Consider the following 234,338-nt stretch of genomic DNA (forward strand, 5'->3'; position numbering starts at 1 on the left):
AGCCTCTTCAGCATTTATAAGGTGTATGTATAATTTTCTGAATAAACGCAGTGGGGAAGAAAGTGTGCATGCAGAAAAACCAAATCAACTATCGTGAAACTTCAGTTCAAGAGAGAGCAATTCTAGAGAGCGGCGCCTTTGCACATCACAATGAATTTACAACCGAAGGTGAGGCTTCTCATTTTTTAGAAGAAAAAGACTCAAAGTACAAAGCGGAAAAGGTTTTCACTGCCAGTCTCAGCAAATATTTGAGTACTGCCCAGCCTTCCCGTTTGCTTTCCAGCTTAGAACCACACATTCGGTGGGCGCATGCACCAAAATATTTTCAGGGTTGACTCAATGAGACAGCAAGAATTCTTATCAGTAGCTAGTTGTGTTGCGTCTACAGGAGTAATTTAGGCTACACATTCTTTCAGCAGCTCAGCACTGGCGCATGTGTGGAAAAAGTCACTGAAGTCTACTTCCAAAAGGTCTCTGCCTGGCTTGGCAAGCGTTGTAGAAAGAGGAGTTTGACTTTTTTTTCTTTTTGTCTGTATGACTGTGCACCCACCGAAGGGTGATGCATGCGTCCCCACCGAACAGCTCCTGAACCACACTCTTCCCAGGAAACCTCACAGCTGTCCTGAATCTCACCAGTCTGACCGCAGCACAAAATCACGCTTGAAAAAACACGTGGGCAGCAGGAATGCAAGGCCTCTATAGGGGAGCGCAGTGCAAGAGGATTATGGGGGAGAATCGGCTGCATTGATTCTGGGTCAGTTCAGCTAGTCCAGGCCTACTCCCTGACTTAATTCCTCCCACACAAAAGGCAATAAACGAGGCGCCGGCAGAACTCGCAGGCTTTTTTCAGCATTCAGCATCCTTGGAGCCGCTGTTTTGTCTTGGTAAAAAATATGAGAAGAACATATGGCCCACTTCTGACCCTACATACGCTATTACAATATCCACATACAACACAAAACTGACAGACTGCAGTAGATCTCCGTGAATATAAATAGCAAAGGACAAGTTTAATTTAAAATGCAGAAGAGCAGAATAGATTTTTATTAGCCCTGGGGAATATCTGTCTTGTGCAAATCCCTAATATAAATAGTTTATTTACAGGGACTAACTCGAAATGAGATTCAGTTATACTGAGCATCAAAATTTAACCATCACTTTATTCATGCGTGCAGAAAAATATATTCTTGTAAAATAGTACTTACAGTTAATGTGGTGATTTTAACCTGCAAAATGTAAAGTCCAGTGAAAACCAAGAGAGAATAACTAGTATGCCCATACTATTAGGTGAACAGTGCTGTGTGGTTTTCACAGCCAGCAATTGATAACCTGGCAAAGACCTAACGGCCACACACAGCATGCCAGTGAGAGGCCATGATGTGGGAGACCACAAATCTAATGTCCTCACGCGGACATCTTTGTGCCATCTTAATCAGCATTTTCAAACCACAACTTCCACTGAATCAGAGCAGCCAAGCTGTAATGGCCTACATATGAGCAGTTCAGCTGTGGCTGGGGAGATAGGTGCACCATTAGTCTTTACAAGCCAGATCACTACTCACGCCCAGTGCTCACTTACACAAAATAAACAAGCTTCTCTTTACAACAACTCAGACTTTGTATAGACTACCCTCACAGACATCAGCGATTGTGGCACACAGTAACTGTTGTTACATAACTATTGTTGTTGGGAGGTCTAAGCTCATGGACTGGGCAGCAGTTTCTAGCTCCTAAATAACTGCACTTTTTGACCTGACTGCACTACATGCCTCTAATGTCCTGGGACCTTGTTCAGGACCCTTCCCAACATCACAACATTCCAACAGGACAATGCATGCTCGTATGTAAACACATCTTTCTCACCGCAGAAGAATGTGAGTGACACCATGGATGCCCTTTGCACCCTGGACTTGGGCCCCATTGAAAATTGTGGCATGAGCTGGGATAACTTGTGGCCTCATGAGGCTCTGAGACCAGAAAAAGGCACGATACTTGTCCAGATCCTACAAGAACGACAGCAACCAGGTGCAACAAGGGAGACACTGCTGACATACAGCTTCTGCTGGCGGCCGCACCGGCAGCTATCCCAACGCCTTCGAAGCGGACCCCTGTTGTGTAACATTTGTTACCAACAATCAGCATTATGAAATTACCTTTGCCATCTGTGATTAATGAAATATCACTGCACCCTCAGCATGAAAGTCCTTCCTGATAATATAATCCTGGCAAAGAACACCCCGAACTGCCAGCAACAGTGTCCAGCTTTCCCTACACTTGACATTCAGCAGGTTAAATCACATGTGCAACTATCTCTCTGACTAATGAGGTAATGCACTCACGCTCATACAACAGTCAAAGTCATGCATATTACAGTCACTGATGAATGAGTATGAACGAGTAATTAAACCAAGCTAATGCCAAAAACATTAAGTAAACATCTACATTCCATACACTTTTTTTTTTCTTTAAATCATATCTAATTGAATCAAGTCTCCTTTAATGTACACTCTATTTTGAGTTACATCAACAGTTGGTTCAGTTTAGACATGGCTGTGACCTCAGGCAAAACGTACTGGAGTTCTGCATAGTACAGAAAGCGTGAACAATAGCAACCAAATGCACGGCACTTCAAACAGGTCAAAACTTGGCATCCGGGTTTTCCTGGATTTATCAGAGGGAAAATCTCCAGATATGCCCCTTGTGAAAACAAGCAATAACAGTTTGAAAAATAACTTCAGCTGTGTTCCAGTCAGGAAATATTCTCATTCAAGAAAAATTCTTGCTTATCTAAAAATGTTTCAGTACTGTACAGTGTTGTGAGTTACACATACAGTAAAGTGTCACATGGTCTGAGCAATAGACAAGCTCCCCTACCAGACTGTCCCGTATATCTCCCCATGCTGTACTCACGAGGTTACAGCGCAATGCACAACTGTGATTTGCCGATACACCTTTATAGCTGGAAAAGCAGTTAAATGATTGGTGCCAACTGTGCACACTGACTTTGTTTCTCACGCCTGTGAATCACGCAGAATGCTTTCACTTCAGACAATGCCAAACCTGTCCCTGCAAAGACTGCACGATCTGATCACACATAAGCGAAGCACGAGAACCACAATTTACACCCCTTTATCTGTCACAATCACAGATCAACTCTCCAGCAGGCACAGAGAACAGAAAGTCTGCGCTGAATGAATTTAGCTGAATGAGTTCTCTGTGAGCAATTCACTGATCAAAGTTCTTTTGTTATCAGGCTAGAAGCCATTACGAATATACAAAGTTTTATTTCATTTCAGAACACTGACACACATTCACAGGAGAAAAAAAAAAAACACGCAGGGAGGCAGTACATCATAAAAACACCACACATACACTAAAAAGTAATCAAATACACCGCTGAAGAAGATTACATGCTTACCTTAATAGTGCCAACTCCTTGATCCAGACAGAGCAGTGAGTAAAAGAGGTGTGCGCTGAAGTTGTTTTCTGCAGATCCACGCTTTCCCTCCCTTCTGGTACTCACCACTGAACAAACTGCGAGGGAAAGGGAGGCACTTTAATGATCTCTGAGGGTTGGGCCTTCTGACAAAGTCTGGCCGGACCAACTCTGACACAGTCACTTTTATTGAACACAAACACTGCTGAAGCTAGCGTGCGGTTTTAATGCTGTTTGAAAGGAAAGCTACATCCATAAAATATTTGGCTTGGCAATGTTTCAGCATACATTGACACACTTTCAGCAGAGAAGTTCATGGGAAAAATGACCTAAGAGGGCCTGCACATCTGTAGCACGCACATACATACATACTTCTACATGAATATATATATATATCTGCATGTAAATACTATATTACACATACACACACACACACACACACACACACACACCAACAATGAGTTTTTCTGGTGTATTAAAAATAACATTTTTGAAAGAACACATCTGTGCTACATGCAGCACCAAACCTTCCCTATCTTCTGATATTGCAAAGACAGGGTTTACATCTGTGAAAGCTTATAGCTTTGATCTTATTTTCTCTTCTTTAATTTAAACTGGTTAAAAACGCTGTCAGAAAAGCTTCACTAAGTGTTGTCCCACCAAGGGACCAGTAACTCCACTAGGTCAAACTGCCCATGCTTTGCTCTGCTGCACGCTGTTTGAATGGAATGGTGCAAACTTGGCAGGCTACGGCAGCAACTGATAACCGCATACTATGGAACGTGTGCTGCTCAGATGAGGGTGTGCCACCATTTCCTTCTGGCAAAATGTTTCAAGTTTCTTGTTTGGTTCCATCCAGTACAAGGTGCGCCCAACTCTGTCAGACTCTATTACACAACACAGAAACTTTGAGGACAGCTAGGGTGGTGGCATGAGAAACCAGTCCTGTTGTAAGTGTCTGCCAGGGCATACCAAAAAATTCATACAGCCTTGGCTTTGGTTGGTGAGCATAACTGAACACTTTCACTTGGCTTCTCTCACCAGTACTTACTTTTCCAAGGAGACTAAATTTAAGGTGCAGTCACTGCATATATTTCTGTTCTGATAATAATTTTGAGTTAACTGGCTAATGACTTTTCAGAGAACAGCTTTAGATGCCCCTTAACAGAACATTTTAAATCATTGGCAGGCCACACAATGAAGGGATCCACCCTCTTGCAAGACAGACAGCAACATCCTTACTTAGGACTATGAGAAAATCTCTTCGGTTTGTATGAGAAAAACGCATTTAACTCTTTTTTTTAAAGAAGTATATGAATGACTTCACAACAGCCCCACAAAAGCCGCAAGAAACTGATTAGATTAGCAGCAGATGTTCAAGATTTTCCTTGGACAGTTTTTTTCTTCATCAGGAAAGCGTGCATTGTGATAACCCTATAGTTTTTAACGCATCTATAAGGGGACTAGCATGGGAGCTAGATAACAGAACAAGTCCGAAGTAAGGGTGGGAATACGGTTAAAAAACAGAATTCACAACCTGAAGGATGCAGGTTCAAATCTTTGTTCTGGCACTGCAGCTAAACTTTCTATACCTTTGAATTGCTTTAGTTAAGAGATCCAGTTGTATAAATTAATGAAATGTAACAGTGTAAGCTATGTAAGCGTCCTTAAGATAAACATGCATTTAGGCCCACATTCTTCGTCTCACTTGTCTCTTATCTTACCTTGCAGTTTCCCTTAATTGTATGCAATCATCACTGACTACACAATACTCAAGAAACTGGATACATGACTGTAAGTAATGCCTGCATGACCAGGAATTCACAAAGAGATGATCTGGTACCAAAGCTTAGCATTACAAAACTTCTAATTTACAGTTACAAACAAAACAAAAGATAAACAAAAGATTCGAGAGAAATTGTTGGTTTCCTCAGTTTATTTTGGAAATGGGAGTTTTACTGCATAAGTCATTCTCAAGCTTTACCGTTTACTTTATATTGCAGCCTTCCAGCCATACTAGGTACACACCAACACACTTTCCGTTGCTGTAAATGTCAAATGTAACTACAAGCAACCTGTTGCCAGATCGACTACATTTTCTCCTAGCAGTGTTTGGCAGGATTATTTAAGTGTTTTTCAAAATACAGCCCCTCAGACAGATGACGTTCAAGGCTTCTGTATATTGCCAGCTCAGTCTTCTTATGGGGAAGCAACAATAAGCAGAGGTAGCACAGGCAGGGTTGTGTGTTTTTTTTTGTTTTTTTTTTTGGGGGGGGGGGGGGTGTCAACTTGCATCACTCTTTCAGCTGCCCACATGAAATACAAGCCATGTGACTCAGACCCAAGATTCCATCGCTTCTCAGTCCTTTGATATGTTAAGTGCGACTTAAAGGAATCATAAAAATCGGAGCAAAAACCCCATTTTCCCTAATATTATTCTTATTACTAAGCCACACTACTTAGGTCGAATGTTAACAATGGGAGAGTCACAAACCATTATTACTGTCAAATATGTACTATTGGTCAGAATCACTCATTACCTCAGAGAGATTCTGGAAAACAACACAGAGCAAAGCTCCCATCAACTGACAATGCCATAGTAGCCTTTACCAGAGACTGGGAGTAATACCCAGAAAATTATGAAATCAGTACAAAATGGGAAAACCACACAGAACCTATTTCATTGCAAACGTCTAATAAGCATATGGAACTGATTAACAGGCAGGGCCACAGACGCCAGTGGAACTGAATAAACTGGTGCATGAAATAATGTGTGGACTGTTTCGGTGAGGGGAGTGAAGGGGGGGGGGGGCAGTGGATACAGATACTGGTGGAGACTGAGAGACGGGAGGGAAACTTAACCCAACTTCATATCCATATGCCGCAAACGCTTGTTCTGTGGCACGCATGAGCCATGCCTATCTTGCATTTTGTACTTTTTTTTAAAAAAACTCAAAAACACTTTTTTTTTTAAACTCTGCACAGAGGTGCAGAGAGAGTAAGAGAGTGTGAGTGAAATGTCTGCCGTTTTTCTTCTGCATGTGTGTGCGTGTGTGTGTGTGTGTGCATGCTTTGAGACAGAAGCCCCGTTGCACATCTTACCCCCGACCACAGCCATCCTATTACAGTCATCCTGGAACTATTTCAGAGTCTGGCAAAACAGAGGATCAAGGGTCATTCACATTCTGCTTGGTAAAGGCTTTCACTTACCGGCAGCCTCAATAGGACCAACAGTCTCGTTACCATGGTGTGCTGAACAATGTGGTGGTGGGGGGCGGATGAGCAGGGACAGGAGGGGGAGGGACTAGATCCACAACCAGGACATTTCAATAACTATAAATGCAGACAGACTGATCTTTGTAATGAATGTCAGATCATCTTTTGAAAGATGATTCTGTGCACCACTGTCCTGAGTGGAACACACAAGTCAAAATCTCCACAATTTACTCTACACTGGTAATGTACTGCGCTTCCTGTTGTGACACTTTTTTCAGCAACTAAACTGGCAGCATAGCTTTTGGAAAAAGAAAATTCCTCCACTCCTCCCATAAAAAAAAAAAATAGCAGACAATCTGGCATCTGGCAAGAGACATGTTTATATAGTGACCTGTTCAAGACGGAAACTTAGTGCTCTTCCACACATTATTCAGTGACTGGCTGTACATTCATTTCAGCTGTCAGAATTCTTGGTTGCACCTAAAGGTGACGCTCCCATCATTAGGTACACAGAGCCACTGCAATTTGGGACATACATGCTTGCAAACAGAAGAAAAAAAAAACAGTAACAGTTAGCTCCTTAAACCAAATGGCAAAAACAAACTATCCAATTTCAAAACTGGTAAATTCGATTCGTTCAAAAAGTGTAAAGGGAAACTATCATCGAATGCTGTAAAAATCATATTTGATATATGAGGTGATAATGATAATTTCATGAACGTCTATAAACGTCACTTGAATGATGCAAAGAAAGGAAAGCACTGCACACTAAGAGAAGAATACTTCCACTTGGATTTTTTTTTTTTTTTTTTTTTTTTTTTACTGCTACATCATTTTTGACACATGAGAAGCACTGTATAAATAAAGTAGCGGTATTGAACAGAATCAACATCACACGCCACATTTGACTTAATGGCGTCTTCTTTTGCTGGTTACTTTGCCATTCTGCATTCAAAATAAAGAGGCGATATGTAACCTAATATTGTGTTCATGCAAGGGTTACACTGACGGACTTGGATTACAAATCCACTTTCCCCTGCCGGTTCCAAGTAAAAATAAATAAATTTTAAAAATCTAACGTACGGATGCTAGTGGCAACTCTTCGAAATGTTGAACAGAGCACAGTTTATCTGTCTTCCTGGACTACTTGGTAGATTTATTCACATATTTCTATAAAATCCTTGGAATAGCGTTGTTTAAAACACTGCTACAGATCTCTAGACTACTTTAATGCAGTGTGACCAAAATGCAAAGCATTAGTAAAACAAGTCTATATTAACGAAGAACCATGTTTTCTGCAAAATTCATCGAAAGTAGAAGTGTATTTCAGCAATAAAGGCTCTCATTCACGAACATTTCAAACTTATTTCTATACCATTCCACTGCACAAAAATCGAGCCACTTAGCAAATGATGAATGTGTTTTTGCACCATGTGTTCCCATGGTGCCAAAAAAAATACATCAAAAGTACCGTTTTCCCCCGATTTTAGCACCACGTTGGGGTTAAAGGTTAACAACCAGTATCTCCAGGGAGTTTCAACAGACATAAACATTGCCTACCTACAAATCTTACACTTTTTCCTGATGAAAGAGGACCATTGTTTTTGCGAAGAGGCGTAACGCAAATGCATCCACCTCTCATCTCGAATGTTTGCAGCATAGAAAATTCAATCTGTTTTAATACGTGCACTCAGTGGACAACATTTTATGCAAACCAGTTAGCAAGCTATAACTAGCTTGCGTTGTCAAATGTAGGATGCATGTAACGTTACCATTGCTAGGGTCGATCCGTCGCCAGAGCAATAAAACGTCTTTGTAATTAAGAGCAAGTTTGTTAACTAGCCAGTTAGCCAGCCACGAGGCTGGTCTGTTGCCACTAACTAGTTAACCTATCTAACAATAAAACGCTGGAACAGCTGACTAAAAAGCCAACATGGTCCCGATGCTAATAGTCGTACACGTAACGACATACGCGGCGACTAAACCTTCGCACGCCTACATACCTGCTTTCTAACCTGTAGTACAGTGCGTGTAGTACAATGCTTAATATCGTCTTAAAGCGACAGAAGACGGATTCATCTTGCACGTGTTTGTGCGCGCTAGCTATAGCCACCGTAAACTTCTTTCACTTACCGCAGTCTCAATGCACAGCCAAATAAAGTTGCTGTTTAGCGGCGGGATCTCAGGTTCATGTGTCCGTGTACACTTTACAGCATTTGTTAGTATTTCAAACATTCACGTTTCCAAAGAAGTAAAAGGAAATTCACCATCATCATTAGCGGGTTAGCAGCGAAGGGGTGATGTACTGAACAGAGGCTTTGAATGAAGGACAATAGCAAACGTAACTGCGCTACGATAAGCAGATAAAGAGACGTTTTCTGTGTCACACCATTGGAATGTCTGAGCTAACTGTGTTCTCAAAAGCCCCAACCAGGACTTACACACAGGCATTGTAGTAGTCCGACAAGATTCCTTTCCTCTGCAGTCTGCAACCAGCTACAAAGAGTACTACAAGGTGCCTTTTACACACTTCCCCGTTGAAAACGGCTGTCCTGTCTCAAAAACAAGAGCACAATTCAGCTTTAAGAAGTCCGGCATCGGTCTGATCTGATCGCTGCTGCCAAAATCTTTCAGAGATAGACACGGAGTACAGAACGCAATTCAGTACGGCAAAGTGAAGACTGCTAGCCGCTGAGATTTAACTATTGTTTGGTAGATGAATTGAGCTTGCGGTATCTGTCTAGGTTAATTGTGTATGTGTACTTACCGGTATTTATAGCCATTGAAATGACTTGTCTGCTTTCTCAAACAACATAACTGAAAAGGATATGATCATAAAAAAAAAGGGGGGGGGGTTGAGAGGAGCTGTAGAGTTCAGGCAAAGGATAAAGAGGTCTGGTCCAGTCTGGGAACCCCAGAGGGACAAGATTTGAAGCTGTTTGTGTTAGCCTAAATGATGAAAGATTTGAGTTGTTACAGTGTCAGAATCGCTTGTTTTCTGAGTGCTCAGCTGCATCATAGGCCATTTTACATAGATTACATGAACTAAAGCATGTACCTTCTGTGAGACCTTTTATATATATATATATATATATAAGCTAGAATACACATATTTTAATGTCAATTGTTGATACAAACATGGCTACAGGACTACCTCTCAGGTGTTTTATGATTGGATTCATGTATTTGTTTCAGTGAGTTTCTAGTGTAGTTTTAAAGTTCTCATTTACATTTAACCATCAGATACACTGTCAGTACTGACTGATGATTCAGTTTTTAAAAATCACAGACCATAAGGCAACACATTGAGGAAAACTGCAGATCATTCCGTTTCAATTGATCATCTCATTGCATCCCCTGCAGAAACACGCAAAACTCGCTGTGCAGTGTTTTTTTTTTTGCAATTGCTCAACCGGAAGCCGCTTGTTTCTTTTCCAGAATGCTTGGTTGACAATGTACAGTATGTCAAGAAGAGTAGGCCTGTGCCAAAAAGTGCAGTTTCACTGTGTCCTGCTGTAGCTTGATTTCCCTGCACGACAGTCCCTATGAACATTTACTGTAGTAAGACACTGGAAGCATTCCAGACAGGCTTCCCCACTGTACCATTTAGCGAGGCACGGTCTAGCATATTGTTGGTGCTGGAAAGAGTGCGCGCTGCGGCCTCAGAGGGGATGGCTGCCAATACCTGCTGAACACTGGCCAGATGTGTGTCGTTCTGGAAGATTTGCAATGATTTTCCAATTCCCTTTACCCTCTAGGAGGGAACTCTTATGCCATCCAGAAGGAATGTGCAATCCCTCCACCCCCGTCTGACTGTCACATGTAATCCAGCAGCTATGCGTCGAACCACAACTCCCTGCTTGCGCTTCAGTAATAACACCATAGAGCTTTGTCTGGGGTTGCGTGTCAGCCAAGCAGGCGTGCGTTTCTCTGCATGAGGTTGTGTGTGGTGCAAGTTTGAGACGCTTGTGTTTAAATGCCTGGGGCTCTTTGGGCAAAGTTTCTCGCATTGACTCCATTTCAGGTTTGTATTGACTATGGTTCACACTCATAGTCTTATATAGCATCTCAGCTTCAACATTCTGTAATAATGATATATAAGCTGTGTACTTTTGTTGTCTAGATTCGTACTACGAAATTGATTAGCTTTCTGAAAATCTATATATCTCATGATATAAAGCTTACACTATTATGAACTGTAAATTGTGGAGTCAATAACTTGAAATTCTATTCTAATCCTTTGGAGTGATTCACAACCACATATCTCCACAATGATTCTAAGGACTAGATTCAATTCTGGGCAACTGATCTTGTTTGTGTATTATTTGAGTACATCTCATTGTCCATTATTTTTATTATACAGATAATGTTTCTTGTAAGACAGACGTTTTCAGGTGATGCAATCCCAATAAAGTCTGGCACAGTGCTTTTTTCCCCCCTTTTTTATTTGTTTGCGTTAGTATTTTTTATTTTGTGTTCTTGATTTTGGAAGTTATTTAACTATTTAGTTTGAAATCCATAACCTATTTAGCCAAAACCTTTACATCCTCGGTCATATACCTGGACTATGTTTGCATCATGTACCATGGACCATTTTGGTTGACTTCTGGCAAGGAAAATACCCTATAAACGCCAGAAGTACATTGTAGTCTATTTCAAGGCCATTTTCGCCCTCTGCTGGAGTCATGCATTCAATACATCATGTAATGGAAAAAAAATCACTGAATGGACACATTTGACAAAAAAGATGAAATTGCAGAAAATGGTGACAACACACTTGATATTATTAAGGATTAAATGAAATTTCACTGCGTGTGCACATAGAATATGCTTCAACACTAATTAGTTTCTACATTTACAAAAATAGACATTGTTTTCTGTAAAAGGGAAATCCCTGCTGCAGTGTGAGATACAGTAAATATGAATGACAAACCCCAGTCTTTGCTCCAAGCAGCACTACTGATAACAGTGCATTCAGGCCAGAATTCATCTTAATCACTTAATGTGTTTTGAACCTCATTTAAAGTGACACATTTAAGTGAATACATTTTTTCCCTATTCTTTTCTCATTTGTTTTAGGATGTTGATTTCAGAACATTGTACTTTCCTAAATCAGTCACAGAAAGTTAGGGACCAGGTAAACCACAGTTAGACACAGTTAGACATGGTTAGATTGATTCTTTTCGATGGGGGTTAAAATGAAGAGTTGTATTGAATTTATATAGCATGTTTTCAAAAAGTCACCGATTTGAATTTCTATTCAAAAGAAACTTGGAGGCCTGTTTGACATCATATCAAACACTGCTGTGAAGACTTGCATATTAACAGTCTTTAAAGAGCTAAACCTAATGGACAGGCATTCATGTACAATAACAAAAAAGGAAAATGAACACAGAAAAAGTGACAATGGCTCTTAAATGGTCTCTACAACACTAGATAAGCACATGACCTGATGCAATGGGTTTTGTAGAAAACAAAACACCTCTCACAAGCTGCTCTATTGATCTGCTTTAGGTCCTGTAGCTTTCAGTTAAGCAGTGAGTAAACCTTCCCTCTTTGATATGATTTAGTCAATATACTTAGCAGTGCTGCAGCATTGCATTCTGTCCCTTTGGGAAGGCTTATATTTCACTCAAGATGGTGTGGTGTGGCTTTGTAGAGGCTGTTGTTGGGGATGGAGGTGGTATCCAAATACAATACTATTTTCATCTTTGGGATGACAGCTGCTGTAGTATTGACATTCATGGGAACCATTTGAATATGCCTTTTGAAATTCTTTTGCAGAAATAAATGCTATGAAAATGCATTTGCACACAAAAGCCAATATTATATGGAATATTATACCCCATTAGAGTCTGGTACATTCTATTAAACAATTTTTTTTAGGTCTTGAGTTATGCCAGTGAAAATCTTTTTTTTTTAATGTAATATTTGGTTATAATGTACTTCAAATATCATTGTCACTTCGAGTTTCAGAGTAGTGTCTCTAAATATGAGCTCTGCTGTGGATCATTCAGAACTAGAACATTTCCTCTTGGTTTCAGCTATGCTCGGATGGTCTGAGGGAAGAAATGATGCTTCTTATTGAGACGTTTGCGGCAAAAATACTGGTCATATAACTGGTGTGTTTCTTTGTTGTATTTTCTTGTTTGCATTGCACAGTCCATGGTAGCTGTTTGCTTCCTATTACATAACTGCTTTATTTGCTTTAGTGTCCAATTGATCTTTTTCGCTGAAATACAGATTGCGCAATAAGAACACAGATAAAGCCAAGAGAACAATAAGCACGATGTCCAAACCAGTTCTCAGATCTCTACATATAGTTCAGTATGGCATTTTGGTGTACTGAATTCCAACTGAATGGAGAACATGTAAAATCCCACACACTGTATTCCTCTGAAACCGTCAACCAAAATCCAATAACACTTGGTGGTTGCAGGCACATTACAGCAAAGGCAAGTCCCCTTAAGTGCAAAACAACAAGGAGGGTCAAAGTTTTCAGGGTGGTGCTCCTTCATCCTGCTTGCCAAGACTGTTGTAACTACATGAAGTCCAGCACTTTTTTATAAATGATTACCATGCAATATATGGAACTGAAATACATTTTTATTTTCAGCAGAAATCTGTATGGTAATGTGAACAGCAGTACGATGTGATTAGTCTGATAACGCGTTTTATTGTAAAGTTGTTAAAGTTGGCAGCAGTGTGGTGTAGTGGGAAGGAGCAGGGCTGGTAACCAAAAGGTTGTTGGTAAAGTTCGCTGCTAGAGTGCTGCTGTTCTACCCTGGGCAAGGTACTAAACCAAGAGTTGCTTCAGTAAATATCAAGCTATATTAATGCTTAACATGCAAAAAATGGAACAGCATCTCCTAAATGACAATTATGTAATTTTATAACTGTTTTTTTTTAAAACCAAGAAGTGTTCTTTCATGACGGTGCAACAACCAGGAATGTGTATTATTATTAATATCATTACTAAAGGAGAGGTTTGTTAATACTGACCCAAAAAAACAAAAACACATTTAGGCAATGTAGTAATAAATATTTTAATGTTTCCAATTTCATTAGAATGAGTCAAGAGAATACATGCACTGAAATGAATCATATTTCTCTGCAATTTGTATCTTCCAAAATATATCTGAACAATACAACATGAATAACTTGTAAAATTATAATTATAAAAATATCAAACATTCACAGTGACTGTGAAATGAACTATATGGATTCCTACAAGATGGACGGTTTCATATTTTTATGAAAGCCTTTTTCATGAGAAAGTTTTTCATGAGAGCACATAAAGGTTGACTGGCAAATTACTTTACTTAAATTATGAACGGGCATAATGTTGCCCCAGTTGTTAAAAGTCATTTATACTAATAAATGTGCATCTATTCCATCGTGCTGACAAAATATTTATTTTATAATATGTCCATGTATTCTGGACAATGAATTCAAAGACCTCTAAAGTAGTGTGCAAATGCATATCTTACAATCCTCATTAACTATAAGGCAGGTTTTCAACATTCATGGTCCCATACATCAGATGAAGTTTCTTTCTGTTATGCAATACTTACGTAAGCAATCAATGGCAACAGGTAATTTCAGAGGTCACAAAAAAGTACTGAGCACTAAGAGAGTCTGTCATTAATCAGAAATAAACTTGGCCAAAACCTTAGCTCTCCAATTAAATGTCAACCAATTTAAAAACTGTACCCTCAACACTGCAAGACAATCATGAAGTAAACTTAAATGAATTAAGTTTTTTGTGTTGTCACAAGCAGACCAACTTTATGACCAATGCTACTACAGTACGTAATTATGGTAAATACTTATATTTTTACACCAACATTGACAGAAAACAATTAACGAAGGAATAAATAAATAAAATAAATTAAACAACAGACAAAAAGTACAAAAAGTACAGTATTGTTGTTTTCAAGGGAAAAGGTTCTGCAAGAACACCAAGAACACCATCAGTCAAACGAACAAGGACAGAGATTAAACATGTTTCTCTCAGGAAATGGTGTTCTGCGATGAATCACACTGCCACTACAATCTCATCAGCCAACAACTGCAAAAAACAGTCTATGAGACATCAGTGCAATTACGCTTGATTACAGTTTAACTGGAAAGACAGTACAGTATGCATATTGAGTATAAATTCAGGCACTGTGCTGTTAATTCATTTGCAACAATTATTACAAACAATTATTACTGGATGGATTAATTAAAAAAAACCCATTTTATTCCAAACAGCTGTGCGACATCATTTAAGTGTCCATAAATGTTATCATCTTTCATTTGTGAATGTCCTTGTCATTGATATGTAAATTTGCCTTTCTAAGATATATCCCATTTTTTTCCTAAAAACAATGATTTAGTAACAACAATGCATGGGGAGAGAGAAGAGCTACATCCTAAAGCTATTTCTCTACTCTTTAAACATTTTTTTTTTATCACACCTCTTTACTTTGTAATTTTCCAAAAATGTCACATATGGGATGACAAGGAAGCAGATTTAGTAATATTTCAAACAGCAGCTCTTGGAAGTAAGCTAACTGAAATAAGACAAACTAATCTCACATGAAATAAGTAATTCATGAGTGAATCAATCTGACTTTAGCCATCTTTGTCAACATTATTCATTTATTAATTCATTTTGCTGTACAATAAACTCTGCGAGTTGACCTGAGGTCCACTATAAAATGCATATGTCCCTCTTGAATGTTAAAGCTCAACTAAAAGCTTAGCCAAGGGACCTTTAGTAGCATAATAAAAAATGAAAAAGAACAGTATATCTGTTTTATTGCTGAGCACTTCAGAATGTTGTGCGTGTCTCTGAGGAAATTTTTACAATTACATTGTCATGTAAACCTTATTTGCGAATGCATCTTATTGTTTTGGTTTACAGCATCTAAATAACCTGCTCATACACAGTAACAGACCAAAGTCTAAACAGGCTAGGGCTTCCTCTTCCTTCACTAAGAGGGCGTTTGACTGGACAGTCCTCTCTGACGAAGGGGTTTGAGTGGCTATGCTCATTCCTTGCTGTTTCTCGCACTGATGTACCACTTCCTCAGGGCCACTCCGGTTGTGCTGCTGATGACACACAGGGCACCGCCTAGGCTCCACCACGTCGGCGTTCGGCTGAGGAAGAGGAACTGGAAAATGAACGCCAACACCACGTCCATGGTCCTCATTAAGGCGACGGGCCCGGCTTTCTCCAGCTGCAGTGCTTTGGTGAGGAACGTCTGCCCTGCGATGCCCAGAACCCCGATCAACATGAGAATCCACCGGTCCCAGCCGCAGTAGGGAACGGTCCACTCGTCGATGACGAACATGGTGATGATGCACTCGATGAAACCGATGACCGCGTAGTACCACACCGACAGGTAGTAGTGGACGCTTTTCCCCATCTTCCTGAGCACGACGAAGGTGCACGCCGCCCCCACCGCACCCATGAAGGCTGCAATGGTGCCCTTGATGTGGTTCTGATAGTCCCCCTCTATTCCTGAGACCCGGGATCCGAAGAGGAACGGAGGTCTCGCTATCAGTATGACACCTGTCAGTGTGAAAATAGTGAAGACAAAGTCCCAGATGGTGCATTTCTCCTTGAGGAATATCCAGGCCAGCACGGCTGTGAAGACTGGGTTGCTGAAAACGATGACAGTGGCATCAGCCAGGGGCATCTGCTGAACAGCGTAGTATAACAGGATCATGGCATTCGATCCCAGAAACCCTCGCAGGAACAGATAGATTCGCTTGCTTTTTGGTCCAAGGAACCCAGTTCTATGAGAAATTAAAGAAGCAGATTTAAATAAAGGTCACAGACAGCAGAGCCCTTCATTGCCAATATTAATACTGGCACGGAGTCTCTGTACTTCTTTCCATAACAGCAATTCAATGAAGTTCTTTCTCTGCTGACAGTGCTGAACTTCAGTTTGCGAAAAGACCTTTAAAGAAACACTGGCAACTTACTTATAATAAATCATGGCGGGAAGCACAAAGACCATCTGGAAGAAGCAGCGGATTGCACTTATTTCCACAGCATGGATGCCATCTATTTTCTTCACTAGGAGAGCCACAATGGAGAAAAAAACAGATGCCAGCAAGGCATATACTAGGCCTAGGCCTGCACATGCTGGCTTCTTTTCAGGAGCTAAAAGAAGACAAATGAATGCGTCAGACATTAGGCACTGCAGTTTTGCTGTTAATATACATATATATATATATAGATATATCTCCACCTTTTTAGCAATATTTTGCCTCACAGCATTTAAGTATTCCTGTTGATGGCTTGAATTAGTTGAGCAACACCCTGAACAATACACATTGATGTTAACCATTGTGTTGGATTTAAATGTTGATTTTTTTTTTTTTACTAACTTTCTCATATGAGAAAATCTACTATATTAGTGATGAAGAGGAAAGATTGCATTTGTACAACTGAAGAAAATTACTGTACATGCAAAAGGAAGACAGAAAATATAAATGAACAAGAAAAATGAACAAACAAGGCTTGAACATTGCCTCTTTCAAGCACCACCATATGCTTTTATTTTAGATACAACACGCTGGCTGACATTTATCACTGAAAGTCTGTACAACTGTCATGTCAGCTTTTGTTTTATAAAATGAAAGGCTATTGTTTTCTAAAAATTGTAAGAAGCAGTGTGTGTGAATAAGACTATGTGGTGTCAAATCACAAATTACATAGAGCTCATTGCTAGTTGTCACATTGGAATGTCATTTGGTATAGAACAGTTATGGTAAAATTTATATTTTGACCCAGGTGCTCAATGATTTGGGAGGGAGTAGCATTGAAAAAAAATTTCACAGCTGGAGAGTGAAGTGGTCTTATTCGGGCCTACATACATTTATGATTATTAAATTTCTCAAAATGTCAGTTCAACACTAGACAAATTTAATACCTGTTGGTGAGTGGGCATATCTGACACTATGCCCATTCAGGTCATGATGCCAACATTGGAAAAGTGCCAATTTGTGCCAATTTCCCACTAGGAACTGGACTGAGCTCATTCAACATGGAGCCTGGAACACAACATATTTCCATCAATCAGGACATCTGTTATATGCAGGGAGAGTCTCCTCAGGTTGTAAGATTCAGACTTTAAGTTAGGAAGTTAGACATGGTTGAATTTAGTCTGTCCAACACATGACACCCCTACACACAGCATTACTAATTAGACCATGACTGAGTAGAAAGGTTTGAAAAGAAGAAGAAGAAGAAGAAAAAAGTTAATCCTACAGACAACTCAATGAAACTGCGCAACAGAAAGCCCACTGATAGTTGGTGTTCGAAATGAACACATAAAATTAAGTAATATTTTGCATAAAACTCAGTAATGAAATTAATTTTAGTTTAATTTCGTGTTGCTCCTGTTTTTAGAAGTCTCAATATTTAACAGTGACGATACCAGTATACCGCCACACTCCATATTTACTTAATTAAAAAAATCTTAATAGTCTTTTTATGTTACCTTTGATACCCTTATTAATATTTGAAAGTTTTTTACACTTAACAGGCGTAATAACATATCGAACAGAGTATAATGTAGTTACAAATAGTAACGATGCGGTTTATACTGATACTATAATTAAATACAAAACTGTGCCTTAAGGTTATTTTCGCTTGCCGGTGAAAAAAAGAAAATGCAGAGTCATGCAACGGAAGCTGGTGTATCACATTCACGTAGCCGATCTGGTCAGATTATTGCTAAATTATTGCTAATTAGTGCAGTTGTGACAATACTTGTATATTTCATTATATTGAAGCCTGGGTCTTGAATAATAAATCTGAGCGTTGTGACTTATTAGCCTAGATATTAGTAGTTACCCTGGTTACATAAAGTACCCGGCTAAAAGGTCGCCGGTTCTTAACAGCTTCTGAAGTTTATCAAGTTTATATAGCAATGGCTCCGATGATCCGTTCAGTGACTAAACTGGCTTGCTAGTTAGCTTCATTTCAGTTTAATGTGGCAACTGACTAAAAGTCTACAGCGACAAGAAACGGGGGTACTGCCAACAGTGACCCTTCTGTATTTACGGAACAAGTGTTAAGCTCCGTTGCTGTAACCTACCTTTCGAAAGTACGCTTCCCCCTGCGGCCGCCGTGTTGGGATCACTTTCTCCGCAACACATGGCCAGACAGAATCGTTTCGAGGGCTTTGGGTTTGATTTGCCGGCATCCTGCGGCATCCCTGTATCCCCTCCATCATCACACACATGGCAGTTACTGTGCAAATGAATCTTCTCAGTTTTCTCTTCATCTCCACCGTCGTCAACTATGTCAAAAACCTCGACTCTGACGTCTTCCTCTCTTCGAGGGATAACCGATAAAACACCGTCGTCATCGTCTGCGGAAGCTGCTCTATAGCTGTAATCACCCATTTTCAGATGCAACAGGTGAGCATGCCTTGTGTATGAGTGCTCCTTCACAGTTCCCTCAAGAGTAATGAATGAAGTTTAATAAGTAACCTTGGTACATAGTGTACAGCACACTAATACCGTAAACTTTGCCGCTAGGGGGAGGAGGGCAACTCGAGTGACATTGAACCGCTGTCAAAGAAGGTTGGACAACCATAACGTTGCACAACGTTGTTCCAAAGCGAGCGATAAATAGGTCCGTAAATCAATAATGTAGACAGTAAACCAATTTATCACCTCGTAACTGTCAACGATTTAAAAGCGAAATAACATATTGTAGTCACTTTAGTGATTCAATCGCTAAAACTACATATAACATTAGATGAACATACTTTTTCAAGAAGAGAGGGTGTTGGGGTTTGTAGTCCAGTCATTGAGTAGCTCTGACGGTCTGCAGAATGACCGATTTTTATTTATTCTAGCGCCTCTATGATTTTTTATATCTCCTTTTATATGAAACTCTCTTCTATATTTACCCTAATTCTATTAAAATTTGCTATTTGTGAGTGCAATGTCACCAAGTCATGTCCTTAACACCAACAGATTCTAGCAAACTAACATCACTTCTCATGTCTCTGTAAGCTGTCATAAAACAAAACTGTAAAGAAACAATGGTTTATTTAAGTTTCTTTATTAGTACTATTCAGTTAATACAAACAAGCAACAATAAAAATAAAACTTGCAAAGATTTCCCCCCCTGCCCCCTCCCCTCCCACGCACACACACACACACATACACCCCAACAACAACATCTAAGTTTGCACTGCAACATGTTAAATTATTAAATTACAAATATTTTAGGTGATTTTAAAATTGAGTCGATCTCCATATGAAAGATTTCTCTCTGGCATGGTCCCTTTTTATTTACAAAAGCATTTATAAATATTTTTTCTCACAACTGTAAAGACAGAAAAAATGTAAACATTTTATTTGGCAGACTGTTTTCTTCTTCCAAACAGGTTAATAAATAGATTAAAAAGTATATTTTCTTTATTTTCCCTTGTCAATAACAGATGTGATTGCACAGGTGTGTACGGCTTGTAGTTGCAGAGAATACGTTAACAATGGCTTTTGTTTTTTGTTTTTTTTTGTTTGTTTTTTAAAAGAAATTTTCAAAAGCGCTGGAACAGATGATGACAAAAAAGAAAAAGACAGACATTTCTAGCAAGGCATTCATCTGGAAGTATTATTAGTGGGCTTTATCATGCATATCGTCCGACACCAAGTCCAACTCTATCCAGGGCAGCCTGTACAACTGCTTTTTCAACACATGCCTTGTCTGCGTCTATCAATTACTTAAGTCAATCATAAGGTGTTCATAAATCTGAGTTTTTCCTTTAAAGCTGGAAGCAAGCAAAAACTCACGGTTGTCAATGGAAACGAGGGAGAATGCTCTCGGCGCCTGGATGTTCAGCTCTTGAAAGTGGACAAACTGTCCCTTCTTGGCGTCCCAGCGATAGACTTGGGTGAGGGAGTAGTCGCTCCCGAGGATGGCGTATTGCCAGGTGTCGACGGCAAAAGGCTGGAACACCATGGAGCCACGCGAGGGCATGGTCTGTATCTCGGTGAACATGGAGCCGTCCCACTTCATGACCTTGGAGTCGCCGATGAAGCGGGTCATGCAGATGTACAGCTCGGCCTTCACTTTGAAGTGCTTGACGGCGTACACGTCCTCCATCTCCGGGATGTCCGTGCGCCAGTCGAACTGCTTCTGGCTCTTGTTCCACTGGTAGATGACCGGGCGCTGGGAGCTGCTGGACAGGATCAGGTGGGGCTTGTTGGCGATCTCCAGGTACTCCACGTCCGTGTCCCGGTACCACGGGTGGAGGGACTGGTGGGAGTAGAAGCCATTACCGTTCCACTTGTACACTGTGGTGGAGCCGGCCTTGGAGCTGTCCGCGATGACGAAGAAGGACTCGCCATCGACGCGGAAAATCTCCACGTCGTTGGGCTTCCTGATTTTCAGAATGTCGATGTCTTGGATTTTGATAAACTTGTTTGCTGATATGTCCCTCTTGTAAATGTGAGAGCCACCAAACAGTTGGGCAACTATGATAAAGAGCTGGTTATCGATGACCAAGGGTTTACAAACGACAGTGGACGTGCCTGGGAGAACAAACAAGACAAAAAAAAAAGTGTGAGGCTTAGCAATTCACAAAATACACAGAGATACTGTAATATTATCTTGTAGAAATAATATTACAGTATCTCAATATTACATAAGAAAAACTGCAATATTATCTAAACAACATATACTATTTTCATATTTAAAACACATACAAATTATCTGAAAGCTTTCATCATTCTTGATTAATTTATTTCAAGCAAGGCAACATTTATACTTTAGATATGTGCCTCCATCTAGTGGTAGAACCCAGTAACACACAACTGTCTATTTTCAAACCTCCTATCACTCTATCAGTTTCTCTCTTTCAACACCGGGTAGTGATCTACTTACTTTCAATGTTGTCATAATTTCGGAAGACCATCTCGACATGGTCCCACTCCAGGAAACTGCAGGTTCCCACAAAGGGTTGGGCGAAGACAACATATTGATCGTTACCAAAGGAAAAGGATTCCACCGAAATGGACTCAAACTTGAGGGACTGATAAGCAGCAAATTCTGTAAAAAAATAAACAGGTTAACACGGTTAAAAAGGTTAACATGTTAAAAAAATTAATAAAAAGGTTAACGTTTGGAGATAATATTTTTATTAATAGTCTGAGATAAATTACTCTTGAATTTCACCATTGGCATTCCAACATTTTTAAAAATTTTCAGTCCATCAGTGTCATGGACAAGATAGCAGTTATTGCTGGAAACGTAACACTGTTGGTGTTCGATTTGATGAAACGCAGCCAATAGCAACAAAGCCTTGCTGTTTCAAATCAGAAATGTATGAATTTTTCAGTCACCTGTTGTTATGCAGTCGAATGACTGCGGCACAAGGTCATTGATTTTCTTCCCTTGGTACAGTGGTGGGCTGTTGCAGAAGATTTTGTCGACAGTAGCATTAGTGTTATACATCCATTCCACTAGCCACTTGAGTTTGCAGTCACACTTAAAGATGTTTCCTCGAAGGTCCCTGGACAAATGATAAATCAAATAATTTAAAGACATGCAAGTGAAGGAAAGTTTCCATGCATTCATAATTAACATAATGTAACATTCACCTATAGTTTTAGCCAATAATTCAAATTTAACTGTAAAATAAAACAAAATCCAGCTGAAATCCAGCTGATACAAGACTATGTATCTGTGTGAGTATGTGTATGTGGGTGGGACCAAGCTGAAATAATCTGGCTAAGTAAGAAAAATACCTACACTTTTGTTAAAGCGTCCATGCCCTTGAAAACATCTTTGGGGAGTGACTGGAGATTGTTGTTGGCCAGGCTCCTGGTAACAATCAGAAAGAAATGCTGATTACTGTATGCATATTACATATGCCTTTCTGTCATTGAATATTACACTGTCATTCAGTCTTGGCATTTGGTTTATTATTCCAAATCCACTTTGCTATTTCCAGTTGTTATTGGAAAATAGGTTCTAAACTCAAGATGGGCATTTATGCCATATTCATGCCACAATTCAAGAACACAGTAACTTCAACAACACAATTCACTGCTTCACCTCAAAAATCAAAACAATTAGATCAAACTACAAAAACTGTGGACCAACATTTCATTCAAGGACATGAACTGTGGTGATCCCACCATGTTACACCTGAAAATGCTGATGCGGTCAATTCAGTTTCTCATACTGTGGGAAACTGCCAGAATCCTGTGCCTGGGATGCTGGGGGTAAGGACAGTTTACAGTTACAGAATTTATTTTTAGTTTTGCCATCTCAGTCAGCATTTTTGGTTTTACTAAAAATGCACAATCATGTTAATCTTTCTCATAAACAGTGTTCATTCATTTCATCACCCAGTATTATTCCTTAAAGAAAAGTACTCACAATTACCAGCACTGTAATTGAAATTGCCTAGGATCTTATGCATTGTCAGGATTTCTCATTTGCATTTGGTAATTGCTTTGGCTGTAACCAATTCACAGTCCACATCACTTCACTCAATGTCAGGAGACAGAGACTTCACTTCACACTCACTTCTTCTCTGAATCTTTCGGAGTTCATGGCTCTAGCCATCTGTGGGGCTGTTTTCAAGAAGGCTATCTAGGCCCTCTGTAATGGCTGGAGTTGAAAGCGGTGTCTACACAGTGTCTAAAATAATAATTCCAATGACACATGTGTGTGTCTAATCAAGTAGCAGTGCAGCTCTATGTGTCAGCATACTTAGAATACTTGGGTTTGTGAAGGTGCATGGCTCTTTACAAGACTAGACCAAATTTATCCCACAGCAGCAGGTCCAGTGCCACCTTGCGTAAGCCGCAAAGAACAGAGGGTGCCCTTCTGTCATATAGCACCGACTTCCCACTTAGCACTGGCAGGACATGAGTCATGTGGACCACTCTGAGCTCCAGCAGGTCAGTATGGTGCCATAATCCATGGAGGACTGTGCTGGTAGTACATTACTCTAGAAGAATAGACTGCAGATATGCTGTACGCTTGGGGAAAGCTTCATGTGATCAGGGAATAAAGTCCATGGAATAAAGTCCATTGTCCAGGGGAAACTACTCCAGCCACCAATTACAACTGTGTATATCAAAATATTTTGCATTTCAAGAATAACTATGAAACCATGCTGTCATTTGACCCCTGACTGTGTATTAAGAGAGCAATCAACGTGGCTACACCTTTTGTAGACTTTCAGTTCTTTAACAACTGCTCTGAACGATGGCCAACGACAGACTGGTATTTTAAATGGTGTCCAAGATTTCAGGTGACTAACGCTTTCTAGTGCACTGCAATCCTTTCAAATCAATAAAAGATACTTCCATGCTTACATGTACAAGAAGGCATAGTATTAGAGATCTTGTCTTGGTTGTATTATTAGCTTGCCTGTTGAAGTGTTACAAAAAATGCACGTTCTAAAGTGAACACATGTCCCACAGGGCCAGGACTGGATTGTCAAGTGTTTCAACTGCTATTGTGTTGCAAAAAAAAAGTCTGCAGTCTGCAAAAAAAAAAAAAAAAAAAAAATATGGAGCTTCCCCCCAGTATATCCACTTGTGTAAAGACACCTATAGTAGATCCTATACTTTGCACAGAACACAGAGGACCCTGGATCACTATTGTCCTGTATGAGAAGTACTTTAGTGAACAGTGGAAATTAATTACACCAGTGGGTTTATCACAGTGCAGAATCAGCAGAGCAAATCATAAATGTCTGTAAATTTGAATTATACAAATGTGAACTTTGCAAAAAAAAAAAAAAAAAGTAAGAAGAAAATTGCATCAATACTTACAAGTGTATAAGAGATTTTAGGCCTCGGAAAGCATATGGTGAGATATACTTGATTTTGTTGTTTTCAATAAACCTGTGAAAGACAATTATCATATTAAGATACTACGCTTTATGAAGCTGTCTAGATCATCATTTTTGTAGAAATTTGTGTGACTCACAGATATTCCAGATGGGGTAGACCAAGGAATGCATCTTCATTTATAGAATCAAAAGTATTGGCTGTGAATAACCTTTAAGAAGAGAATAAATAGTTAACAGTGCAGACATTTGGTATAGCAAAAACAATGTCATAAAATAACTACCAACCACAGTATATCAAAATTATTATTGTACAGTGATTGTGTGTTTTCATTCCCAACCAACATGCAAACATTGTTCCTAGACTCAACATGACGATATTGTTATTCATGTAGTAGGTCTCTGGAATAAACTATGATCCAGTGTTCTAAGCAACAACAAAACAAACGTGTGTTACCCGTTATTGACTAGCCATCTAACAAGTAATAATCACCAGTAGGTTTTCCAGCTGAGGGTTACAGGTAACTGGAGAAAGATGTTGCAGTCCACACAGTGATTTGCCTATACAGATTTAATCTAATTTACAACTTCATAAAGTTGTAGTGTTTCACATGCAAGCCGGCATAATAGTTGCAGCTAAACATGTATGGAAATGAAAGCTGGCAGGTGCATTACTATGATGCTGTTAATGGGAAACAAATATTTATGTCGTAACAATGACGGCGGATTCAGCAATCAATCAGAGTGCGTACAATGTGGCAACATCGCTGTGAACAGGAAATGTTTGTAAAACAGGTGCAATATGGTCAAATAAGTCTATAAGGAAATAAATGTTCCAAATCACTAAAACAGCACCAATATATTAAATAGTCTGTGAATAAATGTGAGTATTCATTGCGACATATACTCTGTGCATTGCAATAGGCCTATATCCATGACTAATGTATTTATAAATAGTTTCTTGTTTAAAAATACTTTAAACAAACCTATTCCCTGTATCTATGCTTTTCTGAGTTGCTAAAATACCTCTGGGCTATTGTAAACATTTGGTTGCTATGTCCCATCACACCGGACCACAGACTATTTTTTCACATGTTCAAACTCGCTTTGTATTTTGAGGAACAGGGTTTTTATGAGAAGGTGCGATGTTTTAGCGACCTCTTTTTGTTGTGGCAAAAACGTAATCGCCCTGCGAAGCCTGATGAGCTAGGCTTGGCTCTAAGGTTTTGTTGCTATTGTTGTCTGAGTGTATTATTATGTAGCGGGCGGCACTGAGGGGTTTCACTGAATGGCAACGGAAAACGAGTAACGCGTGAATCCAGACTGATGTCGATAGAGCGACAGAGGAACACTTAATGTCGAATTTAGGATACCAGGTTATAAATGCTTTGAGAAACTGTAAGTGCTAAAAACCCTGCAATATTTTGCGATTTGTAAGAGATCTTAAAATGTTAACATTTTGATATTGTTTTTTTTTTTTTTAATTTACCGCAGCAGAAAAAATATGCTTCCCTGTCAAGAAATGGACTATATAGTTCTGACACCTAAATAAACGCCCTTTCTTGTTCGAAATAACGCTCAGCCCACGACAAACACAGACCACGGCACAGCACTAAGGTCTCAATAATACACCTAAGTCTGTGTAGACCTTTGTCCAGTTAAATATGGCGATCATCACTTAAAACAGCAATAGCTGTCTTTAATGCATGTGACAAAAGCCCCCATTTTACATATAATGAATTGGAACTCACAAGAGCTGCAGGGCTGGTGTGTGTACGAAGCTTCCTTCAGCAATTTCATTGAATCCAGATTTCACAAAAGACCTTTTAAGGGAAAAGGTATCATTTGCAGTGAGGCAGCAACAAAACCGCATTCACAACTGCGTTAGTCACCGCAACAACGTAAGAATCATTAGTGCACATACAATTCCAACTCATATTATCATTTGACTGTTAATGTTAATTGTATTCATGAATTCTCCTAAATATGAGTATTAAGTCAAAATATCCACGATATAGATTTCGTTTAGCTAACAGTACCCATAAAGGCATAGGTATTCTACCTCACAATACGTATAGACGTGTTCATTTTCGCGCACACTCACAAAACATACACACACAATAAAAATGTATAATGCATAATTCAAAGAACACTTACAATGAAACGACATCTGGAGGAAAGCTGCGAGGAACCGTCCTTATGTTTTCACACAGGGCATTATCTTTGGTGCACGTACAATATGATGGGCACCTGGGTTGCTTCGCTCTCTTACCCTCTACAAGAAGCAGTAAACAGGCAATCCAAAGCAAGAACGTGTATCTTTTGACGGTTTTGTTGACATATCCCATCCTTTTGACCCACTCTGGTTACAACCAGCGCGTCGAATATTCCTGTACATGAACCACGTTCTCTGCTCTTAACGTGGTCTGATGTTTTACCCGTGGCTTAAGGCCAAACCAGTCGTTTCTTCAATTTTCGCGTCTATGCTTGCGCCTGTCGCTGCTGTGTAACGAATTCAACTCAGCAGATGCCCCAGTGGCAAGGCGTAGATGCGACCGATTCGTTCTGAGAGGCGCAGCCAATGCTTGGCAGGGAATACAACGCGCTAACTGAAAAGATAAGTATAATCAAAATCAAAAGCCTTCCTCGTCAATGCCTTTTCGGAATAGCTTTTATTATTGTAATTAAAAGAGGCAGATGGGCAGAGGACAGCGTTTTTTTTTTAGATCAGCAGCCTAAAATATTTCTTCGCAAATAATTCAGATATTATATGTAAACTCAACATATAACAACTGCGTTTAAATAATGATCTGCGCAGCTATTCACTATACACGCACCCTCTGTAGTCCCGGAAGAATATCTACATTTTATTTGCAGGATCCTTTCCAATGACTCTATTCATGTGAGTGGGAAAGGATGGAGCCCGTGAATGCTTCAGCTGTATGGAAAATATTTATGAGGGGCTGGTTCAAATGAAGCCTGAGGGCAATTTTCTGCCTTGCTAATTACCCCAATTCATGATAAGTTATCGCAACTGTCAGAGATGTTATTATTATCACCAGTGCATTGTGTTCACATTTTTAATAATTTCCATATTATCCAAATAGGCTACATTAGCCTATCATTTTATTTTAAAATTCATATCAGTATAGGTTATCACAAAATGCACTATATTAAAAAGAAGCTCAGATAATTCTGAAAGAGGCAAATGCCATTGTATACAAAATAGTCTGCATATAATACTATCAGATGTTTCGTATTCGCACCCTGACACTTGCCCGTTTAAGAGCAACCTACTCAGAATGCAAATGGTGTTTAATGGTCCGCCTTTGTTTAGTTCCAAGGGAGATTTACCCCATCAAAATCTGAATAACAGTGAAGTTTTGTCTGACGCTGGAAAGTCTGCAGAACGCCCCCGCCACCCACCCGTTTTTTTCTTTCTTTTAAAGGCCAATTCAGTTACTTAACAGAATAAATGACCTGTTGTTCAACTTTGGCTAAAAGGAATCTATGAAATTTCTGTTTTTGTCTCGACCGTGTTCATGGCAGAGGCATAAAACAGTTGAGTAATTGTAAGATCTTGTCTCTTGTCTTCTCTGAACATATTTTCCATGTAAAGTAAAAACTATGATGTCTGCGATGTTTGAGATGTTCTGGCTAGCCAATTGTACATTATAATTTCATATGCCTATTATTTGATGGAGGGCATCTCAGTCGAACTTGTAAGCCTATTATTATTAACCTATGTACACATATCGATTAAAGGTTGTCTAGCTCCACCAGGATCAGGGAAACACTATACGCTTTACATTGCTTAATTGGAAAATAGCCTTTCAGGGAAAAGGCTGCTTACGTTGCGTCATGAGTATTTATCACTTGTAGCTATTGTGTCAACTACAGTAAAAAGGAATCATTGTGGTGGCTATAACATTTTTATTTATTTACTTACCTATTTATTTACTTTATAATTTAACTTCAAAAGCCAATAAGTCATTCACCCACGCTCAGCGCAAATATATTAACATTTACCGACGCATATGACGCCATCAATCCGCGCTGCTTTCTAATATGAAAACAACAAGAGCCATGGATGAGAGTGGGCTCAATCTCGTTAAGGTAGCTTGCATTCCCGATGCATGATATCGCTGCTCTTGTAGAAATAAAACACTATAGAACTAAAAAGTATTTGATGGTAGTATTTGTTCTCTTGCGTTTTGTGACAATTGTGTAGTTGCTTGCTAGTTTCCTTCATAGCTTAGGCCGAGCCAATGTTAACTGACTACCTATGCTACCTTAATGTAGTGAGTTAGCATGAGAGGTTTTGTCAGTGTAGGCTAACGATAACTGACTAGCTTCCTACCCAGTGCTTGGCAATATGTGAATTAGTTAGCTGTAACTTTAGGCGCTAGGTATTACAATGTAGGGGTGGCTAATTAAGTATTATCTGGTATCTCACTGACAACTGTTAGCGAGCTTACAGTCAAAATTTTGTTAGCTAACGGGGAATGCTGCACATCCCCGAATATCTGCGTTTAATTTATGAATTAATGCTTCCAAAAATAAATACCTAACGTTGTATATTTTATAACTTTAGTGGTGGGTATTTTAGTGTGCACTCCGGAAGTTGCTTTCTGTATGACTGGATGTCTAATAGACAACGCATTAAGCTTTAGCTATATGCTACTAGGTAACCACGCTGTAGTAACCTCGGATGCACAGATTTAACGTCCTCGCTATGATTGTCCAAAACAAGGCTTTGAACAATAAAATTTGGGACTGGGGAAAAACATCACTATTCCCGAATCATATCCGACAGTTACATAGATTGTAGCAACATAAGCATTACATTAGTTCATTGAACTTTTAAGAAAGCCTGTTAGTGTTTATTATACTTCCTTGGTAATTGCTTTCAATTTTCTGTCAGTGTTTAGTTGAAACCTCCATTTATGTAAAGTATGCGAAAGAAACGCGTAGTTCTTTTAATGTCCAAACATTTTTTCAATCGCCGATCATAATACTAGCTAAAACAATCAGGAACAGAATAAATAAAAATTCATCCTATGATTCAGGTGAAACTCATTTGGGGCACTGTGTGTGCCCGTTGTGTTTCTTGAACGTCTTGAATCAAAATTTTAAAAAGTTCAACAAACTATACTTTCTATTATTGGCAGTAGTAGTGGTTGGTTTGTATTATGATTAATAATAACTGTAGAGTGGAGAGATTCTGCAGCCATATTAGGGCTCTGTCATGACCTTCACATTATGCAGTCAGCATCATGGTAACCCTGAAAGTCTAGGGTTGCATTTCCCCCACTGTGCTGAAGTGGGGTTTTTAAAGCTGGCCAGTCCTTGAGTCGCCTATGCAGATGACTAAGCTCTTCCTCATTCCTAGCTTGTTATTTTCCATGTTTGTTGTTATTTCAAGGGTAGAGGCCATTATAGAATAATTGAGTTTTGCTGTTATTGTTTATTTTAAATTATCAGTTGATTAACTTATTTTAAAATTAGGCATTAATATTAGAAGTGATGATTTCAACAATTATTTTGCTTGTGCTATCGGTGATTTTTATAATGTAAGGTAAAGTTTGATGAGAAATTAACTGAGATGAGAATGTTAATAGTCTGAATAGCCGTGTGGTCCTGAGTAATGAATTGTGACAATACATTTTAAGAAATTGCAGATTCACAGTCCACCTCCAACAGCCATATCTCTAATGGATTGGCAGGACTATAGTTGTTGTTAATGATGTCTGTCATGAGCTTTGGTGTATAAACTTTAATGTAGCTCATTAGTGACACAGGCAGCCTTAATAAGTAATGTTTTTCCTTGTATGTGAACATGATTGATACTTATCATGGCAAACATCAGTGGGTGTGGGTGCTGAGACCATGACCTAACACTGTGAAATGTCTTCCAGGTGCATGGAGGTGGAGGGTACGACTCAGACTTCAGTGACGATGACAGCCATGAAGGGGCATCTCATGGAGAGAAGAGGTGCTGGCGAACTGATGTGGCTATTTAATCCTGTTGCTTTGAGACTACTAGGCTAATTTAAGCAAGTCTGTGTCTTTTTCTGCTTATTGATCGATTTGACAACTTGACAGAATCACAATCTGAAAAATTCTGAACACTCAAAAAATAAATTATCATCTAAATGACTTATTTCCATTGTGGGCATCCTTGTGTAGCATTTTGACTTTGGCTGTCACAGAGATCAAGGAATAATGATGTACAAATAACAAAAATGATCATTTACTTCAATTAATTTGTCAAAGGTCATTGACCAGCCAGAACTACCTCACTAGATGACATTTGGAGCAGTTGCTTGTCAGGATAGACAGGTTTATTTAGGGGAAGTCTATTGAAGATTGAAAAAAAAGAGAATGTGTTTAGCAGAGGACAATTGAGGTGTGTTATTGATGCAGCTATATGCATACTACCAGCACATCTCTATACAGTACTCTCAGTCATATCTTATTAGAGGCCCTGTGGTGCCTGCTTTGGCAGCGTGTTTTGCTGTCTGTGGTGGGTTCTGCTATGAAGGCCCAAGAATCTGCAGACATCACAATGGAGTCTGATCTGATTTAATGGGTAACTGGAAACTCAAGATTAATATGTGCTCTTGTTCAACCTGTAAGTGTTGGGGGAACCACTTCATTTTGCAAGGTAATCATATCCAATACAGAAATTCCCTGAGAAGCCTAATGCATTTATCGTGTATCTGGATGTGCTTTGTGATGGGATGCCTGGTCATCACTTTGCCAATGCAACTACAGCCCATAATATGCAGTACTGTACATTATCACCCCTGTCAAGGTGTGAGTACAGCTCAGTTTGTAACCTACTGTGACCCTGACACAATATTCTGCTTACGTCAGTGTTCATCCTAAATATGTAATTTTGCACTGCAGTAATCAGGGATAAAATGTTTGTCTGTTTCGTGTCTCTTTTTTCCAGGAAACACAGTGATGACTCGTTGCTACGAAAGCCCTTTCAGAAGGAGAAGCGCTCAAAAGTGGCCCACAGGAATGTTGCTGCAGAGGAGTGGGACAGGTGGGAGGAGTCTCCTCTGCCCAGAGGCAGAAAGGCTGACAGTAAACACTGTTGCCATGGGTGCAGTCATGACGTGTGCTGTCATCTTTTATAGGGAAGAAGCCCGAAACAGACGCCATCACCTGATTTCAATGAATGCTGTATCCTTCCAAGGTCAATGATTCACTCAGGAAAATACGAGAGATGAGCACAATTCAGTCTTCAGAAATGGTTGCTGTTTTGAGCTAGGTCATTTAAAGGGAGTTCAGTCTTGTAAGTAGTTGATACATCCATAAAAGTTGCACTGGGCAGGAGGGCACCATGTTTTAAGTTTCTAAAAATGGAAGTTTTTGCTTAGTGATAACTTGTAGTTCAGTGTGGACAATATTGCTGTGTGTGCAGCTTCAGTTCTGGAGGGCTGGAGTCCTGCAGATTTTAGTTGCCTTTAATTAGCACCTAATTTACACTTGCAGTACCACATGAGTTTTCAGCCTAATAAGGTCTTCAGTGAAACAGTTTATGCCTGAGATGTAATGCAAACTTGGGCTTAAATAGCCAGACCCAACGAGACTGATGGTAACTACAATCCCTGTAATAATTTATACTGATATCTACTCTTAGTAATAAGAAATTTTGGTAGTATGTATATAAAAATAACTTCACAGCTCCATCTTGAGAAATGGAAGTAGGCTACTGTTTTCGTTAAACATTAATGTACTGACATGTACCGTAGTGAGCTCTGAATGAATATTCTGCTTACCCAGTAGGGCTGTTTCAGAAATAAGTTGGTGGCAGCAGTCTCACTCAGGTATAAGAAGTCCTATTGATTGATACATTATATATTGTGGCCTATATTATTTTCTGCCACAAACAGCCTCTTCCCACTTCTCTAAGGTTGACATTCAGTGTTTCTGCAAACGCAAGCACATTTGAAGGTTCCAGAATAGTTGTCTATGCATTGCAAATCCTTACTGTTTTCATTACATGAAAGTCAAGCAGCTATGTACACTGATTTCACACCCTGCAGTGGCGGCCCTGCAATGGTAGTGCCCTATTTTGGCAGAAGTTTTAAATTTTACTGTATTCAGTATCTGGTGCACATGGTCACCTGTATTCCAATTGTAAAAGAGTGGGGCCACAGGGACTCCTGCAGTGGAGAAAGGTTGCCTGTCTAGTGATAGATGTTTCTGTGGCAATGACCAGTTTGTTCCTGGTAGGGTATGGAAGTCTTTGCAAAAGACACAAATTTCACCATTTGATAACGTCACACTAAAGCTCGTAAAACTGTTTTCTGTTGTGTTGTTTGTCTCCTTAACTTTGTTATTTGAAGTTTGACAGACACAAGAAGTTTGTCAGTGATTATATATTGTATTATGGTGGGAAACTGGAGGATTTCAAACGTTCAGCGTGAGTGATTTTTTTTTTGTGATTGCGTTTTTGTTTTTTTCATTGATTAATTTTGCTCTTTATGAAAAGTATTCCAATTATAGGAATCCTCAGATAAATTTTTATCTGGTTTCTCAAAGGGCTTTTTCCATGTATTGATAAATTTCCCTAAGTTGCCTTATGAAGACTGAATCATCTGTACAGGGACTGAAACTGTTAGAGAGCTGAAGGTAGCTAATTAGAAATCAAATCCAGCTCACTTTCATGAACAATCTCATAAAACTCTCATATGGAGCATTAAAAACTTTAGAGCAATTTTAGTAGTACCTCCAATATATCTTAGCCTAACCATATTACCTTTCTCATATTAATTAGCTTAGCTTGAAAGAACCCCATAGATTCTCAAAATAATGGACTGACCTCTCTGTGTGGCTAAAATAAGAAATACTGAATTCTGAAAGTCGTTTCCATTTCTTTAAATACAGTACTGACAGAACGAGTCAATATGAGCGTCAAAGACATAGCGGAGAAATGTCGGCCTATTTAAACCATCTGTATATATTTTCATTTGTATTTTAGGCGCAATGATAAGTCAGACCTTGATGTTGTGAGGGAAAACCATCGATTCCTGTGGCGAGAGGAGGATGAGGAAGAAATGACATGGTAAAATGCAGTTTCATTCACAGACTCGTAGAGCATGCCTATCTAAATAGAGTTGTCTTGATGTGAGCAAAAGTCTGTATTACCGTTTTTCAAATCAAACAGTTACATTGATTCCTGTCTCCTGTTTGGAGAATTGCTGACATTGCAGCACTCAGATACCTGTGCTTTCCTGTTGCAGCCTTTTTCGTGAGGAGCATTAAAGTGGATTTTCAAGTGTTTGAAAGCTACTGTGTGCTTGTCGCATATAGAGTCAGCAGTTATATAGCAGTATGATTTTATTGCACTAGATAGTCTTGATAAAGTAGGCTAGTCATTCATTTAATGCTTCTCTCAGTCAATCCATAGAAGAGCCAATCTGTGTGCATTAAGATACACTCTTTAAATAATGCATACTGTTTTGCTCCAAGCCTGTGGATGAATGTAGACTGCACAAGTGTTGTCTTGGTTTAAATCTGCTCTGTGTTTGTTTGTTTGAAAGATGATAAATCTTTTTGATGATGATCTTTTTCTTTTTCTCACCAGGGAGAAGGAGCTTGCTAAAAAGTATTACGATAAGCTCTTTAAAGAATACTGTATAGCTGACCTAAGTAGATACAAAGAAAATAAGGTAGGTACCATGTCTGTGTTTTTGGTGTTTTCATCAGTAGGTAATTTTACATCTGAGTTTATTGTGACCTTTTATTCTAGAACAGGTGTTAGGAGGAGTTTCAGCCTACATTATTAACATGATACAATTTCAGAATGTTTTGTATAGTAGTAAAAACAAATGTGTAATTTCTGCACAGAAGTTCTGTTTATTTTGAGCCCTGGCATTTCCTGTATTTCAGTTAGAAATGTCATACTCCTTCAACCAGTTTCTGTTTTTCCCAACAGTTTGGGTTCAGATGGAGAGTTGAAAATGAAGTCATTTCAGGAAAAGGTAAAAAAAACTTTTGTATTAATTCAGAAACACTGCATTCACGCTTATTGTTAACTCATACTACAAGCATACATATACCCCTTTTGAATGTTCTCTAGGGGTCTTATGCAAAGCTCAGAGCATTAGTGCAAGTTACATCTTCAGGAAACAATGTTAAAAAGTGATCAGTATATAGCACCAGCACCAGAGACATATTGCAAAACAGGATTAGAAACATGCCAAATATGTCATGGAGAGAATGCTCCACAGCAGCACACTGAAGTGTCCATGCATACAAGGGGACAGGGAGGGCGGCTGATAGCAGTTCGAAATGGATATGGACAATGAGTAACACACTGAGTACCAAAATGAATTGAAACACATGATTAGTTTTAGATATTCAGTAGATATACAGTGTTACATACTACAAACAACCATCTTACAGAACAAAAAGGCAGTTGTTTGAGTTGTTGCCACTAGATGGTGCTCTAGATTTGGACGTGGATACATACGCCTTGCTAGGTGAACAGGAATGTTAAACATTAATCCACATTTGTTAATTGCATATCACAAACATAATAATCATTTCAGTAAAGAAGGTAGTCATTCCTGTGGGGTAAAAAAGCAGCTGTTTTCAGCTTGCATCTTTAGCGCTTTTGTGATTTCAGCATACCGAGCAGTTCTGATGTGTTCGATCCCAGTTTGTTTATTGTTACCCTAGGTGGATAATAATATCTATATATTGTAATATTACAAATAATACAAAAAAAAATGTAAACTGTTGTTGGTTTTCACAGTAGACAGTCATGAGATCAACACACATTAGTAATTATGTGTGTAAGAACATCCACCTCCAGTCACTGGATGTAAAAACAAACCTCATTACAGTGTAGCTCCAAACAGGTACGCTGGTTCAGTAAGGCCATTCTGCATAATTTACTCGCACTGCATGGACCATGCAAATGTGCTGTCCAAGACTGTGCAGTCCTAACCCTCCATTTACGAGGATAAGGCACAGTGGGAGAGAGTCTGATTTCTCACAATAGATCTTTAACACACAGACCTACAGATGGTCACACGTTGGCTGGGTTTTATTTTTAGTCAGATGAGACCGATTGAAGGAAGTGAGTGAGATTTATCTGCGGTGTGCACGTAACAGGGTCAAACGGTATCTTTTGTTCTTTTTGCCAGAATCGATTTTAATGATTGATGTTACCTGAGGTTTATATGCTACTTGTGTGCAACAGTAAATGAGAGGTACCAATTGGGTTTATTCTTCAGCATCTATGTCATTAATGTAAATTCATTGCACATGAACAAAAAAAACAATAAAAAAAATTTCCTCACTTCTGCCACTTTTTGTACCCGATTACTGAATGGTAAAACTCTGTTAAGAGGAGAGATCCAAATTGTCTAAGTAAGTTTTGCACATTCTTTCGTAATTTATTCTGCAGTGTCTTAAAATAATAATAATATTGATATGTAAAGCAACTACTATTCCTGCATTGTTTTCTGTTACTTAAACAGCCTTTTCTTTTCCATTCCATTGTCTGACCTGCAAGAAAACATTAAGGTCGTTCAAGTGAAAGTAACGCAGCACTGCCAAAAATAAGCATTTCATTTACTTTGCTGTGGTGAAGTCCTCGACTGGAATATAGGGTACATTGGATCACAGAGGAGAAAGGTTTCATATGGTGGTGATGGATGATTAGCAGTAAAATGGCCGCCATTGGGCCCGGCTGTCAGTCCCAACGCTGTGCGCTGGGCGGGGATGTCAGATTGATGGCGCGTCCTGTGGGCCTGACCGAGGTGAGCGCGTGGGAGGGTGGGACCGGGACTCCGCAGCCTCTGTAGAGAGAGCGAGCGGTACCACCTTGTCCCATGTTCCCCCCGCCGCCTCCTAATGCTCTTAAAGCCGCGTTTAGCCCTGGGGCCGCTGTTCTTGTGTCTGCCGAGCCCCTCCCACCCTCCCTTCCCCCTGTCTGAGCTGCAGCCCTGGCACACCACCTGTCACTCCGCATCTCCTGCGCTTCCCGCTCCGGGCTTAGCAGGGGACATCCCTGTCCACCCTCCGCGGCCTGATCTGCTTGTGACGTGGCTCGCCGAAGCTCCCCCGGGCCGCGGGCCAAACGCGAACTTTTACCCGTCCCCTGGTAGAAACCGACCATAAGAGCGGGCGGCGGCTGCGGTGCTCTTCTTGCGTTGGCTGAAGCCCCCCCCCCCCCCCCCCCCCCCGTTCCCGATTTATAATTACTGACTGGGTTAATCGATAGGTTGCTGTTTATTCGGTCCTGAACTTGGAACATAAGGTTCCGGTGATCAGGGACAGCTGCGCTTCTTTTGACTGGTTTACCTTTTGCAGATGATCACAGTTGATGAATCTGTGTGCCAAGCTGTAATGCTTGTAGGCAGTGTTTTTACATTATTGCTTGAGTGCTCTGATATGCCCTGATAACCGAGAAGGCTTAGGTAGAGATGCAGCCTAACCACTACAACAGTTTGTGATGAAACTTTTTGAAAGGAATTTAAGCCAGTTCTACTTTCTTCCGTATTTATGCATCATCAGGGCTTTGGTAGTTCGCAGATGATAGGTTTTTCCCGACTTCGTTTAGAATTAAGGACAGAGCGTCACAGCGGGAAGGTTGAGTCCAGGCCTTAGAGGGCTCTCCCCCGAACATGTTTCGTCAGTAATCTTAAGACGCCGCAGTCAGATCAGCCCGCAGTAACTACTTGAAAAGGCCATTCGGGTGTTCCAAGATCGCGGAGACCACAGGGTGAAATACGTCAGCAGCAACAAGGGATCACTTGGGAGCAAAACTTAAATCCAAGTCTGCAGCATGAGGTTGAGCCAGCGCCAAGTCACACTTTCTCCAGATCCAGATGAGATGTTAATTGGATGTTAAATGTCAAGTCTTTTCTCCCCCCCTCCCCCACCTCTCTCTCTCTCTCTCTGGTTTACAATGATCAGCAATGAGAACTCTCCTAATGAGCAGAACACTCTGCTGACCCAGACACTTCACAGCCATGCTAGATATTTACCAAGCAGAAATGTCGCCTCGGGTAAAGAAGTTGGCGTTAAGAAAGCATTTATTCCTAATCTTTTAAGGCAGGAGAGTCTTCTAAGGCAGATCATAGTACATGGAGTGATCTGTAAACCTTTTCAGCAAGACAAAATGACAGTGATTTTTCCTGTAAGTACAATAATATTGTGAGAGTGCCAGTTTGAATTTAGAAGGTGAGTTTCAAGGTTTGTGTATCAGTTTTTTGGAAATGAAAATACGCAGTTTTCTTGTGACCACTGCTCTGCCTTCCAGGTAGACTGCCCAGTTTTGCCCAATGTGGTTGCATAAGGAGGCCGCTTTGTCTAATGACCCTCAGTGGGCACACTGGAAGCAGGAACAGATAGCCCCCTATTGGCAACTTCACACAGAATTGGTATTTTTTTGTCTGTTGTTAATTAATTAATCAGTAATCATTAGTCATTCATTTATATTAGTCATAAATTCCAACAATAATGCCACATTATGCTGTAGCTATCCTATTAGTATTCTCCCTGGCTTGTGCTCCCTTGGAGTTTGTGCATCTCACTGAGTAAACATTCCACATCAATGACACTGAGCAGTTTATTTTATCGCCTATTCATTTTCACAGTTATTAATTTTGGAAACATTTATAATTAAATCTGTCTTTAATTGCAAGTCCAAGTCCAAGGTCAAGACCAAGACCAAGTCCAGGTCCAAGCGCAAGGCTAGTGGCAAGTCATGAAAATCGTGACTTGAGTCTTGGTCCTGGACTTGAGTACAACACTATCATTTACAATAAATCATTATACGTTGCTTAGTAGTATTCATCATATCTGTCATATATCAGCACTATTTTTCAGTGTCGGTCATTGTTTTGAGAAATTATTTTTATTTAGTCAAACAGAGCCCTAAACTTTACTGGAAATACTTCTTATTGGGTCTGTTCTCAATCCTTAACTGTTATTAGCAACTATAGGGCTGTTTTGTTTTGATTTCGATTTTTATCAGAATTGGAACAGCTTTCATTTCCCTCCATTAAGTGGTCTTTGTCCATAGGGCATCAGTCACAGAGAGCTTGACACATGTAGCCTGAGGTGGATCCATTTTGTTCAAAGGTCACAGAAAGGCAAACTGTTTGCGTGTTTTACAAACATTCTGCAGTGACCTTCTGGAGGTAATCTGTTTGGTTTTAGTGCGCCAGTTAACTAACGTTCAACAAACTACAGCTTCTTTAGTGGTTTTTGGTTTTTAGCTCAGATGCACTGTGGCAGAAGTGCTGTGTGTGTGTGCTAGTGGTTTCAGGTCAGTATTACGAAACAGTTAAGGAGACAAATAAAGATACTGTTCAATTCCACTGAGGCTTTTACCAGACAGGCCTAGACGCCTCAGTAAAATGAGTTTTCCAAGAAAGAGATGCCTGAAGACATCTCAGCATTTCATAAACATTCAGCTCCTTCCAAATCGCTACATCTGTGCCAGTTTCTCTATATGAAGATAGCATCTCCAACAAAGGGGTAGCGCTATGCTGCTGTCAGGGATTTGACTGCTGCGTCCCAGGGTGACCACCAGATGACCTCATAACTTCCTGTGTTCCATGTCTCATTTAGTCAGTGTCCTCCACCTGTGTTAGTTATTAGTTTTGTCTATGTTTTGTTATTTAAGACATGCTCTACGTCCACCTATTTGCTCAGTCTTGGGTTGCCATGCTTGTTGTGCGTGAATTCTTGTACCCAGCCGGTTTTTACCTGCTCTCGAGTCCTCTGTAAAGGAAACGGTATTTTCTTTGAACCAAGTGTATTGGTGTCCTGAGTCATCTCTGTGCTTGGATTTGCCCTGCTCCGTTGTTATAGCAGCAGGGTTGGCAGGTCACAATCACTTGATTTTTGTGTGAAAAAAAGCTACCATGAATCCTCCCAGTGAACAGGCAACCTCTTCTGAAAGTGTTTTCAAATAAAACCTCATTTGCATTTCTGTCCTTCATTTTCATTTTTATGTCAGTGTGACCTAGACCTTTATCAGTTTTGATGTGCTGGTACAGTGACCATCCCTCTCACAGCCACCCTTCCGAATGCATCCAAGGGGGGTAGCTGATGATAACTGAGTGACTAACGTTTGTAAGCCAGGCTTATTTGCTTGGCCTCATCTGTCACAAATGTTGCCCAGAGTAAACAGCACACGTGCAGTTAACTATGTTGTAACACATGAGGGTGCAGTCAAAAAGAAAAGAAAGTTGGGAAAACAGAGGGAAATCAGCTGTAATAATGGGGGGTCGTTTGGCACACGTGGAGAGATTGGGGGGGGGGGGGGGGGGGGGGGGTGCTGTAATCGCACTGTCCGAGCGGCCGAGAGTCACGAGGATCCCCACCGTGTGGCCTGATGGCTGGGGGGACGCCCTGGCAGAGCCGCGTCGCCCGTGACGCACTTCTCCCCGCCCGAGGGGATCGGGCCATATGCGTCGCTGGCACACGCGTGCGCCATTAAGCCTGGATTTAAGCCCGTGCGGTAGCAGCAGCTGGAGGGGTCAGGGCAGGGCAGGACCTGGAAGCAGCAGTGGGCAGCAGCAGCTGAGGGGGGCCCATGAGTGATCCCTCCTGGTGGCCTGGTGCCCCTCTGTGTGTGTGTGTGTGTGTGTGTGTGTGTGTGTGCGCGCGTGTGTGTGTGTGCGCGCGGGTGCGTGTGTGTGTGTGCGTGTGCGTGCGTGTGTGCATGTGCGTGCGTGTGTGTGCGCGTGTACATGTACATATGTGCATGCATGTGCACAGGTTTGTTCTGTATCTCGCAGAACTTCCTGTTGGCCCGTCCAGTCAGAAGTTCACGGGCAGCATTACCCTTCTCACCTCCGTCATCTTCACACCGCCTCTCCGCGAGACCTGCTCTTCTCTCTTACGCAAGCACAGCTGCGCCCTCAGACACCGCGCGTTACATTCACGGCATCTGCGTTGCAGGCCAGTTCTCCTGTGGGAGCAAGCGCTGCGAGACACAGGAAGGCCTGAAGAGCTGGGAGGTGAATTTCGCCTACGTGGAGCAGGGGGAGAAGAGGAACGCCCTGGTCAAACTGAGTAAGTGCCTTGTTGACAGTGCTGCTAAGCCTGCCGCCGCTAATCTGCGCTCCGATCCCATCTTGGCACAGTCCCAATTAGCGTGGCCTTGAGAATATGGCTGCTTTTTAAATCAGCAGTTTTAAAAGGGTTTATTGTTGCTCACATTGCTACACCTCCGACAAAATGTTGACTTACAGAAAAACTAGAAAAACTGTTCTTGCGTTTTGGTTTTGTTTTAGCTAAAAATGGGTTCAGGTTTCATCAGTATGTCTTATCCATCTTTAATAAGTTTTAAAAGTTTTTAAACTTGTCCATGTTTTTCCTGTGACATTACTCTGTCCACCATTACTGCATGTCTTTGTCAGCATTGCTAACCAAGTGTACATTTTAGGACTTTGCCCCGAGTGTTCCTACAAACTGAACTATCATCACAAGTAAGGATATTTTCTTCACATTTCATGGGTCGATAGATATTCTTCTGTGTTTCCTAAATACAAGAACTGCCCAGCTGTCATTTCAAATTGCTGTTGGTTCTCTCCAGGAGGAAGGAGGTCAAAACTAAGAGAAAACGACGGACAGACGAAAACGAAGATGAGCAGCTATCGAGGAAAACCAAGAAGCCTCGCCATAAGAAAGCCAAACGCAGGCGGGAAGGCAAGCAGCCTATGTCATCGCCACACATGTCTGTATGCTGTAGAGTTGAAAACCAATCAATGACTTGCATCACTGAGTGCTGACACAAAGCAGTGGTGGTGTTTGATTGGTTCCAATTAATATTTATATACTAGGGTCAAAAATCAATTAGAGCTTTTTCGTGGAAAAAGAAGAGCCGCTTTTCATGGAACTAGAGGAACAGTTTTTCGTGGAATAGCTGGCATCTGAAGCGATACTTTCCAAGAATGGCATACCTGTGCATGTCTGCACAGAGCTATGGCATTTGTGAACGTGACGGCCAGGTTGTTTCACAAGAGTTTTTCTACTGTTTCTTCTTCAGTCCATTAGAGGTGCTGAAATGGAGGCATTTAAATACAAGAAAGGGTTTCTTGTTCTCAGTACAGCTCAGGTAAAAGGAGTAATTGAAACAATGCAGATATGCAGAACCCACTGAAGATGTTTTATGCCTTGAACATGGATTCATGGTGAAATGTGTTCTTTAGTGTTTTATGTGTGGCAGTCATTGTGTCAAGAATGTTTTCTGTACATGTGAGTTTACTTACAGAATAGAGCAGAACAGGATGACCGCTTGTAGTCCCCTTAGGGGACGTTTGAGCTCCTTCAACTGCAAACAGGTGTTTTCAGCTGTCTTTCTCTGGTTTCTCTGAGTGCAACTGATCCCTGTCCGTCTCCCTCTCAACAGGGCAGTCCTCTCCTGTGAGCACAGATGGCTCCAGTGAGTCTGACACAGGTATGTGTTCACTCATCCAAGATTTGTGTCAAACACAGTTGCTCCTCTGGCACGTTATGCAATGACACCGTGTTTAACATCTCAGTGACATAACAATTCAGAATCTTAGGTGCTGCACTTTTATTCGATCGGATGTCTGAATCCCAAACGCTGGCACACCGCACAGTGCTGGAGATTGACAGTCCATTATAGCAGGGCGACATTGTGGGTTACTGTGACCTCCCTACTTACAGTTGCTCATTCTGTCTACTGTACAGTCATCTGTTGGCTGCACAGATTATGTAACATTACAGTATTTGCTTAGCAGATGCCCTTATCTGGAGTGCCTTACATGACTTGCATATTACCAGTCTATGGCGGCAGTGTAGCATAGTGGTTAAGGAGCAGGACTCGTAACCGAAAGGTTGCCGGTTCAATCCCCGCTGGGACACTGCTGCTGTACCCTTGGGCAAGGTACTTAACCCACAGTTGCCTCAGTAAATATCCAGCTGTGTAAATGGATAACATTGTAAAGAACTGTAACCTATGTAAGTCGCTTTGGATAAAAGCGTCTGCCAAATGAATAAATGTAAATGTAAATGTATACAGTTGGATGTTTCACTGAAGCAAGTCAGCTTTAGGTTCCTGGCTGAAGGGTACAAGAGCAGTGCTCCACCTGTGAACAGAAGAAGCAGTATTTGCTTTATAAGTCCTAATCCTTACCACCACACTCCATTGCTGCCAGTAATACTATAGTGGTTATTTCATCTTTCATTCCTGGCTTGTGTTTAAAGACATAGGATATTAAGAGAGCTTGCATGACTTCCTCTGACCTCACCTGCTGACATAGGAATCATGTCCAGAATTCAGAGGGATTGTCTGGCCTTTCCTAGAGTACACAGAGCTCTTCATTCCAAGAATGTAAAGAACCTTAGAGCACTAGGAAGTGAGCGTGTCTGTGAGTGGGATTAACAAGGACCCTCTGACTCCCACCACAGGCCAAGAGTCTGATAAGGACACAGAGGGACCCTCTGAAGGAGACCACTGGAAAGGCCCTGCCCCTTGCGTGGAGGAGAAGTCCAGGTGAGGCTGAGGTTGGGTTGTGGAGACCTCAGATATGCTGCTCTTTAGAGTTCACGGAAATTACCGTCTGTCACTTGGAATAGAGATTTTCACAATGCGTGCGTTTAACTGTGCGTTTATCTTTGTCCCCTAGGGAAGAGGAGTTTGACGAATACTTCGAGGACATGTTTCTTTGACCAGCCTGAAATGCACAAAGTATGTTGGCAGCTAAAGCCAGGAGCAGACATCAGTACAGAGACCACCATTCTTGCCTCTTCAACAATATCACTCAGAACATGGCTGCAAAAGCTCAGTGTATCAAACATGTCGGAATTTACTTGTTTACATGAATTTAATAAAAATGTCCCTGCGCTGATTTGATGTCTGGCTTGGTTTTCTGCTTCCCCTCTCCAGACTTGTTGCTTAAAGTTTAGTTAAGTTTAACGGTGTCTCTTCATTTCTCTGCAGACAGACAGACTGTATTCAGCTCCCTGGACAACAGATCCACATGACCAAGGAGCTAGACATCAATTAAATCATAATGATAAAATGGCTATCAGGTCAAATTTTCCAGTTGTCATTTCCAAGTGGAAGTGTGCTTGACAGCTTGTGAACTGGACAGTGCATGTATCAGCCATTCATAACGGCCTCCTGCTAACATTTTCTGACTAAAGTGAGTTCTTTGTTAGCCGTAAGTGACTGTACAGCCCCTGAAGGGTTCAGAGACTTCACTGCAGGCACACAGTTTGCCTATGCACTTGTTGGAATGAAGGCAGGAATTCAGCCATACAGCATAGTGGCTCACTGACCGGGAACAGAAGTGCTGTTCAGTGAGGAGACCCCCGAGCAGAAATGTGCTTGTGCCTCTATGGCTGTCCGTTATCCTGATCTTCTTTGCCGCAGCTAATCCAGCTTTATAAAGTAATCCCCAGCATGGCACGGAGGCCATGAGAACGAATGTGTGTATTCTTAGCGGTCTCCTTATAACCCTCTGCGGCTGAGTAATGGACAACCTGTGCATATGTGTGTGTGTGTGTGTGTGTGTGTGTGTGTGTGTGTTACTATCCGTGTGAAGGAAGCAAGAACGAAGCTTGTTCAGATTTGAGCTTTGTGTTGATGAAGAGCAGGTGGTACACTGTGGAAGAATGGCTCAGATAAAACCTTCAGAACTTTGTAATGGCTTTATTGGTTTCCAGTTTTTTATTCGTTATCACACAAACACACAGCCATATTTAAGATATCAGGCTAAGCTCTTTTAATGTCAACATTAGTTTTATTAAACACACTTTTTTATGACCTGTACACATACGCATATATGCATGCATATGTACATATATTTATATATGTTATGTACATGAACACTTTAAATTCACAGCTGAACGATAAACTTAAACAAGATTAACTCCTCTCCCCTTCCTGTTTTCTTACTCTTAATCTAATTGTAGAGTCCTGATACAAGGTGTCTCAAGTGCAAATCTAGGAAAAGCCATTACTAGTTCCTAGAGCACATGTAAAGTCATTTTAGGCTACTGAAGCCAGTCTTATAGGATTAATGCTCCTTATAGATGAACTGTAGGTTAAATGAGAGGGGACATTTTAAAATGGCAGAGCTTTCCATGGAAGTATGGAAGGTCTGAGAAAGTGAAATCATGTCTCTTAAAATGACAGTGATAACCCAGATAAATGATCTAATTTGGTGGCCTTGATTAAATATTGACCCTCTAACTTTGTATCAACTTTGCATTGACCCTTTGGACTTTGCACCCATTTTTCAAGCACGTTCTCTGAAAAACTAATCCATTTTATTATCCGAGCTGTACCAGACAGCTGTCCCACCCAAGCTTTTCCTAATATTACCCATTTATTCCCTCATTGCATTTTAGGTGAATATGTTACACCTGTATTTGGGTATACCACAAAAGATCAAACGGCAAAGAGATGGACTTTGACATTTGTCAAAGTCTCAGAATGTGCTTCCATCTGTCAGGTGAATACATGAGGTGCCCTTCTCAATACAGATCTGTTAAGACTTTTGTAGTCTGCTTTATATAAGAAGGGCATTTAAAGTTTAAATCTTTGCGGATCCGAAGAGCTGGCACACACTCAAATCCAGGCTAGTCTGATCTTCTTACAACTGTACAGATGATTTTATACAGACTCAAGGTGCAAACCACTTGTAATGTATTTACTTTCCTTTTACAGCAGACTAAATGTATATTCCCACCCCTTACTGATATATCCTGTGATTTTAATCTTGTTTTTTGAGTTCTGCAAGTCTGATATCTATGCCCTTTTTGAGGAGATTAGTGTCATGGACAGAAAGTGCATTTTCAATGTATCATTTCACAACATAATTCATATCCATACAATAAACTATATATTCTGTTTCTGTAAAAATATAGCATAGTATCATACTCTTTCTCACGTTTAAGATTTAATATCATATAGCATTTTGATTACAAGAATAGATTATCTTGTCATGGTTCTAAACATCAGGAGTATAATGTATAATGACGTAAATTAAGTTTAGAATTTTTAACTATATCATCATTAAGAGAAGTGACCAACTGTGTCATGCTTCCTACGTTATCACCTTGTCAAGTCCATACATTTTGACAAGACAACACTCTTCAGTATAAAAGCAGTTAAAGTTGTCCCCCATTGTAAATCAGACATATCATCCTCATAACGTGACAACATGTCAAATCCTGTGAGCGCGATCAGTGTTAACGAAGAATTCTAAACAAGCCGTGTTGTTTTGCACTTGTTTTGATCACACCTAAGACTTAGTTCTGGAAAATGATGGGTGTAACCCTGAGTGGTCCCTTTTCTTATTACTAAACCAAAGGAACTCTGAAGAACAGCAGCCATCCTCACACTTAAAAGGAGAGCTTGAAACCAGACCTTTTGTTCATTGGGTAAAATGATTATTCTCCTAGTAAATAAAATTAAAAACTGAATGCACACAAATGTTTACAATTAAATCATTCAAACTTATGGCTCGGACATGAACGTTATTAACAGGGTCTGTTAAGTATTTGAAAAAGATTTAAAGAATTAAAGGTGTCCAAGAAATCTTAACCTTCAAATTCTGAAATTGGCATTTGTTTCAGTTAGACCTGGCAGCTGTAAGTCAACAGAACTGTAAGTCTCCAGTTCTCTGAGAAAGGTACTGTGTGATTTGTAACTGAATGCAATCTGATGATAAATTATTGATTACACTGTGAGATATGGCATGAAGGTTTGATAAAACATTAATCTGTCCTTTATGGTACTGAAATATATGTTTATATAGGTGTTTTGCGTGTGTGTGAGTGTGTGTATGTTAGTGTGTGTACATATAGTACAAGTGTATATGCACCCTGTATTTGTAATGTGTATATATTACTGAATTAAATTAGTCAGTGCATTATAAATAACAAGTTCATAAAAGCATGTGCTTCTTAATCCCGCAAGATATTCTCCTGGAACCCTGATGTTCAGGCATCTAAAAAACACATTAACTAAATCCATGTTGTGGTGGCTGCAGAGCATTTTTTACCTTTTGCAGCTGTCACAACAATTTTCTTTAATACCTGGAGCTCCTCAGGGAAACCTGAACACAGCCCTAAAGGGAGCATTTTACTGACTGTGTTGTCCCCAAACTCCACTGTAAGTACATGGTGCATAGTTGTTATGCAACAACTTAACAAAAGGATAAAATATGCTTTAAAACGATGATGAAAATGATCATCGACCAAAGGTAACTGTATTTTCACTCTTGTGCCTCATGCAGATTTCTCATGGTCCTACTCCAAATGATAGGAACAAGAGTTCACAAACACTCAACAAGAGGTCAAGTAATGTTATCATCACCAACGTGCTGCTAGCAGACAAAAATGTGACTGCTGACCCACAGCTATGCCACTCTCTTAATACATCAACTGATATAGTAGCAACGCTTTCAAGACTATGAATTTATAGAAAGACATCAACAGTTGTCTTTGAGCATTTCTTTCTGAAATGGCTCAGTGTCAAGATGACTGTTAGAAATGTCTCTTTTTAAAAACTTGAGGAAGATTTCGAGTAAAATGTGGCTTGGTGCAGACTTTCTGCATTATCAGGTGCTGTTTGAGAGGTCACAACTAGCAGCAAAGCCTAAGGTAGATTTAAAAAAAATCCTTTCACCTAAAAAAAATCCCATCTATTTAGAAAGACTTGTGTGCTATTGTTTTTAGTTATTACACCTGATGCTGATGCTGCAGAGTTTCAGGTTGAACTTTGGTTCTTTGGTCCTCAGGGAAGGCCTCACCCCCACCACCGTGAAAGTGTGTGAGGGCAAGGTAGAAAGGGTGTGTCATCCGGCCTGGCAACTCTCACTCCTTCTTGTCTGGCCATCAACTGTGCCCACGCATCCCCCCACAGACCACGGGGACAGTTGGGCAGCGTCTAAAATATGGTGCAGGTTTTGGACTTCGACCCGTCGCCGCCTTCACCATCTAACAGAAGAGAGAGGAGTCAGGACACATTCAGTTTTTCCCCAAGCTCACCAACACACAAAAAACAGGCAGGCCTAACATGGCACCATGTGCACACACCAAACCTGCTGGTGCGTTTTGCTGAAACATTCTCATTCGTCAGCAACTTCTCGTTCCCTTTCCCAGCCCGTCCTGTGTGTGTTTTGTGAGTTTGCTTTGACCAACGCGTGCTATCAGTCCTGCCTTTTGCTCTGCAGTGCATGGTGATGGGAGTTGCAGTTTGTATGCCAAGTACAATTTCATAAGCACATGTTCAGAGCACACCTAGTTTGCAATATGCCTGTCCTACCAGCTGTAGTCTTAGTGAACAATGTGTTTTTTTCAAACACGGGGATTCCCCAAAAGTGTAATAACATAGCGTTACCTCTGTAGCACTCTTGAACCAAGTTGTATGATGCTTCAGATGTGTTTATCAGTGTATGACAGACCATCTTTGGTAATTCAACGTACTGCTGAAAGGGTGATGGCTAGGAAGATAATGTTTTGGGTAGGAATGGATTTCAGATGTAATGACAATCTGAATGGTAACTTATAAATGTTATATAACTGATTGAAAATACTGCTGGATTCATGGCCTTGAACCATCTGCAAGACCCCTGCTGTTGTTTATTCACTCCTTATTCAATATGTGTTGCAATACTGAATTTTCCTCCCAACGTAATATTGTTGCCTTTAAAAGTTGAAGTGGTGTCTGCATTTGGGGAGAATGAAACCCACAGCAGGCTATTGGCTCCTACTTCCTGTTACTTCCATGTTGTCTTCCTGTGAGAGCAATGTATGGGAAAAGTTATGGAATACTTTTATTTCATTCTTGAATCCTCATTGAGGTATGTTGCAATGCGCACTGTATGTAAATTTTTTTTTTTTTGGCTGTAATATTATAGTTATAAAATCTATATGATGTTATAGTGACATAATGGCATATAAACAGCTGCAGATGCTCTTTGGAGTGGCTTTGTTTGCAATTGGTGAAGTTACCTTTTTTGTCATTGCCTTCCAGCGCCTTCTTCTGCTCCTCTATAGCCTTCATCTTAGCATCGTAGACGTCGGCCAGCTCCTTCCAGTGCATCCTGTTGTTGTTCAGTCCGTCGAACATCGGTGTAATTTCTTTATGGAACCTTGAGAATTCCTGTGCGGGAGCAGGGTCAGGTTACTGCGGGCCTCCACACGCTCACACAGTCTTGTCACCCAGCCTCCTGTTTTTGTGAGAATTCCTTTGGTAAAGTTCATGGGGTACAAGATGACCCCGTTGGACTCACTGATCCTTCACTGACTGTGTTGCTTGGTTGGTGCATATATATGAGTTTCTGTGATTATGGCCTTATGTATTTTAGAGCCATTTTTCCATTATCAATTTGATTCACTGACTTTTCTGAGAATTACAACAAAGTAACATTCATCATACGATTAAAGCAGTTTGATTATCATTTTTTAAATGCAGATATTACCAACAGTAATGTCATAGACATCAGTCTGTTCTCCAAAAATAATATCAAACTCTTGTCTTTTTCTACTTGTAATTTAGTCTTTTACCTATACAAATCAATTCATACAATTCATAATACTTTAATGCAATTGCAGGTTGATATGTTAGTTTGAGGGCAACTCTGTGTAGTCACACTATTAATTGCTCTTAGTTTAAATGTAAAATCAGTCAATCTGGCCATGTTCTACCTATTCTACTTCTAGTTACCTAAGAATCCTTGGAACCTGACTTCAGTGAAGTAAAGCAAGTGATTACAAAAGTGTATGTCAGCAGTGTGCTTACCTTGTACACAAATGAACACACAAAATCAATAAAACCACATTGCATCTTGGGAAGCTCATCCGCTTTGTTTCTGTCCATCATGGGCTAAGGAAGCAGAGAGAGAAGTCAGGGAACTCTCAGTGACATAATCAGCATGAATTTGATAGCATGAATGCATTTGTGAAACACTTACAATGGGCTGCTGATCCAGAACTGTCCTCTCCAGGTCTCCTTGTTCCCAGAATTCAGCTGCTACCATGAGAGCAACCTGAAACAATGCAGATCAATGTTCAATTTACTTAAAATGTATTCCTAAAATTCCCCTAAAAAATAATGCTGATGGTGATGACAATTCTTTATCATTCTTCCTGTTTAATAAACAACTGCTCACAACCAGCTACAAGGGAGTCAGTATTGGTTGTGGAGTGACCACTGCACAGACCTTGCTCTGGACCTCCCATGGTTTTGTGATGGCAGACAGATCACAGCCTGTCATCATCATTGCCCTGTTTCAAAAAGGAGAATGCCTCGGTATTAGAGGACGGCTTGCATTACACTTGTAAACATTTTTCATTGTCTGTACAATATATTATTCCATGCTGTGTCATCCCCCAGAGAGGTGTTAGGCTTAAGGAAACAAGAATACTTATATTTACATGACAATCTCCTTCCTGATGGGATTGTTTGCAATGTGGCTGATTCTGTCTTGCTCCTCTGCCATTGGCTCCGTGGCATTAACAATTGCCTGAAACATTGTCCTCTTCCTAAGAGACAAATAATATCCAGTCAGCATGTAATACATTCAAGGTTTGTTCCTTTTTATTCATACACTGCTATGTATATCTGAAGACCAGTAGTCTGAGTGCACGTTTTCCACCATCAATGACAGATATCAACCAATAGAATCTGAAATGTGTAAAAACATGGTGAAAACACGACAAAGGCAAAACAAAGGCAAACAGAGATGTTTGGTAAAGGGCAAGCTCTCACTTGAAGTACAACGCCAGATCTGTGGCAATAATGCAAACGTCAAACAAATGTTGCACTGTCTCAAACTGACGTTTCTGAAGGTTCTGGAAGATGTTGAGGCTCTGAGGAAGATATTAAAATGGACACCATTAGCAAGACCTTTTACAACAGATGGCATGATGCCGGTGAAAATTTCTCAACAAAACAAAAGAATGTAGTCAACCTCATCTGCCATTAGTGTCTTGCTGTACTCAAGATGGTGTCTCTCCATAATGGATGATCCATGTAGTTTAGCCAAAGGAGATGCGCTCCTGCAAATAAAAAATGGGGTTCAGGCTTTTGACATCTAATATAACTAAACAAAGAGGAGGAGTTATGCTGTGATTCTCAACATTCACAAAAATGAGCAGACTGCTAGCTTTGACAGGAAAAAGGCTTACTTTGTTTGGTACAAGTTGTTGGTTCCCCTGTGGTCAATGTCATGACAAAATGCAGCCGCCACCATTGCAAAGGCATCGAGGTCAGAGTAATATTTCTTCAGTTTTCCAGTCTGTGAGGGTTGGGAGGCAATTAAAAGCCAGCCTTCAGGCATCAGACACAGAGACTGTCTGCTTGATTAATGTACAAAAACAGTATCCATTTGCTTGTGGGTTCCCTTCAATGCATTTCTTCATGACCTACACTAGACTGTGAGTAGCACCATATGGAGCTGACTGAAAAGCAAATCTTACCAGTAGAAGAGCAAACATGGTCTGGCCCACATTGAACCCATGCCTCCAGTTGTGATATGTAATGTCTCGGTAACCTTTCCGAACGGTGTACATCCATCTAACCAGAACCTGCAAGAAGACAGTCCAAGAGAATATTTAGTCCATCATTCTTGTTCATACAAGATCATTTTGTCATTTGCCGAAACATGGAAAAGTTCATTGCAATGAAATGACAGCCACAGAATAGAACAAGGTTAATTTTTGGGGCATGTTCACAAGCAAAAACTGGGAAATATAAAAAAAATGACAAGACTTCTAATTCAGAGGAGTAACCATGCTTGCACACCGTGGCACAGGGCTGTTTATCTCAGTGGGCTGTAATGGAATGCATCATTAGGATGCATGTCTTACCTCTGCAGGAACTTTGAACTTCTCCACAACGTTCAGCTCAAAGAAGCATCGGATCCCACACTTGATCAGGTCGTGCTCCGTCACAGGGAAGTCACTGAAGTGGAACTCCAGCAATTCCACATCTTTGCACTCAGGGATAGTTGATCTCTGCCCAAGTCACACAGTGAGAACTCGTGTCAGAATTGTCTGACATTTTGTTACATTTTGTTGTAAACAGTGCCAGTGACCAGTTTGTGAGGACATTTAAATGTTTAGGTTTACATCATGCCAGTTTACTAGGCTAATTAATCATGTCAATTATGTCAATTAATAAAATTGCTGAACTATATTGTGTATAAGTAATTAATAAAATTGCTGAACTATGTTGTGTATAAGTAGCGCTTTTATTTTCCATGTTTCATTGTATGTCATTCTCACTCATTATGTGCCACGCTCTACTACCTTTCTAGCTGATTTAAGCCCCTATTGAAAAGAGTTAAGTTCCATACCAAGAGTTTGTACATTTCTTTCTGATCACAGTCCTCTGGCTCTTGGTTGAACTTCTCCATCGTGTTCTGCAAGAAAATACGCAAATGAAGAATGTGTCTCAGTCTTATAGGGCTACAGTGTAAACCCCCAAACTCTGGTCATCGCTTAGCAAATGGCTCACCAGAATAGTCTGAAGCTCGGTTTTGGTACACCTGGTCTGATACATGAGCATTTCCTGTGCAATGTCCTTCCTGTTTTCCATTCGGTTGAGCCTGTCATAGGTGTCACAGTTCAGGACAGACCATCCCAAGAACTGGGTGAGCGCCTGGAACAATACCATTGAACCTCAGTTAGTGTACTTAAGTCTCACCTGGTAAAAAAAAAGAGAACTGGATCACTGGAAACATGAGCTGAATTCGATGAAACTGTTTTGACTTGCCTCAGTGATCTGCTCATCATGTTCATCGAATGGTTTGCCATCTTTTCTGTTGAAGAATGTGGCAATTCCAACAATTTCTTCCTTCTTGTTGACAATAGGAAGCGACAGGACGTTCTTTATCTTCCAGCCGGTTTCGTCCACAGCGTCTTTCTGAAACAGGACAGTAACAGACTTGATTAAAATGCATTTCATTTTGGCAGCATTTGCTTTCGAGACAAAAAATAGATTTCATTAAGTATGACATATATAGCATAAATTGATGAATTAAAGTCAACAGTGTTCAGCTGTTTTACCTGGAATGTGAAGTATTCGTCTGCTGCGGCGTTCATCATGTTACAGATCTACAGGTGGAAAACATTAACATAACTTTGACCTGTCCATTCAATAAACATCACATATTCTGGAAATATGATATAGGGAAACCAAAGACAAATGGCAGACACATTTGTAGTTTGATAAAATTTATAAATCTGATAAAAATCTGTATTTTTGTAAATCCAAAATATATTACAGACACACAGTATGCAAGAAGCAAGTAATTTAATGGAAACCATTTCAAGTTTTGAAATCACAAAAGTAGTTAATCGGTTATATGAAATATTGCATATCAAACAAAAACTTACAAAGCCGTTCTCTGAGACATAGGCTGGAAGCCCACTAACTAGGGCCCAGTGATCGGCAGGGGGTGTCCTTCAAGTACAAAAAAAGAACACATCCTTTATTAGCATACTTTCTGAATGTTATTAACCATTAACATAAGATTTGCTACTGTGTCTTGCTATTATTGTGAGACGAATCTGCTTACTATTGACTAAGACTAAGAAATGACACAAAATATATAGTGTATCAGCGGATACGAGGACAGCAGTACCAGTTGCTTCAAAAGTAGAAGGCATGTAACATTTATACTGTAATATCCATTCACTGTTCTTGTGTTTTCTTGTGGTCTGTGTGATATTATGATGTCTAATGATAGGGAAAAAGGAAAGGGGAAAGTACCGAAGAGGCATCTGTGTACTTGATTTTGTGGACTCATAAAATCCATATATACTCACGGTATGACTTTAATCTCTTCCTTTCCTTCCAGAAGGTAATCGATGATCTTGTAGAAGTTCACTTCCTGAAGAAAGCAAAAAGTGACAATATAAGAATAAATCAATACATACATACATACATACATAATATATATTTGTATAAAACGTGACCTGTGTTTATAAGTTCTTTACTAAGCTGCACTTTGAAAGTTATATAGAAAAAACAATGAAATGACTGGATACATACTCTCCCATCTGGGGTCTTTGGACCTTTGTATGGTTCTACGTCTCCAAGTTTGACTGGCCATTCATCATAGAATTCCTAGACAGAGAGACAGAGATTACATGGATTGAAGTGTCAAATCAATGTGCCACTCTTCTCAGTTTCACTGGAAACTTTCATATACAAGTCATATTTTCAACATATAGGTAAACAGTGAATTTCATTATGTATAATACCTTTCTGTGTATCTAACACAAACCTTCTCTTTGGTCATGTCCAGGAGACCGACAGAATACCTCTCACAGTTGAGGTAGGTTCTCACAGTGTACAAAGCTTTGTGAAACTGACGCTCAATATCCGTGAGTTCCTCAAAAACCTTGCTGGCTGACCACAGCAACACCTGTTGAAATGTATAAGAGACAAATAGACATATGAGCATGGATGAAAGTGTCCAATCTGCCATTTTACAGAATGCAAAAGTAACCAGGAAGGATATGAGGCCTCTATTCCAACTATTCTGTGTCCAATATTATGGATTGCTAAAAGATCGATAAGTTTGAGCCTAGATCTGAAATTATTTTGTTAGACCCTTCTTTTATGCTATTGTTATTGGGATGATATTACATACATTTATTTTTTATTTATGGGACAAACTCGGGCAAGGATGTCCTTACCTGACTCCTCCTGGATTCCACATTCCACAAGTATGCAGTGTAGTGCTGCTTAGCAATAACTGATGCAAAGTTCAAGTACTTTGCAAAGATCTAAAAAAAGAAAAACATTTGTTCAGATAACTGCAATATATTATTTGGTAAAGAACAGAACTGACATGAGTCAGGTACAGTATTAAAGTAGTACATAGAGAAATACAGAACTGAAGAACTTGCTGATAGCGTAAGACTAATTGAATGGATGCAGCCCGTCTAAAGCTGGGGGACACTGGTCCCATTGAGGACAGTGAAGTGTTGGGGACAACTGAAAGCTCAAAGTTGCATTATACTTCAGCTATTACTTATGGAAGCTAAATGAACCAAAGTAAACTTTTCAAAAGGAATGCTGTATAAACTGCACAATAAACGAGACATGATGTACATTGAGTGTAATCCAGGCACTACAGTAGAGTGATTAGTGTCAGTGAGAGTCACTTGGATCTGAAACCTTTAATCCATGGCCCCATGGCCTTTGTTGGGAGTACTGATGAGCAGGGCACCTGATCTTACCTCCTCGTCAGCTTTTGAAAATTGATCCCCTCCAATTTTATTTAATGCCATGACAACACCAATAGGATCCTTGTCATTCAGGATTGGAGCTGAGAGCATATTCTTTGTTGTGTACCCTGTCTGCTTGTCCACAAAGTCACTGAAATGAGAAACCTAAAAAAGAAAAAAGGGCATTGCATTGTACATATATGTTACGAATCCAGTTACATCCACACAAATTCAGTAACACAGTCAACTGAAATATTTTGCACATTTTAACTGGTTTATTTATTTGGTTTTCTTCCAGTGTATGCCTGGAACTATAACAAACTTTAATGTCATAATATTTACAACCGTATTAGCTGATAATAAAGAAAGACTCCAGAATCAGCACAGAATTAGTGTGCTCTTTGATGATGCGTTGTGAACGTACAACTGATTAACATTTGGAATGAAATGCAAATAAATTTGTATAAACTGAGGTATTTTAACTAACACATTAATTTATCATCAATCAGGCCTTGGGAAGGACAAAGGGCACATTGCTGATAATCACCATGTACTAGGCCTGTAGACAGATCACATTTGGAAGGAGTAGTTAAACTCTACATTCTAAGATTCTAAGATCAATTTCAAAAACACTTTTTGTGGAGAATGGACAGTCAGGTCAAACAGGAAATATTTAAATTCTAGCATAGCTGATGTCAAAGCAGGAGACTGTTGAATTATCCGTGCATGTGACAGTAAATGTAAGATTTGACAGCATTACTGGCACATCTGTGATTTCTGCTACTTTGCCTAATGCTGCTCAGTAATAATAATTATAATAATAATAATAATAATAAAAGAAGAAGAAGAATCATCGTTATCTGTAAAATATGGAGCTGATTCTACTGGTTATCATTAATAAAGAAGCAAACTAATGTGTTGAGTCTTAAAGCCAACCCTGACCATCTACAGCGTATATAAATCTCGGATTCATCTGAAGCCTTCATGCAATAGATGTTATTGAGCTGTTAATGATCGCAATTCATCGGTTATAAACTCACATTGAAGAAAATATTGCATCAGGTATGCATAGATAAAAGGAAGGGTGTTTCTGCTTTATTTTATTAATAGATGTGCGACAGATTATTAATACGCATTTTAATTTTAATTGTTCTAATTGCTATAGGCTCTAGAACGCATGACAAGGGTTGAGAAACACTGTTTTACATATTTGAAGAAGCCACCAGCCAATCTCGTATCGAGACCACAGAAATCAAAGGTACAAAATTACTGTACTGGTCCCATACATCAAGTGTACCTAAGTTCTGACATCGGTATTACATGTGACCGAATTACTGTTCCCCCGGAGTGTACACGATTGTTTGCGATTTTGTGTTATTTATTGCAAGTAAACACATCAGCAACTCACTTTACAACTCTCGGATGGCAAATAATCTGGTTATATTGAGGGATAGCTATTAAGAATATATTTTTAATAGCACGTTGCTGCATCCATCAACTCTATTCATGATATCTTTTAGACCGATGTTCAGTGATGTTGTTCCGATTCTTGACTCCAGGTCCGAAACAGTGCATGAGCCAATAATCTATACATAGCCTACTGTACCTCAACATTACGTGTTTTTATAATGACAGTGCGTTCTTTTGAAGTCAACATAAATTGAATCCTAGTATTAAGAAACCACAGCACAAGTACCAGCGTCACCTTGTGCAAGTAAGAAAATTCGAAGAGACAGGGCCATCCTAATTACGATAGCAGTACAACGTATTGGTCTACGAGAGAGAAATTTTACCTCTGTCTGTAGACCTATATAGCTCGCTAGCAGGCGTGGGTTATTTATTACCTCTTACAGCGCTAGATATCAGACGTAACACCATGACAGAGATTTAGCTAGCAACCTTGCTAATACCGAGAACAACTCCGCCAGTGTATTTTGTAATGAATGGGCTAAATGAAACTTTCCTGTTAAAATGGTCGTTTTGCCAGCAAACAACCGTTAAACACAATTTTAGTAGGCTATTATTTTTGTGGTGGTAGAATAAGCTTTCGGAAGACTGACCAGACTTTTAAAATGGGTTGCCCTTAGCCAGATATCTACTATGAACAGGTGTTCAGATTAACGAAGTATTAAATGCTGTGTTTACAGTGTTAATAATTGTAAATGTCTTTATCGTACTGCTTTGGTGAATCTTGTAACGAATGTGTAAGCACATCGCTTGCACAATTTGTATTAATGTCACTGTAGGTTTTTTTTTTGTCTCAAAAAGCCTCAAAATAACCAAACTGCATGAACTGATCTTAGTTAAACTTTAATGCTGAACATCAGTATTTTATCCCTTTTGTGTTTTAAAGGGATATTCTAAAATAAGACTAAAATAATGTTCATAATGTTCGTAACTCAGCTACTTTAAAACTCATATTGACTGTTCTCATCGAACCAGACACATGATTGCAAAAGGCAGATCCTGATATCCGTTAGACGTTTTACATTGGTAATCAATATTTCATGTTTCCTAAACACTGGGGAGGGTTCATTAGTCACAGACCTGAATGACTTAAATGAAACGGTGCTGATTGCTGAACATGATATTGAAATGTACATAGTAGGCCTACATGGTCACCTGAATTATCCTCTTCACATTTCTGTTGAGTTTGCAATATTTTATAAACTGCTTGCTGTCTGATCATTTAACCTGTTATGTCTTGCTACCAAATCAGCCGGTATTTACATATTATTCACACTTTCCCCTGATTCCAGATAGCTTCATATGCCATATAAGGGAGCATATCTTATAGCTGTGCACACATAACTTGGAACTGCAAGAAAGCAAGATAGCAAAATGTATCCTGGTAAACCGAAAAACTGAAAACTGACCTTTCTGACATCCAGTAACATTTTAACGTATTTCATTTTAGCATTTGAAATTTTTCTATTGTTGTTTTTTTTTTTATTGAACTTTTTGAGAATTCAGTGAGAGTAGTTCACAGTTGCTTGCTTTTACAGCTTTCATTCATACAATCTTTTGTAGAGGGCAACACACCAACTGAGAGGGTTTGTGCCAGTGAACAAACAGGTGGGTGAATCACTACAAGTACCAAGAGCAACGGAGATGCAATATCAGCTCACCTTTTTCACATCCGGAACATTCTGCAGCTTTTTCGAATGCGCTGTAAAGCCCACAATGCCCATATCTGTAGGGAACACAATCTCCGAGTTTGGATCGACAAGGTTCTGCTCAAATTTGGAGGTTGGTGTGACATTGAAGAGCATGGTCGCCAGCTCCGGTATTCCATTCCTGGACCTGCAGACGTAGTAGCTGCACCTGTCTGCGTTCACCAGAAGGCATATTCTCTGCAGGACCTTATGCATTGACTTCTCCATGTTGGTCGCTGTCTGCAGCTCCTTGACCATGTCAAAGATCAAGGCGGCTTCCTGAGCTAGGGTTACATCTTTGAAAGAGGCCGGATCTTTGATTTCCAAGTTGTCTGTGAACGCTGCAGAGAGTACCTCAGCCCTCAGCTTTTTATCAAAGTACTCTTTGGCAACCTGGGGGTTATTCTCCAGGTACTTCTCCACACTGTCTTTGTCTGCCATTGTGCTTGGTTTTTTCCCTCTCCTCTTACTGCTGCATTACTTGTAGAACCTCAAAAGGAAGCAAAGAATGAGTGTTCAGCAATTTCCTGCAGATCCCAGTGGCATAGCTTGTTCTTGCTCCTCGCAGATGACAAACCTCCTATCGTCTCCGGTAAGTTGGCAGAATGAAGAGGCTTAATGGTTACAGGGATCCAAGAGGCGACTAATTAATGTGACGTCATTGTATTAAATCTCTAAGCTTTCTTAACCTGCAAATCCCAGCACTGATCATTTTACTTTGGACAATCCAATCAAAGGCAATGACTGCGGCAGTCTGTGAGATTTGCACAGGAAGGGTGTCACAATTTTAATTTGTTTTTTTTTCATCATTCATGCTCTTTTTTTAAACCAAATTAGCACTGGTGAGGGCTTAGTTTATCAGTTTTTATATAATCAGCATACACTGGTTTGTGGGAGTCAATCCATGAAAGGTCATTCAACTTTTATTCCAAAGGCAACATATCATCACCAGCAAAGCAAATTAACATGTAGGACACCACAACATTGCTATTTCAGATGTCCTCTGAAGGAAACAAGAGTCTAGTAAGGAATAAAGTCATGATCCCTGTTTCCTGCCATGCTAGATTTATTCCAGTTTAGGCTTTCATTCTGTGCTCTCTCACACTTTAATGTGCAGTGAAATCCAATGCACATAGATAGATATTTATTTAACAAGTAAAACATGCATAATTGTGAAAAGTATATGTAAAAAAAGAAAGGGATCTTTTGCCAAGAATATGGTGTCCCCATAGGCCTCCAGTCTTGATTAAATCTTTGTGCAGCTTCAGGGCTTAGTGTGGTCAAGAGAACACAGCTTCTGAGAACCATGTACCAGGAAGGGATGTGCTATTATTATCTTTTTTTACACTGTCTGGAGAGACAAAGCGAGAATGTCTATTTTCATCGGACAGATTAAGCTTGGCTCATCAGTGATAACTTTATATAAAGCGCCGACCTTTTTCTCAGTTTATTTTTTTTTTTAAATGGATGAGGCGCTGAATCAGAGACAATTTGTGAGCCTGTGGTATTCTTACTTGGCACTTTAAACCCCGGATTAAGTTAAAAGTGATTAACGAGACATTCCTGCCGAAGGGACAGATCTAGTGTGTTGCATGGTTTCTTTCTATCATTTGGTAGGGCATTGCTGCTGTGGAGGAGGAAAAGCTCTTTAATGGGGAAAGTGGTTCAGTTGCATTGCCCATTAGTATGCTGTAAATCCAGTCAGATGCTATTCTAGATAATCTTGACCAACAACGTTCTGTGTGTCAACGCATTCTCAACCAGGAGTGAAATGTCTGATTTGATGTCACTGATGTCGTTACATCATGTTGAACTGTTGAAGAAATAATAATATTAAAACACTTGTAGCTCTAAATGGAGGGGAAAAAAATTAATTAGAAGTTTGAGACAAATGGTTAAAGAGTGTCTTTCCAGGAGATGACAGAGAAGAGTTCAAATGTTTCTGTGGGGTCTTTTCCAGGAGACACGAGAGAGAGGGGGGACATATAGCAAAAAACAGAGCAAAGATATTGCAGAGGTTTATATACACTGTCACTGAGATCTCCCTTGAGGGGGAAAAAATAAAAGATTTAAGAGTAACAGGCACAAAGCAGATGGCATTGCAGTAAGACCCGCGTGCTCCATCTGTGCAAGTTACACTTTTCTTATAACAAAGATCAAGATAGTAAAGTATGTAATATGTACTTGCTGCACTGTCAGATTGCACATACCCTGTTTTTTCCCTGTACCTCAGCCATGGGAAAGACCAGCAAATGAAAGAATTTGCATGAGCAGATAGCGCAGGCTAATGTTCTTTAGGACCGTCAGCCTTGTCTTTAGAGACAAGTCCAGTTTTGGCATGAGGAGCGCAGCTCAATGCCATGCACAGGATCAGCATTCTCCCAGGCGATTTGTGTCAGGGCATTTAAGATGGCTGGTCTCCCTTTACCACCTGTTCATATAGCAGCGGCCTCTTTGCACTGAGCAGAATCCTGGATGCCTGCAGCCATGAGAGATGCTGATGAGCAACCACGTATCTGTGCAAGGAAGCCCTCAGAGCGCTGTTGGCCTGCTGTTCGTCACACATTACAGCACACAAGGATCCTTTGCTGAATTTATGACCAACGTGTCATCTCAACTTGAAAGAGCCTTGGCATTATATGCTGCTTTTTATGTGCTGTGCAATTATACTGTTATCCTCATGCAGTACATACAATTGCTGTGTTTGCTTAACTAGCTTTGAGGCAAATTTTCCAAATCCTGACGATGACAGATGTAAACTGCCCTCACTGTAGCACCCCAAGCATTCCTCAAGAAAGGATTTATTACTGAACCAGGTTACATAAAAGCTCACTGCAAGTTCGTATTGACAGAGCTAAGGTCTTTTGGGGGCTGCGGGCCTCTGGCTCATTGAAGGACACTGATCACACATAAAGATTGCACAGTTCAGTTCTGTATTCCTTACTTACTGTTTTTTTTTAAATTACAACATTGATAAACCCCTGACTATTTGTTTGTATTGCCGCCCCCAATCAATATACTTGCTAAATAACAGTTCAGTGAAAGGTTTTCTTTGCTTAAAAACTTAGTCTGGGAAGAGACCTAGATATAGTTTTCATTAAATTTCTGCATCTGTGTACCACAGCACTAAAATATATATATATATATATATATATATATAATTGCACAATACCAGTCAAAAATTTAGACACACCTCAAAGAAGGGTTTTTCATTGTTTTTACTATTTTTCACATTTTAGAATAATAGTAAAGACATCAAAACTATGAAATAACACAAATGGAATTATGCAATGACCAAAAAAGTGTTAAACAAATGAAAACTATCTCATATTTTACATTTGTAGCCAAAAAAAAAAATTTTTTAATTAATTTTCTTTAGAAAGGAATTCATACATAGGCATCAGCTTCACTATTTATATTTATCTAAGAAACAAATTTCAAGCATTTAAGCATAAGTCTTTAGATCAAAATGTGTTTGAATGCATGTTTCCCATTATCTTAATCAGGTGTGTCCAAACCTTTTACTGTATACATACATTTTTTAAGGGCTCATGAGCAGGTTTGTGGTAAAGGCACTTGACTTCAGCACAAACTGAGCCTGCTTTTCATCCCAGCCATGTCATTAGCTGACATTATCTCATCGCCTCCAGGCACCCTGAAATTTCGCCAAGTGCATACAAGTTGCTTAGATGATTTAGATAAAGTGGTGCCTATCCTCTAATGAGTCACCACTCCATTGTAGTGTACTGTGTGACCTGTAGTGCATAAAATAGCTATTGGCTGAATATATAAATTATATATATTGGCAACCCTTATTAATGAGTAAAGGAAACAAATGTGTCATTCACAAGTTTTTGACAATATGCCATAGGGGTTGGATTTAATGCCTCACCACCCACCCACCAAGACTTACGTAAACAGATTTTTAACTTCAGTAACTGGGGTAAAAGTACCTTGCTTAGGGGCTCATCAACAGTTTTCATCCTGACATTTTATACTCAACCCTGAGGTCAATAACTCGTAACTGCTAAGCCACAGGCTATCCAAAACACCTCATGCTGCCAACAGCCTGCCTTCATGCACATTCACCTCCTGCTGACTGTTAATTTCATCTGCATTATTAATTCCTTTACAAAGGATTTTTAATATATTTCCATTGAGTTCATTTTTAAACCTGCAAATCCATTTACTTTGACAAGTTCATAATACCGTTGTTAAAGTAGCGGTATTAATCACTTAAAAGTCACTTAGAACATTAGAACATGACATTGTGTGCACAGATCCAACGAGTAGAATAATATTCAAAGGGAAAACTGTACAGACACTAGGGTGTGGCTTTATTAAGTTTTTTAACAAACAAATAAAACATGCCCAAAAACACACACTTATATGAACTATGAACTAAAGTGAACTAAGAAAAAACAAGACCGATTCAAGACAGAACAGGTCTCCTTTAAAAGTGCCAATGTTTCTGTAACACAAACTGTACTGTATATGAGGGAACATGAACACGCAACACATTCTTTGTGTTGCCTCTAACTTGTCTCCACAAGCAGAATGTATGAAATTGACAGTCTTAGAAATAAGTGACAACACCTGTTTCTATTAGATTTGCTGCACTCCGCGTGCAGCATGCTTGACAGAACTCCTCCACCTGGACTCGTGATGTAACTCTTATCTCTAATAAGTGCGGAGCCTTTGACTGCACCCAGCAAGCTCCAGCAGAAAGAGTGTCTGTCTAAATGCTGACATCCCGAAAAACATTAATTCCTGTTGGAACATCACCATCTTAAATGGTCCATTGGGAGGAAATTGTACAATTTCCTAAAGTAATTGCAAACTGGATCATTTTCCCATGAATTAGCAGATTACTGGGAGAGAGATTACATAGATTGTGAGTTAATTGATACCCATGCCAAAATAACTGCAGCTGTGCAGAACGAAAGTGTCTGGCATGTGAGCTGAGACATGCATTATCTGCAGTTTGAAGTCTTAACATTCTTGGGTCCTTGCGCTGTCCAGGCAAAACATGTTAGGGGAGTGATTTATTTAAGGGGATCTTGAGTGCAGTTGGACGACGGTAAGATTCATTGTATACCAGATGTTTTCCTGGCGTGAGATGCAGCCAGCCTTTCATAATCAACCAGACATCCAGAAAAAACAGCTTTTTCCCCTGAGCAGGGGTCAGATTCATGGGGCGCACCAGCCCATATGAGACTCTGGAGTTACATAAATGTTTACGCCATAAAAGCAGAGATGTGAGGGCAGTCTCAGATATCCAGGTGGGATTACGAAACAACGACGACGACGGCCTCTATATAAGTCCAACCTCTGGCTGCGGGACCTCAGCAACTCGCTGAACCTCTCCTGAGACTTGTCCTTCCAGGTACTCTCTCTGCTAAAAGCAAGGCTTGTTTATTACATTTCAGTTGCCCACAGGATGGAAAAAAGAGCAGCCCCTCTACTTTCTCTTTGCATGCAAATACAGAGGGATCTGAGACAATAATGGAAAAAAGGAGCTCCTTTAAACTGCTGTAAATGGACACAGTAAGAAGTATTTTTCTCGTAAGAAGTACCCTTTATGACGGCAGACTGTTTTTTTTTATTTCAGATCAGAATCTCCTGGATCCAGGACAGCAGCAGAATGTTCCGGATTTTAGCAGCCCTCTGCGTCCTGGCTACGTGCTGGGCACAGGATTGCACGCTGCAGAACATCTCAGTGATGAAGAATTTTGACCGAACAAGGGTAGGCAACACAGAGATACACTGCACTTCATATAGCCAAAGATGCAATCATTTCTGTTTCTGAATGAGTCTGTATGTCTATGCGCCAGCTTTTGCGTATACTTTGCATATTTTACACTGTGCTCTCTGTAAATCTTCCAGTATACAGGAACATGGTACGCTGTGGCCAAAAAGGATCCCATTGGACTGTTTCTGCTGGATAACATTGTAGCTCATTTCACTCTGGAAAATGATGGGAAAATGACAGCCACTGCCAAAGGGAGGGTTATCATCCTGAAGTGAGTTCAGTTAGCAGTCTTTATTGTTACATTTATTCATTTGGCAGATGCTCTTGCCTAGAGCATCTTACAAAAGTACATTCAATTTGGATTGGAAAGTAGCTGTATTACCGCATCAAATATCAATGACGTTAGAAGCCTCTTCTCCTTTTGCAATCACTGCTGCTGCAAGCAATCACTAATTTTGTCTCTTGTTATTTCTGATTTTTATTATTCCAGTAACTGGGAGCTCTGTGCAAACATGTTTGCCACATTTGAAGACAGCGATAATCCTGCAAAGTTCAAGATGAGATACTGGGGAGCAGCTTCATATCTTCAGACTGGATGTAAGGCAAACATGTACAAAATATAGCTGAATACTATGTGCACTATTCCAAAGGGTGGTGGGATTAGTGATGGTAGTAGGTTTTAGCAAATCATATGTGAATCTAAGGCTAAAAGCTAGATAAGAGCAGGTCACACTGATTGATGCAATGGGCATGATGCTATTGATCGATCAAAGGTTTATCTGATATCGTTTCTCACCATTTTTGTGGTTCCCCGCAGATGATGACCACTGGGTCATTGACACTGACTACGACAACTATGCCATCCACTACTCCTGCCGCCAGGTGGACTATGATGGCACCTGCCTGGACAGCTACTCCTTCATCTTCTCCCGTCACCCCACCGGCCTGAGACCTGAGGACCAGAAGATCGTCACCCAGAAGAAACAGGAACTTTGCTTGCTCGGGAAGTACAGGCGTGTTTCTCACAATGGTAAGTCAACACCCTTTTTGTAGTGCAAATATGAGTCACAAAGAGCTTCCTTGGATATGCAGAGTGATCAGAGATGGGAGGCATTTTCATTGTCGCAGTGATTAGCGTTATTGATTATTTATAGGAATTAATTGTAGGTAATATTGTACCTTTCAGAATTCAGAAATGTTTATCACTGTTGTCAAGAAAAATAAGACTTTCAGTCTCAAATCCTGGAAGATCAAGAGGAATTTTCACCTCAGGCTTACTGATCCATTTATTTAGATATATAAAAGCATTGTTTGGTTGAATAATTTTATAGATAAAGAATCACACTATTAAAAAATGCAATCACATGTTCATAAATGATATTTTTTTCTTGTTTTGCAGGGTTCTGTGAAAGCAGCTGATTCAGCACTACCTAGAAAATACTGTGATACTGTCAAGCTACAAATAAAACTCCAAACGTTTGTTGAAATTTTTTCCACCAATCACAACTAAATATTAGCAAATGAAACAACTTCAGCTTTAATAACTACCATCAGTATATGGTGCCTTTGCTATAAATCTGATTAACATTTCTGAAACTGTTTTCTGAACTTAGTGAAAAGCAGCTCATAGGACTGAAAGCTATTTTAATGTAAGCTGGAACCACTTTGTAAAATAAAATATTAAAATAACATCAAAAGTGTGTCATGTTGTTTGTAAAGCATCATCTGTGATGCTTTACAAAAGCACAAAACTGGATAAAAATCTGTTAACTGAGAGGTAGGAGGAGCGAATCAGGGTTGGTGTCACCTACTGTTTAAGGGTGCCACACAAACAGTGCAGCAAAGCCACTGAGGGTCAAGCTGTGCCTCAGTGTTGTAAAGAATGGAGTCCAGAGCAGAACTGGACCAGGTAGGAGAATGGGGTGGAGTGTATAGTCTTGCCCAGCAGGAGTGCAGTGATGAGAGTGAGGTTTCATGAACCTCAAACTGGTGCTCTCATCTGTTATTAGGGAATTTCAATGAAGCAGTGAGTGAATCAGTGGCTCATATGAGTCAGTGACTGATAGTATGTGATACCTCCACCTATAATCGGGTTCAAGAAGCAAGCCTCTTCAATTGCTAACTATGGTCTACTGTCATCATCAATAGGTGTGCAGTGAGGTATCATGGCTTGACTCTTTCAAAATCCTCTGAATGACTAAATCAGTCCAAGCCACATTTTAGTTACATTTTAAAGAAATAATTTCCTTTTATCGGTCACCATTTAATACTGAAGAGCAGTGCATTTGTGTTCAGTTCACTGTACAAATGCTAAACCTTATTCACGGCTGACACTCAAATCACAAAAAGAAGAAACTTATCAACTATGCAGATGGATCTTATAAAAGCTGGATAGTTCAGACGAGTGGGCCATACCTATACAAATTCAAAGGGTTGGACTGCACCGTGAGTGAAATAAAGGTGTTCGACCCAGATGTGCTAGTCTGTTATACACAGTATATGCATACACTAAATGGCTAACGCTTTGGTTCGGTTTGGAATTCTGCTTTCCCTCTGAACCCAGAATGCAAGACACTTTGTGTGGATACAAAGTTGAAAACAAAACGCGCCATGGAAAAAAAGACACACGAAGTAGGGACACGAACACAGGTAATAATAACACAAGGTAATAATCCCCAATGGATTTCTGCTGCACCTCCTCACAATGACTAAACCAGAGCTCATGAATCATGCCCGGTGAAGGTAATGTCCCGGAACACAAAAGCAAGCCAGCGAAAACCTCAGCCGCAAAAACAGAAGCGGTCTCTTCAGGCCGCGCTGCTGAAATATCACTACTGCCATAAACAGAGAGACACCTCAACAAACACTTTAATGAACATCTTGGATGGAGAAGTTTCCTTTATTTCAGTTTCTTACATCCCTTCATACAGTGCGTAGGACATTTACAGCAGAACAGAGATATATATTCTGGTAGATGATGGAGTACAACAGTCAATAAAATATAACACAAAATTAATCAGAAAGACAAAAAGCCTGCTATCATTTTAAGGTCCATTCGACAATATTCCTGCTTTCTCTACCTGATGAACTTAGTACTCTGAAAGAGTCATTTTCTTTTCACAAATATTTAACCAAAAAAACCTGTAGCTCTCTAAATGTTGAATTACCAAAAATAAATTTAACAATCTTTTGACTATTGTCATATAATCAACTTTTAGTGAACACAATACTTTTGAGCAATTCCTCAAAACCATTGGTAGGCTGGTTTTATCAGTTTAGGCATCTCCTAATGCAGTAACCCAAGTTAAACTCATTTGATCACATTCTGCTGAAAAGCCTTGTCTGAACCAAGGAAACCTTGGCATCTTCTCACTAGCCTTGAGCAGCTATCTTAATCCTTTGCCTTAAATAGTCTAATACTAGGATTTAATTATGCAATCTAATTGTAGATGTAAATCTGGTTTGCAAAGTCAGGGCTCGTCTGTTGGAAGTGTACCCTATACCCAGATTTGAAGCAATGAACACAGCAACGCTTTGCTGATCTACACAGCAGTGTTATTTTTAAAAGACGTGGACTGCACTCTTAGTTCACCCCAAAGGTTAAGGACAGAGATGTGCAGATCAAAAGAATTAAGTGCAGCTCTTGTATACTTAAACACTTGTGTGTCCTGCACAGCACAAAGTTAAACTGAAAACGGCCTACACAATCTACAGCCAAAATCAAGTCCTCCAAAGGCCCAAAGGCAAGGTAATAAAATCAAAAACCCATACAGTACTTTATTTGGCACTCCGAAACCCATACATTTAGATGAGTTTTAGATAAACTATTCTCAGCCCAAGAAACCCTTTGAATAAGCCTATAAAGAAAACAGAAACCCGACCTTAAATAAAGATTAAATCCATAAATTAGAAAAAATATATATATTTTTATATGCAAAGTATGTATCTTTAGAAAGCTTTACGGATGTGCCTACAATACAATGAATATAAACATGTACTGGAGTGGAAATTGCATGCCATTTAGAAAACGCCAGTTCCTTGTGACGTTATGAAAACCCTGTCATTTAAATGTACAGGATGACACAGCTGTGAAAACAATGGGCAAAATGGATAGATGAGGCCTTTAAGGTGTCGCAAATGAATCAGTAGATTGCCACTTTTTGCACCATACATATATATATATATAAACGCCTAAATAAAAGCATCCCAAATTAAGTAAAGGCAAAACAGATGTTCTCGTCCCTTATTTCATAGAAGCAGACATACAGTAGTCGATGTGTGCAAGCAATTCCCGATGCTGACTGGTGGGATACTGGGTTCTGCACTCTGGACACTCAAGGAAACTCTCGTCCAGAAGGTTCGGGATTCTGGAAGGTGACGTGTGGCTCAACACAGGATCGTCAATCGATAGCCTCTCAAACTGTAGTCTGTCGTAGGACGTCGGTTCAGAAAAGCGGGATTCCTTCGGCTGTTTCTAAGATTAAAATGGGGAAGCGAAACAAATGATGAATCCATTCCATCTTCGAAACATGATCAAATGATCACTTCTTAATTTTCACTGTACTTACGCCTGACTCCAGTTTTGTTATTTGCTCTCTTGCTTTACGCAGTTCTTTCAGAACTTTTTGCAACTGGTGCTGTAAACTCTGACGGTCAAGTTTTTCATTCTCAAACTCTTTGGCAGACATCTGGATCTAGTGACAGAATCCAAAGATGCAGAAACAAATACAATGCATACACCTCAACACATCTGAAATGACAAGTAACTTTTAAAAATATGCATGTTCACATCATACAGATAATTCTAAATGATTCATGTTATATGCAGGTAGGAGGCTGGAGTATTTCACATGTTCAATCTAAATGAACTTTTACTATTCAACTTTTAAATTAACTACTTTTAGATTGGGTTTACTTCACAAATGTAGTGCATGATGGCGTGATGGACAGGAAGAAAGTGCCATCCTGTGACATCATCAGTACCTGCTGCTCCAATGCGGCAATTCTCTTCTGTCCCTCATGCTGATTTAACAGAGATTTCTGAAGCAGATTCACCTTTTAAAAACAAGCACACAAATGTTCTACGGTGCACACTTGCTCATAATGTGCAGAAATAAAAACAACAGGGATCCTGCTAAAAGATATGTACCTTTCTGCAGATGAATTAAAAATGACACGATAACCAATTATGCAAACATTTTCCTGGGATCAGAATGTGTTGGGGTTAGGGAGGGGTCATTACATCACATTAAGTGTTCTGAGCCATGGGTTCCACAGCACACACACACTTCTTGCACAACAAGCAAAACGTGGCTATCACGGGATAGCGCACGCATGCGGTGGCTTTGTGGGTTTGCGCGTGCTTTTTTCGACTTTTGTTGTACCTGCAAAAGAAGGTCGGCCGAGCGCTTCCTCTCCTCCGCCAGTCTGGCGTCGACGCTCTCCAGCTCGGCCCTCAGCCGCTCGCCCCTCTCCGCCGAGCTCTTCCTCTCCTCCTCCACACACTTCCTGCCGCTCATTCGCTCTCCGTGGAGCTCCTGTCTCACTTCCTCCAGCTCGTTCAGCTTGTCCTCGTACTTCCTCCTAAAATCGGCGGCCTCTCCCCGCGCCTGGGCCACCTGCTCCTTCTGCCATTCCAGATCCTTTTTGGCGGTTAGCAAAAGCTTGTCGTAATGCGCTTGCATTTGGCCAGACTTTTCCTCTGGGGAAACAAAGAGATTTAAAGAAATGTATTACTAAAGCATTACATAAGCGATATTCATGTAAGAGGGCCTCAGAATAAACTGTATCAAAGTGCATCACACTCACTTTTTAGTACTATGCAGAAAACTCTTTTGGGGACAAATATAAAGTCTGGTATGTTAACTCCATGGAGTGAAAGGTTGCAAGTAAGCTGGGCCTGGTGGGGGTTATTCAGGTGTAAAATTGGCCTTTTCTACATAAAGAATTTCAGGGTTTGGGGAGTATAAACGGGCCTTTTACTTTAAAGCGAAGCAACAGCCACTTCCCGCATTGCATTAAACTTCTCGGCACCCCGCTTTCATACCCTCTGAATTGCCCTCTTTGTGTTGCTGTTGGAGTGCATGGTTGGCTTGGTTTAATTGCTGCTCCAGCTCAAGTGTCCTTGCCAGGACTGCCTTGACATAGGCCTCTCGCTGCTGGTCGTAAACGAGCCACTGCTGGTTCTTCTCCAGAGCCTTAACAGAGGAAGAAAACAGAAAAAAGAAAAAAGAAAAAGGCCACAAAATATGCCGTTATTCTGGTGGGCTGCACAACAAGTACTGAGAGTGCTGTGCACAAAGCAGTCTGAAACGTCATAAAAACAGCAGCAGCAACAACAAAAAAGTAGTCACATAATACCAAAATACTTACATCACGCAAGTGTTCCTGGATCGTAGCAACATCAGTGGGAGGGACCTGGCCATCAGTCTTTGTGCTCTAAAAATGTTTCAGTGCAGTTACCAAAGCATAATTTCCTTGCTCAGTTAATTGCACAAACAAATGTGCAACTTCAGTGACATATTAAAACCAACAAGACGGTATTATTCTGGTTTGAAAGTTATTTGGAGTTTTAAGTATATTTGGCATTTCGGATCTGGAGCTGTGAAAATGTGTGATCTAATGCCAGCATCACCAACATTTTCTGTGAAAATGTAGTGCTTTAAAAAAAAAAAAAAAAAAAAAAATCAATAATAAGTTATGCTGCTGGTACCCTAGTACCTAGTTCAAACAACCGCTGATTTCTTTAACTTTGGACAATCTTGCTCAATAAGCTGTTACATGAACAGAAAATTCAGGGTTCAAGGTATATATATCCATAAGTCAAAATTAACTATCGTTTAACATTTATATAACGTTACACAAAAAACTAACAATACAAGTCATTCTATCAATAGTGGAAACACTTCCAGAAACAATACATATTAGAGTACCAAAGAAGGGAAATCAGGACATTGGAGAAGAGATGCTGAAAACATTGTCAATTCGAATGCTGCCACCTAGTGTACAAACACATTATTAAAGACGGAACTGTAATAATGTGTTGGTACAAACAGGGGGGTTGACAGATTCTCTCCCTGTTATTATACAACCAAACATGAAAGATGTACCTGGACACCCGGATCCTGTTTACCAAATCTGTTTTCAAGCTCCTGGCATCTGGCAGAAACAGCGACCAACTTGTTTTTCACATTTTTAGTCTCCTCTGAGAGAGACTGAACAAGTTTCTCTCTCCTCTCTGCCTCCTTGGTTTTTTGGTCCAGCTGGGATTGTAGTGAGGCTACAATCTCACCACCTTCTGATCGAAGCTGCTGTCTCAGTTTTGCTATTTCCTGATCCTTGGCCAAGAGTTGCTGGGAGTTTTTCTCACGCAAAGTCTCAAGAGAAAGAATTCTCTGAAAATAAGAAAAAATAACCCAGATACATTTAAGTATTTACATTTTCACGTCAGTAACCAGTCTAAACACAACAGCAAAATGTGTTTTAGATCAGGAGGCCCAGGAATCTAGGGCGTGTCATTTTAAAAAGGAAGATGAGTGATCTATATAGCTCAAAACTGATGTATGATCTAAATGAGCAACATAAAATTCAAACCGGGGGTGAGACAAAATTTTGGACTCACTGAATATCTGCCCATAAGATTCCTAATTGATTACTTGAAGCAGTATTTATTTTTAAGTGTTATGCTTTGTCATTGGTGAAGGAGGCAAAAGCACCACGCCATCCATTAAGACAATTCATTCATCTTCATAATCACATTACAATTGTAATTGTAATATTCCTACATTAAATTGTGAGCGAATGCATGTGTCTTTGTAGCGAGCCATAAATTAAATATCAACAACTCAAGGTTAACAGTGCGTGGAGCGAGCGGGGGTGAGGAGAAAACCAGGAGCTAGTTTTGACAATAATATTCTTTCACATCTTAGTGATTAAGATGAATGATCTAATATTATTCATTTTCACAATATGATAAAGTTTAAACAAAAAAGTTTACCGTTACCTCTAAAAGCTTGTTTTTATCTGAATCGGTTAGCTTTCCTTTTCGATTGGCCATTTCATCCAATGTCTTTTTCAGGAGTGCATTTTCCTTTTTGAGTTTTTCAACTTCTATTTCAGCCTTCGACCCTGTCAGCTTTAGCCCAATCTTGTTGGCGATCGTTTCTTTAGCGTTTTTGGCTGCCATCACTGGAGTGTTTCCTGAAATAAAGCGTTTTGACGGTTAAACCAAATGCATACTCATAGTGAAAGTGGAAATACACACAGCTAACTAGATACCTAGTTAAGTATCCGGGTGGGGTCTCAGAAGAACTGATCGTTAGCTAACCACCTTCAATCTAGCTAACTTACAACAAATACAATTTACCAACATATTCCACAAAACCGGTTCACCACGCTGGGCAAGACAGCTAGCTAGCTAGTAAGCCAACCCACCATCAATCACTCCCTTGCTTCTTTGTATTCACTTTATAATAAAGGGTTTCAGATCGCCTTCTGTGAACTACGTAGCTGAAAATGCAGGGGAAATTACTCATTTGCATTGTACTAAATGGAGTTGGCCACCTGAATAATAGACGGCTAGTTGAACTTGAGGTAATTCACAAGGTACAATTAACGTTAGTTAGCAATAGAGTCTGCTCGGAATTATTTAGATCCCTATCTAGCTCTAATTATCCGTCACACGCTCACAAAATAAACAACAAAACAAAATAACATATTGGTGTTTGTAAAAAGGAACTCACCCTGTTGTTTTTGTTGTAAATTGCTACTGCATCACAATAAACGCTCGACGAGACATCAAATGGAAACGGCTTTCTACACCTGCTTCCTTGTTGAAAACAAGTTTGAATACAGCGCGTCCGGCGTCACTTCCGGACATACGTCATGACCGCATGAGAGATGACGTAAGGGTCGTCTATGATTGGTTTGACACATCCACATGGGATACTTACGCAAATCAGACGCTAAATACCACATGTTCCAGCCATTGGTTTGTTGTAATGTTAGTGTTGGGTCTCTCTTCAAGGGAATAAAACATTTTAGTTTGTTTATTAAGTGTTTATTTTAGGACAAAAAACGTCTCGCTGGCGAAAAACAATCAATCGATATATGAAATCTGGCGCAGGCGGGTGTCGGTGCCGGCACTGAAGACTGATTCAAAAAATCCAAGCAGAGTGACATCAGACGCCAGCTGTCAACTGAGAAATTGTTTTTTTTTTTTATTATTTTGTTGTTTTTCATTTATATTTGTGGTTTTGCTGTACATACTGCCATGTATTGTTCCCTGTTCTTCTTCAAAAAAGAGATAAATTATGTTGTTGCATGGACAAAATAAAAGCCAGATGTTGAGCAATCTTCATTTTGGAAAAACCCAAGTAAAGTTCCAAACAACCAACTGGAATCTTGCAACAAACTAGACACAAATGGAACACAAATATGAACGCTTCTAACTAGTATCCACTCCACCCTTCTATTCACACTCAAAAACATGTTTGTTAGGTGTATGCAACTTTTTAAAGTCTGGACACTGCTGCAGCTGAGACCTCTTGGGACAACCCAGTCAATTTGGCTAAAAAACAGGCTGGCTTTTATCTCAAGGTCTAGCTTCTGAAGCTTCAGTCAGTTACATTTTATAAAGTGAATGAGGATTCAGACTAAAATCAGACATTTGAAATGTGCTGTGGAATCAGTGGCCCAGTGAGGGCATGCTAAAATCCACACTAAGTGTTAGTGTACTGTGTGTGTGGCTACCCAACACAGCCTCCTTGCTGTGATGTATGCATGACATCAGATTTATGCATGTGTATTCATTCACCAAGGAATATTTGCCGTCATTACAAACAAAAGTCATATTACAAATCTCATGTGCACTCACAATTTAAAACAAATGTGTGCTGGAAAAACAAGGAATTAAATACAAACGTGATCCCTTGGCACTTACATTTACTCTGGTGTGTTGCCCGTTTCTTTAGTTAACAGCAAAGGGATAACCAAAATTCTATTGGTTTCCCTTTTGCATAACAAAGAAAGGATGCCACAGACAAGGTGTTGTCAACCATTGCCATACTGAGGAGTTATATGCTATTGGTATGTGTTGTGTGTTTGAGTGTGTGCATGTATGCAAGTTAGTGAACTCTCTGTTCCTGATCTTCTACCAAAGCCTGTGTGATGCCTGTGCTCTTGTCCCAAACTGGAGGTGCAGGGCCAGCTATGGGTGACGTCCATTCTGTCATCCAGCATCATCAGGTGGCTTACCTGCAGACTCTATAGGGGAGTGCTTCAGTGGTTTGACTATATAATTTGAGTGTAACAGTCATTGTTTCGACCTCTGACATGATGTGTTGTTATTCTCTACTGTTGGATGCTGGAGGGGCAGAGTGTGGCTCTTTTGAGCACCCTGCTTACTCAGACTGTGACCAAAACTTCCAGGCTACAGAGACATTCTTTCCAGGACACAGCCTATTCTTAAATTCCACCTGTCTGTGTCTTACTGTACATGGCACAAAGTGTAGCAGGGCATCAGCACTGTGCTCAGAGGCAGTGCCAAATCATTATGCAGCAGTGCCTCTCTCTGCCAGGCACTTGCAATGCTGCAAAATCATTCTCTTTCAGCTTTTCAATATAGCTAGATTACTCTCCATTTAACATTGAAGTGTATATGCAAATGGTCTGTTTTAAATTGGTAGCTTGTCAGCCTATCAGTTTACCTCAGTAGCAGCTGTGCAATGCAAATAGACCTGTTGTCAAAGTCCATGAAACAGACATTTTTAAATATGTTGCACATTCTTTAAATTGTAAAATAAAGGTAACAAAACAATTACTGAGATTTGGGAATACTGGTCTCCACATCTTTCCCTTTGTGACTACAGCACCCTGCCAGCACCAACTCTATGGAGACAAAATGGTACTTCAAACATATCTAGAAATGTAACATGAATGTGTTTGAACAGCCAACAACATATATGTGGAGTACAAGTACATCGAATTGCCTTGATCAAAAATGATCAAAGGTTATGCACAGAATTGTAGCCCGGCAAAACATTTTGTCTTCAGTCAATCTGCATGTACGTTGCTAAATTGCTAATCCAAGAGGCCCATTCCCATCACATTATCATAATGATTAAGGGGTTTAACTGGAATTTGCAGATGAGCAGGGGTACACTTCGTCACTGATCTGTGAAGCAACTTCCTTTGCGTTCTCTCACTTGTTATGGGATCAGCATGGGTTTCTGTTGCGATATTACTTACTGTATTCCCACTTTATTCACTAGAACAAACACACCTACGCTTTTTCGGCCTACATTAGGGTTACCATTTGGTACATGTGGTGCCCTCGTACCTGGTCCACAATCAGCTAAACTACGCCACCTTCAGTTTATTGAGGAGAAGGACCTCGACCCATCCCATGAGCTAGTAAATAAGTTAACCCCGCATACAGGTAATAACTCACCAAATGAGGCATAAGCTGTAGAAAAGGATATATTAACAACTTATTGTGATCAGTATGTATACATTAGTCGAAAAGGATAAAAACTCCCACCAGAAGGGGGGTTTCTTCAGTGCCAGCTCCAGCTCCACCCTGCCACTCATTCCAGGTGCCTACTGGAGAAACTGAAGTGAACAGCAGAGAGGGAGAGAGAGAGAAAGCAAATACCCAAGCCACTACACACCTGTATTTTGTGAATAAACCACTGCAACCAAACCAAGAATAAGTGCAAATTCACTTAGCTTTAAGACACCTCGTGCCAGAAAGTCTCCCCAAACTGACCCACTGAAGTGGATACAGCAGGGAGGGAAACTGCATCCAAGCTGGACTGGCAAACTGGCACTGGAAGAAAGACCCCACTATGGAGACACAAAGCTACAAGGTCACCAGTGGACATTACACTCAATTCAGGCAGCAATGAGCTTGGAGTATATTCAACAATTCTGTATAATTACACTGAAACAGCTGCATGCCATTTTAAATGTGCTGCTGCATTATAGGGAAACAAACAAAAACTACTAAAAGGAAACAGTGGTTGGCATCATTTCAACCTTACAGAGACCAGAGATAAATATAATCGTTAGCAAACAAACTGAATTAACCCTTTAAAAAGCACAAATTCATATTGCATACTTCCTGTTCTAGATGAGGGATTACACACACACACACACACACACACACACGAAGCTCCGTCCAAACGAATTTATCTGGTTCCTTAATCTAGAATGAGACAACAGGATTTAAAGAAAGAAAATACAATTACGGCAAAAAAGAAATAAATCAACATGCAAAAAGGAAAATGTAAACTAACATACTCGTAAAAAATGTTTCACCGCCTACTGACTTCGCCTCACACTTGCGCACACTGACCGCTGTGTGAAACCTGCAAGCAAACATTACAATTTTAAACAAACCAAGTTTCATTCACTTAGGTGAGATTACATGGAGTTCAAAAGTAATTACCACCTGTGTAGAATTATATGTTGCGCAATTATATGTTTAAAATAAACGAATTGTATTATATACCCGATTATATAAGCAGCAGCAAAACTTCAAAATGCATACCTTGCGGAGAAAATTACCCCACTATAGTCGGGCCCAGCATCAGCAATAGAAGAGAAAATGTCCTGTCTCCAGCTGTGAAATCAAGATGTACGTGATTCAGGCGCACCCTAGGAAAATGCACATTAAACTAGAGTACAAGTCATTCGTCTGGGTTTCTGTATTTTGGCCTTATACTTTGCTACGAGAAGCATTTTTACTAGAAAGTTTCTTCAACGTTCACCTGTAGATGGAGCCAGAGCGTGTTTTTTCTTTTTTCCATGACGGTCGGTCACAGCTAAAAAACCGCACATATTTCAACGATTAGAATGGAAACAAACACACACAGAGCTATCATAAATGTTTTGGTTTTCACTTCAATCTACAGTACACTTTAAGCTCATTTATACTTATATTTTTAATATCTGGTTTGTTTTACAATACCTAATTCTATAGATAACAACCGAAAATGAGCTTTATTGTGTAGGAATCTAAAACCCACCTTAGAGATACCGATATTCTAAAACGTGACTCATAAGTCTGCTCTAAAGTGGTCCCCTGAGACGAAAAAGTGAGGTGATTTTGATGTTTCTTTCTTCAATCGAATCTTTGATGTTCCATTTGCAGACTACAGGTAGGCTACTGGCCAATCCCGGCAATATCCACACCCTCTTCTCATTTTCCTAAATTACACCCTGGCATTTCCTCTTTTGCAGTACCGCCGAGCCCAAGTGATGAGACGGCAGTGGTGAGAAGCATGCGGCTCCCCTGTCCTGTAAATTGCATATGTTAAGAGCCTACTGATCTTATCATAATGTTGCGAGTAGTTGTGGAATCTGCGAAAGGTCTCCCAAAGAAGAAACTTGGAAGTCCGGATCCTATAGCATCGGTCGTTTTTAAAGGTGAGTTATGAGTGTATGAATGTTCGTCGCACTTATCACTTGATTGTTATTACCTAGTATATCATTTAATTGTGTGAAGTAAATTTGGTAAGTTCTGTGTAGCAGTTAAGTTTGCGTATGCAGAAAGGTGAATGTAAGTTTGGGTTCCGTTGGGAAGTGCTTCAGTCAGTTTTTGTCTTTGACCACTAAAATATACCTCAGAAAGTTGATTCTTTAAGGTAGACGGTTCAACATCAAGACTATTTCATGTAAATATCAAGTTAAAATAAATAAATAAATAATGTGTATTTATAGCAGAGATGGGCCCTTCGTTCAGCATGGTATGCTTTTTCATTGCATACATGTAATAGGGCAGACTCCACTAAGCCAGACTTGATTTTGGCACGTTGACATATTTGTCAACTTTTCCTGCCCATGATTCCTTGCGGAACATTCCTCCATTTCACATCTTTAGTTTGATTTACACATTAATAATATTAAATTCCGCACAGGGCTTAAAAAAACAGAAAAAAGGGAGAGAGAGAGAGATTTATTTTCATATTCAAAATGAATCACGGACTGTATAAATTGATGTCCTTTGACATCAGTGACATTCCTCTTACAATAGACAATAGACGAAATGGACTTAATGCTGGGTTATTAATATATCAGTTCATTATATTTCATGCCATGAGAAAAGCACATGCTGATAATAGCCTGAAAATGCTAGTGTGTTTCTCCTTTCTGTAGAATCTAAACATCGGTTACAGCTGGTTGTAGCTGTACAATGGTCGGTGTGATTTTTTTAATTGTATTTATTTATTTATTTTTTTTTTTGCAGAAACAACCATTCAGGTTTTCAGGTCAATGCTGGTACTATGGTCACAACACCATGAATCTTTGGTGCTGAAAAGCTCCTAAACATCAATTCTTATGTTTCTAGGGCTTCATTTTACCCCCATCTTGAGGAGGGACACACAAAACAAATACATACAGTATCCATAAATACTTATTATTGAAAGATTGCAGACTGCACAGCGTAAAGCTTCTTGCTCAGATTGGAACAGTTTATTTATTTACCTCCGACCTTCTGATTTCCAGATGAAAAGAAAAAAACTAAGGCCATCGACAGCGAGATAAATCCAGTTTGGAATGAAGTAAGTTGTGTTACTTGCATCTATGCGTGAGTAAAGCATTTCAAACAGACAGTCTGGAAAATGTGATACCTGGAATTTTTAAATAAGTGATATGTATGAAACGGAGCAATGCACGCTCTGTAAATATTGTTCTTACTTTGTTTGTCAAAGGCGGGTGACTCATGAACTGACTCCACCTTAGTGTTTCATCCGAGAGCTAATGCTCACAATCCTCCATAAAATCCTGCTGTATTTCATAATATCTTGATGCTCTTGAGGAAAAAAAATACGTTGGGTTTTGAAGGTACACATTCATAACCTTGAGATAACCCTTTCAGCTTGGTTGTTTCTGCTGATTAATAGGCAGTAATTGTTTTTGTCTGATTGTAGGTCCTTGAGTTTGATTTAAAGGGGTCGCCACTGGATTCCTCCTCATTTATTGACGTGATTGTGAAAGACTACGAAACCATTGGAAAAGACAAGTATGTCCTGCACATTACTCCAGTGTCTCATCTCTGTGTGTTCCTTGCGGTTTCATGCAGTCACCAAAGGAACTGAGGACAAAAGGAAGGTGCCTAAACAATGTCATTCTATGTATCCCCTCTTAGAGCGATGCACTCCTTAAATCAGAATGGTGTGAAATGGCCCTAGATCAGAACTTTGCTAAATGGTCCTAGGTCAGAATGTGTCTCCTGTATCAAAATGGTGCGAATTGATTCTAAACCAGAATGTGTTCCCTAAATTATAATGGTACAAATTGATCCTAAATGAGAATGTGCACTCTAAATTGGCATGATACTACATTACAAAATTGGTATGCTGGGTCTTTAATGAAATGAAATGAAAACAGGTCTTTACACTGTTTCACCTTTCACCCGGCCCTGCTTTTCCTGGAGACTGTGGTCTTGAGGCATTTCAGGTAGCTGAAAGCAGTGCGAGGTAGACAAACACACATTATCTTAATTGAAATCTCTCTTGAAGGGAGTGTACCTCTGTTGCAGTATAACAGCCATTGTCCATTGCTTCCTAGATACGCTTTTCCCCTAGTTTTCATGATTTACCTTTTGCAACACTTGCTGCAGCATTGTGTCACTGTCCTCCCACACAGAGAGATTATGACTGTCGACCAGTCATAGTCACAATACTACTTTGAGAGGAAAGGGCATAGTGTGCAAATGGTAATCTGGCACAGAACTGAAACGCCATTAGACGTGCATTTAGCTATGCCTGTAGTAAGATCTGACTGAAGGACGCTGCAGCGCTGTATTGTATTTTAGAAGAGGGAAAGTGCTAGGAAAACTGAGGCTACACAACCCAGATATCACAGGTGTGTCTCCAGATCTCATTGTTCCCCCCTGCAGCTTACACGCCCCAGTGCTGTGTTGAGACATGCTCTGCTATGTGTGGGAAGCCCAGCAACTGTCTGACAAGAAGGGGTGAATCCTGTTTTTTTTTAAAGAAAAGTTGGATGCCTGTTGACACAGGGTAAAATATGAAACAGTGAACAAAGAGCATTTTCAGTTCTGTGAGCTGGAATGATTGTACTGTTGTATATGTAGTGGTTGTAAACTCAAGGCCTCAGTTGTTGCCCTGATTTTAATGCAAAAAAACATTTGAATATTGTTAAAGAAGTGCTTGTTTCGTGCCTGTACATAAGTCAGTCCTGTTAAACACATTAGTCACTGTTGGAGGAAAAAGGAACACGATAATAAAAACCCATATGTGGGGAGAATTTATAGACGAGACTTTAGACAGTGTTGGTTTTTGTGCAGTATGGCCTTTTTCCATTTATATCGGTTTAGCTTTGAGGAATACTCATTTTCCTATGGACTTTGATAAAATAAAAATGCATATTAGGGTAACACCAATTATGAAGTTGAAGCATTAGCAGCCAGCTTTGAACACATACTGTGATTGTGCACCTTGGAGTGTTTGTATTGTTTCTGGTGAACACAAATTAGATTCATGCTAATAATGCATTAGTCAGAAGTGTTTCATATTAATGGATTATTAATGCATAATTGCTAAATATAATTTGAGCAGAGTCTTGGTTCTAAAGTCGTGTGACCATGCTTGTTTTAAAATCTTTGTTTCCACATAAAGAAGGACATGTGGTATTAATCTGGAAACGTGTGATGTGTCTAAACCTCTTTAATTAAAATCACAGATTATATAGGGTTCACCCATTTGCTTATGCATCTTGTGAAATCTACAATTTTGACTTTTCAGTAGGTTCTGTGCTCTCTGAGGCACTCTATAGTAAAGATTTCCATTGAGTAACATAAAGATACAGTCACTCTCTGGGGGAGGAGGGAGGCTGCAGAATCCCACATTTTTTCCAGGATCTCTGGGTAGTTTGTAACCAGGCAACCCAAGTAAAGCAAAGTTTAAGGACGGCTTTGTGGCCTTGTGAGATGGAAAATTTTCTTGAGTGAATCAGCGGAGCTCGTGCAGTTGTATGTTTGACATTCTCCTGAGGTGAACCTGTGATCGAGTGGAGGACTCATTTTCACTTAGGTCAGTGTCTGAATATAACTCCCTTTTTAACTCCTGAGCAAACTGATTTGATTTTCTCTCTCATACCTACGGACTGTATTAGAGCTCCAGCTGTTAACTAGCTGTTGGACAACATGGATACCTTTTAGGTATTACATTCTGAAACAGAAATGTGTGATCACAGTTTTACAGAATGAGAGAAAACATCTAACCTCCGGGCATCATACACTAAAGGAAACACCCAATCTGTTGATAAGGATATTCCTTCTGAAGGGTTTCTGATGAAACGCCTTTATGTTCCAATTCCTTAAAAAGCTGAAGCGTGCCGGCGTTGCTTCACGCCGGCAGCGGCTTCAGCAAAGCCAAGGGAGGTTGTTTGGGAGCAGTGCAGTCAGGGAGCAGATCCGGTCTTGCCTTTGGAATGGCTGCAGTGCCAGAATGCAGCACTGGCATGCAGTTACGTGTGACGATGGAGGGAGTTGCTGCTGCGAGCCTGCATCCTCGATCTCCCCGGCTGTCCCTCCCCTCGTCGCGTCACCAGGAGCAGGGTGACGAGTCGCCACGCACAGCTGGCGCTGCGAGCTGAACAACAAGAAACCCGGAGAAAGTCAAAACACTAGCGGTCTGTTAATGCAGAGCTTTTGCAGCCTGTTTCAGCCCGGCAACCAACTAGAAACAAAACACGGTAGCCAGTGTATGACTCACTGCCCCCTCCTACTCGTCCAAAAATGTCTTCGAAAATGTTTTGAAAGCTTTCTCTGAAGAATCACAGCTTAGTAACTGTTTTAATAACTATGTATTGCCTGGTGTAAATAGGAAATGATTACTGTTGTGCGTATGTGAAAGTTTCTTAGTTCCGGCATCTGGCTTCTACTCATGAAAATGAGAAAAGGTCTCAGGGCAGTGGTGTTCCCTCATATTTGTTCAGCATCATTCCAAGCTGGTGATGTCACCCACAGGAGAAACTCAGTTTGTTTTAACATGAAGGTGAAAAAAAAATTTCAAGATACTTTGGGCCAGTAATTTAATGTAGTGTGGCGCAGTCATTTGCTTTAATAGTAGTGTGGTATAGTGGTTAAGGGATTGGGTTTGTGACCAGAGGGTTTTAGGTTTGATTCCAAGGTGAAACACTAATATTGAGCAAGGCACCTAGCCTGAATAGCTCCAGTAAAAGGTCCAGCTGTATAAATGGATCATATACAAAATGCACACTCTGTAAGTCACACTGGATATCAGCATTTGTCAAGAAAATATATAAAAAAAACTTGGTTGGACGATCATCAGCCATAATTAATTCCAGCACTAAAACTGGCAGTGAGCTGTTGACTCCCTTTGTGGTTTCGATGAAGGATCACATGGACTGTGGGACACTGCCTGAAAATGATTCTGAATGACTCAAAGCCAGGCCCCTCTTACACGAGCAGGGGCCAGCTGGTACACTTTGGAGTCTGTTCATGATACTTCCTGTCTTGTATGCCTATCAAGCAATATCCTCCCTCGTCTCTGCCCTTTCCCAAGTCACACCATTGTGTATGAGACACACATTTGCACTGTTCCGGTGCCCAGACATTCCATTGTCCTCTTGCATTCCAGAATTAGTAGTGTATGAATAATTTTCCACCCCTTCCAGCTGTCTCTTTTGTGTCAAAGGGATGAGAAGAAATAAGGTATTTGTTTTCCATGAACATCTTTAACATGTGTTTGTCTGGGTCAGGATGGACTAGGACATTCACAGGTGTTTTGACAGGGTTTAAGGACACCTTGATTTTTTGCAGAACTGAACCATATTTGTGTCTGTGTAATGTAAGCGTTTCTGTTCCTGACATCAACTCAAAGCCAACTCAGCTGTAGTGGGAGTTGCAAGTGTGGGTATGGCCTGACAAATAGGATGGAAGGGTAAGGTGTTGCACAGTAGACTGGAGAAGTTAGGAAGGGATCGAAGAGAGCACGGTAGCTATTAAGCGTAGGTGAATCAAATGTTGTTGGAAGATTAAGTTTGATAGCAGTGTAAATAATAACCATGCCCTGAGAATGCAAATATCCTGCTCCCAAAGAGCCTGTGGCCCAGCCTCTGGGCAAGTTGAAAACCCTTCTATACATATTTGTGGATGTAGACTATTAAGTAGCTTGCAATTTAATTGCAATGGCAAAAAAAAAAAAAAAAAAAATTATGGAGCCATAAGAATGTGTTTGAAATTCCTTGCAGTTCCCGATCAGTGTTTTTCCTTTCAAAACCGGAAATTGCAATATGATTTATCAGAAAAGTCTCTTGCTGACAAGATGAGGGGCTGTGTTTTTTTTGCCTTGTGGCAAGTGTATCGCACACATTTTGTTGTTGAACAGCAAGTTGCTGACCCCTATTATAGAAAATACACAGACATTACAAGCAATTATCCAAGTCCCACTGGGGTTTGTTATTCTGAGGTCAGATACTTCAGCCAAACGACTGTTGGTGGGTGTAGGCTTTGCATATGCTATTACTCTACGCTTGGATGGAAGAGTAGATTATTCTTGACTTTGACATACACAGGAAAATAATTAGTGTTCATAAAGCTCCACGAGAGTTAAAAATGCCCTTTTTCCTGGGTAAATGCTTGATATCTGTATTTGGAGATAAACATAGTCTAAAACTGAAGTGCCTCTGCCTTCGGTCAGACAGAACAAGGGCAAGGTTATTTGCTCAGGGATTGACTGTGGGCTGCTGGGAAATCAGTAGGTGAGTCATGATTTTCACCTCTGAAGATTGAAGTGCACATCACATCGGTGTGTAGTCATCACAATTAAATTTGAATGTCCAGAAGGCTAGATTACAGCTGTCTTGCCTTTTGGTGGATTGCTACAATGTAACATGTGGACAAAGTATGAGGGGGTTAGATTAGTCTATCAGAAATTGGATTGTGTATATTGGATTCTGAATGAGATATGCCAGTGTGTATCCTAGTGATGTCAAATGGATTTGTGCATGGGGTTAACCGGGTGGAGTGTTTGCGCTGGGAGGTTTCCCTTGTTTTTTTCAGTGTTGACACCACAGTCCACACACACACATACACACACATTCTGAGGGCAGCTCCCTCAAACTGTCATGTTCCAGCTCTAGTTCAAGTTCATGCAGCCTTGAGCAGCCTTGCTTGTGGCTGAACGTAATTGCCATAATGTCTTTTTAGACCAGTAAAGTCAGCCAGCATCCAATGTTTCCCTTGGCTGTCTGCTCATTTCCTGGTTCCTGACAGAGGGGAGTGCCTTTTTTGCATTTAAAAGAAAGGACATGGTATGGTGACAGATTGTGTGTTTCACAACCCTGGACTCTACTGCTCAAAGCTTGGAATAATACTGATATGAAAAAAAAACTGTGATTAAAAAAATCTCTGAAATGATAGTACAATCAGTAACACCAATTGAAACACTAAAAAAATGATGGGATAAAAAAACCAAACCAAGTATGTTGTCTGGAAATAGAACAGCTTCAGTTTACCTTACAGTTGTACTTGTACAAGTTTATGTAGCTAATAGGGGATTGAAGTTAATGCTGAATGTTCTGGAAAAGTCAGTTACTGAAGGATCAGAAAATGAACCGTTACATAAAGTGCGCACACACAAAGCAATGGCTGTAATGGGACTGAATTGTACAAGAACATACATCCATCTAAGCACTTACCCTGACCAGCCAGTTACAGGAAGGTGTAGCCTGAACATGGTGTATACAACTTAGGAGATCTATCACTGTGGATGGTGTAGTAGAAGTAAATAAATCCCTAACTGATTCATGCTTGATATTCTCTGTTCTTAATGCAAAGCAGTATTGTATTGTCTATTGTACAATGTACACTTGCGGCCTGAGCAACAGCAATAGAAACACGTTGGGGTGATGTCATTTCCCCATTTTTCCTTTGACTGATGCATTGTGTGACTCATTATTGTGTGGGTAATTCTCAGGATATGAAATGGAACTATTTATGCTTGGCTTCTGCTATGTGTTGTTAACACCAGGATGCATAAATTTGGCCATGGAACATGGGCCTGTACTTTGCTGTACAATAAGTAGGGATAAGTTGCTATGACTCATCTGTTCCTCTGAAGCTTGTTGAAAATAGTTTTGTGTATGATGGGAAAAGTGCGGTGTGTGGTATCCCCCCACAGTGAGTGGCCTGTAATTTTACACAGATTAGTGAATTTTTCTTTAGATTAATGGGACAGCCATATAAGTTTGTACCATAAAAATGTTTTGCACTGATAGACTTTGCGGTTCATAGGACAATGATGACTTCTTTGGCAAGCTTATGATAATCAAACTGCAAAATCATTACCCTGAGCACCTCAATGACAGTCATAAACTACATTGTTTTGTAGGTTTATTGGCTCTGTCAAAATCTCTCTGAAAGATTTGGCGACTGGCCAAGTGAAATCCCTTCCATCGAAGAATTTGACTCTTGTCAATGAAAAAAATCAAGGTATTGGGGTAAGTGAAACATACTTTTTTTGTTAGACCAAACAGCAGTGTATACTCTGTTGAAAGGAGAGACAAATTAAGTAGCAGCATACCAGTGCTGTTTAGCTTCAGCTAGACCAAGTGTATACACCTGGTCTATGTATCCCTGGATCTCTGCATGCAAATATCATTATAAACCAAGTCTTTTGTGGTAGAAGCCAACATAGTTTCACGTTCCTGGATATGCTGAAAGCATTGTAGTTTGTCCATCCTTCATTTTCCATAAAGTGCTGATGTTGAGATCATCTGAAACAAGTGTGCCTCATAGTTAAGTACTAAGCAATGGAACATGTAACACTTGAATGATTAATTGATTTGATTAATTGATTTGAGATGCATTTGACTTTCCATAGGCCACAATTGATCTAGTGATTGGATACGAGCCCCCAGCCAATGCCGCACCTAACCCAAATGCTCAGGCTGATGGAGACACAGCAGGAGATGCTGGTGAGTCAGGTGCTTTTAAGCTTTTTTCTAATCCTTGCTTTAACAACACTTCAGCTCAATGGATGGGTATTATAACTAATGGTATTGCAATGAGATCAGAGGTATGTTATCTTCTCAATATTCCCTTTCTATAAAAGCGGTGATGAAGGTCATTCACTATAACCTATAAACAACAAGTTGTATGAATTTTTAGTAGCCTTTTGGGGCCTAGTTTGACATTGATTCATCATGAAGATTATTTTCTTTTATTGTGTTTTGCATTATGGCTACCTTGTGTCTGTGTAGTTACCATCATTTATGCTGTTTTAACTTGGATGTTGAGAAAATGTTGGGCTTGTGCCCAGCAGGTCCATTTACCTAAGGACATTCTGATGGACAGCAGCATTAACTTAACTACTACTTTGATCTGAAAGGAAATGGTGAATAATGTCTTTCATTGAGAGCTTTTTATGGATGACGTATCATATCCCTGGATCAAATGATAACAAACGCTGATGCAAATGGACTCATTTTGTGTATACTGTTACATTCTAATACTGAAATACAGACAACGCCCAGACTTCCTGATGCTTATGAATAGTGTTGCTGTGAGGAGCATTTGGCCTTCCTTGTTTCTGAGGTTCACCTGTAGTAACATGTAAGAACTGTTTCGCAAGTCGTTCACAAGTCATTGAAGACAGGTAAAATGCATCTGAAGCAGTATCAAGTGCAAAGTTGAATGCTTTGAAGAAACAGCAGCTTGTTGTAGTTTGAGTACTGACTTTTAAAAGGTCAGCCAATCAGGTCTGACAGGACTAAGGCAATACATGCTATTAGTCCATGCACAGAACATTCTAGATTCGGGATTGCTGTACACTTAACTGTTGAACTGACCGGGATTTATTTCCTGATGACATCATTACCATTTTATGAGTGGAAAGGCATGCAGTCATTTATGGCAAGAAAGTGGGGTCACTTGCGATTTGCTGTGTTATCATGACCAAAGGGTGCATTTGGGGTGGTTTTTCTTCCATATGCGATGGACTCCCAGGGCATTGCATGGCATTTCCGTTCTATGGGATTTGCTCATGGTGTTTTTTAACACGTGTGCTCCTGCTACAAGGTGTCAGGGATAAAGCATGGGTTTGTCCTACAGTTGTGCTCAACTGTACCTTGGGAGAATTTGCAAGATGTGTACCATTTTTTTTAAAGAAAACATGAGTGAGAAGGCAAAACACGTGTATTTTATTTCTTATAGGACTCAAGTTCATATGTAAGGTATAACAGAATGGCACAATCATCAAACAAAACATGACAATAAAAAAAATAAGGAAATAATCCCTGTTCAAAAGTTTGCATACCTTTCGTTCTTAATAACATGATAACATGCTGCATTCATCTTGCCATCAATTTTGACTAACTTCCCCGTGCCACTGGAGCTCACACAGCCCCAAAACATAAGAGATCCACCACCATGCTTTACAGTGGGGATGGTGTACTTTTCACCGTAGGCCTTGTTGACTCGTCTCCAAACATAGCGTTTATGGTTGTGACTATAAAGTTCAATTTTGGTCTCATCACTCCAAATGACTGTGCTCCAGAAGCTGTGAGGCTTGTCTAGGTGTTGTCTGGCGTACTGTAAGCGGGCCTTTTTGTGGCATGGGCTCAGTAACGGCCTTATTGTGCTCCTTGAAACAACAACACCACTTTTTCCAGAGCAGCCTGTATTTCTCTCGACGTTGTTTGTAGGTTTTTCTTTGCATCCCGAACAATTCTTCTGGCAGTAGTGGGTGAAATCTTTCTTGGTCTACCTGACCGTGGCTTAGTATCAACAGAACCTCTTATTTTCCACCTCTTTATCAGGGTTTGAACAGTACTGACTGGCATTTTCAAGTGTTTAGATATCTTTTTATATCCTTTTCCTGCTTTATAAAGTTCAACTACCTTAGTACGCAGGTCCATTGGCAGTTCCTTTGTCTTCCCCATGGTGCAGTATCCAGCCAAGTCAGTGCATCACCTCATGAGCTGAGAAACTCACTATTTATGCGCAGACACTAATTACAATTAACAATTAATTACAATTGCACAATTACAATTGAGTCACAGGTGTGGGAACTTCCCTTTAATAGCCATTTAAACCTGTGTGTGTCAACCTGTGTGTTTATAATGTGGCCAAACATTCAAGGATATGTGAACTTTTGATCAGGGCTGTTTGGGTGATTTCAGTTATCATTATGATTTAAAAAGGAGTCAAACAACTATGTGATAATAAATGACTTCACGTGACCACTATCCTTAAATAAGAAAAAAATCTTTTGCATTATCAGTCATATTTTCCAAATAAATGCCAATGTTTAACAATTTCTTTCAGGGAATGCAAACTTTTGAGCACAACTGTATCTTTGCAGGAGGAGATGGAGGTGACGGGGGAGAGGGGGACAATGCTGATGGGGTGCAAGTGGGGGAACCAGGAGCAGCGCCCTCTCCTGGCCAGCCTGGGAACCAGAGGCTCATGCAGAGGAACAGGAAAAGGCACCGGCCTTTAGCCAACAAACCTCAGGACTTCCAGGTATATAGTCCTATGCAGCGGGCATTTGCATCCACAGAAAAGCATTTGATTATTGTGGTCCACCACATCAAATGTTGTATTCTGTAGATGACTTTCTGGAGATGCAAAGTGGTGTCAAGCTAGGGGGCTGTTGTCCTCATAATAAATGCTGAATTGCAAATGAACCTCTCAAGTATGAATTATGGATATTTGTCCCATGCCTCACCATCTCCTACTGTACCTCTGCTTATCAGATCCGTGTCCGGGTTATCGAGGCTCGACAGTTGCCTGGAAACAACATCAAGCCTGTGGTCAAGGTGAATGTGTGTGGACAGACACACCGAACAAGGATCAAGAGAGGAAATAACCCCTTCTTTGATGAGGTAAGAGGAGACATGGAAAATTGGCATTAAATTTTTTTGCTGCATTTCCACATCTTTCTTTCTCAAACACATGTTTTGTTTATTCTTTTGCAAGGCTAGAGTTATGGGTGAATGGAACAGTGCAATGGGTGTTAACCCATGTTAATAAACCATCATTCATGTTTGTGGAAGTTCTCAGGATCTCTGTTAAAGCCCTGGGATGGGATTTTTGTCCTGCTAACTTGCTGTCTGATTTTCCAATTCTCTCTTCCTTGTTGTCCAGCCGACTCTGCTCTGTCCTATCCTCTGTCTGCCTCAGTAAGTTCTGAAAATCCTCTTTCAGCAACGATCGTAGAGGAACTATTCCATTTAGGATTACTGGCAATCTCTGCATGTTCTTAAAAATCATCTCCCCGTAAAATGCTCCCAGTGTACACTTTCATGCTTCACTAAAGGCTGTGAAGGTGTTTCTGTGTTGCCAGATTACATACTTGTATGCGTTTACCCCATTAAATGTGCAATAGTCACGCATTTCTGCAACCTGATGAGGTTTTAAGATGCAACTATTCTTTTTACAGATTTTCTTTTACAATATCAACATGTTGCCATCAGAGCTGTTTGATGAATATATCAGCATTCGGGTAAGTATTCGGGTTAGCCAAACATCTGGAGTGTCTCATCGTGGAAGAAATGACCTTTTCGCTATGTACTATGTAAATAATGTACAATGACTCCAAACATGGCAAAAAGAATGTTAAGTTGTGGTTGTTCAGAACCTCATGATAAAATGTGGAAGTGACATTTTTTCTTAAACACAACTTTTTACTTTGTTACTTTCTGGCGCCTAAAGTCACTCAGGGTGCACGTTATTTGAAAATGTGCAGATCTTGGTGTGATGTGCGTCATTGTTCGTCCTTGGAGTGTTTTCTCAGCCGGCAGTATTTCTCTCTCACCCTGCAGGTGTACGACTCCTTTTCTCTCAGGGCTGATAGTCTCATGGGGGAGTTTAAGGTATTTCCCCCTGCATGTCTTCATTCCAGAAACTCTGTTGATTTAAATGCCAGAAATGAGAATAAATTCACATACACAGAAAGAAACTCCCAGGGTGTAATACATGGTTTGACACAATATTTTGATAAATAAAGCCCTTTGGAAACACTAATCACATGAGCTCTCTCTTTTCTTTGACCTCCACAGCTGGATGTTGGGTATATCTATGATGAACCAGGTAGGTTTGTGCTTACTTGCCCTTGTTTAGAGAAACATATTGTCCGTTTTTCTTTTGTGAGCCAATATATTCTGTGCTTGTGACCGGCGTGCACCTGTGTTCCACTTTAGCTCATGCCATCATGAGGAAGTGGCTTCTTCTGAATGACCCGGATGACTCCAGCTCGGGGGCGAAGGGGTACCTCAAAGTCAGCTTGTTCATCGTGGGGACGGGAGATGAGCCACCGGTAATACTGCTCTCATTAACTGGCTCTGCTATTAGTCTCATGGCAGGCTTGAATAGAGCGAAAATAGTCCATATAAATCCTTTTGAGTCTTTAGAATAACAGTATAATCAAGACATTAGCATTTGTTTCATATTATGGTTATACCATGGTTTGTACCAAGTGGTAGAACTGAAAGGGCTGCTCTCCAACAAAAATAATTACTGACTAATTTTGCAGTTATTTCATCTCTATTTATTGCTTGAATTATAAGAATTCTGGAAAAAGTCAGGTACTTAAAAATGCACTCCAGGGGAAATGTCTCGTTGGACGTACACACAAGTCAGCGGCCCTTACAGGGCCAATTAATGAATTCTTCACACCTACAAGCACGCTAAATGCCATATGCAGCTGTGGTTAGCGTGTCCTCCCGACCCGACCGCACTGTGATTCCCCTGACATGTGACGCCCGTGTGTCCCTGTGGCCAGATTGAGAAGAGGGAGAGCAGCGGGGAGCAGGATGACATCGAGAGCAACCTGCTGCTCCCGGCTGGAGTGACGCTGCGATGGGCCACCCTGTCTCTGAAAGTGTTCCGGGCCGAGGACATCCCCCAGAGTGCGTCCTTGCGCCTCCTGATGCTCAGCAGCGCGGTGGACATGAATGACATAAGTACCAAGAACACCAGTGTTGGCATGGTGAAGGGGGTGGCTCTGTTTGAGCTAACAACGTGTCCAGGGAGCCCACTGGTTTAGATCATTGCTTCACCACTTGTAAGGCTGCACTGGTGGTTTAACATTTAAAAGAATTTGCGTCAACAACATTAAGGTGTAATTGTAAGTGTATTTTTCCTTCTTTTTTCTTTTCTTTTTCTTCTTTAGTGGATGATGCCTTTGCCCAGACAGTTAAGGAGATATTTGGAGGAGATGGTGACAAGAAGAACCTAGTGGACCCATTTTTGGAAGTCCAGTTTGCTGGCAAAAAGGTACAGTGGTTTGATAAGGAACAACATAGAGGCCTTAAATCTATTAGTTAAGCCTGCATTGCCCAATTATAGAAGTTGTTGTTGTGGGGAGACGATGACCCTTTTAGTTAAACTGCCTTGTTTTGTTTTGTAGCTGTGCACTAAAGTAATTGAGAAGAATGCAAATCCAGAGTGGAACCAACTCCTCAATCTGCAGGTCAAGGTAAAAGGAGGGTTTTTAGAGAATTTTTATAAGCTAACAGCTAGGATGTGTTCAATAATATATGTAATGTCATATTTGTACTGCAAACCTAAATGCAGTGTTTATTGGTCCGTTATTATTTTAAAGAGGAGTATCATGCAAGGTCTGAATTTCCCCACTGCAGTTCCCATCCATGTGCGAGCGCATCAAACTAACAGTCTTTGATTGGTAAGTCAATGCGATTCTGTACTGTGACGCATGACTAAAAGAAAAGGGTGTTTTGTTGTGTAAGTACTTAAAGATGTTATATTTATGTAGAGTAATACATAAATACAATGTAGAGTATATTTATTAGGGTAATCTGTTTGGATGGTGTCCCAGCCGGTGGATTAAAGTGACTGATTACACTCTCATCAGTTGGATACATGTGAGCTGCAGTGTTACAGCTGACGTCACAGGAGAAGCATTTAATGAGTTTTAGGCTCACCCCGGGGCCCCTCACTAGGGCAGGCCTGTGAGGATTGTGAAATGGAACATGTCCAAACTGCGGTCAGCGGGTCTGGGCTGGGAAGATCCCAGCAGCATGAGTCATTGACGGTGGTCACGCCCGCTCCCTGGCTGGGATCTGCTTGGCAGCCAGGAGCTGAGCTCCATCTTTTAGGGAATACAGTAAGGTCTGAGGAGGAGAGGTTATGCTAACTGTTGGTATAATGGGTCCCTGGTATGTACAGAGAGAAATAAAGTTGCCTGCGGGTCTCAATCCATTGTTAACCTGTCATTCAGGGATCGGCTGACGAGGAATGATGCAGTAGGAACCACATATTTAAATCTGACTAAGATAGCGTCCTCTGGTGGTGAAGTTGAAGGTAAGGGATTCTGTGTTGTACGTTATGAATTCTGTTCATTGGCCCAATCTGTGGGAGTGTTTGAATTTTAGAATACACAGAATACTGGCACAGAAAATTTCCATAAGTCAAGTCTTATGTTCTTTTAGACTTAGATTCACTGAAGGTTTTACCTGTTGAAAGTAGCAGTGTAAATGATGAACCTTAAACATTAAGTACTGTTTGAACTGCACACATGTAACAATTCAAGGAAATGTATGTCAGAAAGAAACTGAATGGATGGACTGTTGGCACTTCATTAAAAACAACGCATTTGGCAGTACTGTATGTTTTCATCTGAAATGTTGGACATTTTGTCTTTGCTCTTACTTGTTTGAGAAAATATATAATGCATTGAGGAAGTTGAAGAACTTAGTGTTGAATTTTAAAATGTTTATGCAGTGGAGGAGTTCACTGTCTTACACGCATTGTTTCTTTCTCTTGGACTAGACAATCATTCGGGATATGGGGCTTCTTCACGAAATGAAGGTTTACTGAGTGGTTGATCTTTTTGTGTATTGTCCAGTGCTGAAAACAACTGCCTGCCTCTATATTAATCATTGAGTTTCAAAAATCATAATTAAGTGATGTGATCAAAATCATAAAAGTTTTACCCATCTCAACAGTGAATTCGTATGTTTGGACATAAGAATACAATTTTTTCTGTTTAAAGATTTAAGCAAAACCTGGCAAATTTGATTTCAGCTCTGGAGAAACGGTTTTCTGTGATCATAGTCATCTGTTGTCTGCCTTCTCGACTTGTGTAACCCTTTGAGTCCAAATGTGCTATAGAACTGAATTTCAGATTTTGAAGTCTGAAACATTGGATCAGTTAGGCATACAAGTAAAAGTAAAGGCTTAATCTGTGCTTTTATTTTCAGATAGTTACATGGAAAATTGGAAAAATGTTTTCCATGCACAAAGCAATAACCTAAGGGTTACGGCAAGCATGTAGTCTTGGCTAGTTATCTCTCTCTCTTTCTTACTGACTTTTAACTCTGCTTAACCCTCATAACAGGCTTGCAAAATGCATGCATCCAGGAACCTGTCCTTCTGTGAATTTCTAGCTCAATGTTTGTGTATTGGAACATTGTATACTTGTCTTTATCTAACTATCCCTTCATGACAAGCAAGACTATATCAGATATATAAAGAATAGCTTCAAAGTACTTGCAGCAAGAAGTTCTACAGCAAGTATACCGGACTATGTGAAGTAAACAGTCTGAATGTGAATGAAAACATTTTTCCCATGCTGCAGGTTAATTTGTTTGTTGCCAAGGGATAATCATAAGTTGGATGTTGTATGACCTTGGATCCTGGACTGCTGCACTGGCTTGTGTATACAGTTGCGCTGCTGTGATCACTGGCTCAGTGGTGCAATGCTTAACCATTGTGCAGAAAAATGCTAAGTGCACTAACCTCTCACAGATGCAAAAGCATGAATCAAACTAAGATTTATGAACACGCCACACCGTGTGGTAATCGTTTAAAATGATTTCAGCATTGCTTACCCTGTTGTATACTTTAAACATGATTATTTGGCACTGGCATTACTTTGAGGACACTGTACATTCTATGTTCTGTGACCTGCTGCAATTAAATTGGGCTCAGATTACCGCAGGATAGACCTCACGACTTCAGTAAATTGAGTCAAAATGTTTGTCCTCATTCCCCTATAATTGGCCCATGCTGCGGAGATCTGCTTCAGAAAGACAAAATAACCCTGTCAGTCATCCCACGACAACATGTTAGTGTGAATCATCTTCGTCACACAGATCGAATCTTTACTAATGAAAATGTGATTTGATTCCTAGGGAGAACTGGGGAGTCAGAGGTGGGCTTTCTGCCAGCCTTTGGCCCGTGCTATGTGAACCTCTATGGAAGTCCCAGAGAATTCACTGGTCTTCCTGACCCATATGAGGACCTCAATTTTGGGAAGGTATGTCCATCTGAATAGCAGCTCTGAGTTCACCTGAATGTTTTATGTCATAAATTCTTTTGCATTTCAAGGTGAAAACCATGACGGTACTGTAGCCCAAGCATGCTTAGCACAGTCGTAGTATGGCCTAAATATTTTACCAGGTTCATATTAGTTTGCTGTATTGCACCATTTAAGGGCAAATTCTTCTAAGATTTTTAACCCAGGAATTGACTTCTTCTCACTGTATAATCACCATATTACTTTTTTATTCATAATTTTGTCAGTACTTAATGGCAGGGACATCAAATGCATACAGTTTATGGACGTGTCAAAATATAGACAATGGAAAGGAGAGGCTGTCTCTGCTGATCCCGTTGCCACATTAACAAAATGGCATTGGTTTGAATGGCAGGGTGAAGGGGTAGCCTACAGAGGGAGAGTTTTGATTGAACTTTCCACTAAGCTGGAGGGGAAGCCCGACAAGAACGTGGATGAAATTCATTCTGACGACATCCTGGTGGCTCAGGTACCCATACTCCTCTGGTCTTGGGTTGTTCCTGTACTACTGTGACTTTTCCTTTTGCACAAAGCTGTCAGTTGTTTTTCAGACTCGGTGTATAAAATATGCAGAACCCTAATGATTCATGCTTGCCTGGCAGTTTTCTTCTCCACAGAAACCCTGGTGTTTTCCTGGTGAGTGTAACCATTGTTTTTGCGTTGCTTTGGACAGAAGTACCAGCGGAGGCGGAAGTACTCGTTGTGTGCCGTGTTCCACAGCGCGTGCATGCTTCAGGAGCCTGGGGAGCCAATCCAGTTTGAAGTCAGCATCGGCAACTATGGCAACAAGTTGGACACGACCTGCAAACCACTGGCATCGACGACACAGTACAGCTGTGCTGTTTTCGATGGTGAGAGCACAGGGTGTCTCAGCTAGGAGCTCAAGGTTGTTTCTGTTGAGCACAGAGAATTAAACTCTGCTGAAAGGGCACTTGAAGCAGTCGTGAAAAATGATCACCTTCAAAATGCACATATCCCATTTAAATGGCAATTTGATACATCTGTTTGGAGCCTACAATATTGAATTCTGGAAAATATTTTTAAAAATGTTTTGGGAAAGTGTTCACGTGGATGTAGCAGGCACACTAATTAAGCAGCCCTATAAAAATGTATAAAACTTGACATGCTCAGTCACACCAAGTAACCTCTCCTTAGGTTATATACTAGTAGATAATGGTGATAAAGGTGCAAAGTAGACTAACAGTAATGCATTCCCTTGTAATGGTTCGTTTTGTTCATTTTACTGGGCCCTCATATAAGAAAATTATTAGAACATATTCAGATTTTCACTTTGCCGTTTCATAGGTAATCACTACTACTACTTGCCGTGGGCTGACACTAAGCCTGTGGTCATCATCACATCTTTCTGGGAGGACATCAGCCATCGATTGGACTCCTTGAACATCATTCTGTACATTGCTGAGCGGCTGGTGAGAGATCGTTACTGTACACTGATGTAATGTACACTGTGAATGCAAATTTCAGTATGCGGAAGTGTGATATCTTTGCATGTTAATCTTTGATGTTTGATGATGTGAATTTTCATCCAACTAAAAAAACGGCCTGAATGTGTTTTTCGTACTGGGTAATTGGTGATGCTCTTCCGTTTCAGCAATCTAACCTCACCTCTTTGAAGACGGCCATTCTGGCAAAGGCCCCGGATACTCGCCTGGCAGAGATCTGGCTGAAACTCACCAACCAGGTGATCGAGGACCTCAGCAGGTAGGGTGTTCTGTTGTTTCATGACAACTCAAAATCAGGTAAAGTGTTTGGTTGGAGTTACAGGCATTTATAAATTGACCTTCGAGGAGCTATTGAACCATGTTTACTTGGTATGTCTAAACCCTGTAACTAATCTCATTAGTGATGCCCGTTGTCTCTGTTGGTGCCAGCTTTCAATTGCCAGACCTGGAGGGGAAGTCCAACCTGACGGCCCTGGACATTCAGATCAAGAAGCTGAGGGACAGCGCCCTGCAGACCATCCGAGACATAGCCGGGCACATGAAGGAGGAGGCCACGGACGTGGAGGACACGCTAGGGGACATTGAGGACTGGCTGGAGAAGCTCAGGCAGCTGGCTGAGGAGGTGCATTGCATGCGCTCTCCCTGCATGCAGCTGAATCCATCTTAATCCACCTCAATCCCTCCCCCCTGAAACCTGCTAATTGTAGTACTTGCTGTTTATTTTATGTGTAGTATTGCAACGTGTTTCGGGTTCTGTGATCTAGTGACTGATGTATGGTAGTATACTTGGCTTCTCCTGTTTGGTCAGGTTACACAAGTAAATTTAGGGTAGGGCTTGAACACTGTTATACTCGCGCTCACTGGTCTTGGAGTGTTGTTAGCCTAGTCTGACACCGTTGCTCTGAATAAGAGCATCTGCTAAATGAATGTAATGTAATGTAATGAATCGTGTCTCTCTGCCCACAGCCCCAGAACAGCATGCCTGACGTGATCATCTGGATGCTGCGTGGGGAGAAGAGGGTGGCCTATGCACGTGTCCCGGCCAATGAGGTGCTGTACTCCACCTTCAGCGAGCAGGCCTGCGGGCGGAACTGCGGCAGGACCCAGACCATCTTCTTGCAGGTACGACAGGAGGAGGTGTGCAGTGTGGGGTGGTAGTTAAGTGGTTAAAGAGTTGTGCTTTTAACCTAAAGGCTGCAGGTTCACTTCCCAGGTGGGGCTGTGCCAGGTTACTAAGGATAAGAGTATCTTCAAAGTTATAATAATAATAATAAATGTGATAGTAAAATAAATATTATGATCAGCGTGGACAGAGCAGATCATCACACCGACTATGCATTTCTTTAAACATTTGTTTCCTCCCTGCAAATGTTAGCTGTGTCTCTTCAACTTGTTTGTGCATTGACACCCTTATCCAATGTATAAAGAGCATTCTGGGAAACAAATACAGATGACAAATGCTAAATGAGCAAGTACAGTACAGCCTGTTGCAAAACTAACAGTTGCGGGCAGCTACTAAAACAGAGTGTGAATACACATTAATACAAGTTTAAATACAGATCAGTTAAAACAGCAGTCAGTCTGGTCCAACCCAGATGCAGTTTCAGATTAAATAGACTCAGGGTAAATCCATTTTAGGCGAATTCAGGAAATGTCTGAACTACTGATATGGATGGTAAAGTACGCTTTCACATTTCCCTCAGTACCCCATGGACAAAGACAAAGGGCTGAAGGTTCCCGTTCAGATCCGTGTCAACATGTGGCTGGCCCTGTCTGCAAATGAAAAGAAGTTCAACAGCTACTCGGAAGGAACTTTCAGCGTGTTTGCAGAAATGGTAATGATGACATGGTTATTTTATATTTTATGTGTTAGTGAAATGCTCCGTGATGTAATGGACAGTGGAAGATGGTAATCCTCTCTCCCTCCTGTGAACAGTATGAAAACCAGGCCGAGGTGTTTGGGAAGTGGGGAACCACTGGTCTGGTGGGTCGCTACAAGTACTCTGATGTGACCGGCAAGCTGAAGCTGAAACAGGAATACTTCATGCCCCCTAGAGGCTGGGAGTGGGAGGGCGACTGGTTCGTGGATCCGGAGAAGAGGTGAGTTGAAGGACTATGAATTGAAAACCAAATTTTAGAACAGTTTTCATCCAGTTAGGTCTCAGGGTTGCTGGAGACCTGATGGCAATGTGGCATTGTGTTTAAAGAACTGAAGGCTGAAAATGCAAATCCTTGGTGTGACATTGCTGTTGTACTCTTCAGTGCGGTAGAGGTAGGTAATATCTGGCTGTGTTAACAATCCATATTTTAGATTTGCAAACAACCCCCCCCCCCCTCATCTGGGATAATTTGCAAATCTAAAAAAGACATGGGCAGATACTAAACAAATGAGTAACACAATATAGTTGAGACTGAGGCACAAACACCTCGAAAGTGGAAAAAGTCTTCAAACAAAATCTGGTGCATAAATAGTTAATTCTAGTACCAGCTTGAAATGTGCACCCAGAACACAATCAAAGGAAGTGGAATGTTTTTGGCGTGACCCTTTGGCTCACTTTTTTTTGGCAGTGCTCTTGATGTTTATGTTCTCGCAGATGGCTGGTTTACAGTGTCAGATTTTGATATTTGGTTTATCTTGGCCACGTTTTTTATATACAATATATAGTAATATATAGTAATATATATTAATGGTGTGTCCCATTCTTCCTAGCCTGCTGACGGAGGCTGATGCGGGACACACCGAGTTCATAGACGAGGTCTTCCAGAACGAGACGCGCTTCCCTGGCGGGGAGTGGAAACCTGCCTCTGAGCCCTACACAGATGTGGTGAGGAAATGCGCCCACTGTTACCGCTGTCGATGTGGACTACGCATCCACATTCACCTTCGCTGTCAGTGCGGGAAGGACACGTGTGCTTTTATCACTGCCAGTGTGGCCGACACATTAACCGCTATCACTGTGTGGGAAGTTTGGAATGTGCTTAGCACTGTCAGATAGGGCAACTCTCCCACCTTTACCACCATCAGAGCAACACATGAACTTCTACTGCTATCTGTGTGGGAAGGACATCCGATTTTAACTCTGGCAGTAAGAGCAACACATCCATCTTTTCTACTTATCGGTGAAGGGAGAACCCCATTTAAAGCATTTCATTTTCCTCATTTAAGCGTAGCCGTCAACTCTGGTCAAGTTAAAATGAAATATGAACAAACGGCAATGAGGTAGACGCACATTTTCCTCATGGTATCCCTCTCCTTTCATTCTTATATGTAAAAATAATTTTGACACTTTTGTGCATGAGATCTCACATATGCCTGTACTCTGCAAAATGCAGAACGGTGTGCTGTTGGAAATTGATTGCCTGGTAGCCTTCAAACATGCTGCATGAATATGAGAATGGGATGAGGCGTGTGCTCTGGTGGGACTGGTTTTTCAGGTTGCGTTTTGGCCATGTCTGGCTGTTGTCTTACAGAATGGGGAAAAGGCTCTTAGTCCTGGGCAGATAGAGTGCCCTGCAGGGTGGAATTGGGACGACGACTGGAGCTTTGACATCAACAGGGCCGTGGATGAAAGAGGTAACCGAGCATTCAGCAAAGGCAGAAGTGTGGTGTAGTGGTAAGGAGCAGGGCTGGTAACCAAAAAGTTGCTGGTTTGATTCCCTGCTGCGCCACTGCAGCTGTACCCTTGGGCAAGGTACTTAACCTACAATTGCCTCAGTAAATATCCAGTTGTGTAAATGAATAAAGTTGTAAGCGTGTAAGTCCTTCTGGGTAAGAGCACCAGCTAAATGATGACGATAATAATATAATAATGAATTCCTTAGCTCCTGATTGCTGCCATGCATTTTTATTACCGACATTTAGAATATTTTGTTTATATTAAGTTGAAGAGGCACCTTTTACCTTACTTCCCACTGTGCCACTGTGTTCTACAGTCTTTGCAGAGGGCTTGCTATCTTTCTGCACTGGAGTGTAATCAGGCATACTCTGCCAAGGTCATTTTCAAAGTCAGAAGTGCATCATGTATGTGTGTGTTTTTGATTCTAGGCTGGGAATATGGTGTTACTATTCCTCCTGATGATAAACCCAGGTCCTGGGTACCGGCAGAAAAGATGTACCACGTTCACCGCCGAAAGAGAATGATCCGCCGAAGGAAGAAGGTCCCGGGTGCTGGCACAGCAGCGGAGGTTCGAATGAGAGATTATTACAAAATCAGATTTATGTAGCTTGCTGGTGGATGTTGTGCTGTGAGATGTCATGTGCACGTGGTATCTTTCTGCTGTTCTCCTGTGGTTGGACTGGCTGATAGAGGCGGGATGGAGATCCAGAGGGCTGGGAGTACTCTTCCCTGATTGGCTGGAAGTTCCACAGGAAGGAACGTTCCTCAGATACATTCCGCCGCAGACGCTGGAGGAGGAAGATGGCTCCCGCCGATCGACTTGGAGCAGCTGCCATCTTCAATCTGGAGGGGGCGCTGGTGAGCGGTGCTCTGAGCTGACTAATGCAGTCTGAAGCTTAGATTGGCAATGAATTTGATAGAGTTCAGTTTTGATATATTTTTGTTGGGGTGGGGGGTGGGGGAGTTGGGGAGATGATGAGCAAATCAATACCTTCTATAATGTTGCCGCAACATGAACAGGAGATTCAGTTCATCATTGGTTTGTGTTTGTGCTTGATTTTCAGGGGATTGATACGGATGAGAAAGGGGGTAAAACGGATGCTTCGAAGCTGTTCGGTGCCAATACACCAACTGTTTCTTGCACCTTTGACAGTGAGTGATTTTGAAATGGTCATAGTTTCTGGTGCTGCTATTTTGGCTGGTCTTTCCTTCCCCTATTGCAATTCCTGAAAGCACTGTAGTGGAGGAAAATTTGACCTCCAAATCATTAAGAATTGTAGAATATTGATGTCCACAAAAAACTGTCATTTATTTTGGTATATTATGTAATCTACATTGCTGCCTGTGGTTGTCTGCTCTATGGTGAGCATCATAAGATTCTTAGCAATCAAAGGGATTGATGAGACGTATTATATTGATGACTAATGCAATAACTTGCAATATTTCCTCTGCAGGGTCTTTTGTGTACCATCTCAGGGTGTATGTTTATCAAGCTAGAAACCTTATGGCAAAGGATAAGGACAGTTTTTCAGGTAAGGCATTGGTAATCAAGCATTTATATCCTGGTATTCTATTGAGATATGATGAAGTAAAGCACTGAACCTGCTCAATACTTTACATTTTGTTATGTGGGTATTTAGGTAAGCAAGATTACTTAGGAAAGTGTCACATGGGGTGAGCTCAGTCAGTATTTCCTCAAGCATTTTTGTGGCTGACTTTTTTTCAGTTCATAATTGTCTAGATTCTTGGACATGATTTTTTTTTCTCATCATAGATCCATATGTCCATGTGTCATTCCTACACGTGAGCAAAACCACAGAGATCATCAAGACTACTTTGAACCCAACGTGGGACCAAACTCTAATCTTCAATGACATTCAAATATATGGGGACCCCCAGACCACTGCCAGCAACCCACCCAGTGTGGTCCTCGAATTCTATGACTGCGACCAAGTGGTGGGTGTGATTGGTGTCAGATATTTCTTCTGTTTCTGGAATTAAGTGGGAGTTTGATTATGATCTACATCGAGTGCATGAATGAACTGGAATGCCTGTCTTTTCTCCATATTATCCTAATACAGACGATTCTGCTTCCATTTATGCTATGATTTATGATGAGAGACTGCAGGGGTCTGAATTGTTACAGTTGCACTAGAGCTTTGTACCTGAGAGCTGCATGCCTGTGGTAATTATTAAGGGTTAAAAGCTGTGAGCTCTGGTGCATGCGTGGCATTATTGGGCTCCGGGGGTGAGTGAGCATCCTTTGTGCCCCAGGGTAAAGATGAGCTGCTGGGCAGGAGCATGTGTGCCCCCCTGGTGAAGCTGAACCCCAACATGGACGTATCGCCAAAACTCCTTTGGTACCCCATCACTCAGAAGGGCAAGTCTGCTGGAGAGGTGCTGGTGGCTGCAGAGCTCCTACTCAAGGACAAGGTACCGTAGCTTGTGTCACATTCTGGGGTCCTGGGGTCACCTAAGGTACACAAGGTTACTATCAATTAGCCAATCAAATGTTTGGTGTTGTGCTTTTCACAATTATATTGTCATATAAGGCTTGACAAGGCTCTTTTTCCAGGTGAAATACAGAAAATCCCCGAACCAACAGAAAAAACAAAAGTGAGACCAAGTGGGGAGAAAACTAAAAATTTCCCTGACCACTTGCAAAAGGCAGTGGAGATTAATCTTACATATTTCCAGCAGTTAGACATGTTACAGTACAGGTGTATGAGTCTATAAGTGACAGTCAGTGTGCCTGTGTGACAGTCAGTGAGCTCTACAGAAGGCTGTAGAGCTCAGCAGCAGATCAGAGTTCTGGTCTCCTGCATTCTTGGTGGTTGGGTGTTTTATTTGTTAGGAGTGCTGTGCTGACAGTGCATACAGGACACCTCTGTGTGGAAAGGGTTGTACTGTTAATGTTTGCCTTTCCACATTTGCATGTCATGCAAAGTGTTTGTTAGGTGACTGTCATGTCAGTCACACATGCCTCTGGGAAAGGCAGAGAGGTAGAAAAATGCATGTTCTCGGCATCTTTCCTTATGAGCGTGTGGACTGTGGATAGAATGATCAGTGGTGAGAAACACCCTATAGGTGAATGAGTGAACAATCATGAATAACTTATTTTTGACCCAGTACCTAAAACTTAAAACCCTTTCAAGAGTGAGAGAAAAGTATTACGCCTGTACTGTCCTGTACTATGTATGTCTGGCTGTAGTTTTCCTGGGTGTGCCTGTGCTGCTGTAGACTTGTGAAGCTGCAGTTTTTTTATTGTTATTTTCCTCCAACTGCAGGGGAGTGAGACAGACCTGCCCATCGTCCCTCCTAAGAGATCTGCGAATCTATACATGGTCCCCCAGGGGATACGGCCAGTGGTGCAGCTCACTGCTGTCGAGGTAATGCTACGGCCCCCCTCATCTCCATCTGCAGACAGACCCAGAGATCCATGCCAAAGCAGAGCAACTCGCAAAAGCTTAAATGTTTTTCATTAACTACAGCTGCATACTGAAGCAATTTGGGTTGGGTATCTTGCCAAAAGGGACAACAAGAGTGGTTGGTCGGGGGGGAAGGAACCAGCAAGCTTTTGGTTAGGAGCCCACCTCCTTACAACTATGCCACACCGCTGCCTGTATTTCTGCGTCACATTCATGCATTAAGAAAAATGCAACAGCGGGGTGTGTGATGGGCACGTCAGTGTTGAGGATGTTTTTTTTTTTTGTTGTACCTGTGTTGTTTACTTGTGTGGTGTTCCAGATTCTGGCCTGGGGTTTGCGCAACATGAAGACCTACCAGCTGGCCACAGTGTCCTCGCCAAGCCTCATCGTGGAGTGCGGAGGGGAGGTCGTTCAGTCGGCCGTCATCAAAAACATCAAGAAGAACCCCAACTTCCCCGGATCTGTCCTCTTCCTTAAAGTGGTACGAACCCTTGCGCTGAAAATGTTTCTGAGTGGGTTCACTCTGGGAGGTGCAGTCCTTTTAAAGGTTCAAACACTTCTGCAGCGGACTGATACTGATTCTTTAAACTGCCGTTAGTTATGGTTTCGCGTTTTAAGCCATTTCTAGACTTAAAGCTCTGGAAACTAGAGCTGTGACAGACTATAGTCTGAACAGCAAAGGAATGATTGTGTGTGACTCTGCAGCTTCTGCCCAAAGAGGAGATGTACACCCCTCCCATTGTGCTGAAAGTGATTGACCACAGGCCTTTTGGGAGGAAGCCCGTCGTGGGACAGTGCACCATAAACTCCCTGGAAGAGTTCCGCTGTGACCCCTACGTCACCAAGGCTGAAGTGGCCATGACATCGAAGGGTACTAACACGTTCTCATCCAATTAATTTTTGGTATATACTGCCACCTCATGGTGTAAATTAAACCTGCAGCCAGTATCAGCCGGAAAATGAGTGCTTAGAATATTAATATTGTACTGAAATTAAGTTGCTTTAACACATATTGAATGCGAGGTTCCATTTCCTTGTCCTTATGATATTCAACTTTACCAGTTGTATCTCCACGTATGCCTAAAATGAAAAAAAAAATGTGCCAAAAGCACCCATTACAATGTAGTACAATCCAAAAAGCACACATACACAAAAACACACTAATGTTCAGTCACAATGTTCAGTGGTTAGTCATGCAAATGTTGTAGGATAAAGATGATTTGGTGCAGAAACAAAAAAAAAACTTCAAACTGGTGGATCAATGACTGAACTAGTAACCAAATTAAGACATTAACATGTCTGAATTTAAGCAAGTCTGCATTTCTCAAAAGCTGCTGTCTGAAAAATGAAAACGAACCAGCAATGCACGTAGTCATATCACTATTTGTAACAGTAGAAATTAACTGAATCTTAGACCACAAGTGCCATCTAAGTGATCTACTATCAAGCCCTACAAATGTAGTGTATCCAAATGCAAGATAAGTGAAACATGTTTTTTAAGCAGACACATCAAATGTGAAATTAATTTGTTTGCACGGGAATATGTTTACCTCTGTATAAACAAGTACCAAATACTTTGTATTAATCAAATACTATTGATTAATAACTGATTTTAAGTGGCAAAACGTTTTCAGCTCATGTCATACATAGGTAATAGGTGCTGCAGTTCATTTCTTAGCAGAATGTCTTGTGCTGGCTTGGTTAACCTTGTTTTGTGGCCTTTGTCAGTGGCTCTGATGGCGGCTCCCCCTCGAGCCTTCACTGTCATAGATATGGAGGACAAGAGGCCTCTCCTTGAAGCTCAGGTACGTTTTGCTTGGTGGAAAACTCCTTTATTTGTGTTGCTTCTTTATGGGCTTTCTCATTGGCAACCAGAAACTGATTTGATCTGCATTTGTCTGGTTCAGTCTCCTGTGTGAAAACAAAATCAAATTGGCCCAGGGATCAGGTCAAACTTGCCTAATGTCACACCAGGGCGAAAACTGATCTTGTGTAACAGCATGCGATTTGCATGCATTGCGGCATCATAAAGTTCTCCTCAAGAGTACTTATGATAGTCCTATCATAGTGGCAAATATGATATCCATATCATAGTCTTGGTGACATAAAATGTGGGCATGCACATGCATAGCTACTGCAGTGATTATGAGTTGGTTTCTGCCCTGTCACGCTTTATTTGTGCTGCAGTTTTAACTTCCTGCTGTGCAAGAGCCACATGAATAAATTAACCCCAAATCCATATTTAAATGGTCTGGTCTCAAACTGGAGCACCCCTCGAGCGAACATTTGCCCTATTGTTGTTTTTGTGAGAAAGTCCATTTTGATTAAAAAAAACCCCCAAGGTACTAATGCTAATTCTAACATGTGCTAACTCCCTGGCAATACTTAAGCTTTGCTAATGATTAACAGTTATTTTCAGATGTGAGTTCTTTGCTATAACAGTTACAGTGCTTCCTCATTATACACTGACTTCCTGTAAAAGTTACAGGGCTCCTACAGTACATAGTCCCATTATTAGCTATTCTCCATGCTGTGGAACCATTGTGATGTGCTATAATTGTGTGTGATAGGGCTTATATAATTAATGTAAAGGCACTAGACACAAGACAGGACAAGACACAATTGTACTGGGTCTATGTAACAGCTTTTACTCCTTAGAGATTCCTCCTCAGACTTGATAACTTTTAAGGAATGAATCACGAGTATTAAACACATCTTTTCATAGATTATATTCTGAATTACAGTTTATGCACACTATGTCAACTGCTGTCAGCAAAATGGCCACCACAGCCGCCCGTCTTGTATGTATGGTTCAAAGCTGAAAGCTGGGTGATCGCTCTGCTGGGTCCGAGGTGTCTTGTCACCAAAGCTTCATCACTGTCTTGATCACTTTCCTCCACAGAGTGATTTTGGACTGAAAGATGGTGAAGGTTGGGAGTATGATGTTCAAAGTCAATGCGATTTAAAAGTCATTTGTGATTTTGGTCAATGAATATCGCTGAAGATGATAGTTTTTCTTAAAAAATCAGTGTCAAATGAACTTTTAATCTGCAATCTGTTGTCACCAAAACAATTTACAAATTTTTGAAAAAGTTACGACTTTCTGTATGGTACAGCACCATTGAATGCAATGAACACCCTAGCCCCTTCTACTCCAGATGCACATGATGTGCATTTCAGTTTTGCAAGATTCCATGATGAAAAATTGATATGAGAGCTGTTCTTGGAATTTCCCCTTTTCATGCATCGGAAAGATTTTTGCTGTGCTGCTCAGTAAAGGATTCACAAATTGCAGGACTCTCCAATGTGTCTTTAAATGGATTTACAAATATGTGGAATCATGCAAAAAATCCATAATATCTGATTTGTGAATATAAACTGCTGTGTGTATTTTGTCACATGCTTTTTAAATTGTTATAAGCATCCCTTCCATATTAGGTGCTTGATAAAAGTAATATACTCCGTTTGAAACCCTTTAATGAACAGAAATTTGTCAATGACCACGAAAAATGACTTTGACTTGATACATTCTTCAAATGAATACCTTCACTGCCTTGCTCTCCAAAAGCGCTCACCCAAGATCTAATTAAAAATGCACTCAGGCAATGACACTTGCCTTCACGGGTATTTCTATTAATCTGGGCATTAAAGAGAGGGCTCCTTTTTTTTGAAAAAAGAAAAAAAAGAAAATAACTTGGTATGTTTTATGACATAAGAGTAAATTATACCTCTGTAGAAAATGCCCCTTGAATTTCTTCGCTTCTTTACTTTTTCAGCAGTCACATGTTAAAATCCTAAAGATGCACGTATTGAAATCGATGACATGCATTTGAGTTTATGTTGGTTACATTAATGTGTGTCTAATGGTAATCTTTAACAGCAAAAACAATAGTAATTGGGAATATTTTAACTGTTGGGTTACACTACAAATTTTTGGATACTGAGAGTTTGAGAGAACCTCTCAAACTGAGCTACATACCTCCCTCGCAAGAGAAAAACACAAATGTCCAACTTTGGGAATTAACCTTATTGTATTTTAATCAGTTGTATTAATCAGTTCAGTCATATGCAACACATCCAAGGCATAAAGGCTATTTGTGTGAGATGACATGCATTGCAGTAAGGCACAAATACATGTACGATAGAATATAATTGCCAGGATCTCTTGAATTGTAACTTCATCAGGGGAAGGTATGTAACGGAAGGATCACTACGCTGAATGTATACTGCACTACACTGAAGTTGGAAGTGTATTTGAGTTTCCTCAGTGTTTTACTCACTAATTTTCTCTTTGGTTTTCCATCATTTTGAATCCCATCCTTTTTCTGAATAGCATGCAGAAAAGGTGAGGCCCGTTTTCTTTGCTGGGTATAGATTACTGTTCTTCAAAGCAATACACTTGACCTATTTATTAAGTTGTAAGTTCTCATGCATCTTGTAAAACTTGAGTAAATTGAGTTCTGACACACAAGGGACTACCAGTTTATATTGATTTAAAAATTATTTGACTTTTGTTGTACTTTACAGGCATTTTTCAGGCTCTGTACAGTCTAATCGCAATGTTGACTTTCAGGAAAAAGAGACAGTTGATTGGTGGAGTAAATTCTATGCCTCAACTGGAGACCATGAGAAGTGTGGCCCTTACCTACAGAAAGGATATGACACCTTAACGGTGAGACTGCACCAATTTGTATTTTGGATGTTTTGACTTACAATTTCCATGTTCAGAGTGGTTTCGGTGTCACAAAATTTGAAAGAATGTGCCTATAGTTTCGAATGTCTGCATTTCAGGTCTTCGACAATGAACTTGAGGACCTTCCTGAGTTCCAAGGGCTGACTGACTTCTGTAACACCTTCAAACTGCAGAGGGGTAAGGTGGATGATGACGACGAAGACCCGACTGTGGTGGGCGAGTTCAAGGTGAGGCCATCACTCCTTACATTCTTATTGAATCAAGTGACTAAAAAGACTTGTGTTTTACTGTTTGTGTGTCTTGAAAGGAACTGGTTTTGAGCATTCAAATCCGTGTCCACTCTTTCTCAGTGTCACCACTGTCCAGTAATGATTTCAGTATTGGTATGGATCCGCTGCTTACGTGTGTCCCTCATTGACCACCGTTCTGACTGCTTGTTCACAGGGCTCATTTAAGGTGTACCCGTTGTCAGATGACCCTAGCGTCCCTCCACCCCCTCGGCAGTTTCGAGAGCTCCCTGACAGTGGGCCTCAGGAGTGTCTGGTCAGGATTTACATAGTCCGAGCCATTGACCTGCAGCCAAAGGACAACAATGGTTTGGTGAGTTTAGTCCGGTCTCTTCTGGCTTTCAGCTCACTGTAGAGTGAGTGGGTCATGCTGTATACTAAGCCTGAAACAATGCTCATTCTACACTCACTATGGTCCTCAATGAGTGCTCATTCTAAATTCATTGTAGGCCTCAGTGTTCATCCTGCACCTATTTTGAGTATCTCAGTGCTCCTGGCTGACCTTATTTCTGTTATTTGTGCATTTTATGAAAATGTATAGATGTAAAGAATATCTGTTATACTGTCCTTTCTGCAGTGTGATCCTTATATAAAGATCTCTCTGGGAAAGAAGTCCATTGATGACCGAGACAACTACAAGCCGAATACCACAAGCCCAGTGTTTGGAAAGTAAGTAGAATTTTCTTTGGGAGGATTTAAGCAAGAAAATGTGTTGTCAGAAGCATACAACTAAATGTCCATTCTTGTTTTTTGTTTTTTATAGAATGTTTGAAGTTTCCTGCTTCCTTCCTCAAGAGAAAGACCTGAAAATCTCTGTCTATGACTATGATTTACTGAGTCGTGATGAGAAAGTTGGGGACACTGTGATTGACCTGGAAAATCGGTTCCTGTCTCGTTTTGGTTCATATTGTGGGTTACCCCAGACATACTGCATGTAGGTATTTTTAGTTTTTTTAGTGAATTAAATCTAATACAGTTACCGTATGTCATTGTGATTAGGGACCACCTTGTTGCAGAAAGTTACATGTTCAGATCATGGATGGGGAAATGCTCGTCTGGCCTTGAGTAAATCCAGGCATGTAAATGGAAAATATAAACTGTGTGAATTGCTCTGAATGAGGGCATTTACTAAGAAATTATTAGTGGCCAATTTCCACACTGGTGCCTGAAGCATCAGTACCTCCTCTTTAAATTAGTGGGACTCCTTTATGGTTTGAAACAGATATTTAAAAGCTTGAATTTGATTTTTTTTTTTTTTTTTGTCCCTCCAAACAGCTCTGGAATCAACCAATGGCGAGACCAACACAAACCATCTCAGATCTTACACAATCTGGCAAGGCTAAAAGGCATCTCTGCACCCTTGATGGGCGACGATGGCAAAACATTGACATTCGGAGGCCGAGAGTACAGCCTGTCTGAATTCGGTATGCTTGGTGTTCAGCTAGATAGATAATCTTATTATTTTTCTGTTGTAAAAGTGAAGGTTAAAAAAGAAAGTGTTTGCAGGCAAACATCAGTGCTTTGAAAAATTCATATACTAATGAGAGATTTGCAGTTTTGAGTTTTGATACCAGTTTAAAATTGCTCCATATGTAGTGAGTATTCTCTTCTACACAGTACACAACAGAAAATGATACAGGCCATGAATTAGTGGAATATTGCATTCCAGTTGAACTCATTGGAACCTGTGTATTTTTTTCAACTGATAATTATTATAACGTTATTACTACATTACTCTTGGGTTGTTTTATCAATATACAGAAGCAAACAAAGAGATCCACCAGCACCTGGGCCCAGCCAGTGAGCGCATCGCTCTGCACGTGCTCAGAACACAAAGCCTGGTGCCCGAGCATGTGGAGACCAGGACACTGTACAGCAGCTTCCAGCCCACGCTGTCGCAGGTCAGGGCTCAAGGTCTTAAGCACACAGCTCTCTACCTCACACTGGCTCCTTTATTCTTTGGGATAATTGTTCCTCCTCTGTGTTCAGGGAAGAATTCAAATGTGGGTTGACATATTCCCCAAAAGTCTGGGACCTCCAGGACCTCCCTTTGACATTGCTCCACGCAAAGCCAAAAAGTAAGCTCAGTGGAGTTCGTTTACAAGTTGGTATTTAGTGCATGAGCAGTGTTTCATGTGAGCAGTAGCGACAAATGTTTCCCTTTTTTTGTTAAAGATATTTCCTGCGTGCCATTATTTGGAACACGACTGATGTGACATTGGATGAAACCAGCATCACTGGAGAGCACATGAGTGATATCTATGTCAAAGGGTAATGTGTTAGGACAGCAGGCCCTTGCATGTGGTTGCTTTTAGGCTCCTCTGTTGATATTCCATGAAATACAAGATGCTAATTAGGTATGGATTATTTCACATGTTGATGGGCTGATGTTCCTTATGAAGACATGAGCTTGCTTTAAGTCTTGCTGGGATTTGACCTGTAGTTCATCTCTAAATCATCTATGATAACCTTGAAGTGGCAGCTTCCGATGCCATTAGAACTTTGAGGACAGTGTACAATAATGAAGTGAAATTCTGCTGTTCACCCCACGGCTGTCTTTTTAGGCTCAGTTCAAACACACTTGTGGTCTGGCTTTGTGTTAAAATGGTTTAGTTCCATTAAGCACATTGAAATGACATCCTGTGAGTTCACATAATTAAGATGTGAGTAATTCTCTTGATTTGCAGGTGGATGCCAGGAATGGAAGAAGACAAACAGAAGACCGATGTACATTACAGGTCCCTGGATGGAGATGGCAATTTCAACTGGAGATTTGTTTTTGGATTTGACTACCTGCCTGCTGAACAACTGTGCCTCATCTCTAAAAAAGTGAGTGTGTGCATTACCTTATGCTTAATTGAACAAATGTGTCCTTTGCAAAGAGTATGTATACATGAAGGTGTATTTCCTTGTTATGATCTCCGTGGTTACTCCTATAGTTTGTGTTCACTTTACTTCACTGTTCACTGTACTTCTCTATCTGTACTAGTTAGTGGTGCATGTTGAGACAGCAGTAGCTAGTTCTCACATTGTAATCCTTTTTTTTAAAACAGGAACATTTTTGGAGTCTTGACAAAACTGAGTTCAGGATACCCCCGAAGCTGATGGTTCAAATATGGGATAATGACAAGTTCTCGCTGGATGACTACCTGGGTAAGAGGCATCTCATTTCATAAAAAGCAGAAAGGCCTCATAAACCACTTTGATATATTGATATAATGCAGAATATTGAATCACTTGGTTGTGCAGGACTGATTCTGAAATATGAATGCAGAAGTGATAGATGTGATCTTGTTCTCTGCAACAGGCGCACTTGAACTGGATTTGAACAACTTGGTTCCCCCTGCCAAGACCCCAGAGAAGTGCAGCCTTAAGATGCTCCCGGATGTGACTGGTGCTCCTCCAGTGAAAGGCGACCTCGCCAAATCGCTGTTTGCACAGAAATCTGTCCGAGGCTGGTGGCCATGCATGATCGAACAGGACGGGAAAAAAGTGCTGGGCGTGAGTAAACTGGCTAAGACCAGAGATGATAGAGACCAAGGGAGAGCACAGAGACCAGCCCTTACAAATGGCTGGCGTTGGATTTTAAAAGTGTCATTTTTAACATGGACTCTTGTTGTGTCCTGGTAAAACTGACAAAGTTAGGGAGCGTCTAATTTGTTTAAATGGTATTAGGATCTGAAATGTCAGGAAAAAAGCACAAATGGATGCTGTGGGATTTAATCAAGTTGTGTGTTTGGTGTCATTCTCAGGGGAAGGTTGAAATGACACTGGAAGTTGTGAGTGAGAAGGAGATGGATGAGAGGCCTGCTGGGAAGGGAAGGGATGAACCCAACATGAACCCAAAGCTGGATCCTCCTAAGTAAGGAAGCATTGCTGGTTCTCTCTTTTTCTTTCTTCTGTAGAATGGCAACATCAGATATCAACCATACCCTCCCATTACTTATTTTTTGCTAGCTGTGTACTAGGTGTATACCTGGCCATATGTAACTACACATTTAGTATACAAACAGGAAAACTGTGCAAATGCACATCTGTCCAAGAGGCAACAATGGACTGTCTACAGAATTGTGAACACGCATCTTTAGGTATAACAAATCCAGTATGAATCGTAAGTATCAGCTGACAACCAGTCATATATATAGTAGTATAAGCTCAGTAGGTTGATTTTTTTTTTTTTGTTTTTTTTAATGAAGGTGAGGAGTGATTCTGCTGTACTGTACTGTCCTTTTGTACCCCCTTTCCCACAGACGTCCTGAAACCTCCTTCTTTTGGTTCACAAATCCTTGCAAGACCATGAAGTTCATTGTCTGGCGTAGATTCAAGTGGCTCTTCATTGGATTCCTCATTCTGATACTGGTGCTGCTCTTCGTTGGAATCCTCCTGTATTCACTACCAGTAAGGATCAGCTGTCACTGTGTAATACAATATGGGAGGGGCCGTGCATGCTGAAAATTGTCTTAAATGTAGAAATGCCTGCCATGTAATTGTTATGTGTGCTCAGCATTTTTAAAAGAGTGAAAGGTTTACATTTCTCAGCAGACCTGGGTCTGGGACACTGTCATGCAAATTATGTCTGTATGATATCAATATCATCCTATGTAATTATGTTTTTCATTGTAGGGGGAAAGTTAACAGTCTTGATCATCTTGCTTTGCATGTTGGGTGAAAATACTTTGAAGATACTGTGTTGGGTCTTTCTTAAACATAGGTTCAAAATAAATATCAGGAAGACCTTGGAGTCTTTTATTAACTAGTTTTATGAAGATTATTTTATGAAGCCTCAGTTTTGTCTCAGTGCACCTGAACTGGACCAGTTGCCAAACAGAACAGGTTGATACAATGACTATTCACCCCTTGGGATGAATTAAACATGAAAAACAATTTGTTGAATGCATTCAGATAAAAATCGCCAGTATTTAATACTCCTCACATTTGTGTAAACATTGATCAAACTCACAAGTTGTCCTCCTTTTTTCAGAACTATGTTGCGATGAAAATTGTGAAGCCTTAATGAGGACGGAAGAAAGCGGCTACATCCAGATCCAACAGTAAAGTCAAGAATCTCTGACCAAAAAGACAGACCATCATGGTCTGTCCATGCATAACATTTTTTTTTTCTTTTATAGAGCATGTTTCTTTTTTAATGGAAATGCACATAACATATATAGTTCTTAACAGAGTTGCTCCCTTTTTGCTAGGTGTTCTTAGGCACATTGTACCCTATACCCCCAAAACTTTTAAATGCACTATTTCTGTTGTTTATACTACTATCTGTTGAAGTCAGTAAAAGGTTAAATATCTGGAACATTGTGTATGGAAACTGTATAACAATGCAACAAAACAGCAGCCACCAGGCTACGCATGTTCAGAGGTTTGTTGTCTGTGGTAAACAATGATTTTGTTTCGATATGCACTTTGAAATCTGTATTTTGTATGTTTTTATTAACATGGCATTCTACATTCTTCATGGTTTTAAAAGATGAGAAAAATATGAACGTGTTAATAGTGCAGATTGCAATGTAAGTTTAGTGAAATAAAATGGATGGATAAAATCGTGACCACAATGAAATGGCATTGATGAACTTAACTGCTGTAACAGAAGGCCTCATGTGCTGGTGGAGGAGTACTCTTGAAGATGTTCCAAATGTCATCACAAGTTTTCTCTTTGAAAATGTTATCCTCTAGGGGAATATTACTGTAGGGTATGTTATATTGCAATTTTGAATTTGTGCATAAATGTATTGTGCTTATGAATTCATTGTAGCACATGTACTCATTTTAGCACTAGTTATGACAGCACTGTGTGAGGAACTGACACATGGTCAGATGGGGCTGATTTTGTTCAGTTATGTTCCATCGTCCGTATATACGCTCGCTCTGGATAACAGCAGCTGCCAAATGACTACATGTAAATACATGTGAAACTCTCTACGTTAAGTAACAGGTTTTACTGTTTTACAGAGGAAGGAACTGATTGAGGATGCTGTTGTATCTAAACTTTCTCTGTCTCACTTTTAAGAAAAGGAACAGGCTTACTCATTTTTACAAGGGCATACCTGCTCTTTCCAACAATCATTTGTTTCCAGTTAATGTAGAGGAAAACATATAAAATGACAAATCACATGTTTGTTCCATTCCTTGATGGAACTGCATGCAAATGCTTGCAAAAAAATTCTGTAAATCAAAATGGGCTATAGTTATAGCTCCTCTCTCCTGTTGTATGAGTAGCTAATAATTAAAGTCCCCACAACCTAGCCATTTCAAACAGATTTCTACTGCACTGCAGCTACACAGTGCTTTAAAAAAAACGAGAATTTCCTAAAATACAACTAAATCTTTGTCATCATATTCTGTACATCTTTTACACTGTAGCCCACTGAAAAGCACTACCAGTAATACCATGTACAAACACATGCTGTAAATCTGATCCTAAGGCAACTACTGTATATCCTATTACATGGTTATCTGTCATGATGTATCTGTATCATACATCCAATTAATTTGGAATAGTGATTGTTATTCTGAACTACAATGGTATTAGATATATCAATTTGATTATACTACAGTGAAATGTTTTCTGAGGGTGTAAATGATTTTAATAGCTAGATACACTAGATGGACAAAAGTATTTGGATGCCTGACCATTACACCAATAGGGACTGTAATGACATTATATTCAAATACATATACTTTAATATGGAGTTGGTCCCCCTTTGCAGCTATAACAGCTTCCACTCTTCTTGGAAGGCTTTCCACAAGATTTTGGATTGTTTCTGTGGGAATTTGTGCCAATTCATTCTGTAGAGCATTTATGAGGTCAGACACTGTTGTTGGACGAGAAGGCCTGGCTCGCAATCTCCGTTCCAGTTCATCCCAAAGGTGCTTGATGGGGTTGAGGTCAGGGCTCTGCGCGGCCCAGTCAAGTTCTTCCACACCGAACTCATCAAACCATGTCTTTATAGTCCTTGCTTTGTGCACTGGGGCACAGTCATGTTGGAATAGAAAAGGGCCTTCCCCAAACTGTTGCCACAAAGTTGGAAAAATAGCATTGTCCAAAATGTCTTGGTATGCTGAAGCATTACAGTTTTTCCCAATTGCTAACACACTATAACCGGTTCCCTCAGCAAGAAAACCTATAGCCTTGCCTCATTTCTCAAAAGATACACACAACTATAAACACAATTCACATGTTTTCACACAAGCTTCTATGGTTAAAACCCTTTTTGCAAAACTATGCAAAAGTGGCCAAATGAATCATTCACTGCACCGTATGTTCATTCAGCAAACACAGGCAACCAATAAAATACACTCAAGTCATTATCATCCAAACTCAAAGAGCACACCTTTCCCCAGGTGTAAACACAAAGCCACTAAATTAGTGACACATCAATCAGAATCACAGGATCTCTATAAACAGGGCCATTTGTTTGCATGCAATTTTTGAACTTGATGGGATGCCTCAGCCCCATGAGTATATCTTTGTTGATGAGGCAGGGTTTAACCTCACAACAAGGTGCAGAAGGGGACAGAACATCATTGGTCACCGTGCCATTGTGAAGGTTCCTGGCCAGACAGGAGGCAACGTGACTCCTATGTGCTGAATCAGTAATCAAGGGGTCCTCCACCGCCATGCCACTTTGGGCTCATATAATTCCACATATCTGCTTGAATTCCTAGGTCAACTTTACCAGTGACTTCAACAGGAAGGACAATGCAGGCGTCCAACCCCAGAGTAGGCAAAACACTCTCAAACTTGAATATTCCCCCCACCAAGTTTCACCAAGTTTCACTGTCAGTTCGCTACACTGTGGTACCAATCTCTCTCCTGTTCATCTCCATCTCATCTCTTACATACACCCTTCTGTTACTGCCATAAATCTCAAACTTGAATTAATCAGTAAATAGGTTTTTTTTTCTTCAGCTATCCACTACAAAATGCTGTATGTCTTGGCCCACCCCAAGCATATGGCCTAGTTTCCCTTTCTAAGAAGTGTTTGGGACTACTACGCATCCTATGAGACCACTATTAGACAGCTTTCTTTTGATAGTACTTTTGCTGATGAGAGTGTTGCGTTCTTTATTTAATAAATTCTGTATCTGTGATGAATTTGTTTTTCTATCTCTGTGAACAAAGCTTTATGTATCGATCTTCTGATGTTGTGGTCACTTTTGGTCTGCCTGATTGTACTTTGGATACAACTGATCTAGTTTCTGGTAAATGTCTGATTCTTAGCGTTCCTTGTTAAACAGTGAAAAGCTGTTGCTTTCATGCCTGGTCAATCGAGCCAGTGTGCTGAGATCAAAAATGAGTTTGAAATGTTGCTTGTATAACCTGTATTGATAGTCAGCGCATTGAGCTCTTCTATTAGGAGGTTTACCACTTTCTCCGAGTCAGCTTAACCCAGGTTTGTCACTTAAACCATGTACTTGGAATCCCCCCCGTTTGTGCGATATCTCGTACACATGTTGAGGGATTTTGACCAACATCCACAAATTCAGCCATCATAAACAGTACATGACAGGATTAGGTACTCAAGGTCATGGGGGCAAAGGTCAGGGTAAATTCCGTCCAGGGCATACGAGGTTACGGCAGGTGGAGGCATACCAATCGACGCTTTACGTCAAGTTCGTTTTCATTCATTTTTTGTTTTCATGTTTCTTTAAATATTGTTCATATTGTTTCTGTTAAGATTCTATTTATATTTGTGTTCTTTTACCATTGTTTATGTCATTACTCCTCCTATATGTATTGTTTGTTTTTATTTCCAATATGCTTTGCATATATTAGAGTTGAGACCAGTCTGATCCCATATCAGCATCAGGTGCTGATACTGACATAATTCACTCATCGGATATTAGACTCAGGTAAAATTATGTGTATATTTAATTATTTATTTTAGTTCTGACAACCACAGTAGATGTCAGCTTACAGTCAACTTCATTTATTTACCAACCATCCTAGCGAACAGTGAGGTACCCGGCCGTTGATTCAGCTTCACATCCCATGCCACAGTTAGCAATAGAATCACTAGTTAAACATACACGGCACTCTCACATTCTGTTTACCGGCTCCCTTCCTGGTCCATCAGCATTCTTGTACCATGTGGAAGCACACGCCGCATTAGGGCTAGTACCTTATTGACTCTACCAGGACAGTGGAAGTGGATTGTTTGGAATGGGGTTGGTGAGTTTGTGTATGTATTATTGATTTGTTGTTCATTGTTGTATATGCTGTATGACTGGCACCTGATGCCCTGTGCTGCCCCCCCCACACACAATAATCGTTGCACATGAGACAGTAACTGTTCTCTAGCCATCTGGTCAGGATTTGCACTATACAGTTATCATTGTTTTGCATATTGTACAACAATAACTGTTTTTCTACTGCACTTCATACTGTATAATAGCAATAACCTTACCCTTGTTTATTCTTGCTTCATAATTCATTTTATACTATGTATATAATCATAGCACATGCATGATAACTTCTCAACGCATAATTGCACAAACTTCTTTCTATTTGTTGTATTTTATACCTCTTTATTTATTTTATTCAATTTATTCTTTTGTTGTTTTGATGTGTGCCGGACGGTGCAGTTGTGACACTCAAATTTCCTTCGGGATTAATAAAGTATTTCTTATTCTTATTAATTTCATGATTGTATGGGAGAAAATGTGTATGGTTATTTGTATGTACTTTGGTGTAATTCTGTGCACTATATTATGTGTTCTGTATGGGGCTGTAACTGTTGATGTGTTATTCAATGGGCATTGTTCCCTATCCAAGTGGGCTCTCCCTATTAGCCAGTAATTCATGGCTTTAAGGGTGAAAGGGAGAGAGAAGGAGGTGAGAGCTTGCTGTGAGGCTGATCTTTAATTATAGGGTTCTGTTGTGAGTTTGCATTGCATACTATTTGTTTGTTTTGTTTTCTTTTTGCAAGTCTTTTGTTTGTTATTTTTTGTATACTGCACTTTTGAGCACTGTAAATAAATTATTTCTCAACTTTGAGCGGCCTACTGGTTTTCCACCCTCTTTTACCACCAAGAGCTTTTTGGTCACACCCATCTCTTAAGTGAGGTGGGGTTGAAAAGTCCCGATCTCACATTTGGTATCGTATCGGTATGGTAACGGTATCAGCAGATATATATTTATATTTCTAAATTGATATGTTGTTTATATAGTTTGTGGCAATCTCATTGCAGTGTATGGCTAGGAGAAATGCAATGTTCTTAACCTCTAACCTAAATAAAATATCTCGCGGTTTAAATAAATTGTTCTATTAAAGCATTGTCCTGCAGATTGCAGTTTCATGGAGTTGATTTTCTTTTTACAGTGTAATGCAGTTTTGACTTTTATTAGTACACAAGGGATTGGGAATAAAGTGCTGTCTGCAGACTACATTTATCTAGATGTAGCCGTGACATCTGAAAAGCCTGCAGACACTGGGAGGCATGAGCTGTAGTCCAGTTTTGAAATACTAATACTAGACAGATATTCATTACAAGGTTAAGGTTTTTGTTGAGTTGTACACTACCTGTTCATAATTCCAATAAAACAGCCATTTAGATATGTATGACGTGCCTGAGTTGCAAATGAACGACATATTGCCTGTGTTCATAAGTGCTGGGATGCAACATTTAGTATAAGAGCTATAAAATCAAACATCTATAGATTGAAATTCATGTAGCTCACATGTACATTTGTCACCTGCAATCGGGTTGTTTAAAAAACAAAGGTCATTTCAGGAAGGTACGACGTCGCGGCAACCTTATATGATAACGTTTGCAAGTGACCAAGGGACGACGTCGCAGCAACGTAATCCAGGTACCATGAAATAACGTCTGCAACCGACCAATGTACTACGTCGCGACAACGTTATCAAATGGCAACATTCTCTTAAAAACGTTGCTGCGACGTCACAAGAACGTCGCCATAAGGTAATGTCGCGGTGACATTACTGGCGACGTTGCTGCAACGTCGTGTGTTAGCTGGAATAGCTGGGAAATAATATCCAATTAGATGCTTAACAGGATGTCACCGTAACGTCAAGTGCTTAAATTTTATACGTCACTTTGAATGAAAGCGTACGCTAAGAGACAAAGTGTACAATTGAGATATAGAATGAATGGCGAGTTTACATGTTTACGCAGAGGTGTGTATTTACTATTAAAGTTTTTAACAATCCAGGTTTCAACGAGCCAGCAACACAGCAGAATGCGCCCTTCAACGCCATCTACGTAGTCTTAATCATGAATATTCGAAAAGTACAACTCACGATACCTGTCTTTGCTTCAATTTAAAACGAACATCTAACTAGTGTGGCCACACAGACTTCGGATGCTGGATTATAGCGGCAAAACAAACTTCCCCATGCTAAACCATCGCAGTTTGCAACGCTAACCGGGCAAATATCTTATTATTCGCAAACATTGCCAGTTAGCCGGATCGATACTTCCATTTGTAACAGGTTTCCATTAAAATTATTTCCACGACAACATACCGCTTTACGATACAATTGCTATGAGATACCATTTTTAAGCCCACCCACTTCGAAAACTTGCAGTATAATTGGCTCCATTGTGCTTGCCGTCAAGCAGTTTTCCCTCAACTCCAGAGTGCCTATCGAAGGTGTGATTTGTGGGTTGACAATGTAGCTTCGTCAATAAATATTGATACTGAGTAGTAAAAATGAGTATCACAAGAAGACTGGATTTAAATTAAAATATGTTAGTAGTTATCGCTACGTTTATTTTTGTAATTTTTGCCAATGTCGTTAGACACAATAGCTAACGATAGAGCAAGCTATCTGTCGCGCTAGCTGCGTTAGCTGGGCTGGACAGTTGTAGCTAACGTTAGCTAGAAAGCTGTTGTTTTCCAGGTACTGCTTTGGACTGCGAGCTAGCTACCCCTTGAGCGAAATGATCTGACTGGATAGGTAGCTTAACCACCTAGATATTATAGCAAGTTGGCTAGACCATAACAAATAAACGGAGTAGCTAGCTAGCTAGCGTATGGCTGCAAAAACTATTTTAGGTTCCATGCGAAGTAAAGGTGGTGCCTGGCATTGTCTGAAATATTACGGGACAAACCGTCTTCAAAAAACTTCGCTACTAACCAAATTTCTATTGTAAGTATGCTTGATAGGAAGCTAGCTATTCATATTGATACCCCACAGCAAGAGGTGTAGCTAGTTAGACAGCTTTAGCCTTAAAACTGGCTAGTCTAGCTAGCTAAAACAAATGTTCAGTATTTTAACCCAGTTAGTACATGTGCATGATACGTCATTTAATGTGTTGGCTGGCAATAAACATTGTTTTTATTATAGTGACTGTTAAACTGTATTTTTCCTCTCCGAAGCATGACTGCCCTCTCCGACTCTGAGCCGGGAAGAAAGAGACTGAGGTTAGACGTTGACATCCGTTCACCTGCCACTACAAAGAAACCATCGAAGCCGGTGCTGTTGAAGGGGGTGCAGAGGCAGAGTGAACTGAACAGAACGGCCGTGGACAATCATATCAAAGGTTTCTCCCTCACTTGCCGTTTTCTAGATGTATACCTGACTGTCATTGATCGGGTCTTAAATGTTTATATTTGGGTTAATTTTTTGTCTTCACCATGTTTAATATTTCTTCCTTATTAGATACGAAGCAGAGGACAGCTCATGCTTTCACTGTGAGAATGGAGGATATGGCAATGGACACAGAAAAGTAATTGTTTTGTTTGGAGAGAATAAATATAAACTGTGTTCTGGCATGTGTGTCACCCCGGGAAATAATATACCAATAGTGTTTCCTGTTTAATTGTTAGGGTAGACATTTTTTATATAGAGTGCCTTCCATATTTATTCATTTGTCTGACTAAATAGGAACAAAAACCTGCTATGAAAGAAAAAAAAATGTCTGTATTGGATACCTTTTTTCTTCTTAAAATGTTTATCCATGTACATAAATACACACTTTAATCTTACAAAGCATTGCACAGAGTCATATTGTCTTCAAATAATGGAGTTTATTCCAGAAAACACTAGGGCCACATTTATTGACTTTCTTGTAATTAGTACTTTTTAAAACCTCTTCATGGATAACACTGACAAGCCATTTCCTGTGGTGTGTCATGGGGCTCTGACAACTCGGAGTGTTATTCTTGACCAATCCACGTGGCAGAACCGCTTGGGGTCGATCATATCTTTTGGTTTTCAACTGAACTGTTTTCTTGAGTTTGAACTGCAAATGTTTGACCTGATTGAGGGTTGGAGATTAGGGTAGTCAGTTGAGAGAATTTATTTTGTACTCAGTTAATCATTTCTTTGTAAGTTTGGCTGAATAGTATGGATTATTTTGACCCTGGAATGTCCATTTTCAGCTAAGTTTGAGCTTTTTGGCAGAAAGGACCAGGTTTTTGGCCAAAATGTCCTGGCACACATTGGAGTTCATAACTCCCTTTCTCTCAACAAGGGCCCCATGACCCGTAGATACCAAGTAACTGCAAAATAACCCGTGTCTTATTTTATCATGGGGCTAGATTTTTCTCAACGTGTCATCTTTTATGCCAAACTTAAAGCTGATGATTTTGTTCAAGAAACCAAATTTTCATTTTTATCTTACCATGAAGTTTCTCCATTCATTGCTTCTTTTTGTGAATTGCCTTTATAAAGAGGCATCTTCTTTGCAGCCAGTGCAACATACACACATGCAGGTTTGAATGGGCCTTGACGTTGGACAGTGGACTTTGATTTGGACATTACATTTTGTAACTTCAAGATGCCAGTTTGTGTAGTAGCTATTGTCTTCAGAGTTATGGTTATCCACTGAAGCACTTGTCTCACAGCCCATGGAGGCAAATACACACATATTCTCTTCTTGGAAGGCTTGCCAGTGTATGAGTAGCCTTACATTTCTTCATACTAATAATAATTTAGAGGTCAGTGACTGTTTACCGGCAGTCTTCAGAGAGATCTCTAACCTTAATCATGACAGTGCACGCTGGAGCTTCTGTTGACCTTCCAACAACCAGAATCTTGGTGTAGACTTCTTTAGTTGAATTTTGTTTTAAAAACTATTTAAAGGTGTGAATAAATTTGAGCCTTCTTTTTTGGATTCAATACTTGTGAACATTCTGAATATCCTCTCTGCAGTGCTATTAAGATCATTCAAGGGTGACATTTTAAAAATCTTAAGGAAAAAAGGGCAGCATTTCTTTTTTTGATTGCATGCTTTTTTGTCTCTGTTTAGTTAGGGGTATGTATAAATATGGATGGCACTGTAACTACATACTATGATTAAGTAGTACTCACGTTAAACATACATTATTGGTCCTTTTCATAAATGCTTCTCATATAAACACGACATAGACATTACTTCCCACAAAGATGGTGTATTTTGAAGGTTATATTTGGATAATTCTCCAAAACCTGCTTATTTTAATGTGTACCATTATATCCACAAATAAAACTGATTATTAATCCGCTTCCTCACCATTTCAAGTATATGAGCCTATTCATCCCCTTGTACTTTGAGAGTAGACTGTAAGAGACACTGAAAAGTACTGTTTGATCATGTTTTTCAGTTGGTAAAGAGAGTGTAGGGCTCACAGTTAAACCTCATAAAATCTTGTTGGACAGAGTGAAAAACGATGACCAGGCAAGTAAAGAGGAGAAGCTGGATCCATTCCGAAGTGTTGGCATTTCAGAAAATGCCAACATGGAGGTGGTGAACACTGCGGGACTGCAGGGCACCTCTCCCGAGGGAGGTTCTGGCATTGGAGCAAAATCCGGCAACCAGCAGAACTGTCCAGGTGAACAGAGGGCCAAGAAGCCGAACACGCTCGAGCAGTGGCTAGTGAAGGCGCCCAGCACGCCCGCGGAGGTGGCTGAGGTTAACGCCAGCGTGAGCCTTAGTGATGAGCCAGGAGCTGTAGATGTGGAGATGCGGAGTCCCGAGAACTCCCCGTGCACCTCTCCGCAGTGCGCGGGCACCGAAGACCAGGCCCAGGCCCAGGCTTGCGCCCAAACTGAGGAGCCCTCCTCCGTAATGGAGAACGAGCCTTCAGTTGACACCTGTGCTGAAGACCCCAAGTCCCCGGTCCAGGAAGCCAAAGACGACGGGGCAGCGGAGGCCAAGGATGCCGGCGATCCTGACAAGCGCACGACAGCCGGCCCGGCTCCAGCGATGTCAAAGGGCTCCGCCAAGCGCAATTCCAAAATCACAGAGTTCTTTCGAAGATGTCAGTCCCAATCCCCAGCAGAAAGGTAAGGCTCGTAATAGACCTGTATACTGAAGCAGTCAAGGGCTGTGTTTAATGTTTCGAGTGTAAGCCTTGGAAGATCTTCCTCTTCTAAGATGCCTCTATAGTTTAGTGTTCCATAGTGACTAGTATCATCATAAAGCCATTGCACTGACATTGCATTTTTCTCTGAAGAGTAAAGTGAATGATCCAATGTGTAATTATGTCAGCGCATCACATCTCTTAGGGTAAAACACAGAATTTCTAGTGTGATTAGCCTAAACTGAACTGTTGCCACTTCAGATAAGATTTTTGGGTCTGAGGTCAGCTTATGCATTATGGTTTCTGTGATAGGCATCGTGATATCCTCCTTTAAATCACAAACAGTGGAATACCTTCTAGTGTTTCTTGGATGTAAATCATACTATCCAAATGTACCTCTGCTTATCTTCGGTGATATTGGCCTTGTTTTGTGAAACAGCATATTAGCATGTAGGCCTGCTCCAAAATAGCAGCAAGCTTGGGACAGGGCTGGAACTGGGGCTTACTGCCTTTCAGTGTGGCTCTGTTTACTATAATGTAGCATCCCTTGACATTCAAAGTTCCTTTGTCCTCTTACATGGTTGTCTCTCTTAATCACTGCTCTGAACATGACAAATTGAGTGAGTTGAGCAGCTGTTTGATGTGATGAGAGTTTGATGGCAATGAAACAAAGCTCCAGTATGTGCTGCATGCCTTCATTGTGAATGTGTAGTTATGGAGAAGGTGAAACTGAAAGTGTCAGCAGTAACAGTTTGAAAGCGGGCTGTGGTGGGGGCTGGGTGTGGGACTTAAGTTTCTGTTTTCTGTGTGAGCATATTGTAATTGCCAGGAAGAACTAGCAGGAGTATTCAGGAACACAGCAGAATGGACCCGAAGAATGAGACTAGCGATAAGTTTCCTAGTGAAAATAACTTTAAAATTGTAATCGCTGTCGTCATTGTGATTACATGCATTTGCTTTGGGGTGGTGAAGGTCCGTCTGTTATATTTATGTGGTCTGTTTTGGGTTAGTTCTTTTGTTGAGTTACAAGGTTTAATCATTCTTGTGTTTACCGTTTCCTGTTCTATACTGTGATTTTTCTGTTCATCATTTAAAACCGTTATTTGTAATCATTTCCTCCACTTCCCGTGAACTGTGCCTTTATTATCTCTAAAATATTCATATGCAGATAATATTCAATATTTTAATAGTTAATTAAAAACTTGGGACATTATTTCAGATTCTCAGATTCATAACTTTATAAATACATTATGTCGAGTAGTATAACCAATTTCATAGGTAAACCTCTTCGGTGTGTTTGTACAGACATGTAAAGAATAAATAGCTCATGAGAACAGTTGAAACATTCCTCCTTGTTTTGTGATATATTTGTATATGCTTTGCTTTAAGCCTGATTTAATTGTTTAAGGAGAAGTAGAGTAACTTGAAGAACATGAGAAAGTTAGCCACCCAGAATTACATATGGTTCAGAACTAAATTATAATGTCATCATTGTCAGCCTGTGCATCCTTAAGGAGAGAGAACACACTTTGTGCATCAGATGTTACTGTAGTTCACATTTAAATGAACAGTGATTAATGAACATGACAACAAGTTAGATACAGTTACATATATGTACATATATCATCAAAGATTTGACTGTATGATGATAGTTTACCATACTGTGTATAGCCTACATTTATTTCCTGCTTCTTTTGAGGACGCCCTGAATGTCGTTGAAGGTTTCTGTCAGTCAGTTTCTTTGAAGTATGTTTTAATGCATTGTGTCTGTTCTGTTTCGAGTGTCATAGGTAGAATTCTTAGCTAGGTGCCTCTGTATTCTGAAAGTAGTGTTTGATGTACAAGTATGAGACGTGAGAAGAAATGTGTCTCACATATTTGATGGGTGTTGCAATGTTGGTAAACTGGTATATTAATGTGCAAATGATACATGATTGATACATGACTACTTTTAGCCTGTTGATTCCATCTGAGATACGTGTAGGCCTGACTCTATGCTTTTACTCTCCAACAAATCCTATCATGTGTTGGCTCTTACTTGCTGTAGGGATAATGCTCAGAAATATGTGTCCTGATGAATTCATTTTCTTTTTATGCGTTAGTGTTTTCTAGGCCTTTTTGTTTTTGTACATGGCGTTTGCTTTTGATGTATTTCTGGAAACTGTTGAGATGACAATGCTTTCATTTGTTATTGACAGACCAGAGTAATCATTTGGGCAAAGATAGCAGCATTCACCAAGAGTCGCAAAAAATATAACAATGAAGAGACATCATTCTCAGTCTATAATAGCAGAAAACCTGTGCCAAAATGGAGCCCTATATAGTGAGTGTAATTGGCTTTGCTTATTGTACACAGATGGTATGATGTATTGTGGTTGGTTTAGTTTAGCATTCCTATGACATATTGTAGAATGTATAAGGTGTTTGCTTGTTTCTCATTATATACAGCACTGCTTAAAACACAAATGGGAGCATTGAACCTGAAAACCATAGTTATTTGTCTTCAGTTGAGTAAGAAACAATGTAAGCAGGTATTACATTTTTAAATCATTATTACACAGAGGTGGTGTGATCATAGTCACACAGTCACACAGTCACCCAACCCCCCACAAAAACAGACTTTGGTAGTTTTTGGTAACTTCCACTTCCTTGCTAATGGAACGATGCCTTTCCTGTGGTGCTGTCTGCTCTCCAGTGTGCAGGCCTCAGCGGAGGGGCGAGATGGGGGCAGGGTGGCCCCCACGGCCACCGCCAAGTGGCTGGGGACCCCAATAGACGAGCTGAAGAGGATGCCACAGTGTGGCCAGCCCCTGCCACACCTTAAGGCGATGTACAGCCACACTGTCATGATAAGGGTGAGATGAAGTTGCCTTCTTTGTTCCTCTCTTTCACATCTGTGCTTATTAATTTTCTTTAAACCTGTAGTTGCATAATACAAGTTTTCATGAATCAAAAATTTGGAGTCCATAAATTTGTCTTGGGATGTGAAATACTCTCTTGTTTGACATGAAATGTCTTTGTAAATGGTTCTGTCTTTTAGTAGCATAATAACAGGACTAATACAATTTTCACGAGGTTGGTCTTACATAATCCAAATGCTGGAATTACTTCATGGTAGTACTCCTAGTTACAGTGGTGCCATGGTACCCCTTCAGGATGTAGCTAGTATAAATTATATACTTGAGGGTGACCTCTGTGCTGTTGATGGGTCTCAGTGTGATTGAACATTGGGTGTCTTATATATATATTTTTTTATATATATATATATTTTTTTTTTAAAGCTGTGATGGTCTAATGTTCTAACTGTCACTCATTGAAATAGGTGATGAAAAAATATTTAGCCATAAATACCTATCAGATAACAATGTCTAACAGTTTTTTCCATAACTTGACCCTTTTTTTTTTTTTTTTTTTTTTTTTAGAAATTATAGACCTCTACCGTTCGGTTGAGACACAAATTGCTATATTTCTGAAACACAGTCATTTTAATCTCTCTTTAAAACCTTATAAGAGTTTATTGCTTTTTTTTTTTACACTCCAACATGTTTTGGCCTGTAAATGTCCCATCAATTACAATGGCTAGGTGCACAAATCTGTATATATTGACATATACTGCATCATATGGTATTTCTGCTTTAAAATCATGCACTGTTTGATTGTCATTTTATAAGTTTAAACTATTTTGTTTCTATGAACAAAAATATTAAAAAAAAACATTCATTCCAGGTATCATTGAGTTCATTTTGATCACATGACCTCATTGATACTTTGTTTTTGGTCAGCTGGGAGGAGAAGACACTGTCTTCTCAGCATGTCAAAAATGGGCCTGATTCTGTAGAACCTGTCTAGTGTTTCCACAGTCTGCATTGTCAGCAAAGTGGATGAACCTGTGCAGTGCCTGGAACCTGTGTAGTGGCATGATGTCTGCAACCAGACCAAAGCGGCTCTCTGGATTCCAGTAATCCTCCAGGGACGGGAACGGGGACACACCTGTGTATAGCAGTATGGCTAAAAACTCTTGAATCTCTTTTGGATTTGTTTTGATGGGAAATCCAAGCTGTTGAGCAGAGTAGAGGTTTGTCTGCTCACTTATGTGGTGCACCATTTCATCAGTAAATAGCATGGAAAAGTAAATTAATGGTGTCTGAACCTTAATGATATCTGGGGGTATAGGCTCTGGAGCCTTGACTGAAGTGATATCCACTTTCCTCCACAATTTTCTTTTCTCAGCACTTTTGGGGGTAACAGAATCCTGATCTGTGACCTGCACAAGCTGATTTTTGGCTACCTTTCTCCTGGGGGCACTGTCTGAGTGTGTATCAGGGTCACTAAGATCAGGGATTGGTAACTCTTCATCTGTGTCACCTGTGTGCCTTGGCACATAAGTCAGGATCATCCAAGTCCTCATCACTGTCCTCTATGTCTGACTCCTCTGGATCAAGGCAGACCACAGCTTTGCTACCCTTTCCTCTACCATAGAAAAATTTTGTGTCCATCACTAAGAATGAAAACAGTGAAGGGGTCTCATTACACTGCACTACATGTTTCTCCTTAACATATATGTGCATACTAAGGCATATGCTGATGTATAATGTAATAGGATAATATTGTGTTTTAGTAATGTAATCTAATTTCATTGTATTTGTTTGCTTTTTCCACTCAAACATCTTCCTATCATACTAACTACTATGCTAACATCTGTCATTGCCTCATGGTCATTTCTAGCCTTTACCGACATATCAGCCGCACGGTTCAGCATGTTTTTGGTAAAATTCTGGCACAATGGATTATTAGCATTTTTGATATTTAATATCATATTCCTATTCTTTAAGGTCACATCTGTGTTTTGTCATGTTTTGTCCCCTACCTACCAAATCCCTGCTTTATGCCCTAATCTGTGGGGAGTGATTTGTGGTGCTGCCTCTGTCATCAGAGTGGGGAAAGTGTGGGAACTGCTGCTCCACACAGTTGTGTTGAAATAAGATACTCTTTATGCAAATTGAATAAGGGGGTTTGGATCCCCACACCAATCAGGATGCTGGGCAGATTTTTTTTCTTATCATCGGTTTTTCCACTGTCAAAGTCAGCTCTACTGCATTGTTGAGAAGTCAGTTAAAGGGTTAAGAGCTTTGGTCTTCTGTTGAAGTGTTTTCTTGTAAGAAAATGATGTCTTTGTGGCACTTTTTTTTTTTTTTAAAGCTGTGATGGTCTGATGTTGTATCTGCATGTGTTTTGACTGACAGACAGACCTGCTGAGAGAGGGAGAGGTTCTTGTTCCATACCCGACCAAGTTTAAAGACGCCTGGGACGATCTGTCCGTGAAGATGCCCTGTTCAGAAAAGAACCTCTTCCCCCTGGAAAGCGAGGTATTGCTGAGGGAGTGACACACGCATACCTGTGTGACTTCGATTGTCAAACCTATGAAAATACCACAAGCAGAGGCTTCTTTAGCTCTCCAACATCATCATTTCAATTAAAAAGTTAATCTCTCTCCATACTGTAGCCCTGAGAGTGCTTGTTTTTTTTCATGAGAATTAGAAGATTGGAATGCTGAATTGTGTCCTTGTGTAATTACTGATGTAATTAACCTTGCGTAAAGGTTAATTGCTTTAGTATTTGGGTTAGTGTGTTTAGTTCTGTGTATTATGACATTAATATTTCAGGAATATGTTGGTGGACGACCTTTACATATAGGAGGCCCTCACTGGAGTACCTGTTGTTTTTTTCCAGGAAGGCGGTGGGGTGCAGAGTCGATGGGAACTGATTCAGAAAGCTCTGAAAAGTAAATTCAGTAGCTCACATGAGGTGAAAGTAAGAAGTTTTTATTGTTGTTTTTAATCATCTTAAAGCCACATGATATTTACATCACTCATTTAATAATTTAGATGCCTCTACTGTATATATTACTGTCTTGTATAGATTTTAGGTGTGATTTTTAGATTTTGGGTGTGGAAGTGTTTACAATGAACAGTTATGTAACTGGTGTAGATGCAGGGAGCAGCTGATTTTATGCATAATATTTGAGAAACTAATTTTATTTCTCATTTTATAGACATATACATGTAGCAAAAGTCCTTGTCGTTGGTGAAGTTTAAACAGGACTGTAAATTACTCAAATTAGTCCTTGCTGCTCTATTGGTTAATGGAAGGCCTAGGTAACAGCAGGCTGTAGGGGAACAGCAGGAGTGGCCCTGGGCCCAGTTTTCAGACCTGGTCCTAAGTCCATTTCCCTAACTGCATCTGTAGCTTGCTGTAAGCTGTCTGAATAAAGCTATACAAATGACCAAATCTACACAAATGACCACACTGTGGGTTTTCCTCTGGTGTTACTTAAGGTTAACCAGGGGATGTCATAAAATCGCAGAAAAACATCCATAAACATAGAGGATATGTCTTGTATGTGGTTAAGGCACTTTGGTGTTTAACGAATGTTTTGTTTCAGGAAGTGATATTAAGATACAATACGTCTCACGCAAAGAGATGGGACTTTTCAGCACTGCAAACTCTCTGCACCAAGGTAAGCTTTGTACTTCGTCATTAAAGAATGAAAGGTGTTGCAGATGATCTGTGATGGACAGACAGTGTGACAGCTTTCTTTGTAACCAGGTGTGTGTTTGTGTGGGAAGTAAATAACAATCTCTGTAGGCATGTGCATACAGTATCTTAAAATGTACAGATTAATGCTTTGAATGTTAAGGAATATTGAATTACAGCAAAAACCTGTAAGTTTAGTTGAATAAATTAATCAGATATAACACAATATTGTCTTTATGGATAATCTATCAACAGCAAAACACTGAGAATATTGCAGGGTTGTGGGCTGAAGAGAAGAATGGAAATGAGAGAGCAGATAGAAAATTAATTTATCTCTTGGAGGAAGTTTTATTTTTCCCTCTTGACTGTTTGAAGCCCCTGTTGAGTGGGACCACCCCCTGATGCCAAATGTCTGTTTGTTAACATCCTGTTACATAATTGATATGCATATATAATCTACTGAGTTTATTTGAGGTACTCTTGGAGATAATGTATAAATGCACGTATATTTCTGCACAGATTTCTACATTTTAAGCACATTCAAATGATCACTTCACCAGTGCATTAGTCACTGTTTATAGTTTGTCAGCATCAGTGCTGGCACCCAGAGGGTGTCATAAATTGAAGTGCATGTGTCCTCCCATTGGACTCGGTTCTGTACGGATCACAGGTGGTTCATTAGCAATGATGTTGTCTATTTAAGTTATGTGGCATTCTGCTTTCCCCACAGGACGTCATAATCTGTAATTTTATATGATTAAATTGTACTTTCAAACATCAGGCATCTTTTAAATGTTTTAGCTGGAAAGGGTCCAGAGCTAACGGACAGTGAAGGACATCTAACGGACGTCTTACACGAAGTCGCCATCAAACACTGTTGATTAGTGAGAGCTCTGCAGCCAGCGTGGTCATGGCTCCTTGTGTGTTTGATGCTAATATTAGTCCACTTCCTGCCGACCACCTGACAACCTCTTCAGCGCGGTGTATAGCCCTCCCGTGTTCCACCAAATTAATCCTCGGACAAGAGGCCGTAATTTCACATTCTTTATCATTCTGAACTAATCAGTTCGCTCCGCGCTCTTATTTTTTCCCCTGGTTAAAGTAACACTCCTGCGCCGTTCCATTTGAAGGTCATGTAGCTTCGGGCATTTTGGCTATTGAAACGTTTTTAAATGAACGTACTCATGCCAGAAATGTAAATGCCAGACTCAAAGAAGGGTAATAACTTAAGCAAGTACTTTCCGCACTTAAAATATCACAAAGACAGATTACATTTGTTTTTTTTAATTATTTATTTGTCAGTCTGCAAGATGCTCGTGTTGTGTGGGGACTACTTATTATCGCCAGGTGAAAGACTGTGGCTAATGGAGTATTTTTTCCCCCCCAAGCACAGTGAAAAAAACAGCGTCTTGCGCCTTGGTTTATTGGTTTATTGTGACAGTGGCCACCGGCAGCCTCCACCTCCCTTTCTGGAGTCTGCTCCCCTGGGCCCCCCTCGCGGCCCGTCGTCCAGTTAAGCAAAAGGCACTCATGAAGCATGAAATCAAACAGCTGTTTCTGACGGGCCCTGAGAGGGCGGGCTCGGTGAAAGCCATGCGAATATGACAGTCAGAAAAGGCAGTGATGGTTGACTTCAAGTGACAAGTCAGCATCTGGGATGGCTGTTTTTTTTTTTCCTGCAAAGACTGAATTTTGAAAAGGTCTTTGTAGTGATCAAGTCAGCGACTTAGCTTCGTCCATCTCCTTTCTGAGGATGAAAGGGGTTTGAAATATAGAAATATGTTTAATGAGAGACTTTAGTGTTTTTGTCATCTTTGCATCTTTCCATGTAATTCACTAGCTTGGTAGGGTCATTCGGCTCAGTGAGGGAACTCTGGAGGTGCTGGAGACCTATAATGACAGGGTCAGGATATAAGAGGGGAGACTTACAGGGTCACTGTCACTCGAGTGTAACGTTGTGACCGTTTCATTTTTGTGCACTTGAGGCGAATCGACAGAAATGTGTGCATATATATATATATATAAATACATACATACAGACACATGTCTTGGCTCTATTATTCACCATAAAAGAGCAAAAGTAACAACAACTGAATCACTAATATAGTATTTCATTATAATGATAACAATAATAATGCAATTCTTGCTAGGATAAAAGTGATTAAATAATGGATAATGTGTGGGTGAAGTCAATCACAGAGTTACAAGGTCAAATACATTTGACTTTCATTTTATTTGCCTTATACCAAAGTGAGCAGCAATCTCCTATTGGGTGATGGGTGTGGTTTTGTGCTGTGAAAGAACAACATTGGACAGACTGCTCCAGACCTTTAAAACAAAAATTGCAAGATTTAATTTTGTTAATATTGCATGTAAAGGTCACGTTTGGTTGACTGTCAGAAATGAAAGCGTGTGACCTTACATATGCAGAGGTGAGTCTGACTCCTTATGCTCATCCCTGTGTCAAAGGCCTTGCAAACCATTGATATTTATATCCTAGCTTGTAGTTCCCCGTTCCATAATTGATGTTTTTGTCATGTACATGGAATCCACAGAGGAATGTCAGAGGAAACCTCTTCCCACCATGTCAAACATGTTCCTAGAAAGGGCACCCTGGTTCCCTGAATGGCGCAATCCCAGTCATTGTGTGTTTGGACATAGCAACCGTTTTAAGGGCTCTCCACAGATATGCAGTGTGTATTTGGTATGGCCAGCCAAGCATATTTCCTGCTTTTCAGGGGACTTGGAGTTAAATCCAAGATCAATTGGATATGCATGTGAATGTTTAGTTGTAATTAGTAATTCAATAGCTAATTGGAGCCATTGGCCAAGTGCAGCCAGTTCAAGTAGTTACAGAATAGTGAAAGTGAAATAAGTGAAAACTACTTTCTTATAGGGATAAATGAAAAGCAAAAGTAACTAGCTCAATAGGTTGATTCGTATCTGTGCACATAGATAACTCTTCAAAGGTGGTTTTACACAGTGGGTGTCAAATTGGAGAAAATTTGTAGGGGTAAGCATTAAAATGTTTTGCAAGAAGAACAATATTAGTAATTGATGCGATGAGCATGTATCTAGATGTTGGTGAGCACATTAATTCTGGCTTAAAATGTGACGTCATAACTATGAAGGTATTTTTGCTGTGCAGTAGAACGATTTTAGTGGTTAATGTCAATTCAAGTTATGTTAGATTCATATCTGATTTCGAACTTTCTACTTGCCAGCCTAATTAATCATGGCTTAGTGAATGCAAAGTCTTGCTCTGGATCTCTTTTCCATCCTTAAAATAATTTCACCCAGTGGGTCACATCTTTCTGGATCAATAACTATCCATGTCCTTTTATAGCTCAATCTAATTTAATTAAAAAGAACCACTGAATCTATGAGGAAGCTAATCAGAGCCATTAGCCAAGTGCAGCCAGTTCTAATGTAGCCTGTGGTACAGGTCCAGCTGCTTTAGCTGTCTGCTTAAGTGCCCGAGTGATTTCTTTTTTTCTTCCTCCTGCTCTCAGAGGGCAGGCATTGAGCCAGGGAGGAGTGATGCTGGAGGAGCCCAGGCAGTCAAGGTCAGCCACAGTGGAGGATGTGTAGCTCCCAGCATGCATCAGGCCTCTCCTGCACTTTCTGCCTGATCCAGCCCCCTGCCTGACATTGTGTTTGGTTCAGCTCAGATTCCCCTAAATTTTAAGGCTAAGTAGAGTCTTAAGTAAAGGCATGATAGATCACTGCATAGGAAGCCTTTGATACAGTAGTTACATCTTGCCTTTGCCATTCATCCTCATAAATTAACATCTGTGTTCTTTGCCTTGTGTTTTCAGCAATATAAATATCACTATTTAATATTTTTATACATTACACTAAATTGATTTTGCAAAGTGATGCTTTGCAGTGAATTGTCCTGACTATGAATATGTATGGTGCAAATGCTTTTTTTCTCCAAATCAGATTTAAAAGAAAAATAGTTGCCTTTGTGTCAAGGTTTTGAGCTTTGGTGCATTTTTGCTCACTGAGCTCAGTCAGGGTTTTTCCCTGTTTTTCCTGGGTCTAGCAACAGAGGGCACTGTTAACTAAATGTTTACAAGAGTATGGCTTCATTTGTTGCTGAGGTAAACAATGTTTTCTCTGCCCAATCAACTGCTATATTCCAGTTGTTAAAGCATATTTTATCATATCACACATTAAAGTACTTCCCTCTAAATTTATAATTCTTCCTATTAATTTGTCATGCACTCTTCAGGATTACTTACAGTATGTGCAATGCTACAAAGATTCCCATGGGAGTTTGTCCCTCCCCTTTTTCATTGATAAAAACCTTTTGTGATCCCCACCGGGATGTAATGAACTGCAGCCCTTTCCTTCATTGTGTGTCCTATGTGTGGCTCTTGTTTGGTACTGTGAAAATGTAAAATGTGCACTAACTCTGTGTTATTGGACAACTGTTTGCTCAGCATTACCTCCCAGCATCAGAGGATATCAGAGTAAAAATAAGGCACATCGTATATGTTTGGGTTTTGCATTCTATGTATTTCCAGTGAACTGAATCATGTCTAATACTTAAAAGGACAGGGGTGTCAAATATCATGCAGAATTACAGTAATTAAATTAAGCAAAATATGTATTATTGGGTTTATGTCTGGTCTCTCAGGAGACTTTGCCATCCTCCACACATGGTTTGAGCGTGCTCTGTGTTTTCCAGTCACTAGAAGAAGGAGTAATGTGGAACGACTTGTCCGTAGATCCAGTATAGTTAGTGGAAAGGCAATCTCCAGGGCTGCTGTAGTCTTAGTGCTGTTGCACTCCCTCCCTTTCAATGAAGTAACAGGCCCCGCCAGGTCCCTTGGGCTTTTTTGATCTCATACTGAAGACAGTGTGATTTGCTGTATTGCTGTAGGTAGCTGCAAATTCAATTAGGCATGGTGATAAGTTTTACAGCACTTTGAGGACAGAGTAGGCTGTGCTTTAATGAGTTGTTTGACAGGGAGTGAGTTGTTTGTCAGGTATTTGACTGGTGAAAAATCCAATAGATAATAAGCTCAATTTGGCCAAATGTTAAGTAACTTTTGCTTTCTGTGCGAATCTCCCTGAACCCGAGAGGAACAGGTAGTGCAAGGGTTAAGCAGGCGCTTGTGGTGAAAGATTTCCTCATTAGGCCCTGTAGCGCTGTCATCCATGATCACCATCGATGTTCACATTGGTGAACACACGGGCTATTATTGTGTGATCTGACAGGAAGTTAGCTTCTACTGGTGACTTGAGGCTTGTTCAGGATTTGGGGCTGGTGCATGCTTTTCTACTCCAAGCATCAGATAAATTTTACCATTCGCCCGAAATAACTGATCTCCAATTGTCACCAGAGACTACTGGAAAACAATTCACAGGAAACACATTGTTGCGTATTTATTATTAGTGCAAGGCAAACCTGAGATTAATTCCACAGATTCACCTGCACTCCAGCTCCCATTCCTCATCAGTTATTTCATTTCATTTCCCTCTTTGTAGCAGTTCCGTCCGTTCATATTCATTTGTGGTGATTTAAAATCAAATACAGGCTGTGAATAAAGCCATGAAGGTTATCATCACTGATTGATCACCCTGAGCTCTTCAAACCATGCGTGACTCTGGCTGCGCCCCTCAAGTCGGCTCCTCTAAAGGGCGTCCATACAGGCGCAGATGAGGCAGGCACGGCTACCTGCTTGTAGGTTAATTGGGCTACATGGGGGAACTCATCCATTTTCCCATTAAATATTCCAGAGGATCAGAATCTTCTTAGCAGGCAGGGCTGGATCATGCGGTTTAATTTTTCTGAAGAGGTGCTTGTTGTAGGGCGTTTACCGCAGAGATCTGTGGAGTGGTTCATCTTACAGAATTGGAAAGAGTTTGATGTGTGCCTTTGGTGGTTGGGATGTAGCCGTGTCAGCAGCCACTGGTACCTTGTTAGTCAGCAGTCCCTTTGTGCTGAGCACTTCTTCATCCTCACATCAGTCCAACTTGAAACGAGCACTGAGACTGGCACACGGAGACTTCCACCTTGTCGGTGTCATAGGTTCAATGACGTGCGCGCTTGCATGATGGGAACCTCAGATTTATGCAGCGAAGTTGCTGGAAGTGGTTATGTGGTCTCCCTGGTTCTTCTTGGTGAGCTCTTGTATGAGTTAGAGCATTTCACAGTTTTCCAGTGAATTTTACATTCATATGGTGCAAGCTTGCACAGGCCATGAAGCTCGGGGAGGTTTGTCTTAAAGTCATCACTTCAGAACCAGCAGCCTCATCTTGGTCTTTGTTGCTGTCTTGAACATCCAGTGGTTGGAGTATGGTGTATGCCATTATCATACACCATATTCCATTATCAGTACCAAAAATAGATGGTCATTGGCATTGTAATGGAATAGACAGTTTCAGCTGTTTTAAAATATACCTTCTAATTCATTTCCGGTGTCAGGAAATTTAGACTTTTCTCACTCGTAATTAGTTTTGAGTTTCATTCTTGATCACCTCTGAATTGACCCCAGCTCTGGTACTAGGAAACCTCTGATTCAAAGGCCTGGTCCCACATCTTTTCACTGCAGTGATAAGTAGTGATAGTTGTATTTACATTAAAAAAAAAAAAAGAAAATGAATTTCTGCTTTTATTACTACCCAGTAGAATATGCACATCCTTTGCATTAATCTACCTGCCAACTAAGTGTGAGCATTACGTTTTATTTCAATAGCATGTTATTTCTCAGATTTTAATGCTATGCATATGCTTGTATTTATATTTCCTCACCAGACCAGAAAAGCAAGCTTACCCTTAAGGTCCTAGAAAAATAGGCTCATATTTTAAAATGCCAGCCCTTCTCGCAGACTCTTTGGACTTAATGAGATTTCCCCGGCATCGCTGCAACAATAAAATAATTGTCAAGAGGTGAAAAGCCTCAGAGGTGGGAAAGAAGCCTTGATTGACAGCTGAGGTGAAATGGCTATAAAAAAGGAAATACAATTAGGGCCTGTCTTGTAAACTGTCTTAGTGAGTCCCCAAAATGAAAGTGTCAGCTTGTGTTTCCTGATAAATGTCATAACTGCTCCCCTAGAACAAAATAAGGTGCCTGGCTGCATGTGACTGGAGTTATATATACATACTCCCTCTCTTTTCAAAAGTGTTCTGTATGCTCTCTTGTTTTTGCTTTTTTTTTAACGAGGATCACTTGAATTGCTCCTCCCACTGTGGTTGAGTAGTGTAGCATGGAGCAGATTTATGCAAAGAGCTACAAATAGTTAATTACTGATGGAGTAGATGAAAGGCTGAATGCATATACACATATGTGCACATGCACACACACTTGGCATGTTAAGAGTCTCCTGAGATTGGCCATGAAGACTGGGGGATACATAACAGGCTCTTCAGCTGTCATTCAGATGTGGGGCTTCTCTGAAAATCTGAATATCAAACACCAGCAGGTGTTACCCTCTGATTGTTCACTTGTACAATCTTGTCTTTGCCTGTCATTTTGATCCTCTGTAATTAAAAAAACAGATTAGGTAAACTCCTACTGTATCTTATTACAGCACCGAGCAGCAATTTAGTAGTTTGACTGGGCACGCTAAACCCTGAATATGTTCATACAGAGATTAGATAAATTGGATATTTTACTACTTTTGCTTGTGAGAATTATTCCATGGAGTGCAATGTTATGCATTGCATTACATGATTCCTGATTCTTGATTGGCTCATTACGTGATCACAGTAATTAATTATGCTAATTGATTAATATGTTTTATCTGAATGTGGAAACCCTGTTTGACAAACCTTTGGTTGTTTCTCCTGTCGAGGATGTCTCGTTTTATGTGAATGTTGTTTTCCCTTTGACCCTGTCCTCTTTTTTTCTACTGTAACCCTAACATTCAGCAGTCCCAGCCAGTGATTTGTGTGTAAGCGGAGGTACCTGTTGCCTGTTCAGTGAGGATGTGCTTTCTGTATTACCCTCCCTATATTATATTATATTTGTTGTTCATGGTTCTTGTAAACGTGACACTTTAAATGGGATTGTTTTTGTCTCAGATGTTTTGGGCAATAGCCTGAAGTACTCAATTAGTTATTGAGTTATCTGTAATTCTTACAGGCAGAGTTTGCTCTGGAAAAAAAAAATTTTTAATTATGGTATTGATCCTCACAGAATCTTCCAATAAACACAGAACAGGGAGCTTTCAGCTGTTATTTTTTATTTCCTTTGATTTTTTTTTTCCCCCACAGTTCACAGCTCTTAGAAGTAGTTGTTATGAAACGGAGGAGTTGTGATGTGTGCGTGTCAGCCAGTGGGAAGAAGGAGTGATGGGAGATAACGGGGGGGGGGGGGGGGGGGGGTGGGTGCTCTCATTAAATATTCATTCATAAGATCCACTTAATGAATAGTATAAATGTCCCTGACAGACAGGACCAGATTGTTTTCCCCCCTGTTTATGGATATGAGCTCACAGGCGTACTGTTTTAACAGTCGTATTTTCGGGGAGAGCCAGTCAACCCTTGCACGCTTTGTTATCGAGCCCGGTGAGGAATGAAAATCAGAAAAAGCACACACACACACACACACACACACACACACACACACACACACGAAGTGGTAAATCTGAACTTTGCTCGAATGCAGGCTGTCTCCTATGCTTGATTACTTTGTCAGTTTGATGTGATGTATGGACCTGTTTCAAGTCATACGCCAAGTGTTAGTTTAGTTGATTTGATGTCCTGTCGTGGGGTTGATTTAGAAACGCCAGGCCATGCTACCTCAGCTATATCCCATCCGGCCCGTCAACTGCTTTATTACGCCCAAAGGAACAGTTTATGATGTCAAGCAGGTCATTACTTATGACAGTGTTTAGTCAAGCCTCCTTTGCGGCAATATAAATGTTCAGCGCTAAATTGCCAGTCAAGGCTTCTTGTCCAGGAACACACTGTCCTGCCGCTCACACTTGGTCATTTGCATCTGTTCCAGGAGTCCATTTAATCAGCCAACATGCCCAGCAACCTTGATGAAATTGCCCAGTGATTGATCATGCTGACATTCTGCACTCAATACGGCCGTAAATAAGTACATAGTAAATGTGTGCTATGAAAAAATAACTGTGCGTTTATCTGGGAGGCATGGATGGTCGGGGGGTAATATAACGCATTTAGATCCCTTAGCATCATTTTGCCTGTAGTGCACACGTCTCTTGGTGTGCAAAATGTCTCTTTAATACTTTCCTCTTTAAGATTTGAAAGCCATACCTGTGAAATGATTCTTGTCTTTTTGGCTGCTCAGCTTTTCACTGAATCGAAGGTTTCAGTACAAATTTTTTTTTCTTGCTTGTTCAAGTGTGCTGAGGGTGAAGTACGCCTTAACTTGAAGGATACAAATTCAGCAGTACTCCTTTGTCTCTTACAGCATTCATAGAAGCTTCCACTGGATCTGTCTGAACAGAAAAATAATTCCCACTTGCTTTTTTTTTTTTTTTTTTTTAAGTTAAACCTTGTCTTCAGTGTCAGAAATGATCTTGATTTTTTCTTGTGTCCTACAGCACACACTTAATTAACCTTTTACCAGTGGCTCAGTATCTAGTCATCTTCTTCCCCTGGGTATACCCGCCCAGTAACCGGTCTAACCAATAAATAGCAATTGGTCTCAGTAATCTTGGCAACAGAGGTGGGTGAATTGGTACCTCGAGGGCTGGAATGGCTGTGGGTCTCATTCCGCCTCTGGTCTTAATGCAGCTGTAGCCCTGATTTGGACAGTTACCAGTGCAGTTGTACAGTAGTCTAGTCAACAATTTTAGATGCAGCCTGATAAATAAATCCCTCTCAAATAAATTCCTAGAGGTTTAGCTCCAGAGCTGCTCTACATTACTGAATCTTGTATGAGTAGTGTGGGTATCATTTCTCTGAATGGGACACATGCCAGAATGATATTCTCAAATAGAATATTTTGATTTTATTTAATTAGCTCTCAGACGTTAATTAATCTCTCCCTTGTATTTACTGCTATAGTTGTTGTCAACAGCAGTATCCAGTTGGCAGTCTGTGGAAATGTAAACATTGCTAAATGAGCTTTTCGACAAGTCGGATTTACAAAGATTTATTTATTTATTTTAACAATATTGTACATCTTTTGTAATGCTGAGCGTGTGTCTCTCTGTGTCACAGGATAAATTGTATGCATGGCCAGTTGTGCGCATAGGTATTTGTGTTGCCAGACTACAGTTGAGTTGATCATGTTTTATTGAATATAATACTAGACACACCACAGCAATTTCCCTCAGTGTGAACATGAATTCAACCTTCCTATATGAAGATTACTGTTTGAGAAATACAGTATACAATGGGATGAATTAGGACAGTATGTTTGGAACTGGTTTAAGTTGTTGGTGGTGACACAGTGCAGTAAATCTTCGACAGTTTTACACTTTTTTTTGGTAGTTCATTAGGCTGTTGTTTGATGATACATAATTTACATTACTTAAACTGAGGCAAAAGGATGCTAACAGAGATGGTCCCTTTTTGTCAGAGGACACAAAACTGTAAGTTTCAGGAGGAGCAATTTAAGAACGTGACCCGCTGTGATAGTCCTGACAGAGCCGAGATGACGATGTCATCGTGCAGGCGATATTATTTACCCTCTGGCTTTACCCTTACAGACGACTTGGCAACCGTTCACGGGTCAGTTAGTGACACCGACCTTCAAGCAGGATCCGAGCTGACAAGCCGACAGCGGGGGTTCCAGCGTCTCACTTAACAGCGCCCTCTCTTTCCCACTACGGGTTTTCAGCGCGTCCAGTTTTCACGTGAATCACTTTGATGCACATCCCATCCTTACGCTGTATGCTGCTCGCCACTCAGGTGTCAGCATTTGATTGCCCTGTCGGGGTAGCAGTTCAGTGGTTCACTTTGTACTTTGAACTTGTTGTCTTTTCATTACAATGTATTTAAAGCATTCCGAGTCTGAAAGGTATGTTGAATTTCCGTTTGTAGAAATTTCTACCGAAAAAAAAAGAAAGTCACGACAACATCATCATTGGAATGAGGCAGGTGGTGCTTGATATGGACACAGTGCTAATGTCCCTAAGTAATTGTTGCTGATAATTTAAGTAATTGCTTTTGGTCATTCTGGCTTCCGTATCGATCCTTTCTTTGGGGAAAGAGTACAGTAAGCGCCAAGTTGATAAAATATAAAGACATTTTATTTGCTCATTTTAAGATTTAGAACTAGATCTTCTATTAATCATAACAAAATGTACCTAAAATCAATTCAACTATAAAATTTTTTTTATTATTTTTACTCTTTTTAAAAAGGAGGGGTCCTAGGGTGTACTTTTGTAAGCTGACTACAACAGAAGGTCAAGTCGACCGTATTTACACCTTTGCAGTGAGGAGCCTAAAAGCTTCTAAAATCTTTTTTTGGCTACATTCGTAGTGCAAACACACAGCCTCTGATTAAGAATGCATGTTGCCTACTTCACCTGAAAATTGACCTCCTCTACCTCTTTTCAGCCCTTCTAAGGGTTTTGCCTTTGTGCTAATCAGCTGTTCACCAATGGGGGCTCAACTGCAGAGACTTTTATTGCCACTTGAAATGAACTGGCTTAAGCTTGAAGATGAACGCACGTGTTGTCAGACTTGATAGGCTCAGATGAAGCACGACATAAAGTCAGTGCGTGCTCATTTGCAGAAAAGCTTTTAAAAGAATCATATATCGGTCACCATCCACTCCCAGCGAGAGATGCTGTTCTCACTGGCGCACCTGTCTCAGTAATCAAGCACATTCACACACAGAAGTACACTTCCCACTGTGGGACATTGTGTTTGTAAGCACGGATCCAAATTTTTATTACACCTGACAAAATTTGGACTTCATATTTGGGAGTCGTGCCATACCTTCAAGTGTTTTTGGTTTGAATGTTTTTTTTTTTTTTTTTTACAGCTGGTTTCATTCGACAGAGGAGTTCATTTAAGCAACTCTTCCTCAGAATAGCTCTTGCCAAACACTTTGGCAGTTTTGGTTCTTCGAATTGGGAGCGAACACCGTCAGTGCAATTAGTCTTTACAAAATAATCATTCCAAATGTTTAAGGGCACTCGGGGCATCGGCAGAGCATGTGGCGACAAACGGGTTCCGCCGATCCAGCAGCCCCGCGCCCAATCAGGTGTCCCCTGGCGCCGAGCGCAGCTTTCCCAGTGCCACCGGCGCTCGGGCGACAGCTGCTAATCAATGGCAGGACTACAGAGCCTGTCACCGCCATCACAGCTGAGCTCCGGGAAACAAACGGCTCTAACATCGTTTCTCCTCCGAAGGTTCTGGAGCCTCCCGCCGCGGAGCGTCTGTTTCGGTCCATCCTGCCAGACATGGCGCAATTAGCGCTGAGCGCGAGCAGGCTGTGCACCCAGGTAAGTCCCGCGCCTCGCCCCCCACCCCCCTCCCTCCCACCCCCTGACGGACGCGATGCAGAGGTCCGCTCGAAGCGCCCGGGTCCAGACGGATGTGACGGACAGCCCTGGGCAAACGGGCCCGGGGGGGTCAAGGTGCCTGGCCGTGTCCATGTTTCTCATTAAAGGTTTATGGCCCTCCTGTCATTTTAAACGAAGCCAGCGGATAACGAAGAGCGATGCGCATGTGTAGCAGGAGCAGGCTCATTAAGGGGGAACGGGCGGAAATTAGTCAGCCGAACAGCAAGTCCTCCGTCAGCTGGTTTACACCCCTGCTGATTTTAAGCGTTTCTCCCCAGAGAAGAACACCAAAAGGGTTTGACCAGCTGGTTTAACAGTTGTTTATGCAAGATATGGTGCTGCGTGTCGTTTTTTTTTTTTTTTTTTTTCCCCTTCAGCTCATTTGATAACCCGTCTCAAAGATGAATATCGCGGCATATTCCCGTGATTCATGCACAGTGCGATGTGGATTCCTCTGATCTGATGAATACTAACGTGTTGTTTTCATGCAACAGTCAGTGTTAAGAATTTTGCCTGGGTCTCTGTGCGTTTGTTATTCGTCAGTTATATTCAGACCTCTGTCAAGTTAAGTGGATGATGAATAATGATCTGACACCGGAAACCTGGGAGTGAATGATGCCTTTCGGTGATCTGATTACAATTTCCTGAGAAATTGCCAGTTTTTCATGACTGTTCCTGGTGTGAATCCCTCAGTTCAGATTTCACCATCCTCCTAGTCAATTTGAGTTAGGCAGCTGTCTCTGCCTGTGAAAAACAGCACAGAGGTCATGATTTGGTCATGCTTACCAGTGATAGAAACGGAGTATGAAGCTTGCAAATTGTGAGGAGGGCTGGTGAAGTGCCAGCCAGCATTGCCAGTCAGAGTAAAGGAGTCACATCGGCTAAATCTGCATGAACAGAGCCTTAAGGGTTTGAATGTCATTTTATGGACTTGAGTTTGAAAGGAGGCTCAGCCGTCCCTCTGAGAAATTGAAGGCGGGCCGCGGTACCAGAGGATAAGGAGATTTTTAGCCTCTGAACTGAGCTCACTTGCGGCATAATAGGACAGAAATTGAACAGCTACTCCCCAGATCGATAGAAATGCCACCTTTCATCTCCAGGGCGTATTGGAATCTATTGCCTGTTTGTGAAGTGCTGGTACAGAGATTAATGACGCACTGGATCTGAATCGGGGTTCCTGTTCCAACCCCTGTCTAGGCCTCATCAAATTGTAAAGTAGCCCACTGATTTATGTATGGCAGTGGTCCGTCCTGTTGACCTGCCATAAAAGGCCATTTGCATCCCATTGCCTTGCTATATAGACATAAAGCACAATTCAAAATGTTTTAATTACAAATGACTTACAAACAATTATAAACATTTGATTTTTTTCCAGAATTGGACCTTTTTCCTCTTCTTTGAATTATTTTTTTGAAGATTCAGTAAATTTGCAGTCTACTTACTTGGCCTTTGTGGATTGATAACCTTATATGGCAAAATCTATTAACTGGTTTTTGACAAGTGGCGGCTAAACTGGACAGCATTCTTACATGTTTTTGAAAGGGAATTGGGACCAGTATTTTAATTGGCTGAGCAATATTTCTAGAACATGCTAACTGATGATTCTGGATGATCTGTCCTACTTGATACAGCAGTACGTATAGTACATTAGGGAGTTCTGATGATAATTTTGTTTTTGTTTAACGTTTGCATAGATTAGTAATCCAGAATGCTTAAATCAAGGGAGATGGCTTGTGTGGGCAAGGATAGATGACCCTTGATGGTAATGATGCTGGCTGACATAAGAATCCCAAGAGTGGGCCTAAATTAGTCCTAGTAATTTACTAAATGCAATTTAGCTGCCTTGTTTGGTAAATTGCTAAACTAATTACCTCTGCCCTCCTTTTTTGTCCCTTGCCTTTTCAGCCAATACCTCTCCTTAAGCAGAAGATGAATCACTCCATTACGATGTCACAAGAACAAATCGCCTGCCTGCTGGCCAATGCCTTCTTCTGCACCTTCCCACGCCGCAACTCCAGGAAGTCCGAGTACTCAAACTACCCAGAAATCAATTTCTGCAGGTACTGTCCCTGTCACACCATCAGAGGTGCACTTTGGCAGACATCTGATGGTTATCCTGAATTTTCCAGTTCGATTTTGGGGGCAGTTCTAACGGAGTCCTAGCCCTGTCCCCTCTTGAAAGTTGCAGTCTCCTTATTTTGGCTCCTCCCCCATAATTTCCCAGCCAGCATCCAATCGCGTTTCAGGATGACGGCGACCGACTTGAATAGCCAGCCATTTCCCAGCCAATCACACAACACGCGGTTGAACATCTGTCACTGCAAACACTGTTTTCAGAGTCAGTTCTGCCATTGACTTGCAGATTGGGAAGGAGTCAGTAAAAGTCATTTTTGAGTCATCATGTGTAAGAGTGGGTTCTGTTTGATGAGCTGTACTGATGCCTACATGGTTTTTCTTAATCAGGCTCTTAGCCAATTGTGATGCCAAGAAAAAAAAAAATCTCATTTAGTAGAAAGCTGTTTTACATTTTTCCATTCAGGTCTGACTGTGCCAGGGTCTTTCCCTTAATATGGTGGTCTTCAATCTTAGTCTGGGAGATCTACCAACAGTTTGTCTTCCATATCACCACAAAACAAAACACCTCTTTATGGAGGGGTGCATTCATAACTGACACGGAGCCAGTTCCTTGCTTAAGATAATTAGGGTTATGACGTCTGACTGGTATTCAGGTGTTGTAATTAAAATGCTGTACTTAGAGCGTTACTTAGGTGTAATCAAATCACAAGCTGGTTTGGACTTACCTCTTAATGGCCACTTAAAGACAGTTTTACTTTCTGTCATAAAGAGAAACAAGCGTGTAATTTGTCTTTCACTTCCAAGCGGAAGTAACATTGACAAGTGTTTGTTGTGCGAATAAAGTGTTAGCACACACTTATAGATCATTTTAATCACAGCACATAAATAGCATTGACACATCAATCACAGTCCTCTTCCCTAATTAAACAAGTGACGGATGAATTATCAATGGGTACCTCCTCCTCCCCCCTTTCCTCCGGTGACAGGTGTGAGAAACAAACTGGTGTGTACATCTCCAGGACAGGGTTGGAGGGTGGAGACCACTGTCCTGATTTAAAAAAAAAAAAACACAACTCAGCAATAAATCAGTGTAAACCCTTGGCTTTTTAAAACCTGAGTTTATATTACAGAAACGGAAAATAAAGCCATATACCTGTGCGGTACAACTGAGGATGAGCAAGTTTGGAAGTGAAAATATATGTTTCTCTCCAGATTTTTATGAGCTGAATATTCAGATTAGATGCTCATAGAAGAAGTTGTAATATTTCCATAAGGGGGCACTACTGTCTAGAAGAACACTTTCTTCTCATGCTGATTCTCTCAAATCCCAAATCGAGCTTTATCCACGCAGAAGAGTTGTGTTTATGCTATTTCTGCCTCTGTAGAAATTGTGTTGTGGGCAGCCCCCTTAAACTTCTAAGCCCCGCAAACTGATTGCACCTCATCATTGTTTCTGTTCAGCCACTGCAGCTGGTCATGTGTGAGCAGATGTGTGGAGCAGTGGTTAGAGCATTGTACTGTGAACATGATGCCTGTGATTCTGTTTTTTCTCTGTTTTCTATGTCTATTTGTTCAATGTCTTGTGAAGAGCTCTGAACTTTAAGGTGTTTTTTTTTTTTATATAAACCAATCAAATGTCAATCAAAGCACATTTATTTGCATGGCAATTCAATTTTGCTGTAATTTTGTTTAGTTTTGTTGATGAGATGAAATTGCGTTGGTTAAACTGTGGGGAAAATGCAACAAAATAATTCCCTAATAACATTTGTGAGGACTGAATTATCGGGACTAATTTAATACATTGGGATGGGAAACCAAGTTAAAATGTGCGCAGTTACCTGCAGAGCTAGCACATGCTCTCATCACCGCTGCAGTCCACTGAAACTTCCGGGCACTGTGCTGTGTCCAACCGCAATTCAATTTACCTGCATCTTTAAGACCTGCCTTTCCCATTACATTTTGTAATTGTATTTCAGCCTTAAGAGTGCTACGCTTTAACGCAACAGGGCCCGTTAATGATGCTCTATTGCACAGGGCTCTCTCAAATCCCAGGGTTCTGCATATGCCACTGAATTGTCTCTGTGAGAAGACAGTGAAAATATTCTTCTTGAGTTCAGCACAGAGTAATGAGATCTAGTTCTAGTTAGTTTTCTTTCAGTTTATGCTCATTATATTTTCCATTGAATCTGAAGTCATTTTGATATTCCTTTTTTGCAGGAGTTGTTTCCTGAAGCAGTAATAGTCAGTGGAAATATTACTTATAATATCTGCTTCACTTGTGTTTTATGTATACAAGATTCCACAAGCTCCTCCTCAGATTTCAGATTTACAGAAAATGACTTGGCAGCTAACTGTTCTGTTTAAATCGCGCTTTAGCCATTCATTGCAAACCTACGTCAGATCAGTTCGAAAATGAAGTGGGTAGCAGCTTTGCTTTCACAACATCTACTGCTTTCAGTCATAAATTACTGCATATCGTAAATTACGATGTGATTTACCCAATCTGTGAACAGGTCCAAGCACAAATGATATATTATCAGCTATACTATAAATAGTGGAGCCTCTTACTCCCAAGTGCAGATCTGTATTTAGTAAAATATCCCCAAATCTACTCTTCTCCCATGAACAATGCGAGAGACTTTAAGTTGCACTGGATGTTGGGGAAAAATTCAGGCATATTGATCACTTCTGTTGTATATTCGATTATCTTCCTTAAGCAATCACTTTAATCCTGTGTTAACCAGCTGACAGAAACCTTGACCTGCTTTTCACCCTCTTTGGTTCATGTTGTTCCCATGGGTTTCGCATATTTGCTCTGAATCAACTAACATTAAATCAATTTCACTTGCAGGCCTAATTCAAATTGACACCATAGTGCACTGATTAGAAATCGCGAGTAAGATCACCACAACACAGTGGGTTAGCCAACACGTTCACTTTTTTAACAGTTATATATTTAAATCCATAGGGAGTCTTGCAGTTCCATTAAAATTTTAAATAATTCCATGAATTAAGATCTTATTCCTTTTTTCCCCAGGAATGTGCTAGCTGGCTTAGATGTAGGCTATTTGCTTTGTAGTGGTGTCTGTTTCATCACTGTAAAAACAATATGTTTATCAAGGAAAAACACATCGCATTAAGCATAACAAGCATTAAGAAACACTGTGTAGTAATTGAAAAAATGTTTAAAGTTGATAAACTGGTTGTATTACTTATTTGAATTTACAGCACTAAAAGTTGCAAACAGTTTGCCCTTTTGAGGTAGACTTTGCTTCTCAGATTTGAAATGTCTGTGCGATGTCTCAATGAGGTAATATGTTCAATAGTTTAGACAATATCTATCCGGGCATGTCCTTGAAAACCTTGGATATCCAGATTAGGATTGTTTGTTCTGTTTTGTTGAGGGCGACCTTTATAAAAAAATGCAGCACCCTCTGTGCATAATTTCTTAAAGGAAACAGCAGAAACCTCCCTTTGACAGATCATTGTCGTAATAAGCGAGCATCTCTGTTGACATCAACTTGTGATTACCTAAATGGAGGAAGGAAGGAGATTAGCATTGATTCAGATGGGGTGCTCTGACAATGGGAGGTCAGAGCTGGGCTGCTGACCACTGCAGTGCTCCGTGTCATATGCGCTTAATTCCTCTTCCCGCACATTCTGAGGGGGAAACAGTTTCTTGGAGCTCTGAACTGAAAGTGAAACAGACTGCAGATATATGCACGGATCGTTACGCGCAGTTTAATTGAATGAGTTTATCGGTTTAGTGATCAGCTTGCTTTCTGCTGGAGTTAAATGCTTGCCATTACCCTGAGTGCTGTGATGACTGCACCCCCTTGGTTTGCCTTTGGTGAAGTGACAGCCTCTTATGCTGATTATTTAACTCTAAAAATATATCTGATCAGTGCTCCGTGAAAATACAGCAGACGCTTTTTTTGAACAAACTGAAATAAGCTTTATGTAAATAAGTCTGATCTTAAAACAACTGTGGAAAATTGAACCAAACTAGCTTGATGCTCTTTTGTATACTTATATATACTTATAAATCAGCGTAAATGAATACAAGCTTTTTGACATTTTGACAGTATTCAGCTGTAAGATAAAGGAAAATACTTCATTCACATTTCTGATACTAATAAGAACATTTTAGCTCGAACTTATAAGTAAGGAGTTAATCCCTGGAGTGTTTCCTGCTGTCTGGTTAACACCCACGGAAGCAGTAAACGGTTAATAGAGTATGTTCCCTTCTTATGAGAGTGTTGTTATTAAAGCGATCATTATTTATTTCCTCCCAAAAGGCAGCCAGCCGTGAGTTCTCTTACTTAAAGCTCGTTTCCATCCTAACGGCTATCTCAAGTCAAAGACAGGTTGCCCTCTGGGGTACATGACGCAAGATTGCTTGCGCTGGCTAGGAAGGGGAAGGAATGAAAGGAGGAATCGACTTTAATAAATTAGTTTTTTTTTCCCCCTGAAGGGCTTTTAGTGCATCAGCCCTTCGTTTTATGATTTCATTTCTTTCCATGAACATTTTTTTTTTCCTGAGAGTATAATGGCAATGTGAGACAACCAAGAGAGGAACTGAATAGAATTGAATGATTAGCTGGAAGACAGCAGTGGCCTGAATGAAGCTAGTCATATAAATAGCTGTGCTTTACTTTCTCCCCCCCCTTCTTTGTGGTGGCGAGGCGGGCTAGATTTACCTCCGGAGGTACTGCTTCGTTAAAAGGGACCTGTAGCTTGTTAGTGTCCCTCCAGGGGGAGAGCGCGGTTTTCCCTCTCCTCTCTTTGTGTAAGCTCTGTGAAGTGGCACACAAGCGCGACGTTGTGATGGGAGGCCCCGGGCGGCTACATTGTTGCACCGATGAAGGACTTTTATATAACAGCTCAGTGAGTGAAAAGGAGGCTCAGTGTGAGAGGGTCTTAATTCGTATCAAAGTAAAAGCCTGACTGAACTCACGTGTCCAAAGTTGAGGTCGGGTCTGCCTGCAGTGCTCATAAAACGGGGTTTCACCGCTTTTTCAATTCTCTTTTGGTCAAGGGAAAAAAAAAAAAAAAAACAAAAACACAAGATCGTGATTCAATCTGTCGCAAACATTTTAGCCAAAGCGAAATTGTACCTTAAATTGGATTTTTTTTTCAGTGGTATTGCTGAAAGGTTTATGGTAGATTCAGTTTTACCCCCTGACAAATATGTCTCATAGTTCGATACGAATGGAATTGGAATAGTTTCTCCTGTACCTAGAACATAACCTCTTGTTTAGTTCATACAATGGAAATCTTTAACCTTCTCTGTGAATTCTTCTAGGCTGTTTGAATTATCCTCGCCCAAGAAGATAGAAAAACTCAAAACACTTCTGTGCTATTTTGAAAAAGTCACACAGAAAAGTAAGTCTCAGAACCTTCGGGTTCTTTTATGGGAATTGATATGTGTTCCAATTCCCAATACTGATTGCTATCTGTATTTTCTATTGGGAATGAATGGCAATGTGAAGATTTTTGTTTTTGTCTCTCAGGACCCACTGGCCTTGTAACGTTTACAAGACAAAGTCTGACCAGTTTTCCAAAATGGGAAAGGTATGTATATTTTTGAATGTAATTCTTAAATCAGGTTGGAGAGGCTGACCCATAAGACTGACCTGTCATAAAGGCTGAGAGGTGACGTATGTGATCCTCTAGCAGAAATCTCACATTATTTTGGGATAAATTATCCATAAACCTGTTGTCTTTTTTCCTGCACATTATTAAAAGATCCTGCTTATCGAAACTTAAAAAAGAAAAAAACATTTTTACATTGATATTTATCAAATGAAACTTATTCACTCTTGCAACAATAAAGAATGATTGAATCATTCTGTGATATAAGTGATGGTAGAATCAATCATGGCTCCACAATCCCTTGAACATCCCAGGGTGATTCTGCAATTAAAGAAATCCGAGGGGTGTCCGAGGGCAGTTCACTTGTTGAGTGCTTGGCACTGTATGCCCGAGGACACACATTCCATGGGGTTCATTTAGAAGCCCTTATGACCTTCTTTCAGAAAATAGAAGATTGATTCAGAGCTGTAGTTATATGTACATATACGTTTGTATGTGTACATACACGTAAAGTGGTAGTTATGGGGTTAATTGCTCGTAGCTCTTCGGAGAGAAGCCCTTGGGTCCCTTTAAATTAATTTTTTCTAGACTCCCTTGGCTTGTTTCTTTTGGTTGGAATGACCTGTTAGCCATATTGTGGAATCAAATCAGTGACTCCATTGAGAGTCTGCATCTCTGTACAAAGTAAATGGAGTTTGGTACCCTAAAATGAACCTGTGCACCTGGCTTGTGAAAAAGGCCCCAGATGTCACTCATTTTAGAGCCATATTCATTGCAAAGTGCTGCTGGGTAATGACAACCGAAACAGATTAACAAGTAGCTTTAGTCTACTTTCACTGGATCTCTCTCTCACTGCAACTGTTCATACATATTCATTTAGATTATACTGAATCCATGTGCAACAGTACTCTGCATATTACAGAAAGTCAGAATGGGTCAGTTGTGAAATAAGTATCTTTATGATCAGCATATACCTAGTATATTCTACATTATATCTGTCATATATACATACATATGCATGTTTATTTGGTCTGCATTGTATATACTTTTTTCTTTGCACAAAAGTGACTCTGAATCATAGATATATTCAGTCATGACTGAATTACTATAAAAAAATAGAACGACTGCTGATTACACAGTTTTCTTTTTTTTTTAAATTCTATACTAATCAGTAATTGTATTAAGTAATAAGCAACATAATTGTCATGTTTTCAGTTCTAAGACCCAGCTCTCAAAGCTCCACATCACATGTGAAGGCACTATCGAAGATCAGGGTCATGGCATGCTCCAGGTAAGAAGCACACCTGAATATTATCCTGCAGTGTTTGAAGAAGGGCTCGTTACTGACAGTGATGTGCCCCACAAACAAACCCTTTATTGACGGAGCTGAAAACCCTCACTCCAGAAAACTAGAGCATTATAGCCCACGCCACGTGTCCCTCAGGGGGGTGGGCTCAGCCTCGGAGCTGTTTTCGCACGTCGTTGTGGGGTTTGCCGCGGTCTTTGTCCGCGGGAGTCAGTTGAGGAGCTACACGCCTGCTTCCAGCGCGGCGTCTGAGAAGAGCGGGCGACATGTTCGCGGCAGACCGTTCTGGGATCGGGGGGGGGGGTGGGTGGTGGGATGTAGGGGGGGCGGAGGGGGGTCGGGCCTGACATTCCCCAGGAGCGCCGGGCGGGCCGCTCCGCGTCCGATCTGTCAGGGTCGCCTCCTCTCCCTTTCACCTTTTGTTTGCCTCCGGTTGCCGCCGGCTGACAGCTGATGGGTACACATGACCAGCTCCGGGCACCCGGCGGGCCGAGAGCCTGGCGCCGGATTGATGGATGCTCTGGCGAGGTGGGCCGGGCTGACAGCCTGTCAGTGGGCTTGAGAAGCGGCCCGGCTGTCCCGGAGATGAGTGACCAGTTCAGCAGGATCAGCTGGCAGACTGCCACTCGCTGCCATATTTTCACAGTTCAGAGGAAGTCTGCGGGCCAATGAGCCAAAACTGACAGCCCGCAAAACAGTGTATTAGAGATTCCACGCTATTTTATTTAGCCCCCAAACACATTTGCAGCGTCGCTTACTGCCTGTAGTTCTGTTCCCCTTTTCCAGCATTTGAATACTGTTTCTGATATCTGAGAAACTCCACAGACGCAGGCTTGAGAACAAGGTGCTGATAATTTAACTGAAAAATTACAAATTGCACACGGAAACATTCAGTTCAGTTAAACCATTTCAAGAAACTAACACAGTGAGCAGAATGACATTATTTGTAATTATAAATACTGTAATTTATAGTATAATAAATAATTATAATCTGTTAAATCTCCGCAGAAATAAGGACTGATGGGGCACTATTATGATTTAGCACAGCCTAAACGACGGTTAAGAAAGTATTCACACAGCTCTATTGCATCTATTTACGCTGAGTCAATGCAAAATCAAGACCCCTGTTTCAACAAACAAAGCCGTTCGATATTAAGACATCCACTTAAAAGAACAAGGCTGAGTTTGTCGGACGGATGCCGCACACGCGCTTTAGCTGGACTCCTCTAATACATTCGTCTCCGACGGTGACGGGAGGTGCAGCCCGGTGGAGGCGCTTGCTCCCGGCTGCAGCGCTAAGTACCACTCCCTGGGAAAGCTTTACGCAGGCATTTGGGAGGGAGGGGCGGCTTCAGCACGGCCGCCCTCTAGCCCTTTTCCCCATCATTCCAATCAGCGCGAAGTACCCACGAAGGGTGCTGTCACGGCTTGCAAGCAGGGGCCAAGCATTTTTATAAAAGGGCTGCTGGCATCACGATAGAGGGTTTTTTTTTTTTCTCCTTACTGTTCTTATTTTCAGCCTGTAGTCTGAGTCATTTTAAGGTGACACTGAAAGCACAGTCATTTCAGTCAACGGACTTTGTTTAGTTTCTTTTTGTTCGCCTGCCTCGTTAATAACTATTTTAAGACCTGTCAAAGTTTTCCTATTTGTTTTGTATTACATTGTTACATTGTTTACATTGTTTTGTGCTTTACTTCAATCCAATTTACTGTGCAGTCCTGTAGAAGTTATTGGCAGGGTGTCTGGTGCTTATTAGTAATCCCTATATTCTGTGAATGATTAATCTAGTACACTTTTATTAATTACATTATAATTTATACAATTGTATAAAGTGTCTACAATTTGTATTGTGCTGAATTGTGAAAGTTAAACAGGAGACAGTTCAGATAAATGACCATTGCATTCTACCTGCCTCATTGTATTGGAGTTGTTTCACGCAGTTGTGCTTTCAGCACTAAAAAACGCTGTGGTTGTTTGCAGGTGGACTTTGCCAACAGGATGGTGGGAGGAGGGGTGACCGGGTCAGGTCTGGTCCAGGAGGAGATCCGCTTCATAATCAACCCCGAGCTCATCGTCTCACGCCTCTTCACCGAAGCCCTGGATCACAACGAGTGCCTGATCATCACAGGTCAGCCCCGATGAACCTCCCCTGTCTGCTCTCTCCGTCCCCATCCACTCTCCCTCTGTCAAACACATTTACATTATATTTACAGTTTACGTTTTACCTTTTAATTTGACAGACGCTTTTATCCAAAGCGACTTACGAGTGAGGCAGAGTACAACACAAGCAAAAAGCCATATAAAGAGTCAACAATATTAGAAGTGCTGCCTGACCAGGTTTCAGTAGTTCACCAGACAAGGTACAAGCTAGCTGGTATGAGTGCATTAAACTATTAAATCTGAATTTTTCTTTTTCAAGGAAAACAAAGTTTAAGATATAAGAAATTGCTTTAGGCGGTAGTGTTCCAGGTGATCATTTGAGCACGGAAGAGCTGTGTCTTCACACAAACATACTGAAATCCCCTTTCTTCTGCACTTTAAGGGAGCTGTCAGTTATGCCTTGCGTGCTTTCTTTTTCTCCTGAAGAAAAACTGATTAACTAATCATGGGACGTGTTTTTGATGGAGGAGTCCCATACATGGATGTGCCGCTTTCCCTGTTAGTAGCTCCCTGTCTGTTCCGACAGAACTAATAGGCGGTTCACTCTGGGATGCTCACAGCTGGCTGCTAAATGGCAGACCCTTCAATCTGAGACCCTCAGACCCCTGCTCAGCAAGGGCCTGGGGGATCTGTGTTGCAATCACTACCTGGGAAGTGACTGTCACTCTCCCCCTGCCTGTCTTTCTGACTCCTCAAATTGTCCCCATTAACACAAGTGACATTATTTTTAGACTGAGCTGTCTGATTGCTTGGGCCGGGTAGTAATCACTGCTTCCAAATGTCAGGGGCACAACACTCTCATCAAACGGCAAACTGCATTTTGAAAACAGTGAGGTTTTATATTTGTTGCTGTGATGTGTAAGAAATATGAAGCAGCTGACTCATCAGCATAATGAATAGCCCCTTCCTTTTGTGCGTGTTGGGTAACTAAGGCTCTTCGGTTGGAGCACAGATGATGTTTAATTTTGCAACCTTCAGTTTATCGAGCTCTTCAAAACTGGGAGACTGAGTACTGCACCTGTACGTGATCTTAAGCTCTGAGGACCTGCTCGTAAGCACCCATGCAGAGGCAAACAGCGTAGCTGCTTTGCTCTTGCTTTTCAGGGTAAACTAATTAAAACTCCCAGAATTCTCCGGGGTTGTCCAAGTAATCAGCTCTGGAAGGTATCCTCATCATGTAAAGTGCCTTTGACGCGTGCAGGCTCCTGACCCTGGCTGGATACAGTATTCATGCCTGCATCACTCAGGGAATGAATGCAGTGCAGTGAAACTCCAGTGTATTTTCACAATTTTCTTTTTTCTGTGGGACCTTGTGAGATCCTCTCTGGCTTCTTCAGAGATTTTCTTCTCCGCTACTCACCGAGAGGACCGTTAATTGTATCAATGGTGTCCGTTCTTTTTTTTTTTGTTTTTTTCTTGTTTTTTTTTTCCCTCCTGTGTCTTGCTTCCTTTCCAATTTTTGAACGTGAAGACCATTACATTGATCCACGCTGGACAGTCGTGTTATTCTTCATTCCTGCCCCGACAGAATTGGCTTATTTTTCACCCTCCTATTCTTGGTTGCTTGTTTACTCTCCCAGTCCTTCAGAGAGACTGTCACTGTTGAGTCAACATTTTAAAGTGACCCTCACTCATCCCCTGACAACTGTAGTCCATACAGGCTCTCACGCTATGATCATCAGCTCTGGCCCAGGGTGTGTGTCAGCCGGCATCCTGCGTCAACAGTATCCTGAACACATCAATCTCACGTATTTGCACCCCACCAGTTTCTCCCTCCGATCTTATTCCCAACATTCCTTCACACGCTCGGTCTGCGTGAAGCGGCGGACAGTCTTACTTTCTGCGGGGAAAACAGATGATTATTTACCGAGACAAACTAAAAATGTTGCCGCAGATGCTTCGGACTAATGGAGCTCGTGCGGCAGGCAAAGCGAGATTTATATTCGTCTCCGCAAATCGTCCATATTGGAAAATGGCCTTTTGTGACGAATGGATGCAAATTGCAGCGCCGGCCCAATGGGAAGACAAACTGCCTCCATTTCGGAATTGAGCTAAATCTAAAGAAAAATGCCAGCGCAGGCGGCGCTGGCATGAGGGCTGAGTGATTCCCTCCGCAGCCCTCCTCTCTGCTGTTTTGCTGACCCCCAAAGCCCCGGCGTTCCAATCAATGTTTCTGTGCGTTTTACAGATGACTATGGGGGAAAAAAAGTGCGATTTTCTTTCTTTCAGATGGATTTCGGCACCCCTGATAAGAAGGCCATGTCTGATTGCGTTTAATGGCTGAAGTGAATTGAAACGCCACACGCAAGGACAAAGGTGCTATACTGTGCCCAGCGATCGTCTTAATGCATTTTAGCCTAAGGCGCCAGGCTCAGACCGGCAACATAGCAGCCACTCCGTTTGCCCTGCCTAAGCAAGCGTTCAGCTGAAATGGCATTCAGTCACATTATGTTTTACGGTTAAAAATGAGAACAGTTTTTCCCCTCCTAATATTCTTTACATGCTTATGCATGTTTCTCTTGAATTTGTAAAATGATTACAGTGCAGTCTTTGCTGTAAAGGTGAACATAGATACCTGGACTTCACGTTCTTTCTTTTTAATGGTATGTACACGACATCCAGTTAAACCCCTTGTTTAGATTATTTGGCATAACACTGTTACCTGTATGACAACAGTATGTTTTCTCTGGCCTTCTTCTGCACTTTAGCAATATCTGGTTTCTGTACCATGTTGTAGAGTAAAGGAGTGAAAAAAAAAAAAAATCCATGACCAACTTTCACGACTGGCATCAAAACCACCTCCGGTGGTAGTGTGGGATTTGCTCATGCAATATGTGTGAGACATCTGTGGAACAGAGTCTGTCAGACACTCATAACAGTGTCACAAGAAATCTGGTGTGGAAGTGGTTTCAGGTCAAGTGCACAGCATTCTATGGCTTGGGCCATTGGGTCAGAAGAAGGGACATAATTTATAGTTCAGAGCATTTCTGAGCTGATTCTGTGCCAGCATATGTACAAATAATGTCTGTAGTTCAAAAGGCAATTGCACACAGCCAGACGTTATGTGACCATGCAACTCCCTTAATATCAAACCTACTTCTTTTTTGTTGGCAGTTGCATTCTACCTAGCCTTACTACCTTTTGAGGTAAGACTGGATAATTATTTTTACGCATCACTCATTTTGAAGTGATGGAAAATAACGAATTTTTCACATATTTGAAAAATTCTCAGCTTACTGGGAAACTCTTTCTTTGATTCATCCTTTCACTCAGGAGAAATCTGAAACCCAAACAATGAGCCAAAGACAAATGACTCCAATGCCTGAACGGTTAAAGAGAGCCAGTGACCATGGCGACCATTGGAGTGGAGTAGCTATGGGGATGCTCATAGATGCAGCTGCCCACACTGGCACCCACTGTGAAAGCTCTCCTTCATCAAGCTTTCCCCAACACACAGCCCTCCCACGCAAACACCCCGTCGGTCATCAACCGCATGGCACAGCTGAAGGTCACAGAGGAGACACACCGCCAATATTCTACCCGGAGGCCGACACGCCTACGTTCCCTCACCGTCACCGTGGACACCTGATCACGGTGACCACTGCTGCTGGTGAAATGAACACTGCGATGGTCCCCTTTCGCCAGGCGTTGAAAGGACACTGCTCTGGGAGCATAACCCTTTCAGATCAACCGAGGCGAACAGTCATATCAACTCAAGGAATGGGGATTGCCCGAAGATTTTAGCAAATGAGTGTATTGTGTTTTTTTTTTTTTTAAACTTTTGCAGTCAGCTCTTGGAAGTCTGTGGCAAGGGCAAAATGGACATTGAGACAATCTCTCTAATCAGTATTCTAACCCTTTCATGGGGACACCTCTCTTGCTGGAGTCACCTTCAGCTCTTAGTCAATGCCCGCGCCCCTCCCCTTAAACCACTTAACTTTATTACACTTCCGCAGAATTAATAACCACTGGAAGACCTGCCCAAGACCCACTCCACTAATGGACCAGGCCATTCCATCATCTTTATTAAAACAACGGAATATTTGTTGTCATTTCCATTTCTAGCCAGGTCTCCATTGTATCATTGCCACATAGTAAATTACATTCCCTTGTGATGCATCTTGACATGGGGGCCTAATGGAGCCTCCCGCCTCAGTGAAATTTGCAAAAGTGCCCAGCCCTAATTGAATTTCTCTTGATTGCCCCGTGTCTGGCTGCCATCGGGGCGGTCATAAATATAAATTGGATCAAGGGGAAAGCAGATGATTCACCGATGCCGATCCTGACCCAGGAAGTTTGACGCAAATGTCAAGAGTCGTTGGTAGTCAAGAGCACTTGCGGCGTGGAGACTCTGCTCTCTCCGGACTGGAGCAACATGCAGATTGGTTGTTTCAGAGATAAGCAGAGAACCAAACCGCGGCAATGCGCTATAGCTACGCAAGCCGATATTTCTTTGTTGTGTTCATCCTCAAGATCTCTAATCAATCAGATAGAGTAATGGTATTTTTATGCTGGATCATATACACCATGTGTACAAACCAGTTCCTGAAGATGTGTTTGAAAATTGACACGGGGGGGGGACACACACCAGAGCATAAAAGGTTTATTGACTTTATGACATTTGGATTAAATGGGCATCCTCTCCTGGGAATGGCTCTCCACACACTGTTTAACTGAGAAAATCCTCCATAAAGCTGCCTCTCTGTGGAGACACCAAGCCCAGCCTTTCACTCTGTCTGCCAGTGGGCATTTCTGGGGACAGTAGAGAGCACACGTTAGCAAAACGCAAAGACTCATCAGGTCAGGTATATTTACACGTGAAAGAGAGCTAAGACAGTGGATAAGCTACCGTTCACACGCCAATCTAGCGGTGGCTTATGAATGTGAAAACCTGCATAGGAGTTAAAATGGCACTCTTTGAGCGAGTGGCATTACAACTGCTGTTTAATTCTGTGGAAATACAATGAAACGATTCCCATGAAACGCGCCAAATTGTCCCAGAAAGATGTGTGCACGTTCCTTGTTTTTTCAGACACTTCCCTTCTTTATTCCACTGATTCCATTCTTTGCTGAGGGAGGCTTTTATGGGCTGAACTCTCCGAAAGTGGCCCCCAGAGAGACCTGCCATTTATCCTACTGCCTCTTTTCTACTGTTGTCATTGTCTCTGAGACATAGCTGAGCCCTTCTGCGGAATAATAATTCATAATGTGTACTTGTGAAAGCTGCCACACAAATCCTCATCTCTCAGAAGCCTTTATCTCTTTGGCCTGTCAATAAGAAAAGGGCTTGTTTATATCAAATTTTATCCAACCGTCGGCATTTCCTTTTTACGACTTGTAGATTCAATACACGGCCTCGGCTGGAGTGGGCCACTATTAGATTTCCGTAGCTCTTATTTTGCTGGTAACCTCAGAGACTGCATACATGGGATCGCTTGCTTGAACTGATATGATAATTTGATTTGCTGATCAAACAAGCAGAAAGGCCTGCACTGCCATTATGAGGCTCAACTGTCTTTTGTAAAGGCATGCTTGAATTGCACAACTTTGGAATACTGCTGAGATAGTAGTTATTGTGAAAAGGAAAATTGCAGCTGTAGCTGTAGCCGGTACTGATTTGAACAAATTTTCCTTTACTTACAATATAAAATTGGAACATGCTCTGGCAGTTGAACACCCTCTGAACATGACAGCTAAGATTTGTTTGTCGTTTTCCTTGTGCTATTGTTGCAATGTTGACAGCCAATGATTAAGCCATATTTTACCTGACATCAAGTCAGTATGACAACACCTGCATCCATTCTCTGTGGATGCATTACAAAAGTCTGATGCAAATACCATCTCTTTGAGACTGTTTGTATTAACTGTTACTGTAGGTTGATCCATGATTTCTCACTCTCTAAATCCTTGAAAGAATGTCACTCGTCCTTTTTGTGTGTGTGTTTGTGTGGTTGTGGGTGTGTGTGTGTGTGTGTTCGCACACATGCTTGTAAATAGTCTAAAAGTAAGATGGTTATATTTGACATTTCTCCCATACAAAACACCCACATCAATTAGTTCCAGCGCGAGAGCCCTTTGTGCGCTGACCGCAGCCCTGCGAGTGTTCAGATCGTTTATTCATGTGCCGCGGCTGGGAGCTGCATGTACTAATGAGCAATAATGAGTGGGAAGTTAATTTGCAGCCTCATTGTTTTGAATGAGCTCTTGTCCCCGTGAGTGCTCATTCCCCTTAGGCCCAGCCGTTCGCTCCTCTCACACCTTTCTGCGGGGGTAATAACTTGACCTTCCTCTCCGGGTCAACAGCTGCTCCTGTAGTATCACTTCACATTGAATGATTACAAAGCTATTAAAAATCACAGCTAGGACCGTTGCAAGCTAAGTGAATTTTTAATATATGTATATATGTATTTGCCCTTCCTTCTCCCATTACTTTTTCTGCCAGCATTTGTCGTTGCAGCAGCAATTTTCCTTAAGACATCATCACCCTAATGGAAAGCTCCGGAAAGTGCTTCACTTTCTGGATTGGACATCTCCTTTTAAAAAGAAAAGCGCATACCTTTTTTTTTTTTTTTTTGTGCTTTGTCCCAATCGATCACTCTACTCTGAATTGAGATGCTCTGTTCTGTGGACCTGGATTAAAAAAGTTTACTCCGTATTACTCTGTAACAAATTGCCATGCCCTCTTTGGCAGCCGCAGACAGACGGCTCAATCGTACAAGGCTTCCCATTTTCTAATGTATTGTTCTGTGTCCTCTTGCCTTACAGGCACGGAGCAGTACAGTAAATACACTGGCTACGCAGAGAGCTACAAATGGGCTGGACACCACTGCGATGAGACACCGAGGTAGGCACTGACAAACTGCTGTCTTTCTTGACCATGCATTCACAGTAATCTACTTTATATTGTACATCTGAGTGGAGTTGTCTATCTGAAGGGAATTTTCGTCTGATTGAAGTGGACAACAAAGAAAAGAGTTGTAGTCATTATGAGGAATGCTTTGATTACTCTTGCCTAAAGGGAACCCACAGTATCTACATATCATGGAAGTTTGATGGAAGTCGCACAGCCACACGTAGTGTGTGGCGTCAGATTTGACAGCCTGTGCTACCATTAACAAAACAATGTGTAGGTTAGTGCAGGTACTTTTTAAATGTTTCACACTGAGGTACAGAAGTAAACCCAAGTTGAGGACAGGAGGGGTTGGCAGAACGCTCCCAAATTCGGCAGACAGCCCCGCTCTCAAGCCCCTTTTCCTTTGCTAGCTGCGTGAGGCTGACAGACTTCAGGAGGGCTGCGGAAGTCGCGATGCGTAACGCAATCCGCTCAGACAGCCCGGCCTCTAAATGGGGCACATTTGAAGGCTGGAGATCCTCCCAGCACCCAGGCAGAAAATCCGCCCTTTACCTCCAATAATCTGTACTTCACGTCGCCGCAGTCAGTGTCTCTCTCACGTCCAGAGGCCGGGCTCTGTGAAGAAGGGCTTGGTGCATGGCTTAGGGGCCAAACAGCTCTTTTTCCATGACTTTGAGTGACAAACTGGTACAGTTGGTGGTTTCTTTGCCATGCTTGTCACTGAAATGAACAGACAATATTGTGTAAGTGTCAAAAAAAGTAACACTTGCTTTAATTTGTCACTCAGAGAGATGACAAAGGACTATTTGTCACAGCTGTTAGACTGAATGTCCCTCTTGAACGTCCACGTGTGTTGATGTCACAGATGAAGCACTTTTACAGGGCAATTTAGTTCCTAGATTTGCGTAATGTCAAGGTTTTATCACTTTCAGTTAAAACAGTCAGCAACCATAAGTAAGCTCTCACTGAGTGCCAATTTCCTCTCCCTGTGTAGAGATGATTGGCAGAGAAGATGCACAGAGATTGTGGCTATAGATGCATTCAAGTTCAGGAACTTCATGGAGCAATTTCAGCCAGAGAAAATGAACAGAGAACTCAACAAGGTGAGTTAGTGGATCTCCAACTCATGCCTTAACTTACACTTTTGTTAATTTGGTCACCTCACAGTCCAGGCTCAATGGAGACTTGACACTTTATCTCAGGAAACTGTGTCATGGTAATTGTTCATGCTGTTTTGTGAAATGGAATTGATTGCCTTTGTCACATGTTGGTACACATTATATCACTGCTTGTTGGAGATTATGTGAAGTGCCCCAGGGACATTATGTCAATACAGACAAGGGACTATTAACTGCATAGATGGCTTCAGTGTTCAGGTGTGAAGGAAGCCTCCCGGTATCAGAATTAGGCATACCTTGTACTACATTATAGAATGTGTCGAAGATCCATAATACTCTTTTAGAAACTGTAACCAGTAGCTCAGAAACTGTAACCAGTAGCTCTTGATGGTTTAACTAATAAGAGACATTTTTAAATGACAAGACCATGCATTTTGTCAACCCAGGATCGACAAACTAAAACCAAATTATTCCCAAAAGGGACTTAATGAGACAGCAAAGAAACCAACCCTCCAAGGAAAAGATAGTTGGTGGGTTTTGGTCTAAGAGGGCCCTTGTGTACTATTTTGGTGTCCTGAAGCAGGGTTCACCTGAGTTTAGTAAGAAGGGAAAAGAATGTTCCGATACACCCGAACAGTGACATGTTGTTTGAGTTTGAGCTGTGGTGCCCTGTAGAATTGTCACTGCCTCTTCGTCTCTTTATGCAGCTGGTACATAATGAGTTAGTAAGCAGTTAGTTCATGCAGAGCTAAACGAGAAGTTGCTACATTAGCAATAAGTAGTTCACGCATTAAAAGAAGCAGTGCCTTGACAGCAGTAATTGCTTGGCAGAGCTCGTATACGAGCATACAGACAAACTGATTATAGTGCTTATACAGTTAATGTTCAAAATGGCGTACCTGAAGAATACAGGCCCTGTAAAGCCAAAAGTCAAAAACAGGAGTTAAGCTGAATGGCTTGGCAGTCATTACAGTTCATTTCAAATGAAAAATTGATATAGAGATCCATGTGAATTATTATTAGGAAGGTCACATTCTGAGCCTCCACATCAGATTGTGCAAATCCATGTCCAGGTTTTTTTTAATACTTATGCTGTTATAAAATAGTTTGGCGAATGAAGAATTATGTATAGTGTAATATTTGGTGAATATTTGTAACGCGGCAGGGCAGTTCTTCCCTCCACAGTATTGTGTGAAAGCGTCCATGATGTAACCATTTAGCAATTCTAAAAATGAATTTGCAATTTCAGACTGACATGCAGCTGCTTCATACTTAGTACTTGAATAGTGTTTTAGGGACAATTTGTTCTCAGTTAGTTTCCAAACACAAATATTAACACCCTGTATTATTTATTACAGTGGAAGGAGTGAGAGGGAGGAAATCTACCATAGCTCTTTGATGTTTTGCTTTGATCTTCCATAGATGAATTCCTCTGTAATTGTAATACTGCGAAAGGCTTGACGCATTGGATAATTTAATGCACCAGTGAAAACTTTAATTGGCATTTAAGTTAAAATTAGGCTCGTACAGATTTTAATTGCCTTAGTGTCAACCCATTACATTCAATCACGTAACGTAATCTAATAAACGCTGTCAAACGTAATCTAAATTGACCAACATGTTTACCTTGCTTGAAGTAGGCTCATTTTTTTCATTTGCTGTTTACCCCTTGAGTAAACCTGCAAAAGTGCAGTATGAAGAAATCACTGCTCGAGAGCCAGCTATTTATTCTGCTTTATTTGCATAATGCATTTTCTTTTGTTTATTGTCAGTTGAACAAATAAAATTACCGCCGCTGTATGAAGCTACAGGGCAACACGTTTTCATAACTAACCCAGATTACATTAGTAATCACAATCTGACAACGTCTTGATTAAATGCATGCAAAGTATGTATAAACACATTATTGCATACCAGGCTCATGTGTTTAAAGGCTTGTGTTGCAATGCATAAGAGGCGTAGCAGTATAGAAAGTGTCACACAATGCTTTGACGATGGAAAAATGGGTTATTACGATGATCTTTTCAGCCTTGTGGGGCATATGCATTCTGCTCTGGCCCGAGTATTTTTCTTCCCCTCCGATGGAAATTCGCATTACAAAATCAAGACGTCGATGTTGTCAGGTCTCACTTCAGAAAGCACAGAAAAAAAGATGACAGCTCTCAAAGAGATTGACAGGGATGTGAAAAATGCTCCAACATGGAGATCAATCCTGCTTGGAGAATTGTTCAGCTCACTGTCACTGCTGCCCTTTCAGAATAGGAATTTACAACAGGAGGGAGAGGGAGTACAATGTGTACTGTTCATTTTCGCTCCACGTGCATATCATCTGAGGTGAAAATGAATTTTCTGTGTTCTCGCAAATCCCCCGCAACAGCCAAATGCTGCAATGTTGGGGTCATCCAATATGCAACCTCACGGTTTCCCCCCACCATTTCCTAATCTATGGTTGGATCCGTAATGGTTGCATTCAAAGATTAAAGTAGATTAACATATTAAGTATGATGACATTGATGTCGTGTTTGTGGATACGTTCCCATCGTTTAGAGTTACTACTTACGCAATATTAGGGTACATATGAATAATTGAAGGTGCGTAGGTTTGCCGAGCCTTCTGTATTCATTTGTACATGTACATGCCATGGATTTTTTTTTTTTAAATGCTGAAACATTGCCCTGCGTTCATACGAAATGATATTGTCCTTGTGTATATTCGCCTGTTATGTGACTAGGTGATGCACAGGTTTCATAATTGCAAAATGCACCAGTGATCTGTGACTGCGGTGGTCTGAGCCTTGAGGCAAATGAAAGCTGCGAGTAGTATAAAGATTTTCCTGCTTACTGGTGTAAAGCTATGGCCAGGCAAATTATTCTCTCCATTACAGAGCTTGGCACACAGGGGCTTCAGTACTTGTTCATACGCAAACCACACAAGGAGATGGAGAGAGTCTTTGCTGTGGGTGGGTTTTGTCACAAATCTGTGTCCAGTGAGGAACTCTCTGTCAGTGATGATGTCATCTTCTTTGTCCTCAGGCCTACTGTGGCTTTGTGCGCCCTGGGATGAAGAGCGAGAACCTCTCTGCTGTGGCCACAGGGAACTGGGGCTGTGGCGTGTTTGGGGGAGACACCCGATTAAAAGGTACCGGGGGACCGGGCGGGTGGGGGCATTGCTGTGCACAATGGTAGTGCAAGTCTGTGCCCAAATAGTGGATTAAATGGTGGACCTTTATAACCTTTTTGAGCTGCACCTCTGTGCAGAGCTTTGTTTATGTTTTCCTTTCTGTTCAAGTCAGGTACTTGTTTCAAATATAGCGCAAGGTCAAAAATCAAGCACTTATTTACACTCCTGCACAGTGACACACAGATAGGCAGGCTCCTATACCTGGCCCTTTAAAACAGCCTCTTTCATGGGTAGATTTTTTAAAACAAAGCCTCGGTTGTATGAAGTGGTATGGAGCCTCATTAGTCTCAACTCACATTCGCTCATTTACTTAAAGTCTATTTGTCTGCCCTCCTGTTATTGATCAGCTGACAAACTTTTATATTTTTCATTAAAAGTGAAATTGATTACCTGGCCCGGTCCATCAATCCACTGTGGCCTTCTGTCAGTGCCCTACATCACTTTCGATTGGCAGGGGCTCAGACAGTCTCCAGATGCTTGCCGCTGTGACACAGGCGGAAGGCGCTGAAACATATTTCTTTTTGTAATCCCTTCCCGGTTTTGCTCGCCGTGACGCACGCATATGCGCACATGTGTCCTGTGCCCCATGCGCTCACAGTGAGTTAATTAGTCACTGGACTGGGTCACTGAAGTGTAGGTCACTGCAGAATTAGCTACTGTCCTTTTAATGACATGACTCCTGGGACGGTGTGTAAATGCGGCTATAGCCTCCCCCCCCCAACACACACACACACACACACACACCCTGCTGTCTTCTTGGAATATTTTTAGAGACCGTTTAATTTATGAGACTTTATGATTATGGAGAGAGTTGTAGAACCAATAGCGGCTCAAAAAGGAACCCCGCTGAATGAATTTGTGGCCGTGTAAAATGTTTATTCCATAAAGCTCACTAATGTTGTTCTATTCTGATCATCATTAATCAGCAGACTTATTTCCAGCCTCTTTAAATATTAAAAAGTCTCCGGGGCCGTAGCTTCGCGTTCGACTCTATGACTTAGATTGAGGTCCTCCGGGGGAAACCTCTCATTGCATTATTTACCTTTTAAATAGAAATATAAATTGGACTGCTGTATCCTCTGCAGCCGAACATGAAATATGAGCAACATAGGGAAGCTCTGCTTTCAGTCAGGCTTTATGAGTGTAAGTTAATAATTCGATCAGTAAGGCCCATGTACTGTACATGCAGAAATAAAAGACTTTATTTAAGACAGATGTGGAAAAACATGCACAGTTTTTCTTTTCTTTGCATTGGTTAATCTAATGAAAGCAATGCATCCATTCATAAAATTACTGATTTTGCACATGAAAATCATGTGAAGATACATGCTTTTAAAGTTTACTTTGCCATCTCTGATGATGTCAAGGATAGCTGTCACAGAAATAAAAAATACCTACACAGTTTGTCCTGGCTTTCTGTTAAATATAGAGACGCTGTTGGAGTTATTGACTGTCTGTTGACTGTAGAGATGGTGTTGGAAAACTTGACTGGCTAATGGATGTAGAGACAGTGTTGGAGTTATTGACTGTGTTAAATGTTGAAACACTGTTGAAGATCCTGGATGGTTGATGATAGTGTTAGTAGACCTGGTGTAGACAATGTTGGAGTTACTGACTGACTGTTGAATTTAGAGATTGAATTCAGAGGTCCTACATTTACATTTACATTTATTCATTTGGCAGACATTTTTATCCAAAGCTTACAAGTGAGACAGAGTACAGCACGATATATTAGAAGTTTCAGTAGTTAGCCAGACAAGGTACATGCTAGATCCTGACTTGCTGATTGATGTAGAGACCGTGTTGAAGAGTTGAAGATCCTGGCTGGTTGGCATCCACTACCTTTGCTGATGGCTTGTGGGCTCCTGTCTCCTCAGCTCTGCTGCAGATGCTGGCAGCTGCAGAGGCCGGCCGAGACGTCGCCTACTTCACCTTCGGCGACAGCGATCTCATGAGGGATGTCCATGACATGCACTCTTTCCTCACTCAGAGGCGCATAAGTGTTGGTAAGAGGCTCTCCGAAAACAGGCAAAAGCGTGCATACACACACACACACACACACAGAACCTGTGAGACCCAAGAGGAATGCTTTAATATTCAGATGTGATTTTTCAGCAATAATGTACAGTTTAGTCAGAGAAAGAAGAGGAAAATACTTAAAGCTTTTGCATGACAGTGTTTGCTATATCACTCTGCCAGAAAGTCATATTTTTAATGATTAAAGTGGTTATTAGTCTTAAAATGAGCACACATACAGGTCTTCAAAAACCTTTCAAGGACACATAGCTGAAATATTGTAACAATTTAAAGTCATATAAATTACATATTATGTATAGAATATATAATATATTAATCTACTATAATGGTAAATCAAGAGCTTTTTATGCAAGAGTACTTCATAATCTACATAACAAAAAAAAACACAGACATTGATTGATTCTTGGTTGTTAACTTGTGCATATACTTAACTTCAGTGTTTATTCATTGTGAGAGGTCCTGGCTATTCATCATTTGTGTCATTGAATAAACACACAAACTCAGTACTATATAATCCTTTTATTTATAGTGGCTTCATTTAATACGTAAATTCATAAATTAATAAATTAATGAAGTGAATTCTTTTTTTCCCCAGTTTATGTGTTACATTGATCCATTACGTGGTGCTCCACTGTGAAAAGTGTGTGTGTAGTTTACAGTATAGTGTTGCTCTCATATGTGTACGTTTGGCTTGCTGGACTCAGGCCTCAGTAGTAGCACTAGGACTAGCGCTCTGACCAGTTCATCATTCTCTGGAGGACCGTGCAGCTGTTCTATCCTGCTGTAATTTATGGAAAGAGAAGAGGAACCAATTTATATGTAAAGTTATTCAGCCTTTTACTGTAGATGAATTCTACTTTCCTTTTTTGTCTTATGCCCAAGCCAAACTTTTCACAACCAGCCCACTTTTCAACTTTTATATTGAATTCTGTGACATAAGTTTAGACTTTTCGCTCATTTCCTTAGCGTTAGCCTCTTGACTTTTTTAGCCCCGATGTCCCTTTTGAGAGTTTTCAAAGGAGACCTGGCCGTAGTTTACAAAAACAATACAGTCAATTATGCAGAATTATTTCCTAAATTCAACTGCTAGATAAAAGGATAAATTTTACAGTCATGTCAAACCTAAAAATATGTAACCTACACTCTTGCTGTAACAGGCTTTGTAATCTGGATTTCTACTCATCTAGAGAGAACTCATCTAATTTTAGAGTTAGTGTATATCTTACTTTTTACCTAATATCTGTACCTCTGGGCATTCTGTTGAAGGTATTCAGATTCAAGCACCATGTGTTACTGCCATCTGAGCAGACTGAAGACCCACCTTTCCAGACTGCATCTCTGGCTCCACCTCAATCCCCACCCCCTGACACCTGCTACTTGTATTACTTGCTGTTTGTTTTACATGTAGTATTGTGATGTATTTTAGATTCTGTGATCTAGTGACTGGTGTATGGTAGTATACTTGGCTTCCCTTGTCTAGTCAGGTTGCATGAGTTAACTTGCTTGAATAGCATTATGCTCACACTGGTCTTGGGAGGGTTGTTAGCCTGGTCTGACAGTGTTGCTAATTCAACTTGAATGGATACACTTATGTTCTATTGTGCTGGAAGTAGCTCTGAATAAGAGCATCTGTTTGATGTGATGTAGTGTAATGAGCTTGGCCCTTCTTCCTCCCCCCCCCCCCCCCCCCCCCCCCCCCCCTACAGGGCAGGTGTACGGTATTCTGGAGCAATATTACAGCACCGTGTGCAGGAGCTGCACCACCCCGCGCCCCAACGTCAGCCTCTACGGTTTCATCTTCGAGAGAGTCCTCGCCTCTTCCCCGTCCCCCGACAGAGAGGGAGGCACCAGCCGGCCGGCTCACCCTGCAGACCTCCATTAATGCCAGCCAGCCAGTGACTCGCCCCCCCTCCCCATAGTACATGCCTCTGCTATAAACGACCGCTCCTGTTGCTTATGTCAGATTTATTTTTGTATGATTCTGGAACCTTAGAATAACACACCCATATTGAACCCCCCCCACCCCCCCCCCCTCATTAACTGGATGAAATATTATTCGGGGAGTCACAAAAAGGAGTCGTGAAGAAACAAGAGATAAATAACGGTAAATGGGTTGCCTTGGTGGCTCTTTCTCCATCTATCCCCTAGCCATTTCCTCAAGAGTTTGTTTCCTAATGGATCACCGGCAGTACCCAAATGCTGTTGCGGAAGCCATTTCATAGTCTTGTAAAATAAAGTTGTCATTTTAATGGAGACACATGGGTTTGCCAAGTCCTCCTTATCAGTATCATGTTTTATTTTCTGACATTTTCACTGTCAGCCAACTTTATTGGATTGGAGCTAGCCTGGTTGGCTGTCACCAAGGAAATAATACATATGTAAACATATCTTATATGCATGGAACAATCTCAGTCTACACTAAGCTGTATTTTTTTTTTCTCTCAGACAGTGTTCCAGTGCATTAGAAAAAGGCGTTGAGTTTGCCATGATACTGTAGCTGGGTGATTGGTACCTGCAATGGATAATGATCAACCTTACTGGTGTGCCTGTGCTTTTTGCTCTGCCTAAACTACTTGCAAGTATCGCTGTTTAGCCCAGATCTTCCTTTAAAAGATTTAATGTTTGCAGTCCAGTTTTCCTAGTAACTATATACGCAACCGCAAGCAACAGGAAGGAAAACCTGTGTTCAGATAGGTGTACTGCTTTCTGCTCAGTTCAGTTGAATAAGCACCTTTATCAGGGGCATATGTCTGCATTTGAGGAGAGGTGGGAATATTATAAAACTGACTTTTTTTGCCTGCTTAGTATTATTTTTATCTTTAATCACATTTGTCTTTTGAGAGATGAAATAATTTTTCTTTATGATTTTGGTCTTATTGGCAGTAAAGTAAAAAAATGTGGGATTCATAAAAATTGTGTTATTGCAGTTTTTTATACTGTACCCTGTACTATATTATAATTTAATAATAAAAATATCCCATTATTCAAAGATATATATTTCTACAATGTATGATTTCAGTTTTTTTGAATGATTACTTGCACTATGTCTGAATGAGCACCATATTAGGCTGTCCACAAGATATCCAGCTAAATGTTTATTGTTTGGATTGTGTTGATTGGACACTATTAATGGAGACATGGTGTGATGCTTTCTATTTTAATCTTTCGTTAAAAGAAGGAGTCAGAGGTGCCTGAAATTTCTCCAGTTTGCCAGAGAAAGCCTTTTACACCGTTGGGTTATAATCACTTCCACAATTAGAATAAAAGCAATGGCTCTTGGCCAGAGCTGGAGTGACGCAGCTGAGTGAGTCTGCACATCTTTAGCTGTTATCGTTTAAAGGCTGTTGCTTTGCCCTTTCACTCCCGGTTTAATAAGGTCATACCTTTATATAAACTGTACATGAAGCCTCATTAAGTGCAGTCAGAAGTGATCCGGCTCCAGCCCGGAACAGACTGCCCCTCCTCACAGAATCAAAGTGCTTTCCTTACCCTCCAGTGTTCGTCTGAATCCAAATCTAAGCCAGGCTGCTCGTTATTTCACAAGTGCCAAAAGACAGCTGTTGCAGTAACTAAAATTTTGCCATTTGATGCTGTCTTCTCCAGCATTGTCAGAGCAGCTGTGTAGCTCTCTATGTCAAATTAGTCCTGCCAGGTCGAGCACTTAGTGAAAAAGTTATGGTATGATTAGTGAAATTGCAGGTTAATGATATCAAGCAGTAGATTGCAAAGATGGAATGTTGTTTGTGTGAACTGTCTTGAATAGATTATTCATGGTCCGTCTAAATCATCTCACTCTAAAATCGGCACTGAAGGTGCATTCACACAAAAAGAACCACCATAGTGTAAGCAGTCTTCCGCACAAGTTGTATTATTTTGAATTTATATGGATGCAATCACAATGCATGTCATGAATATGTTTGACAAAATCTGCTTTAGCTTTCTTTTGTTGTCATTGTAGCTCTCTAGCCTGCCACCTGGTACTCAAATAAATTGATTGTGTCAAAAAGAACTTAGATGACAATATTTTGTGACAAAAGGCCTGCAGACTCTTGTGGTAGGTCATTTTAAATTAAAATAGAATCCTTTATTTGTCAGACAGCCTTATTCCGGGCAACTTTAGAAATATTAGAAAGTACAGTGGCACTGAAAGACTAATGATAGTAATCATTTTAGCCGATTGCATAAGCGCCATGTTCAGTGTTTCTGCTGCTTACTCAGTTGGAGTAATATTTCATTTGAAAGCCAAATCGACTCTTCCTCCTACACTTAGAAGTTAAAAAAAAAGTGAATATCAATCATGTAAGCACCCTCTACATCACTGAATACACACTAGGATATATGGATAAAAAGGAATTTAATCACTCCATATCAGTTGTAATGGAAATGGCCTGCCCCTGTAGATAGTGGGATAGCAGGATCTAAGCGGTGTCTTTATTTCCCACTGATATCAAAAGGATTTGGGCGGCAGCCTTCACAAGTGATGCTCCCAGAGCTGAGTGGGAAGCATTGGATTGTTCTTTGCAGATCTGCCCCCCATGCTTGTCAGTGACCTTTTTACCACCATCTGCCTCAAAACTCACCCATTCATCACATCTGATTAAATGCCAGTTGCCCAATACATATTTGATTAAAGGAGACATCTCCCTTACATGTAAAACTGCCCCTTTAAAAAGCCTACCATACCTATCTTCCAGAGAAAGCATTACAAAGGAGGGTTTCATATTTTATTTTGTTTTCAGTGGTATTATTATGGTAAATAATTGAGGAATTTTGGTGGGGAGGTCTTTCCCAAGAGCCAAGAATTTTGCCTAAAAGTTCACTTCAGGCAAGATATTAATATCTCTGTGCTGTGTCAGCTTTCATTCTCACACTCAAGTACGATAAACTCGAATTAACTGTATTCTAATTTTTAAAATTTTTTTACAGAATTCAATAAACATTAATATATTGTATGGTGCAAACTGCAGCTTGTGCATTAAACATTGTATTTTTAGTTAATTATGTAAAATGAGGGAATCTTATTTTTAGATTATTTACTGGGTTGGTATGAATTTTACATTCCCCACCATGGGCCTGTGAGGTGAAAACAGAGTGTAATTCCTGGAGGGGTTACCATTGTGGGTATGCTGCCTTTGAACAGGCAGTGTGGTGGGAAGGGATGGAACAAGAGCTTCAGTCAGAGAGATACAACAGGAAGGCCTCGGAGAAGCACCAGGGGAATTGCATTTCCAGGGTTCAAAATAACCAGCAGTGTCAGCTAAAGAAAAACACACACCGGCCTGGCATACACACATAGCAACTGATGTTTTGCTACAGATAAGCAGTTAGATTAAGTGATTATTTCTGACATGGATTTCATTAGGGTCAAAATAGCAGCCCTTCCTATAATAGGATATGCCTAGCACTCAACAATGGTTTGCTGGTCTTCAAGATGTCCCCTCTTATCAGTGAATAGAACCTCAGAGATCAAACTTATGACGTAAACTTCCAGGTTGAGTATAGAGGATTGACGTCCTTAAATGTATTTTATCTCATTATCTGATGTTCCCATTGGAATCGAGTCCCTCCTTTCACATTTTAGAGAACTAAATGAACCTTAAATGTGGACCTGCTTTCTAAAGGTAATTATAAACTTAATTTGTCTGCATCAGATTACGTGTCTGCTAAATACATAAAGTTGTCATCCATCTTTAATATACATAATATAACATCAGAGGAAAAACAGACATTAGAGGGTTAAAGAAGATATAAAGTACTGATGACTGATGACATGGAAAAAGTGCAGGTTTTCAGATTCATTCATTTATATAGATATAAAGTATAATCATATATACTTGTACAGTATTTAATGACTGATTTTAATCATATATCAGATAAACTTTGTAGTGTGTGGTGCTGTGTCTAAATAAAGAAACAATGGCTGTTTTTTTATCTTTTTCAAATGACCAAATTGGAAAGCAAAATCTGTATTTGTAGGTTGTCATCGAAACTCTACAAGACTCTACAAGAGCCATCAACCTTACGGGGTATGTTACTGACACACTGGAAGTGATGTCAGACACGGTCATTAGGGCATTGTACAGTTTTACAGTTTTTAGTTTGGCTAGCTTCGGTACAATGAGAAAAGTTAATTCATTGTCAACTCAACAAGTGATGTTAATCAAACAAATTCGCTAACAGGATTTGTCCAAGAAAAATATTGTCACACTTGACCCCTCCTCTGTCATAATGTTGAGGTTTAATGCCTATGTTTTATTTGAACTGAATGCGGCAAGATAGTGATTCCATTCTTAGAATGCTGAATTCACTCTGAGTACCGAGTAGTAATAACACTGCTGAATAGTGTTGTCATCCCTAAGGACTGACTCTGAAGCTGATCTATCCATACTGAACGATAAAGAAAGGCTAACATTCATGTCAGTCCTGTTTGTATAGTGTTCTTGAAAACAAATTGCTAAAGTATCAATGCGGTGTAGCATGAATGAATCAAATTTCCACTGTTGGACACGGATTAAAAGCGTTCTGTACTGAATTTTGATAAGTTGTTGCAATGCTCAGCTTCATTAAAATGTGTTTGTACTCCAGGCATAAAAGATAAAATATCCTAATACATTATTTATCACACCGCTTCCTGCTTTCTTAACACCATTAACAACAATTTTGATTAGTCTTGGAATTGTTTGAAAATGGTATGGAATGGGCAGGTTTATTCACAACCGCAAAATGCAGAATACAATGCAATGTTTTATGAAATACACCTTTGATTATCTCACAATGGTTTGTTTGACTTTTTTGTCAAAACAATGGCAAATAAATTCATTATACTGTACAAAAATTCCTGTGCAGAATTAAATAATGGGGTTTTCAAATTCTAATCAAATATCCAAGTTCAGAGTTATTTCAAATGAGATGCTTTGTCTTCAAATCTGAACAATACATGCATTGCATTTAAGTATATGAAAGATACCTGTGCTGTATTAAAGTGTTAAATTTCCAATCTCTTCCATGGTAGTAGGCTCATGAGATTTGTGGTTGGCAAAACTGACAAAAATGTTACAGAGTGCATCTGTGTTTGGTTGTACCTAGAAGGAAGGAACCAACAAAATGAATTGTATAATAATGTTTTTTTTCATTTTTCCCTGTGAGAGTCATTTCTTGAGAAGACCATGTGGGCTCATTGGTGTAGTTTCTGACCCTGGTCAGGATGAGATGGTCAGCTGGTCAAAACACAAAACTGTAATCTTCCGGTACCTCCGACAATATGCATCTCGTATTCAGAAACCACAAAATTAAGTTTTTGTGCATTTTATGATAATTATGCACTATCAAAACAATTTATGAAGTTTAGATTTTCTGTTTTTTTTTCCCCAGCCTGGGGATTTTTTTTTTTTTTTTTTTTCCAAAAATGCAACTTCCAGTGCCATCTAAGGAGTGAGAGAACACCTCTATGCTCTGCTTCAGGGGTGATCATTATCCCAGACACTTGTCATACAGAGGATTACATAAATGTGGTGAGCAGTATTCTAGATTGTTTCTGACCCTGGGAAGTAGAATGTAGAATATTCTAGAATGCGGTCTTTGGCATAGGTCTTGCTCACACATATACTCAAATATATGCATGCTAAACAAATCCAATACTGCATTAACTGTCTCATCATTTAACTTAAAGCCCAGAATGATGAAAAACACATGTGTGCGCACAATTATCGAATAAATGAATAATGTTCAGTTTCATGTTGCAGCATGGAGTCATGCAAATTATTTGATAAACTCCCAACTTCCTCAACCAGCCAGTGTCAGAAATGAAAATATCAAAGAGATTATTCAAATAAAACAGGTGGTAGCATTCCTCTCTCCATCTAATTAATACACAGAATTATCCAAGGGATTTATTAAATTCTGTCTTTTGGCAGTCTGCTCCTCTTCTCCGGTGCTCTTTGCTTGTCCGTTGGGACTCTGATTACAGCTAGTTTACACTCCCTCAGGTGCTAAGTCTCCATCAGGCAAATTGATACAGTTGTGTAGGTCAGTAAGCCCCAAGACTAGGGGTCCGTTCCCTTAAGGCTTGGAAAAATTATGTTTTAATAACCGTCCTGCCTCCTAGTCCAGTGCTATCTATCCAATGGAGCCAAGTTCATATTGGTGACACATCTGAATCCTTCTAGAATCTTGGTTGTTAACTTTTTACCCCTATGCTTTAAGGCTTTATAACAATAAACTGGGTCGGATTTTTGCCTGAAATGATCTTTTTGATCTGTCTAATGACATTTCTATTTTCTGCAGTACAGATGAGTAATGGTCACAATGTAAGAAATGACAACACATCAATTATTATTATCTTTTCCATCAAATGGATTTAACTAAAAGTGTGCAGATGGAATTTATACAGTATTGTACACGCCCCTTCGTGAAAATGCTCCTATTGAGCTGGATTGTTGCACGGGTGTTATCTTTTTCATCTTCGGGCATTGTGAAATTCACAAGAAAATAATTTTCATACAGAAAACATTATTCGGTTTGAATCAACATCTTAAAATACGAATCTTGTGTCTGCTGCAGTTGCCTGCAGTCGAGTATATTCTTTGAGCTTAACTGACCTCTGTTTGACCTGCAGTGTTTGGTTTTTCTGTCTCCCCTCACTGGTTTCAGCAGCTTCAGGAGTCTGTGAGGGGATAATTTGTCTCCTTTCAGCCAGTGCCTTCTTGGAGTATATGAATGTTGACTTATTTCCATGACTAAGTTAGAAATAATTTGGCATCAGTCATCTCTCTGCCATGTTTGTGAATGGTGTTTTTTTTTGTTTCCAAGTCACTTTACAGCTCTGTGTCATTATTTGCAATACCTGTAAATGGTCATAGGTATTCAGAGATGTTGTCACCTGTTTTTACTCAACATTGGATGTTATGAAAATATCCCTCCTGAAAATAGATTACCAGTCATGTGTGGTGCGGCAAGAGAATGCACGGTAACAAAGCACATTTAATGAATCCCATCAGGAGTAGTTAAAATATGGAGGCTCCTAAACAAATGTATGACAGACAATGTAAATGTTTTATAAAGGCATATGTAATACATTATATTACAGTATTGCACAGAAGAGAAAGTAGGAAGGTTATCACTTTACATTGTTACATTACATGCATTTAGCAAATGCTCTTACCCAGAGCGATTTCCAGCACAATAGAACAGAAGTGTATCCATTCAAGTTAAATGAGAGACAGTGTCAGACCAGGCTAACAACACTCACTGACCAGTGAGTGTGAGCATAACACTATTCAAGCCCTACAAGAAGTTAAATTCTGCAATATAAGTAGGCAATGGAAGCTGAGTAAACCAGAACACAAAATCCAAAATATATCACACTACACGTAAAATAAACATCAGTCCTAGAGGTAGCGGGTGTTATGGGACGGGGGTTGAGGTGGAACCACTCTCCTCTATTCACACTAAGTCCAATTCACACCGGTTTAATTTAGCATAGACCAGGGCAGGTCAAAATACAGTGCGTTATGTCAACTCTGGCTCGTTTGTTTTCAATTTACAAGACCAACCATATGGTGACACTTTGTGAGGGTCTCCTGCTGTAGTCTACTCTTTCATCTTTACAGTTGTTTATGCATCATGTAATCACCGCCCAAAGCTTCTCAACTGTTTTTTTTTTTCTAGAGAATATATCAAAGTCTGCATTTATATACACAACCTGCGAAAGTATGACCTTCTGTTTTGAAGATTCATGGTGAAAGCAAGCTCAAAAAATGTGCAACTGGCTGGAGGCATTTTTGTCTTGGTAAATTGAAATGGATGCATACTCTAAGTGTAACTGGCTCTATAGCATAACACAGCTGACAGTATTATAGTGATTGCTGATGAACAGGGAAATCTTTTTCATGGTAGTGACATGGTAAAGTTGTGAGTAGAATTGATTGGTTAACGGTTTACTTTGCTAAGCGCTGTAAGTCAATTCCTGCCCTGTGCTGCACGTGATGTGTGCTTATATGCTGAATAACACCATTCTTCAGATTAAAAAGAACGGACTAGGAACAACAAGTAGCGGTCAGATTAACCAGCGCTGACGATCTTTTTCATTACAGTTTGAACCTCACGCTAACACTAATGGGAGACACCCCTCTTAACTGATGCGAAAAAAAAAAAACAATTCATTTGAGGATGCACACAGTACAGGGGGTAATGCTGTCAGGCCTTAAATGCCAAGCGACCCGACCATCGTCGGATTCCCGCTTTGACAGGCACGTCCCCCTGCTCTGTGGAAGCGGTTCTGGCTGTGGCACCAGCTGCCACATCACAAGGAGGGTGAAGGAATTGATATCAGCGGAGATGTTGTGAAATATTGAACACCTCAGCGGTGCTCCCCAGACGGCCCTCACAACAGCGAGAGCCTCCCACCCCCCCACCCTCCACAACCTCCTCTCCACCAGAGAGATGGGGCAGGAGTCGTGTCTGGGGGAGCCGGAAACGGTTGAGCCAAAAATGGGGCCGGAGGTTAGGCCGCTAATGAGTCCGGTATAAACAGGAAGGCAGCCTCCCATGCTGGTGCTGGAGAGAGGAAGCTCATTTAAAAAAAGCGAAGATGCGCTGAAATTAAAGCTGCTGTTTGACAGCACATAAAAAAAGCTGGTGTTGCAAAATGTTTGGTGTGACTGCTATATTCAGCTTAATTAATTGTACCTGCCTTTGTCTAAGATTCAGAAGTGTTGTTGAGGTGCAGCTTGATATGTTGGACTACAGTTCTGAAGTACCCACATTCCTTATAAACAATATAGCTTGATCTTACCAACAATACATATCAGTATTGTGCTGTGGACTCTGTCTTTTTATTGCAGCTGTGATTGTGTGTAGACCATTATATTTATTGCATTGATGTTTTACGATTAGGTCATATTGAAAACTCAGATACCTGGAGTTATTTGTAATGGTAGTATGATGTCTGATGATGTACATGGTGAATTGATGCAGATATTAAACCCTGACCTGAGAGGTCTGTCAGGGATTATTCCCTAGCTGTGGTCAAGTATGCGTGATGTAATATTTCCCATCCTTGGTTCTTCATTTGCACATGCAGAGAGTTTGAAAATGCTTAATTTTGGGTGTGTACTGATCACCTCTTATATATCTTGAGACTGGTTGAGCTCATCAGTAGGGACCCTGGTGAATTCTAATTTAATCGGTTTCCAAAATGTTTGGACTCTCCTCCCTAGAATAGCCAGTCTGCACTGTCAGTGTACGTTGATGTCCTGAGAGGTCCAGCGTAATTCAATTTGTGGTTGTCTCTTCTGGTGCCTGTTGTGTTTTTGAGCTTGAGCAGTCTTCGGGGTGCATTTTGTCAGCAAAATTGATTGTAAAATCCTGTAACCTTTGCCACAAGTGGATATCCAGGCACCTTGGTTCTGATATTTTCTGTATTTAATAGAATAAGCTTCTGCATAACCTGCATAAACTGCATAAGCTTCTCATCATTTACTGTAGGGACATGTCAGTATTTTGCTTAGTCATTGATAATGAATTTATGCAGTGTGTGAGTGGTGTTGTCAATTGGTTGGTATTCACTAATGGGACACAACAGGCTTGTGGGAATTATCTTATTACACATCCTGCTTGGTTCTCTGGTTTTCCATTTTGATTACTGTCATGTTACCAAAGGAGACACGCTTGGACTGGACGCATATCCACAGAGTTTTTTTGTTTTTTTTTCTGGTGCTTTTTTGTACAGTGCTGCTTTGGGAAGCGCTCTCGCCTCACTGCCCTTGTTTCCAGTCTTCTGGTGTTGGTGTGGAGTTGTAATGTTGTGCTTGTGTCTGGATTGTTTTCCTCCGGGCACTCCTGTATCCTCCCACCATGCGATGACATTCTGTATAGGCTATACTTGTATGTCCTCACATTATCCCCTGTGTGCACCTGTGTGTCCGGTGATAGACCCCATCCATAGCATCCTGCTTTGTACCGCGTACCCATCAAGGTTTGACTCCTGTCAGTCTCAAACCTTCCTAGAGTGATCTGGCTTCTGAAAATGAATGAATAGATGGATTGATGATTTATCTACTATAACTACAGTATTTGAAGGATACAGTCTTAAGGATACAGGATGCAGCTTGTTCATTCCGAACCTGAACTGGATGGTGGCACTACTTTTACTTGGCTTGTAATTGCACACTTGTTGCAACAGTCTTACCAAGCTGCAAACAACACCATCTGTTCAGTGTCCACCGAAGACCAATCACAATTTCATAAAGGGAAAAATATATATTTTCTCTGGCACTGATTTCAAAGTGCTCCAGACAGCTGTTTCCCTCAAATTTCAAAGGAGTCATTTTACAAGGTTTGGGGCCTTGATCATTTTTGTGGATATGCTGAGGTTCTTGCACATCTGTTGGGGAGAATAACACAATCTGAGCAGAGAAAATGCCATGTGGAAGCTTGGTTTGAGTCACAGGCTTGTCAGTGTACGTCTGACTATTCCTGCTTCTCCACAATGAGACCAATGTCATGGTCGAGTAAGTAATCAATTAATTAATAAATTTACCAAAGGGTGCCAAAGATCATATGCACTTCCATTCTAATAAGACACTTTCTATTGGCCCCTTGGGGAAAGGAGCTCAGACAGCTCTGAGTTTATGACAGCCATTTTCAGCATATAGATATTGGCCCTGAAAGTCTTATTTGATGTTGTCGGCCTGTTCTTCTTAGCATTAGCCTCGTTGTTTGCGGCAGTCTTCCTGGAGGCAGCTTCCTTGGCCTTCCTCTGGGGGAAATCATGCAGCAATAAGGGGCAAGGAGGCCTCTGGCTCTGCCACTCTGGTCTCCCGTGGCAGGTGGGCAGGGAGAGGCCAGGGAGGGTTAGCTGTCATGACAGCTGTAGCAGAGGGCGCCTTGAGGCTTTGCATTTAAGGCAGCGTTGAGATTGCTGGGGTGTTTTTGTGACAGGTGTTCTTGAAACCTTTGTTATGCAATATGTTCAAGGGTGAGAGTGATAAAGTATTGGCATGTGATACAACTCTCTCTCTCCCATTATTCTATTCTATTCTACTCTCTATTCTATCTATTCTATCTTCTACTCTATTCTATCCACCACTGTCCCCGATGGTGGAATGAACTTCCACACTTCATCCTTTCTGCCGAGTCCCTCCCTGTCTTCAAGAAACATCTGAAGACACACCTCTTCTGCTCTCACCTGAGCACCTGAAACACTACCACCTAAAGGAATTTCTGATTCCTACTAAAAAAAAAAAAACTGTTTCCTACAAAAAAAAAAATGTAATCTAATGGTTTAACACACTTGTTATTTCTACCAGCTAGCTTGTACCTTGTCTGGCCAACCATTGAAACCTGGTCATGCAGCACTTCTAATATTGTTGACTCCTTATGGTTTTTTGTTTGTGTTGTGCTCTACCTCAGTTGTAAGTGGCTTTGGATAAAAGCATCTGCCAATTGAATAAATGTAATGTGAAGGAAAATCTATTCTATTCTATTCTATTCTACTCTACTCTAACTTGTGTTGGCTCTTCTAACATTTCTTCTGAGAAGTTTGAATCTTCATTTGCAATAATGAAGAATGAAATATTTTCAGTCAGCAGAGCTATGGTATCATACAACACAAGCCATAGAATGAAGCGCTTACAGTGGAGTTTGCACATCCTGCTTTTCCCTGGCCAAACTATTCCCTGCCATACTAAGTGCCCTGCAACAGTGAAGTCTAATGAGTATAATGAGAAAATGATTGAGATTTATGCTACATTAGGTTACATTAATGTACTGTCCTTACTGGCAATTCTTCCTGCAGGTCATTTAGAAAACAGACTTAGACATACCCAGCAGAGGAGAAAATCTGTCATGCTACAAATGCATATATTAATGTAAAGAAAATATAACAGAAGCACCTGTGTACTGTTGATATAACAGTATCTGTGGTAGGGTATTATGTGCTGGTTGAAAGTAAGTGGTGTATTGTTATTGATACAGAACACAGACTGCACAAGGCACATTCATTACAAATCATTTCCCCTCAGTCACTTACAAAGTCCTTTCGGAATTTACCATGCCGACTTTCACCAGGACATTGCCAATGACTGATATTTAAATTAATTAAATTAATGAATCATACCTTTTTAATTAAGGCCACTTGTAATCAAAAACGACGTGCAACAACAGTATGTCCAGAAATCTATGAAAGAGAAATGATGGTCCAATCTATGATCAGTGCTGTCTGTTAATAGTAGGCTATACAGTAATATGAACGTTATATAGTGTGTAAGCACATTTATTGTATGTAGCCATTACTGTTGAACAGGGGGTACTATTAGAAGTGCTGTTTTAATTTCATGTGGTAATATGGTAGAAACAATCTGAAAACCTAACCTTTAGCTTTTTGATTTTATCTGGATAATTAATTATTCAGCTGCACTACAAAAAGGGCAGAAACAGAAACAGCATGTGGTGGGGTAACCTGGACTTTCACTGAAACAGAAAGCAGTATCAGTCCTTTGTTTTCTGAAGGAAAAGCCTTTGGACACGTGAAACAGACAGATGTACATTCAGACGACCGCTTTGTCCAGTAAGTGCGGCGTTTTTTTTGTTGAGGTGTGGTACACAGATTAGCATTGCATTGTGAGACTTCAAACCGGGTTGAGTTGTACTGTTTCGCTCTCCTCTCGGCCTCGTGGTTCTACATCATCCCTGTCAGCAAACACAATGCGCTGTTCAGACGAGCTGAATTCAAACGTACGGGATCAGTCAAAAGTTCAGACACACCTACTCACAGAAGGGTTTTACTATTTTCCACATTTCAAAATAATAGTAAAGACATCAAAGCTATGAAATAACACAAATGGAATTATGCAGTGACCAAAAAGTGTTACACAAATCAAAACTATCTTATATTTTAGATTCTTCAAAGTAGCCAAAAAATATTTTCTGGAAAGAAATTTACAAATAGGCATGAATTTCACTATTTATATTTGTCTGAAACAAATTTCAGGGATTTAAGCATAAGTCTTTACATCAAAATGTCTTTGAGGGAATGTTTCCCATTATCTTACTTAGGTGTATCCAAACTTTTGACTGGTACTGTACTTGGATTTGGTATCATAAATACTACTATTCCATTACTAACGCTAACTCAGTATAAGTGAATTGAAGCCCAGATATTTATTCTATTTTATTTTATTTTTAAATCATTAATTACAGCTGACATATCATCTGCTTTGGTCTAAACTGAGCTTTACACCAGTGCAGTCAGTCAACCTCTAATATATATTATAGATAAAATATGTGCCTATGTGAAAAGGGATTGTTTTATACATACGATATATCACCTGATTAAGGTGAGAATAGATTGGTTCCTTTACCAGTGGACTGTAAAGGGAATGAAGTCTAACTACATACTGAGTTGATTATAATTCACAGCTAAAAATGGTTCACTTCAGGGCCTTTGCAGTAAATGTAAATTGGATCCTCTCCCTTGAAACCCCTCAGGGTAGAACAGAGACATCTCTTTTAATCAAAACATTTATGAGACAAGTTAAAGTATCTTCTAAGCCCTGGGGATTTAGTGTGTTGTAATTGAGATATAGACTATAATGTAAAGATGCTTTAATCTCACTGCAGTTCTTTACATCTTGATCATGTTGTTAGTATCGACAAACTGGAAGTCTTTGGGACCCAGGGGGCATTCTTCTTATTTTTTACCCATTAGTTATAGCCATATACCAATGCCCAAGTGAATACCATGCTCAAATGCTGCAGGAAGGACAGGCTATAGATAATGTGCATCAGTAAAAACCCGGGACACTCCAGGTCTACTTGTGTGATAATAACCTATCAGAGCTCTGTTCATGTTCAAAATCAAAGTGGCTCGCCATTTATAGTTTCTCTCAGTGCAGATAAGGTGTCTCATTTGACATTACTCCCCTAGTTTAGCCATTTCCTTTCAGCTGGCAGGATACAGGTCTCCTGCTTAGTGTTACTTTCTTTTTTCATTTTAAACTTCCTTGCAACATGGGAATTTGTGTGGACCCCTCTAAATTAAAATTGATTTTTTGGGCTCAGGTTTGGGGATTTATTGGCACAGACATGGTCTACAGTGAACAGCTGCAGGGGCTGTGGTTGTTTGATTCTCTTTCCGGCCTTGAAGACCATCGGGGGGCTGGTCAGGCACGGCTATGACGCTGTCTTCACAGGAATGCCTTACTATCACATGCCACAGGAGACATTTTAACTGATGAATGCATTTCTGCTTATGAGTGATACATCTCATCAAGAACAGCATTTATCATTCACAGGGGGTCTTTTATCAAACTGCGGATGCAGTGTACTCTAAGCGTAGATAATGTGTCTTGTATGTTGACAGTGTGTCATAATCTGTATAGAATCTAGGAAGGTCATTGTGTGATATATGTATGTATATATGCATACATTGTGTGATTTATGTATGCATTATATGTGTATTCACAAAAAGGCCAGGACCGAAAATATATTTGTTAACCTCAATCAATCAGGTTTGAAGTCCCTGTCAAATATGTGAGGAACAGTTATCGCAGCACCAGTCCAGAGGTAGAATAGCGTGACTGTGTGATGTCTGGCTGCACATTGACTGTTGACGTGGCTTATTTTGTTTTTCCCCTCCTGACAGGGTTCACTTCATACCCACAAGCGGTGTTTTGCTGCCCGCACCCTTCTGACGCTGCCGGAGTTGCCAGCGTCCACGTCTACCACGTCAATGCCGCGTCATCACCATGTCAATGGTCCCGGAGTGCTGACGTGTGTGGAACGTGACAGCCAAGTTTAAAGGTAAGGTCAACTGAGGACTCATTCTCCTCTTACCCTGTTGAACTGAAAAAACAAGATTGGAGGAAGAGGAGTTTAGGTAGGATGCTCAGGTGGGCTGATTAGAAGACCAGTTATGGGCATTGATCTTGGGTTAACATCCCTACTCTTTCAAGTGCTGCCGGGTTTTCATGACTTTTGGAGTCAGAACCTTAGTGTACCAGCTCATCATAAGGACCACACTTCATCACTTCATGGAGAGTTAATTGCTTATCTGTAGGAAGAATCCCCCTATTGGCTCACAAAAACCACCCCCAACAGCAGCCTGGTTTTCCCAGGAGGTCTCTCATCCATGTACTAACCATGCCCAGCCATGCTTAGCTTTAGCCAGAAGGAGGGAGAGGGCCACAGGGTGGTATTGCTGTAGCTGCATGGAGAGCCATGCCCAACACTCTAGAGAGTGAGAGCTTCAGCTGTGGAAATCAGTGACAGGAATATTATTATGTTCAGGGAGTCAGACTGATGACCCCATGGTCCTATGATCTGATGTCACTCCATCCTCTGCAACAATTGACATGACTTTTTCATGTACTTGTATGTTACCCATTCAGCTTTGTGTTTTTGCAGTCTCAGCCTATAGGATGATGATTCTGAGGGCGTGCTCCATAATATCAAAGCTCAGAGTTGAGGTGACATTCATTGTGTCCGGTAGCAGTTCAGCTATTGAACTTCTTCCTGACATGTTCATCCATTTCAAAGCTGTGGCTCTTAAATGCTTTTTGCAGAGTGATGTCTTTCCTCCTACAATGTATATTGTTTTTTTCCCACCGCTTGATGGAAGCCTTTTTGCCATAGTGAGACCTGAGATTTATGCTTTGCTCATAACACATTTATAATCTACTCCAACATGAGACCCAGACTCTTTCTTCCCATCAGCCATTGGGGTCTTTACCCTACAGAAACCATAAACTCTGAACACAGCCGTCCCTCTCCCATGCGTGACCACTGCTTAATCCCATCCCCTCGCTGCAAGATGAGCTGACAGGTTTATTTACACTGCGGCAGCCTTCCCGCAAATTACACTATCTGTCAATCTCCAGCCTCCCATTTTGAACCGAAGAGATTTCCTGTAATACATTATATCACGACACGTTTGTAACCTTACGGGACCCTGTTTTTGAGTAACAGAACAAATTTTGCTGGTCTGTCCTTTATTTGAGCAGTCAAGGATAGGAAATGCTACATTTTTCTGCTGTTTGTGTAATACTGCTGTATAATACCAGGTGTCGTTATGTTTTTGAAATGGCATATTAAAACTGGCACAGTTTTACACAAGTACAGCCAGCTAAATATCTAGGTGGACAGTGATATCCCCCATTACATCCATTTAATCTTTTAAAGTTGGAGGCTAAAACCATGTCTGATAACGTACAGTACTGTACTATATCTGTTTGGTGAAACATCAAGCTTGTGACTATAAAAATATTCTGATGGTTATTGAAGTATTCTTGTATTTGCATGTTTTGATTGTCACATTTTCAAATATTAACTGGCTATTGAGTGATCTTTTTTGTTGTATAGCTATAGATTTCTTCACTGTCGGAACCAAGGACAACGAGCTGATCTCCCTCTGGTGTGAATGAGGTCTGAAAGCTCATTGGCTGCTCAGCCACATGCCCCAAGAGGCCTGGTTTAGAAAATCAGACACACTAGGAAAGTACTGTAATGCATATGTCCTTAGGGATTTCTGGTGATTGGGATGTCCGGGCTTCAGTAATTTAACCCTCACCCTGTACATTACAGTACATTCAGTTGCCGGTAGTTAATGCTGCAATCATGTAGTTATTTGGGATGTTGTGTGTTGACCCTGTTTTTAGTTATTTGTGAGAAATGGCTGGAACCATGAGCTGATGTCAGATCACTGTTAATGCTGCAATTATGCAGATAGATTATGAAACAAAGATATCGCTATTTTTACCAAGGTTAAAAGAAATGAGAGGTGAAAAAAAAGTTAACTGCAGCTCGTTTATGATAGCAAACAGGACTTTTTTCCAGAAAGGATGGATATGGTAATCTTATGAGTGTGTACTGTTTTTCTTTGGAATGGTGCCTCAGAGCCTTCTGCTTCCAGCTGTTCAATTACCCCGGCCACCATAAAAATCTGGAGTTTTCACTGATGAAAACAAACGCTGATGGTGGTGCGTGTCCCGAGAGGGCCGTGCGTGTCAGCAGTGGAAGTTCCTCCGCTAGCTGGCAATGACAGCGTGATCTAAAGGGCCCAGCGTGATGGAGCAGTCCTGGGGGACTGTTCCATCTCGGGACACTGCTCTTGCCAGCCTCCCATCAAACGTGGGTCGATCACTTTAAACGGACAGCGTTACCCCATCTCGCGATGAGGTATTGATGATTTTCGTCCTCTACTTTGAGCGGTTTCATGATCCTCTGTAAGTTAATAAAAGTAGCTCACCTGTAAACCAATTTTTTTCCCCACAGAATAGCACTTACGACAGCTTGACTCTTTTCCAATGGCACAAACAGTACGCTGCGAGCACCAGTGCTCCTGGCACTTTATTACGGACTGGGCCATTGCTTTTTATTTCTTCCTCTTATCTCATATTTTCCCCTGTCTGGGTACTCTACTTATTGCCATATTTGTTGCTCTTTGTGGGCATCATCTCCCTGGTGGATCATTTTGCTTAATGCCAGCTTTTGATCATTAGTCCCCATGTGTCTGGCTCCTCACAGTGAGGGCTCATTTTACACTGTTCTGTCCTTTTTCCTACCAGCAGGGGGAGCACAATTACTTCAACACAGAACGTTTTTGAGATCGATACTAATAAAAGATGCACCTTGAAGGATGAAACATTTGCAGTACTGTGCATGTATGTATACACAAACACAAACACACACACATGCACATGCACACCCATACACACACACAGAGCCACCCTTAATCTGAAGGTCAAGCTTAAGATATTATGGCCAAAAAAATTCATCTGTGAAGTGAAGTGTTTCCATGTTTTGCTGTGTGAACAGCATGCCTGGCACTTCATGATGAAGTCTAGGGTCTCTATGTCCATGGTGTGTCTTGTAACTCTGTGGGCCCATGCAAACATAAGAGGTGCACATGCTGTGAACAGGATCTTGGATGTGGCTCCCCATGCTACAGAACTGGATCGAAGCCTGGCTTATTTACCCAAAGATGAGGACATATTCTCTCAAGTGAGTATGCACACAACTCATGCCCACCGATGACTGTCAGCCTTATTCCATCCATGTCAAATGATAAGGAAGTTAAGATGTATTTCAATTAGACATTGGCACATTCACAAACCCTAAGCTGACACTAGCCCTAGAGAAATCTTCCATGTCTGAGGTAGTCGTACGAGATGTAGTCATTGTAATGTCTCTTTTGGTGCAGAATAAATGCCTCCTATAAGACCATCACACGCAAAGCCACTCTTTTGCCACCCAATACACCTCTGTTTTCCATGCACCACTTTAACTATTCACATCAGCACAATTCCCCTTCAATCAAGCTATGCTTTCCCCACTTCAATCCACATTTTTTGCCTTGAGCAATTTTGGTCCAGTAGGATTTGCATAGACTGCAAACACTCTACTGGATAAACTATCATTTGATCCAGCACTACTTTTGATGGCATCAGATCAGACTGTATACATTAGCCCTGCATCCCCGTACAGCACATAAACACCTATGTGTCTAACTGCAAATTTTTTGTCTTGTTTATGTCCAGTTTACATCTCTAAATTACAAATTTTGCTCAGCTTGTGGTTTGAACCTATTTATCTTATTTGACAATTACTCTCAAACCCTTTTTGTCTGGGTCAGTTATGAAAAGCCCCTTTTTCCGCAGAACACTGCAAAGATTAAGGTTGACACAAAATCCCAAGGAAGATATTGTTCATGTCATCAGTGTTGATTTATTCTCGGAACGGGGTCAGAAACCGGGTGTATCGAAAGCAGAGCAGGTCCACACTACCCTTGTCAACAAAGTTTCAGGGAGTGAACATATTGGTGTGTTTCCGTTGGCCGGCCTGGCTCGCAGCTAAGCGAGTTAATGACTTATACAAATGGGTTCAGTCACCTGTGTCTGTGGATGTGCTGTGAGGTTTGGGCTCTTGATTGATGGAACCTCTGGCCGCCGTAACGCTAAAGATCTGCCGTTTATCCCGGGCCTCGGCGTGCTTTCAGCTGCACTCCTCGGGGATGCCTCGGAGTAAACAGCCAAGCTGGAACCGCGCCTGTAATGACCCACGCATGGCAAGCCAGCTCCAATTTGTTCTCTTTTCATTGCTGTGTTATTATTTCGCCCTCCTTACCCGTACAGAAAGGGGAACTTCAGGTCAACGTTCACTTAAAAGGGGAGTTATAGCCACATTATGCACCACATGACTGGAACGAGGAGCTCTGGTCAGCATGTTGCACCTGTGGATATCTGGTCAGACTTTGTGCCAGTGCACTATTTGTGCAATAGCTTCATTGAACACTGCAAGCTGACTTTCTTTTAAGGTTCGGCCAGTCTACAAATGGTCACAAATTGAATCACAGAGGCTTGTGGAGACAAAAAAAAACAATGAAGACAATTGTGCAGTCCTTTTAATGAGTTGACTCGTTTCTATCTATACTTGAGCTCTCCTTTGTCGGCTTGGATGTGCGCATTCACGTTTGATTGTTACGCAACGGGCTCTCGGGACCGGGCGACACGGGTAGGAGAGTGGGCCCGCTCGCCATCGTTACTCTGATGTTTAAGAGGTTTTAAATGAGTGTCTCAACGCGCTTGTGTGGTCGGCTGAGCCGCGGTCTCGGCCGAGGATCTGGCAGAACTTATTAAGTCCCGACTCTCCACTCACATCAGCCCCCTGCTCTGTGGTCTTTCTGCACACCCTGATTGAGACTGATCAGAGAGAAAGCGACAGAGAAATAGAGGGAGAGAGAGAGAGCACAAGCCTGGTGAGATGCGGTGAATACACTCCCCCCCCCCCTTCACAGTCCTGTAAAATGGGGTATCTCCCCCCTGTGGATACCCTACTTTAACCCTGCCATCAGTCACCGCAGCATAAAGCGGCCACTTCCACTTGGTGAAAGATGTCATAAAATCAGCCGTTTAATTTTCTATTAATGTGCCCTAGTACATCTTTATTGGTGTTCGCTAACCATAATGTGGTTTACGTTTCACACTGTAGATGCGTGTAATAGAAGTGTGAAACTGTTGAGCTCCAGGCTTTCTATATGCAGCGCTTACAAATGAGGCAGCGCTGCAAATTGTCGTATTCTGCAATACATTCAGGATGCACCAATTGTTCCCCATTAATTAATTTACTTTGAAGCACGGAGCTTTCCTCTGGCTCACTCATTGCCTTCACTTTGTCTGCAAACTATCCTTGTCTGAGCTGGCAGCTGGGTTGGTTCCCTTTTTTTCTGTGCTAATATCATATTATTGCAGCACAGTACCAGAAGAAATGTTCCATGAAGGAAGGCATTCAAGTGTCACAGAGTGTAGGGATTTGTTGACTGAAAAATCTGTGGAAGCCTTTTTGTTCTTTATTTTTGCTTTTTTTCTGCTTGTTCTTCTGCTTACAGAATTAAAGGAAAGTATTAGAGTTAAATCTTAGATATCCATTAGCATAAAACATTACATTTGAAGAAATAAATGTGATGGGAAAAGTTCCATGAGAATAAACATATTTCAAAAATTGTATACATACCGCATGCATTCATACATACATACACACGTTCATACATCCAGACATACATCATGTTGCTGGGTAACCAAGAGTGCATAACCTACAGATGGACCATGTCAAGTTGCCCTGCCTATTTAATTGATCATAAATCTTGCCAGGATGTTTTTATTGGAGACTGGCAATCTGTGTAGTGCAACCTACAAATCTGGAAACATAAACTAAGAGTGACTGATAAAATATAAAGCTGTCAATCCTTCCTGTGACAGTTACATTTTTCAATAAGATGCAGTGCCGCATTTCCCATCTGCCCATTGCCGCCAAATGAAAACAGTGCCGAAAGAAAGCCAAGCTTTGCAATTGGGTAGGAAATGAACAGTAAACTTACATATTTATGTTCACGTTGCATATAATTTACGTTCATATTAAAATGGGAAGACCTTGTATTAATTATAAGTAGTCACCTGATTATCTTTGTACATCTGTACAATTTTTGGTGTAATGGTGTGCAGATAGCCAGCTCGTCAGATAGCCAGCTAGGGGCGTAATGGCGATGAAGACCTGCTCATGCTTAGAAGGCATGGGGGAGATGGGTATGCATCTGTACTGATAGCAGCTGTAAGACAAAAACAGCCGAATATCTCCGTGCCACCAGCTTCCCTGCCTACCTGATGGTGCTGCCAACTTTGTCCCGGCACAGTTATGTATAGAGGAAAAAGAGAGAAAAAAAAGCACGGTCAATTGGGGGACATTCAGAATGAATAAGGCTATGGCTACTGCATCGCGTGGTGTGACGCTAGGGCTGGTCTCATTAGCGTTTTTTACTTCCATGCTAATCAGTGGGGGCCGAGTGCCTCCCCTTACCCCCCCCCCCCCCCCCCCCCCCCCGGCTTGACCTGGACACTTCCTGCAGATGACTAAGGATGAGTCATGCTCCTGTCTCATGGACACATATTTCTCAATGGGGCCCCGCTGCCCGCCTTGGGGATGCTGGTCTGCCAGCCACTTAAATTAGGTTCCTGATTGCCCAGTCAGTTGGTTAGAGCTTAAAGCGTTCTTTATTAATGCCGGCGGTTTCACTGTACAGGAACGAATCACTCCCCAGGGCAGCTGGGGGTGGAAAAAAATGCATTCTCAGAGGCAGAAGTTACTCTGCATGTGTAAGCATTGCCTTCATTAGCAACCCACTCATTGGCTTGATCTCCAAATTGGATATTGATCTAACTATCACAAAATTAGCGAATGTGAATCCTAATTGGTATAAACATGTTTCCAGCATTGCCGTTTTTTGTTGTAGCTGGTATGCATATCATACACAAATAGTGTTATCTTAAAAATACTTATAATTCTTTGCTAATCACTGAAGTTTATTTTATCATTAATCTATCCACAGTGTGTATGGGCAGTGCATACATTTTGTAACACTACATATTTGTCCACATAGTTTTAAAATGTAGTTGCACAGAAGGTTTGTTATAGTATGATACCATGGATTAAAGAGGGTAATCATATACAGCAGTGAAGCAGAATTCGGCTTAAAGTGTACGGTGTGCCAGTGAGTAGTAAAGCTTGATTTATAGAGGAGTTTTAAAGATGGAGCATCAGGAATAATTTGTATATCTCGTGTAAACTTTACACGTTAATTGTTATGGGACAATTAGAAAGAAACCCTCAAAAAAAGGTTTGCCCTCTAGGAAACCCAGCGTACAGCTAGGGCTAGGTACTCTCCATTCCTTTGAAGTCTGTTTTTTAAACTTACAGCAAGGCTCCATGGAAACCAAGTAATAACTCAAGACTGTAATGTTAACCATAGCATTGTTTTTCTTCTACACAACATCCTTGTGCTGCATCATGTACATCTACATATATTCTCCTGGTTTGTAAAATTTACAGAAAGAACCTTCAGTTTATGGACAGTAACTTAATTCTGTATGTTTGTGTTTACTTCTCATTCAGTAGCTCACAAGAGGCTTTGAGGCCTGGCAGCTGGTCTATAATTAGATTGTGGTCAATTAGTCAGCACCTGCCCGGTGCTATTACACCCATGTGTTAAGGGGGAAGCTCGTATGACCATTTTCACATAAATCACATTTTAGGAAAAACTACATTAAGATCCCCTCCTCTATGACAAACCTTTTCCCCTGTCCCTCTGTCAGTTGTCCTTCATAACAGCACAATTCGAAACATTACATTGTATTGTTAACGCTGTGAACATGAGAAGCTTTTACTGAATAACTTAAACAGAGAGCCGTATAGTTTCTAAGTGTGTTTATTTAGCAGACTAAATTAATGTTGTGGACTCTTGGAGAGGATTAATTTGACTGGTTTTGCAGTTTTAATTTTTTAGGTTGGATACACATATGTTTTAAGGTTAGATATGAAGATATTTGGCTGGCAGCACTGAAATACCCTGAGAAATCGAATGTGTCACCGTTTGCACTCTGACTGCACATACCAGGACTAATGTGAAACCCGACTGAATCTCCACAGCATGCATTGTAGTCTACACTTCACAGGTGGTGGAATGCTAAATTTGAGATCCTTGAAAAAAAAAAACCCCTTCAAAATTTAAGACATAGCTACAGTACCCAAAACATAGTTTTTACTGTTTCACATTTCCCAATGGAGGTGTGTTACTATGAGAATAAATTTCAATAAACTTTTTCAAGAAAATGATTGAGCTGACACCTCACACTTACTACACGATTCTGAGCAGCCTATTTGTGTTTTGGGAATGTTGCTTAGCTTAGGGGCAGCAAACGGATAGCACTTACCCACCGTGAAACCAAACAACCATGTGATGATGTTGGTTGAGAAAGTGCCCATTCTCCTGCAGAGGACATAATGAGTTGAATCAGGGCACTGTCCCAGTGGTGTGCTGTATATCTCCTTGGCATCTGCTACCCCCTCCCTTATTATAGGGGGCAAGGCTGTGTGACCTTCACTCATAAAAATACCCAGCATTCCTGGAAACCGTGCTCAGGTCAACCCACACATGACAATGTGCAGAATGGTGCTGGTTATGTTGATACATTATTAATAACCTCCTATTATATAGTTTAATGAATGTAAAACTTAGAGATGCTCTGCAGTTTTTAAAATTCTTCAGTCAACAGTTCTATCAGACTTTTTTTCATACAGAAGATGGTTCAGTGTTCAATGTCATTGTAGAACCGTGGCTTGAGTACGATAAGTAAACTCATTATTCCTATGTAACGAATGACGTTGTAAGAAGAAAAATAATTACACTGGCAAAGATCATCAGAGTAAGAAAATATGATCATTTTGTATATTGAAAAAAGAGTAGACCCGACTGTAAATTCCAATTTATTTATTTTGGAGGATTGACTTACATTGACTGACATTTCCTCTTGGCAAACATAGATGCATTAAAGACCCACTTGTTGAAGGGAGACTTTGGTGAAGAGAGATACATCTGTATTGAAACGGGCAGCGATTGGCTCATAACAGCTGGAAGCACACCACTGGCAAATGTCACAACTTAGACTGCCAACACAGGACACATCTGACAGCTGGTTGAGACCAAGGAAACCATGTCCAGCACATATAAAAACCTTAAACACTGAGGTCTACTGGAAGAGCAAGTCTCATAAATAACTAGATTGATTCTGTTGATACACAGATTCTGTGGGGCACATAGGTGTATACGGTAAGTGTTAAGGCTAAACACCCTGACTGCAGTGTCACTTTAAGTAGTCCTCACGAGAAACATGACAGGGACCTCATGCACACAGTCTGTATTTGACTAAACACAAAATATCGGGAAGCTTGGTGAACGATGTGTTTGTGCCTCACTGTGTGTGCTGTGTGTGGCACCATGGGAACCGAGGGAGTTGTGTCCCATGGCCCGGTTTCACCCTGTGGCGGGGAGATAGGGACAGGGAATCGTGCTAGTTTGAATAACACTGTGAGGTGAAAAGTGCAAGGCAGTCAGTTGACCTGGTCCTGGCCAAGTCCTGTCAGTCCTGTCTCCCAGTCAAAGCAAAGTGGTGCCTCAGATGTTAATTTATTTAGCAATATTTGAATAGCATTATTTTTGATATAACTGATAATGTGCAAAACTTTTCAGAGTTGGATAATCCTCTAAATTGTGATATCATATTTTATTATATATGTAGGCATATCTCTCTTTTTAAGGGGAAGCAAATTTCTAGACTAAATGTGATGTGTATGAAATCTTTCATTCATTGTTTTTTTTTTTAAGAAAATCTTCAGGTACTATGGACAGTGGAGAGATGAGACTTGCTGTATAATTTAATAGGCAAAAGATGATAAGTAACATCTATCAGAAGTGACAACAACTGAAATTATTTCCACAATATAACTTTATAAAGTGTGACTCTTCTGCCAGCATGAATGAAAATAGCGTGTGTGAATTTGGCTCTCCAGTCCAAACAAAATAAACCTTTAAATATTTGGTATCTTATCTAACTTGAGATTTAATCAGTTATGACAAGTGTATTGCTACACAGTAGCTGTAAAGCTAATATGATCCACTTGAAGAATTCACCAAATATTACTAAATGTTTACAATGGTTTGTGGTTGGATGTCCTTGCCAACATTTCCATTAAATTTAGTAAAATGTTGCAATCCTTCACACAGTTTATAGCTATAGTTCCTCCTAGGCAAAGGAAAATCTAGTTACCCAGGTTTTAAGGAGAAGTATTTCTAGAGTGCTAGAGTTTGTTCTGTTCCTGGCACATATGGAGAACCATTAGATAATAACTCTCCACAGCAGGCCCAATTAGGAACCAAGACCGTGTGTAACATGAAGCTGGATAGCCGGTTTCCCAGAGGAACAACTGCTACGTAAATGCCAAAAAGGTTATTATCACAAACCTTTGAGAATAAAACAGACAGTCCACGTCTTATTTAATTGAAAGATTTAAAGAATGGCAGTTTGGAACAGACAGTGATATTTTTCTATGAATTTCTTAAAATGTCATGGTCTAAGTACCACAGATGCAAGGCAATGAGATGGTTTTCAGCAATCCATTGTTAAAGGAAATGTCAGGTTTGGCTCAGTTCAAAGAATCTTAAAATTGCAAGCTAAGCAGAGGCTTTATTTCTATGTGGTCCAGAAGCACATTGGGGTGGCATTTGTAAAAGCAATTACACCTATAAGAGATATGACAATTGGATTACAAAAAATATATGGACATAAATAACAACATATACTGATCCAAAGTATATGGAAGAGATTCATTTATCTAAGATTAATATTTGGAACTGTTACGTGGGTATATTATATCCACACATCAATGGAATTAATCTCATGAAAACAAACACACGACAGAGGATTGAAACAGTTTATTTGACATTGTATATGTAATAAAGTTCTGTTGTTGTTTGATAATTGTTTGATAAACTCTGAATGAGACATAAGTGTGTATATACTTATTGTCACGTTCTTTCGTGGTCGCAGTCTTTCTTGCTCATTAACTGCATTGTTTCTCCCTCTCACTTTCATCACACAGTTCATCACACTTGGAGAACAGGAAGCAACGAAATTAAAAGTTCAAATGGATGAAAAACATGTATTCAGTCGTTTTGTTTGTTTGTTCTATATTTTTGGACTCTTTGCAGTGGCCTGTTGAACTACTTATGTGGGAAGATTTTTTTCTAGTAAAAGTGGTATGATATGTTACAATTGTTACAAAATAATGGACCCTACTCTCTGTCTCCTTAATGTCTGAATTGTTCCTCATATCAGTATGGCAATCTGCATTACTGCTTTACTCAACAAAACCAATCCCCTAGCAAAGCATTGGTAACTGCATACAATTTACACCTTTCTGCTCTGGCTTTGAATAATGTACTTTTCGTGGACTTGGAAATAAGATGGAAAACACTAATTGCTTGGTCAATCAGGATGGCTGCCTTTGACGGGTGTTGTTCTGCTAGTTTTCTGTTATACTTGTTTTGAAATGACTCATGTTGTTTTGAATAAGTGTGGGATTGTCTGCAAACGGAAAAAGAATCAAAACACAAAGGATGCCATTTGGATTGATTTGCAGTGCAGCAAGCACATCAGTGAGTACTGAGGGGGATGGTGCGGTCAGCAAGTCTGAGGCTCTGGGACGGCAATAAAATTAGTGCCACTCTCAGGCACTGTAATGAATGACATGTTGGCTTCTGCAGATTAATAAACTCATTCAAATGACAAGCCACTTGGAAAGATTTTGTAATGTCCAATGCCGACCAAAACTAATTCAATCCCTTGTGCACAGGATGCGGCTCCCGGTTATTAGCTGCGAAAGTGCTGCCCGTTTCCTGGATGAGGTAGCCTCAGGATGCTGTCCCGTTGCATCAAGGATGTGTCACATTAAGTGGTAGATGTAAAAACCCCCCCTTGCCTCAATGGCATTTCATGAAGGCAGTGAGGCTTGCATAAAGGAGAGAAGATACATAAATTGCAGGCTCTTCTATAGTTTTGCCATCCACCACGAACTGAACGGATTATAATCCCTTAAGGTCTTAGCTATAGGAGTGACACGTCGGGAGCTGGTTGGATTTACCATGTCACTGACTGCCAGCGGGTGATCTTCAGACAGGACCAGTGCGTCATTCTCCTCTACGTGCTGTCGGCTGATCAATGACAATGTTCCTGTGTGGTCCCTTTCCAGGTGGCCCTCCGCTGCCATCCCCCTAAAGAAACAATCAATATTGCTGTCTGTACCTGTCACAGGCCTCCCCTCATGCTTATGTCAGTCTGAACCACCTTGTGCTTAAAGGTGCAGGCCCACTGGCCGCTGACCATTATCTTTTGATGTGTATTACTGCAGCATTGGGCCACAGGGAGTTTTGATCTGCCTGTTCTTGCTTCACCTGAGTCAAAATGAAATCAGGTGGAGGAATTCGAGCCAACTGCCGGCAAATCATCCTTAATTTTGAGTAGCAACTTTTATAATGGTTGTCCTGTTCCTCCGCATCAGCACTGAAAGTTTACTGTTCCTCCACATCAGCACTGGATTGTAATTAATTGTCTAACATGATCCTACGTATCGCTTAGGACCTGTCAGAACTTGCGAGCACGTCTCTGTTGTCAAACCTGAAAAGCCACAGGGCAGATGCAAAACAAGGAGCGAGAAAAAAGGATCACTTATGCAAAGCTCAATGATGTAGTGAGAAATTCAGGAGAATTCAAATACAAACCGAAATTTGAGTGCTATCTGGCTAGTGCTAGATACTGTACACTCTGCATACAACAACAGGAGACAACCACAGTGCAACAGATAGCTCCCTCTGCCATGCAAAATTCATGCTGTTAATGCCATTATACTTAATAGAATGGTTAATAGTATTTACACGAAAAGCAAATGGGATGTTTGCCACATCATGGATAAAAGTGTCTGCTTGATGTCAACAGTGTAAATGTAAATGTATTGTTAAATATAGCTACTCATCTTGTGTTAAATATAGCTACTCATCTTGTGCTTTGCTCTGAATAAGAGTGACTGCTAAGTGATAAAATGTAAATGAAAATGTCATGGTTGTCTAACTGCTGTTTTGAAAGAGTAAGAACATTTGTAAAGGTAACATCAGGTAATATCAGGTCCTCAGCATTGTCAGGGTAGCATGCTTATATGGGTTTGTATTTAAATTCTCTGGAATTTCTCAGAACATCATCTTCCTTGGCATGAGTGTTCCTCATTTTGCATGAGCTTTTTTTAAGGTTTGAATACAGACAATAAATCACACACATTCTGAAAGATACTGTGAAATACTGTACATCATGTTATAAACTGGCCCACAATCCCACCCAAACTCGCAGCTTGTCCTTGGCTAGTAAAAATAAGCAGAGAATGATTTGAGTACAGAAGTTATAAACTGCATGCAGTGGTGTTGAAAAAAGCCAGGATTTAGCCACATGATAACGTAAGTGTGTCTCTTGCTCCAAAACTGACAGCCCACTTCTGTACTTTCAGTCTTGTTGCTTTGAAAAGATAAACGGCTCTTTGAAGTTAACAGCTAGCCCAGTCTCCTTTGACCTGTGCTTGAAATTTTTATTTTTTATTTACTTAAATTTATTTTAAAATACTTTACAACTTTGAAGTACTACTTAGTCTATGGTGTTTGGAGTCATGCTGACTCTTCAGTAGTGGTTATGGAAGCTGTTGGTTGACCCGCTGAATTCAGGATTAACAAAGTCAACAGTGGTGTTGTTATTATTGGGTGTGGTTGGCCACGGCCAGGGACGTGGTGTCAGGGTTTCAGGCATGGCTTCCCACAACAACCAGCAGGCGTCTTCATTCAGCCTATCTCTCCCAGTTGCCTGCTGCTTCCTTGAGCATCCATCAGAGAGACTTTACGTCCTGTTTGTGTTTGCACTGTGTCTGATTGTTAACACCTGTTTGTAATTAGTCTTGAGTGTTTGCTGTATTTAAACCCTGCCTGTTGTGGTGTTCCTTGCTCAGTCTTGAGCTTGCCTGCGTTCTGTGCCTTCCTGTGCCAAAGTTTGCTTGTTTTAGTAAATGCTCTTTGTTTGTTGTAATCTTCCTATGTTTTTTGGGTTATCCTTCCTGCTCACCGTTACACAGGGAGCCATGTCAATCAATTTTGGCATATTTTGAGCCCATGCCAGGTGAATGTGCCACATGTGAGAAGAATGAATGGCATAATTAATGGCATATGTAAAAAATGCATTTGGTGACATTGATGGGAACTGATTTAAGGCTGCAAAAATCATTTTACAAAAAGGTTATGGACTATGGCCAATGAGTATGTGAAATTTCAGCTAATCAAGCAATGTGTGAGCAGCAGGTGAAATACTGTGCAAAAATGTTGTTTTGCCGACATAAATTCATTAGGACCAGAAATTCCAGGAAACTGACATAAATGGCTGAAATGAATTTAAGGGTATTTATTAGTAGAAAGACACAGCATTAAATGAATGGAAACAGGTTTGCTGGGATCAAGGACAGTAGAACCTTGGATCCAACCGGAGAAAGGAGTGTGAATAAATAGCCAGCGGTAGTTTTAAATATGAGCCATAGTTTGTTTAGTGTTAAACCTCAAAGAAGAAAAAAACTAATTACACATGCAACCTCTGAAATCTTGCATGGTACCAACTCTGGGTCGGTCATGTTCCTTTGTGCAAGCACTATTTCATGCCCACATTGCGTTAACCATGATAATTCAATATAAAGAGTTAACTTATGTACTCATTATCTGAGGTGGGCATACAGAACTGGAATTATATTGACTGCTATTTTCCAGATACACACCTCCTTGTCTGGTTTTTAGAATGTGTTCCTTTTTCAAGGAAACCATCTCAATGAGTCAGGGAGATGTACTGTGGCATATTGGCCCCTAGGGAATAAATTCCAGTTAGTCAACCTAAATTAAAATGGTGATTTCTGTTACAGTGCATTTTGATGGTATGCAAATGTACTGTATCTAGAATTTACATTCTCACAAATGTCTAAACATGATATCAAAGTCTGTTATCTCTGCTTTGAGAATTCAGTCCTTGACATTGAATGTTCCCTCACCGGAAGTTCAGTTTCTCAACAACTTCACTAACAAGCAGAACTGCTTAACAGGAAAGAGTATGTAGTCTGCCTTAATAAGAGTCCCTGCCTGTGACTAAAGGCATATGATTTTTTTGTGTGAGTAACTACAGAAAAGCAATGCCCTCAGTTCTTAGATAGCTGCGAGTTGGCAGTCTGACTCAAAGCTTTATGGTAGATTGCCCCGCACACGCATTCACTGCATTAATCGAATGGCTATTAAAGTTTAATCCGCAAAGTGAAGTTTATGTTATGGATTGAATCCAATGCAATTTACTTCAGGCTTGTGTCTATGGAAAGATCCTTGTCATGCACTCATGTGGTAGAAGCATCGGGCATGGCCTTGCTTGCAAGTACTATATTCCTAAATCAATAACCTGACACCTAGAATTATAAAGGGAGCTAACCGCTGACACACTAACTACAATGGACTGACTAACCCTGAAAGTTACCTCTGAGATACCCTCAGGAGATTGCAGATGACTTACTTATTGACAAAACTATTAAGTCTGCTAATTAACATTCATCATCCTCTAATACAGTACTGAAGATGCGCTCTGTGGAAGCCATTGTTAAAAAGTCCCTTAATTCTCTTTGAAGATTCAGACACTTTCTGTGAAATTAACCTTACTTAGAGAACTTCACCTCTTAACTCATTCATATAATCTTTATTTTCATATAGGATGAGTCTATACATAACAAGAATACAGTATACATTTTGTACAATACAATATACACAGTAATATACACAGGAATTACTACATATCTTGATTAAACATACATCTATGAACTCATGTTGTCCACATTACAAAAATAAATAATTCATCTACTGTTTTTTTTTTTTTAAACTTGTGTAAAGTAGTTTTCCAGAATAATTTTTAAACATTCATCATGGCTTGACAGATAATCCGGTTTCATACATAAAGGACAATTGAACTGATCTAAAGTGGGATGAACTGGTTTGTAGTTAGTCCCACATGGCACACATGACTTTTGCATTTCTACATACATGCATTGTTCCAAAATCTGAGGACTAAAAAAGTAAATTGTAATCTAATTTAAGGCATAATTACTCTTGTCATAATTCACACAGTATTTTCAAGAATGATTCTACATGATATGTTTACCAAAGCATTCCCCCACAGAGAAATCTTTTTAGAACAACCTGTTTTAAAGTGCACCAATTATGCATGAAATGACTTTATTGTGCATAATTACATTTAAGTCACTCTAAGTACATGCTTAGAGACTTGACTTCAGCATCATGAGTGTGTTGAAATGTATAATGTAACATCTTACACGAAGACATGTAACATGACTCTGTATATTCACCACATAATTGTTCTGATTAATTAAACAGCATATTAACAGATTTTCTTACATTTTTACTAAACACAAATCTACCTGGAAATGATTTTGATTAGTGCTTTACACTTTACAATTAAATAGTTTTTCTCCTACAAGTAACTGAATAACTGTTACTGAATAAGAGACAACATATAAATATTTGACTGCTAGAATGAACACCTACAGGATTACAAAATGAGAATACAAGTGTTTTTGTCATGTACAGTACACAAAAAGATTTCTGAAGCAAGAAATCTGGTGTTACATGGTATGATATTAACCATTTAAACTTATGACTATTATATTTTTCTTGCTTTGTGTGATATTTTATTGCATATGTTACACAGAAGATATATTACCTATATAATTCTTTCTATTTCAGAAAAGGCCCACACACTACAGAGAACACACAATAAGTCAATGGACACATTACACTTGACATTTAGAGAATACATACTGTAAGTCATATAGATAGATCATTCTTTTAAATTCCTCTTATTTATAATATTGCTACAGTTCCTATAAATACACCAGTATCAACATTTCATGACAACACAGACTAATTATTAAGAACTCAAACTCAAAAATTGTTTCACATAAACATAATTAAATTAGTAGAAAAATAAACATGATACAATGAAAAGAGTCATGGTCATGAGGTAAGAGTCATTCTTTTAAGTTAATTTGGAAAAAAAAACCCTCACATACTTAATGTTTTTTGGTTGATTTTTAACTGTAGGTTGTCAGTATAGCTTTTTTACATTCCCTTTTCCCATGACATTTGGGACAATATTTACAACACAAAATTATATGAAAGTGCAGTTCTTCTTTTGACTGACTACACCCAGTAATGCAGACCTTCCTCTTTGGCAGTCAAATGTACTACTTTATTACTTTAGGCATAAATGACCTGCAGATCTTTGCTTTCCTCTCTGTCTCCGACAAAATATATTCCTGGACTTGGTTTGAAGAATTATCAGTGGAAATATGTTTGTGTATGTGTGTTTATCTACAGTATGCATATATTTGTATATACACATCTGTATTCATTTAATTAGATTTAGCAATGGATAGATTTAGTAATGGAATGCCAGTTGCTGTTAAAGCTATTCTCATCACCAAATCAAAATTTACCATGATCATTATTAGTAACAGGGGGGGGTTATGTCAGATGGGTGTACATTTTGTGACTGAAATAGAGATCACCATTTTAATTTTGCATTGGCTGTCCTCATGTTCCCATGCACAGATAGCTTGAACTTTCCTCAAATTTAATATTGCACTGTTAACATATAAGTTCTTTCTCAATGACATCTATCAACTATTGTTTCTCAGTCTGCACATTTTCTTCACAAGCTATCAACATATCATTTCAATAAATCAGCTATCACTAATAACTCAATTGACTGTGCATATGGCAGAAAATATTTCTGAATGTGGTAGTAGTAAGTACCACATTAAATATGTAGTGTGCGTATATATATATATATATATATATATATATATATATGTGTGTGTGTGTATATGTCATGACATTTAAAAAGGTTCGATGTGTAATGAAATGCATGTTGTCAGGAAACACTAACATTGACTATAAGACAGTCTTCGTGTCATTGTGATGAGGGGAGAGGAGAGCAGACTGTGCTCTTTCCCTCATTATGGCTTACTTCCATTTTTCACCGGCTTGGCGGCCCCCTCTTTCTGGTCGCTGGGCTTGGCCGCAGCATTGCACTTATTGCACAGATCCCTCATCTCCACCAGACACTCCTCCAGCGCCTTCACGAAGACCGCCGAGCACGTCTCTGTGCTGTCCCGGAAACTGGACACACAGAAGATGATGTGGTCCAGCTGGGGGTTGTAGCAGGCGCCGTAGCCATTGGGAACCACAGGCCCATAGCAACAAAACATCTCCATGGTAGTGGGCACCTGTATGGAGAATGGAACATTCCAAAGTGCTGCTTCACAGATCACACCACTGGAGGTAGCTGTGGTACGTACACTTTTGGATGTAAATCCCAAAGAGCAGTTCTCACCATACAGTCAAATATATAAACAAAGCAACGGGTTTTATTACCTGGCTGGTGGACAGAATGAACTGGTTGGTGGCCCAGTAGGTTTCATCAGTGAAGATATCTGGTTTTTCCATTTTTAGTTCCTGTGCAATAGTTCGCAGTCCTAGTAAGTGATTGTCTATTGCCATTCCACTGATTGCCTGAATGTAAATATTAGAAATGACGGATTGTTAAAAGCATGCTTTTAAAAGGGACATCAAGATGACACATAATATATGCATAATCGTACTCCAGCACTGTTAAAGTTGAACTAGAGAGTAAAATTTAAGAGAATGAGTAACAAAGAGCAATTGGTGATGTGGTAGCCTAACATGTAAGTGAGCTCAGAAGATTTCAAAAAAATGTACACAGAAAACATGGAATTGAATTGAACAGAAATCATGATTGAATCCATAATATTAAAAAAAAGGCAATTTACAGTGGGAGGGGGAAGGTTATTTCTAACTTTAGACTGAAAAGATAACATAAAAAATATAACTAGTACTTACAAGGACAGTGTAACTGGTCTGGGCATTAATAGCATCCCACAATTTCTTCATCTTTTCAGCAGCCTAGGGAGAGGAGTCCAAGCCAGTTATCAAACAGATGAAGGCATAGTAACCTGTCTTAGACAATAAACATGTCTTCTAATTGATTGCATGAATAAAAAAAAAGATGTTTGAGGAGAGAAAACAGTATGTGACCCACATATGTATATGTATGTACGCTGTGTATATTAGCAGAAAAAACCTGAAGCTCGGAGAGATACTGGTAGAAGGCGCCGCTGTGTTCCATTTCCCAGACTCCCAAGAACAGGATGGATAACATTAGGGGAGAGGCACGGTAATTGGGAGTAAGTAAGAAAAATGACGTACGGGTACAGAAGACTTCCCATCCGTCATTGATTTCACAAAGGCCAGGGCCTCGGCAGTCGCGGAGCGGATGTTGTCCACTCGGCCTTCTCGGAAACGGCGGATAGAAGCGCTTTCGTAGGTGGACACCGGCCGTCCATTACATCTAAATACAGTACGATACAGACAGACGGCATTTTCTCCCCACATTAGCAACTTAACATTAGCATATTTTCATCCACTGTCGCTAGTTGCCACTGAGACACATGACATTTAAATTAGTGAATAAAATATTATCAAAATAAAGTCATGTTAAACAGTACAATTCCTCTGAGGGACTCTGACATTTCTCCAGCAATTGATCTCCCAGGTAAAAGAGCTGCTTTCTGCTTTTAGAATGAGAATAGGCATATATACGTATAGACATTTAGTAGATGATATTATGTGCTATAAAATTCATACTACATTCCTTTTTAATGGTGCAGTCATAATAAATATCAGTGTTAATAGCCATAATATCCATAGATATGCAGACAATGCAGTAGCTTGGCATTAATTATGTACTGAGTAACACACATGCACACATACAGTAATATGGTTAGAGGTATGAAGGCATTCAGTAACGTGAGTTAGAGCTCCCAAACTTTTACCTGTAAAATGCAAACTGTAGTGCAACTTGTATGAACGCATCTGGACTCATCTTTTGCTTTTTGATGAAATCCTTTCCGTAAACTTTGAACGTATAAACTTCCATGTCCAGATTTCTCACCAGCCTAAAAGGCAGGAAAGTTGGGTCACAGGGTTGACAAGAGAATCCAACACTAATGAAATTTTTTCTTTTACATTGAAACAGGGTATATCAAACATCCAGCCTGTCACACGCGCCAAAACGTTCCAGTTTTAACCTGCTGTGACAGCTCACGGGGAAGCCTGGCAGTGTTTCATTTCTCCGTTTAACATGTGGTCATGCAGCAGCGCTGTGCCAGGCACAGTCAGAGTGAGGGATTGTGGGCATTGCCTTTGGAGGTTGTCGGCGGAGGATGCCAGGAACCCCTGGACTTCGGGGGAACACTTCCAATGGAGTCTTCGGGGGGCAGGAAGCTCGGTGACGCTGGCCGCTCGCACCAGCTTGGAGGGACTTCCTCTCCTGTAGAGAAGACGGTCACAGGGTTCTGCACTGCCTTCTGCCGCTACTGTACGCTCAACATCCCCCGGCCGCCTCTAACTGCGGCACGACCGAGGGTGACAGATTACCTTGATGATCTGTACACTTTGATATTTTATAAATCAATAGCTTGCAGCCCTCTGCAGTCTGTTTTCCTGCACCGATGATTTGTCTTTGGCGCAGTATCACCGCATTGTACAGACACACTGATCGTTCATTTCCTCCACCTGAGGCAAGCGAACACTCAGAAAATGCAATGCGTGCTTCTCCGTTGCTTACATGTATTTCAGCAGGTACTCTGAGCACTGGACGAGGACGATTCCTTCGAAGGGAGAGTGCTCACACACCATGCCGCAGACGCCGTCCATCCCTATAACAAACTGAGATGGGCATCATCTGAAAGTGGCGCCATTCCAGCTTCCAGTAGACAGGTAAACGGAGACCACAGTTAAGCGTGTATCACCTTTTATTGTTTCGTACAGGACTTTTTTTTTTTTGTGTTAGCTACCCACAAACATTCAAAATGTCATATAAAAAAATCGCAAAGGTTCTTTTTAATTTGCCATTCAAGGATATCGACAAAGCACAGTGTAGAACAGAGGCCAGCGGCACTGAAGCAATCCCCTCTCTCAGTTCATATTCTTTACCTGCATGGGCTTGTCGTACCAGCGGTTTCCCCCATTTTTTGTGTGCCCTCCTCCGTGAAGCATTTGCAAGGCTCGGTTGGTGTCCTTTAGATCGAGTCCACAGGGGTCGTCCAGACACACCAGACAGAGGCACCTTTCAATCATATCAAGCGAGTCTCTGTTGGTTGAATCTGAGAGGGACAAAGACAGATTCAGAGTGTTTGTACAATGAGTTTGTTTTTGAGATCTTAATGACATTTGCATTCACAATAAAACCCATCCAGTGAATGTTACACTTGCAAATTTTGGCCCTGTTCAAAACGGTTCATGCCTGTCAAAGCATTTTACAAATCACAAATAACAGGATACCATCTTTGCAGCGTCCATTTAGAAAGGTATGTAAATAATTTTCACGTAATCAGCACCTTTTATCATTTTTGCAATATTTTAAATTGTGGTTATTAACTTAGCTTGAAGGTACTTGGGTTTTTTTCTTGAAAATTTCCAGCCACTTGCCACCATTTTTTTAAATATCAAACCTTTCACGAGTGAGCTCCGAGCTTCTGCCCACTGTGTCCTGCCGTCCGAGGTGAGCAGACCAATAGGAGGGAGCCTTTCCTCTGCATTGTCGGCCATTTTCATGATCTTATCCAGCTGGGTGAAGAGGTCCGTCTCGTTGAGCCGGCGGAAGTTTATCACCACGTCCAAAACAAAGAACTGGAGGCGAGGGGGGTGGAGGGGAGTATCAAAGGTCACTATGGCAATTAATGGACATGGGAGCTATTGCACTACACGAGGACGGCAGTAAGCTGCTGCATCAGTGAAGTATTGTGGGTAATCCACACTATTTTCGATATTAGGAGCAAACGTAATTCAACAGTATATATCCATTGCATTGTGAAGATAGCGTAAACCAATGTAGGCTGGGGGCTACGTAACATAAAGCAGGCCTTGTCGTTTCTTTTTGCAACGCTACACTTCACAGAAGCTGCTAACCTAAACAAAGTGCTCAATCAATGGATATATTGTTTCTCTAGGTTACTTAAACATAATTTATTAGGGTAGCTAACGTGAGGAGGCCAGCTGAGCAATTAACCGCAGTGGCTGGGTAATGAAAGTGCATTTAAAGCATTGAAGAGATGAGGCAAATGCAGAAGCATCATTATTTCTGCCCAGAATGACGGCCGTTGCAGCAATCAATTGTTCTTGTGTTTTACGGAAGCTTTCAGACAAACTGGCAGATTCAATCTCCGGTAATTCAGTTACACGTCTGCATCTCTCCGGGGACGGCCACATGTGGCACAGATTGATTGCCCCTGGAAGGATTTCCAGGTAAGGCTTCCTTTTTTTGCCAGTTCCTAATGTGGCGTAATTGGGTAATGGCAGGCGCCCTAATACATGACGTAGACTTGGACAGACAACAGCAACCTGCTCTTTTTAGCAAACCCATCGTCGCCTAGGGACACAGACACAGAAGATTTATGAAGCTATATGTAAGACCAGGGTTAAGTGACCCTTCCTACTGATATGACAGTAACCGTAAATTCACGCTCAGTGTGTCAATGCTGTGTAATGACGTTTCTGCAGAGTAGACAGTGACGCAGTATAACATGATGGAAATGCACTGTGCTCTATTTTTCCGCTAGTGTTCCTGACCTGGTTTTTGCAGGCCACAATGATGTGCTCCGGCTCTGGCATCACGCTGCTCTTCTGAGCCACCAGCGTGTCCTGCTTCGGTCCAGGCAGGCGGTAGGAAGTGAAGAGCCTGTAGTACTGCTCCATGCACAGGGGGGTCCCAGCCAGCTGGCCCCGGGCATACTCTACAGGCAGAGCCCGCCTGGCACACCACACACACAAACGCACACAGGCTACACTTCAGCCAGCACCTCTTAGCAATCGAGAATGCCTGGCTACAATCTCGGTACATCCAGCCTCAGCACTGCCTCTTGTTTTAAATGAAACTTCTAGGAGCTTTAATGGGTTTAACAAGGCAAAGTTTTTGGAAAATTGAGGGATGGAACCTACCCATCAAGAAGAGCCTTGTACTCCAAAACTCCTGAGATGAGATGAGCAGCAAATCTGAGAAAAGAGACACACAAATCAACAAAACAGCAACACGCACTGTAAGACCTAATTTGCTTAATGTGCACTGTAAGATGTAATTTGCTTATAAAGAGATAAACACACATATTATATTGTGTATGTACATATACTTTGCCAGGTATTTGATGGATATTTGCGATGGCTATGATGAAAGATGTTGTAGGGCTCTGTGGTTTCTATTTAAAGAAATAATTTAATCATTTGTCTGTCGTTTAACAGATAACAGGACTGCATCTGCTCATTCTGAGTTTCTTATGCCTTAGAAACTGCACAACAGGATATGATTGTCACCACAATCATGAGCATTGATTGAAATGCTCCATGGATGTCTTCAACAGAATAAAAGGCTAACTGAATGTGCACTGCAAAAATACCGAGATGAATTGTCCGCTAGCCTTTCAGCTGCATTACAATAAAGACTTATGAACAAAACTGATCAAAATTAAATACACCTAGGTTAAGCAGTTTAAGGAGACACTAATGTATAGTTTCTGTTTATGAGCAATACATTTCTTGGAAAATATGCCTTGCTTCACAGTATAGGTTTCACTCACAGACACATTAAACACAATGGTTCTGAGGGTGTCCAGCTATTGATACAGGGGCCTTTACTGATATAAATGTTGCTCTCTTGGGAGCATTAGTGGGAGGACTGAACTATGGGGGAGCGGACATAGCTACATTCAACCACATCACAGCCTGATGAGGTAATGTAAGTGGTTCACTGGACCATGTACAGTACATCCATGTCCTGTCAGCCGTCAAACTGACAATGTGTGTTGCACACAGGAACATCGCTCCTGAACCCCTCTCCCTCTCAGAGTTGAAAGGGTAATTCGATTTGGGAGGAGATTACAGGGAAAGACTGGAGCTTGATGTGTGCGACTGTGAAGGAGAATGTTTTGAGTTACGGTAAAACACAGGCACATCAACCCTTGTGTCTTATCAGATTCATCTGGTTCTACTTTTGCGCGCAAAGCCAGATCAATGTAAAAAGGGGGGCAGGCGAGACCTCTCAGTGGACATTAAACAATCTATGAGTCTCATAAGGGTACTTGGCTCTGTGATTCTTAATCTAATACCAGTGTCTGCTAGTATATTAACCATTACTTTCAGTGAACTGGAAGTGTTCCACCAGCCAGTGGAAGTACTTTGTACTCCATAAAGCGACAACAGATAAGAGCGAATTACGGTGTTTATGATCTAGTAGGAGCACACGGTATATTAAACCACACAACATTTAATAATGGCAGAGATTTAGAACAGAGCTGACTCTGCCGTAGTTACATCCTCTCAGCGTTTCTACATCTCCTGCCTCTGTACCGTACACATTAAAATCAATACGGCCTCGCTGTCCATGCTGACGTACAATAGCCTTCCTGTAGCTTATGACCATTGCCTACAGTGGTTTTCCTCACCAAAATGGAGCCGAATCAGAATTAATGAGGGAGTGCTCCATGTGAAGACATGTTAGGAGCTACAGGAAGGACAAACAGCATGTCCAAAACATACCCAGCATACCCTTCAGGCATGAGCTGGCTGGAACAATATATTGTACAATAGCCACCAAAATGTGATTTTAGAAGGTTTGAAGGAGCTATAGGATCCTTCGTGTGTACAATGCATACTACAGATATCACAGATAAGAAGAATATATGCCATGCTTTCGTCTGCCACATCATTTTAACAGCTTAAATACTGAGTGGATAGTATTTTTGTGTATGGTTTTATAAAATGATAAACACAAAAGCCAGAACCTTCTGATCGGCAAGACAAGTGAGCATACAATACACACCTGAGCATGTCATTGCGATCTCTGAATGTCTGTTTTGGAAAGACCATAGCAGGGCTAGAATTGACGGGAAGTGGCAATCTGTTGTTCAGGTACATGTCTTCAAGCCAGTAGTCGTATACCTGAGACACCGAAAGAAAAAAAATTGTCATGACATTTCGCGTGGTTCCAGTCGGCTGCGCCTCAAAAAGCTCCTCAGTGCTTTGCTGACCATGGCCGCGCTGTTCGGCTACCGTGACTGTTTTGCATCAAATTCGATTCTTACTTATGATCATGCTCATTAGAACAGAGGGCGGGGCTTCCTGATGTGAGATGTGGCCTTGTGGGCAGCTAAGCGGGAGAAGCCATCAGCACTGTCAAAGGCGACCGCATTGGTGAGGAAGGAGGGGAGAGGGGAGGAGGAGGAGGTGCGGTTCTGGAGAGAGAGGGGGGGTTTGATAGATCTCACTGCACTAGATTAATCCTCAGCTGACTGATCACATTCGGCCTTCCTGATGGATTGAGCTGGCTGAAAAACAAATGAAATACATGATGGATCTGTTGTTTCGGCGTGGACTCTCCTCTCCTCCATTTACCCCTTTTATAAATGGTTTACATGCATTGTGTCATCCCGGGATATTTGTGCCCTAAATCAATGGGAGCTTCGCCGAAAAGGCTGCGAAACGTTTTGCCGTAATAAAAAAGAAAGCTAATTGATCTTGCAGATTGGATGATGGATGGATCTCATTGATAGGGGCATTTCATTAATGAATTGTAAACATGCTACTTAATGTTAATTTGCTGCACACTGCGAGCGGTATGTACTGCTCTCGTTTGCAAAGTGAGCGTACTTTATTAGAACAGATAACAGCATGCATACAAATGTTGAGTTTGTGCAGACTCAAGTACCATCCCTTCATGAGCTACAAGTGATACTTTAGACCTCATTTAACCTAACCTCATAGAGCTTTGCTGAGCTTCAATGAAACTTTGAAATTTTGAAATTTGAAATTTTAATGTGTTTCTCCCTACCTTGCATCATAGTATATATAGAGTACATATGCTATATATACTGTATGCATGCTAAAAAGTAAGCAACTGGTTTCAGATGAAAAAAAAAACTTTCTTCATAACTGTCTTCATATTCTTCACAGTATTGCTACCTGTGTCTTTAGTTTGCATTCTCTGTAATGTATTCCTGTCTTAGTATGAGCTTTCAAAGTGCTAGTCCTACAACATTTAAGATTACGTTTTATTGCAATGTTGATGCTTCTTATCTGAAAGTAAGTGAGTGTACTCACTCTGTATTGTCACTATGGTCCTGTCTGCCTCCTGATCCCAGAATGCTCTGTAAAGCTGCCTGTGGCCCTTTTGTCTGTTAGCAACATGATAGCAGGTGTGTGAAATGGACATGAATTCTAATTCCATTCTCATCCCAATGAATGGGATATAATTATGTTATAATTTTGGCAGTGCAGTGATGCTCCCTGAAGACTGAGCTCATAATTCACTGAATGTACCTAAGTGCAGGTACAATCCAAGTCACGATCCAAGTTTTCCAAGTCTTTGTGTTCTGAATTGTTTTAGTGTTTCTTAAGCAATTATTAGCGGTATGGAACATGGCCCATATGGTACAACACTCAGTTTCAACTTTCCACTGAACTTACCTACCCTTTACCTTTGACTGTCAAGCATGTGCTACTTGATTACATTTTCTTTTACTTTTAGCAAGCACCTAAGAAATCCTATTGTATAAATGGTAAAACTGTGGTTTTAGATTCTGAAAATCCTGTTCTGTTTCACTCCTTGTATCAGCATTTTTTAACGATATTCATTTCATTCTTGATTGACATTTTTACCAGGAAAATTTACCCAGTTGTCGATTTTGTCTCTCCTTTCCAGGAGCCTTTTCTGGAGGAGCTCTCCCACACCTCCTGGTGCCCCGAACTTTTCCACGATGGCTTTGGTTTTCCTGAACTGCTCTTTGCTCACCAGGTGTTCCACACATTTCAGGTATGTGTCCAGAGTCTGCTGCAGAGGGGGGACTGGCAGCTTGGGCAAGACCTAACCAAACAGAGACCAACCCCAACCCACAATGAATTATGCTCAAATTCCCTGTATGTACGAAAGAACCAATGCATGCACAACTGCCCATCCTTTTCATGTCTGTGGTCCCGTGACATTTTCTCATTATTCAGTGGATTCACTTGCATTTCTAACTGACTCTCTGGAGTTTTTGTCTTATGCTTGTGTTCTTTGAGGCATGGTTAATTATTTATAGAAACTGCTTAAAGACAGATAATGAACGGATATCCAAGCCTCCTGGGGGAAATATTACTTCCCTTTACTTGCTTGAAAAATGCTGTTTTTATAGCATAAAATGTTAATTACGGACCCGCCAAACAAACAACTCATTGCTAAGACTCCTTTCAAGCAATATCTTTAATTTAGATGACATTAATTGTTGGTGGTAGGGTGTTGTGATATCAAAAGGAAATCAATGCATTTTATTAAAAACTGGAGCTTTGAAAGTTCTATCACAGCTAATGAAAACATGTTTGACATGACATATTCATTTGTTTTGGTAGTTTTTAGAGTTGCTTCAGTATGTAATTGCCACATGCTGACATTCTTTACACATACTGTAATACATTTTACATTAAGTTACTTTTTCAATTGTTATCATGATTTTAATTTTTTACTTGAGATATGCATTAATGCATATAGAGGAATTTGTATGTAATTACAATAGCTTTTTACAACCTAATCTATTTCCCATATTTTGCAGTTTAGACACTGTATATGTGCATATGTTTGTGTGTGTATGCATGTAGATGTGTGTGCGTGTGTGTGTGTGTCAGGGGAGGGGGGGGGGGGTGATGCATGCATGGGTGCATGTATGTCACATATATTTGTGTGTTTCATAAATCATAGAAAGAAAAGAGTAACATCATGATCATTGAACAAACATATTTCTTGTCAATGTACTCAGGAATTTTCAATGAACTCAGTACAGCTGTGGCTCCACTTTCACTGATCATAGTATGCTCCCAGTGTTTCCCTTTTCTGAGTATACTTTCATTCACATACTGAGGCCTCTTTCAGGTCAGGTACATTTCTGACTGTTAACCTCAGTGTGCTTGTGTTCAAAGTTATATTAGTACTGGTCAAAATTCAAAAGAAGAGAAGCATAGGTCCCTCAAAGGCTACACTGACATGCTATGATGTAAATGGAGAGTAACTCTTTGTATTTTCAAGCACTGCATATGTACCGATGCTATACAGATGGGGTATGGTGGAAAATACTCATTGAGCAAAAGTATTATTCATTTTGCAAATGAGGTCAAATTTTGAATTTGATAACCAAACCTACTCATAACTCTACTGCAGCTGCAGTCTTTATCTGTGGATGCTGAGATGAAATGTTAAGGTAATTTAATTTTGCAGAAGGAAATCATATTTGTATATTACAGCTCTGCAGAGTTTGATACATGCAAGCAGCTGTTGCCAGTTTCTGTTGCATTGCTCCTTGCAGAAGAAATTTATCCCTATTGTAAAATAAGGGCACGATGGATTTCTGGTGTCATAAGGACAGCACTGGGTCTTTACACACAGCTCCCCAAGATTGTCCTTGCATCTAAACTTAGCCATTCTCATGCTATAAGCAAACACGAAAATAACACAAAACATTTCACATTATGTAATTTGTTAGATTACCAAAGTTTAATTTTTGCCTCTTTATGGCAAATCTTGTATAAGATCAAGCTTTTTGTTTCATGCTGTTTCGTGAGTAATGTTTGCCTGTGGTTCAGACAAAGCTTTTGCTGTCCGAGTGAAGACCACGTCTCTCTGATCTGGACGTAATTTGACATGGTGTGTACAAGAAAGTAATTCTTTTTTATCTCAGCACACACACACGTCAGGCTTGCTGTGCCTTATCTTTGATACCTGAGACCATAAGACTAATGAGTGGTGCTGCACAGACAGTGAACCACTGCTCTACACGAATACTTATAGCAGCATCAGTAAAAGAGAAATGTGCCTTCATCCACCTTCCCTGACCACATTGGCGACACTGTTCCCGCTGGAGCCTACTGGTTGTCATGCATGTTTAATACTAGGGTGGGTAATTGCTCTTGGGACACTTTGCAATACTGAGATGTACCACCATGGGACATGACATTGTATAATGAGACTCGTCAATCTATAAGAGCTAAAATGACTGTCCATTCACATGATCAAGAGGGTGATTATGATGTGCTTATGTTTATGATTATGATTGTGAGGATGAACATGACCATTGCCATTATTATTATGAGTATTCCTGTTTGGTTAGCAGCATTTGCAGTCATAGTATTAGTGTTATGGACTTGCGGTTTATTTTCAGCACCATGGACAGGGATGACTCCGTGTTTAAAAAATAAAGCACATGTTGGCATTTAAGCTCCATTCTGGTTATTGTGTCATTATTAGGTTTAGTGTTTGAAAGTGTGTACAGCTGCATCCTGCTGATACTTCAAATGCCAGAGATGCCATCAGCGCTCATTATTCTAAGGTGCTGTTTACATTGAGCATAATATTCCTCAACATCAATTGGGAATGAATGTGAATATGTGACATTTAGTTATGCTGAGACCACGTGTAGATGTGACAGTACTGACAGATTTGACAATACTGAGTTTTTTTCATTTACAGTGTCATTCTGTTTGCCCTCCTTCCAGCCCCCCCCCCCCCAGCCCCCCCCCCCATCTTTCTGTCATTCTCAGAGTATGTACTGTATGCATGTGGAATGTTGAAGGTATTGATAGAACAAAGATAGTCTGCTGCTGAATACAGCTGTTGAGCTGTCCCACTGAGGAAGTGCCCACACTTTTGCTCGTATTTCCAATCAAGGCTAATTGTTTAATTGGGAAAGTCATAGCACAAACTAATGATGAATACTATAGAAGAAAAAGCCATTTGAATATATGATGTGAGAGCATTACAAAATATTCTGACAGAGCATGAGTCATATTGCAAATACAGATGCAATCATTGATATGGTGCTGTCACTACAAACCTATGTGTCGATTCAAAGAAAACTGAAATCCCTCCATGATCAATATGTGATATCAGTGTGTGTTTTCTTTAAAACTGCTTTAGTGTTTTTGTTTTTCATAGCATAATGTGTACCATGTATACATTTAGAGCAAAATGTAGCAAAAATGTATACCATGTATACCAATTGTAATAAAACGTCATATTTACATTGCTGTCTTTTGGGCCTTTGGGCTGCTCTGGTTCTAGAACAGGCATCGTCGGTGCTGACAAGTCCAGTCAGAGGAGGAATGGTGGGAGCCCTCTGAGTTGTTCTCTGTCCAGTTATTTGAAATAAGAAAAAGAAAAGTTTGATTAAAAACGGGATTTTTTTTTTACATCGGATCTGCCAATTCGTTTTCACGTAGGCAAATTTAAAGACATTATTAAAAACGTGATTGTGTAATATGAAACGCTATTGAAAACAAGTAGATTTACACTCATTAGTTATCGCTTTCAAGTATTAAATGTATAATTAGAAACTATAAACATAATTATAAATATTAATTGATTAACTCATATAAATCGTCTGCAAATTGACGTTTTCCTTTCTTTATTCCTCTGTTATGTTCTCGGGAATGATCAGAAATGTGCATTCCAGGGCTAAAAACACAGTAGTTACGCAGACTTATCTTACCAAGATATACTCGAATCCTTTCTCTATACAAGGTTCGTTGCTGAATGACAACACAAACATTGATATCTGATTTATATCTGTTAAATTCGATTGCTATCAATAATTTCAATCGACGATCAAATAATTCAAAAGTTTAATTCGCTCAGCATATTAAAACAACGGAAAGTCCTCGTGGTACACAAAATTAAAACCACCGCTTACCTGTGGAATAGATGTTCTGGAGACTCTTCAAAAGGTCGAAAAAGTGGACTCAGCCGCATTTTCGGTCGCATCCATGCTTATACGGCCTCGAGATAAGATCCCACATTCCAGCTGCGCGCGAATTGGACGGCTGTTCAAGTTGAGTCCCCTCCTCAGCATCCTCGCTTCACCCCCATCGCTGGCTCAGAGTTCTACAGCGAGCTCAATAAAGATGCTTGTAGGTGCACTTCCCTACCTACCCCTGCAGGCAGGAAACTCCTCCCATCGAGATTCATTCGTGGAACTCAATATTTGACAGCTTGCTTTTCCAGCCCACCTCAGACGGAGAGTATGAAAATTGTCTGTGGAAGACGTTGAAATTATGGATAGCCGAGAACGAGATTTCACTGTGCCCGGGATAACCGAACGTGCGCTTGATGCTCAAATGTACGTTAGTTATGTTGGAAAACATTGGAAACCGTAACATTTGGGTGTTTTTAATTTAGTTTTAGGTACTATATTGGTTCGCTCGGTCCTTAGAATGCATTTAATAAGAATGTAGACATTCGGGAGTTTTCGGGAAAAAAGAATGCCAGGAGTAACTGAAAAAGAAGAGGCGGTGAACGGCCATCGATATCCCCTTGTCAAAGGATGAAAAAATTATATATATATGACCATCTTTACATACTGACCAATGGTAGTATATGTGTTACATTCACATACATTTTATCATAACCATCCGCTGGATATTAATTAAATGTTTCCTAAATGTTTTCGGGTATAAAACAATAGGAACAATGGGCTGTTTGTAAAATTTAAAAATGACCCATGCGTGTTTCGCTAAAGGTGTCTTTATTGAGGTTAACTCGTGAAGTATATATTTATTTTTTAAATCCTGTCATTCTTCACAATATCTGTGGAATCGTGTGATAATTGTTCGTTTTTACTGTGATGGGCGAGCAACTAACTAACAACTAGCCTAACTAAGATGCAGTGTATCGGTATATAATAATTACATAACTTTTCACCAAGAAGTGACATTTCTCATTTATGTTAATGTTCTTACCTCTGGCAGTTGGTGGATCCGGTGATGTGTGTCTGTGTGTAGGAGTGTGTGTGTATGGTGTGGGGGTGGGTGGGTGTTTATATATATACCTATATGTATATACGAAAGGACTTGAAACATACGTAATTTGATACGTACATTTCATGACAATTTTCAGGTGTACTTTCACACAGAACGTAAAATGTGACATCCGATACCACATCTATCCACAACCCCCCGGAGACTTAAATGCAAAACTGCAAAATTGATGCGTTTAATTAGTGTAAATGTGTCTTTTTCTTTTAAAATGTGAAATTAAATTTGTAATTATTGAAACTGAATTCTTTTATAAAGCAAACAAGCAAAACAATCTCCTTTATTCCTTTTTGCCGTTTTTTTTTTTTACCACAGTTCTGGCACATTGAGTGTGTGTCCCCTCCCCAAGCGAAAGAAAAGCTTTGCTGATATTTAAATCAAAGTATTTATTAAAATGACAGCAAACGAACGAACAAATAAACGCTCAATGTCATTTTAACATTGAGCTATATTTAATCGGATTACTTACTTTTGATTTGAACAGTAAAACCCCTTTCTCATACATACACACCCTCAAATATGCATAGTTCTAAATACTTAGGTTTTCATTATTTACATTGCTATGTATATACACATATGTACAAATAATGGTTCATATGATACACATTTGCAGCCCAGAAATACACAATCCAAATTAATAAAGACTGAATACGGACACTGGTGCCAAAACTCAATTTATTCTAATCCTATATTTTATATGTCACGTTGTGTGTTGATAATAGCAGCAAACCAGGTGATTGGTTACACAGCATATTGTTAAAAGAAAAAAAAAATGTTTCTCTTCTTTTGTACACACGAACATATGACACTATACAGCATTTGTTATGCATTTAAGTCCATAGATATGCAAATATATTTTTGGAATACATTTATCTATTTACCTTTTTACAATGCTATACAATAGTTTTGCACACATATTCAACTGTTATTAGTTAACCTTTCACAACACTCCAAGTATACGTCTAGATGAGTTAACGTTTCACTACAGACTTGTTCAAATACGACAGAAAAAAAAATCCTTCATTGTTTTTACGTGACCGTCAAAGTAAAATAAATCCGGAAAGAACTGGTTACACAATCATGATTAGGTGGTTCGGTAAATACGTTGCGCATCAGTACAGTACATTACATGGCAACTGCACCACTACTGTATTGTAGGTTTGTCTGAATACTGTTCCTGTGGTCACAAAAAGGGGTGTGTATCTTGTAAAGTTTTAGCTCAGTTTAACTATATTCAGGCCCAGACGATTCCTCCTCAGAATATGACCTTGAGTTTCCTCTAAAGGTGTCATAACCATTCTCATCACTGACCATGCAGTTACCGGCCGAACTATAGCCCTTCCTCCTGGCTTTTCGTTCCTCCATCTTTATGGTATCATATAGTCCCTGGGGTCCCTCTTCCAGAAGAACATTTCTCTCCGAATGAGACGGTTTCATTTGGCACACATTTCTGAGCAGGAGGAGAGCGGGTGCGTACAGTACATTGACGAGACCCATACCTAGATTGAGTTGCACAAAGCCAAGGGTATGGACAATCTGACCTGCAACAATGGGTCCCATGGCATAAGCGACAGAGTAGGAGATGTCTGCGATAGCGTAGACACTGCCATACACAGAGACGTGACGCACGTCTACCAGAAATGCAAGCGTTGGTAAAAGGGCAGTGTCCACGAGAGCAATGCCGAAACATATACCACAGAGAGGGGCAATTAACTGTCCAAAGTTTTTACAGGCAGGTACAGTGCATGAGCTGGCACCAATTATGACCATACCGACAGCTCCGTAAAACCACTGCAAGTTAGGATATTCGGCCGCTAACTTCACAGTAATGTAAACGCCCAGGACGTGGGGAAAGAAGGCTGGCAACCAGGTGAGTCCCATCTCCCATTTTGATGCATTCATGGTGGTTTCCATCCAGTTGGCAATGGTGGGTTCCAAAAAGGCCAAGGGGATATTACACACTGTCAAAGCTCCAGCTACCACTGCGATGTAGGGATCAATCATGAGTCTGTAGATAGGGGTACCCACAGGCATGTTTTCCCTAGTCCTATTCGAAAAGGGCTTAATTACAGTCAACAACAAAATACCGTCTGCTAAGCAAACACAGGCTAGCACAATGAATGGTACCCTTTTACCCGCGAATTCGTATAGGACGCCCCCAAAGGGGGGCGCTACTAAGCTTCCGAACGAGATGAATGCCAATGCGATGCCGAGGGCTCGACTTCTCTCTGCCTCCTCCGTGTATTTGTCGGCAATCATGGCAATTCCAGAGGTATCTGCAAAGGCTGACCCCAGACCCTGCAGACTGCGAGCCACGAACAGAGTAGCGTAGTTCTCGGCAAAGGCAAATATGCAAGTTGATACAAACATGACAGTCAGTCCAATCAAAAGTGGAATGTCGTATCCGACTCGGTCTATGAAGGTTCCTGACAGGGGATTCACTAAAAGCTGCAGAATGGCTTTCGACGCAAACAGAACTCCGATCTGGACGTCTAAATTGTCCCTGGAGGCTTTACCAGGGCTTGTACCGTTGATTGAAGAATTGGAATGCACAGTTACATGGGCGTGTTCCGATTCACTTTCGAGATCAGCAAGGTAATCTGGTATTATCGGCACAATAACCATGTAAAGCATATTATCTAACAGAAGTGCTACGCAGACAATCACTAAAATAATCCGTCTTTGACGATTAGGGTCTTGCATAGCTGTACCTAACTGTTTAGTTCTTTGGCCCATCTCGGATAATTTCACCGCGGCAGATTTCGCCAGCCCGGTAGGCTCTTCTGAAGCCATGATTCCCTACCCTTTAAGGAAAGTTTCTTCTCCGAGGCAACGCAGCAATACCGTCCTTCTACAGTGAAATCTGGTCAGTGCAGATAATACACTTTCTGAACATCGATGATTCTTCCTCTCAGTTCACTTACTCGGCGCTGAAGGATGCAGACGAACTTTTCCCTTTATATTTTAGTGTCGCAGTTGTTCACCGCCATTGCTTTTTCTCGGTCTCGAGTTGAAAGCGTTTCATCCTCGGTGTCCGATGTTATTTCATGGTGTTCTTTCCGTCAGAGAGGTGACGCGGTGGAAACTGACACCTTTTGCCCCGCAAGTTATTTCTTCATTCGCCCATCCTCCATGTCACGTTTTTTTTTTATTGAACAGTTTTTGTTGCTTGTTTACAGAACTTCAGACACCCGAGATCTCTGCCTGCTGAATGCATATCCTCTGCCACCTGTAACAGTGCGCTGTATGGTCGCATCTAGGATCACCAGTGGTTTTGTTGCCATTGGCACGGATTGACTCGCATGCTTGTCGGTTCTTTAGTTCTTTTTTTCTACCTTTTTTTCCATGGGCTGTGACGCACAGCCAGCTTTGCCCCCAGTGGTCCCTCAGCCAGTTGCGTCTTTCATGCTAATTTAACACATGGCAAACCCTTAACCAATAAGCGGGAACAGCAAACCACTGAAATGCCAAGGGAAGGATAAAACCCTACCTACATTAAATGAGTCTTAATTCGCTGACCGACGAGTTTCAGTCAAGATGACTACCACTCATCCGCGAGGCATTCATGACGATCGGAGATTTAAAAAAATACGTGACGAAATGACATGCATCTAACATAGGCTACTTTTACGTGTGATCATTAAGATGGGTTTAATATTAATGGGGTGTTTGTGTTATATTTATGCTTTCTCTTTCCTTAGCGAAGTGTTAATTTCAAGTAAAATAGATTACCTAAAAGTATTCATATAGGCTAAGTAATGAAGTCATTTCTCAACAGAAGAGAGATCAATAGTTTGCTTTTTAAGTGATAGATAACGAAACGATGTGAATTAAATTATACTCGAATCACTAAATGTATATCTTTGTTCATATTCCTTTGTGTTCTATATTCTTCTTTTTAAACGCAACAAACTATACTTTTAATATTTTGGCAAAATGTCTTAGCGTGGTGTAACGCTTAGGCTATTTATCATGAGGCGGAGACATGCTTGAGTGGATGCCACTGTTGTACTTGTTTGTTTGATTCTCTGGTTTCCGCAATAGGCTATACCCTACGTCCAAAACATTTTTTGTCTTACCTTTGCTGTCCGCATTAAAGAAACATTGCGGAGTTCTGTTAGGAAGTATTCTTCAATGAAACGCAGTGTGTTTGTAAGCTTAACTTCCTATTCAATTTCAAGTTTATTAACCTATTATTTATTTATCAAAACACAGTTTTGTTCTGGCAAAGGGAGGCACAACTCAACATCACCCAATGAACAGCGTCAGCAGGTTGGCTATGTGTGAATGCTCACTCCGACGTTTGGGAAGCCTGAAGAGCATCTGGCAACAGCGCCCCCTATGGGCTTGCGCATTTCTTTAAACTCCGAGGTCCAATGGTTAAATCATACAAATATTATTCTCATGATATGCTGAATTTTTAAAACCTATGTCTCATCTAGTTCTTACCGTTAAAAAACATCGATGTCAAGATATCCTTTGATGGTCTGTTAATTCGGTGGTGTAACACTGATAACGCAAAAGCGGAAAAGCAATTTCCCACCACTTCACCGTGCACTTCTGACGAGTCAGCGTTGTCACGCGGCTTCTGTTGGAATGGAGCCCACACATTGACCACGTTTTCGCTATAAGTAATACTGAAGTACACACACTGGACTACTCCAATTAAGCTGATACGCTAATAACGAATTCTCTATAATAACACCCCCCATTTATCTTGTGAGGGCCATTACGCACTCAAAACGTCCATTTTAAATCTGGGATTCAAATTCAAAGACTTATTTTCCTTCACTTTATTTATTAGACAAACGTTATATAGAATTTCAGACCCGTAGGGTGTGTTTTAGACAAGAACAGAGTACACTGGCACTTGGTTTATCACTCGTAATAACTGGCAGAATGAAGCTCACCACACCCCGGGCCCTGAGAGAGCGATTTTTTTTTTTGTTTTTGTAACGCATCATCAGAAGCGTGTGCACTCCACTATCAACGCGCTGTTCAAAGCCCGGGCTGGCGGCCTCAAATACTTTTCGCTACAAAGTATGTTAAACAAATGAAAATGCCAGCGCTACGCTAAAGGTTAACAGTGGCAACTGTTTAACGTATCCATGCTGTAACCACAGAAGTTCAAAATGTTGCATAATACAGGCCGTTTTTTAAAATTCCTCTTTTTTAAAATTTTTAAAAGATGATTCAGATCTGTCTAGTAAACATAAAATTAGTATGTACGCATGTTGCAGTTGCTTACATGATTATAAGTTATAGCAGCATACCGGAAGACAGCGTACATTCAAAGACATGTCTTGACCCTTGCGATGAATTTTATCGATCTGTTTTGGGAATAATAAACGCAGGTCTTACGTCGTATTTGAGCACGCCTGAGGTGAGGGACAGTTAATTCGCTCAAGCGGAGTGCCTTAATTGGGTAGAGGCATTCAGATGTACATCCTATCTGCTCTGTGAATCACACGCGTGGAAACTGTGCTGCTCCTCAGTATGACGCCGGAAGACAGGCTATTAGAAGAGTAAACCCCAGGGAACAGCTTATCTTCCGATAAAATATTTTTCTACTTCTTACACTTTTTTGTCAAAGACTTTATTAATACCTTTCTGTAACACTTTTTAATGCCACTCGTACACGCCTTCGATTTAAACCAATTAACAAACCATCGACATTTTTTTTCATCTACAATTTATTCTGATCGGTAATTCCGTCGGACCCATTCGTAAACGCTCAATAAAAACAGTTTGCAATGGTCCAGACACATGGAGCGTCGTACCCCAAACCACTGCGTCTAGATAAGAAGTGCTCTTTAATGCATGAAGTTGATTCACAATGCCCATTTAAATTGAAGAAAAAAGGTATCTAGGTAGGCTATTGAAATGTTCTTTCTTTCTTTCTTTCTTTCTTTTTCTTTCAATTAAGTCGTCTTTATACCTGGAACTTTAGAACCACACATAATTGGACAGCTCCCAATTCTTTTTTCAGAAGAGTTGAAAAGGGCAGCACCTTGAGCAAAATGAAAATTCATGCAGTCACTGAAAACCCGCCCACAGCTTTTTTTTTCGGGATAATAAATTGGTTTCTGTATGCTAGTCTTTCAGCTGGTTCGACTGTCAAGAGAGCTCGCAAAAATTCTTCAATGAGCTGCTTAATTTACGCATCGTATTTGTTGGGTCTACAGGGCTTGATTGGAATTAACATTTTGAATAAAAGAAGTCCAAAAATATATACTGTATTCCACTATAGTGAATGGAATAACCATTTCTGCATATTCTACTTGCGATTGCGCAAATTGTGATTTTTTTAAAGTATGCAAATGCACACATAACCGTAAATATGGAAACATAAAATGCAGAGTTTGCTGAGACGAACAAATAAACCATTTTATTTACACACAGCTAATGTCAATATCTGGTCAAAGCTGCATATCTAATGGTTTAATGCACTCGTGTCTCTACCAGCTGCTTGTACCTTGTCTGGCCAACCATTGAAACCTGGTCCTGCAGCACGTCTAATATTGTTGATTCCTTCTATCGCTTGTGTTGTACTCTGCCTCAGTTGTAAGTCACTTTGGATAAAAGCGCCTGCGAAATGAATAAATGTAAATGTAAATGTGAAGCTTTGATTATACAGTAGATCTCACATGGCACTGTTGTTGACTGCAGTCCACATTCCCATGGATGTTGTGAAGGCAAAGTACACTTGCCTAATGCCATCATCGTACAACAATTAATCCTGTGCCCTATCACTGTCTCCATTAATAGGAGAAAGGTGTATCTCTGACTATGGGTTATGTGTAATATGCCTACTTGTCCATGTCATGGATTGTGTATTTGCAAAGCTAACAGAATGCTGAGACAAGAAAAAAAGTTTGGTGAATTTATGGTAAATCCTGGCTAAGTAAAAATGACTTACTACTGCATGTCGTGATTCTTGCAGTGAATAACATCACATGTCAACACTTATCTGAAGGTTGTAACACCTTGGACAGGTAAATAATTTCAATGTCAGGTGTCTGGGACATCAGAGGTTTCACACTCATATTTTGGAAGGCCTTGGAATACACAGCCCTTGACTGAAGAGTTTAAGTTTCAAGGGTTCTCCCTTGATTATCTGTTATATGTCTTTTATGCGTGTTCATATATCTACACACACACACACACACACACACACACACACACACACACACACACACACACACACAAAAGTAGGGTTATGTAAATGCAGTTTCTGTATTACATTATCATTTATAGTATCTGTCTCCCTGGATGCATGTGAAAGCGCAGGTCTGATTAAAGAGATACACTAATAGAGGGAATGGGTAACTGCCTGGAACACAACTTTGACGCCCTTCAGAAATGAGCCTGACCTGCTAAAATGGACAGGGATCAATACCAGTCCCTTGGAGAGTAATTGGCCATTCTTAACAGGTTTTCATGTCATCCCTGGCAGTCTGTTGCTGGAACTGAAATGGGAAATTTGGGCAGAAAAAGTATTTTAGCTGGAATTGAAGAAATATGTAATTTAGAATTAGGAACTGATTGAATGGAGCAAAGATGGCATAGCTGGAGCAGAGAAGGCAACTCTTTTCATGTCATATTTAACCAGGACTTGTAAAAGCATGACCCAAAATTCAACATGTGAGCAGCGAGCCTACTTGAGTAGGACTAAGAGTACATGCAAATAAATTCCCTTCCCTTTAATATGTATGTATACATCCTCACTGGTATACATATGCACTTTAACAGTATTTATATACATACACTTACACCATAAGACTATATACTACTCTTAATAAAATCATACGGTTGATATTGTTGCTATCCTTTGGCATACATAATTGTTACAAAGAGACAGTATGCCCATCACTTCACCTCTTATATCTTGCTAATAACGTTTTTAAGGCAGAAAAAGAAAAATAGCTCTTTTATTTGTTGTTTCTTGTGTAAAGATGTGACTGGTCTGGATTTACAATTTTTTTCTGTTGCCTCCGTGGCTAAACAACGAGACAATAGTAAAAGTACAACAGGGACATCTAGTGGACATTTGACAGAACGCCTATGAAGGTTTTTGTTTCGCGTAGATGGTTTCTGATAAGTGTCAATTTTGAAGAAAATGCAGTTATTTATTATGGCGTGTATTGATTGATCTCACAAAACGTAGACTGAGAATAAAAATAAGCATACCACTGCATTTGTTCACAAATATTCTGTAGAAATATACAGATTTTGATGTTAATGTTTAAGTAATAATTATATAACAATTACATGTCCTTGGCATCAGATTTATCAATTCATTATTTAAGACCATTATATGTCCAAGTGATTAAATTTTGCATTTGCACTACATCATAACGTTAATTAGACAGGCGACTGAGTACAGATGATGATGTTGTTTAGTTCCCTATTTAATTTGTCAGTTTGCTATAATTTATTTTTCTAGTTTTCAAATTTTATGACTTATTGTTCAAAGCAGATGTATGTCTCATAGGATGATTCACAGTTGTAGTGCAAGCTAGCTACTCCCTAGCTAGTCTATTTTTAAAGTAATACAAGTTAGATAATACAATCTAAAACAGTAACAGATTAGGTACCACATAGCACCGGCTCAGAGGTATTGTCTCAGAGCCTCAGTCCAGCCGTAAAATGTCAGGATGGATCCAAGCTGAGGTAATCACGATGGAGAGCTCTGTCTGCCACTGACTGTAGATGAAAATAGGGAAGGTAGGGAAAGACAGCCAGCAGCAGAGGAATGGATGAGGAATGGGGATAGGAGAGTAAGGAGAGTTACAATAGGAATCAATAAGTGTGATATGAAGGAGCAGTGCACTTTACAGGGCAGGACCAGGCCAGAATTCTGAAGTAAGTGTGGCAATCGGTCAGTAGCCAATGAGAGAGAGGCATGAGGAAAGGTGTGGCACACAAGAATAGCTTAGCTGTGAAAGGAGAGGACCGGTATGAAGTTTGAGTGCTATTGCATGCATCAACACTGTGCTAATGTCCATTAGTTATTAAAGCTCATCAACCTTTATAACTGCGATGGAGGTAGATGATAAGTTATTTTCTACCATACTCTGTCGTGTTTTACTCGACTACCATTCATTCTAAAGAAGGAATAATCACAGCAGTCTACAAAATCACACAGCACTGGACTATGACTGGTATCACTCACTAACTAAATTATAAATAGAATGGTGTTTGAGAATTTGTTGGTTTCTGATGGGTTCTACCATTGTTTCTTTATAGAACACAACATAGGTGAATGAACTTCAGAGGAACTTTTGACATAAAAGCTCTGGATCTCATCTGACAGGAATCCTTTCGTGCTTACCAGTCATGATCTGCTCATTTGAAAATCCTGCCACTACATGTAAGGTCTAGTAATATAACTTTATATTTATACAAAAAAAAACTTACCTATCATGCATACAGCTCAAAGCTTTACAATGCAGATTTAAACAAAACATAAGTAGACACTTGGCATGTCATTGTTAAAAGAACAGACACAATTCAAGGCAGGCGATGTCAAGCTGCTGAAGCTTGGTGACAGACTATTTTTAACATACCGTATACAGCATTGATTACTTATCAGTTGTAAGGAGTTAGTGTTGTACACCCTTAGAATCATTACTATCATTCATTAACTCAGCAGAAAATTATCCAGAGTGACTTCTGCAGCTTACATTACTGCACATTTTTTGCATTCACACAGCTGGATGTTTACTGATGCATTTTGGGTGAAGTGCCTTGTTAACGGAGCCTATAAACCGAATCTGCATGTAAACTGAAACTGCAACTTTCCAGTTTCTGTACGAGCTCCTTATCCTCCTTTTGATGCAGCCAACACGTTACACTGCCACTACTACAACATACTGCTGCCTGCCGTCAGAGAATTTAGATAGCTGAACTGGGGGATGTGGTTACATTGCAATAGAAACTTTTTTGTCAAACCAGTGGCGGCAGTGTAGCATAGTGGTAAGGAGCAGGACTCCTGAAGGTGGCTGGTTTGATCTCCCGCTGGGGCACTGCTGTTGTACCCCTGGGCAAGGTATCTTACCCACAATTGTCTCAGTAAATATCCAGCTGTATGAATGGATAACATGAAAAAAAAAATCTATGTAAGCCCCTCTGGATAAGAGTGTCTGCTAAAATGCCAATAATGTAATGTAATACAAACCAGGAAGCAATGTAAATTGTCCAGTCTTGTTAATGACCGGTAATCTCTGCGTGCACTCTTTCTGTGTTTGGGAACTGTCAAGCACTTTCTGTCTGTGTTACGTTTGTTTGAATTCATCAAGAAATGAAGCCAAGCCTTTACCACGCATAGTAATCCCAATACGTAAGGTTAGCACAGTATTGTTGCCTTCGAGATACTCGTATAGTAAATTGCAGAGCGTTGGTACAGTATTCTCAGTCCTCCACAGCAGCCATTATAGCAAATTTTTGACTTTGTTTCGAATCTTTTTGTGTCAGTTTATTTCAGTGTTTTTGTGTCACTGTAATGATCAATGTCAGTCTGTTATTCTGCACATTTTTTTAATCATGTGAGTTTCTATGGCTTTGGTACATTTTAAGAATCTTAGCACACCATTTTGTCCAAGTTATTTCTTTTCTGTCCACTAGATGTCCTCAAAGAAGCAGACATTTGTCAAATGACAGCAGCTTGATGTCTGATGATGTGACTGGATAAAACATACTATTGAAACACACCTAATATTGAATTTGGTTTCCCAGTCAAACCAATCTATTACTCTGTGTCACATACACAGAGGTGGTGTGCTTGACCACTTTGAACAACATTACTAAGTCAAAGTGTCACTGTTTATTTGAAAAAACAAAAAAAACAAACCCAAACAACTAGTCCTCAAATGCCCCATTAGTTTATTAGATTTATTAGTTTTTGGACCCTGGACCTGACTGCATGTAAATGTAAATGATTATCCAGCCTCAATTTCTCTCATAAAAATAAAAAAAATAGAAAACTTGAGTTTATTGTTATATTTAGACAAGCTGAGATGTGTTTTGCCCTGGTTAAAATCATTACAATAATCTACTGAATATACAAATCACAAAGATTGACATGAAAATGAAATATATTGTAATATACTGAGCAATATGTTGTTCAGCCCAAGAATGTATTGCATGTTGTACATATACTGTATGTTGCAAGACATTTTATACATACATACATACATATATATATATATATATATATTCAAAGCAGAAATATATTGCAAAATACCAAAATGCCAATAATGTACATATTTTCATTATACTGATTCAACTAAAAATATATACCATAAAAGTACTTTTTTGGTATGGGGAATCAATAATTTGGCAAAACAATGCAATATATTGCAAAACTAAACATCAAGGAAAAAAGGGCAACCAGATCATTGTCTCAAATTTTTACATAGCTTATTCAATATCATCACTGTACACCCATAGTGCTTCACAGTGCTAACATTCATGTAGTTAAATTTCTTAACCACTTTTATGATCTGCCAAAAGTTTTCCAACAGATTTGAAAATATCTTAATATTTTTTAATCATTTAAGGAACTGTTGCTTCCTGATATGGGTTCCTCTGGGCTGCACACTATCACTGTGAATCATTCAAGGTCTAGCAGAGTTGCCTCTGAAGATCAGGTGAGCAACATGTTTGCATTCTAGACAGGCATTTATATGGATACTCTCAGCTACCAACTTGACAGCACTTTACTGCCCCCTCGTGGAAGAGAAAAGTACTGTTTTGAACAACCAGACTACTGACCTGAGAGGTTGTACTGCAGATTGGCAGGAAGTATATGATATACCATCAATTACAAAGAATTTGTTTCCTGTGCATGCATGCTGTAATGGTTTGCCCTAATGGTTAAATTATGTAAAGGACTTATGTCTTCCTTTCAATTCATTTGTATTTCATTTGTGTATTGCTTTAAAAATGGTCATGGTTCTGGAGAGTGAAACATTGATATATGGAATGAAATATGGATAATATTTTTAATCTTTTAAAAATATTGTAATGGTAATAATTGTAATTTTAATCAGTGCTCGGTTTGAAGGATGTTACAAGAAACAGACCAGAATTCTATTTAATTCTGAAATGATCACATCATTTCATCGGTTCCACCTCTATTACCACCCCCTAACACCTGCTACTTCTTGCATTTGATGTTATTTTTATGTCTAGCATTTTGATTTATTATGAATTTGTGTTCTACTGACTGTTATGTTGTAGTATATTTGGGTTTTGTCAGAGTGCACAAGTTAACTTGTGGTAGGGCTTGAGTGTTATGCTCACACTCACTGGTCTGGGAGTGCTGTTAGCCTGGTCTGACACTGTTGCTTGTTTAAATTGAATGGATACACTTATGTTCTAGTGTGCACGTCTGCTAAATACATGTAATATAATGTAGATCACAACAATATTAGCAAACATTTTGCATAGTGTACATAGTTTGCACATAATTCTGAAAACCTCATATACAGTAATGTATTAAATAGTATATTTTTTACTATAAACATACACTATAATGACATACTATCTTTGAGTCTCTGACAATCATGTTTTTGTACGTAAATGGTTATATAATAATGTACATGAATAATAATAACTCCTACTGAATGTCACTCCCAAACCCTGCAGTCTGTTTTGGGATGGCTTTCATTCACTGAAAATATGTCTGTAATGCTCTGACAGCATAGTCCAATCTGACCTCAGAGCCGGATCGCTTCCACTGGAGAGTGAACATGTTGGCTGTTCCTCCTGTGTTCAAGCTCAGAGCTGAATTGAGTCCAAGCACAGAGGATATAAAGCCATCATATAATCCCCTGTAGGAAACAAGGCATTCATTTTGTAACACTGAGGCAAAATCCCACACTACTGTACCAACAGTAAAAAAAAAAAAAAAGCAGATGTATGAAAATCAGAGTATGAACAATTTGATAATGACATGTCACATGAATAAGTGTTCCACTGAGCTTGACATGGCTGTGGTGAAGATTAACACCTTTAATAATATTGATGGTGCCACGTTTGCTGAGCTTGTTGATAACTATTTCGTTACAACATTAATTTACAGAATTTCAACAGAAATCAGCGATCGTGTCATTGATCGTTTTATTTTTTCATTTGATTCACTTTGAGTTTGATTTTGCTGTACTGACCTAGAATATATTGATATTAAATCTATAGAAAGTATAAAATGTACAAATAGCTCTGTAACCAGTGAAATGTCTGTAAGGTTTGCCTTCTTGCCAAAGACGAAAAAGAAGAAAGATTTTCATATTATATCACATCATGCATGTTTCACTGGATGAATGTCAGGCTGAGTGTGTTTAACTGGAATAGTGTGAAATTAAAATATGTGACAATAGATTAAAAAGGCATAATTCCTGTGACTAAATTAACTGTGACCAAATAAAAGGGATTATACCATCATTGTCAGGAAATACAATTTTATTAATGGATGTGGAGAAAGTGCATGTTAAGATGTTTTACACAGCACCATCTCAACCACCATTAAGAGCCCAGATGCTGATAATATCAATGATAATGTCCTTTTTAATTACATAAGCATATCAATATAAAAATGTGAAGGCATTATCATTTCTTATGAGAACACGTTATTGACAACATCCTCAGAAGCGGACCCTACAGTATTGCGTGGAATGCACCTGGTGGCTCTCATAAAGAATCAGAACGTGTGAGCACAGCAGTGAACTGTGTCTACTCTTTGCTAGGGCAACAGAGGAAATAAACTCTTACTCACAGGTAATAAATTGCAGAATGAGACAAGTGCCGTGAGAGCGCTGGATGTTGCATGTGCAACAGAGTCAGTATGCCCCATAAAGTGCCAAGGCATTTGTTCTAAACTCACAGCTGAACACACTTTAGTTCCCAGTCTTATGGTGAAAAGGGTGAGTGGTTTGATAGATTAGATCAGAATGCTTTCTAAAGAGCAGTGACGCAAACATCCCTAATCCAGATTATAGGTTATGCAAAATCCTTCAAACAATGATTTCTTGAAGGCGATAGGCGAGGCAACAAATTCAGATATATTACATCCAATTGAGGACATATATGTGAACATCTTTTTATATATTTGATGAAAATATAAATATCTAATAAAAATATAAACATGCTTATGTTTTCCACTGTGAGAGTATCAAGACTGAGAAAAAAAGAGACATGCAGTGTAGATTTTATGTAAAATAATCACACAGGGAAAAATAGTAAAAGTTAAAAAAAAATAGTTTAAGTTTAAGTGTTAGCAGCTAAATTAGTGGGCTTTTAACCAAAGGAATACAGGATCAAAACACACAGGTTGGATGGTAGTGCTGTACCGTTGTACCATTGAGCAGAGTACTTATTCTCAATTGCTTCAGCAAATATCCTGCTGTATTCATGGATAAAACTGTGCGTAAATTGCTGGCTGTTCAAGGCACCCTGGATAAAGAGTTAAGCCAAGCAACTAAGAAGTAATTCTGATTCTCGGCAGCTGTTTTTCACCCGCCATTCTTACTACACAGTGTGTTGTGTAATCGGATCCAGAGCTGAGTGAGAACTGCGTCAAGTGAATGTGAGGGTCATGAAGACCAAGCCCTGCATTTCCTTGACCTCAGACCAACTGATCTACTCATATTAGTGACAGCTTCTAAGCACTGGATACAATACAGTCTTCGGATGTTATACACAAGAATGATTTTTTTTATGCTTTATATCTGCTTGTGTGCATATTATATGCGCATATTGAATGTATTAACAGCAGCATCACTTAAATATCAGACATTGGTAATATGTAAGTTAAGCATTTGTGGAACCCTTAGAGAAACAAAAATAATCAGTAATGTATCAGAAATCATTACATTTCATAAGAATATATAATTATGATGTGACTTCTTTCTTGCATGCAGAAATGAATTCCTAAAACAGGAAAAAGTAAAATCTCTAGCCATCAGAAATAATTAACTAACTACATTTGGATGATCATATTTTTTGTAAGAACATCATTACTACATCACTACATCAAAGGAAAGTGCTTTGCAATATTTATGTTGTATCATTAATGTCTAACATTTTTGCAGTTTGCGTCAAGATCAAAGATAGTCCTTGATTATGAACGGCAACATCACACAATCAAGCAGTTCCCTGTCAGAGAAAGGAAACTGCATAGATCAGAGAAACATATTCTAACGAATTTCTCATTTTCAGTGAATGTATTCTACTCACGAGAACAAAATGTACCATATACTTGACCTTATCCAATAGTGCTTTAGATTGCCACATTGGTTTGTAATCTTCTTAAAAAGCCCATATGAAATTTTAAATGGTTTACTGACTGTAATCTAGGCATAATGTTGGACACCTGGATTTGAAATGTGAAAGACTTCCAAGTTCTGTTGTAAGAGCAGCAAAGCTGATGGAATAAAGACAGGAAAGCAATAAAGAGACGAATTATGACCTCGTGCTAGAGATGCCAAATCTTAGCATAATCTGAGAATTTTGCCTCTTGCAGACCTTTGGGACTAACAGAAAATCTTCTGATGATGTTCTTTTCAAACACAAATCTGTGTATTTAAACTGACATCTGGGATGAGGAATATTGGGGTTTGCTCTGAAACGTGATTTGTGATTGCTTCTTAGCCATCTCCAGAAAAAAGAAAACAGATCAAATTTCAGTCAACATCTAAAAGGGATTTGCTCTTATGAATGGTATGTGATGCTGGAACGCTTACAATAAATGGTAACACTCACTGCTTGGGGACTTCAGAATATATAATGTAATTCTAAATCATTCATTAAACTTCATAGCAATTCAACAGCCTTTGCACAAAATGTGCTCAAGAAGTAACTGCAAGTATCATGTACTATTACATTTTGCATTATGTATTACACAAGTCAATGGGCATACTGTATGTTGGATCTGACATTATTTTGACATTATTTAAGTATTAACTCTCTATATTGTCCCTATATTATTTAACTATTATCATCAGAGAATATGTGGTATTGAATTTAGTTCCCATGCATAAAATGTGGTAGTTGAGGTTGTTTGGACTCATGATTATAGTTGCATTTAATATAGATATATATATATTAATATTTCATATTTTGATGCCAAATATGGTAGCCAGAAAGATGGTGTGCCTATTCTTGGATACATTCAGAACGGATATCTTTAATTTGATTTGATTTTTTTAAATCTCTTTTTCACAACGTTCTTGTATGCTGTAAACTGAGACTGCTGCACATTCATAATTTTACTACAACTGCCTGATTAGTTTCTGTTGTTTCTGAGAGAAGGAATGTCCTCTATGTGTGTGTTTGTGTGTGTGTGTGTGTGTCTGTGAAAAAACAATGATAATGTCCACGTAAGCATTCACTGTCAGCATTTCCAGTACTTTGACAAGCTCTTGAATTAAGCTCAAGCTGTGAATGGGACTGTATTATTGTATTGTATTGTACAGTCATGTGCATGTGAGTGAGTGAGTGTGTGTGTGTGTGTGTGTGTGTGTGTGTGTGTGTGTGTGTGTGTGTGTGTGTGTGAGTGTGCGTGTGTTTGTGTGTGTGTGATGTGTGCCTGCTGAATGTTACAGTGTGTCATTAGCCCTGCTCTACACACTATCCTCTATGCTCAATGCACCTGTACAGTGAATAAAAGCCTGATGCACAGCTTTTGGCCTGCCCTCATGACAGATGGTTTGCTTCGACCTCAGTGTGCATAGTCAATTATGGATGATTTGCAGATGTATTTCCGTAATTAATACAGGCTTTCCAACACCTGTATCCAGAGCGCTGCAGCGTCAGATCAAACTGGGGAGAAGCAGCCTTCATTATACCAAACCATGTGTGCAGCTGTTGAGGATAAACCTGCTTAACCCAAGTTCAAATATAATGTGCTCATCAAAGAAAGTGCTATCCCTTGTGAGTCATACTGTGTCCCATATTGCTCTTGAGAGGCAACTTTTCTTCAAAAAACTTGTTTCTCCTCATCATTTCCATACTGGTTTTTCAAAAAAAAAAAAAAACTTTCACTGTGCTTAAATAATTTAAACATTAAAAAGGCCAGTAACCCTATCCACAAACTGCAAAAAAATAAACATTTAAAGGCCCACATGACATCACGTGTTGTCTGTAAGTGGTTTGCCTTTAACTGAACACTCTGAAGATAATCACAGATAAGATGTAGCGTGCAGAAAATTTCTTCCTTTATTATGTCACAGGAATGACAGGTATGCCATCTGCAAAGTTACAGACACAGCCTACCAAATATATGACAATGAAAGTTAAGCCCTTTCCCCCAGTTTTCTACTGATAAAACCAAAATACCCCCAAAGTTTCAGTCCTTGTAAACCTGAAGTCATTTAAACAGACAGAATTTAAACATAAACTACAATTAAAAAACATTTCCTGTGAATTCGCATTTAATAATATTATTTCATTGGAATGCCACTTCATAATTCCTAGCAATAGTAAACATTGGCCTTATAATCCTCACCCTAAATTTATGCTCTACTACCAATCAGCACCAAGTTGAGTCTGTTTCAGCCTTATTATTAGATAACCAGTTAGCAGCTGGCTAGCAAGCTCAGTCAATTTTCAAGCTTAATATTACCTAGGTAGCAAGTTAGCTATCCTGCTCAATTGATTTTCAAATTTAGAAGCTCTAGCTCAAAAGTTTGTGGAACAAAAGGACATAGGTAGAAATTAACAGTAGTATCATGCTAACATGCATATAAGAAGTACTGTTGCAGTCAGTTGCAACTACATGGAGTTGCTTACCAGGATTGGATGCAAGGAAGCACAGATCCTTAAAGTGGTCTAGAACAGACGAGACACGGTCCTAGATACATTCTAGACTACAGGCAGAATGAGGCTGGCTGGGGTGAATGGCTTGTTCTCATTGCTAAAGCTCTTATGTTCTTATGTTAGGTAGCCAGTTTGATTGAATTACATATTTATAATCAGTGAGGTAGTTACAACTGACTAACTTACTGGCTAACAAATGATAAGGTTGAAATAAGGTTGTATGCACAAACAGTAAAAAATATCACAACAAAATCAATTTTAAATATAGAAAAACACTGTTACTTACATAAACTCAGTATATATTCTCTACAAGTCATTAAATAAACACTTACATAAATAGGTCTTGCATTGTAATTATTGATATAAAAATTATACAGTTTGAAGAATCAAACAGTTTTGGCCACATTACCTCAAACCAAACAAACCCTTTCAAAGCAATGCGATCCAATATTGCCTCAGGTTATTCATGTAACTTTCATGTTGTTTTTATGTATTTTTTCATCATCTTCAGAAAGAGAGAAAGAGAACTAATGAAAGAAAGTAACTAATAAAATATGGAAGACTGTAGACCAGTATATGTTAATCTAATTAGAGAAGTAGACCACAGTGAAAAAAACCTTCCTTTTTTGGCTCAGTGTTCTTTATTCAGTTTTAAGAGAAGCCTGCTTCCTAGAATTGCGAAGGAGTTAAGCTGCAACATCACAGACTGCCACTCCCCCAACGTGCTCCAGTTTAGGCTTAATCATCGTGCGGTATGGAACAATGGGCAGCTTTAACTAGGAAGAGGCCCTAATCAATTAGCTGCAGGGTCAGAGTTAACTTTCCACTCGAGAAGAAAACAATACTTGGAATGTGCTGGCTGCACACTGTAGACAGTAGTGAAAAAGGTCTTAATAAAGAAAAGTTCGTGAAGTATGCTGAACAGCCTTTAAAGGAAAAGTAATCACAGAAAGCCAGCACATGGAGGTAAAACACTTTCAGCATTCTCAGCTGCTGGTGAGACCATCTCACTTGCACAGCAAAGACATCTTACGCTGCATTCTCTTCCACCGACAGTTGTGCATATCAGCACGCAGGTCTGAGTCTGGCCTTATATAATTGCACAATCAACAAAACGTGTTTGAAGGGTTTTCAGACCATGTGGCTGAATTAAAATTTGAGAAATTAAACCTACTCACTGGATATCCGGATTACATCAAATCTGGTAGCCATTCTGTCATTTTAACCAGTGTTTTCCTCTCCCCCACAGCTCTCTGTTGCATTTAAAATGCATTTATACAGGTTTTTTTTAAATATAATGTAATGTGTACATTACAAATCCTGCTCACTAATTCAACTGTCAAAAAAAGCTGTCAGGATTCCATCAAATCCTGTGACACATGAATAGTCTGTCACAATTCATTACATAGATACGTAGATAAGTAGATAGGGGCTATAACCATTATACAGTATTGTTGCATATCTAACAGTGTTGAAACAGTGTTAATCTTTTTCATTTCTTGTTCATTTAATGCACCAAACCTCTTCATAACCACACGTGGCACATTCCCCCGGTTGGAATTTTGACA

General features: G+C 40.3%; 10 protein-coding genes across 15 annotated transcripts; 4 read left to right on the forward strand and 6 right to left on the reverse strand.

The window, feature by feature from the left end:
- Nucleotides 1-15,280: 15,280 nt before the first annotated feature.
- On the reverse strand, nt 15,281-19,163 carry slc35g1 (solute carrier family 35 member G1). Of its 2 annotated transcripts, XM_036541072.1 has the most exons (4): nt 18,754-18,787; nt 17,584-17,704; nt 16,631-16,811; nt 15,281-16,441 (listed from the first exon to the last, which is right to left on the reverse strand). In XM_036541072.1, the coding sequence occupies exons 2-4, from the start codon at nt 17,690-17,692 to the stop codon at nt 15,691-15,693; spliced, it is 1,041 nt and encodes a 346-aa protein (XP_036396965.1). In that variant the 5' UTR covers nt 17,693-17,704; nt 18,754-18,787; the 3' UTR covers nt 15,281-15,690. The 2 variants fall into 2 exon arrangements, with proteins under 2 accessions (XP_036396965.1, XP_036396956.1); XM_036541063.1 differs by lacking the exon at nt 17,584-17,704 and having other exon boundaries at nt 18,754-19,163.
- A 679-nt stretch (nt 19,164-19,842) lies between these two features.
- Nucleotides 19,843-27,489, reverse strand: lgi1b (leucine-rich, glioma inactivated 1b). Its single transcript, XM_036546835.1, has 8 exons — nt 26,641-27,489; nt 26,235-26,306; nt 24,624-24,695; nt 24,467-24,538; nt 22,425-22,496; nt 22,016-22,185; nt 21,558-21,722; nt 19,843-21,205 (listed from the first exon to the last, which is right to left on the reverse strand). The coding sequence occupies exons 1-8, from the start codon at nt 26,829-26,831 to the stop codon at nt 20,388-20,390; spliced, it is 1,632 nt and encodes a 543-aa protein (XP_036402728.1). The 5' UTR covers nt 26,832-27,489; the 3' UTR covers nt 19,843-20,387.
- A 602-nt stretch (nt 27,490-28,091) lies between these two features.
- Nucleotides 28,092-43,342, forward strand: fra10ac1 (FRA10A associated CGG repeat 1). The gene is made up of 14 exons (XM_036550994.1): nt 28,092-28,599; nt 30,402-30,478; nt 31,442-31,537; nt 31,632-31,677; nt 32,847-32,923; nt 33,482-33,565; nt 34,088-34,172; nt 34,439-34,484; nt 40,432-40,545; nt 40,919-40,961; nt 41,069-41,181; nt 41,885-41,932; nt 42,910-42,994; nt 43,128-43,342. The coding sequence occupies exons 1-14, from the start codon at nt 28,552-28,554 to the stop codon at nt 43,168-43,170; spliced, it is 1,005 nt and encodes a 334-aa protein (XP_036406887.1). The 5' UTR covers nt 28,092-28,551; the 3' UTR covers nt 43,171-43,342.
- Nucleotides 43,343-47,401: 4,059 nt separating this feature from the next.
- On the reverse strand, nt 47,402-58,295 carry pde6c (phosphodiesterase 6C, cGMP-specific, cone, alpha prime). Its single transcript, XM_036542491.1, has 22 exons — nt 57,828-58,295; nt 54,712-54,864; nt 54,166-54,255; nt 53,751-53,891; nt 53,516-53,590; nt 53,290-53,354; nt 52,858-52,924; nt 52,528-52,575; nt 52,235-52,384; nt 51,977-52,120; nt 51,816-51,881; nt 51,328-51,474; nt 50,938-51,045; nt 50,647-50,756; nt 50,430-50,517; nt 50,228-50,328; nt 49,894-50,001; nt 49,680-49,743; nt 49,431-49,505; nt 49,259-49,342; nt 48,469-48,619; nt 47,402-47,451 (listed from the first exon to the last, which is right to left on the reverse strand). The coding sequence occupies exons 1-22, from the start codon at nt 58,293-58,295 to the stop codon at nt 47,402-47,404; spliced, it is 2,553 nt and encodes an 850-aa protein (XP_036398384.1).
- A 4,850-nt stretch (nt 58,296-63,145) lies between these two features.
- rbp4 (retinol binding protein 4, plasma) lies at nt 63,146-65,093 on the forward strand. Its single transcript, XM_036530857.1, has 6 exons — nt 63,146-63,240; nt 63,466-63,600; nt 63,741-63,877; nt 64,097-64,203; nt 64,424-64,636; nt 65,006-65,093. Exons 2-6 carry the CDS (start codon nt 63,499-63,501, stop codon nt 65,023-65,025), a joined length of 579 nt encoding a protein of 192 aa, XP_036386750.1. The 5' UTR covers nt 63,146-63,240; nt 63,466-63,498; the 3' UTR covers nt 65,026-65,093.
- Nucleotides 65,094-67,668: 2,575 nt separating this feature from the next.
- cep55l (centrosomal protein 55 like) lies at nt 67,669-72,424 on the reverse strand. The gene is made up of 9 exons (XM_036550383.1): nt 72,348-72,424; nt 71,609-71,805; nt 70,716-71,000; nt 69,979-70,044; nt 69,653-69,803; nt 68,991-69,307; nt 68,590-68,661; nt 68,175-68,300; nt 67,669-68,080 (listed from the first exon to the last, which is right to left on the reverse strand). The coding sequence occupies exons 2-9, from the start codon at nt 71,789-71,791 to the stop codon at nt 67,850-67,852; spliced, it is 1,431 nt and encodes a 476-aa protein (XP_036406276.1). The 5' UTR covers nt 71,792-71,805; nt 72,348-72,424; the 3' UTR covers nt 67,669-67,849.
- Nucleotides 72,425-76,857: 4,433 nt separating this feature from the next.
- LOC118791246 (myoferlin-like) lies at nt 76,858-113,776 on the forward strand. 3 transcript variants are annotated; one of them, XM_036548549.1, is made up of 54 exons: nt 76,858-77,034; nt 78,115-78,170; nt 78,540-78,631; nt 84,993-85,101; nt 85,485-85,578; nt 87,966-88,126; nt 88,360-88,488; nt 89,046-89,108; nt 89,428-89,478; nt 89,665-89,695; nt 89,806-89,921; nt 90,387-90,513; nt 90,777-90,880; nt 91,014-91,082; nt 91,246-91,289; nt 91,845-91,927; nt 92,396-92,434; nt 93,760-93,884; nt 94,279-94,392; nt 94,597-94,774; nt 95,229-95,353; nt 95,536-95,645; nt 95,816-96,008; nt 96,353-96,508; nt 97,090-97,221; nt 97,323-97,486; nt 98,097-98,211; nt 98,858-98,960; nt 99,432-99,571; nt 99,694-99,861; nt 100,068-100,155; nt 100,458-100,535; nt 100,778-100,959; nt 101,278-101,436; nt 102,291-102,392; nt 102,751-102,912; nt 103,137-103,302; nt 104,160-104,236; nt 106,765-106,776; nt 107,005-107,103; nt 107,223-107,351; nt 107,569-107,724; nt 107,989-108,080; nt 108,175-108,345; nt 108,687-108,835; nt 109,173-109,312; nt 109,401-109,489; nt 109,587-109,682; nt 110,099-110,240; nt 110,465-110,564; nt 110,719-110,912; nt 111,164-111,273; nt 111,662-111,809; nt 112,393-113,776. In XM_036548549.1, exons 1-54 carry the CDS (start codon nt 76,947-76,949, stop codon nt 112,423-112,425), a joined length of 6,153 nt encoding a protein of 2,050 aa, XP_036404442.1. In that variant the 5' UTR covers nt 76,858-76,946; the 3' UTR covers nt 112,426-113,776. The 3 variants fall into 3 exon arrangements, with proteins under 3 accessions (XP_036404442.1, XP_036404450.1, XP_036404456.1); XM_036548557.1 differs by lacking the exon at nt 106,765-106,776; XM_036548563.1 differs by lacking the exon at nt 92,396-92,434.
- A 5,247-nt stretch (nt 113,777-119,023) lies between these two features.
- LOC118779152 (poly(ADP-ribose) glycohydrolase-like) lies at nt 119,024-168,016 on the forward strand. 3 transcript variants are annotated; one of them, XM_036531095.1, is made up of 19 exons: nt 119,024-119,043; nt 119,773-119,936; nt 120,056-120,122; nt 122,036-122,662; nt 125,375-125,534; nt 127,923-128,045; nt 128,410-128,490; nt 129,122-129,196; nt 141,511-141,603; nt 143,569-143,723; nt 149,045-149,124; nt 149,253-149,313; nt 150,550-150,625; nt 152,622-152,769; nt 159,567-159,645; nt 160,649-160,757; nt 163,805-163,910; nt 165,830-165,958; nt 167,696-168,016. In XM_036531095.1, exons 2-19 carry the CDS (start codon nt 119,774-119,776, stop codon nt 167,869-167,871), a joined length of 2,508 nt encoding a protein of 835 aa, XP_036386988.1. In that variant the 5' UTR covers nt 119,024-119,043; nt 119,773; the 3' UTR covers nt 167,872-168,016. The 3 variants fall into 3 exon arrangements, with proteins under 3 accessions (XP_036386988.1, XP_036386998.1, XP_036386980.1); XM_036531105.1 differs by lacking the exon at nt 119,024-119,043 and adding an exon at nt 119,057-119,141; XM_036531087.1 differs by lacking the exon at nt 119,024-119,043 and adding an exon at nt 119,170-119,542.
- Nucleotides 168,017-200,868: 32,852 nt separating this feature from the next.
- Nucleotides 200,869-214,021, reverse strand: LOC118784784 (choline O-acetyltransferase-like). The gene is made up of 15 exons (XM_036539205.1): nt 213,834-214,021; nt 213,167-213,272; nt 209,792-209,983; nt 207,944-208,062; nt 206,071-206,124; nt 205,702-205,882; nt 204,585-204,762; nt 204,067-204,236; nt 203,699-203,799; nt 203,273-203,401; nt 202,905-203,027; nt 202,279-202,420; nt 201,913-201,975; nt 201,427-201,564; nt 200,869-201,278 (listed from the first exon to the last, which is right to left on the reverse strand). Exons 2-15 carry the CDS (start codon nt 213,212-213,214, stop codon nt 201,009-201,011), a joined length of 1,908 nt encoding a protein of 635 aa, XP_036395098.1. The 5' UTR covers nt 213,215-213,272; nt 213,834-214,021; the 3' UTR covers nt 200,869-201,008.
- Nucleotides 214,022-215,997: 1,976 nt separating this feature from the next.
- On the reverse strand, nt 215,998-218,250 carry LOC118789147 (probable vesicular acetylcholine transporter-A). The gene has a single exon (XM_036545477.1). It carries the CDS (start codon nt 217,744-217,746, stop codon nt 216,178-216,180), a length of 1,569 nt encoding a protein of 522 aa, XP_036401370.1. The 5' UTR covers nt 217,747-218,250; the 3' UTR covers nt 215,998-216,177.
- Nucleotides 218,251-234,338: the final 16,088 nt, after the last annotated feature.

The sequence above is a fragment of the Megalops cyprinoides genome, chromosome 1 (genome assembly GCF_013368585.1).
Source record: "Megalops cyprinoides isolate fMegCyp1 chromosome 1, fMegCyp1.pri, whole genome shotgun sequence".
NCBI classification, from domain to species: domain Eukaryota; kingdom Metazoa; phylum Chordata; class Actinopteri; order Elopiformes; family Megalopidae; genus Megalops; species Megalops cyprinoides.

Bases quoted from the DNA above. Each gene is read 5' to 3' on its own strand.
- LOC118784784 (XM_036539205.1), bottom strand. From the start codon at position 213,214: ATGCCTGTTCTAGAACCAGAGCAGCCCAAAGGCCCAAAAGACAGCAAT. The intron at 204,237-204,584 runs GTTTGATATTTA...TGTCCCTCTCAG, and splicing joins TCGGAGCTCACTCGTGAAAG to ATTCAACCAACAGAGACTCG. The intron at 202,421-202,904 runs GTAAAAGTTTGG...TACTGTATTTAG, and splicing joins CTACAGTTTGCATTTTACAG to ATGTAATGGACGGCCGGTGT.
- fra10ac1 (XM_036550994.1), top strand. From the start codon at position 28,552: ATGAAAACAACAAGAGCCATGGATGAGAGTGGGCTCAATCTCGTTAAG. The intron at 28,600-30,401 runs GTAGCTTGCATT...AATGTCTTCCAG, and splicing joins GTGGGCTCAATCTCGTTAAG to GTGCATGGAGGTGGAGGGTA. The intron at 42,995-43,127 runs GTGAGGCTGAGG...TTTGTCCCCTAG, and splicing joins TGCGTGGAGGAGAAGTCCAG to GGAAGAGGAGTTTGACGAAT.
- LOC118789147 (XM_036545477.1), bottom strand. From the start codon at position 217,746: ATGGCTTCAGAAGAGCCTACCGGGCTGGCGAAATCTGCCGCGGTGAAA.
- slc35g1 (XM_036541063.1), bottom strand. From the start codon at position 19,063: ATGGGTGATTACAGCTATAGAGCAGCTTCCGCAGACGATGACGACGGT. The intron at 16,812-18,753 runs GTAGGTTACAGC...GTCTTCTTTTAG, and splicing joins GGGAAGCGTACTTTCGAAAG to CTCCTGAAAAGAAGCCAGCA. The intron at 16,442-16,630 runs GTAAGTTGCCAG...AATTTCTCATAG, and splicing joins CCCGCCATGATTTATTATAA to AACTGGGTTCCTTGGACCAA.
- lgi1b (XM_036546835.1), bottom strand. From the start codon at position 26,831: ATGGGATATGTCAACAAAACCGTCAAAAGATACACGTTCTTGCTTTGG. The intron at 26,307-26,640 runs GTAAGTGTTCTT...TTCCCTTAAAAG, and splicing joins CCTCCAGATGTCGTTTCATT to GTCTTTTGTGAAATCTGGAT. The intron at 21,206-21,557 runs GTAAGTAGATCA...TTGTTCTCCCAG, and splicing joins AAATTATGACAACATTGAAA to GCACGTCCACTGTCGTTTGT.
- pde6c (XM_036542491.1), bottom strand. From the start codon at position 58,295: ATGGCAGACAAAGACAGTGTGGAGAAGTACCTGGAGAATAACCCCCAG. The intron at 53,892-54,165 runs GTAAGGACATCC...ACATTTCAACAG, and splicing joins TGGAATCCAGGAGGAGTCAG to GTGTTGCTGTGGTCAGCCAG. The intron at 49,744-49,893 runs GTAAATATAAGT...TTTTTGAAACAG, and splicing joins ATCAGGAAGGAGATTGTCAT to GGCAATGATGATGACAGGCT.
- LOC118779152 (XM_036531087.1), top strand. From the start codon at position 119,427: ATGGCTGCAAAAACTATTTTAGGTTCCATGCGAAGTAAAGGTGGTGCC. The intron at 152,770-159,566 runs GTCAGCCCCGAT...CTTGCCTTACAG, and splicing joins CGAGTGCCTGATCATCACAG to GCACGGAGCAGTACAGTAAA. The intron at 165,959-167,695 runs GTAAGAGGCTCT...CCCCCCCTACAG, and splicing joins TCAGAGGCGCATAAGTGTTG to GGCAGGTGTACGGTATTCTG.
- LOC118791246 (XM_036548549.1), top strand. From the start codon at position 76,947: ATGTTGCGAGTAGTTGTGGAATCTGCGAAAGGTCTCCCAAAGAAGAAA. The intron at 89,109-89,427 runs GTAAGTATTCGG...CTCACCCTGCAG, and splicing joins ATGAATATATCAGCATTCGG to GTGTACGACTCCTTTTCTCT. The intron at 108,081-108,174 runs GTAAGTAGAATT...TGTTTTTTATAG, and splicing joins ACAAGCCCAGTGTTTGGAAA to AATGTTTGAAGTTTCCTGCT.
- rbp4 (XM_036530857.1), top strand. From the start codon at position 63,499: ATGTTCCGGATTTTAGCAGCCCTCTGCGTCCTGGCTACGTGCTGGGCA. The intron at 63,601-63,740 runs GTAGGCAACACA...TAAATCTTCCAG, and splicing joins AGAATTTTGACCGAACAAGG to TATACAGGAACATGGTACGC. The intron at 63,878-64,096 runs GTGAGTTCAGTT...TTATTATTCCAG, and splicing joins GGGAGGGTTATCATCCTGAA to TAACTGGGAGCTCTGTGCAA.
- cep55l (XM_036550383.1), bottom strand. From the start codon at position 71,791: ATGGCAGCCAAAAACGCTAAAGAAACGATCGCCAACAAGATTGGGCTA. The intron at 69,804-69,978 runs GTAAGTATTTTG...TCCTCTGTTAAG, and splicing joins TCCAGGAACACTTGCGTGAT to GCTCTGGAGAAGAACCAGCA. The intron at 68,081-68,174 runs GTAAGTACAGTG...TTTTAATCTTAG, and splicing joins TAACAAAACTGGAGTCAGGC to AAACAGCCGAAGGAATCCCG.